The sequence below is a fragment of the Pezoporus flaviventris genome, unplaced genomic scaffold (genome assembly GCF_033815535.1).
Source record: "Pezoporus flaviventris isolate CSIRO_AGI_PZ_B2104156 unplaced genomic scaffold, CSIRO_AGI_Pfla_v1 ptg000037l, whole genome shotgun sequence".
In the NCBI taxonomy this organism is placed as follows: Eukaryota; Metazoa; Chordata; class Aves; order Psittaciformes; family Psittacidae; genus Pezoporus; species Pezoporus flaviventris.
The window spans coordinates 2,242,247-2,529,827 of NW_026892585.1; the positions used below are offsets into that span (position 1 = coordinate 2,242,247).

Below are 287,581 nucleotides of genomic sequence, written 5' to 3' on the forward strand. Positions count from 1 at the left end.
TTCATGCTTGACGCAAGTTGTTAGAGGATCAGGTTGTCTTTATCCCTAATTAATTGCAGACGTTTTACGTTGGATGAGCAGAAATAGTTGAAGTTTTGCAAGTGAGTTTCCCATTTGAAACAGAAATTGGTGAATCAGAAGTACTTTCTTTTGTATCAGTCGTAGTCTGTTGCTTCTTTCGTGAGCAAGGGTCTTAATTCTTTTGCATCACTCCTGGGGAAGGTGTTGGTCTTTGCTATTCCTATTGCAAAAAGCCACTGTATTGACACTATAGCTCATAGCCTGCCATAGATTTAACTGCCTTTCCCTTCAACAGCCCTCATGCTTTACACTGCAGAACCTCTTTGTTCTTGGGAGATGCAATCATAAAGCCATGTCTGGATTTTTAACCTGCATTTTGAACGGCTGCTCTTCAGCAGAGGAAGCTCAGAAGCATCCAGTCACTTGTGCAAGAGGCTGCGCTGATCTTGTGTAGTGTACACAAGTTGCAACAAGGGAAATTCCAATGAAATACTAAGGGGTTTGTTGGGGTCTTTTAATAATTTTTCCGTGTGTAACGGGAGGTCAGACACTGCGACAGGGCCCAGAGAGATCATGGAACCTTTGTCTTTGGAAATACTTGGATATAAACTGGGCACAGCCTTGAGCAACCTGTGGCTTTATTTCAGGGCGGCCCTATTCTGAGTAGGGATTTCATCGCTTGCAGTACACATTAGTATATGATTGATTGACTCAGGCTGTCATTGCACTGGACCTGTGTGTTGTTGGACGACCCAGTCATACACATCTGACGTGAACCAGAGATGAGTATTTGCCTCTGTTTATGACAAACTAGCCGTAGGATGCGATGTTTTTTTTCATCACTCCTAACGCTGGCACTGTATGCATGGAGGGAAAGAAGAACTTTTCCAGCATACAGCCTAATGTTACAAAGTCAACCAGGGTTGGGGGAGGGTTTATTTAATTTTTATTTTATTTTTTATTTCTTTTCCACAAATTTGAGCTGCCTGAGGTCTTACTCAGTTGCTATGTTTATAAATAAATCTGCAGCAGATCATTGCTTTGCTTCAGGGCACCACAGTTGGGTTTTTTGGTCTGATACCGTGAGCCCCAAAGCTGGATTTATTGCGTCATCAAACTTTGGCCTCAGAGGAAAAAGCAATTAAACCAAACAATTCTCTTAATGACTCTTTGAGAAGGGTTATTACGCCTCTTTTTATGGAGAGTATTATCCTGGGTGTTTATGCATTGCTGACCCCTGCCGCGCAACCCATTAGCACTTTCTGCCATGCGAGTGATAAATACCCAGTAACATTTATAGTAAATTTAGCAATATGTTAAAAAGGGCTATAACGTAATGATAGCATTATTCTAATCATTTTGTGGCTTCCCTCAGCAAATGTTCGTTTTCCATACAGCAGTTCTGCAGTAACTGCTTGTAGTCTGAGCTCGATTTTTAGTGGGGTTGAACCCTGAAACACCCAGCGCATAAATGAGACTGCAGAATTGCTTTGCGTGGCACCTTGTCACTTTCTCATGTGATTGTCGGCCTGTGCAAAGGCAAGTGCGCTGAACTGAACATCCCCAAATGGAAATGAAAACATAGGCAAGGATTAAAAATACTAATTAGGACACTGAATCAACCCGATAGATGTTGCAGACAGGGATTGACTTCATCTTTACGCTGAGCTATTGCCTGAACAATAATACATCTTTTTGTGGCTGGCTGTAACTTCAGTGTTTCTGTGTCTTTCTGCTTGAGGAACTACTGTCACTTCTTGTTTTGCAGCACAGTAAATGGAGAGCAGTATTACTAATTATTTCTCATACAGTCTCATTTCCAGTCAGACCTGGAAAATAAAGTAGCATGCATTAGTGCCCCTGCCAGAAAGGCCTTCAGCTATAACTGTCATAAAGGAGATGTTACGTTGAGATGAATTATCAGAAAGCTTTATTAGGTCTCTGTGCCTCTTGCTTCTGTGAACTCCAAATCATTGCAAGGTTTTGTAACTGTGGTAAAGCTCGAGGAAGTTGAGTCAGCTTTAACAAATCCTTGCCTCATCGTGTGAGACACAATAACTGATGGGGTACGTGTGGCTGTCGTAGTGCTGAGTAAAGCGGACATATCCCCCCCTAACCCTTCAGCTTTACCAAGCTCATATAAGCTTAGCAGAGATAGCCCATGCTATACCTGTACCTAGTTCACTTACTTGAAGAACTGTCTGTATGGAGAAGTGGTGATCAGGGTAAATAAGGACTTGAAAAAAAATACACATGCACTGAATCATGCTCACCTTGCACAAAGGAGCTACTATGTGTGCTGTGACTACATTGGCTGATGTTTCATAAAATACGAGCTCTGGTTAAAGCTCTTCCTGCAGTAAGGGAATCCTAAATGTCATTTTCCAGTGTGGGATTCTCTGATGTCTCCTCTGGAATTAGGCAGCTTATATTAAGGGATCATCTTAATGGGGCAGTGCCTCAGTGAGCACATGAGTGAGATTTGTTGGCTATTTTCATTAAATTTACAGGAATATGGGTTTGACTCTTCTGACATTTCATGTCCTGTGCCGTTCTGTCAGATTTGTTTGATGGTGTCCAGTGTGTTTGACAGCAAGCTAAGACCAGACAGAAATCCACACACGTATTGTGTGTATACTGTGTGCATGGGTTTCTTTCATTAGAAATAGGGGCTACTGAGAAAAATCTGAACTTTAAAATAGTGGGATCACAATAAAATAGCTGAAAAGCTGTTTCCATGGATCTTCCAGGTACCTGAAGATTTCTTGGGTTCCAAAGGCAGAATATTTAAGCATTTAATACAACACTATCCTCATGGTTGATTGTACATCATTCCTGTAAGACAAAGCCCTATAAAAATGAGACCTGAAACTCTAGTATCTGTAAGTATCAGCAGCCAACTCTAAAACACACAGCTGTGGTCTCATAGGAGAAAACTGGTACATGACATCTGAAAGGTCATTTATAGGCCTAACTGATGTTCTTTTCTTTCTTGATCTGCTGTACAGTTTATACATCTGCATATATTGAGAGCTAAAAATTACCAATTAGGAATTGTTTTACTGACAGAGTTATTTTAATATATATATATGTATATTTAGAGTGGATATCAGTGTAAGCATCAGTATGTGAAGAAAAAGGGTAAGATTATGTTTAAGCTTTCTGAGTTTCACAGGCCATGGATGACACGTGATTTAGTAAGTTGTTCATCTAAAAGGTGACATTATAGGAATGAAAGCCTGCAGCTTCTGAAACTAGACTATTGTTACAGACAGGCAGAAGGGTGGCATCTGTATGTGTGTGAAATTAGTAATTCATGCAAGGCTATCTGGGAGGCAGAATTTAATACTGCAGAGGTAGTGTTAAGCTACAGTTAGTGAAAATAGGTCTTTGTGTATGGATTTTTACCTCCAATAAAGTTCTTGCCCAATGGGCATCCCCATGGGGGAGAGGACAGGTTCAGCCCGTCAGCTGATCCCAGGAGTTATGATGGAGCCTTCCCTGCTTTCCCTTTCCTAATTTCACATAGTCATACAATTTGATTCAGGTCGGGAACTCCCCGTTACCCTCCCACCATGTACAGAGTGAATTTGCATGAGGTTGCATAATTTCCATTGAAAGGACCCCCTAGTCATGTTTTGCTGACGAAGGAAGCTGTATGATAACCGTGTCCATGTGTTTCCAGGATGTACCAGTCTTTCATTAGAGATTCATTAGCTCTGTTTCTTAACCAGCTCTCAGTTCTGTGTTCGGCAGTGTTGTTCATCCCGACCTTCTAGGAAGCCCTTGGCTCTGTCCAGCCTTTTCCATGGTTTCACACAGGTTTCCCTTTTTGCCTCCATGCCTATGGAGCTGGAGTCGCTCCAGTCACACACTCTGTTATGGATGGGTGGAAGATCCTCTTGCTTTGCTATTGCACATACAAACCTAATTTCCTTGTTGGGCAGCCGCTGTGCAGTTCATCAGGACACGGTGCCTTCACGTTCCCACTCCTGCAGGGACTGTAACAGAGCCTGGATGCCAGGCTTTTGCTCCACTCCACCCTCTAGTCAGTGTCTCTCAGCACATGCCAAGGTTGCAGGGTTGCCTGGGGAACTCTCATCAGGTACATTCTGTGCATCCAACTGCATTGGCCCTCAGAATAGCAGCTGCGTTTTACCCCAAGGTTTCCTTAGTGTTACAGTAAGGGGGGCTGTGAACTTTGGGCAGCTGGCTCTCTAATATCCCCCCTTTTCCTACTGGGCACAAATACAATAAATGTTCTGCTTGTTTTATTAGCAAAGTAAATTTCACAGGAACATAAAAATACTTTGAAGCTGCAATGGTGGCGTTATTCATATTTAAATACCAAACAAAACTGAAGATGTGCGATGCCAGACTTTGCTCCAGGGACATTCAAATGGGTTTGTAGCACAGGTAGCAGTAGTGTAAATGCCTGTTACTGTGATGATACAGTTTTTCTTTCATGTAGCCTTTTAGAGAGTTGAGAATATGTGACTGTTGACTATGTTCACAAATGAGTCAAGTATGAGTCATAAATATGAGTAAAGTATGAGAAAATTCACCTTTGTGTCTTGATTTGACATTTCTTGAAGCTTGCTAAGCCTCTCTCCATTTATCAGCAGTCTTGGTCTAGTGAGCAGGCTCCAGAGGACTGGAAGTCCTAGTCCTAGGGTAATGGTTCAACTTGATAATCTTAAAGCTCTTTTCCAACCTAACTGATTCTATGATTTTAGGATGAGAGATTTAATGCATCCCTCCCCTTGCTGACCCTAGATGTTGGAGAATGAGGATCCACTGATGCAGTCAAACCTGGTAATAAAACCCAGTGAAGTGGGTACTCAAAATCCATGAGATACGAAATCAGTGCTTTTGTTTGAAGCAGAAGTGTTTCAGTTACAATTGCATGGCGCCAGGAGCAGACATGGTGATAAAAATGATCGTATATTACAAGAAGTTGCAGTGCTGCTCTTCACCTGAACTCTTATGTCTTTCCAGTCTGTTCCTGATCAGAACACCGCAGATCCAAGCCTTGTGGAGTACGCAGGGAGGTCGGAGAGTTTGTGATCCCTGTGTGTGGCAGGTGCTGCATTTATAGTATAAACCCCCCATGTTCAATAACTTGAATGCAACCTTGTCCTCCACTGCTGCTTGAAGCCCAGGAGAAGAAGAAATACAGGTCTTGAAAAAGAAACTGAGCTGAACAAGGAAGGAGTTTGTCTGTCAGACTTTGTTGGTTAGCCAAGTCTGTGGCTGACACGGTGGGTGTTTCTTGAGTAAGGCTAACATTAGGTACTGTTTGCAATGCAGTGAAAAAGGAGAAGCTTCTCCTACCATCAGCTGCACTGGGAAATAACTTTCTTCTCTATAGAGAGTCCCTATTTTAGCAAGCTCTTATCTGGCCTGGAGGCTTATTTTATGCCTAAATACAGAGCTCTTATAATGAAGTTACTTATTTGTGCAAAAGCTGGATTTTTTTTCCCCTCTGCCCTGCTGCATAGGTGCAGTTTGACTAAAAAGGGTGGGGTTTAGACTAAAAAGGAAGGGTGTTTAGGATTTTGTTCACAAGATGGCACTAGCCACTAACCAGTGCTATCTTCCTTTTAACCCTAGCACTAAATTGTCTGCGTCTTGAACACAGCAGTAGGAAAAGCTGCTAATGATTAAACACAGACAAGCCAGCTAGAATCTTATATCATTAAATCATCTTTTTTGTATCGTTATATAGCTCTTGGATCTTGAGGAAAGAAAACAAAAGGTTTTGGACATTTTTAATGAAATACAGTTCATCGCAATCTCAGAGATACTCGTTATTTAAAGGGAATGCTCTTGGCCCAGTGGGAGGGAAATGAAATACTATCACTGTTAATGGCAGCTGGGATCCTGATTGCCCCTATCCACGAGGCAATAATGTGTTGCATTGACAATTTGCAGTTTCTGTTTAATTGGAGTCCCACTAAACCGTTACCGTAGAAACCGCGGTGGTTTAAGATGCAGACTGAAAAACGCACGGCCTTAATACTGTATTCTGTTAACGCCTCACAAACATTAAATTTCTGTTTATATCAACTGCTCCCATTTTCTCCCATTTCTTTTGTTTTGTAGGTAAGCCGCTCTCCCGTTGAGCAGCCGTTCAAGCAGAGCTGCCTAAGATGCAGATGACCAGAAGGCCGTATCTCTCGCGTTGATCATTGTCTAAAGTTAGCTGTAGTTTAGTTTGCCATTTTACAGTTTCTCCTACTTTAGTAATCCCCATTTTGTTTCCAGCAAGCCCTTTTCATTTCAAGGGAAAGAGGAAGCATGGAATAAAATCACATTTACACTGTGCTGGCTTTGTATCTTGCTTTAAACACTCTGTGTTCCATATAATCCATTACCACTAATAAGCTACATGTAAAATTGCCTCAACCACATTTTATGCAGCAGTAATTCTTTTGGATATTAAATATTTGAGTTAGTGCAAATGATAATTGTCTGCCAGTCCAGAAACCCCTTTGTAAAGCACACGGCTCCTTTCCTTGCCTTTCTTACACTTCCCCTTTATTTAGGACTGGCTTATCCTTGCTTTTTGCACAAGTGAAGGGGATCTGTGAGTCCCAAACGTAGGAGGTCCATGGAAAGGCTTCTCTGTAGTGAAGTCTGTCACCAAACAAAGCACAGAGGCTGTATTCTCAGTGGTTCCTTCCCAGCAACTCGACGATAGGCAGAAATGGAGCAGCCTGAGAGCTGCCTTTTCCTGCTTCCCAGGACAGTGGTGGCTGGGACTAAAGAAGTGTGTTCAGCCCAGAAGTGTTGCAAAGGGCTCTCCTCCCACAGGCAACGTCCTCTTTCCCAGCCTCTCTCCAAGCAGTCTTGTCTGTCTGCTAAGTCATCTTGTGGGCTTTCTTGCTCAGAGCCTTCTTGTTTATTGCCAAGGGGCTGATCCTGCAAAATGCTGAGTTCTGCCATCAATTTCCACTGACTTCCTCAACGGGGTCACAGCATCCCTCGTGTTCGGGCCTTGAGATGCTTCAAGAAAAGGCTTCTTTGATGGGGAACTGTGATAGGGGTTTACAAGTGACTATTAATAGTGTGGTACTGCAGTCCTAGCACCTTGTATTATTCTTCCTTCCCAGTACACCAAACTTATCCCGATTTCCACTGGGTAGAAGCTGTATCTGGCTTACCACTTCCTCTCTAAATAGCCAGTGATCAGAAAGAAAAGTGTCATTGTTGTATAGCATTCATGTGTGTGTACAGGCTGAGAGAGCAGCAGACGCAGAGGCAGTGCCAGCTGAGAGCATACTGGTGTAGTTGGGCAGGACAAGAAGTCTTCCCTTTCTGGTTAACACAGGCTGCTGGGGTGTCACAGAGCTCTGGGACTGGGAGGTTTCGGTTAGGATTGTGTTCAGCCTTGGCATCTCTTTTCGGTAGGCACTGAAACAGCAGTGGAGCAGGGGTGTTGAGCCATGCCCTGGCCTGTGGTGTTGCTGTTGGCAGGTTGGTCTGTGTCACTGCCTGTGACCAATTCACAACAGAAAAGGATGAGACTGAGTCCTTGCCTTCTACAGTGCTTGCACTGAGGCAGGTGCTCAGAGCCAACAGCCATACAGGCTGCAAGAGGGGTACTAAAACTGGCATCTGTCCTTTGTTGGCTGATCCTGACATGCACGTACCATTGGATGAAGCTGATCCAATACACAGCTAGGTACAGCACCATACACCCAGCCTTCCTCCTCCCCATCCCTCCGGCATTCTCTAGCACCAGGCAAGACAGCAGGATCACTCAGACAATTCGTATCCAGGATGTGCAGTGCTTTGCTCAAGTCCCAGCCTCATGGTCTCTTCCTTTCTGCCACATTCCCAGCATGAAACTGGGAACAAAAGGCATCCAGAGGCGTACAGAGTGGTCGCTCCCTCCTCTCTTCACAGAAGTTGAATGGAAGCACGTCTGTTCTATGTTGGAACTAATCGGTGGTCACAGCTGCCCCTGGGACCGTGCTGGAGCATTGTACCCCTGAGAAACCGTGCCACAAGCCATTGGAATTGGATGCGGTGCCTGTGCGGTGGCTTGTGTTGTGCCAGGCTAAGCAATTAGGGCTTGTCCACTAAATAAAGCAGACTGGCCGGGCTTCTTGGCAGTGTGTGACTGTCGTATGCAGGTGGTACATGGAGTATAATGGCTAAGAAAGTATTCCAAGTGGGGAAAATGCCACAGCTAAAAATGCCACCACAGCTGACGTTCTCTGGAAAAGCAGATGGCAGCTACGAAAGCCTTTTCTGTAGACAGTGGGGTCTGAAAGAGAAAACAGGTTATGAAATGTCCAGTGTGATAGACTACAAGGGGCTTTGCTGTGCGGGCAGAGAGACAGAAGCGTCTCTGTGGGTACTCTCATGTGCCTCTGTTACGGAGTATACTCATCCTGATAGCCTCAAAGCTGCCATTTGTGATTTCTTGGCACTTGAGGAGTTTCATTGGAAAATGCAAAGGGCAGTAAATGGTTAAGAGGAGCAAAGGCTTATGCAGAGAGCTGCTTTGGCATCCTGGGTCACTGCGTGGGGCTCCTCTCAGCAGGCAACTGTGAGCTGTTTTATTGACTGGTAGCAGCTCTGAGGGACCAGGTGCGTGCAGCATATGGGTGCTGATGAGCATCAGTTGTGCACGGGTGGGAAGGGAAGCAGTGCTGCACCTTTTGGGAGGGTCCTCTGCAGAGTCCCATTGTTACACAGGGGTGTGTGGTTGCTGCCTGCAGACTGCACAAGGCACATCTCTGCCTGCTTGGCTCACAGTGATTTCTGAACCAGGAAACGGAGCCTATAAGCAAGTCACGTCTTGTCCAACCCTTTTCCATAACTTTCTTCTTTCAAATTCTCCTTCCCTTCAGTAACTTGACTTGCCTTCGGTGATACAAGCTACCATATAACTAGCATTTGCCATTTGTATGTGATAAACATTTCCTTCCCTCTCTAGTTTTGTTGCCTATAGATGTGCAGATGGCTGGGGGCATGTTTGACTTCCTGTTTGCTTATGTGGTACTTAGAACAGTGGAACCCAAATTTGGGCTGCAATTGCCAGTATTTAGTCACCCCTATTCTTATTTATCGTTTATAGATGAGAAGCTCTACTTGTAAATGCTCTAGCAAAAGCACTGCTGCCTCCATTGGTCCCAGTTCCTGCTGTGCCTCATTTGCAAAGAGGATGTGTTGGAGGAAATTGCTTTATACCCAACATGGGCTTCATTGCTCCTTATTATTCCCTTATTCAACATCTCCTCGTTTTTTCTTTTAATTTCTCCTTTTTCTATTAAGCACGAACAAAAATGTTGACAATTCAGATTATTTTGCTTTTACAAGCAGTAACAGCTTTCTCTGACTCCTGAGTTCAGTTCCACGTCACTCTTCACATACAGTTAAGCAGAGTATGTCCCCAGACGTCTTCCCTTCAGCTATCTGTTCCCATCTCAGCAAGCTCTTAGGCTACTGAAGATCCTAAATTACTTTAATTGGTCTGTGAGCCTATAGGTAATGCAGCCTGGTTTGTGAGGCTGCACGGAAAGAGAGGAAACCTCTTTCATTGTAAGCTTATGCTCTAACTTCTTTCAGCCAAGAGCTTTTTGCAGGTATTTGTGAAACGAAAGGATCAGTTCTCTGCAGTGCCAGGACCGGTGCCTAGTCCCCAGTTCGGGTGATGTTCCCTTGAGAAAGTAGGGGTGAGAGGAGGAGCAGCCCAGCTGAAGAGAAGTGAGAGATTTGGGGATGAGCAAAACAGAGGAGAAGCCTGTTTGAGTGATGGGCTCGGGGATGTAGGAGGAAAAGCACACAAACTGCTGGGCTTCTGCTTCACTTCCAAAACACAGAAGCTGTGGGGCTTTGTAACCACCAGAGGAGCATGGGCAGAGCTACTTATTACCTAGAGAGTTGCTTCAGGGGAGAATCCTTATTAGAGGCAAAAGCCAACAGGGGTGCAAGATAATCCAAGTGCTATTGCTAACTGTCCTCTAAGCAGTTCGCTTTGCTCCTAAGAGTTACGTGGCCAGTGTCAATCCCACTGGCCTAACTTAAAGCTAGCTAGCAAATGGATGGTAGTGCCTTACACACACAAAGTTTGTCTGGAGAAACTTAAACAGCAGCTCCTGTTTCCTGAGGCCAAGGACTCAAGCAGCAGAGAGCGATGGGCTAGGCTCACTAATGGGTGAGTATCACTGAGGTTGTATAGCGAGACTACCTATAACCAAATGGCTGCCATGCAAGGATATGGACAAGGGGGAAAATGCTGGGTTAAGCAGCCCTGAAGGAATTTTGGCCACTCTCACAGTCTGTTAAGGACATGGAAAAGGGACCAGAGAGAATCTGGCTCTGGTTTTCCTTGAGGCTGGAATTTCTTGGCTGTGTTTGCTTGCTTTCAGCTCTATGGCTCTCTGTGCTGCAGGCAATCCGAGGTGCCTCCCTCCCTTCTTGTTTTCCCAAGCATTTCTAGCTGGCTCAAGGCTACCATATAGCAGCATGAGGCTGAAATTCTTGGTCAATATAAATAGTGAAGATTGCTCACTCAGCAAGACTTGGCTTTAGCTCTCAAGAAAGCTTTCATTGTCTTGCCCTGGGCTCCTCAGGTCCCTAACAAACAAAAGTTGTTCATCTGGCCTTAAAGCAGGGAACAAGCGCAGTACATGAAAGACAAAACCACGCTTTGAACACCATTAGAAGAGAAAATAAGCCAGGAGTATGGAAGTAAGGTTCTGTGTGCAACCTCAGCTCTCTGCTCTCTTCTCAATGTGCAACCCACTTTCATTGCTTTCCCTTGTCTTGGAGTCCTGGTTCAGGCTGTTGTATTGCAAACGCAGTTCTTGTTCCTAGAAGTGCAATCTCGCTTCCCAATCCTTTGAGTTACGGAGCTCGGAACAATGGCATAAATAAGATAGTAAAACCCCCAAAATTAGGCTTTTCTGCAAGTCTTTTTTAAGCCGTTTTGTGGGCAGGAGGATGATTTGACAGGAGGAGATTTGGGTGCACTATGCAGAAGCTGCAGTATTCTCTTCCCCTCTCCCCCCCACCAACCCCAGTTCTTGTAGAGGTGGGAAATGTCCCATGTCACCTGGAGCCGATGGAGGGGAAACTATTTAGGATCTCTTGATTTTAAAACTGGAGGACTTTCTGTATTTTAACTATTTCATGCAACTGTGCTGCGTTTCATGTGTGTCCCTCTTTGGTACTTGCAGCTTTTGAAGGTGTCCTAGATATAATGTACATAAAGTATATTCTGGATGTGGCAGACAAAAATGAGTGCATGTAATGACTGTTATTATTTGCAGGATAGGAATCTAAGTCAGTAGGCATGTTAGAAATGCCTAGAAGAGCAACCTGCTCGTCTGAAAAGCTACACAGAACTGCAGACTTGAAAGCAAACTGTCCGGCAGATAAAAGCAATCAGTGTCTTTGAACTTCTTGCTGACTTCTTATTGCTTGTCAGCCTGCGCATGAAACAGCTATGAGACTCTTTCAATACATCTTTTGGACTGAAGAGCAATTTCAAACCTCAAATTTTGTTTAGTTCTCTGCATTTATTTTTCCCCTTCAGGGCACACAGGTGTTTCTGGGCTGTCTCTGTGCACGCTCATATTGCAATCTTCTATTGCAATGCTCGAGGCAGGGGTAGCAGCAGCAGCCTGGCTCTTGGTCAGGCTGTGGCAAGCACAGGAGGAGGTATCAGGCAGATCATACACTTGTTCTCCACCTGTGTTTTGAAAAGGGCATTGGGATGGCTCTGGCCAACAGCCCTGCAGTTAGACCACATGGGTTTGGGACAATATCAATTTAAAGTGCTTGTCTTAAACCCATGATTTAGTAAAAAGTATTTCCGTCTGCTTACTAAATCATCCCAGTGTAAAGGATTCTTTCCCTTCTAAGAGTGACTTTACATAGCTCAAAAAACCCAACAAACCCTACTGCTTCTTTTCTACTTTTCTCAAGCAGTTTCTCATTGTAAACTATAGACCACAGCTGTCTTGAAGGAAGTGTTTCTATTTTTCTACTGAATAGAATCAAGGGTCTTTGTTGTGAAATCAGACTGTAAATGTGTAACCCCTGAAAGCTTGAAGTTTATCCCTTGCATGAGAAAGCAAATTCAGGCCAGGAGTCCAAATGTCAACGTTTTCTTTATATACATTTACCTGAAGTTCTAAAGATTGGGATTGTGGAGAAGTAGGAGGATATGGACTAACAGCACTTCAAGGAGAGCACTTCTGAGCTCTCGATTTGGGGTCCATCACCTCTGTCCACGTTCCTGAAGCTTTGCTTATTTTTAAGCCTTTTCTTGACTTGGGCTGTAGTCGAATTACTATGAAATTAGGAAACTCGTTAGCCACACGTCTGTTATCAGAGTGGCTTCATCAAAGCCTGATTACAGTAATCTGAAACATCAGATCCTGTAAGTATCTGTGAAGTCTGTAGTATCTGCCTTCATCAGGATAAAAAGCAGCACTCCTCTTTTGAAGAGAAATCGATCTGACTCCGCACGCTTGGATACCAACTGGGAACAAATTCTCACTGTAAAAGCACAAGGAAGGGTGGGTGGAGGGTTGGACATCTCTTTAAAAGAATACCCTTTTTACAGTCCTGTTAATCTTACCGCCTGAATCACGGAATGTACAAGACCTTGAGCACAGGCTTTTGGGTGTGGGGAAAGTGCTCCTGAAAGCAAGCCATCATGGGTAGAATGGTGCTGTGCTGCTCCGCTCCAGCAATGAGACACTGTTATGTATTAATGCAATGCATTTCTTATGGGTGAAGGTCAGTAGGCATGCGATATGCAGGATTTGTGGACCCATTTATGTATAGTTGGTAGAGAGCCTGTTTCCTCCCAAAACAGCTGCAGTTACTGTAATCCTGTGTAGATGGTATCATTAGCTTAAAAGGAGTTTGGAATGATGTTGCTGTTTCCCATGTGGCTGTAAGGTCAGATCCATCTTTTGGATGCTGTATGAGGCTCAGATACATGCGTCTCAGGCATGCTCTGCTGTGTTGCCTTCATCTCCAGCATTGTGTGTGACTGGGACGGAGGAGAGGCCACAGTGTATGGTGCAGATGGGGTAGGTTTTGGAGCCAAGGGACCTCTTGCTAGAAGGTGATTTTCTATCAGTAGCTTCATACCATGACCCTTCCTGCATCCTGGAGTTGGGAGCTGACCCTGTGCCCTGCCATGTGATGCAACTGGTGAAGCCTTGCTTGTTAGACTGAAAGAAGATGGGAAAGGTCTTCACCTTTGTGCCTATGGGCTCAGACAGGCAAGCAAGCTATTGCATGTGGGTGGCTCTGCAGCTATTGTCTAATAGCATATACGTGCTCAAGTCCCTGGAGAAACACGGGGGACTTTGAGTTAACTTTGTCCTTTTTCTGGGTGTCTTTGCCTGTACAAAGAGGGTTGCACCACATTGTGTCATGAGTTTTGCATGTAGACAAGTCATGACTAAACCTCTTGCTTCTTGTCTCTGCTGCCAACAAGGCTATGGGCAATCCTTCTCTGTGACCCAAAGGAGGTTACTCTGCACCTTCACCCTTTGGGGCTCTTCTGGCCTCTGTTCTGGAATGTTGGACTGGCTTTTCAGCTCAGGAAGGGGCAGAGCTCCCTTGAACTCAGTGGAGCTTTGTTAGTGTATGTGAGTGGTAGGTACGCTGCATTATTGTCAGCATTCCCAGGGGATGAGACGTGTCTAGATGCTGTTACAGTCAGCAGCAGAGAAGAAGCCACAGTTTTGTACTTAATTTATATCTTTGTAATGCTGTGGTGGGGGGAAAAGACGAAGAAGCCTCGTCTCCTCTCACTTCTGCTAGTATTTACTTGTGGATGTGACAAGCTGTCATTTTCTAGTTTGTCTGAAAAGTGGCAGTTTCCCCTCCTCCCACTGCAACCTTGCTAGTGTATTTGCTGCATGCACACAGAGATTTGTGTTCATTTCCCTAGCAGATGTCACAGTGATTCAGTGCAAAATCTGCTTTGGGATTGTCCTCCGGGAAGGGATGATGAATGTATTGGTATTTTCTATGAGTAGAAGGTGAAAGCGTCTGTTTCATTGAATGCAGGCTCCTATTACTCAGACCTCCTTTCTTTCACTTTTGCATCAAATTTACATGGTAAAAATCATTCTCTGCTGAGGAAGTGGCTCAAGAAGGTTTGGCCTTCTTGCAGCAACAACCCAGGGCACCACTTCTCCCTTCAGAACGCAAGCGAACTATATAGCTGCAGCAAAATAATACAGGAGCCCAATTTAAAAAGAACAGAAGGTGGTGATTAGCTGCTCACATTGCTGCTGCTGTGCTATTATTTGATAGCTGTAAAATTGATGTGTGTGGCTGTGATATGAAGTCTCTGCTTTGTGCGTACGCTTGATGCCTATATATTCTTCCAGGAGTCCCCAGCTGCCTGCTGTCATCATCACTGTGAGTAGATGCTTATACAGTAATGTGTCTCCAGCTGGCTCTTGACCAAGCTTTCCCAGGACTTGGGGAAATACCCCTTCTTTAATAAAGCTAATGCAGGTGCAGATTGCTACCTTCAACCATTCTGATCTGCTTGGCAAAAGGAAGGGCTGTTTCCTCCCTCCGGAGGATTAGACAGAATTAAAGCTGCTCTGTCTGTGAAGATTAGCACACTGCTGGGTGGTTGGTTTCCCTCCCCTTCCTCTCGTTGAAGGAATGATAGCTCCAAAGGGTTGCCCGCAAGGGGAGAGCTGTACTGCAACCGCCTGACATCCGCTTTGTTCCTTTCGCTCTCTCTGCATCTGAAAATCGATTTCATCTTCTGCTGTTTGGAGAGGGTGTTCCTGTGCATGCATCCCGCCGCGCATCCCCGGCACCGTGCAGCAGCAGTTGGAGGACTGATTGTGCCACTGCAGCTATTGTTTGACTGGGGCTCCCTCCCAGTCCTGCTCGCTGGATGCCAGATTTAGGGTAACTTCTGTCCCTGTGGGTAAGGACTGCATATGCACTGCTGAGTTTTGGAAAGCTCAGACACAAGCCTTCGGGGTCCCCTTTCTTGTGATGGCGACCAAGGAGGCAGATCCATCTCCTTCCTGATAGGCTTGCTCTGTGTGTCAAACCTGTTCCCAGAATACATGGATCCTTCCCCAAACAAGCGCTGGATGATCCTCAGAACCTGCCAAACACAAATCCCTTCGGTACCTTCCTCCTTATCTGCATCTTTGCTGGTGACCATACTGAGCTCCTGAGCCATTCAGTCCGCCTGCTGGCAACAAACCACCTAGGAATCTTTTCCTTTCCTAGACACAGGGCCTGAACACCTCTTTTTAACACAAAGCAATGTGAAAGGTTTAGAGGAATGAAGGCACCCTTTCAGATCAAATTCTGGACCCAGAACCTGCCCCAGGTATTCATCATGCCTACCTTTTCCAGGGAATTCAGCCACTTTGCATTGCGAGAGTGGCTTGTGCCTTGGCAGCTCATCAGAAGTGTGGCTGCAGGGGTGTATGTGCGGCTGCTGGTGCTAACAGCTCACTTGCAAGGAGTTATCCTGTGGGAAGGCAGGAAATGGAAAGATGGGAGAAAACTGAAGGAAAGGCCAAAGGAGCTAAAAGGGAGCCTCAGGGGTCACATTTAAATCAGAGGAACAGTGGAGTGATTTGTGTTCATGTTAATGAAGGACAATCTGCCCGGCTCCCTGTGGTCCTCTTGGGCAGTGTCCTGAAGTGTCCTCCCTTCTCTCTTCCTGCTGTTGTGGAGGCACTGCCTGTTGTTGCTGGGAAATGGCCTGCACATCTGAGCTGGAAAAGTGCTGCTCTGATATAGTCACTGGCTGAGAATAAAGGAATTGTCACCTTACCTCCTTGTGCCAACAGAACAAGGAAAGCAACGCTATCAATGGCCTTTTGGGATGAAAGGGATGCCAGGGAAATCCAATCCCCTGGCACATAGCAACCCTATGTACACCCCATGCCGTGTCTAGAGGGCATAATGAGTTTTCTGACCGTTAGGAGATTCCCAAGGCGAAACAATTCACTTCTACCCCTATGAGCTCTTATTCAGTGGGATGGTAAAACTGTCCTCACATTGGAGAGATCTCAGTGAAGCAGAATTTGCAGCACCCTATGTCAGTCTTTCCTAGGACTACAACATGTTTTCTGTGGGGTAAGAGACTCGTCTGGTCTGGGGAGGATAAACACAGTGCTGGCAGTACTGCTAAAATTCTCCAGTCTCTGCAAAAGGCAAGCAAACACGACTCCAAAATGGGGCTGAATTAGTGTAGCTGCATCATTTGGACAAACACTGGTGTGGAACCATGGTTAATGGCAAGTGCTATGGAACAGTTTATACATGAACAAAAGAAACCTGGTTTTGAAGGAATTTATTACCATGCTAAGAATGGGGTTTAGTTATGTAACTTGTGAAGAATTACGGGGTTTAGTTGGGTAACTTGTGCTATGGAAATCTTAGAGGGGTTTCTTTAAGGGCTATGCAGTAAGGCCTGGGTCCTGAGTACGTGATTGAGTTCAAAATGAGAACTAGAGGAACAGAGCAAGGATGAAGCGTGCTAAAAAGGGGAGTCCAGAAGGAAAACTAAAACTAAGATACTGGAAGCTAAACTGAAAAAGCTGTTCCTGGGGTCTTGAATTTTGCCATAAGATTTTTGCACGCTGCTTTGCAGTCATTTGGCCTCTTTATCTTCCTGGCTTTGCCTGAAAATGGGTATAACAATAGTACAGGTACAGGTCTTCTCTCAGTCTCTTGCCTGAAGCTGCTTCTGTTGGCATTCTCTGGTATAACACTTGCTTTTACCACCCAGGAGACACCATAGCTGGCCTTGCTTTGGGAACGGATTTTTGCTGGTATATTGAATTAATATTTTTAAGCCTAGGTCTGAAACTTGCTTGCATCTGCTGGCATAAAAGTCTGAAGCAGTTCAGCTGTTAGTGAGACCAGAAGCAGGTAGTGCAGGTATCTGTAACCTGGTAGCTTCAGAGGCTTGTCCTCGTGCCTTCAAAGCTTCTCAGCTGATGGAGATCTGAACCACTCAGTGTCATAAAACTCAAACAACCCTCCCCACCTCCCGCTCCTGAGTATCTGTGCTGTATTTTCCAGACATAATGTCAACCTGTAGAGGCTGTAAGGATATTCCCTAATCCTCACGAGCACCCCAAGCAGCGGGCAGCTTTGCTATGCTGCGTCTTCTTGCTGCCAAGGAAGACAGAAGCAATGGGTTCAGTGATGCTTGAGATGGTAGAAAGAAGGGGAAGGCATTAAGACTGTGGGACAAAAAGAGGCTCAGCTCGGATGGTAAGGGAGAAGTGGCCAAGACGTAGCTGAGGAGTGGGCAGCAGAGGTGAGCCTGCAATCTGCATTGCAATCCAAAAGCTCTTGGAGACGTGAGGCACTTGGTCTGCTGCTGCTGGCAGCAGGGCCGTGGCAGCAAGGCTTTGAAATGTGCCCTGTGTGACTGATTTTGGACTGGGGCAAGTTTCAGAGCCTTGTTGATGCTCTGGGCTGCCGTTGGGCACCACGGTGGAGATGCAGGGCTGTGGCTCCAGCAGCATGCCCCTGCGGGCTGTGGCATGGAGGAAGGCAGGAGGGGGAACGCAGATAATCACTACTTCTTATCCTGATATATCAAGTTGGGTGCTAAAGCAGACTCTACGTCCCTCCTCCACACAATGTGCTCAATCACTTGACTTCTATGTAATGGGAAGCACTGAATTGTATGATTCTGCCAGGCATTGAGTAGAGGGCAGAAAATCTTTGCTGTTAACGGCAGGAGATGGTGGAAAGGGGCTGTGCACACAGGAAGCATTTCACTTTCACAAAGCTGAGACAGACTCTTTCTTTTAAAGGCTTGTAGATTTTCATACATCCCCAGAAGGAGACACGTGAACTGTGGACACTGATGGTTTCCAGGGGGAAATTCCACCCACCACTCCCCTTACCAAAAGACAGTTTGGAGGAGGAAAAAAGAAGTCCTGTGATGGGGATGGTTCTTTCCCAATAAGCAACAGCAAGCAGGGGAATCCATCAGGTTGCTAGCTGTGCATTTTATTTATAGCACAGTATATGTGTGTGTGTATATATATAAACTATCTGTATAATGCATCATCAATATCAGGGTTCACAATAATAAGAAAAGTAGCTCATGGGACATAAACATATAGCCCATGAGCTAAATATTTGTAGTTAGGTTTTATGAAAGATTATGATCGTACCTCCTTAAATGAGCCTCCTTTCTTTGTAGCCCTGGGAAGCCTAAAGGGTATTTTTAATCATCCTTAAATGGTGCTTGTTAAAAAGAAGTGAAATTCAAGGGTATTTTGGGATGTAGCCTTTGCTTTAAACACATTCCTTGTAGGTGGGGAAATCTACAGTTGTTTGTACCATAGATGCTCAAGCTCCATTGATGTGTCTCTGTATGCATCGTTTGCATGCAAGTTCATAAGGCAATAGCATCTTACAAAACCGTGTAAGAAAGAGAATCGATTTCTAGCACTTCCCCAAATGCAGAGCACAAACACGCCACAACCATTACGGCAGTGTGGAAATCTGCTTGAGAAGTAAGCCAGAGGAAGTCTGGATTCTGACCACTTCTTAAGTGTTCAATACCCTGGGGGTGCATCCAGGGAATTCAAAATCTGCCATAAAGCCAGTGTGTACCTTCAAAACACATAGGTGCTTAGCCTCTTACCAACGACTCGGATACGGAGGAGATCTGCAGAGGTCCTGTGACTGCGGGCATGATCCTCCTTAATGCTTTAATGCTTCAAACACGTGTCATGTACTTCTGAAACCCAGGAAAGCATATGGGGTTTGCATGTTGACAGAGCGATGTCTTTGCTGCACTTTGGAAGAAGGAGATGGTGGGTTTGTCTCTATAGACTATGAGCTACATTGATTTCTGGTGTAACATTGCAAAAGTCGGTGGGGTAAACTGGTCTGCAGGATTAATTGAGTTTAAAAATTAGATGGAGGATTTTAGGCCCGTAAATGTGGTTTTGGGGCCATGTTTGAGATGCTTCTTTTTTTTTCTCCTTAGAATTGGGCTCTCTGTACTTCTGTGTTTGTTAGATGGTAAATTATTGAAAACCAAATTGCTGCAGTGCTTCAATATTTGAAGCCAATTGGAAGTTTGCCTCCAGCATCCTCATTAACAAAAGCAGAAGAATTTTGCAGAGCAGAACTATTCCTCCAGTCATCTTGAGGACAGAGGCAGTATTCTACGGGCAAGGCTCTCGGGTTTTCTCCACAAAGGTTTCCATGAGCTGCAAGTGTGTCTTCAAGAATCAAATGTGCAATAATTAATCCCGAACTCCACTCAATATGTTATCAGGGTTCAAAAAGAGGAGATACCTGTTCCTGGGGGAGGAAATGCAACTTTGATTTCTATTTCAGGCCCTCTAGGATTTGGGCAGAAGCAAGCTTTGAGGGCAAGTATGAGCAGAAGTTTGAATGGAAGATGAGACTTGGAAGAAAACCCAACCTTCCCTTCAAATCCATTCGGAACCTACTGTTAGCAATTATATGTAACATTACACTATCCATTCCCTTTGAGTCTCATTAGTATGTTTCCCCAAGCAGTTCTTCACTGATGCATAGTTCTTCCCAGCTGATATCATTTAAAATACAACTTCTGGTCCCCCAGATGTAATACTTCATCTCCAAACCATCTTCCAGAATGAGGGAGAGAATTCCTCTCTGTGCTCCTCCCTCGAAGTACCAATGTTTCCCTCTTGTCCCTGCCAAATGCTGCTTGTACACTGAGGATTCCCATGGGACCAAGAGATGATGTTATCTAGCAGCTTTCCTGAAAAGTAAAACTGCAGCAGTGCGTTTGGCCAGAGCATCCCCCTTGCTCAGGAGTTTCCATGCTTTGGGGTCTGGTGTTAATGATAAAGCTTGTACACCGAATGCCTGCTGTCGTGTCACAACACACAGGTGTTGCCTGGTGCAATTAAACTGGTTGCTGAAGTAACCTGAATCACGGCTTTTCCTACACCGGTACTCCGTGGCTTTCAGGTGAGCTGTACCATTTCCAGCACAGCTCGTCTCAAGCTGCAGTCCAGCCTGGTGCCCACTCTGCAGTTCCATTAGTGAAAGAACAAGCTGTTTTTTCCTGCCTTAATGTCTCAGATTGTTTAAACATTGAAGACTTGGGACCAGGCTTTGGAAACCTTCAGACAAGAGAAAGCACAGACTGCCTTGGTCAAACCTCGTGCAGAATTTACTCAGCTGCCTTGGTGCATGTGGGACCTGTGGGGGACATGACATGGCCGGTATGGCTGGCTTTGTGCAAGTGGGGTTGGGTTGGGAACGTGTCTGGCTTTTAACATCATGTAGGAGAGAGATCACTCATAGCTTGGCTAAAGGAATAACGAAATGTCATCATCCACAGCTGACGTCTTGCATTGTATTGACCAAAGCAGAGCACAGAATCCCAGACCGGTTTGTGTTGGAAATGACCTTAAAGTTCATCCACTTCCAACCCCTGCCACGGGCAGGGACACCTCACACCAGAGCAGCTTGCTCCAAGCCCCTGTGTCCAACCTGCCCTTGAACACTGCCAGGGATGGGGCAGCCACAGCTTCTCTGGGCACCCTGCGCCAGTGCCTCAGCACCCTCACAGGGAAGAGCTTCTGCCTAAGAGCTCATCTCAGTCTCCCCTCTGGCAGGTTAAAGCCATTCCCCTTGGCCTGTCCCTACATCCCTTGTCCCAAGCCCCTCTCCAGGTTTCCTGCAGCCCCTTCAGGCACTGGAGCTGCTCTCAGGTCTCCCCTTCAGGAGCCTTCTCTTCTCCAGGCTGCCCCAGCCCAGCTCTCTCAGCCTGGCTCCAGAGCAGAGCTGCTCCAGCCCTCGCAGCATCTCCATGGCCTCCTCTGGACTCCCTCCAACAGCTCCAAGTCCCTCCTGTGCTGCTGCCCCAGAGCTGGATCAGGACTGCAGGGGGGTTCTCAGGAGAGCAGAGCAGAGGGGCAGGATCCCCTCCTTTGACGTGCTGGTCACCTCCTTTTGATGCAGCTCAGCACACAGGGGCTTTCTGTGCTGCAAATGCACACTGCTGGCTCATGTTGAACTTCTTATCAATCAACACTCCCTTCTCCTCCCAGCTGTTCTCAATCCAGTTTATAACCAGCCTATATTTGTGCTTGAGATCACCCTCGCCCAGGTGCACCACCTCACACTCGGCCTGATTGAACTGCATGAGGTTGGCATTGGCCACCCCACAAGTGTGTTAAGGTCCCTCTGGGTCCCATCCCTTCCCTGCAATGTGGGAACCGCACCACACAGCTTGGTGTCATGGGCAAACTTGCTGGGATGCACTCAAGCACGATGCTGATGTATGTGCTGTGCGGGGTCGTTCCTTGGACACTCCCGGGGCTCTGACTCCTTTGTGTGTGACAATGATTTCAGTTAAAACTGATTCGTGGGGAAGAGAAGAAACTGGGCATGCAAATAATATTCTCTTTGATCGATCTTAATGTGTACAGAATAGTCTCCCTCTCCCTTTTCAGTCAAATCTTTCCCTTAAGGCCGTGTTTCTGTTTATGCCTTACTGATGTCTGCGGTGATGACGGGTGTATAACCTGTGCATTCCTCAGCGAGTTCTTTATATATAAATCTTTCCGATATATTGGTTTGATAGAAAATGATCTTGGTGGCCTTGGGGCTCAGTGTGAAGTTTCAGAGTCATGGGGAAAGGGGCCCATGTGTTCGTACCGTCTCTTGCACAGCACTGAGCTCTGCAGGCAGCTCTCCTAACACGCAAATCCCACTGTTTGACTGAGGGAAGAAACAGCTTGCTCTGCACTGATGGTAGCAGATTGATGAATTTGGCTGGAGGTTTATTGAGCTGTGACAATCACGGGGACCCTCGTGGTGATAATGGGAGAACAGGGCCCTCATGCGAACATTACAAATCCCCTGGGGAGAGCGTGTCTGTGGGGCAGCATTTCATGCTTCACATGATACTGCTGTGGGTCAGACCACATAGGCTTTGGAGGGCCATGGCATAGCTGCAGTAGCTGTGTTACATAGCCTTGTTTTCTAGAAACCTTAAGCATCAACAGTGGTTTCGCCAGCATTAACCCCTTCAGGCGCTTCCAGGATGATGATAACCACATTTGACCACCACAGCACACCAGGGATGAGGGATGCTGGGGCCCTGGAGACCTCATGCTGTGTGTATGCATCGAGTTCCCTATATGAACAGCAGGGAGAGCAAACCCTTGGCTATGGCTGATTGGGTTTTCCCCCCTTTACATGGTTTATTTTGCTGTGAGAAATGAAGATGTTGCAAACAACCCATCTGCGTTTTGGCAACACCTCCTCTGCTCCTTGATTATTTTAGTTTGTTGGTGTCACTTTGCATGTTTACACTATTCCAACTATTTGTGCCACTCTTCTTCCTCCCATCTTTTCCTTTTCCCCCTTTTCCTTTTTTTTTCACTGGCAGCTTTACAGTGTTTGGAAGAGCTTGACTCTTCTTTTTCCTCCTTTTTTACCTTAGAAACATGGAGTTTTATATTCGTGTGTGTTGCTGAGATTTTTTTTCATCTCCAGTCTCACAAAGGAAGCTTCCTTACCACATCTAAGCTTTTACTTTGATTTCTTGGTAATCTTTTGAGGGGTTTTCTAACAAAAATGGTGTTAAATCAAAAGTGAGACTTTTAAGGTGGAGATATAATCCTCATCCATACGAAATGAGTAGTTGCCCACCCAGGGGGAGCGAGGAAGCGGTTCAGTGTGGTTAGCGTGATTTAAGGAAGGGCCTTGCCTGAGCCAGTTGCCACTTGTTGCCTTGTTTTTCCTCCATGGGTAGCCCGGCCCATGTACAATGTTGAGACTGCCATCTCTGTGTCTTGAGGAGGGAAAAGACAAAGAATCATGTTTTTCCTTCTCAGGAATGAGGGGATGAGCTGTTGGTTTCTCTCCGGGGTTACTGTGAAAAGGGAAGAGAAAGCAATTGTTCTCAATTCTATTTATTCACTGTAGCCCACAGAGGGGCTTTTAGCTGTGGCTGAGGCCAGTGGACAAAGCAGCATTGGAGCTTGTTCCTGCTGCGCACAGCTAGTCAGAAGGGTTGCCCACTCTTTCCCTATTAGTGTCTGCGTCCTGATTTGGGCACTGTCCCCATGATGAAGAAGACCCTAATCTGAAGTACCCTGCTAGCCAGGCATAGCATCAGTGCTTCTTGCCAGAAGTCCCTTTTCACTGACAAGGAAAGGGCACATCTTTAGCGTGTCTCCTGCTGCCGCATCCAGTAGGTCCAAGAGTTGCTTGCCACAATGGGTTTCACTTCGATTTTCACGGTTGTTGAAAGCGCCTTTATTATTCTTACCTCCTCCCTGTTTCTTCTCCATAGCATGCCAGCCCCCAGCGCAACCTGCGACAGATGAAAGGAGGAGGGAAGATGATTATTATTAGTTAATTAATCAACAAAAAGCCACCCAAGGTATCGCAGGCATTTCCCCACACCTGAGCCTGCTCGTTCCCGTTTGCGTGCGCACACTTGGAGCCGGTACCGAGCGGAGGGAAGCGCAAGCATGGAACACACAAAACCCGGGGCGCTGGAGAGGGGACGGGAAGGACGGTTAAAACCGGAGGAAACCCCGCAATCCTGCGCTCATTTCCTCCTTGCGGTGCGAATGCAGAAAGGGGCGGGGGATGCTGCGGGGAAGGAGGGAGGGGAAGAAGGACGGGGTCCGTCCCCCCCACCCCATTGGAGGCGGGGCTGGGCCGGAGCGGCCGCGGAGCCGGAGCCGGCAGCGGCGGATCGGGACGTACCGGTAGCAGCAGCCATGGAGCCGGGGGGCAGGCGCGGGCGAGCCGCCGAGGAAGGCCCGCGGCCCGAGGAGGAGGAGGTGGACCCCCGCATCCAGGTGAGGGCTCAAGCTGCTGTTGTAATACGTGGGGAATGGCGATAATAACTGTCATAATGGTGACCTTTTGTTATAGCGATGTATAGACGCGCGTATGCATGTCCGTGCCAGAGCAGAGTGTCTGGATACCCGCCGGGTGCGGGGGGAAGCGGCCCCGGGGCTCCCCAGTCCTTTGTTACCCCGCGGCCCTTCGCCGGGCTCCGCGGTTGAGCGTCCTTCCTTCTTCCCCTGCTGAAATCCCCCTCCTCTTTTATCATCTCCGGTCGTGACAGCATGACCTTGCTCGTGAAACAGGGCCGGTGCCCGGAGGTTTGTGAACGGGGGCACCCAAAGGTTTTGGTGGCGTTTTATGTTTAATTTTTGGTTTAAAAAGGATCCGTTGGAAGATGGCTTTTTCCTCTCTGAATGCCTTCTGAAACGCTTTTTATTCTGGCATGGTTCCTAAACAAAGCTTTTCTTCCCCAAATCATGTCTTGCCCAATTGCCTGGTGCAAACTTCAGCCCACTGTGGTCCCTGAAATGAAAAGTATTTTTAGGTCTCTGCAGATTTATGGCTTTTCCCTCCAGGATTGCTGGGACCATTTGTCACGAGAGGGAATATAAACCCGTGTGTGCATTGCTGAGAGGATGGATTCTTGGCACAGGGCCCTCCTTGCTGTAATTGTCGTTCTTTTCTCCATCGTGAGCATTTCTTCTCCAGGGCCAAGCAGAGCAATTGCAAAATTAACAGGGCATGGTTACACAGAGCAAGGCCCTCAGCCAAAAGCCAGCCTGTTACTGCTCTGGTTTTGAGAAGCTGAGCTCCATTAGTGCCTATTGATCTGTTGTTGGCCTTAGGTTCTTCAGCTTGCAACATGTTTCCAGGTACCTGATTCGCACATGGGTGGTGAAACAGTGTTTTTGTGTTTTCTGTTTGGTTGGGAAAGCAGGTTGCTGCGTGTGCCTCCATGAGAGCTGTAGCGTTCTTAGCCTTACAGTAAGGGAATTGGGTAACTTCTGTACGAGCGTCTGTTTTGGAGGACAAACACAAAGATGTATCCTCCACATCCTAGGAGCTGGAAGCGAAATCCGTCCTGTGAGGCTAAGAGTTAATTCCTTAGTGTGAGCAGCCAGTCTTGTCCTCTGTGGGAAACTGCTGGGGTGACAATCTGTGTGCAGTGTTCGGGTTATATGGCTGAGTGATTCGGGGTGGATTCTGTTGCGCCGGTTGACAACAAAACACCATTTCAGTTAGGGAAGGCTCCTATTGAAACTGGGGGATCTGCCATGGAGCAACGTTGCTCAAATAAAGAAGCCCATTGGAGCTTGCTCCTTAGGGTTGCTTTTTTGTGGTAAGAAAGCCATTAAGAATGAGCTTTGTTTTTACAGTAACTCCATTCATGCCAACGCCACCTCTAGTAAATATTTATTCAAGGGATTTAACAACTTTGGGTTTGCTGTTAAGAGATCAAAACCTCGGCGTGGAGGCAGACTAAGTAAACGCAATCATATGTCCCATTGACTGGTTGTGTTATGAAATGGTTTGCCAAAATCCAGAGTAAAATGCCTCTTGTGCTGCAAGACAGGTTTCTTATCAGCCCTGTGATTTCACTGTACATCTTCTGTGATAGCAGTAACTTTATGCCCATCCTTTTGGGGGGGTGTGGGGTGTGTGTATCTCACTGGAAACTAACAGATACTGACCATATTGATTACCAAGACAGAGCTTAGGATACCCTGTGTTTGTTTTAAATAGCAACACATAAGCCAGAACAGGAAATGTACTGCCTTAAAAATGTGGAGCTTCTCTCATTATTTAGCTTGTAAGTAGCAAACCAGTGGTAAGCAGAAGAGCAGTGGCAAAGTCATGGTAAATGTTGCAAGGTTTCCTCTTTTCACTGACTCTGTAAGCCACAGCCCTTGTGAGTATTCAGTGGGGATGCTGAGTGAGCCTCCTCAGCCACTTCCCCCCCACATTTCTTCCTACGTGTTTGACTTTTCATCCTTTCGTTCTAGGGAGAGCTGGAGAAGCTGAATCAATCTACAGATGACATCAATCGCAGAGAGACAGAGCTGGAGGTACGGAATTCATCCTCGCGTTTTCCTGCGTGCGTGTTGGGTTTTGTGAGCGCTTTTGAGTAGCTTCCTTCCTGAATTGTGCCGTCCTGGACGGTAGTTTGGCAGCCAGAGCCTAGTGATGATTTTTCTAAAGGTGTGACTTGTGCTAACAGCTGGAGCAGAAAGGGAAGAAGTCAATGTGGGGAACACCCCCCACCCACTGCCAAACCCTATTTTTAGGTTTTGAAACTAAACTCGGACAAGTTCTGTTTATGCAAGTCTCTGGTTTGAGTTTGTGTTCTTGTGATTACAGACAGTGAGAGTCTATTTGGTGAAGAGGTCTCTGCCGTGCAATCACCTGCCAGGATCTCCTCCTTGGCAGCTATAGTTTTGCCTTTGTTGTCCGTCCTTTCCGAGTAAGGAAAGTTGAAGGAAAATACTTTGTAGTTGGAAAAAGAGGTTTTCTTGGACACTTAAACATCCAATAGAAAGTTCTGAAGGAATTGTTTCTAAAGCCCCACATCTGAGCTCCAGGTACTTGGTAGTTATTCCGGAAGGCTCGGTGTTACTGATCTAATAACAAATCAAAACAGGCTGGCCTACTTGTATGTCTAGATTTTCTTTCCTTAACTACAAAAAAAATAGAGAAAACCAGTAGGAGTGTAACATGAATATGCTGCTAAAGGAAAACCGGCATAAAATGTTACTTTGCATCCTAAATAATTTTGATAACGTTACACTGTTTTGGAACACTGCATCGAAACATGCTGAAATTGCAGTGATGAACATACTCTAAAAGTTCATCTCTAGATTTCTGTCTGCATCTTCAAAATGGCAACGTTCCTGTTGATTTTTCTTGTACCTCCTTGTATGTGTGTTTTCATGAGATGGGAGCTTGGGATGGTTCCTGGTGGTGTCATAAAATACTGGAGTATCCCTTGTGTGCATCAAACAGAATGTAGGGTTATGAACTCTTTTGGAAACAAAGCAGCCTTGTCATGTGGCTGTTTTCTTCTCCCTACTTGTTTGCATGTTCTGTGCTTTGTGGCATGTAGATCACAAATTGATTTGTGGAAATGATCCTGAAACTTTGCGGAATGCAGGGCCATTTGTTATGCAAAATTAAACTATATTTCAGCTGTGAGAACCGTTCAGTGTCACCAGCTTGATCTAAATGTTATGAGTGAGCTTTAGGAATCAGTGTGCTAGTCTGCAGCAGTACCAGTTAAATGGGCTTCAGGGCTCTTTATATACATCTATTGAAAAAAATGATGTATATCTTTTCAGCCTCCTTATTTCATGCTGAGGTACTGAAATTGAAAGGTGGTGCTATGGATAATTGCCTGGATTTCATTAATCTTGTCATAACCTTGCACTGAGGACAGACATATTGTGAAGCAGATAGAATAGTAGTAACAATAATGCAAATGCGTACTCATAAGTCCCATCATGGGGACTTCAGATGGGATTTTACTGCTTGATTAAAATTATTCATGTGTCCAAGTGTTTGTAGAACCTGGAGATCTGCAGCTACTGCGTGTGTACACATGCAGAGCTCTAAAGGCCAAAAGGGCCCTGGGTATACCCCTGTAAATGAAAGAGCACTGTTTCCACATTAGCTTGATCTTATATTATTGCTTACTTTACTTAGTCTAAGAAATAGTAGGTGTCTGATAGCGCAGATAATGATTACGTGATGCTTTCTACCTCTATGTCATTAAATGTTTACAGCAGATCTGTCTGCAGTACTTACTGTAAAGAGTCTTTGGTGGAACCAAGTTGAAGTGCCATTGGCAGTGTGCTTTCATGAAAGTTTCCTCTTTGCTTTTCATCTGAAAACCTGACTGGGTTGAAGCCAGTTTGTGGTATCATGCAACTGCATAATTTTAAATCCAGAAAGATTTTCATTACTTTTGCTCTGCTTAAATTTGAAGGACAAATGCAGTTGGATGATGTGAGCAAAGCATAATTTATGCACCTGCTGATAAATGCATTTTAAATGGACTTAAGACCTTCATAGAGGAAAGATATGTAAAAAGCCCAAAGCAACACAACACCTGTGGTTAGAAGATGCTCCCTGCATCCTTGCTCCGGACAAGGAAAGAAATCTTTGCCAAGCAGCCTTTTAAGGTAAATCCAGAGTTTGCAAGGGGGATTTTAGAAGTGGGATCATTCTGCTTCAAAGCCTTCCAAAATCCTTGAATGCTGTTGAAAATGTGGGCTTCTGGGAGAGTCATGCTGAGTTTGCCTTTGAAGGTTTGCTCTTTTGGCTGTTATTAGCTGCTTTAGGTCCCTCTTGCTACCCCTTCCCGGTTTATGGTGGTGCTGCTATTGCAAGATATTTCATTAGAAGAAAGATGCATTGCTTTGGTTTGGGGTTGGTGGGGGTTTTTAAGTCAGACAATGGAGTTCTATTTATCCTGTTCTATTATTATTTTCTTCATCTTTTCAATATCTGATCGTGGTTGTCTTTAATGGGAACATAGACAGCATCATTAGACGATTTACAGCACAAGATGCTGGTTGACAGCTTCCTGTAGCATTACTGTGTGGTCCATACATTCCCACTGTTGGTATTTTCCCCAGAATAATCTGGAAAAGCAATGGGAGCATTTGAGTAGAAGGAATATTTCTCTGAAGGAAGTTCAGAAGGTGACACCCATGTTGCTCTGACTTGCTGTGCTCTCTGGTAAGCAGGAAGAGTAACCTTGTGGCATCTAAGTACAGCGAGTCTGTTCTGGACTTCATGTACCTTTGCAGGGGTCACTCTAACTGGGGCTGCTGCTGACTGTCTCCAGTTCCATTAACTGGGGAAAAAAAGGCTGTAAGTGTGAAATGCTTTTAGCCTCAGGTCTACATCTGCAAAAGGGGAGTGAAAAGTCTGCTTTCCCCAATGGAAATGTTAAGGGGCTGGTATCACAAAAGGCTTCTAGGATTTTGAGACCACCCTCTCTTGGTGTAGCCACAGGCATGTCTGTGTTTGATCAGTGGAGAATGTATGGGTATTTGCTGCTCACAGAGGTGGTAAAATGGGGAGTTCAGTTTTAAACCGATCAGCCTGCCAATCTTTATCTTTTAATACAAGTTCTGCACCCAAACCGCATGTGAGAGGGGTGGATTTACATGCATGGCATGACTTGAACATGTATGTTGAAGTTGGCTACATCTATTCTTGACATAATTACTCATTTTCTGTTCTTTTGACCTATGCTATTAAACCCTGGAGAAATACCCTGACCTTGTGATGCTCCCAGCCTGTTCAGGAGTTGTGGGGCTGCTAAAGGGCACTGAGTGACTGGTAGTTGTATGTTGCGTTAATGTATTGCCTGTTAATGAATCTTTGATTAGACTTGATTTAAAATCCATAATGCTGCTGTACTGATTGCAACACTGAGCATTACTGACACAGCCAAAGGATGATAAGGGTCCTCTGAGGGATTTAACACTTGGCTTTGCTAACGTCCCTGTTTATGTTGGAAGTGGCTGTGAGAGGGTGGGGGAAGCATCTTGCAGGGGAGATACAAGGCCAAATGCAAGTTAGAGTGGTGCTTTGCTGTTTGAGCTTTTTTCCTGTTCATTGGAAATGCATCTCCATCTGAACTCCCATCAGGAGCTGCAAATGTGTTTAACAAACACGCATGACTCGCCTGCCCAGCTAACTCCTGCGTGTCTTTGGCTCCTGAACGTACAATTCAGACGGAACAGATTCACTCGGGGACTCTCTGGCAGCATTTCAGGGAGGGGAAATGCAGCACATACCATTAAAATTACTGCTGGAATCCCAGCTATCCAAATGTGGTTTTTGTTAGAGAGTTGTGTTGCTGAAGCTGCGAGCCTGCCGATATTAAGGGGAGAGGGCTGCACATGAAAACCAGAGCTGAGCAGTGCTGCTCTCAGCCATCCTTTTGTAAGCAGGGCCTGGTTAGGATCCTTCTGGTATGCTTGTCTAGATCCTCTAGTCCTGATCGGCAGGACCTTGTGTTACTTGTACTCCTGGATTTATCGTAAAGGTCACCCTGGGTTGGTGTTGGGTAGAGTCAAAGGAAAGGGGTCTGTCAACTGTGGTGCTTTTCCACTTGTGAGCCTTGCTCCTCGGAAGGCAAGGTGTGTTTTGTTTAGAGGTGCTCTTCTCTTGGTTTTGGGATAGAGATCAAGCTTTTGGGATGAAGATGGAGCTTTTGACCCCGTCACACACAAGAATTTGAAGGAAACCCTTTTTTACACAATCCTGACTGTTTCAAGATTGAGAAAAGTGACCTTTCTGTGGCAGGAATCTCATTCTGATCACGCCTGCTTGGCCTGCAGAAACATCTTTCTGTAGAAACCTCTGCCTCATTATCAGTATCCCAGTGCAGCATATTCCAGTGTTGGTAAAAGAGTACACAGATAAGGGAGAAACAGCTCGCTGGCTGGTATTTCTGCTGGGTTTGGAGTGCACTATACACGCATGATGGATTTGTCCAGCACTGGCAGGACAATTCTTTCCGTGTCTTTTTATAATCTACTTGTTTCCATAGGAAATGCTTCCTGCGTGGGGTTTGCCTCTTGTTTTGCCTTCTGCCTCGTGCATGGGTGAGTGAGGCAAGGCTGCTTCCTCTGCTGTGGTGCTGGAAGTGAGTCAAAGGGCTTCACTTGATTCATATTCCTGAACTAGAAATGTGTTTCCAGCCTAAGAGAGGGAGGAAGGGTTAGGCAGAGAAATCCTGTTTTGGAAGGGGCACCCAGTGCCTTTCTCTGCCTGCTTTTCCCCTCTTTTCTTCTAAAAGGACTAGAAGTAACAGTGTGTTGGTAGTCTGAGTCTGTAACTGTCTGCATTAGAGCAGCTTCTAAATACCAGTTTTTGTTGTTCTTACGTGACAAATTAGTAGCTGTGTGGAAAGAAAAGACTTCTGCATGCACAAAACTTGAGATATTACTTAACCCATTCCTTGCACTTTGTTTTTGAGCTTGGTAGTCAGTCTGGTTTACTTGAACTGCCCAGGCACCAAATTAGATGCTAAAGATGTCATTAACCTGTTTGATGCTCTGCGGTAGATCTCCATGTGTGTCTGGTGTGGATGTAGCTGGGAAGCCTACCTGCTTTTGCACTTGGATGTTGTTGATACAGGTGCTGTTAAAGCTTGGAAAGTGAGCTTTGGCAGCTGGTAGGTCTCTGTAGCAGAGGAAGGCAGGTATGGATGCAGGAAACAGATGAAGCCCATCACTCGTCAGCAGTGTCATTCCCCATATACCTTCCAGGCTTGTTTAATGGGTTGTTGGAGGTTCTGCACACCGAGCCGTCACAAAGAGCATAGGACAGCCTTTGTGAATGAAATTTAGATGCGCTTGGCACCAGGATGCTTCATGCCCAGTTGATGTGTGAAGTTCACTTTAAAAAGAAAACTGTTTGAAAATACAAGCTGCATTTGATGGGCAGAAATAGTTACTTGCCTGGCATCTGGCACCACCTCATCCCCATCACTCATGAGGAAGGAAAACAAACGTGCTTTATTCTCCAGTACAGTGTAAGTGTGAAGTTGTGGTTTAGTTTCTGCTCACATTGGAGGGTGGATCTCCAACATCCTGTAGTCTGGATGGCCTGTTGTTAAGTGTTGACCCTCTTCTGGTGCAGTGGCAGGTTACTGCCTGATAGCAAGTTACTGGAAGCAAAGTCTGTTTTTAATGATGAACTATTGCAGCAAAAGCATATATGGGATAGGAGCCTGGCATGCTCCCTAAGATTCTGCTCGTGAAATCTATCATTTGGGAGGAAGGTGCTATGGATTTCCAGGAAGAAAGCTGATGAGAGCAGAGCTCTTGCTTGGTGGGGTTGTCTCCCGAACACAGATGTTAAGGCTTCCCCCCTGATGGGGATTGTGGATGAGCTGCACTGCTGTGCTCTTCCTGAGCCTCTAAGTTTTTGATGTGAGTGTGGTTACAGAAAACACCATTAAGAGGATTTATAGTTTTGAACCGCTTCACACGTGGGTCGAAGCGTCTCGCTGACAATAATACAGGAAGGTAGACATAGAGCAAGGAATTAAATCGATTCCCAAGTTATTGCTTTGACCACAGGCCCATCCTTCCCATGAAACACAGATGAGCATTTCATGTCGTGTAAGCAGCAAGTGCACCAAGCTCAGTGCTCCTAAGCTTGCCTTGCTTGTAAAGCAACCTAATCCCCTTGGTGCTTCTGACCACCCCATTTTCACATGAAGAGTAAAAATAGCTGCTGCATCAGTATTTCTTGTTTAAACTTCTCTGGGGGCACCTGCCAGGGGAAGTTTGCACTGTCCCAGGGGTGATGACTTTTATAGATGCTTTGCCAGCACGTGGCAGGGCTGACACTGAGCCAGCACACTGAGTGTGGCCATGTGTTTGCAGCTTGGAGCTGTGTCAGGGACCATGAGGGCTGAATCAGTTTGTATTGAAGAGGCTGAGTAGTGTTTTGCCTCCCAGATGAAGACAGGCTGAGAAAGTTGGAGCTGTTCAGCCTGGAGAAGCTGTGTGGAGACCTCACAGCAGCCTTCCAGTATCTGAAGGGGGCCTATAGGGATGTTGGGGAGGGACCCTTCATTAGGGACTGTAGTGACAGGACAAGGGCTAATGGGTTAAAACTTAAACAGGGGAAGTTTAAATTGGATATAAGGAGGAAATTCTTTCCTGTGAGGGTGGTGAGGCACTGGAATGGGTTGCCCAGGGGAGGTTGTGAATGCTCTATCCCTGGTGGTGTTCAAGGCCAGGTCAGACAGAGCCTTGGGTGTCATGATTTAGTGTGAGGTGTCCCTGCCCATGGCAGGATGGTTGGAACTGCATGATCTTAGGGTCCTTTCCAACCCTAACTGTTCCATGAATGCACTGGGTTGTTGCAGGATGTGCACAGTGTAGATACACAACATGGGATTGTTTGCTTTTGTAGTGTAGTTGGGGCTAGTGGAGAGTAAAATTGATGCGTGTAGTGCAGGAGAGGGGATGGGTTTGGCATTTTGCCTTCTCAAGAGACCCCAGCATCTTCTTGCTGTGTCCAAAGGGGATGGCTGGAAACGTTTGGTAGAGACATTGATCACAACGGAGCATGAACATATGCTTGTTCTCTCATGCGGAGGGTGGCAGAGCCTGCAGGCTCGTGTTCCTGACAGTCAGGAACCTGAGGATAAATGCCATTTGAAATAAGTCATGTGATGGATGACACAGGTGTAACGTTCTGGGGCTTTCAGTTTTCATTATTGTTCTTCACCAGAAAAAGTGAAGATGATCAGACCCAAAGAAAGCCTCAAAATAGGAAGTGGGCCTCTTGTGGGATAAATGATAAACTGGAAGTTGACACCAGCATATTCTTCAGCTGAAGCTCCCCGTTCTGTTTAACTACCTACTGAAGTGTGGCTGTACTCATGGACAAATGTCTGCTCAACCCTTTGAAAGACCTGTGCCTTAGGTGCGGGGTACAGGTTTAGTTACGCTTTAGCAATCTGTATGTGCTTCATCTGATTTTGTGGGGGATTAGTAAGTACAGAACTTGCTGTTGCCTTCACAGCTCTGTCCTTGGCTTTTGGTTTGGTTTTTTTCTATTTTTAGCTTTTTAAATCCAGGTGGAGACCAGGCCCTCTTTATCTTAATAGATAAGAGTGCATGTAATTGTTAAATGAATAAATATGGGGTAGGTCTCTATGCAGGGATTTGGTAGTGATGGTGTCTTTGTTCCAAGTGCTTATCTAGACGTGTGAACGGATTTGTTTGATGAATCACTGCATAGGGCTTTTTTTGCTTACCGTGTATACATATCTAGTTTTCTTGAGCTGTTTGCTATCCACAGTTAGTATCCTAATACGCACCTTTCACAGAGAAGGTGAAAACCAAACCTTCAGGCTCACTCATTTAGGAATAAGCTTTTCATTTTGTTCCTGTGCTTGTAAGGAGGATGGTTTTGTTGAATATGCGTCAATATTTAACGTTTTTCGTGCAGTGCAGTCATCGTGTTTGCAGTCTGATTTCAGTTGCTTGTGAAACTCGCGTTGAACGGTGAACCATGCGTCACCCAGTGTTTGAATTTGAAAGTATTCAAATTCTTCTCGCTGAGGAAATCATGGACTCAATACCCATTGTTTTAATGATACGTTTCGGGCTTTCACGAAGAAATGAGATTATTGCCTGGGTGGGAGTCAATTAAATAATAAATTAATGTGCATTTAATTCTCCATTTTTTGACCTTCTTATCCGTTTGAATACTCCCTTGGAACAAAGTGGGGTGCCTGAAGAATCTAAACTGTTCGCATTGGATTAAAATGTTACCAACGCTGGCTAAGGTTTTAGATAACACCAAGCTGTGTGGTTCGGTTGATACTGGAGGGAAGGGATAGGGTCCAGGGGGACCTTGACGCGCTTGAGAGGTGGCCAAGTGCCAGCCTCATGGGGTTCAGCCAAGCCAAGTGCAAGGTCCTACACCTGGGTCGGGGCAATCCCAGGCACAGCTACAGGTTGGGCAGAGAAGAGATTCAGAGCAGCCCAAGGAGAAGGACTTGGGGGTGTTGGTTGATGAGAAAATGAACATGAGCCGGCTTCAGTGTGCGCTCGCAGCCCAGAAAGCAACCGTATCCTGGGCTGCATCAAAAGGAGCGTGACCAGCAGGTCGAAGGAGGTGATCCTGCCCCTCTGCTCTGCCCTTGTGAGACCTCACCTGGAGCATTGTGTGCAGTTCTGGTGTCCTCAACATAAAAAGGACATGGAACTGTTGGAACAAGTCCAGAGGAGGCCATGAGGATGATCAGGGGCTGGAGCATCTCCTGTATGAAGATAGGCTGAGAACATTGGGGCTGTTCAGCCTGGAGAAGAGAAGCTGCGTGGAGACCTCAGAGCAGCTACCATTCTATGATAAAGGAAGCAGAGAAGCTGTTACTGAAGTATGTTGCTTTTTCTATAAAAACTACTGTATTATTGCAGGTTTTTCCACTTGTGAATGCATAGTGGTAGGTTCCTGTGTGTTTGAATTCTTCCAGGGAATACAGGGTTGTGCATTCTAGAAATCCTCAACAGTAATGTCAAAGCCCTCCTGAATTAAAGCACTTCTTCAAGCCAGCTGCTTCCTGATCATCACCATGTCACTCCGGCAGTCTGCATGAACGCTGCTCTCTAATTAGAATTACAAGGTTTGTCAAGAGCTCACATGGCCCTTCCTCTTCATCGCCTGAAATCCCGGGCCAGCTCCCAGCCTGAATTTGCATCTCTCTGCAGTAATTCCATTGATTTAGAGCCTGTGTTGGATGCCGAGATCGAAATCAGAATCACTCTGCTTAAAAGTGTGGAAATTTCAGTGAAGCAGACAAAATACTTTCATTGCTTTGGCTAATCATGTGAAGAGGGCAATTTGTCCGGTTTGGAAGTAGCTGGAATTTACTTTTTATGAATGCAGTAAATAATAAATGGGATGTAGGTGTCCTTACCCATTCGTACAAGCCGCAGCTGAAAAGATGGGCTTTTCTAGCAAGAAGTCGTGCCACAAGGACCTGGAAGCTTTTTGCTGCTATCAAAGTAAGTAGGGTGTGTTTATAAAAGGAAAAGAGGAGCTGATTTGAAAATACACCATGTGGGAAGCCTCCATTTCTTCCTGCAGGAAGCAGATCCTGTCCATCTTTGTTCACTTTGTGAAGTGGTGTCTCTGGGGGGGGAACAATATTAGGGATGTTGCATGCTAAGGTTTAGGAGATGCTAATTCCAGCTGTTGTGGGTATTTGGCCTGTCTGCTGGCCTCATTCTAGTGTTGTCTAGGTGTCTTTGTCACTGAACTCCCTACTGGACCTTGTTGCGCTGCTGTTTGCTTCCTCACTGAGTAATCTACATCTATTCCTCTCTGTAAAACCCTGCCAGAGGGGCCACCTAGCACAGGGGATTGCAGGCTTTAGATGGAAGCTGTCTCTGAAGGACAAAGATTTGGTGTCCAGGATGCCAGCTTTCTGATATGGCTCTGGGTTCTTCTTACTACTGAAGAACTCTGGCTTAGTCCAAATGCCAGTAACCACTTTGGATGCGTCGCCTTGTGTGGGGGCCTAACCCGAGGGTGGGAGCAAACAGGTAGAAAGAGTATTTAAAGCTCTAATCGGTCTTTGTTGTGTCTTTCCCTTCTGCACCGTTTCGAAGGACGCACGCCAGAAGTTCCGCTCCGTGCTGGTCGAAGCAACAGTGAAACTGGATGAACTGGTGAAGAAGATTGGGAAAGCCGTAGAAGACTCTAAACCTTACTGGGAAGCTCGGAGGGTGGCCAGGCAGGTGAGAACTCTCTGTTACAAGCTTGTGCTGGTAGTTGGAGAGCACGTGCTGATTGCGTTGCTTTCCTGCTATTAATAACACCTTAAGGGTATGCACTTGGCTGATGCTGGTCTGTGTCTTGAGTTGCATGTCAGTGGTGAGAACTGATGGGAGAAATGTTTCTTCCCTGCACACGTTCTTCAGGCCAGGAACAGCTATAGGAGACATAACCAATCAATAGCAAAAGGCTGGTTCTGTCCTCATTATCAATGGCCTTTCCGAGCCCTGCTCTTTCCTATCGGTACTTGTAAGTATTTGAAACGCAGTGTAGATTTCATGTAGCTGCTTTTTATTCTTAAAGCAAAATGTGCCACAGCTAAATGGCTGCAACGGGAAGCTGCTGGGAAAGAGGCAGGAGTCAGGAGACCTGGGGAAGCCTGCAGGGCTTTGTGCTGATTAGGTTGTGCTGAAGCAAGAGTGTGCTCACTGGGGCTCTAGAGGGTGTTGGTTTGGGCAGAAACTGAGCTTTGCTTTCTGTACTGCCATCAGAGCCTTATCTCCTTTCTCTGAAGTACTTGGTTATTGATAGGCCTGTATGGCTGAGGCAGGGAAGGATGAGGTGTGGAAATAAGGGTCTGATCTACTGCAGGGAAACAAAGAGAGCTTGTGAGATGTGGGGCAACTGCTTACTTTAAGGAAAAAGTAGCTGAGAGGTGAGTGTGTGGTGGTTAAGGTATTGCTTCTATTAGGTGTCTGTAATGGGGTTTGCTGGTGTCTGAGGCTTTTTGGCAAGGGGGAGGCTGTTCCTGGGTACTGTTTTCTCTCAAGGCAGGGAGAGGCAGAAGCAGTGGAAGAGATGCCCTAGAGCTGCTGCTCTGGATGTGGAGGGGCAGCATCTGTGTCTGGGTAGCCGGAACACGATTGTGTTCAAGGGGAGAGTGAGAGATGGGGGAGCACGTGTGAAACACGTGTGAAGTGCAGAAGGATTTTGTTTGGAAGAGTAGGTAGGGATGGGGTTGAGGGATGAGAAAAGTAGTGTAGGTGTGTGCCAGGAGGCAGAAGGAAACTTGCAGCATGAGAGAAGAGAATGCATCCTCAGAACAAGGCACGGGAAAGGGAGGCATGAACGCAAGCTTCATCACTTTGAAAGCCGATGAAGCAGGAATTGGGTTGGTGGGATGTGGTGTGCAAGGTAATATGTGACCGTGTCAATCCTTTAAATTGCGTGACATTGTTTTGGAGCCATTGTCTCAGGCACTGGGGATGACGTGTAGGGGTTATTTAGGCTTAATCCTTCAGACTAAAAGCAGTGTGGCAAAAGGGTAAACTCTGCTTCAAAGCCCAGAAAGCACAGTATCTGCTACTCATCTGTAGCTGTTCTGAAGGCAGTCCTTGCTCTTGGGGCCTATGGTATGTGCTAGAGATAAACCAGTAGTGAGCTAGAGAAAAAGAGGAAGTTAGTAATAAAGATCAAGGAATTGTTTCTATTGTGTTAGTTAGTAAGTGCAATTAAAAGTATCCCCAAAACTCTGCCTTAAGGATGATCTTAGACTTATTTTACTGTAAATACCTCTGTCATGCACAGTGTGCATAGGACTTCTGCCGTTGACTTTTCCAGGTATAACTTTTGAAATGCATACTCAGAATGCAAATCAGATGACTTTGTAACAGCAAGCACCAAGAGCAGTGAGCTGTGCCCTCTGTCCTGAAGCTGGCAGCAGATTATGCCCTGAAAGTGGATTTTTTTACTGCTATATCTTTGCTATCTCTGAAATCCATGCAGTCATGCTGGTTCAAACGTGCCAATACACTGAGAAACCCAAACCTCTGAAGACTCGTGGATTAGAGCTGTAGGATCGCTACTCCGCTGTTGAGCTTGTTGGAGGGTACTGTATTTTTCTTGCAGTCTGTTCTGTCATTAGCTAGGCTTAAATGCTTTTATACCAGATCTGCTGATTTGCTGCATATTCAATTTGCTTGTAATTCCTTGATAACGTTTTCTGTTTTCCAAAGCCAGGATTCCCCTTCTACCTGTTTGTTTCACTTCTTTCCATTTTGTGTTACGGAGCTGGTCACAGATCCGAGCTTCCTCTTTGTATCTGCTCAGCAGACAGAGCTGGACGATTGCCTCTGCTTTCCCTTTGGCTCTTTTTCCATTTCATGATTTTATTAGACAATAGGAGGGCCAAGAGGAATATTACCATTGAAGGACAGTGCATCTATCTGGAAAGCAGGAGATTGGGAAGATTGGTACCAATCATCAGTAAAGCATCAACCTAAAGAGTGTTTCTGGTCTTAATTCAGTCTTCCAGAAAAATTGTGTTTAACTGGGAGCAAGTGTGCTGTGTTACAGTGGGGAGAAGGTGTGAGTGGGTAGGGAATCATGAAACTGGAGGAATGGACCAGAATATTTAGGTGTCAGTCCACATCTTTCGTTTTACTTTGATTTGTAAAATTGTAGGGAAATATGGGAACAGCTTGATACTTTTTCATTCAAGTTTATAATAACATCTAGCTCTATGAAGCCTGACTTCCTCCTCCTGTCTTTATGCTTATTTTAGAGCTATTAGGCTGCCCCTGAGAACACAGGCACAAGGTTCTTATGTACTTGTAAGAGAAAGGGAAGTGCAAACTTCAGTTTTGTTCTCGGTAAAGGGAAGTAAAATCATGACCTATAAATTAAGTCTTCTGGGAATAAAGAACTGTGTAATTAATGACCTTTAGTTTGGCAGAAATGCAGGAGTTTTCCAGAGTTCCTTGTGTTTAAGATGTCAGTTGCAGGGTTAGTTGCCTGCTGCAAGCTGTGTTTAGTCATATCGCAGAGCTTGCTTTCACCTGGCACCAGCATCATTCTCTTCTGGAAATTCTTGTTTCATCTACTGAGATAAAACCCATTAAAAAGGCACGAGGGCACCGATGTGGGCTCAGCAAAAACCAGGCTCCCAACTCAAGTAGCTCCCTGGAGAAGCTTTAGGACCTTGAGCCCTTTTGTCTGCCCACCCATAGCTGCATCCTGTGCAATCCTGTGTTGGCAGAAGATGGTGAATTCAAAACAAATTAATTCTCCCATGTATAAGCCCTGTAGCATCTTGTTAGTTTAACATATGCTAAGAGAGCTTCCACTTGGCCTTCCTCAAGGTGAAACTTTGCTTTAACAGAACAATGGACCCTTAGGGTCAGGATTTGAGTGCTTTGCCCTGTAAAGTGGTGGCAAGGGGAAGGAGGATGCTGTCTCTTGGTACCAAAGCAGGAGCATTTGGCTTCTGCTGAGACTGAAGTGGCTAATATTCTTGCCCCTGTAGATTTCATGCAAATTCTGCCAAGACAGCTCGGTTGTGATTCTTCATATGGCGTAGCAGTGGGCTTTGTGGTGCACACCTTACTGTTTTGGAGCTTTTTCATCCAGATTTGTTACTTAATCAAACTTGAATGTATTTCTGCCGCAAGAACCTTTTTGCATTTGGCAGACTGTCTTTTCGTGTTGCTCTTTAACTTACACCATGATGTGTGTGGTCAGTGGAAGAGCCTTGGCACATAGCGGAGTATCGTGTACGTACACAAGCAATGACTACGTTGCAACGATATGGAAGTCCTTTAATCCAGGAGGTGGTCCAGGTGCTTACAGGTGTTAGGAAGATCAATTGTCTAAACCATCTATTTGTTAGGTTGGGTTTTTTTAATCATTATTTAGTTATTGTAGTGGGGTTTTCCTATGGGAGGGGGTGTTGGAGGGGTGGTGTTGGGGGATTATTTGCTAGTAATCTGCTTCCCTGGATGGCTAGGTGAAGAATGAGACTTTTCTCACCCTAAGGTAGTAGAGGAGAAGGGTGATGTTACCAGGAAACATTAATAATGTAAACAGCAGCATAGGTCTTGAGCCTCTGACTTAAGGAGTGTCTTAAAGCCACTGTTGACTTCTGCAGGGCTGGGGCGGAAAGTGCCCATGTAATAGCGTCTGAGCAGGTCATAGTTTGTAGGAGCTGATTTTGTGCTGATAAATTGCATCATCTCTCCGTTCCCATGTAAAATGGGGCTGTCAGGCTGCTGCGAAGCCAAGTTCATTGAGGGAAATAAAAGCACTTTGGGGTCATTGGGTGAGGGGTGCCATTAAAACACTGTTGTGTGGACGTCATTGCTTGTGAACCCAGGGACAAAGTGAGCAGGAGGATTTGTCTTTCTGCTTTGTTTCTGTTGGAAATACTTAGTTTGGTAAACATGTGTTCCCACTCACCCCCACAAGTAAAACAATCCATGTGTAAGTAGTGACCCTCACCCGTGTTGGGAGTGTTGGTTTTAATTAAGCTTTAGCTTCTTTTAGTGAGCAGGGGTCTTTAGAGGGTGAGGAGTTATGCTTTAGTCCCCAGTAGTGGCTCAGGCTGGTAGTAGGTGCAGGTGTTTTACTCAGCTTTAGTACTGAGCTTATTTGGAAGGGGCGTGGGTTTGCTGTGTGATGTTCTCCTCACCTCATTTAGCTTTTAAGAAAGAGTGTCAAAAAACTTGCTTCAGGCAAAAATAGATGAAAGATCTATGCTAGGTCACATCTATATGCATCTCTCACTGAGGGACCCGTCTGTAGCAAGTGTTCAGACAGGAGTATATTGAAGGGTATGCATGGAATCATAGAATGGTTTAGGTTAGAAAGGACCTTAAGATCATCCTGTTCCAAACCCCTGCCATGGGCAGGAGCATCTTGCACTAGATGATGTTGCCCAAGGCTCTGTCCAACCTGGCCTTGAACACTGCCAGAGATGGGGCAGCCACAGCTTCTCTGGGCACCCTGTGCCAGCGCCTCAGCACCCTCACAGGGAAGAGCTTCTGCCTTAGATCTAACCTGAACTTCCCCTGTTTCAGTCTGAACCCATCACCCCTTGTCCTGTCACTCCAGTCCCTGATGAAGAGTCCCTCTCCAGCATCCTTGTAGCCCCCTTCAGACACTGGAAGCTGCTCTGAGGTCTCCACGCAGCTTCTCTTCTCCTGACTGTAGTCAGTGGTGAGAGGTAGGTGTGTGTGAAAAGCCTTCTGACACACATCCCTCCTTCTTAAACGCAGAGGAAGTTTAGACAATGGATCTTGGGTTGTTTAGCCATTTGAAGGTTGTTGGGTGAACCCTGCACCAAGTGGTTCAATGAATCTTGTATCTGAGTGAACCAGGAAGAAAAGGAGCTGCTGTAATCTGGCAGAACAGGAAATGAGGTGAAACTGAGGCACTTGATGGTGAAGGTGGGAGGGGTATAAGCAGATAAGAGCACACTTACCTAGTTGGAAAAGTCTTCCTCAGCAGATGAGACAGATACTATTCTTTGCAGTATTCAGGACTGCCCTGCCTATAAATGAATGAAGCTTTCCAAAGTGGCCATTGCATCTCTGTTTCTAAGTGTCCAGCTTGAGGTGTGTGAAAGTAGCGTGGCAAGCCTAGAAAGTTACAGATGATGACTTTCTTGGACAAAATTCATAGAACTTGGAGCTTCAAAACTGCCAATCACCCTTAAAAATGAATTAGGAATTGGAAACCGGTCTTGCCGGCGTCACTTCTGCAGCACCCAGCTTTCCCATCCAAATGTGGTCAGCGAGTGAGAGCTAACGGGATTGCCGCACCAGCTGGCTCTGCTGTGGGCAGGAGGACAGCATGGAGTGTGAGTGACAGCTCCTGGGTCCAGATCCAGCATTTTGGATACCCAGGTCTTCCCCTCTGGTTCCTAGGCATTAGATGTGTTATCCATCAGTATACTGGAGGTAGCCATGTCCTGAGGCCATCTTCCTTTTGATCCTACTTTTGTGAGCTCAAGTCCTGATGCTCATGTTAACAAGGAGTTAAGACCGATTTGTGTTATTTGGAGAGGTTATCTTGGCTTTTTGGTGGAGGGAGAGGAAACTTGAGAAGCAAAAACTACGTGTCAGCAGAACTGTGACAGACCTGCATTCCCGTTTGGCAGCTTGCTATGGAGCTAGTGAAAAGGCAAATTATTATCACAGTTGCGGTGGAACAACAGCTGACCTTTCCTGAAGGAGCGTTTCTGGTTAACTGTTTAGGAACCAAAACATTATCTGGTGGATTCAGGTTTTGGAAGCAAGAAACAGGAGCTTGAAAATTGACTTTGACAAACTCCTTCCAACCACTTCAGGAGGAGAAAGAAAGTGAGCACCCAGAGCACTCGACTGCTCTCTGTGGCTACGCTTTGGTGCTGCACTATCAGTGCCATTAATGGGCTGTTAATTCCACTTTCTCTTACAGTTTGTTCCTCTTGCCTATGGAGAAAGCCTGAGACACTGATGTGTGCAAAAGTGCCCCTTTTATCAAATGAGAACAACTTCTGTCAATGTGGGACCAGTAACTGTCATAGGCTCCTAAGAGTATTCCCACCCATGTTTCTGGTGGGGGAGCCAGCAGAAACGATTTTATATGGGTGTTGTTCCTCCAGCCGTTTGCAGTAACCAGCCTAGGCTGGCCATTTAGGTTATTTGTGGTCTACCTGTGCTGATGGTTTGCCCTTTTAGTTGAAGATGCTGTGTTGTGCTGCCCTGGTGGCTCTCGGGGAGCCTCGCAGTAGTGTGAGGATAGAGAAGGTAATGACTGCTGGTTTAGGAAGGTGGGGTGAACGGTGTGAGAAGTGACTTGCTCCTCAGGTGTGTAAATCAACCATGCAGAAATGGCTGTGGTTTGGTTTTGGATTTCTAAGGCTGGTGGGGTTGAGAGGCCACTCGGAGTTAGGGAAGCAGCTCCTTCCTGAGCTGGAATTCACCTGTTAGTGGATGACAGACTTGTCTGTGGGATGGAGGCTGACATGATGGCCTCAGTGCCGGGCACTGAGGGAGGGAGGCAGGCAGCACAAGCTTTACCTGGGAAGAGGTGGCTGGGGTGCTCCAAAGGGAAAGGATATACGGAATTTGCCGTGTGAGTGATCAGGAATCCCAGTGCTGTAGAGAAATGGTAGAGATTAAATGTCTGAGCTGTGCAAAAGAGTGGTACCTGAAATGATGAAGCGTGAGGTCTGCGGGTTGTACCTGATGGCCTCATCTGTGTATGCCTTTCTTCCCTTTCTGTTCTCTGTGGACCCGCTCTAGACCTGAACCCCTTCTTCCCTCCAACTCTTTCTTCCTTTTTTTATTGTCGTTACGAAACACATCACTAAATCAGGGAAACCACGTTGATGTGACATCAGTCCTCTTGTGAAATGTGGAGTTCCCATTGCTGTGTTCCCAAGGGGCGTCCTCAGTATATTAATCTCCCTTTCTACATGGTACATGGCTGGCTGTGGGGTCAGGCACCCAGCTAAAGAGGAAATAAGCCAAGCAAAGGAATCTGACATCAGTGATTTTATTGAGGGTGAGGGGTCACTTCCTGGACTTCCACCAGGGAATCCATTGGGCTCTGTAAACTTTTATTTCTAAAGTAGGATGCACTTTGGGTTAAGTAAAGAAAATGTTGTGCCACGCTCAAAATCTGATGGAGTGCCCCTTGTACTCTTACCATGTTTGCACAGTTGTGATTGAAGCCCTGGGAGCAGCACGTATGAGTTGCTACCCTGTGTTCAGGGATGTAATGCTCAGTGTTCCACTGCTGGCAGACAGAGCTTGTGCTTGGTGTGTTCTGTTTCCTCCACCAGAATACTCGAAACCTGAAAGCTGTATTTGAAGTCTTATATTATGGTTCTGTTGCGTTTTCCTTCAGACCAAGGTTGTGATGAAGCCCAAGAAGCAGGGAGCTCAGTGAGACTTACATGGGTCAATCAGCTGGGGTTTGCCTGGAAGATTTCTTAGTGGTGTCATTGATTTGCTTGAAGTTTAAGACCTCAGTTTGACATTTGTTTTCTGGCTCTGTCATCTGGTTTGAGCAGTGTGATATTGGAGTGTCTCAGAGTAGCTGTCCTTAAACTGCTGAGGAGATAACAGATGTTGCCTGGTCGAATTTGGAAAGCTAAGCCAAGGAGGAAAGCTCCTCAGTGCGTTTCTCTTCCCATCAACCCTGCTAATGCAAGCTAGTAGGTCAGTGTGACTGGCAGGTTTCTACCCTCTTAATCCTGAGCAGCTGGAAATCTGTCCCTTGTTTGCAAAACCCAACAGCTGCTACTTCACAGATGACCTGAAAAAAGCCCTTTACCTGGTTCATATTTAGGGCTCTGTTACTTGTATGTCCTGCAAACTAGGCAGCATCAGTAGCAAAACCATCTGCAAATACCCAGTACTTGGCACCTTTGGACAGTAGGAACTAATTTTCATCCACTTGGTCATTGAAATATGTGTGTCAGTAAATTCTGTGCATATACATCCCCCTCTAAAAGTTAGACTGCCTGTGTCTGTGCCTTCCGTGCCTCAGGTCTACTTATTTTGGGTTGGTATTTGTACATTCTACGTTTTCTTTTTATGTGAGCTCTGTTCCGTTGATGGATGATGAGTTTGTATGAGCTAGTGATGCAAAAACTCTAATTGGTCTTCTCATCGTTAGCAGCAGATGTGCCTTGGAGGGCTCTGTGATGTAAATTTGTTAGCTGTGCACTGTAAATTAGAGGTTCTCCCCTCTTCTGTCCAGAAGCAGAAGAAAATACAGTTTTTGTCTGAGTTTTGAAGAATTTATCTAAAAGAGAGGAGGAAAAAAAAAGAATCACTCTTTTTTTGGTGTCTCTTTCTCCCATCTTCTCCAACCCCACAGAGCATCCGTCGGTTCTTAGCTATTCTGGCTGGCATCAGTAGGAGGCCAGCTAACTGTCCAACCTCCTCTCCATTAGTTGTCAAGAATGCAATGACCTAATTATTTTGCCTACCTGTCAAGAATGCTTTTCCTTGTTCTTCTTCTGTTGTGAAACAGAAGTAGGTCTGGGATATTGGAATACTGGAGTAAATTGGTGTAGAAATGCCCTCCGTCCTTTGGAGTAACAAGGAGGGAAAGGAAAGTTTGGGGTTTTTCTGATAGATGTCAGGTGATTTAGGCAGGAAGAACAGATACAGGTGATCTGGCTGCTATGCTTAGTCACAGATGCAATGGCAGATGCTGGAACTGGTGAGAAGGTGTAAGCAGTTCTCAAAGGGTGCCGAGATGTGAAAACAGAGATTCCTTTTCCCACTGTTGTCGTCTGTTTGGTTAACATCAACTTGTATCCTCTTCAGTTTGGAAAAACCCAAGAGGTTTAGATTGTGTGTTCCTTTGCACAGCTGTTTCCAAAAGGTGAATCTACAGCCTTTAAAACCCCAGTCATCTAAAGGAAGGATTACTTTGCTTTGTTCTCTCTTGTTTCCCCTCCCAGTCTTTGCTGGCCACTAGTGAAGACTATTTAAAGAGACTTTAAGCCACAGAGAGGATCATCTGTTAAAAACAGTAGCTGGCATTTGAGCCCAGGTGACTTGAGGTCAGGGCAGTATCCCATATACCTGTTTTGTGTGGCAATTGCTCAGGGATGCCTGCTTGAAGGCTTGTAACTTTGGGGAAGCTGTTAGGCCACCCCAGTCTTTATGTTGTACAGTGGTCTAAATAGGTGGGAGTTTGTTATGAAGTGATAAATGCTTAAGGTGGAGGCTGCCACCAAAAGAAATCTGATATGAATGGTGGTTACTGCCTTCTGGGTGTGTTTCATTGTGACTTCTAGTAAAACGGCATGATTTTATGTCTGTCCTTGCTGGAAAAGGTTATCTGAAGAGTCCAATTCCTCTATAGCATGTATGGGAATGGCTCTGCATCGACTCGGTTTCTGTTAGAAACATCTCTCTTAACTGCAGCAAACTTGTCGTTCTACTGTTAGAAACTACATGGAACTGCCAGGATGTGGAAGCAATGCCTGGCATTTTAGCTGTGTCTGATCCTGATGCTTGGTGGCTTGTGTTTTGTTTCACTTGGTAAAGGGTGCTAATGGCTTCTTAAGGGAGGATTTTATTGCTGTGAAGTGGAATTGAAGTTTTGCCCCTGCTGCTACCTAGACTCTTTCCTTCAAGGAATGGACCTAGCCCTTCATTTGTCCAGGACACCACCCACAGCTCTTTCCCTTAAGTGAATCAAGCCTGTTATTCACATGTGCTGTGGAGTCATGTAATTCCATTAGGGAAAAACATGCAGGGTTAAGAGATGAATTAGGTTCAACAGGTCCCTTGGGAAAAGGACTGTCTCGGAAGCGGCTGTGAGCATGCAGTCAGGTAGCCTGGGCCCTTTCTCCAGAGCACATCCCTGCTCCCGAGCACAGGATGGGTGTGAGGCTTTCTGGGAACTGGGAGAACACGTCCAGAGCAGCCCATCGCCCAGATGAAACTCCTACCCACACACACCTTGTCTTAGCTTATGGCAGCATGCACGCTCGCACAAGACGTGCGTTCAAAACCAGGCTGCCAGTTCCCTTGCCAAGATCCCTCTGGCATCTTCTACTTCCAAGCATTCACTGCTTTGGCGGCAGTAAGGTGAGACAACAATCTGGTGTTTCTCCTGAACGTATCTGTTGCATCCGTACGTGCCAAACATTCATTATCTTGGGTAAATAGCGAAATCCACTTGGGCAGGCAGTGTACATCTTGCAGGGTGTATTTGTGGGAGCTTGTTCCTTCCTTCTGTACTTGATTTCAGCAAAGGAGGCTGCTGCCAGGTGCAGATGAGCATGTAGAGCCTCTGCAAACCTAGAAACCGGCTGTAAACCCTGGACTGGGTCCCTGCCTAAGCTCTCAGAATGCAGGTGCATGTTTGGGGGAGGATTGGTTTGATGGTTTTCTCTCTTAGATTTTACATTGGAGAGAAAAACCTGGACTGCGTGGAGACCTCAGAGTGTTTGAAGGGGGCTACAAGCATGCTGGAGAGGGACCCTTCATCAGGGACTGTAGTGATAGGACAAGGGGTGATGGGTTCAGACTGAAACAGGGCAAGTTCAGGTTAGATCTAAGGCAGAAGCTCTTCCCTGTGAGGGTGCTGAGGCGCTGGCACAGGGTGCCCAGAGAAGCTGTGGCTGCCCCATCCCTGGCAGTGTTAAGGCCAGGTTGGACACAGGGGCTTGGAGCAAGCTGCTCTAGTGGAAGGTGTCCCTGCCCATGGCAGGGGGTTGGAACTGGATGAGCTTTAAGGTCCCTTCAACCAAACCAGTCTGGGATTCTGTGATCTCTTCTTCTAGAAGGCATCAGCTTTATAATTGTGGCCACAGACAAATGCACAGCTAACAAGCCGGTGGCAGTGATCACCTAAGAAGGCTGTGTCTGCGTGGTGTTAGGATGTACAGTTTGTCATATTCTGATGCCATAGACTTGTTAATTAGTATGAGTAACTCCAAGTAGACCAGCATCTTACAACAACCTCATGAAAAGTGAGGGAGGACCTAAAGGCTTGGCGTAGTATCTCCCATACAATCTCTTTGCCCAAATGAGCATCATCTCCCTACTCCTCTGATGCAAGGAGCTTGATCAGTTAAAACCAGTAAGGAGTCCAGTAGGTTTGAAATGCCTGGAGGCCACGATTGGCCCAGAGATCATATTCTTGCCCTTGTTTCACAAGATCCTAATGTAAAGCCTAGATGGGAGCCAACAGAGAAGGGATGGCAGCTGGTGGTTTGGTCCAGTCCAGGATTCATCCGAACAGCATGTAAGGCAATTGTATGTTTAGGTATTTTCTCCCTCATTTCCTTAGGTAGCCCCTAAAGAAGGGAGGTGGCATTATCTTTGAGGAGACAGGCTGTCTGTATGCTGGTAACAGAAGCAGCTAAGGAAGTGAGCTGCTGGTTGTGCCCTGAACATGGCTTGTGATCCTCTCTCAAGGGAGTTCCATGTATCACCTAACTTTAGCGCAGAGCTCGATGTCTCTCAACATGCTTTGTAGGTCTGCTCTTATTTCTTAGGCCTTTTTATAGACTATAGGTTTAGCAGGAAAATGAAGCAGAGCCAGGAGTGAGGTCAGTTCTGTGACACTGAAGCTGTTAGGAGAGATGGGGTGGATGCATGGATGGGCCCAAAACCACCCAGCATGAGAACAAGACACTTAATCAAGTGACATCAGAGACCAAGTGACATCTGGCTGTTGTATTAGCAAAATTTAACCCATGTGCCTTTTTACAGCTTCTCAATGAACTGCTTGAAGAAGGAAACACAAGGGTGTTTCAGGCTTGAGAGCTGTATTTTCCTGCCAATAACGCAAACAGTCATCACAGATTAATATATAGCTCACAAAGCTTCATAGAGCTGCCAAAATGAGGCTTTGGATTTTATACTTGTTTATGAAAGCCTGTACGTGGCCTAGAGCAAGGAGGGGTTTCAGGTTGGGTTTTATTTGCTGCCTCTCGGTTCTAGTTTGGCTTGGAGATTTTAGTCTGCAGAGAGAAGGGAAAGGGAGGTCATGGGACTTCAACAGCAAACAAAACTGCTACCTCCACAGCTGCACCACTTGTCTGATCATTGCAGAAAGGAAGTGCATGGAATCCAGCAGAGCATTCAGCATCACAGCTAAGTTTTTGCAGCTGCGTTCTTTGGGTTTTGAGGAACGGCAAGACAAGATGTTGGTGTTTGATGGAAATGCTGCTTGGGCAGCACCTCTGTACCCAGCCACCTGGTTGAAGTGGAGCTGTCACCATTGCTGGGTTGCATCACCTATGGCTTTGCTGAGTCTTGAAAACCTCCAGGGATGGGGATTTGTAATGCGGGTCACACTGCTGTCCTGGTAAGAAAGACTTTTAATGGGCAATCTGAACATCCAAGCTGCTGCCTGTGGCTGTTGCTTCACGTTACACCATCCAATAGTTATTTGACTTCTTTGCAGTTCCCCTTCAATTTTTAGCTGGCAGTTAATTAGCTTTGAGTACTCCTCAGTCTCTTCCTTGGTAGAGTAAAAGGGTCCACATCCCTGGCACTCTTTGTAGGCCACTGGACCCTGCCTTGACATCCCTTTTGCATCGGAGGGCTGGGACGTGCAGTATTCACTGTGCAGCCTCACCAGCACCGAGATGGAAGGAATGATTCCTTCCCATGACTGGCCAGCCGTGGCCCTCGTAATGTAGCCTAGGACATGGTTTGTCTTACTCACAGGAGTTCGCTTTTCAGCTTTCTCAGCCTGAGATGTAACATGCAGGGCTGATCGTCCCATCTGTGCTGACCATGGGTTTATTCCACCCCAGGTACAAGACTCTACGCTATTCCCTGTTGAGCCCTGTGGGGTTTCTCTTGGCGCAGTCGAGCTTCACAGAGTCCATCTGGGTTGAGGTTCTACGTTTTCCTTTTCAGTCATCTCCTCTAACTTAGCATCATCCCCAGATTTGCTGGGGGTGTAGCTGTGCTGGTATCAAGATTGTTGTTCGGATGCTGAGCACCACGAGCTCTTGTGTTGATGTCCAGGCTGCTGCTCTTGTTACTGGCTACCAGCTGCATTGGTAATGAAGAAAACTGGAGCCAAACCAGCAGCCTTCAGCAGCTAGTTACTGTCAGTGCTGCAGCGAGCACTTAACTGCCTTCACCTTGTAGTCTTCTGACTTACTGACTCCACTGCAGTGGTGGGCAAGAGAAGTCTGCCTTGGTCAATGAGTTGTGATCCTGCTGTCCTCATCCCTGCCATAAGCTAGTTCAGGATGCTGCAGTGCAGTCACTGTGATCAGGGTAATCCCCGCAGACAGGCAGTGCTACAGCAGCTCTGGTGGGTGACTGATGGAGGAAAGCTCCTGTTTTGAAACAGGCTTCATGTTGTACTTTGCACAGCAAATTAACCGTGGGATGTTGTTGAAAGAATGAGAGGGGGCCAGAATGGAAACATCTGAAACTTGCTTCCTTCTGAAGAGTGGGACTGGGAGCACAGTTAATCATTGCGTGTATGGTAGTGCGCAAGTATGTGTTTGCTGCTAGCAATTAAACTATTGTTTTAAAGGCTACCGAGTGGGAGAGACATTGGTTTCACAGTGACAAAACAAGTGCCTTTTAGAGCAAAAGCCTTGGGTCAGCACGTGGGGTGCCAGTGCCTTGTTCTGAGCAGCAGCTGTGTGTTTCCATCATGCTTCAGCTTACAGTGAGTTTAGAAACGGAGATTATTCATGCCTTCTCTTGGCAGTAATGCAGAGGTGCATGCACAGGATGAGGTAGGCTCACCTGGGTAGATGAGAAGCCAGTTGTATTAATACTTGAAAATAGTTGTTCTTTGCTTGTTGTGTTAATAATGCCCTTCTCATGAATTCATCAACAGGCCCTGGTCCCCTGGTGAGGGAGGCTGCCTGAGGGGTGAAATTCAGTAGCAGGCTTGGCCCCACAACACGTACCCTCTGCTTCTATTTCTGGCAGCCTGGCTTGGCTCTTAGGTGTGTGCATGTGCTCACAGGTCAGAGCCCGTATCGGAGGCTGAGCAGTGCCCACCAGGGTATATTAGGTGTCAGCTAACCTGCTCTAGCTGTGTTGCACTGTGGTTTCTTGTGTCAGTGACATTGTGCAGCCCCATATAACCGGGTAGGCAAACACAAAAATCAGAGGTAAATGAAATGAAGAAGAGAAGTCTTGGTTGATGTTAATAGAGAAGGTTCAAGCTCTGTACGGTAGGGTGAGAAAAATCCTCTATTATGTCAGCTGGGCAAGGGCTCTGACCACAAAGGGGGATTGGGGCAATAAAAGCTACGTGGACTAAACAGAAAGTTGTATTCTGCAATTGGAGAGTACAGGGTTTTGTGCTTCGGAAGTCGACAAGCAGATGTGGCTGTGCAGGCCTGAAAACCTCTGTATGCTGCTGCCAGCTGCAGAAGGATGACCATGCTTTTTAAAGCACCTGGTTTGTTCTCATCACTATCTTTAGTTAATAACACAGCCAGCTGCTGTGCCCTGCTCCCTTCTGTGCAAAGCCCTGGGTAGCCAAAGCAGAGGATTGCCCATGAGGGCGCAGCTTTTATCTCCCCAAAAGGTATTTGTCGGGGCTGAGCTCCTTGCAGTAATACATTGATAGCCTGCCAGTACCCCTTTAATTTGACTTCATTGTTCAAAGTTGACCTGTTTTATACTGCAGTGCCCCCTCTGCTGCTTTGGGAGCTGGCTGGGAAGTCTGGGGCCGTGAGTATCGGAGCCAGATGAGCTGGTGAGAGCACAGGGTGGATAGTGGCAAAGAGACAGCTCTTGGCCATGAGGAGAGGTGGAGAGGAGGGGACTGAGTGGGCAGAGCAGGACTTGGGCATGCTGTGTGTGGTAGGGAAGTGATTTACTGGTGTGGGAGACTTGGAGCAGGTTGGTAGAGTGCTGGGCTGTGGAGGACGGATGAGCGCAGTGGCAAAGGGAGTTGGTGCGCTGTGTAGATGGCATGCGTTAGAGGCTGCTGTCACGGTGGGATTCTCCTCAGCTGAGATCTCTGTGGCTGCTTAATTGCATTTCTCAAGGCATCCCATTGGATGTTTTACAGTAGTCGGGGGTCTGCAGTCATGAAGACGTTCAGTTGAGCTCCCTGGCAAAAAGCACTGGTGATGAGGCACAGTTGGCTCCTGGTCACCGTGGCACTGGGAGCAGGAGCACAGGTTCCCTGGTTCTCAAGGTGTCAAGGCTTCATCATTTGCAATAAGGGGCTTCAGTGCCCTGGCTCCTTCTGATGTTTTTGAAAGAGATGCTCACTTCTCTATCAGGTGGACTCCATCAAGCACCTGTGAATGATACGGCTGGCAGGCAGAAAGCCAGCATCCCACTTGCCTCCAGCCTCCATCGGGGACTTTTATCATCATCATCATCTAGTACATTTTCCTTTGTGCTACTGCAGGCTCAAACCTCTCTCAACTCCAACACCAGTTTGTGCTTGAAAGCAACATAACCTAGTTTTCAGCTCGTTTGAGTTTCGAATTCTGCTCTTTTGAGAGAAACAGCCACTGTCTAAAGTGATGAAGTTCATATACAGTGTCAGGAGGTTGGATGGAGATGTGGGCTCCTGCTGCTCGTTATGGTTTTAAAAGCACCTGAAGAACACCGCTACTCCCTCTTCCATCAAACTGAGTGATCTGCAGGCTTGAGAAGGAGAGTGAGAGAGCAGCCTGTCCGTGATGGTGCAGAACAACTTGTACATGCTGGAGGAGGTTTTAAATGAAGGCTAATTACTGAGTAACTGTACCAGCTAAAAAGTGTTTGTGTATCCCTTTCCACATTGGCAAAGCCACAAACCCGTTGATGATTCTCTAATGACTGATGTGTCATTCTTTACCTTGGCATTTGGCTTTTTTCTTTCCCAGGCTTTCAGTAAGTTGCTTAAAAGACTGTAGACTGACCCCAGCTAACTGTTGAAGCTAAATTGCTATTTGGACTAACTCCCTTAAACTGAAAAGCACTTTGTGTTCCAAAAGAGTGCTTCCAAGCTGCCATTGCAGAGTAGCATTCAACAAATAGAGCTGGGAGAGAATATTTAACTGTGGTTTTGGTTTAGTTTTCCATTTGCTCCCGCAGCTACGAGGCGTGAAGCTGAATGTGACCAGTTATGGCCCCTACCTGTTAACAGCTTCATCTCTCAATGTCCTACAGGTGCAAGTAGAAATCGAGCACAGCTGTCAATTTAGCTTCTGGTTTTCTTACCATGAGGAGCATTTTCCTCCTGTGCAGACAGTTGTGCTTTAGAGGCTCCATCAGATGAGCTACCAGTACTGCAAGCTACCCCTAAACGTTGTTTTCCATGAGGATTTAGTAACACTGTTCCTAATGCTCTGAAGGCTTTTTGCTGGCTTAGGTGTTGATCCCTGACCCAGTATCTGTGCCAACAGAAACTTGCAAGTACTGATGCAGTTACGGTGAGAAAACTGTGCTTCTGCTGTGCTCACATTGCCCCTGGGACCTGGTTTTACTGGAGTTTCAAAAGCTCTTTACTTGCTGGTGCGGTTCTGCCTTGGCTGAGAATGGTTTTGCCGGGCTGTTTCCGTGTGTCCCTGAGTTGGTTCTTGCATGGGCAGGGCTCATCCTGCAGCGGAGCAGCCATGGAGCTGAAGCCTTCACTGGGGCAAGGCATCATTGCCTGGAAGTCATTGGGACTTGGCTGCACATCATAGGGCCTTTCTTGAGTAGTGGCCCTGCTCTTCCAGCATCCCCAGCACTGTTCTGCAGTACTTGGTGCTGGCTCTTACTGGAGCCTTGGGTTTTACTTCTGAGAATCCCATCTCAAACTATTTTGATGGAAAACTTTGTGTGTGTACTTGCATTGGATCCCTTTACTAGCATAGGTCAGAGTTACTGGGAGGTAAAAAAGAAGCTGTGAATTTTCAGAGGATTCAGCAGAGGTGGTTTTGGTGACTAAGATTTAGGCTTCTTGCTGTGTCCAGTGTCGGAAGCTTAGGTTGAGCCTTGTTTCAGGGCCCTCAGATGGGTTTCCTGGGCTTGGTGGGTTCCGTGGTTTAATTAGTGTTAAATTAAAGTATTCTTTAGCCAGGCTTATTCTGTACTTATAAAATGTGTTAATACATTTGGAACAGGGGGTTTTCCCTTAGACTTTCTAAGGGACCATGTTAATGATGAATTAACATCATTGATCATTGTGAATGATGCAGGATGCTGTTCACCCACTCATACTGGCCCAAAGCTCAGTGCTGCTTTGGGATGTGCAAAATCCACGCTTCAATGCCCTGGCTCTTCATGAAGGCTTTCAGCAGGGTAGCATGGTGGGAGCTGCCTGAAAGCAGCAAAGGGCATGGTTAGGAAGTGCATCAAGGAACTTGGCTGGGAGGAAGTTGCTGCACTGATTGCGATGGCTTTGATTTCCCTCCCTAGCTAGTAGCTGAAGGACCCCTGACACTTAACTTCTATTTTTGACACGGTCACTCTGGGGTGAAGTACCTCTGTGTGATAGGAGGAAGGAAGTAAGAAGAGCCTCCTGCTACTTCAGGAGCCAGTGAGGGAACCTTAGTGTGCTTTATTTCCTTTTGAGACTTGTGTTTAACTTAGGAGCCTATCTCCCTTTCACACAGCAGGGATTTTTAGCCACTTCTGAAATAGCCACCATTTGTTCACACTAAAACCTCTTCCTTTATTCATAAGACTTGATCTTGCTCAGTTTAGTATTCTGTATGGCAGAGTCCTTTACCCTGTTTCAGCCTAAGATGACTCCTCTGTATATCATGACCTGAAAGTTTTATTCATTATCCTGTTCTGCCAGCCAAAGGCATTTCCCATAGGTATAAACTGGGTAATTCCAGTTTATTTAAAAAGAAAAAAAATCACTGAAACTGTCTTCACAGTGCTGGATGTTCCGTTAAGTGAAGCTCACACTTGAAGGGTGCTGTTTCACTGCAAAATAGCTCCAAAATCCTCCTTTGAATAGGCATTTCTGAGATATATAATGTAGGAAAGTTTGGGTGAAGACTTTACTTTTGAGTTAAACAAGGTATTTGTGCATCAGCCTCAACAGGGCAGTAAAGTGCTGGTAGTGTTGAGAGAAGCAAAATGAATACAGATGTGAAACCTGCATGTTTGAAAGCCTGAATGTTCAAATTGCTACTCATTCAGTGAGAGCTATAAAAAGAGAAGGCCTTTTTGTCTGATCCACCGACCAACCAAAGCCCAGCCAACACCAGTGATTTGTTTATGGATATTCTTTGTCTCTTTCTTGTAGAGTCACCTATTTTGAGCACTTCAGACTTGTCACTGGTACTGCGGTGCAGCACTGCTGAACTCAGTGATGCCTCTTGTCACCGTGGTACTACTGAAGCCTGCAGTATGACTGGCTTTAGTTCTGCTTTATGGGCTACTCTCCCTTTTGGTGCTGCTGCTGCCTTAAGGGACCCTGGAGGTGCTCTCAGCTGTGAAAAATGGATGTGGCTTCAGCCTCCAAAATGGGATGTGGGCATTTTAGGGTTGTGAGAGCTGTGTTAAAACCTTCAGGAGAGGTAAATGCAGTGTCTTGGAGACTTTTGGTTTGGCCTGGAATAAAAGGGATCACAGTTCATTGAGTCTAAACTGTGCTTGCTTTGCTGGGAAGGTCAGGTGTTGTTTTGGACAAGTCTGATCTCGCAGCAGGAACCACCAAAAGCCTCCTTTCACCCCTGCTTCCATGCAGACACTTGAAACTCAAGCTTTGTGTTATATTGCTGAAAAGAAGCAGCAGGTTCCAAGGGCTTAGCAGAGCCTTTATCAGTGCAGATTCCCTTGGTTACCTTCCTGCCTGTGTACTGTGGACTTGCAGCACCGGTTGGAACCGGTGAGAGCAAAGTCCTCACAGTTAGCAGGCACCTCAGAAAAACCTTGTTTGAGATTTACAGCCAGGTACCACTGCCAAAATACCTCCTCAGCTAAAAACCCACCCCGACTGCCTTCAGGGAGTGCCATTCTCAAGGCGTTCTTGACATGCCACAAGCTTGCTGTTGCGTTTTGGCTTGTTTCTCGGGGGTTAAACCTACCCCATAAGGTATTTATCTGTCACGTAGGTGCTTCTTGGTAGGGGACCAGCTCTGTGGGTTTTGATTATGGGCAGCTCTTTGCAAATTACCCGTTTGGGTGGGTAATAAGCAGTGCTTACTCCAATGAGGGGAATACGTGGTCACTTCCAAGTAAAAGTTTGGGTGGTTTTAAAGTCCTTGGGTGAGCGCGGTGCATCTTCTAAACAGGCCTGAGCGCGTTCCTTTATCTCTCATCCCAACTTCTGTGTGTTTTTCAGGCACAGCTGGAAGCTCAGAGGGCAACTCAGGATTTTCAGAGGGCCACTGAAGTGCTGCGTGCTGCTAAAGAGACCATCTCGCTCGCTGAGCAGCGGCTGCTGGAAGATGACAAGCGCCAGTTTGACTCTGCCTGGCAAGAGATGCTCAACCACGCGACTCAGAGGGTAAGACAGACTTGCCCCAGCATCTGCCTTTTTCGTGTGGTTTGTGTTCTTCTGTGGTGCATGAGGCCGAGTTTCGGAAAGGCCACTGTTTCCTATGGGTCCAGATACATGGTTTTGTAGGGAATTAAGCTACAGAAGATTGTGAAGCCTAAGGTTAAGTGATTTGTGCTTTGGGCTGCTACTGAGACAACTGGTTCCCTGTCTGCCTGTGCTAATAGCTAGTGAAGTAGCTCTCTAAAGAAAAAATTACCATCTATATAATAGGGGTAAACAGTGTCTTAAGGCATACCTGCATTTGGAGTTATGCCAGGCTAATTGCACAGGGATGCCTATTCCTGAATGCACGTGTTATGGAAACTTTTACTCTGGAAAAACAGGGACATGCTCCAATTTCAGTGTAACGTGTTCTTATTCTGGTGTCAGTTGAGCAAGGCACTTTGCTTCAGAAACGTGTTTGGATGTAGAATTGCTCAAGATGTGTGCTGCGTTTTAAGCTTGCACACTGCTCTATCCTGAAGTACCTTCCAGATTTAGACAAGGTCTTACCTCCTTTGTAAAGTCTTTCTAAATCTACAGAAAAGATGCGCCATCAAACAATGAAAGGCGGTATTCGTTAAAGGCAGAAATACTCTTTTTAACATGAAAGAATCAAAAATTGAAGTTAAAAGCCTTTGTTCTGTCAGAGGTTTCCCTTAACATGGCAGCGAAGTTGAGCTTGCTATTCCAAATACGCTAGTGTGCCATACAACGTTTGTATTGTCTCAATTCTCAATGCAGTAGCTCTGTTCTGTTGCAGAAGCTTCTCAGTTATAAGAAAGCTTCTGTTTCAGAGTGAATTCTAACAACCAGCTGCCTGCTGAAGAAACGGGGAACAAAAAGGATGCTGGCTGTGTGTGTGGGAGAGATGGAAAACCTGGAATATCTTACAAAGAGAAAGCAAACTCCAGGGTATCGTTTGTGTTACTGACCCTGTTAGCATTAGGTGTTTGTGAAGGGAGCCCCACCTTAGCAGCGAGTGCATGCCAGGTCACCAGCAGCTGCTGTTTTCCCTTGTTGGGATCCCTGTTTGTCACCGTTTAAACCCAGCTGGTAACTCAGCACCACGCAGCCACTTGCTCACATTCCCCCCTGCCTCCTCCCTCCTGAGGAGGGATGGGGAGGAGAATTGAAGGAATTGTATGAGATAAGAACAGTCCAATAACTAAAGAACAACATAGTACTGCTAATAATAAGGGGAATAACAAGGGGAGAGAATATAGAACTAAAAGGGGAAAAGGAAGATAAAACAATAAACACAAGTGATGCACAATACAACCGCTCACCACCCACCGACTGATACCCAGCCTGACCCGAGCAGCGATTTGGGCCTCTCGGGTGACTCCCTCCACTTTCTATACTGGGCATGACGTGCTGTGGCATGGAATACCCCTTTGGCTAGTTTGGGTCATGGGTCCTGTCTCTGTGTCCTCCCAGTTTCTTGTGCTCACTGGCAGAGCATGAGACTTGAAAAGTCCTTGAACAGGGTAAGTGCTACTGAGCAACAACTAAAACCTTGGTGTGTTACCAGCACTGTTGTCAGACTCAAGTTGAAAACACAGCACAGCACCAGATACTAGGGAATTAAAATGTTATTACAGCTGAACCCATCTTCTCTGCTGTAGAAGGCCCAGAGAATAATCTTGCACTGGGCCTTCTACAGCAATGCATCAAGAGCAGAGAAGCACTTCTGTGCCAAATGTTAGAAGTGGGCTACTGATCAATTTGTTTGTCTATTGATAGGATTGTGGGGCAAGAGGAAAGTGGTTTTATTTGCTATTCTTAGGCAGAGGTTGCAGACTCTTGAATTAATCTGGAATTTGGAACAAAACCCAAGCCTTGTAGCAGCTTGGGTTTATGCTTTATGCAAGCAGAGTGCATAAAGGAAAAAGGTAGGCAAGAGAACAAATCAGACACTGAATTCATATATATATATATATATAGGCATGTATGGAAATACTGCCGGGTTACTTTTGCACTGGATCCAAAGGATGTGGACAAAGACTGGGGTTCCAGAGTATCAAATGGGAAATGCTGTTTGCAGACCCTCGCTGGGAGGAAATGGAGATGAGGGTTGTATGTTGTAATTGCTTTTGGATTCCTTCATAGACTGAAAGGCTATTAAGACTATTTTGAACACAACAGCCTAATGGGTTACTGCAAACAAGGCTTTTGTAGCCACTGATACAGAAAATCATATACTTAAACTGATGAGAAATGGGAGTTAAAGATGCAGCTAAGCCCTGTGAATGTCTGCGCCTGAGATACGTGTTGACATAGGGAAGCACAGGACTGTGATGTGATCCTGCAAGTCAGGCAGCTGTTTTACCTGCTTCTACTCTTAACTTGGTGTGTATTTTTGGGTATATTCCTGTGCCTTTTTCCCTAGGTGTCCATTTCTCTCCAGATCTCAGGTAAGTGTAATGACAGATAAGCTGGCATTTAGCGCGTCAGCTTCAGGTGTCTAGGACATGATTTTGTATGTCCCAGTTACTTGCCTAAACTTCCATTATAATCAAAGGAGGGCTGTTCAGTAAGTTGATGGTGTCTGGAGAACAATTCACGTGACCAGAGGGGCAAATTCATTGTCAGATGAATTCTCTGTTGATTATAATGGGGATGTCGTCATGTAGGCAGGTTTGATGAGCTCTTAAGGTGCCTGGAGAAGAAAAGTACTGCTTACTGTTAGCTGCTGCCTTACCAGATTCTTGGTATCTGTAGTTTGCCTTTAAAATGTGGAGAAAATGGTTTTGGGAAGCGCGTTCCTACCTGCGAGTACCTTGAGTTATACTGCTGCAGGTTGGGATGCAGGGAGCAGGCCTACAGAAAGGCCAAAGGATGGAGAATTTGGGGGGGATGAAGGCGAGAGGTCTTCACGTTTGTATTCATGTTGAGAATCACTCGTACTTGTGTACAAAAGGAAAGCGCTCACAGATGTGTTACCTCAAGTTTCAGACACGCTGGAGCAGAAAGGAAGCTCCTCTGTGGATTTCAAGAGGAATGGCTAATTTCTAATTGGGGCTGCAATCTGCTTTTACAGTGTTTCCTGGTTCATGAGTTCTGGCAGGGAGAGAAGAAATGTTTTGGCTCTTGATCATGGGCAATGTTAAAAAGGAACGGGTGAGGGGAGGGCGAAGAGGGAGGAGGCACGCTCCCTCTTGGTTCAGTTTGGCTTGTGAAGCTCCCTTTGATATTACACCATCTGTCACTGTATAATGCGTGGGTGCTTTCGTGGTGTAGGGAGAAGAGGTACTTCCTGCAGAGAGCAGTACTTGGAGAAGAAGAGGGGGAAGAGAAGTCTGTGAAAGAAACAACAAAAATATCTGCATCCTTCCCTATCCTGAGCTCTCTGTCCCTTTACCCTGGAAATGCAGGGGTTAAATGCAGTCTCCTGTTTTGTCGATTCCGTCCTCCTGCTTTACTAATCTTGCAATGCTTCTTACATCCTTTATTTATCATTCTTCCCCTAGAAAAGCCATCAATTTCTATTTTTCAGGGGGAAAAAAAAAACCAGTGGTTCTCAAGAGTCATTCTCAGGCTTAGATGGTCAGCTTTGCTTCATTTCACTGGTACATGTTCCTTTTGCATCCATGATTACTGAAACATTGCCTGGAGGCCATCTCTGAGTTCAGATCATGCAAATCTCTTTTGGGGAACAAAGACTAGTTTACTTATTCACTAAAAATACCTACTCTCCACTAGCCTTCCTTTCCCAGACACACCTGGGTTGGAGACAGAGGGGAGGGAGGAGAGAAGAGGAGTCGATTGATACCTGTGTTGGGTTGTTTGTAGCCTGTGCTACCCTGGGAGAGCACCTCTTCCAGGCAGAACTCGATGTAGTTATTAAGGACAGAGCTACAGGAATGTCTGGTGGAAGTGTGGGCATCCTGGAAGTTCACCTGCTCGGGGTGGTTTTGTGTCAGTGTGGTCCCCTGCTCGCCCCAAGGGTATGAATGGCAGGGACTACGTAAGGAGGAGAGGTGTGTCTTGAGCCGCCTTAATTTGAGTAGGTGTCATCCTCACTTACATCTCTGCCTCTTTCAAAGCGATGCTGGTGCATCTGTGATGTCTTAGGAGCATCAGCAAGGCAAAGTCGGTGGTAGAAGCACATGGACTTTCATTTGACAAAAGAGCTTGCTTGGTGACTGTGACCATAAGCAGTCCCCAACTGAATTATGAGGTCTGATTAAAAGTACTTCTCTCTCACGCAAGCCATGTGGATCATCTTTTAAGTAAGACCTTTTCAATAGGCCAGGCGTTTTCCCCAGTGAACCTCCCAGGTGCAGAAGCAGAGGTGGCAGCATGGTTTGCTCTCTGGTTCTGTCCACCCGCCCTGATGGATGGCTTCTCTGTTTGGCTCTTGTGAGGGGTGGGTTGTCCTTTTATTGTTTGTTGTCTGGAAGAACCGCATCTTGGCAGGTGATGGATCTCCACAGATAACTCATGATTGTCCAGGTGTTGTCCTCAGCCTTAGGCATGCGCCCTGAGCTCCTGTCCTGGGGGAAAGGGGACGGGTTGTCTCTGGCCTCTGCACACACTTGTGTGGGTAATGTGAGTGTGATGACAGAATGTCCATAGGAAAACAAGGGAGTGGGAGAAGATGTTTTTCCTTGCATCACTGATTTCTCAGAAGGATGAAGTGTGCAGTCTTTTCTGTTTTGTTTTGTCTTGGAAAGGGTGCTGAACATGCGGCTGGCAGCAGATGACTTATTTTGTCAGGTACTTCGAGCTGTTTGCAGTCTGTCACCCTCTGATCCCAGTTCTGCAGGGTTCAGCATTTCTGCCATGTTTGAGATGAAAGATGTGCTAAATCAAGACGATACTGGATGCCTGACCTGGCTTTGTGCCCCTGATGCTGGCAGTACTGATGGGGTTCATCCCACACATCACCGTTGATGTTAGTTTTGCCCCAGGAATGTATGTGAGGGATTGGCATTTAACTGAGCACTGGCAAATTCCAGCTGCTCCATTATTTTGTGGCTTCCAGCACTTTAAGATTGCAGTTTCCTCGCCACACCACAAAGGAAGGTGCTTTTGTGCGGTCTTTGGAGACGGCGTTTCGATTTCAGACGCTTCCGTGCTAAAACCAGCCTTGTCTGGCATATTTCGCTAAGGAAAGTCACTGCATCAAGCTAGGTTTCAAACAGCTGCTCAAGATAAGAAGCTGCAGTGTGTTTTCAGGATGCAGGAGAGAGCCTGTTATCAGTCTGACAGATTCCTTTCTGTCTTCCTTCCTCCCCTCCCTTCCCTTCCTCTCCCCTCCCGGGTGCCTTGTTTATGAAATAGTTGTTGAAGGGTGTTGGAGATGAGGATGTTGTTTTATATCTGATCAAAAGAGCCTTTTGGAAGCCTTTCTTCCTCATAGTCCTGTAGCAGCTTCTTTGTTTAATAAGTGGTGTGTGCAGATCCTCGGGTTGTGGCAGCAGGAGCTTCTGGTTGATGCCGATGCACTTCGGGATGCAGGAGAGAGCGTGTTATCAGTCTGATAACGTGTAGTGGTTTGATGCTTTCAGTTAGGAAGGACAACATGGCAGGTTCCCTGAGAGGAGCAGCACTCCAAGCAAGTCAAGGCTGACTGTGCTCTTTTCCCTGTGCACTTCAGCCTGAGGTCTGGAAAGCTTTCAAGAGATCGGAGCTCTGTGGGTGAGGGTGTCTAAAATGAGGAAATCTCGACTGCTCTCTCTGGATCTGAGAGCTCAGATGCGTGTTCTCATGCTGGGAGGCAGTTGGGGCAAGCTGTGCTTGAAGTTGTGGTCAAAGCTGAGGCATTTTGAGACCCAGGGCTGGTGAAAACTGAGCCCTGCCATTTTTTGTATGGATGCCTTCATAGCTACAAGAGATGCAGCCTGAAAACCGCCTGCTTTCTCCTCGTTGCCAGACCAATGGAGATGTACATTCCACTCCACAGCAAATCATTAAGTCACCTTATGTTCAAGACTGTCTGATTTATGTCCTTTTCTCTGTTATTTTGGAGATTTTTTGTATCTTTTTTTGTTATTTTAATACTGATTACTTTGCATCCTATTTTTGTGTAAACGCTTTGTATGCTGGTGAAGGCTCCTGTGGGTCCTACTTTCATCATGCTTTTATCAATTGTATCTGTATGATACTAAGTTCTAATCAATTCTCCAGCAAAATCTACAACCCCTGAACCATCACTCAGGAATGAAATAGAAGTGTTCATAGTACCCTGGCCGAATGTGTTGCTCCCTGGGGATTCTAGGAAGATCATCAAAATGTCAAGAAGAATAGCATCATGTTTTGAGATTGAGGTGCCTCTGGTTGGGTTTTCTCATCCAAAATAATCAAGGCAATATTCTTGATTTTCATCATGAAAGAAACTATACAGCTTGCACTCACAGCTTGAACCTGCCCGAGGGGAGACTGAGATGAGCTCTAAGGCAGAAGCTCTTCCCTGTGAGGGTGCTGAGGCGCTGGCACAGGGTGCCCAGAGAAGCTGTGGCTGCCCCATCCCTGGCAGTATTCAAGGCCAGGTTGGACACAGGGGCTTGGAGCAACCTGGTCTGGTGTGAGGTGTCCCTGCCTGTGGCAGGGGGTTGGAACTGGATGAGCCTTAAGTCTCTTCCAACCCAAACCTGGAGTCTGGGATCCTGTGGTTGCATCACCACTTCTCTTACTTTAACCAAACCTGTTACCTCCCTGTCCAACACTTGATGGCTCCTGCATCAAAGACGAATCCTCCTTATGGAGAGTGGCTGATGTGCTGTGCCTGGGACAGCGATGCATTAAGCATCTGCCTGCCTGACAGTGGGCGGTTTGCATTATGGGGGTGTCAGCTGAGGGCTTGAACCTCTGCATTCTCAGTGTAGAAACCATGATTGGAGGCTGGTCAGATGCTTTGAGAGAAAACCTTCCTGGCCTTCTGCAAACAGGCAGTCATCAGACATGCTTTTCCCCGGTGATTCAGCCCTCCCACTGCTGTGCTCGGTTTTCAGCCCTTCCCCGAGTGGTGGGACTGTGTCTGGGGGCTGAGCATCCTGCTGGGAAAGGCAGGCTCCCGGGAGAGAAGCAGGATGCTGTTCAATGGGTGACTTCTGCTAGCGCTACTCTGCTCCCCTGACTGGGTTAAGAAATGGATGATCCCGGGATCTCAGTCTCATCTGAACTTCCTGTAAGAGATGTTATGCAAGAAGCTGCACCTCCTTTGTCATAATTAATGCAGTGTTTGCAAATCTGGGATGTTGCTGCTCCTTTCAGGAAAGACTTAAGTAGGTTCATTGAAAGTATGTGTTTTCTACACCCTCACTGGCTGGAGAAGTTATGAAGATGCTGTTTATTGAAATGATAAGAAATGGATCGTTGTGTCTTGCCCCTCAATCTAGCTTTTATCCTGTTGAAGGTCATGGAGGCAGAACAGACCAAAACGAGAAGTGAGCTGGTTCACAAGGAGACTGCAGCCAAATACAATGCCGCCATGGGAAGGATGAAACAACTGGAGAAGAAGCTGAAAAGAGCCATCAATAAATCAAAGTAAGTTTTACATTTGGAGATGAGTTTAAGGAGGAAACCTGTTCGGGGAAACATCATTTCCGTAGGGGGTTTTCTACCACATGAAAGTGTGTTGCCCTTTGTACCTCTTCTTTGGGCTCCTATCTGCATGCAACAGCCTCACAGCACAGTTGGTATCTCCTTGCGTTTGTCATCCTTCTAAGTGTCCTGTGAAACGCCTGATGTGGCAGACTGGTGAACTAAGTGCAATAGGAAACCTTTTCTGGGCACATCCTTGGTCTTGCTCTGGTGCATTGAAGCCTTTGGTGGACTGTGACTCGAGAAGCAGGCTCGTGGGATTTACACAGATGCTGCTACAGAGCTGCAGAGCTCTGTGTGTAGATGATTTGCAGCTTAGGACCGTTTGCAGTTTAGTTCTGTTTAGTTAGCAGGGCGACAAAGCAAGTGACAGAGCCCTGAAAGGTGCGAGACTGCATCAGTGCTGTACATCAGGCTTGTTCACTTCCTAATGCTGCCATGGCAGAGCCGTGCGAGAGCTGTTCTTGGGGAAGGAAATGCATTTCAGAGAGCATAGCTAAGCAGTGTCATTAATAAACGTGTCTGCATTTGATGGAACAGCTTCTTGCTCAGAACCTGCTTACAATTTTGGCCCTGATTTACAACCAATTCTTAATTCTCTTTATATTTCACAGTCATTTCCTTTGTATCTCCAGACTGTAGCTTGTCTAAACAATCTGCTTGCTGTATTCGGCTTCTAATCCCTCCATCTAGAAATGACTTTTGGGGGAAATCGGTCAACTAAAAGCCTATTTGGATTGGTGCTTGCTCAATTCAAGAAAGGATTAGCACTTCCTAAGGCAGATTCAAGCACGTTTGTTGGAACAGTGCGGCAGCATGGCCTCTGAGAATGAGCTGCGTGCTGTTTGTCTAGCACTGCTCAGGGGCTGGGAAGAACATCACCAGATCACTGAATGACAGGTTCCTCTCAGAGCAATACCTGACAAGTATTTTGGCTGCTAAGAGTCCTTTCCTTGCAATAAGATTTGAAATGAAGACCTGTGGGGCCGTGCATACTTTCTTATCACAGTGATGGTGCTGAGCCTGATGCCCCAGCTGCCTCTCTTACGATTTGCTTTCTGAATCTTTGTTTCCTTGCTGGAACTACCGTCATGGGGGTTTTGTCTTGTGTCATCCTCCTCAGGATGAGCTGGAAGGATCCCAGTGTACTCCTGTGCCTCACAGCAGGGCTGACTGCAGCAAAAAACACCTGCATAGAGTATTCTGGAGATCCTTTAATAAGGGCTGTACAGAAATGCCAGTTCTAACCTAGTTTTAAAGTGGAAGATGCCTGATGGGGCAAACAGGCTTTTGTGGGTGTATTTGAAGTCCTGCTACACAGGGATGTAGGAAGGGTCAGTCGTGGGTGCCCTCGTGGGTGATGTGCTGACCTCCCTTCATCCCTGCTCCTTCACTGAAGAGCCCAAGAACCTACCCTCCGCCCCCAGATCTGATCACAGGGAAGCTTAAGGCTCACCCTTTGTGGAGTGATGTGCTGCCATGGATACAGAGAGGATGCCGCACCTGGAGCGGGATGTTGCCTTTAGGTACCTGGCAGAATCTAGGCCTCAACTCAAAACTGGGACTTTGCAATTTGCATTTAGGTCAAAAGGCTCTCGAGGAATAGATATGTTAGAGGGGAAAAGCGAGACCTTGAGAGCACATGTCTGTGTTCTGTCACCCTAGATAGTAGTCTTGGAATTGCAATGAAACACTAAATAGCTATCTTAATGCTACAGAGAGAGCAGCTCCCACTCCAGTACTCTCCATTCAGTCCCTGTGATTGTAAACAACTGTTCTTTGTTCTCCCACAGACCTTACTTTGAACTCAAGGCGAAGTACTATGTCCAGCTAGAGGTAAGTGTGTAAATCTGATCCACCTGAAGCTTTACTGCTTACGGTAAATACTGAAGTTACATCCAAAGTGCTCTGACACTAAACCAGTTCAGTTCAGAATGTCTTGAGCAATTTGCTAAGCACGTTTTAAAGATGAAAGACTGAGAGGCTTTGTTTCCTTGTGTGAAATAAGTGTGTGAGCCCTGCTGGGGATTGTCCTGGGACCAAGTCCTGGGATTGGTTTGGTCTTTGGTGTTTCCTCCGCGGTGTTTTATGCATCTGGCTGTTTAACTGTGCTTGGGGTGCTTTTTTCTGTCACTGCTTGGGTCAGTTCATGAGAATCGCTCTCTATTTGAGTGACTTGCACTGCATGTGGCCCCCCAAAACGGGGAGCCTGGCTCCTCTGAGTTACAGTGTCATGGCTGGTGCTGTAGGTGTGTGGGACGTGCACAGGGTCTGAGAGGAACACGATGCCTTGCACTGTTGGCCATGGGTGCAAGAAGGCTCAGTTGGAGCCTAGCTAAAGATTCCCATTCCTTGCCTGGGATGCAAGGTACGTCCCACACATGTCTTGTGAGCCCTTCCCTAGTCTGAGGTGCAGCAGCTCTCTCCATAAGCCTCAGAGACTCTGGTGCGCACCTCTTCCCTGCCAGGATTTAGCCTTGGGCTGCCCCCTGCTCCTCCGTCTTGCTTGCCTGCATAGCTGTGGTCAGAGCTGAATCTTGCCCATCCTGGGCTGGGTGCCAGCCAGATAATCCCTTCTGGCAAGAGGCATCTTCTAAGAAGTGCCCTTTTCCCCACGGGCAAAGGCCTGCTGCTGTTTGGGGGCCTCCTGCTTTTCTGTGACAGCTGCTCCGTGCCCCCCTGAAGAGGGATGGTTGCGTAAAATACAATACAAAAGACGGCACAAACTGCTTTTAATGTACGGTATAAAACAGAGTTAAGACCACTGCAGATACATAAGCAGTGTTTCACCTTTGGGAGACAGGGTGTACAACACTTTCACCCTTACTGTAGAATGGATTGTGCCTGAAGATGTGGAAACTGCTGTATTCCAGCTGTCAGGGTCTGAGGCTTGCTGCTTTCTAGTCTTCAGTAACCAAGAAGGGGTGGGTTTGGTGCTCAGAGGAGAGTGAACCCGAGCCCCTTCAGGGATGACCCACAGCCATGTTGTGCCCTGAGGGTTGTGAGATAAGCAGCGGCATACTGTTGTGAGCCGCATGTTAGCGGGGGGACCCTGCTCTGTGCTCAGCCAGGGGCTGTCACCACGCACCAGAGACAGTCGCAGCCCCTGCATCCCATGGTGTGCCTTGCTGCTGTCTCCTTCACAAGTACCACTACTTGAGCTGGGGTGCTTGTGAGTTATGAACCCTCCATCACATAGATACCAACCCTGGTTTATGCTAGCTTGCCAAGTTCCACGGACACGTAACTGAGAACTGCATGTGTGTCATTTGTAATGAAAGCACCTCTAATACCTGTCCTCCTTGTTAGCAACTGAAGAAAACGGTGGATGATCTGCAGGCAAAACTGGCCCTGGCAAAGGGAGAGTATAAAACTGCCTTGAAAAACCTGGAGATGATCTCGGATGAGATTCACGAGAGGAGACGTTCCACTGCCATGGGGCCCCGAGGATGTGGCGTGGGTGCTGAAGGGAGCAATACCTCTGTGGAAGACCTGTCGGCAAGTAAACCGGAGTCAGACACCATCTCCGGTGAGTACAGAGCACTCTTGTGCCTGGAAATATCCCGTCAGCATCATAAAATAAAACACTGAGGATATGAGCAAGTGATTGCTCTGTGTATTCTGCAGTTTGACATTTGCTGGCTGTTGTGACTGTTGCAGTTGGTTGTGTTCCTTAATAGCCAGTTTTCAAAGGGAAATGATAGGAGTTGAAGTGCATCAGCTGCTCCCTTAGCATCACTGCTGGGTTTTGTACAGTGCTGTTGTGAAAGGACGAAATTGATGTGCTTCAAAGCATCCTTTGAACCTTTAAGCCTGTGCTGCTGCTGTTGGTGACTTGCCCAGAGCAGTCACAGGAGGTGGCAGATCATTCAGCCAGGCTGTCGAGGCAGCAGACTGGTTGGAAACAGACCTCTTGGATCAAGCACTTGTCTTGCTTGCAGCGTTGGACCTGTGGCGGGGGACTGAAGTTGCACTGCAGTAGTGCAGAGAGGCATGATGCTCACCCAGGAGGGGTGTAAGGATAAGCTCCTTCGCAACTGCAGGATCTTTAGCCAATATGTGATTTCGGCAGAACACGTGTGCTGCGAACGGGGGAAGTGAAGAAGCAGCAGTATGCTAATGCAGTGTACTGAGAGGCTCTGTAGGAGAGGCTTTTCTCTTGGGTAACAACAGCAATCACTGAATGAGCTCCAGTCCTAGGTAACTGTCACGGTTTAAACCCAGCTGGTAGCTCGGTACCACGCAGCCACTCGCTCTGCAGGGAAAAGGAGGTCAGGACTGCAGGCTGAATGTGCAGTTCCCTCATAGACACTGGTGCATTCAGTGCTGAGGCCCTGTAGGTCCATGGTACAGCCCATCTGTGCCATGGGAGCTGGGAGGCAGCCCTGGGCTGGCCTCCTTCCTTTGCAGTGGCAGGAGCTTTCATATGGTGTACAATGGAGCTCACTCAGTGCTGCACAGCTGGGACCAGGGTTGCCACAGCAAGGATTGCAGTGTCTGGGCCAGCTGATGCAGTGAGGCTTTGGTATGGCTGCATGATCTTCTGCCACCCTGAAGTCCCACAGCAAGGAGTGCAGTGTCTGGGCCAGCTGATGCAGTGAGGCTTTGGTGTGGCTGCATGATCTTCTGCCACCCTGAAGTCCCACAGCTGAGGCTTTCCGAGTCACACAGGGGTTGCCTCATTGGATACCCACAAGCCCCCCCAGCTTGCACCAAAGGCCTCCCAGGAGCCTTAGGTATAACTGAATTGAGGGTTTTCTTGTGCTGAAAGGTGTTCAGGGGTGTGGGCTCATCCCTGTCTTTGAATTGCACAGCTTGACAGAGGTGGAAGGACTCCAGGTTGTGTCGAGCACAGTTATGATGGGGCAAGGCTAGCAGCCTGCCATGGTACCCAAAATAGCCTAAACAGGTTAAGCTCTCATGCATTGTAATGTGGTGCTGGGGGTCCACCAAGGCCCTTTCATGTCTTGATTTCTGTCTGCTGGAGTTGAATAAATAAACCACCTTATCAGCAGCAAGAAGGTCTTGGCCCTAGCAGGTGCTCCTGAGCGTAGATGGTGACAAGTAAGATACAGTTCAAGTTGTGCTGCTTGTAGACCGGCTGATGTCAGTGCTGCTTGCCAAGTAGAGGACTCCTGTAACCTGTTGGCACCCTCCGTGTCCGAGGTGCCTGTGAGCCCCTGCATGAGAGAAGAACGACTCTGGAACTTCTCCTTTGAGCCATTTCGTGAACGCTGCTGTTTTGCTCCTGCTGCTCTTTGTAGGTGGCTCTGAGCCTAGCAATGGCAGGGCTCATAGGGAGGCACAGCTGCAGATAACCTCAGGTCACCGTAAACATCTTGCTGTTCATGGGACTTCTTCAGAGCAGTGTGATTCCAGCACGTGCGTTTGTTGTGGAGGGGCTGATGCATGCAAAACCCCCTTTGGATCTCAGTGGGAATACTGTGTGCAGTCTCTGGTTCATAGGTGCCCATCCCACAGCGAGCCAAGTTTGAAAATGTCCAATTTTAGCAAAATCAACACCGTTACGTTGCACAAAATAGAACCTCCCTCGATGGATTCCTCCTCCTGTTTCTAACAAAGACCCTGCAGCTTACTTTAGCCAGACAGTTTGGGGTTGGTTTGCTTTAATTAGAATTCAGATCTGAGCAAACAGGAGCAGGGAAAATGGTATCTGTGGGTGGGGCTGTTTTTAATGCAGTGTTGCTTGGTGATTCTCATCCAAAAAGAGATCTTGGGAGCTCATGCTGCATTTTAACTGCAGAAGTGGGAAGGTAAAATGGAAGCAATCTGCGCCTGGAGCTACGTCTTCTGAATCTGAGACTTAAAGAAACGGGAGTCTGTGCTGGGATCAAGGTGGTCCTGGGTGAGGTGGGCACAGGGGACCTGGCCCTGGCTTAAGTTGCATACTGAAGACCAGAAGTGAAGAAGGGCAGCAACAGTCCAGGAGCATCTTGGCATGAGGAGCAGTGGGTACCGTAGAGCTGGTTTGGCATGGCAAACAGTGTGCAAGAAGAGGCAGCCAGTGGGCTGGCAGTGCACAAGGATGCAAACCTGGGAAGGTGCAGGAGGGAGGTAGGTTTGCTCACTGGAATATTCTTTGAACATTGCAGTGGCTTCAGAAGTGTTTGAGGATGACAATGGCAGCAGCTTCGTATCAGAAGAAGATTCAGAAACTCAGTCCGTGTCCAGCTTCAGCTCTGGTCCTACGAGTCCCTGTGAGGTGCCCACTCAGTTTCCTCCTGCAATGCGACCTGGAAGCCTGGATCTGCCCAGCCCTGTATCCCTTTCTGAATTCGGGATGATCTTTCCTGTCCTCGGCCCCCGAAGTGAATGCAGTGGAGCATCTTCCCCTGAGTGTGAAGCTGACAGAGGTATGCACCACTGGATACACTCTAGGCCAATGCTTTTCAGCTTTATGAGGGGAGCAGGAGCTGAGCTCTGCCCAGCTGGCTGCTTCCTTGGGGAAGGCAGGTCCTGAAAGCCCTGCATCCCACAGTTAACAGTGGCATCTAAAGTGGTGTACTGATGCTTCTCTTGGCTGGGAAGTCAGTTCTGTCTTGGTGGAGGGGTTTGAGGTATCTCACAAAATAAGTCATCAATGAGATTCTGATGGGACCTTTATTTTAAGGAAAATCTGAGTTTTGGGTTTTTTTTTTTTCTCTCCTTTCTTTACAGGGGATAGGGCAGAAGGGGCTGAGAACAAGACAAGCGACAGAGTGAACAAGAATAGGAGCAGCAACAGGAGCAGCTCCACTGAAGGGCTGGCTCTGGATAACCGAATGAAGCAGCTCTCTCTTCAGTGCATGAAAATCAAAGAGGGAATATGCTCAGGCAGAAAAGCTGCCCAGATTGGCTGAGTCCTCTTTGTGCCCCGTCCTCATTAATGGGAGTATAGATATTTATATATGAACTTCTAAGTGTTTGAAGAACATTGTGCCAATAATATATGCCAAATCTGAAGCGTTTACTCTGAGAATTTAAAACTGCACTAAGTCTAATTGATGTGGAGGGCTGAAGTTTTTTATTCAGTACATCCTTTGTAGGCCGGATGCGTTACCAACTGTTTAAGCTGTACTCTGGTTTCACAGACTTTGTAACTTGTTTTGTAGCAGCCGGCTGAAGCAATAACTAGTAATGTTCCCGTGGAAACCCATGCCAGGAGCGGGTCTGAAATTCAAGCCAGACTTTTGCAGAGAGCAGTTTGGCTTCAGTTTTGTAGAACGAAATGCTCTTTAGATATGGTGGATCTTTTAAGTGGTATATTCTTTAAATATCTGTATTTGTCTGTATTATGCTGAAACTGTAGAAATATTTTGTATACAGGAGAGCTGTTGCATGTGCAGGGTCTAAAAGCCTTCACTTTTCCCTTGGTGCTCACAGAAGGGATGAAGACGAGTCACGCCGATAAAAACCGGTGCTGAGAGACAGGCAGATGATGGTAACACTCAGCGGTGGTAGGCCTTTTCAGACCTTCTTCCCAAGTCTGGCTTGGACTCCAAGGGTGATTCCAGTGACCAAAAAGAGTTGGTTGGCTCCTTGCCCTTTCCCTCCCCTGAGAAGTGAAGTATTATTTTTCAGCACTTTAAGTGTTTTGGGGTTCTTCTTCCCCCAAAATGGGAGTTGTAGATGTTTTCAGGACAGTTTTGGTAAGGGATTCACCCTTGGAATATGCATGAAGACAAGGAATTGCCAGTGTGGATTGACAATGTGTTCTTAAGCTTCTCCGTAGGTTGTACCGTGTGGGGTTTTTTAACTGTTAAGGGACTTGGGATTTTAGTATGCCCTAGAGAAACTGTTCAATGAAACTAAAAAGGGCAAGGGTGTGTTTTGCCAGCAGCTGTTAGGCAGTAGTAGTGTCTGGTAATTATGCTAATAAGTGGTAGTAAAAAATCCTAGGACTCTTCAGTTTTGGTAGCTATGCATTTCTGAAAGCACCATTTTATCTAAACCATCTGTTTCTATCATTAATTTGATGGGAATTTTAGTCTTGCCCAAAGTATTTTCTATTCTATGTTTTTGCAGTCCTGCTGTATTTCGTCCCTGCCACAGCTTGTGTATCTCAAAGTTAATGTAAGACTCTTCACACTACAGTAAACATTTTTGTTTTCCACATCCCGACTCCGTGCAAGCCAAATCTATCTCATCTCAAGCGCCAAGAACAGAATTTTCTCCTGCAGCATGTTACTCTTTGAATATCCACTCCTGCTGCAGCCTGGTGTCACTCTGGTATTAGAATCCTTTGCAGTACATAGACAACACCTACCTCCTTGCAGCTTCCTGAATCCCTGCAACCCTGATGTGCTTCTTATTCTAAGCTGCACGAGACCAGAGCTTTAGTCAGGCTTTCCAAAATCCCATAGTGTGCAGGAGAGAGGGAGACATTCCAGTGTGTAGCAAACACCTCTGTGCTTAGCACTGCTGACCTTCCCTGTAAGGCCATGCTGAGCTGGAGGTACAGAAACCCTTTTCATAAAAATGAGATTCAACACATTACAGCTGTTAAGCTTTAATAGCTTTAATTACTTATACATTTACATCTTCCGAAGCCCCTTGCTAGCATTTCCCTCCCCAGCCACTGCTTAGGAAAGAAGTCCATGGTTCCAGTTCTGATATGACCATTACCTGGGGAAAAGCTGGGACTGACAGTACCAAATACAAAATGCAAAGCCATACAGAAGTGGCATGTTGTATTGCATACTTCTACTTAAACTTTTGTAGTTACGCTGTTGTCTGCTGGAGCAATGTGTGTGTTCTGAAGTGTGATACGATGGTAGCTGCCTTCAAGGGTATAAAAATAAGCCTTTGGTGTATCAAAGTACATGTGATCGCTTCAGCTGAAGTGAGAATGTATAGAGCAAAAGTTAACTTAGGAATTTAACTTCTTTGGTATTAATCAAACAATGTAAATGTCCTTTTTGACTAAGTCATGAAGATTGCTACTGTAAGTACACAGACTTACTTCTAATTAGCCGTTGGTCAGACTTGGCATAGATTGTATGATCAAGTGCTTTATCATTGTACAAAGTAGTTACATGAAACCTTCCTGAGGAAAGCAGGGCTGAATCTCAGACTCATGAGGCAGATGGGGTAGAAGCTGTTGATACCATTCATCCACGGTACTTCCTTGAGAACTGATAGATTGGAGTAACCAAGTACTAACCTGTGTCTTCCTAACAAAACTAAAACTGGGGAGGTGTGTCTGTGAAGCTGGCTCATCCTGAGCTATCAGAGCAGCATTTAATCCAAAACTCTACAACCAAGGCTTTACAGAATCTGAGGAGAATGTTGGAGTTCATGCAGAGGCTATCTATCTCCAGCTACCCCTCTGCACTGCTGACAGAGAACTGAAAGTCATTCCTTTGAATGACTGAAAGTCTTCCCTCGGTACTTTAGTAAATCAAAATCTAAATCCTCTTGAAGCCCCTTAGAGTAACTGGCTTTCATTTTGTCCATCATATCCCTCATTGTGTTGCTCAGGCAGTAATCACAACTGCCTAGCATGTGATAAACAACCTGGGAGAGCAGGATGCTTTTTGGTGTGTTTTATGAGGCTTTGTATTTGAATGTTTAAAGGCCTGAACTGCAGGTTTACAGGCAGAAAAGACTTAAGGGGCAAGAGGTGCCTGGCTGTGAAGCTGGAAGTAACATGACCAGTGTACTTTTGATACAGGCTGAGCTCTTGGGCAGTTATGTAAATGCCTTGCTGCATAACACTTCCATGCTTGCATCAGCATCTTATAGTCTCTGTCACATGGATCAAAAATGGTAAGGGGGTATCAAGAAAAGCTTAACCTAGATGCTGTGTTAAAAATCTAAGGTTCAGTTCACTTTCCCATAATTTTTCCTCCTTTGTTTGTGGAAATAATACAGAATTATATATTTGACAAAAAATATCAAAGCAAATCGTAACTGCTGACATGAACTTATTTTTCTCTAAGAAAAAAGGGTAAGAAAATTTTATAAAAGTAATTTGCCACAAGCAGAATCTGTATACTAGAATTTATAAGAATATGTTGTATTTACCTTTCAATATTCCACCTGAGTATTCTTTCCTCTGTCTGAAGGGGAGAAACTTACACTGTTCATGTAGGTGCAATATCTGAATAAGTCTTGCACTGTAATGGACACCAATACTAACCTTAAACCCTGTGTGCTTAAGGGGATATGCACAATCCAGTGCCTGTCCTGCATATGCAAGAAATGTCAGCGGATCCTGGTGGGGACAGGAGCCTTTGTCCTTAAGAAAGTGAGTACATTCCTTGCTTTTACTTTAGCACATCATGAAAACTGAGCCTTACACTCGTCTGATCCAGCATAAGGTTTGGCACTAGCTTGTGCTCAAGAAAGGAAAGAAAAACCCCTTCCTGCAGAGCAGACAGAAGAATGACAACAGATTTTACTGTAGACGAGTCTACCAGCCTGATCTCAAACAGCAAAGGATGTGCAAGAACACAGTGGTGAAAGCAAGCAGTTCTGGCAAAACCTTTTGTCTTGTCAAACACATTCTCAGTTGAGACTTCCTAACTACCCTCACAGGTGAGAAATATATGCAGGACTCCGTTGCCACTCCAGTTTAACCTCAGCTAAAAACAGCACAAAGTTGTAGGGAAAATGAGATCGGAATTAATCTTGTCAGGATGAAGCCATCCTTGGTGTGTACTCCACAAGCCGAGGATAACCACAAAGAACCTAATGTGGTTTATGCTCAGCTTGTGCCTCTGCTGTGCCCTCTGTTAATTTGCTCAATCATCAGAAACTTCCCCGCAAAAGAAGGTAAGTCAAGTCACACTGTGACAAACCTGTCACAAGTTCCCTAGCCCAGATGGTCTCTGCAAGAACTGCAGTCAGAAGGGCAGTGTGTTTTCAAAGGCTTGTGTTTTCAGTGCCCTTGTCAAGACAGACACTTGTTAAACAGCTACCTTATGAAGGAAATGAAACAAAAGGATCTTGTACGTGCTGGAGAAGGCTAATAGCAGACTTCCAGGGGAATGATTTTAGCACACATCTTTCTGGTGCTCCTGTAGCGTGTGTGCTCAGTTTCCCAATGACCAAGTGCCATCTGTGCTCTAAGATAAGATTTAAATGCTGCCTTTTTGCTTAGAAAACCACCAAACCAACCTGAATGGCAAAGAACATTCTTTTTCTTACATGTTTACTTTTAAGAATAAAATCTTAAACCCATATACCTTGTAATTTGGGAGAAGAGAATATCACTGTGAGGTTTTTTTTCCCTTAGCTCACTGGACTCTGAAGTGTGAAAAAATTGCAATAAATGGAGTCTGCCATTTGACTATAATCACTTAGCCTGGTGAGCAGTGCTTGCTCCAATACTAGAGCAGCAAGTCCCCCAGTTGTCTGCAACAGCTGAACTGGCAAACCAGCAATTCCATGCTTTTGGCTAGAACTTAGAATGAGTTTATTTTCTGTGTATGTGTAGTAAGAGTTATTCACCTGTTCTCAGACCGTGGGACAGATCAAAACCACATCCTGAAACAGTAATGTATAGATCTGTCTCCTCACTGCAGCTGCGATACCTTAAGAGGAGTAGTACTGTTAAAGTCTAAGAAAAAAGGACCCTCTTGTTGAGGCAGGAATGTGGTAGGGATAATGTTGTAAACTCCAGCAACTATGTTCTCCAATTCCAAGTAGCAAAATCCACACCTATGATAAAAGAAACTACCTGTTAGAACTAAAATCTGAAGTATGTTTCAAACCTCTTAAGACCTCATTAAGTGAGCATTACCTGTAGTCACCACTGCTCTTTTTCTGAAAGCCATAGGAACCAGGTTCTCCTACTGTCGAGACTGTGATGAGTTCAAAACCAACGCTGTATTGCCTGCAAGCAACACGACAGACTGTTACTATAGTTATTTGGGTCATCAGGATCACCAGGAAGAGGGCTGTTTATTAAAAACTAGACAACATGACTGGAAGACATCAAAAAGTATTGTCACATTTGTGACAGCAATGTTAAGTCAAACTTGCCATGACATGAATGTAGAATTTGGAGGAAAACAGGACACATTTCAGGTTCAGAAGTACAGTACAGGGAAAATGCCTGCTAGAAGTCTGCCTCCACATTTAAGCAGACTTGGACTAGTTAAACTTCTAGTCACTCAATCCCTTGCCACATGGTGCAGATCCTGGGATGTGATCTGATTGCTGTCAGGGGAATGAATGTCAGTGACCTCAGCAGGATTCTCCATGTTGTACTCTAACTTGGGACAGTTTGTCTACTACCTGTTAACAAATGTGACAGGTGCCACTGCCTCATCATTCAGACTACCCACATATGACCTACAAATGCAGGACAAAATACATACAGAACCTGCTTAATTAGCCACACACCTTGTCACTCCATTTCATGACAAAAGCTTCCTCAAAGAGGGGAGGATGGACAGAAAAGCACTGCCATTTGGTGGAGGCACTGCACAGCTTTGCAAAAGATAAAACAGTTGACTGCCTGTCAGGAGATGATACTATTTGGAAGCACTGTATACCGATGGTTTGAAGTAGATCATTAATTTTGCCAAAGGAATTTGACCTGCCTAGGTCTACACTATAGGGCACCGACATCCAATACTTCTGGCTTGCTAGTGGCAGAGTAAATGCACTTTCAGAGTGCATTACTTTCAGAGTAAATTACACAATCAGTAAATGCAACTGATTGAGAGCCTGTAAGGGTTTAGTATCTCGCTTATTAGCTCTACTGTTAAAGGAATTATGATCATAATTAAAGAGGAAGAAAAAATCCTTTGTACCTTCTGTGCAAGGCCTAGCTCTGCTCAGACCCCAAAACTGAGGAGAAAGAAGGCTCCTGCTTTCCTTGTAGGTCAAGGACTTCCTCAGTAGCAAACGTGCAGGTTTAAAATACATTTAAAAGTACTGATGGTGAAGTTAGAAACATAAGCATACAAAAGCTAAGCTATATCCTATACCTTGTTTCAGGATTTTCAGGGAGCTTCCTACCCTCCCCACAGACAATCCTGATAAAGCTTGTGATGCTGTAGCATGTGTTACTCTCACTGTGTTGATGCACACTTATTGTCTACTAACCTTGGTCCCCGTAGCTCAATTAGTAATGGTCCATTCTTGTCCAGCTGGAATTGATAAATGGGGTTGTTTTTGTAGGTGTCTCTGAAATTTCCACATCCTCCAGCACTGTGAGTTTTCCACTGTCCATTAACCTGAAAGAAGTCAAAAGTACAAAGAATACTTTGTATGCTGAGGATTTGTATTGCTTATTTACACACACAAACAAGACTAGAGGCTCCTCTCGCTTTAGAGGTCACTCACTTTAGTAATTTCTGCTAATTTTTAAAGTGTAAGTGAAAGCCTATGTTAAGAATTCAGAAACTTTCACTGCAGCAGTCCACCCACCTTGGTCAAAGCCTTAGATCATAGAATCCCAGACTGGGATTTCCTTGGGTTGGAAAGGACCTTAAGATCATCCAGTTCCAACCCCTGCCATGGACAGGGACACCTCACATTAGACCACATCACCCAAGGCTCTGTCCAACCTGGCCTTGAACACTGCCAGGGATGGAGCATTTACCACTTCTCTGGGCACCCTGTGCCAGTGCCTTACCACCCTCACAGGGAAGAACTTCTTCCTTATATCCAACCTGAACTTCCCCTGTTGCAGTTTAAATCCATCACCCCTTGTGCTGTTGTTACAGTCCCTGATGAAGAGTCCCTCTCCAGATCCCTTGGAAATGTACTGTATTTTTCTCAATCTGTATTAAATAAGTAATGAGTGACTGTTTCTGACTATGACAAACTGTATTGAACAAAAGATTGATATTCCCATCTATCCTGTGACAACTGGACTCTGCAGGCTATTTTGTTTGCTCACACACTCCTCTTGCACCAAACAGGAAACAACAGCACTATAGGAAGTCCAACGCTACTTGTGTTGCAACCTTTGCTCTTGAAACCATTGCCTTCAGCCCTGTCCATTCACCTCCATGCACTCTGATAACGCGTTACAGGGGCAAGATAAACAATAAGGACAGATTTCACGAGGACAAAAATACAAAAGGAAAAATGCTGCTCTGACTTTAAGAAAATGGGCCATCTGTTCGCAAGTTCCTCCTGCTAGTCATTAAACTGAAAGGTTAGACTTGCAGGACATGCCAGGCATTCACACAAATTTATAGCCAAGATCTGTTTCTCCTGTTACCTCCCTCTCCTTTCAGTCAAACAAGGAGCAACGTTTCTTTTTAACTCTTGTGATTTAAGTCCTTTGCTCTGTGTCCAAAAGCCTCAAACATGGCAAGTTTGGAAGCAAGGGGAATTTCTTCCCTCACCAGGCTACTACCCAGGAACCTAAACCTGCTGCCTGCTGTAGCTTTCCAGGCCTTTTCCACCTCTGCTGCACTCGGGTCTAAGAATCCCCTTGGTGAGCTCCAGAGCCAACCACTCAACTTTAGTATAAGACATCTAACACAACTTGCTGTTACCGGTAAACTGCAGGTTAGTTATCTGCAAGGTAAGTGTGATGACTGCTAAGAAAAGACCACATAAACATTAAGCACAGCTGATTAACTTTTGTATTTAGTCATAAAGGCAGAGCTGGCCCTGGATAAGTTGAACATGCCTTTTATGTGAATACTAGACACACATCTTCAAATAATTAACAGGAGGTTTGCACATACTTTATGCTCTTTTGAAACACACTACAGCATAAAACAGATATCCTGCCTCAAACAGGCTGGTCACCTTCAATGAGGCTTTGACTTCCTAGAGTATTCCACCAAACTAGGCCCAGTTCTTAAGAGCTAAAAAAGACAATGGTTTCGGGACAAACTAAGCAAATCATCTTGTCTTCTTCCCAGGAATTCCTCTAGCCACTGAGTGTTCTCCAGAACAGGCTCACTTCAAGGGGTTGTTCCAGAAATAACAACTGGTATGAAACACTGAACTCAAGAGCCTAGCTGCAAGCTGACATGTCCCTTCTGACCACACAAAGTGATGTGATCATCTCCTTCAGGCATGAGTCTCCTAGAAAATGGACTGTTCCACCATGGCTCAAACTAGCCTTGTTTCCCTCTTCCCACAGAAATCACTGCTTGGACAGAAAACTTCTGCCTCTAGTAGGATTCCCCAGGGTAGGCACAGAGCTTACAGTTAAGAGTTGCTGCCTTATTCTTTCTTGAGGATAAAATTGCTAATACATGAAAATACATGCAAGTTACTTTATCCTGTGAGCCCTTGGCTATATTTATACTTCAGCTGAAGGTATAACTACAGCACATGATGACAGCTGAAATACAAACAGCAGCTGCCCCCAAAACTGCCTGGGCTTCTGACTGTTTTTTCTCTTGCTCTGCCTCTGTACTCTCAGGGGGCATTTCTACATGAAACTTGCCACCAGTATATTGCCTTGATCCCATGTGGCACCATGAATGCTTAGCCCAGTGGTTACAGACCTTTGAGACATTTTTGCAAAACTGGGGAACAGTAATACACTGTGATATTACCATCCTAAGTCCATTTGTCATGGGCTTGCTACTGGTGCCTTTGGTTTGTCAGTGCTGGTTTTGTCCCACCATGCCAAGAGTTTTTCCAAGAAAATCATGCAATTCTTTCAAGGGAGGATGAGCAACACTTCTGCAGTGGTTTTACTCTGCAGTAGTACTAGCACAATCAACCTGATCTCTGCAGAGTAACTGTGTATTAGGGTACGGATTGTTATTCTAAAGGTCATTCTATCCTAAAGGCTTTACAGTGCTTCTGCAATGGTGCAGCTGCAACAACACACTCTGCACTGAAGGTAGAATTTATGCACTAAATGCCAGTGGAAGTTAAGCCTCCATCCATCCGAGTGGTGTGAAAGTGAGCCAGCCCAAGGACTTTTATGTTGGTATGAATTATGCCAACAGAACAGCTAACTGGCAAATTGTATGTAACTTAAATAGAGGGTTGGCCTTGTGCTAATGATGCTTAGATTAAGTTCTCGTTAAGAAGTGTCATTTGTCAGGACATGGCCTAAGCTGGCATTTTTGGGCAGTAGTACAAAAATATATTTAAGCACCTTGTACATTTCAAATATGGAAAAGCCAAACCAGAATTATTATCCAGTGCCCCATAGAAGAAAATATTTCCTTACCCGTTTGGAAATGGTGTAAGGCGTAGGAATCTTGGAAAAGGTGAACTTGCACATGGAATACACCTGTGTTGTAAAAGAAGCAGCTGGTTACATATTCATACAAAATCTTGCACTTCTCATACAAAATCATGACAGGTTAAAATAAAAGAGCAGAATTACCTACTCATCATTTTTAGGTACTTGTTCACTACATGCCTATATTACTCATCAGACAAGTCTGTCTGAAATTCAAAATCCAGAGTAGTCTGGGACTAACAAGACTTAGGTCTACTTAAAGATCTGCATTTTACTTTTTTCAGTGACAAAAACAGACATCAAGCATTGAACATCACATGACTTGGGAGATACAGAAAAACCCAAATACTGAGTCCAAGAATTCAGGAGAAGCTAAAAAACTTTAAATGTTAATTGGAATATAAAATAGCCTCATTTTGGATATATAGAGAGCCAATGCTTTGCCTGTATAGATGTACATCTTTTATTCTAGGAAATAGAAGTATTTTCCAGCTTGTTTAGTTACTGAAGTTTCATTACTCAAAACATACACACTATGTTATTTTAAATATAAACAAAGAACATTATCAAACACTTCATCCAACGGTTCTGCTCCATCACTCATAGCCTTCCTCCCCAAAATAACACTATCAATCCAGAAGTACATTTTTTTAATCAAACTTACAAATAAAAGCTATTTTACAGTTTAGTTGTTTCTATTCATTATGAAACTGACAGTACATACCCTGATGGTGTAATGTATAGTGTTTTGTTTCTCATACTGGGACACCACCAAGGTAAACGTATGGGGCCCCGGGGTGGTCAGCTTTATCTTGGTTAGATAATGAGGACTGTTGATCCGAATACCATCAATATATGGAGGAGGAGAAGCTGGAAAAGAGAAGGATGAACACTTTTCTCCAATCAAAAAAATCCCCTAGCTTGGTAAACTTCTCAGCCATTTTGTATCAATGAATTTTGCCAGGAAAAAGTCAGGTTGTTGGTATTAAGGTTAGACTGTAAGCAGACCTGAGTGCTCTCTAAAGAGCACAGCCTCAAGATTTGCTCATAAAAAGGACAGGCAAGAGCAACTATCACTGGGTACCTTCAACCTTATCAAGAGGTGCATAACACATGACGGGACACAAATTCTACACTTGAAAATACAGCTTAAATCCCACGACCTTCAAGAACTGCTTATCCATCTCCCACCACTGTCACTGCTCGAAGAAGACCTACTGCAGTGATGCTGATATTTCAGGAGAAAGATAAGGCATCTTTGATCACTCTTCAAAACTCTCTCTGAGGAGTTTGCTCTTTCTCCATTGGTTGGAGAGTTCAGAACGCAAGCTGCCAAATCTCTGGCCACTAGGAAAACAAGACTTTCAAACATGTTAATCGCTTTAACTAAGTCACACACACTTTCTCTCTTTCTCTCTCCAAATCCTTGTGATCATTATACAGATGTAGTTGATTCGCAGTACCAATGCACATGCACTACTTATGATAAACATCCTAAATATCTGCTTTTACAGTTAGACAATGTAATTTGTTATTTAGCCTCTAGCTGGTTCTTTCCAGGCTACTTTTCATTTCAGGGAAGCAGGAACACGTCTAGCAACTACTTCAATAGGCCCAGGATCACATCCTTTTATTTTTTCCACTAAGCAAGATGGGAGAGGGGAAAGGATTACTATAAAACAATAAGCAGCTTAGGAAAGGGAAATCTTCACCTCACTGCTAAGGGATCAACCTGCTTTGTTCCAGTCTCATTTTAACAGATGGTAAAAATAATACTGCAGCTTGACCAATTGATTTCCATGGAAAAAAAATTTAAACAAGTTTGTGCTTGTGAGATTAGAAGTTTATAAAAGAGTTTGGGTAGCGAGACAAAACATATGCATCATCCAGTTCTTGCTAGTGATCTTGGTGGAAGACTGTCTCTTTCAAACACTACTGAACAATTTCTTCCACTATGCAAGCGTGTTTGGTTGCCCACTTAATGTTTTCAGTAAGACACACTGTAAAATAAGCAATGCCACAAGTACTAGTAATACCAGAAGCAAGTCTTGGGCTATATGGAGAAGCAGATGCTTTAACAAGATCAGCTCTTGCAAAAATAGATGATGATTTGCTCAGGTCTCAAAGGATGCTTTCTGCAGACAGTTCAGATTCTAGTGGAACTGGTCAGCAGAATACACTGAATAAGATCAGATGAATAATGCAACCCTTACCAACCATTCCAATAGGAATCCCCCCCACAAATACCACTCTTTGATGAAAAAAGCTTTAAAAGCTACTCTCACATTACCTGTTGCTATTACCTGCTGCATATGAGCAGCTACCTGAATGCAACTCTGGTTCTAAAGCAGATCCCTATATGTAAAAGCAACAGGCCAAATCCTACCTGTCTTTGGAAGCACCTTCACTGAAGAAATCCAAGGAATATCTTTTACAGAGATCTCTAACTTGATGTAAATAATAAATAAAACCCCCCAACATTATTAGCTCTACCTTAAAGTTGCAATCTATCCATTCAACTGGGAATTACTTTTACTTCCTATGTTTCACATCTCCTATCTCTCTTGAAATAAAACACAAACAGCTTTTTTGCAGCTACAAAGCTCCAAAAGCCAAGACCCTTTTTCTCAAGGTGAGTAGAATCTGATGTAGAAGGACCAAGCGTAATACTCATAAAATCTGGACATCTGAATACTTTCCTCAAGCATTCCAGATCCGATAGTCTGACATATGTTGAAGTGTCCAGCTTTACCTCATGAGTCTGCTTAGAAACTTTACTAAGCCAAGTTCACAGAACAATTAACCTTGATTATTTACATTTAATGGAAGCCATAATCCTTTAAATAATGTCAGAAATGGGGGGAATAATTATGCTATCAGATAAACAGAAGCACATCATCTGTTCCCTCTAAATATTAACTACTGCCACTTCCAACATGTACAGCTTGGTTTATTCCTGCAGTGTAGACTGTTGAAGGTGGTCACATATTGACCTAAACAACTGTGTCAGAAGACTGACCTCCTGGGGTAAGGCTTCTAGTTTTAAAGCAAAAAGTGCCTTTTCTCTCCACAAAATCCTTTGCAATTCTTCATTTCCTTCTAACAATCTTCTTGGCAATTAAGGTACACTAACCTGGATAGTAAACTTTTTTGCCATCAGTCTTGTATACAACCATTGTAATGAATTCCCGATTGTGTGCAAAGTCATCCTGTAAAAAAAACACAAATCAAGTAGATTTGTACACTTCTGTGGAACATAAGTAATGCTTCATCAGAATCAATTCTATCATCCCCATTGATCACCAGATGGCATGATCCGATATTAGTATTTATTTAGATACCCAATCCAATCTTATTTTAAAACACCTGAAGTAAATAAACCACCACTGATTTCATTTATAACAGTTCAGGCCCCAGGATTCAAAGTTACTTCAGAACCTTTAGAGTGGAATATAATCACTTAGCTCTATTTTTAATCTGGGTCTATTTCAACGGTCTTGATTGTAGGTGGATGTAGCTGCTAGATTTAAACTGTAGACATATAGATAGACATAAATACCTGAACCAGAAACATAAGCAGTGATATACTAATAACAGAAAGCTATACAGAAAGGCTTACAGAAGATGCTGCAGAACTCACAACACAGGAAAAGAACCCAGCACCTTATCCGTGATGTGCCTGCTGAGCAGGACCCAGACGGCAGCTCCACCTTGTGGACACTGGACCTCTAGCTTGTACTGAGGGTTATTAGCCAGACTGTAAGCATCCTTCACGGGACCTTGCTTGGCATCCCAAGTACTACAAGTAATGCAGACACATGATTAGTTGAGTAAGACATTATCTGGTGCTTTAAAAATCAAATCATAGAATGGTTTAGGTCGAGGGGACCTTAAATATCATCTAGTTCCAACCCCTGCAGGGACACCTTCCACTAGACCAGGTTGCTCCAAGCTCCAGCCAACCTGGCCTTCAACACTGCCAGGGATCCTACATCTATTCAGAGCTATCTATTATCAGTAACACGGTTACTGAAGGCCAATATTCTACTGGACTCTATTGCAGTGGCTGGACAACACAATCACATCAGAAGCATTACCTTACAACTTTGTTTTATAAATTATTTAGCAATACAAACAGCTTGGCTGCTCAGTATGGTGACTGCAACCACACAAAGCACAGAAAAAGCCAAACCATTCAGAAGCCTGAGCTACCTGACTATAGTCATGATTGCATACACTGATATTAAATGAAAGACACCTGTGCTTTTGTAACTACAGAAATCCATATATAAGCTATGGTTACTTTCAAAACCTTGCCAAATTTTATTCCTCCAGTTTTTTATTGAGGTAATTTTTAGTGTAAAATTCCACCTGTTTCCTCTTTGGAAGCGTACCTGCATGAGATGATGTTACAGATCTTTGAGGTACCCTACTGCAAAATCTGCCTGCTGCCTCATGAACCGTCCGGACAAGGAAAATACAGTGTAGTGTGGCATGCTGGGATCAGAAGTGGATAAAGCCACTTAAGTCAAACTGCCCCCCCCCCTTTTTAAAACTGAACAGCAGGCATAGAAGTCTGCATTAGAAACTAAGAACTAAGCTTCAAATTAGCACCATCATTACTCTGCTTTTTATGGCACCTGCCACTGTGCTAGGCATTTCCCTATACAGAGGTATGACAATCACAATATAAGGAAAGACTAGTAGATGAGCTCTGAGATTAGCAAACATGTTATCTAACTTGCTACATCACCACAGTGTATTTTAGAATTAATTTGAACACAAAGATGGAAGGAGCCTTTGCAGATAAGCTCAGTAGTTATACTATGGATGAAGGAGCCTGTGTAGAGCTAACATATGCAGAAACAGTGTGAAAGCAGTGGCAAAGTGCAGTATGAGTAGAAAAATAGAGAAACCTTTGCTTTCTGAAACTGAGGCACACTCATCTTCAAACTGGGGGACAAAAAGACCGAGTATGATGGATACTAGGTAGGAGACAAGTATCGTGTTCAGGAAAAAACAAACTCGGCAAGGAAGATTACTTATGATAACTGCAACTGGGGAAAAACAGAAACTCCTGACATCAGTGAGCACACCCTGTAAAGACAACAAGCACTGCACAACCAATTTACAACTGGCCAAGAAAATGAATTCCAGATAAAAAATAGGTCACTCAAGCACTGTCTGGCCACTTGCTTAAAGAGAGACTGCACAAAAATCTGATTTCTATTCTCTTAGAGAGAGGTGGGACTGAGGTCAGAATCTGGTTATACAGCCTTAGGTCCACAGCAACAACACAAAGGTCACTGGAGTTTCAATGATGTTACAGAAGTAGTCAAAAACAAAGCCTGGGCTCACAGTTTAAAGGCATAAAAAGTCAGGCTCAAGAGAGCATGGTTGAAGTTCACCTCTCCAGCTGTAACTAGGAAGAATGGCAGGAAGGAAACACCACATCAGAATATTCAGTGCAATACCGACACAAAAGTTTTCTCTATTTGACCAACCTGTGAATACACGTAGATTCTTTAAAAAGACTTGGGTTCCAACTCAAATAAATAACATCATAGTGCTGGCACAGGTCCTCCCAGGCAATCCAGAAAATGCCTACAAACGACATGCTGTTATTGTTTCCTTACTAGACACCTTGATTTTACTTGCCTCTTTGTAGGCAAATAAATACAGTTTATATAAGCCAACATTTCTGTAAAACCTTGTATGTTTCTAAACTTTAACTTACCCCCAAAACAAACATGTTAAACCAAGTTAGTTTCAAAAAGGCAGTCTCCTGACTTTTTGAAGCTGTCAGGACACTTTTCATTCTCAAGCACTAAGCATAGTAAGAGGATCTGTTGTATTGAAAGAGACATCACTAGATGATTCCAGCCTTGCCTCCTCCTTTTCTAGGTTTCTCATAGAATTTTAAAAACCTAACAAGATTTTAAAAATTATTACATAGCCTAAAAGGTTCCCCCAATTCAACAATTTACTTCAATACTCATCCAACACAATCAAGTATTCAATCAACATGTGGGTATGTTTGAATGTACTTCTATGATACTTCATCCACCACCTACATGACTTGCTTTGGCAGCCCAAATCTGCTTTATCTTTACAACATTCTCATGTGTTTAATCTAATTATCCATAGCACCTCTAATTGCAACTCCAACCAAGACCACCACCTGCAAGCTGACAGATTCCTGATGAAATGAGCTCTCAAAAAGGTAACAGCCTTGTAATTCAAGTCTCTGACAGAGGCAGCTGCAGATCTTGCACCAATTAAGAAACCCAACCCAAAATAATGAGCTAATCTCCCGTAACTGTCACAAAGCCAGGGCTGCTATTCTTACAATTAAATCAAAAAGTTTTCCTTATACATTTGTATGAATTTTAACAATAAATGTTATAACTTAATACATTTGGATGCACACTGCTGTCAAAAAATAGAGTGGCGCTTAACAAAAGAGCTCCCTTACAGAGCTACGCAGGCAGCACCTAGGATGCTACAAAAAGAGCTGGTATCTCTTTCTGAATGTACAAAAAGAGCTTCTGCAGAATTTCTGAAGGCCCACCCACCAACAAACCCACACTGACTTTCCAGATGCTACACTGTTGCTCCCCAAGGAAGATGGGACAAGACAATGCTAGGCATCATTCCAATTGTTTTTTCTGGACAGTAACATAGCAGTACCACTGTCTGAAAGACAGGTCTTGATCTACTCTTAAAGCCAGAAATAGAGTGTACATAAAGATTTGGTGTGGATATATTAATGTAATGCAAGGAAAAAAAAAAACCACCACTTACCTCCACTTCATAAACTCAAATACAGGCAAGACTGTATTTAAATACTGATTATAAAAAGCATTTTGACACATATTCACAAATTTTGGAGGCAAAAACCCCAAACCACAAAAGGTCTATTCATGTATTAAAGAGCTGCATTATGCAGCTTATTATCAGAATGTTATCTTTGCCCTGACCTTCCCATGCCCAGATACTGATAGCAGCATTTAAGCAAGGAGACAATTTCTTGTCAGTTAATTTGATCTATTTTAAACAGTCCAGATTAAACTTAAACCACAGACAAACCTGAAATTATAGATTTAAATACACAAAGACTTCCTAAACTTTTAAGCTATTTAGTTTTACTCTCCCCCTCCTTGTACTTAAGCATTTCTTTCCACAAAGAACTATATTATCTGAAAAGATAGGGACTTTTTAAGCCTTATTACCGTTGTCGATTTTCTGAGCTGTTCTTGGATCAAAGTTCAAGTATTTTTGTAAATCTGGGGTCCAATTTCTTGTGTCATTTTCACTGTATCGTCCTTTCCAACGTAAGTGACTCCAGGGATTTTTCAGCTGAAGAAACCGAAGTCCCTAAAGAAATAAAACTGCTGGATTTATCTTCTCAAGGTAATTTTTATATTTATATTAACATAGAATATGGACTAACCACTCAATAAAATAGAGCATCATTAAGCTTTCTGGAACTTCCCAATGGAGCTCAAGACAATAAACTATAGCAGCCATCAGAGAAAAAAAATCCACAGCTATCCACTGCAGGCAGTTTTCAAACAGGCATCTTTTCAGATGTTTTCACATTGATACCTTATATTCCCTTATATCCAAGACTGCATATGCATGGGTTGGAACTAAACCCCATTTTTCTCCTTCCTCTTCAGACATCACCCCTGTTGCTGTTGTGATAAGGACATCTCCCTTGTGAAATCTGTTCAAAGAGAGGTGAAAAATAGCTTTTAATTTAAAATTAGCTTTTAAAAAAGCTAAAATAAATTAAAATAGCTTTTAATTTAAAATAGTGCAAGTTTCAAACTAACATTTGCCAGATATTGCAATAATACGTTTTTACATTATCAGTTTTATAAAAACTGGAATAACATTTTCATCAGCAGAAACCACTACTGAAAAAGCTTGAGAAAGTGAAACTATTTTCTTTCAGTATTTAAGTATAGGCTTCAAATGAAAAATATATTTTCATACAATTTCATCATTTCATATTTTTATAAATAAAAATCATCATTTATCAACCTGAAGTTCAATCTCTGTCACCTTTTTAAAGACACTCTTCACACATCTGAAGATCACTATTGCAGTTTTGAAAGACTTCTGCTGCTCCTCCAGGAGATTACTGGGGTATAATAACCAAGGTCTTGTGATATGATTAGAAATACTATACTATATCCGCTTGCTAAGGACAGCAGATCAATGCCAAAGATCTGAAGAACTCTGTGGGAACACAGAACACATGTCCTTCTACTTTTTGAACACTTCTAGCTTGTATATTGGTTCCAAGCTGCTCTTCTCTGACTCTATATCCTATTTTCTTCATCAAGAAATGGCTACTACTCTTTTTCTTCATATGGAAAGAAGAAAAATCACCTCAAAGAAAATTCCACAATATTTCACTCTTCTGTTCTATCAATCAAAACCACCAGTACCTCAAATCTTCTTCCAGAAAGCAATGTGGAGGCCTTATAAAGCACAATTTGCAGCAGTACCAAAACGCTATTAAGGATCTGTGGTGACTGTACTGCTTTCAGAGTGGTAACACAGCTACTAAACAGCAAGCATTTTAAGTACTTAGGAAATGAAAAACTTCTACCTCTGATGAAGTATTCTGAAAGTACTATCTTGATTGAAAGCTTGATTGTCAGAGTGCATAGCAATTCTTTCAGGTATCCAACCAGTCAGTGCATGGAGATCAATATTCTGAAACGCAAACATTCAAAAGAAATCAGAGCAGATGATCCACCTATAAGCATATGATGTCTGTACACAGGTTATAAAAACATCTTGAAAGAAATCAAGTATACACAAGTTACAGTATAGCTCTACACATTAAAGGCTCAAGATTAAGACTATATAAAACAAAGAAAACCTTATCTGACGAGGTTAGGACAAAAGCTGGAAAGTGACCTAAGTGAACTAATGAAAAACTAATTTCAGAGCAATGGAAGAAGCATAAGAGAATGATCTATTGTGCTCAATTCTATGATGTGTTTTATTGAATTGATTCGGAGACTTTTTAAAGCACAGTCTCAGAAACCATCTGCAACTTTGCTATTATACCTGCATTTGAAATTATTTAAGTTTCACTTCTAAGGCTCAGGGTTGGGTTTTTATCCTTTTTGGTAAAGCTGACACTGACATGTATTTCCATAAAAGGCCACTTTAATCTCCCCATTTTATCTCCCTGAAATATTGATTATTCCCTTTTCTTTTGCTTTGTACTCCTCAAAGCAAAAGGAGAAACTATAAATGCTTAAAGTGTTAATAACCAGCACTGGTGAGTAGGAACCCGAGGAATTACAAGTACACCACAGCCTGATTATACAAGGAAGCTATAATACAGTCGAAAAAGGGCAGGAAGGGTGGAGATTAAATGTCAGAAGTCAAGCTGTTCTTCCAGATAGCAAGTTATAGAACAATAATGAGAATAATAAGATTATTAACAATAAGACTCTGTCCTCCAAAATAAAGCAGCCTAACACTGACATAAAACATAAAAATGTATGACAAGTTTACCCCTTATACAAAGCCACATTTGCCTCCACTATCATTTTTCAAAAGACAATGATAACCTAGTATATCCCCCAAGAATGTAATTATTAAGACATCAACTAGAATGTGGACAGCACCATGAAATAAAAATATAGTGTTAAAATTTTAAGCAATTTTAAATTAAAATCAGAAATTCTTCCTAAGTGACAGATGAATATTATGTGGGCTGCCCATTTCAATAACCTGTCCTTTGGAAGAATAGTTTGCATGTCATTTTAGCTGCAGTACAATGACTGTTTCTTTAGGAACCACATTATAGGAACCCAACACATATTTCTGTAAAGGAGTGTAAATCTGATAAACAAACTTGCACAGATCAAAGTACTTGCTCCCTCTATATATATGTACTAAATGACTAGCCTCTTCCTTTCCTAACCAACTGCCCTATCTACTGAATGACAGTTAGAAACCAAAATCAGCAATATCGAAATAGGCAAAAAATAATTACTTCACCCAACACAGTCATCTAGATTATACAAATACATGTCCTTCCCAACCAAAACCATGAAACAGTAGAGCTAGGCATACTTGTGAAAGAAAGAAAAAGAAAAAAAAAAAAAAAACAACAAGAAAATGTGAAACCAAATACTTGCCTCCCCAAGCAATTTACTTTGAATTCACTAGAAAGAAAATTATTTGACCCAAGATTATCCAAGAGGAATTTTTTGCCTTTTAGAAATAATCACAAACTTACAGAATTTGATCCAGGAAAATCATATCCTCCCATGACCTTCATGTAAGCCTTTTCTATTAATGATACCCATAATTCATTCTTATTGTTAGAATAAGAGCAGAGAAGTTCTCCACTATGATCAACAGGTAACTGGTCATCTATGATTACCTGTGGGAAATAAAGGAAAAATCATCATAATGCCAATAAAGTATTTTGGAAGTATTTTAAGAAATAAGCCCAAACTTACATAAATATACAGCTTTTCAGACACAACCAGCCCCGACCATCATTCTCGCATATGGAAACTTCTAACAATCCTGCAATGGTTTGCCCAAGTGAACAAGAAATTCTATTCCAGGTCTATAGGTGACCTGTGATAACATGCCTTGCTTTCTCCTATGTAAAATGGGGATGAAGACAGTACTCTCTTGTAAAATATTGAATACCTATTGTATTCAGTGAAAGGTAGCCACAGAAATATTCAGTGTAATTATCAGAATAAAAGTCTCCCCAAACCATTTACCTTTCTAGGTACACCATTGATATGAAGCTTTACCATGTATTTGCCACATGGATTATATTCTGGTTCTCCTTTCTTATTCTGAGGGTAAATGATACTGTTAAAGAGAAAAAAAAAAAGAAATTATGACATAAATATCTTGGCGGCACACACACTGATAACAGAAATGGGATTAACACAGTCTATTTCTAGAATTTACACTCAACATACATATGGTAGAGCAACTTTAATTCAGTAAATACAAAGATGTTTAAACAGGTCTTACTTTTCAGGCCTTGCTCTTGCTGCAGTTCTCTGCTTAATATAGCAATAAAGAGAATATAAGTAACCTAATTGTTTCTCCACCAGAAGCAAGGCAAACAAATTTACCTTACTATTAAACAAATGCTATTTACTCATCTGTAGTATAAATACGGTATTTGCCTGAATGACAAGTCAAACGTCTGAAGAAGGAGAATTCAGCACAGAACTCATTGCTCTCAAAAAAGAACAAGTTCAGTTCTGATGAGTATAGGTTAAACCAAAAAATACCACGAACAGCGTTTACACACTGGTCTGGCAACAGGCTCTTGGCAGTGGCAAAAGCCATGCCAAATTTATCACAGGATGCCAGTCAAGTGGAACTGAGACAGGGCTGTTAACATTAATTCTACAGTGAGATGCTATGCCTGTTGCACAGCAGCTGGCACAGCAAAGTAGGAAAATTTGCATTATATAAAGCATTAGAAAGTAAAATTTCTATTAAAACCCCAACAAAACCTTCCAAACTATTTAAAACTCCTCCAAGCACATCCAAAGTTAAACTCCAGTGTCTGCATACGTATCTCTATAAAGCTGGCCTCCCTCTCTGAAGTGCTGAAGCCACAAGTCCCAAGGAGATGAAAGTGAAAAAAGTGCTGGTTTTTACTGTGTCCAGCTGCAACTGTCATACATACTGCAGAAGCTTGGCAGTTATTAAGTCTGAAAAGATCTTAGAAGGCAACAGCTACTTACCTTGTGATCAATTTTTTGTTGTATCTTCTTTCATATGCTGCACTGATAGCTAGTGATGCCACAAAAGAGCAATCTGACACGATTGTCTATAAAGAAAAGAAAGCCAGTGAGGACATTTACTAATAACTTAGATACTGAAAAACAAATGGGATGTGTGGAGGGAAGGAAAATCATCAGTTAGTTTTTTCCTTCAAATGGGAAAGATTTCAACCAAGAGAAGCAAAGTTACTCCTAAAAAGACAGGAAATGTATGCTTGCTCAACACAAGGTCCCTACAGAGCAAACCAGTTAGAATTACTAGTGAGAATCGGAGACAAGCGCAGATACTTCAGCATTCACTCACACTTCCTCCCCCCTACCCAAAACGAACTGCATAATATAAACCATATCCAATGGCATATTCTACTGTTGATTCCAGTGTAGCTTGGGCCATCTGCAACTCCCCACTCAGCAAGATGCTACCATGATTCTCAATAGGTCACCCTGTTTCCTGTCTAATAAAAACTTAATAATTGCGCTCATTATTTTTTTCCATGCAGTAAATTAAATGAACAATTTGTTGCAGAGTAACCTTACCTTTCTTCCTAACCACTATTTCTGGAAAATAGGATTTTCTGCTGGAATTAAGATTTTGATTTTCACTGTGTGCTAACACAGCTGTTTATTCTCATGGCTAGAAAATGCATGGAATCTTAAGCGATACTAGTTATTTAATCTCATGAGAACCATGGAAAGCACTCCCACATTTGGGGACACTTTTTTGAACAAGAAGGTCCCCTGCAATACACTGCTAGCAGCACACTTTTCTCTTTAGGAACAACTTACCTGCTTTATGCTGAAACTTGATACAGTATAAATCATCGTGGGGTTATTTGTTATATCATCTGGTCGCACCCACTTAGCAAACATTGCTTTCTGTTTGGGGGATAATGGTAGCTTCCCACATTTATCACTAGATTTAAGAGAGAAAAAGAGTAGAAATAAGTCAGTAGTGGAAATAAATCAGCAGTTTAGAAAAGCTTTTCATGTTATGCCTAGTCTTGTATATGTCTGATAGATGGTGCAAAATATGTGCAGAACAATTACACAGTTTTATATACAGAGCTGTAAAACAAATTCAAAGAACACTACTTCAAAGTTTGTGATTTTTAGAGAGAAAAAAACAAAAATATTAAAACCATGAAATGCAACCCAAGAACTTCCTTCATACAGGAGAACTGGATTCCAAAAAGCTATCTACAATAGCAGAAACTCAAATTCTTCACTTTATTTCAGTATGATAAACTAATAATAAAAAGTTTCTTTAGTTCTAAATACCAAGGCTTATCTGTTTGACAAGCCATTAGTGGAAAAAAAAAAGCCACAAACTGAACTAACTCAAACCCAAAAACCAACTCCAGTGTTTTTGTATATTATAGCTATGTAATCTTAACATATTATTATTGCTCATGAATGAAGGTCTAACAGTTACATAGCACTCTTCCTCAGAAGAGTCCTTTTATAGAGGAATTTTCAATCACTTTCATTTTACAGGTAACTGAGAGGGAGGGAGCTAAACTCATTAGGAAGCAGCAGAATCAGGAAACTGACCCAAACTGGTGGTCCAGCCTAATATTCTAAAAAGCCAAACAAAATATTGTCCTTCTGGGCTTGGAGATACAACTGCAAAAAACAGTGCACAACTGGATCAGCTTACGTTGAAATTTTACAATCAGACTAGAAGAAGGAAGTGGTAGTATTTAAATCTCTCTCCCTGAATTATGCTTAAAAGCCTATTCAAACAATTTTAAACTCTGGAAAACAAAACATAGTAACACCAAATATGGGAAAGCTTTGGAAATAAAAACAAAAGTAAAGTTCAGTAATTGAATCACACTTACGAAAATGGCATAGGGAAGGCAAAACGTTCCCTCAGATCAACGCTCATGAAAGGTACATATTCAATGCCATTAATTTTTGAAGTCTTCCTGTAATTCAAAAGAAAAAAGAAGTTACAAACATGTCTATGTTCTTTCAAACACTGAGTTCCAGAATGTAACAACAAACTTAGGTTTTTAAAAACAAACAAGACACAGTGCCTGTGAAAATACCTGCTGAAATGAAACCACCACTATATTTGGGTTTGAAACATGCAGTACTTGACGACTCAGCACTAATCCTGTACATATCTGCAGACAAGTCTCCATGCCAGGATAAAAATGATTATGAGCCACAAACCTCTTGCTACTTTTAGAAGTCACATTTAAAACTACATTTGCCTAAATGGAATTTCTCAAGTCATTTAGGCCTCTCATTAAAGAGAGTTTTAGAGTAAGTTGACAGCAATTAATAATTAGCAACACCAGATTTGGGGCAGTTATTCTGGAATACTTTGTCAAACAACAACAAAAATACTGCACACGTTTATCAATGCATTTTTTTACTAAAATGCACAGAACACCTTCTAAAAAATGAGGATCGTATTTAAACATGAATGTAATTTCAGTTTCAAACAAAGAATTAACTGAAAAGAGCTATGCAAAATATTTTCAAATCAAATCATAGAATCACAGAATGGTTTGGGCCAGAAAGGACCTTAAGATCATCCAGTTCCAACCCCCTCCCACAAAAACCACTAATTACATCACCATAAATAATAAATCAATTTATTAATGTGCAGATAATACCAAAAATGAGGCAAGAACTGGGTTTCCAACCTTCTGCTTATAACCTCGTGCTACAGGGTAAGATGCACAAAGGATGCGAGCACAAATGATGAAATTTGGAAAAACTTGTCTCCAACTTACCTCAGCACTTCAATCTCCTCGGCAGTGTATCTCTGACCTTGAGGTTCACTAGCCTGCACTGCTCTGATTGTCTGTGGTTTATCATTTAAAGAAAAATCAGGTCCCAGTGGAAAGAATGTTCTGACTGGATGATTTGGTTTAGCTGCAGTTGACTTCTTCTGAGATGACTTTGACGTAGATTCCTTCAGTGCCTCTGCTCTAAAGCAAATAAAAATTGTTTACAATGACAGAAAAGCAGTTATGGTTCAATAATTGATTTGCTTGGTTCATGTTCCCACATATGTTAAATGGAATGAACAAATGCCAAGTTGGCCTCCACCACTTTTCTAAGAAAAGAAATCAATTTCTGATGCCAGTATTACTGCATGTTCCAGAGTAAATTAAAATATAGCCTTTCCAACTCATATATAAACTACTTGTGGCAGAACTCACTAGATTTTTATTGCTGTCATGGTTACCTCAGCACCACACAGACACTCGCTCCCCCACCCACTTTTCCCCTTGCCACAGGTGGGATGGGGAAGAGAATCAAAAGAATGAAAAACCCACAGGTTGAGATAAGAACTGTTTAATAACTGAACTATGGTATAACACTACTAATAGTGGTAATAAGGGAAATAACAAGGGGTAAGAATATAAAACCAAAAGGGAAAAGGCAAAAAGAACAATAAATCCAAGTGATGCACAATTGCTCACCACCCGCTGACTGATACCCAGCCCAACATGAGCAGCGATTCATCCGTTCTGGGTAACTGCCCCCAGTTTCTATAGTGGGCACGACATGCTGTGGCACAGAATACCCCTTTGGCTAGTTTGGGTCTGATGTCCTGTCTCTGCTTCCTCCTGGCTTCCCGTGCCCCTCCTCATTGGCTGAGCATGAGAGACTGAAAATTCCTTGATCGCGGTAATTGCTACTGAGCAACAACTAAAACCTTGGTGTGTTACCAGCGTTATTCTCAGACTAGTGCCAAAACACAGCACTGTACCAGCTACCAGGGAAGAAAATTAACTCCATCACAGCCAAAACCAGAACAGTTGCCTTTAAATTACGTTAATAGGAGAATTGGTGTAGGTGTTCTGAACTTCCAGGTAATGAACGGGGCCACTGAAACACAGGCAGAGAAAACTGATATGCGTCCCCTCATACCTTCAGGATTTGATTTGTCTAACAGCTACAAAAGCAGAAAAAAACCCACTAGCATTCTCACAACCCAGCATTTCAATGGCTGGAAGGCTGTGTATTCAGAAGCTATGTTTGCTGCTGTTGCATTAAGCTGATAGATAGTCACATACATGCAAAAAGTTTTGTTTGTTTCTTAACACAGACTGAGAATGCTAAAAATCAGCTTACGCTGAAATGTAGCCCAACACAGTCCATTATTCAGCACCAAACAGCTGATTTGAAAAGAATTAAGAGTGAACTTATGCTCGTGTAATTTGTTTCAGATATAGACTCCACTATACCTACCCTACAATTAGATTGCTACCATCAAGATAAGCATGTCCGGGTTTCCAAACTGTCTTCCTGATGAAGGGACATTGACACCCTATCCGTTTCTCTGTGTTTCACACAGAATGTGAAACATCTCTGTGTTTCAGCATTTTCATAAAAGCCAATAATTGTAGTAGAGTACTCCAATTTATATCTCTGAATACTGAAGTAGTGGGTTGGTACCAACAAATACACAGTCCTTTCCTAATTCTGAATGCTCCAATATTCCCACAGGGCTGGCACAAGAGCTGCTGTAGTCAGTGGCATAGCAGCTGGCAGCTATCTGCAAGGAGATCTCTACAGGAGCAAACTTTACTCAAAATCCATAGTTTGCAGTATGGAATAGACATGCTAGATTGAGAATCCAACTCATAGAGCACATTTAGACCTGACAGCAAGTATCTTCACTAACATTAGCAGTACTCACCTATCCAGTGCTTGTCGAGCCAGCTGTTTCAGTTTGGACTGGAGGCCTGCTTCTGAAGTTTCAGTAGCCTTAAATACAAAATAAAAGGAAAAACCTACATATCCAAAAAACCCAGCAGTTTTATAAGCTCAGTTTGTAAAATTCCACACTTACAGGTTGCAGCAAAGAGCAACTAGTTAGATTTTTAACCTGCAAGCAAAGGCATAAAATAATCTATGAGAGGGCACTAAAATAGGTATCAAGAGTCCTAACTTCTCAGTTAGGAGGTCAGCTATGACAGTTTATGCTTTTGTTTTCCTTACAGATGAAGCATGGCTACTGCAGCTAAAGAATCTGCAAGAGGCACAGCACGAGGTGTGCCTTCTCCTCTAACACCCACAAGCAGGTTTCAAGTTCTAGACTTGTACCTTTACAGATTCTACTGAGTCAGCTAGGTCAACTGAGGAAACGGAAGGCAAGCTAGTTTCACATCAAGAAACAAAACTAGAAACACCCTTTATAAGCAAATATTTTCATTTGCAATTAAATTACACTCCAGAGTTCCTGGTTAGAAAGGACTCTGAAAGATGTATGAAGATAAGCAGGAACACCAGCACACTTATCTAGGAGTCAGCCATAGAAGAGGAGGAATGGCTGCTCTCCAAGTACTTCAAGAGTAAGGAAGAACTAAATCTCTCCACTTGAAATACTGAGGAGAAAGAAGTAAAGCTTCAAGATAGCAGAGTTCCTTCAGTCTTCTTTCATCCTGGGAAGAAGAAGGTGGTACTTTCTGACCACCCTGAGGGACAAAGCCTACAGTCATTTCAGCCAATTCATATGCTAGTCAAGATTAAAAGAAACTTCACCAGTATCTCTACTTAATGAAATACGTGATAAAGGCAGTTGTTAACATGAGATAATTTCAGACTAACTTCAGTATATGTAAGTAATATTTGCACTCACTGACACAAGAGAAGGAGGAACACAGCAGAGGAAAAACAGTATGCTGCTGCAGTAAATGTTATCTAATAGACTGAAAATGCTCTGCTCCAGCAGCTCAAGCAGAAAAAACTAGAGCAATTCTAGTCCTCATCCGGTTACACTGTATCACCAGGGTATTTTAGTCTACATAATAACAGTTTACAGAATTCAGAAAGAAGATTTTACTCTAGCATTTAACAAACGTAACACTCCCCTCCCAACAACCCACATATATTTACATTATAAAAAGGAAAAAAAAAAAGAGAAAAACAGACTTGGTGGAGTTACATTATGATGGTGAGCCTCTTCCTGTAATGAGTGATTTAAGGCAACTGGACTTAAGGGAAAAAAGCAGTACCTGTAATTACATTCTTCATCATTTACATAATAGCCAATTGATCCTTACCATTAATTTCAGTGTGAATTAAATTCACATGTAACAGTTTTAATGTCAAGCACTGAGTAATCAAGTAGTATTTTTACCAGTTTTGGCATCAGGAGTCTGTTATTTTCTCAGAAACTGTTACACACAAAAATTCCCCTTAAATTGCTTCCTTTAATGTAGTCAGAAAGCAATACAGCTGACACATCAGCCAGACAGCTTCCGTTTTAACTGGTTTAATCTCTGTTTTAGTGTTGCATCTGCTCCAGAGCAAAAATTAACATGCAAACAGTTACAGAATACTTCTAGGTTTTAGTATAATCCATTTCAGGAAAAACACATAAATCTCAAGTTTTTTACACTGTTAAATGGCAACATAGTACAAATCCTAGAAGAAACAAACAAACAAAAAAAACCAACAAAAAACAACAACAAAAAATAACCCCAAAACAAAACAAAAAAAAACCCCAAACAGTGGAAGAAGTAAAAAAAAAAAAACAAAAAAAAAAACAACTAAAAACCCAAAAACATAAAACCAACAAACCAATTAAAAATCAGGTTTTAGAAATACAGGTACTCCATTTTTAAGCCAGCCTTTAAGGGCCAGTCACTTGCATAAGTGGAAGAATTTCTTACCATCACATAATTCCACCAAGTTAATCTGTAGCTTAACATACTGTTTTCAAACAGAGTTCCACTGCTTCTGTGTACAACTCTATAGCTTCTTCTGCATTGTCTTTGTCATCTTCATCAAAAGCCTGTGTAACTAGGAAGTGAGCACGCTCCAAGTCCAACTGTTGTTTTGACTTCAGAGGGTCTGTGTTCTGTGACTGAACTAAATGAAAAAGAAAGTATTTAGCTTTCTACAGCAGCAGATATGTAAAAACACCTATGGGTACTGAAACACTGGCAGTTCTAATCAGACAGGCAGTATCTATTTCTTGGCTGGAGAGCAAATCTTTCTTAACTTTGCTAAAAACATCTTTGCAAGGACAAGAAACCAATACCACTACCACCCCCTGAAGAAGAGATACACTCTCAGGGTATTTCACAAGTCAATGTAAATAAAACCTCTTTCATACTATATTAAGGACAAGGATGTTTAATTATGCAAAATAGAATCATAGAATGGTTTGGGTTGGAAAGGACCTTAAGATCATCTAGTTTCAACCCAAAAAATATTGCACCATTTGTGAAAATATGTCACCTATGGTAACACAGAAGTTCCTCAGGTGTCTACCTTTAATATAATTTAATATAATGACCTGAAGGAGATTTCTGTTTTCAGCCATTTTGAAGACCTGACCGGACCTGACCAACCTGGTCCGAAAATCAAAGTCTACAGTGATTTGAGTAGGAGATTGGTCTATAGACTTCCCAAGGCCCCTTTCTGGCCAAGTGATTCTATGCTTCTAACTGAGAATTGCAGATGTACAAAAATTTGAGATTTTGGTGTAAGCATAAACACCAAAACTAGATCAAACAAGGAAACCTTTATGAGAGCAAAGGGCTCTTTGCCCTCTCAAAGTTAGTAATTCTACATGAATACCAGAACCCACTTGCTTCACATCCATCATGCAGCTGAGGCTTAGATGTGAGTTTTGGTTTGTTCCTGAACATTTTTTGTTGCTATATTGAATTACTTTTTCAGGTTTGCTCTGCAGCTGTGGTTCCTAAGAATATTTAAAAGGAAAAGATACCCGCACCCACATCCTTAGGAAGTAAATCTCCATTTCTGACATATAACTGATATGCTTGCTTTATTTGTCGTCCTTCACAAAAGACAAGGAAATCAGAATAATGAAAACCAGTACACATCATTGATACATATTTCACAGCACTGAAAGGCTTTCTACTCAATAAATTTACGCATAGGTTTAGTTAGAATGGTCCTTACCCACCTGCTGAATGAAGAGCTTGAACTCTTTCCAAGTACTCATTTATTTTTTCTTGAATATTTTCCAAGTTGGACCCTGCCATCCCGGCATAAATCAAGGCTTGTGCAGCTTCCTGCAAGGAAATAATTTGAGACAAAGTTAATGTTTGCTGCCTAGAAAATTACTTCCCATAAAGAGAGGGCCTACAGGAGCCATAAACTGGGTGAAAGCAAGCTCCTGCATCTGCAACAGATTAAATGGATGCAGGGAAGTTGTGCTGGAAATAACAAATTTCAAGTTACAAATTAGATTATGTTCAAGATCTCACACATGGGACAAGCTGCAATATCAAAAAAAAAAACAAACCCAGAAACCAAACTTTGGAGGTTCTGTAAGGCCAGATCTTACATCTGCCTATACAGGAATGCATGGAATTAAGAGATTTTAAGTAAAACCAGCACGTTCCAAACATGCACTGAAATCAGTTCAGTAAAGCTCACAAGCCACAAACTGCCCTTTAATTTTAAAGCTACAGACTTGAGGTTATGGGCAAAAAAAAACATATACCAAACACTGGATGAAAGCCTGCTTTCAGGACATTGCATAGGCCTCCAGCTCAGAAGCACAGTATATTACCTGCATGAAGGCTTTTTCAGACTGTATAAATCTATTAAGAAAAAAGACCTTCAGTTGCATAAGCTGTCTATCCTTTCACTAAACTCATAAAAAACCTATACGGCTTGTCGGGGTTCCAATAAACAGAACTGGCACAGCATCAGATGCATAAGGAGAACTGAAATTTGCCACTCGTAAAGATGAGGATAAAAACTCTATTCTGTCCTCATTACTCGCATGGAAAAATCCGCTTCTGTGGCAGCGCTCATCTTCCCAGCAGCAGTAGAGGAGGTACTCGCGTAGCAGGCTGAGTATGCAGGAAGGAGATCAGTAACTAGAGAGCTGTTCCACAAAGATGGGGCTTGGAAAGGCTGCAGAGGTCAAGCACACAGCCATGGCCAGAGGATTTCTCTTGTGTGCCTTATGGCCATGATTTCTGTCAAGCTTAGCAGTTTGCCCCATCTGCCCAGCTTAGGCAAGCTTAAAACTGATCCCGATACAACCTGTGCTTGTTATCAGGACAATTTCTCATTGACAAGCATCACAGAACCAAGTACTTCACACTCTTTGTCAACATCCATCACCAAATCACATCATATAAAATGTTCACAGCAACAGAACGGTAAATATAAGTACTGTTCCATTCATATGCAGCAATTAACTACCATCAAGGTCTAGCATACAACTATATTTCGTGGGGATAAAAAGTGCACTGTAGAGATCTGCTCAAAGGATATACATGTATTTGTGACACACCACAACTACAGATTGACAAAACAGGCGCAGTATTGTAGACAACATATTGTAGACAAGTTGTCTACATACAACACAAAGATTGACTGTTGGATTTTCAAACCAGTGCTGCAAATTCAGTGCACAATTGATGTTGCTACTGTGATTTTAAGCACAACTGTTTTGCCAGTTTTTAAGATGTAAACATAATGAAAACAGTCTTTTATAATTTATGCCTCTGAAGGACTGAAGCAGTTGACAAACTGCCTGAAGAACCAGCATGCCAACTGTTTCCAGTGATAAAATGGACATGCAATTCAGTTAGTGTAGCTGTGGCACACCACTCATGTCAAAAGACAGTTAGTGGCATTGAAGGGATAATAAATACTAACTCTGAACTATGCTAACTATTGGCCATCAGTCTGTAATTAGCTAAATGCTGGTCAACAATCAAACTTAGCAACAGCCTCCACCAGTTTTGCTGCAGTCATCAGCTGCCCAAATAAGTCTGACGCTTCCATAAAGCACCCTTAGCAAGTTACCCCAAGCTGGTTCACATGCAGCTTTCCTCTAGGATCTATCAGTTACACGGTAGCAGGAAGCAAACAGCATTTTCTATCCATAGGAACTCCATTTCGACAGGCCATTTGCTGTCTATCAGCAACAAACTGTATCATTTCCTGTGCTTCATCCTTAAAGTCAGGTTCTTGCAGAATCCTGTTCAGCACCCAAGCTTTCCCATGTGCTTAGTAATTGCACCAGGGGGGCTCTGAAATGCTTAGAGCAGTTGATAAGAAAATTGATGACAGGCCAGATGCTTATTCGCACTGTTCACTAAAAAAGTAACTCCAAAATACTAGGTGATATTTTCTTACTATTCTTGTTTAATCTAAAATTGACTGTGATTCTTCAGGAACAGCCGGCTAAATCATCATGAAGAATTCTGCAAATGCAAGAGATTTTCCAAATGCTGTAGAGAAGCACACAAGAGTGATTATCTGCACAAAAATATGGTTTTCTTCTGAAGAGCACTTGAAAATTTCTTCCAGATATACTAAGAAATGTACTAAATAAGGTAATAAAGTAATAAAGAAGTACTGTGCACAGCTATTAGACCATGCACGTACACTGTTGTATTATTATGGGTAACTATACTTGGTTTAGAAGCATATATATGCTTTACATATATAAACTTAGCTCACTCTACATTAACAACCAGGTTAAAAAAAAAGAGTACCTATCCTTTCACACATGCTTAGGTCACCATGATAACAGCACTATACTTTTTATATTGTTTCAAAGACACGTACTATTCATGAAGTAAAAGGTCAGCTACAGAGTTCTTAGCAAGTTAACAGAGAAGTTATTTTGGCAGGATAATGGAATTTGTGGAACTATTACTGTAACAATGATTAAACATAGGCTTCCAAGAAATCCCTTCTCACAGGTGAGATGGGTTCCAGGATACAGAACTTTAGTGTAACTTTGCAAAACATAAATCCAACAAAATGAGACCACTTGCACAGGTAAAGAAGGCATAATGGTTGCAGAGAAGCTACTAAATACCAGGAGTAAGCACATAGATACCGAGCAAGACACTGAATCAATATCAACACACCCTGGATTCTACAGGAATCAGATGAAGAGGAAGCTGCATTAAAATAATAAAGTGGGATCTCTAACATAAAGGGTATTCATATGTGGTTTAAAACACACCACGGGTAGCTTGCGACCTGAAGCTACCTTACTACTGAGCATCTTGTATTTCACCATGTACGTCTCTACTTGATGATACGCCAGTTGTTCCCAGCTGCGTGCTCAAGAGCTGCAGTATACCCACTTCTCCTATGCCTCCCTTACGTAGATCTCCAGAATGCTCAGCACTTACACCTCCAACACAAAACTGAACAGCCTGGGAGAGGCAGGGGGGAGGCCAGGAATGAAGGTGGGGCACCAGCAGGAGAGAAGCGTTTTTAGCTGGCTTAAGCAGCAGCGTCCCAAAGAGGATCCGTGTCTCCAGCAGCTGCACAAGTGCCCCTACCCGCTTCTCAAGTACCCCTACCCGCTTCTCAAGTACCCCTACCCGCTTCTCAAGTACCGCCGCTGCAGCGCTTCCCCGCAGCCCCCGAGCAGGCAGCAGCGCACGGGCAGTCCGTGCTCCCACCCGGTAACACAAGGCAGGGAAAACGCGTTTCGCAACCCGCCCTAAAGGACGCCGCTCCTCCGGAGATAAACTTCCGACGCGGAAGCCCGGCCTTCCGGTCTCTTCTCGGCTGAAACCGTCACGCCTTGCCCCAGGCCGAGCAGCGCTCCCGTCCCCGGGACGCACCGGCCAAAGGGGCTGGGAAACGGTCGGGGCAGCGCTAACCCAGCGCACCGCTCCCCACCGGCAGGACACGGCTAGGCCACCCCTACCTCCCTCAGCCCTCTGGTGGCTCAAGGGGCAGGGGGAGTGCAAACCTACCGGTAGGCCTAAAACCTCAGCACAGCGAAGAGAAACGGACACCGGCGCCCTGAGGGAACCGGCTGCCGCCGACGCGCCCTCCGTTCCCCTCGTACCTTATAGTAGAAGACTGCTTCCTGGTAGCGGCCGCTGTGGTCCCGCTGCACCGCCAGCTGCGCGAACCTCACCGCGTCCAGCTCGTGCGCAGTAGCATCCATGGCCGGCTCCCTCCCGGTACCGCCGCCAACGGCAGCGAGCCCCACACCAAGCCCTCCGCCTCCCTGACCCCGCCACAGCCGGCGGCTCCGCCCCCATTCCGCCCGCCTGCTCCCCTGGGCACGCCCGCCTGCCCTCACTGAGGCTGCCCCGGGGAAGCGCCCAGAGCGGTGCCCCGTGCTGCGGGGTTTTGGGGTGTAGGAGCGGGCGGGAGTGAGGGTCGGGGCGGTGGGAGCAAGGGGAGGGCAGGGTGTGGGAGTGAGCTCAGGGCACAGGGCGGCAAGAGCATGGAGAGGGTAAGGAGCAGTGGGAGAGGGGCAAGGGCATGGGGTGGTGGGAGAGAGGAGAGGGGGCACAGGGCAGCAGGAGTGAGGTGAGGGCACGGGGTGGTAGGAGCGAGACGAGGGCAAAGGGTGGGAGTGAGGAGAGTGCAAAGAGCAGTGGGAGCCGGAAGAGGGCACGGGGCAGCAGGAGCGAGGCAAGAGCGCAGGGCAGTGGGAGCGAGGTGAGGGTACGGGGTGGCTGGAGGGAGGAGAGGGCAAAGAGTGGTGGGAGGGAGACGGCACGGGTGGTGGGATCAGGTGGGGGCACAGGGCAGTGAGAGTGAGGGGAGGGCATGGGGCAGTGGGAGCGAGGCAAGAGCACACGGCAGTGGAAGCGACGCAAAGGCAAAGGGCGGGAGTGAGGTGAGGGCATGGAGTGGTAGGAGCGAGATGAGGGCACAGGGTGGTGGGATCAGGTGAGGGAACGGGGCAGCGGGAGGGAGGGGAGGGCACAGCGTTGTGGGAGCAAGGCAAGGGCAAAGGGCGGGAGTGAGGTGAGGGCACGGGATGGTAGGAGCGAGGAGAGGGCAAAGAGCGGTGGGAGCGAGACGAGGGCATGGAGTGGGGGGATCAGGTGAGGGCACAGGGCTGTGGGAGCGAGGCAAAGGGCGGGAGTGAGGTGAGGGCAAGGGGCAGTGGGAGTGAGGTGAGGGTACAGGGTGGCCGGAGTGAGAACAGGACAAAAAGCAGTGGGAACAAGACAAGGTCACGGGACAGCGGGAGCAGGTGAGGGCACAGTAGCGGGGAGAGCGAAGTGAGGGCACAGGACAACAGGAGTGAGGCATGGGCACGGGGTGGTGGGAGCGAGACGAGGGCATGGAGTGGTGGGATCAGGTGAGGGCACAGGGCTGTGGGAGTGAGGTCGGCACAGGGTGGCGGGAGCAAGGAGATGACAGCAGTGGAAGCGACTCAAGGGCAAAGGGCGGGAGTGAGGTGAGGGCAAAGAGCAGTGGGAGCGAGACGAGGGCATGGAGTGGGGGGATCAGGTGAGGGCACAGGGCTGTGGGAGCGAGGCAAAGGGCGGGAGTGAGGTGAGGGCACGAGATGGTAGGAGCGAGGAGAGGGCAAAGAGCAGTGGGAGCGAGACGAGGGCATGGAGTGGGGGGATCAGGTGAGGGCACAGGGCTGTGGGAGCGAGGCAAAGGGCGGGAGTGAGGTGAGGGTACAGGGTGGCCGGAGTGAGGACAGGACAAAAAGCAGTGGGAACAAGACAAGGTCACGAGGCAGCGGGAGCGATGTGAGGGCATGGGGCAGTGGGAGCAGGTGAGGGCACAGTAGTGGGGAGAGCGAAGTGAGGGCACAGGACAACGGGAGTGAGGCGAGGGCACGGGGTGGTGGGAGCGAGACGAGGGCATGGAGTGGTGGGATCAGGTGAGGGCACAGGGCAGTGGGAGTGAGGGAGGGCACAGTAGCGGTAAGAGCAAGGGGAAGGCACAGGGCTGTGGGAGCAAGGCAGGGCAAGTGGCAGGAGTGAGGTGACAGCGGGGGGCAAGGATCGGACACAAGGTTAAGCTGATCTCAAACTACAGTTAGCAGCCCAATGGCACTGGCAGCTGAGACCAAAGACACTGCTTTTATAAGTGTCTTATAAAAAACCCAAGTACCAAAGAGGGAAGCTCAAGTGGATTTTATTATAGTTATTAGAATGTACAGGTACATTAGTGCACTGGTTCTCGTTTCATTTCTCAGACTGAACACAGCAGTCAGACACTGAAGTACTTCTATCAGCTCTTTGCTTTTAGAACCTTTAAGAATGTATAATGTGGGACATCTTTAAATCGTCTTCTGAAAAGATTCTTAAAGAACAATGTAGTCAAACCCAGGCTAAACGATTTCTTCACAGACTGGCATTTTGTGGAAATGGTATAGATACAAAACATCTTTATTAAAAGAAGTGATTAAGAAGTGCTAACAGAGTGGTAAGATACAGATAACCAGTTTTATCATCACCTTTGCAGTCTTTAAAGACCATTCTATTCCATGATCTGGAAACAGTCCTTGAAAACTTCATTATAACACAATTTCTTTATTACAAATATTTACATACTATATATTAGTGCAGCCTCTATTTCCACACTTTAACGATTCCATCCCTTGATGCAGTTACTATAAACCCTTGCGTAGTCTGGAAAGTTGCGATATCTGTGATAATATCATGATGTCCAACTGGGAGAGACTCTGGACCTTTCCGAGGGGTCTCATCAGTGGGCCCCAGTTTTTGTTTGTTTTGAATTTCCTGTACAAAAAACAAAGTGAGAAATATTATTTACAGAAGGGTGAGCTGTTGCAAGGGGGAACTGTCACACATACTAGCTTCTCAGTGTAAAAAGACCAAAAAACTCTTAAACCAAACCAAATACTCGAACACAAAAACTCCCACCCTTGGAGAGTTTTCTTATTATTACTCCTTGATTCACTTCTTTTCATCACACACAACCTAATTCTTAATCTGGACTGACATTACAGCTGTAACTAGGGATAATTTTTTTTCCTCATATTTATTTCAATTACACTTACTTCTAAGATTTGATATTCCTATAGGGGAAAAAGAAGCTACAGAGACACATACATCTCCTCAGAGGCTTTATAAAACTGGTTCAATAGAATGAATGTAATTATTCAAGAACTTCAGATGAAGCAGCACTAAAATATCATAGTGCACAGGCAGACCCTCACTGACTTTTCTTCCAGTCACCTTTGAAGTAGCATTAATTCAACTGAACTGGAACAAAACACAGTGCTTATTCAATAACTAGCAACACTGTCAGTTCCAAAAGTCACTCTCAGGTGTGTAATAAAACCCACAAAGTTCTGCTACCATATCATTTTGGGGCCAGTACATCTCACACTTGCTGAATCCTACACAAGAGACATCCCAAAGACTGATCAAAGTCAAAAGTGTTAAAACACTAGATTTCAATAGCCAAAAGAAACATGTAACTCTGGCCTGAAAACGCAAGGCCAACACCATCCGTAAAAGATAAAAGTAAGATAATTATAATTAAAGCTACCATGTAATTAACATGACCCACTGGGCCATCCAAAAGGCAAGGAGAATAGATGTCTGTCAAACAAAGCAAAATACCTGAACCACCTCTGTGCCCTCAATTATCTTCCTGTAGTAGGAAACAGATGGGCAATTAGAACTTCCAGCAACAACATATGATCTCTCCGGGTAGGCAAGATCCCAAAACCTAAATACAAAGAAACAAAAATTAAGATGAGATGTTCAATTTTATCATATTAATATAGCTGTTTAAAAGCTGGTACAAACGTTATTTCCCTTCTACACAGTAGAGTGTGCATAGATACCAACATTCATATCAAGCTTACACATGATTTATATTGCCAATGCAGTCTATCAAGAACTTTACAGAAGGGTACATGTGTTTCAGAGAAGCACCAAGTTTTGCACTACTTTTGCTGAGAACAATTCTCTCTGTTTACTGATGCTTACTAAATGAACACATCTTCAGCAATATTGTTTTGACTTAGGCAATACTTGGCAAAATTTAGCACATCAGCAGGGGTGTAGGGAAGAGTGTCAAACAAAATAGTTGCTAGTTTTATTACCTTATTTTCATGTCTGAGCCTGCTGTCAGTAATATGGGATTACCAGATGCTGGGCTACAGTATATTCCATGGATGCTGTGAGGAGAAGGCTAGTAGGGAAAAGGGATATATAAAAATAATATATTACCAATAGCTGTTGCCATGCTTCAGAAAGGGAATTCATTCTTTACCACATTCATCCACTCAATTCCCAAATCTTTCTGACAAATGCCAAGTTACTTCAATGGGCCACATCTTAATATATTAAGGTAAATTGCTTCTCTACATTTTAGAGAGCAATGCAGCAGATTTAATGCTTGTCTGGAATCTTGGAAATTACATTCTTAATGACAAATGGAAGAGATTATTTCTAAAAGAATGGGAAGGCAAATGATACTGAAAAGCACATGGACGTTCAATTTTTATGGTATGATGGCATTAAGGGATGGATATACAATGGAAAATTAGCTTCAATCATAGAGCTTCCTGTGCAAAGGGCATGATCAAAATAAACTCAACTTTCAATCTTTATAGCCTGTACAAATTCAAGTTTAGGTAGATTCCAGATCTACCTAACCAACATAGATTCCAGATCTATAAACCAACTTAGAAGCAGCTGTAATTATTTTGTGTATGTATTTGTGTTTTAAGAACAATAAATATCCCAGATTGCTCCTTCCCCAGTTAAGTCCCTGAAGAAGAGCAAATTCATGCTTTAAATTAGCAGCTCAGTATAGTAGTGACATTGTATTACAGAAGGAATGTGCAAAGAGCAGATGCTAACAGAAGCATTCACAATCCCAGAAATAGCATGTAAAAGTAAGTACAATGCCACACCATGAGTTTTGGCTTTGCCCTGATCTTCACAGGTTTGACAGGCTTCCTGGTTTTCTAAGGACATGACTGGATATAGCAAGTGAGTGTTACAAGTACGCTCCACACACAGCAGAAGATACCAGTGAAGGTTCAGGTTACACTGCTGTTTTACAAAGGGAATTTGATTTTGACACAAAACAATTACGATGCCAAAATAAATCCCAGGGCAAGTTCAGGTGCCAAACTGCCTCAGCCATGGAAACACATAACTGTGCTGATGCACAGCACGGAGTCTGAGATTGTTCTAGCCCTGGCTACACAACTGAAACTGGAAAAGAAGGAAACCAGACCTGCAGTTCTGAAAGAGGAGGTGCACTGCTGGCCCACAAAGTGAAACGTCGATCACCAGTTTCCATATCCCACATGGAGACTTCATTATTGCCTTGAACAGCTACAGGAAAGATATTGCCAATGCAAAAATATAAACCAGGTTGGCTGGCTCTCACTACCCATTCTACTGACATGACATAGAGGATAAAACATAGAAGCACTCTCACCTTAGTCTCAGCAGCATTTGTGTTACTGTTATTCTAGCACTAAAGCCATGCACATGTTTTTTTTCCATTTACCACTTGGAAGCAGCTTCACTACAGCCAAAAGGGTCTAATTTCAGGAGTTTAAATGAAATCTGCTTTAATCTCCAGCCCTTTAAAAAGGTATTGAAACCTCCCTTTCCCCCCCCCAAGATAACTTCTCATCCTTCTTTGACAAGGAAAAACATGAAACTCAAGTTACTCTCATCTTACAGCAACTTCATAAATTTTGTTATTGCAGGATTAGTTTAAGCTACTTGTCCACTTCAGAATGTATTCCCGACACAAACACTTAAAAGTATATAACAGTGCTACATGCAGTGAGAATAACGCAGTTGTGAGCACACCAAATGAGGAATGTTGGGAGATTTTCAAAAGCTCTAACCCAAGACACAGCTGCGTTAGATTCATGTGGGAATTGGAATGACACAGCCTTTCATTCTCTGCTCTACAGAGGCACTGAAGGCAGTGGCAGAATTCCCATCAACTTCAATGTATGCCATAGGTTTGGGTTCTATCTTTTATATGGTTTTGTCCTTGAAAAGCGATGTGGCAGACAGCACACATGAAGTGACCCTCTAGTGCTCAGAAGATGAGAATTGCAAAGGCTGTTAGTAATTTTCATAATGGCTTAACACTACTTTTTTTTTTCCTTCCTCTCTTTTTCAATTTCAAAAAGCCAGGAAGAGCAGTGGCAGAATACAAGTATGAACACAAGTATACTCTCCTGAGAAACCACAAGGGAATAAAATCACTCCACCTAGAGCTTGAAGAAGAAACTAAACAGAAGCAACCTCTGGCAACGGTGAGACAAGTTTAAGACATCCTTTACCTGCAATTACCCAGGACTGATAGACAGGATGCATGAGCAGACGTCTGATGCGGGCCTTAGAGGGATGAGAATGGCTGGAGATAGGCAACTGAAACCTCATGTCCCAACATGCCATAGTACCATTGCTTGTTCCTGGTGAGAGAAAGCTCGCCATAATCAGAAGCATAAATATACAGGGTTTGCCCATCTCCTTGTGCTCTATTCCTATGGAGATAGACTTCAGCATTAAAGGTCAGAACAATTTCCACAAATAGATCAGGGAGGTTTTCTCTCCTCTTGTTTCTTAAAAGCATATACTAGGCAAATGAGATCAAGCAAAATTTGAGCTATAGGAGCTATAGTTACTGTAAAAGAAAACCAGAAGGGGAGGGAAAGGCTAACAAGAAATACAGGCTTACCAATACACAGCCAGCATTGGTGTATGTCGACAGCAAATGAAGTTATAAGGCCTAACTTCAAATCATGTTTTAGTGTCCAAGCATTGCTGCTAGATCGCAAATCCCATCCAACCAGAGATCCATTAACTGTACCATAAGCCAGTACTGACTGGGCTCCTGAATTAAAGTGATGCATATCTACCACACAGCCATCATCCTTCAGATCTAAGGACCTGGATTAAAAGAATAAATGAATTTAGAAATAGGTATGACTCCCTCTAAGTTCAAGACTCCTTCCAATGGCTAATGCTGAACATTTTCCTTTTCATGCCACTTCTCAAAGCATCTGCCAGAAACAAATTTGTGATTTTAGTACAACAGATGCTTATGCTCTTTTAAGTCTCTCTGCCAATAGGACCTGTGAGCCTTTTACAAACTAGTAAAAGGCTGTCAGCGGCTCTTTGCAAGCATAAACACAGCTCCGTGCTCTGGGTCTCTCAGTCCTGCCCCTGGGTCAGGGCAATCACAAGCACAACTACAGAATGGGCAGAGAATGCATTGAAAGCAGCCCTAAGGAGAAGGACTGGGGTTCTGGACTAGGAGAAGCTCAACATGACCTGACAATGTGCACTTGCAACCCAGAAAGCCAACTGTGTACTGGGCTTCATCAAAAGAAGTGCGACCAGCAGGTTGAGAGTGGTTATCCTGCCCCTCTACTCTGCTCTTGTGAGACCCCATTTGGAGTACTGCATTCAGCTCTCAGGCTCCCAACACAGGAAGAATGTGGGACCTGTTGGAGCGAGTCAGGAGGAGTACCATGAAGATGATCAGTGGGCTGGCACTGATCTCCTCTCCTATGAAGACAGGCTGAGAGAGTTTGGGTTGTTTAGCCTACAGAAGAAAAGGCTCTGGTGAGATCTTATAGCAGCCTTCCAGTGCCTAAAGAAAGCCTACAAGAAATTTGGAAAAGGACTTTTTACAAAGGCATGTAATGATAAGACAAGGGGGAATGGTTTTAAACTGAAAGAGGGTAGATACAGATTAGACATTAAGAAGAAATTCTTTACTAAGAGGGTGGTGAGACACTTGAACAGGGTGCCCAGAGAAGCTGTGGCTGACCCATCCCTGGCAATGTTCAAGGCCAGGTTGGATGGGGCTTGGAGCAACCTGCTCTAGTGGAAGGTGTCCCGCTTTAAGGTCCCTTCTAACCCAAACCAGCCTGTGATTCTGTAAAATTCATGCTCCGTGTTTATCAGATATTCATCTACCCAGAGTTTACAGGCAGGAACACCCCTGTTCACGTTATACTGCCATCAATCACTTACTGACTGTGCAAATGGACACTTTCCTCAGGCAGAAATACAGTGTATACCAAAAGGGAAAATATGGTTTGTAGTTTCCACCTCCATTGTATTTGGCTTATTTAATTTCTGTACTTAATCCCAAATAGGAGAGGATATTTAAGACACCTTTTACTTTGGACAAAAGAAGTCTTTGAGATGACTGCTAGATTTGCTGGGGCCTGGACATGTCCCTCATCAATACGGAAGACTAAGCTGTTGAATCACTGCCAAATACTCAAAAACTGCTCAAATGCAGAGAGGTAAGAAAGAACTAAACCATCCCCAAAGACTCCTCCCCCTATTTGGTATCCCATCCCCCATATCTTTGCCACCATACTCACATTAAAAGCCTGGGAGAAAAAAATCTGAGGCCAAACCACATGTTGTACATTTGTAAACATTTATCTAATGACCTGTAAAAGAACCTCCAAAATCACTATATAAGTATTAATATAGCAACAGAGGAGGCAAGAAACTACCAATCCCAGTGCATAAATAAAAGAACTTGAGGACTGATTGTTTTAGGCTCATAGTAAGTCCAGTGACACAGGAGGCACCAATAACCTACAGCTACGAATTCTCAGCCCTGCACGATTTCCTATCAACACTTCTGTATGGAGCACTATGAATCCATGATCATGGATTACAGCCTTCCAGTACAGCCTGGGCCTCAGTCAGCAGGAAGCCTCGAGCAAATCAAGGGATCTAATTGAGGAATATAGTAACAGCTTGAGCTCTGCAGTGAGATTTAACTTCTCAGGTACATACCTGCTTTGTATTGGATGAATTTTCGGAGATTTAGGGAGCTTTGAAGATTCAATACCAAGAAGCTGGATGGCACCATTATCTGAAGCTATAGCCAGGTAATGGGATCCTTGGCAGAATGTAAGTGTTTTTACGTGTCCTCCAATCCTAGAGTACGTCAAAATTGATCTAAACAGTACAGAAAGAGAGAAGGGGGGGGGGGAGAAGGATAAAAAAAGGCATTTTTTGGTGGCACTTAAAAAAAATATTTCTCTCAAACACCTACTTAAACCCAATGGTTCATTATTTTCAGTGAACCATTACATTCTGGTAATGTAGTAACACTTTCCATGTGAAAATAACACTTTTTTATATAACATTTTCCAAGTGTTCCAAAATAAGAAAGCAACATAGCCTGTGCTGCCTCTGCAAGCTTAACTCTCCATCTTTAAGCCTCTAGGTTAGGAGTCTCCAGGTGCAGAAGCACACATCTGCCTACCAGTAAAAGTCTATCCTAGGGCTGTATCAAAGCAGCACACCATACCACCTGTGCTTCAACCAGCAATACAGCTTTCCTGCATCAAGTATCAGTGGATGAGACAGTTAAGCATAAAGCTAATTTGTTCAAAAAAAGCTCAGATGGCTTTAAATGGCAGCACCAGAATATATTTATGTATGTACAGAAATGAGGTAAGAAAGCCCATAATTACCACAGCTACGACTGCATTTGCTAGTGATTTTTTTTTCATTAACTAATTGAAACCTAGTATTTTATAGCTGCATGTCAAAAAGAACATCAGTATATTTCATTATCAGTATCTCCAGCACACTCACAAGTGATTCATATTGCTTCCAGCTCTGCTTTATTTTGCACTCCTAAAACAGCAGTCCCCAAACCCCACGAGTGTTAAAGCTACCTGGTTGTAGTGGTTTTTCCTTCCATTTTTTGGCTGTTCCAGACTTTCACTGTGCCATCATTTGAGCAAGTGGCAAAAATGGAGTGTTCATCAGAGACTCGAATACGGTTCACTGCAGATTTGTGCTCATGAAGATGAGCTACCAACAATCCTTTGGGACGCCATCCTACAGGGAGAAACAAACCCATGGAATTTGGTGTCTAATTAGGAACACGAAGATCTCCCTGATCCCATCTACCAATAGCTGTATCAGGATATATGAAGCCAGGCTGAGAAAGTTGGGGCTGTTCAGCCTGGAGAAGAGAAGCTGCATGGAGACCCCAGAGCAGCTTCCAGTGTCTGAAGGGACCTACAAGGATGCTGGAGAGGGATTTGGAGCTTTGGAATTTAAGTTGTGGACATAGGAAGATGGCTGTGATTTAAAACTGTAATTTTTCTCCCACAGTGGCTGATAGAGCCCTAATCAGCAAAACCTGGATGTTTCTTCAGGGGAGGAACAAGAAGAAACAATAATGCAACAACGTAGTATGAGAACACACATTTGTGTGAGAGAACATACTCTTTGGTGGCTGGGCACTGTGTCACTGTCACACTGCTAGTGGGGACAGGCTTCTTTGTAAAGAAGGGCAGCTCTAACAGCCCACCCCAGTACATGTGCCACTTGGTAAGAAAACCTGGCCAAGAGGTTACAATATTCACAGGATGGCCAAAAATCTTCAGCTACCCCAGGCAAAATACACTTCTCACCTCCCAACACAGTGCTTCTCCCCTTGTCCAAACAAAGAGGAGGCTGCTGCAGGATGGCAAGTTTTATGCCAGATCTGCCATATACCTTGGCTGCAAACAGAAAACTCACTTGAACAGAGCATGCAACCTGGGCTTCAGACCAGTGGCTTGGGTCTGCTTCTGCAAGGTAAAGCTCTACATTCCATGATCTCTTTCATCCAAATGGGTGTTTTGCACAGTAGACAAATTCCCTAACCTAATAATTTCCCCTTTTCCTCATTTTACACATTTTTTCCTCACGATGATGATGTTATATATATACTATACATAATATATATATAAAAACATGTATATTATATATACATATTCTTTTGTATAGCCACCTTGGTGGCCTGTGATTTACCTGGAGGTGGGGGCTTGCTCTCCCACTCAGCATTCTCCATCATCTGTTTGGCAAGCCTCTCTGCATTACACTGCTCTCGCTTCTGCTGGATTAGCTGCTGAAGTTCTGTTTTGCAAGTGGTGATGCGTAACTGGTGTGCAGACGGGGATGCTGTACTGCTCAGAGCCTGCATAGTCGGTTTCCTGGGCTGAACAACCACCCCATCAGATGCCTGTAAGAGGTAAGTACTTCAAAATATAACCCTTATATTCTACACACAGATAGATCTTGCTCTTAAGATTACTGGGTCACATTGAAATGGAAAAAGCTTTTTCTTTTAAATTGAACCAACTAGCAATAAACTAGCATTAAAGAATTCATGTTCCATAAAAACAATTTAAAATAGTGAGAATTATTATTTATAGAAAAGCTTAACCATTCACTTACTCTACCTTGTTTGCCTAGTCTGTTCTGTATTCTATTTGCAGAAGCTGTGCCATGCACACCTCTTATGTGATTACAGAAGCAGTTATAGCTCTCAAGACAGACAGAATTACAGGTTAGCTCTCAAACAATTATTTCTTTATATTGGGCTCTAAAAAGAAAAGTGTGAAGTGTGAAGTGTTTCCCCCTTAGTTTGGAGTGGACACTCTTTTAAAGCTAGAAATTAATCTCCAACTAGAAACCAAACAGGAAACAGCATTCAGATGCCTCCACAGCTTGCAGGACTTTCAGCTCATCTTTCTGTAGTCAGTACCAAGTATTACAGGTATGGGATGCCTAAATGCAGCTGTGATGTGATACACCAGTTCCAAGTTAAAATCATGACATCTCCTCCTCACAACACGTATCAGGACATACAATTTGAGGGAAAGTTTTACCTGCTAGAACAGCTTACCTAATGACTGACTAATTCACAAAGCCCCATCCCTTCTTGCAAAGCATCTACTTGTCAGTGAAGCTCTTCTATTCAAGTGACTAAACTTACTTCTGTCCTACTCTCAATTCCTACTTGCACAACTTGAAAGTCAGCTACTGCACTAGAGAAGACACCACAGAATACCATGACCAGTGTCTAATAACCTCCAAACAAACAAAAATGCCACATCCCACTTGGTTTTAAAACAGTTGAATCACTTTAAGACGTGAAGACTGTTTTTCAGTAATACCTGTGGAGAGGATGATAAAGTGGTACAAATGCCAGCTGAGGACTCTGAACGAAGTGGCTTCCCAGCCTGGATGGCTTCAGGATCAGTTGTTTGCCCATGTCCTTTGGATATGGGCTGGGAGATGTTTGGTGGTTCCAGGGACCCAAACATGCTTTTCCATTCTTCATTTACATTTGAGTCTTGCTTTACATGTTTTCTAGCTATAAACAGTTAGGAGAGAGGGAGGAGGTGGAAGAAGAGAATAAAACCCCAAAATCCAAACATTATCATGACAACATTCACTCAGGCTGGTCAATACTTTCAGACTACATGCAAGTCCAATGTTTATAGGCCTGTTTATCACTTTTTATATAGGGAAGCCCCTACTGCTAGGTTAAATCAGCTGACACAGATATATGTTAGAGCTCAATGCTTCCTGAGAGAAAACAGAGAGCACAGAAATGTAACCTTTATAATTTACACTGTTAGCATGGGCCACTAGAGCCCTGGTTGTCACAACCTGATAAACAAATGGTGCATACTACTACTGCAAATGCAAAGTAATTTAAATCTCAGGTGCAAAACATGCCAGTCTTTCACCACCTCACATTTCAAATAGCAGCAGTAATTTTCTTATTGCAAACCCAGTAAGGATGGTGATAATTATGTAGGCTGAATTACTGAGAACACTTGCTGAGTAAATTAAAGACTTAATTTCTCTGACCCTGAAAGAAAGGCTGTACGTTATACAGACCACAAAATATACCAACCACGCTTGTCATCAGGCTCCTGCTTTGTTTTAACAAGATCCACTTGTCTCCCAGTTATTCCCAGAGCTGACAAGTCAATCACCCCTTTCTGACTGCTGTCATGCAGATAGCTCTGATCCACTATATTTGCTTTAGCTTTATTAGACTTGAACATAAAGTCTTTCAGTGCTAACAGTTTGTCTTCTTCCTCCTCAGTCATCCCCTGCAAAATAAGAGAAAATATTATTTAAAATAAGGATGTAAGAAGCAGTAGCATTAATTTCTGGCTCAGAAATGGAAGGAGAGAGCACACTGCAGGATCAGAACCTCAGCCTGAAAGTCCCTCACAGCTGCAATGGCAAGGTTTGGGTCTGTGGGGACATCCAGAGCCCAAGTGTCTCAAGCCTGACTTTTGAAGTATGCAATGAAAAAACATTACTTGTGAAAGAAGCTTCTTCAAAAGCTGTGCAATGGCAGGGTCCTCTGGGGGTGGGCAGTCAGGGAGAACACCATTCCTCTTCTTCTGACGCATATGAAGGTGTCGGAAGAGGCTTGTGATATCCTTTGATCTTAAGACATAATCAAATATGGAACGGCTGACAGGCTCTTTAAGTACACTTAGCAGGACTATTTCTTTATCTATCTGCAATTCACAAAGAGAGATCAGTCAGCGTGGAGGAGGATGATATCCACATAAACATGAGGAAATCTAGCAGTAAACACCATCACCTCATGTCTATAGTGTTTGCATTTTTTTCTCCTACCGTGAAAGTCAGTAACTAGACAGTTGCAAGTATGATACAAAAATTAATCTCTTCCTCTGAATGCATGTTCTAAAAATCATGCTTCCAGCTCAGTCCTGGAAAGATGGTTTCAAACTTACAGTAAGAAAAAATCATGCAAGACATCAAAATCATTGCACATCGTTGTGTAAATAATCTAGACTCAACTTCTTTCCTGAAAGTAAGATCCATGTTGGTCACATCCAGTTTTCTCCATTCTCTTTCCCTCTTCTCCCAGCAGTCTCAGAATGGTAACTTGGTATTGCTAGATGGCACTAAAAATTCTGCCACAAGTACATCTTTCAAACTGTCTTTCTTTGGCCTGTTTACGCTGTAAAAATGCCAACTAGAAAAGCTCCTCCCCTGCGTCAGTCAGATTACCAGGTTTCCTTCTATGTATACAAAGGAATAAGGATGCACAAGATGTAATTAAGTAATATTCAAAAGCTTACTGGGACATTAATAAACAATCATAAGAAACTGATGAGTTAGGGCATAATTTAGAATCATTAACTAGGGCAGTTCCCTACTACTAAAGATTGTTCATTACTGTTGAAACAGAAAAAAACACAAACAAGTTTCTATCCTCCCAGGTGGCAAATCAGTGTCTGTTTGTGTCCATAGAATGTGTCTGAACAAACAAAATCTTGCACACAATCCATATTACTTTCAGCCCCAACATTCCTTTGAGTTTATACTTTTTAGTACCCCATCTTTGCCGTTTCAAGAATAGGTCTTAAGATGGCAGGGGGAATGCAAGCCATATCCATGAAATAGTTCCCCAGTTACAGTCCCACATTTAAACGGCTAAAGCTAATTAGGCCCAAAATGATGACATAAATGCTTGTACAAAGGTTGGAATACTCAAAATAATTAATGGGAGATGATGGGGTTGGGATTGCAATTGTTTCTTCGCATCAGTGTCAGAAGACTGCATTCCTATAACACACATCTCATAGCTGACCATCTACATGAAAAACAACTTCAAAATGAGTCCAAAGGGAGGACTTCATTATGATTCAACTCAATACTACCCCCTACTTGCTTACTATGTTTAGTGTGGCATAGTAAAGACTTACATACTAAAACAAAGCAGGAAGTGAACAAGACAGAATTTTATCAATCAATGCCCAAAACACTGCACAAGGTGTGTAGGGAGATGTAAACGAGGAAAAAGAATTCTTTTAGTGAAGTTACCACCTGCCTGGCTTACGAGAAAATGTTATGCTGAAAAGTGCATCATGTGTTTAAGTACTGCATCTGTTTCTTATTTAAACACCTGAGAAATGCATTCTAGAGATCCTAAAGTTATATGCAATAGGATACAAATATGAATATGTTACCAGCATCATGCAGGTCATTCCTAAACATGTGCTCTTATGAAATTACTTAACTCATTTACGCTGAACATTCTGTCCTTGCCCTTTGCAGTAGCACTGAAGTCACAAGCTTGGTAATCGCTGCCTAACAGGCTGCCCATGTTTTCAGAGGGTCAGGCCCACAGTCAAATGAGCTAGTGGGGCAGGGCTGGAATACTTGGTCTTGAAGATGAAAGCAGAAAACACAGAAACATTTGTTTCGCAGCCATCTTTTCATGACTTTTAGCCTCCTATAAACTAGCACAATATTGCAAGAGTTTGATTGTAAACAAGGCAGAGAAGGGCTCGAACCAAAGATGTATCTGTTGACTTCAGGCTTTGTAAAATGTTCTGCAGCTTGCAACAAATTTGAGACAATGGCCTTTCAAATGTGAAAGGCAATGGCCATTCTGGCAACATCTGCCAGCTGAGCTCCAAAAATACTGCCTCTAACCTTGCTTGAAAGAAACCCTAACTAACCTTGGCCAGGACTATGCCCAAGTCAGACTTAAGAGTTATGACTAGCCAAGATATATTCACTTTAATAGCATTTGAATTATTACCTGTATTATCGGTTGTGTGATAAAGGGATGGAGGTATGGCATTAGCTTGCAGTAGACATCAGCAATATTCAAATACTGTGCTACCACAGTGATAAATCCAACTGCACCATAACATATCCAAAGATTAGGATGACACAGGAAAGGTGCTAAAAAAGAAAAGGTAATAGGCTGTTAAAATATATCATTCATATTAAAAAGAGGGAATCACCTTGTATATGACAGCCTGCAATGTCATTTCCTTCCCCTAGGATTATCCCGAAACTGAACCTTCCTTCAGAGCACCAAGATTAAAACACTCATACTGAGAAAACTATTTCATGGACTTCACTGTGTCCATGCTGCTCAGCTTCCTTGCTGTTGCCCAAAAGCATATTTTTCCTATTTATTCATTTCAATCCCTTGTTGTCAACTCCAGATTTTCAAAGGAGACTAATCCAAAAATAGGTCTCGACCTTATTCTGGGCTACTATGGATAAGTAAATCTTTATTCTTTCCTTCTCCCCCTCTCTGCCTTGAATAGTCACGACTTATACTGTAACATTATCAGACTCAGAAATCTATCTCATGTATCTCTATGTAGGTTCTAAGAAGTTGTAATCAAAGGACTGTATCTAGCCACGAGATACAGTCACAGATCATCTGCCCCATAATGTTATGGCATTTGAAAAGCCATAACATTAGGAAGAAGCAGACAACATCTCAAAAGATCAGTTGGTATTTTCTTTTCCACAAATATCTGGTAAATCTTGGGCACATCTAAATTAAACTTGTAAGTCTGATAAGGAAGGAGACCAACTCTATTCAAGGTTCTATTGAGCTAAATGAGTTTTTATGGTGCTAGAAATAGGATGAGAAAGGATCATTTACTGTCTGAAGGACTGGATTTCCCCCTTCCCCAAAGGCTGATGGCTAAGAGTTTGCAAGTTATGTGCCTGATCAACTTCCAGAAGTAACCAGGAGTTTTTCTTTATAGGAGGTTGTAACGAAAAACAGGAAAGATCTTAAAGCAGAAAGCTTTTGGACTAAATATTGTTTAGGCTGTCCTATATAAAAATCAGAGAAGCTGCTTCTAATTTCTTCACCAAAATTAATATTTTAAGAGTTCTGAGCACTCACATGCCCTGACTAGCAATAGCTCATTCACACAGTTTTGCGTAGATTCTAAACCAGTACTATAGGTATGTATATTGGACAGCTAAGCTGACAGTGAAGCTTCATGTAATACTAAGATTTCTACTAATCTTGTAACACTAAGATTTCTTTTCCTAACATATTTCCTCATGTATTCTCCAGTGCTCCAACTCACCGATATCACAAGCAAACTCATAAATATGGGGCTTTTGCAAGAGCCCCAGCTGGCACATGCAAGTGAGAGCATTGAGGGCTTTATAAATGACAAATTCTTCAGCATCACTGAGACCTTGTTGAAGCAGAGGTTTCAGTATTGATGAGCTTTGCCAGCCAACATAAGCAGCAACACCTGAAACATAAAACGAAAACATAAATATCCAAAGTAGCACTTCCTTGCCACTTCTCCCTCACCAGAGATTAAAATAGCTGTCCCATAGAGACGTCTCAAAATAGATTATTAGTCATTAGGGAAAAAAAAAGAAGCTTCTTTCCATTCAAAGTTAGACCAACATTCTGAAAACTGCTTGATAAAAGCAGATCCCTGTGCCTGCAGAGGTCCATCCAGACGCCAGGCATAGCTGTCAGCACACAGCTGGCCAGCAGAAGAAGTCTGCAACAGCAAGGCAAAACCAGCAGGGCTCCTAAGGGGTGCTGCACCTGCATTTGTACATGGAAGTGACAAGTAAGCAACAATGAATGGTTCTGTTAGCAGGATTTTGCCTTTTTAACTTAGCAGTGGTTGTATCATTCAGATTCTTGAAAAGTCTGAACTGGATACTGGACTGATTATCAGTAAGGGAAGCCTACAAGCACAGACATGCATTTAGCCACAAAAGAAAGAATCACTAATAGTCAAAAAGGAAATTTTAGAACAATCTTCTCAAAATCTTCCAGCCTGAACTGGCTCTGAGATTTGCCACTTAGTTAAATACTCTCAAATTATTTGCCAACAGGAAGCCACCTTGGCCCTAGTTTCAAAAATAAATCTGATTCTAAAATATAATTCAAAATCTTAGAAAGAAGCCAAGATCAAAAGCAAAATGAAAGTAATTCCTTTGAAGCTGCTGGACAAAAATGTATCAACTGCATCCCAGTAAAATAAACTGCCTTCCTATTCTTCCTTTCCCATGTGAAAACCAGGCACTGGCCACAGGAAACTGCCATCTGGAACTGCTTGTTTGGATTAGATAATCCATCTGTAATAATTGATCTCTGGCAACAGTCAGGAAGATGGACCTTATTGGATTTCTCCTCTTTCCTCTAGCTTTATATCCATCAAGCTAACGTCCCTTACCACAAACAACTGGGCAAGTCCTCTGATTGTTCTCAAGAATAAAGATTTTCATGGATAGCTCAAGCTTATTGATGCTATTGTTATATGTGGTACTCAGCACAGACCATAACTGCCTCTGCCTCTGCTTCAAGTCCAGTTACTTGGGATTGATAACTACCAGAAAACTCTAAATCTTCCCATCAGAATCAAGATTAAACATAAAATAACTTTATCACTTTTACTCTAAAAAGGTAATAATCCATATACTTGCTCATGTCTTAATTCTGAGCTTTGCAACCCGTTGCTACAAGGAAGAGAGGAAGAAGGGAGAAATAGCACAAGTAAGAAATCCCCTTGGTGGCACTTGCTAGAGAAGGGCATCTGCCCACAGGCACAGGCAGCAGTGCCTGCACATACTTAAAACACATTAGAGCTCAGTTTTAAAGATGTGCAAAAGCTTTAAGTAAAGCAGTGTAAAACAAAAATGTAACTTTTGAACTTTACCTGAATTCTTTTGTGGAGGTTTTGAACAGATACTGAGAGAGGAGGAGTTAAAACTACAGGTTACATGTCTTGACATTTATACTTAATTGTCTCACATCTCCCTACACGTGTTTTGCAAGCCAGGACACTGACCTGTGCTTTGGCAACCCCACTGCTCCTTCTAAACAAATTCCGACAAGTTACTAGCATCACATCTTGGCAGGTTTTGCCAGCACAGCATTTTGTGGCTTCCAGTCATCATGGAATGTATGCCTACCACAGTGGCCCTTCCTGAAGTCTGAACATGCTCATTTTTCTTGCCATGCACCTGACATACCATTTTTCCTCCCAGGTACTGCAATGGGAAAGTTTTCTTGACCCACAAATCCTGAGGAGTGACTCTCAGCAACAGTAAGATGGAACAGTTTCCAACATGCACAGAATATTACAGATACTTAACACCTGATGTCATCACTGGTAAGACTTTAGAATTGTTAAGTTCTCTGAGCTCACAGGACTCTTTAAGTGAGGTTTTAAGGCACTGAAAAAAAATTCAATTATAGTTTAAGCCTGCAACAACGCATAGTTTTCATCATATGAACAGGTCAACTGAAGTTACTGGGACCATGCACACATGTGAAGTGATGCATCTACAAGACGGCTTGCAGAAGTCTTTGTATTTACTTGTCATAATTCAGTTTTTGCTTTAGTGGCTTTAATAAAGACTCAGGAAAAAAAACAGCGAAGTCAAAAAAAGAAACCCAAACCCAAAACACCCCTCAGCATTTAAAGTTTATTTTATGTTAATCTCACCCAGACTTAAATGCCTCAGTCTCACTTGTATTAAAATAAATACATTTTTCTTTTAGTTCAGATATTTATCTTTGCTCCCTGAAGAAACATTTACACCCAACAATTCAGCATTTTCCTATAAACTGTAGTAATCTTCAAAAGAGAGGACTTCTGTGTGACTATTGTTTTCAGTATGCAAAAATTAATTGACATTATTATCTCCCCGTTTGGTTTGGCTGAAACCAAACACTTACCAACAATACTGTCAAAGAAAGCCCCTCGAAGATGCCAGTCATTCTTATCGTTTAAGAAAGTGATCATATGAGACAGAAGAACATCATTGGCTTTCTGACGCCCAAAAAAGACACAGAGACGTGTTATTCCATTTTCCATCAGTGTTTGTTTCACAATATTCTCCGGGTCACTTAGCAATGTCACAACTTTCTGCTGGACCATTTCATGCAAGGCTTGCAACTCTGCATGAGACAACAGGGTGAGCATTTGGGTTGGAGAGAAACAATACGTGCATGTGCACTACCTGCTGCTAAAGGAATTACACTGAAAAACACCCGACTCAGCAAGATGGGACAACACCAGAGAACCTCAACAATTTCAACAAGCGGCTCCCCAAAGACCTCAGACTAAGCATGAGGTGGTGGCAAAGCAAGAAAGGATAGAAATGTAAGACATTCTTCCCAGATCAGTATATTCTAAAATCATTGTAACTTCAACTAAGATGATCCAGCTCGGTGTAGATATATATAGGTGAAATGCAGACGTGAAGAAGCATCAGAATGAGTCAGTGATAATGTTACAACAGTCAACAAAAAGCTTCAAGGCAATTCTGGTGTGATATGCTTATCTATCAGCTTTGAAATTCGTGAACTGATAACAGATCAAGAGTATATCTTGAGTTAGGTAAATACACTGGCTTCATTAAGGATACAGAGAGGAAGAAACAACACTTGAAAAAGCGAGAACTTCCAATTACATTAAATTATCAGCAGTGACCCTACCAATAGCAATGAAAAATGTGAAGATGACCTTGCCCATCGCTTCTACTCCATGATGCGACTAAGGAAACATTTCTATTACATGGAAAACCCATAATTGTTAATGCACTGGCTATTACTGGCAGCTGCACAAGGAGGTTCTCAAACACACGGTTGTCCCAGCTTTGCAGGGGTGATTACCATTTGCCTGCAGTCAGATGATCAGCTGATTTGCTTTTTATCAGGACTCTCTCTCTGTTCTGCTGTAAGAGTTGCCTTCTGGGTTTAAATTTCTCATGCTTGGTTTCTAAAAGGGTAAAGCGAATAGAAGCATCCAAACTTCTTTCTTCCTTGGGTTACTTCTTTCATGTCCGGCATGTTTTGAGGGACAGGGGACAATATTTCTTAAAAACACAGCCTGCATGATGGGTCTTCCTCTCTAACTCCTCAGCAATTCTGAGCATCCTGTGCCTTATGTGAAGAACTTGAAGGGGATTCTTTTACATTTGGTTTTGGTAGGATTTGTGTGTTTTGGGGTTTCTTTTATAAATTATCATCCTGCAACTAGTTAAGAAACAATTGAAACATGCCTTTTGCTCTACCAGGTGGAATATGTGTGGCATGTTTACCAATTACAAATAGTCACAGATTGATCTACTTAACCCAAAAGACAAATGACAACTTTTAAACCACCAATTCTTCCCAGAAGACTGACCCAGCATTGTTCTGGAAAACCATGCACCACTAAATTGCACTGCAGCTGACACCCAGGTCACTTACTAACATCTCTCCTTTCCAAGGGAAAGAAAAAGAAAAGCCATCCTTAGGATTTTAACTCATTCTCTGTGACACAGAGTAGCACAGATAGCAGTGATACCGCCCAATGGCATCCATACATTCAGCACCTTCACACAAAAAGAGAGACAGGAATTGCCAGGCATAAGAACAGAAAGGGAAGAATGACTGCAAAATACAGTACTATGACTGTGCCAGAATTTGACAGGTTTTTGAAAGCTAACACTGCTTGCCATTTCAAGGGAAGCAGTATTTGGAATACAGCCATGTTTTTGCAGCTGACTTGTTTACGGGAGTAAATGAGTAAAGCTGGATAGGCAACCAGGCAGCCAGCATCACAAATACCTTGAGAACTTCTGGAGAAGAAAAATGTGCTCAGTTATATAGGTTTTTGTCTGGCACAATGTTCAGAACAGAGGTGTCTTTTTCTGCATGAAACTGTATCACACGTGCTTTGACACTGGTCAAGACAGAGCATTCTCCCCGTTTAATAGGAAGGCTAAACTTTTAAGATGTGAGGAAGATCAGTGCTAACTAGGAACTTTAGCCCATTATTTGCTATTATGAGCAGGTAAGGTAAGTAGAAGTGACATTACCTGTGTCATAGTTATCATTAGGGTGAGATGTTTCATCCATCTCTTCACCACTTGGTTCATTTTCCATATTTAGATTTTTCAGCTGTACTAACTCCAGAAATCTCAGAGCCGTTTCTGCCAACAATGCTATGTTTTCTGCAAAGCAAAACAGTTTGGTTAAGAATTGTCCTCCTTTGCCACTTTACACCAGTCTGACGATCCTCCTGACGTGAGATCATAACCACTGACAGTACTGGTCATGATGGGTAAATGGGATTGGAATTACACAACAGGCTTTGGTCAACCCTGACTCCAGCAAAACTGCCAAGTACTTCAAATTACACAGTACTTTTGTCATGTAAACAAGTGGAAAGGATAACAAGTGTAACAAGGATTAACTTCAGTCTTCCAGAACTAGCCCTAAATGCCACCTAATCTCAGGCTCACGACTAAACAACTTGATAGAATTTAAAGGCCAATTAACTTAATTAAAATGCCCATGTGGTAGACTGCAACAAAAGAGCAACAACAAAACACCATGCCAGGATACACATCCTAAGGGTTACCCTTGAGGGCTGGATTCTGGTTTTAAAACATTTGTCCCCATACCTCTATATGATTTGGCACTGTTCTGCACTGTTGGGAATCTGCTGAAGCAACTTAGGTTATATTATATGGGTCAGGCCAGTGCTGGCACAGGAATAATCTCATTGAGATAGAAGTCCTACTTAAGCAGCCGTTCTGAGTGCTGGTCAAGACAACAGCAGCACGCCAATGGAGCCTGACCACAGCCCAGATCAAGTCACCAGCCTGAGCACTTCCAAGAAGTGTCCTACAGGAATACAAGTTAACTCAAGTATTAGGCTACCTTTAAACATATATATATATATATTTGAAATTTAAACTGCTTTCTTAAAAGCTATTTAAAATTAAGGCAACTTAATCAGCCCTGACCATCTACAGTTCAAACAGCCTTTTCAAAGTTCAGATAATACTGTAGCTGCTCTTGGTTTGAAAATTAAGTCAATCCACTGAACACAGAGAGAATTCTCTGTGTAAACAGATGCAACTGGAGTCTATGGGTACTGAGACCTGTACCCTTCTTGCACTTGCATAAAGGAGACTGCATTTTGTTTCCTCCATTTCAGTTTATTCAACAACTTCAGCTTGATCTTACTTAATTTAAAAATTCATTATGAATATACTATAATTTTAGAAGATTTTTTTTTTAAATCTACAAATAAAAGTGAGACATGAAAACATGGTTCTTTCATAAAGACCTAAATGTGGAAGATCAAGGTGATCAGAAGCAAGCAGTTTTATTCATTAACCATACACTGTCTGTAATAATTAGTTTTATCAGCAGTTTTATCAGCTTAGTAAACAGAAGAAAAACATCACCTGAGACTTTTTCAACTGGATTCTGCATTTATGTTTTTTGGGGGGGAAAAAACCCCAAACCAAAGCAAAACGAAAAAACTCAACCAAACAACAAAGCAACACACTTAAAAATACGCTAGTCATAGCAGATAGAGGTACATGATAAATAATAAATACGGGCATAACTGTAGGGCTTCTTTCTAAACCAGGCAGAACTCATATCCGAGTAATGTACGAAGAAAGCATCTGCTACAGTATAAGCCAGTCTATTACATAGCAGATACTGTAATTTCAGCCCCTGAATATCAAATTTCTTTTTGTGGGAAAATAACTCTGAAGCATAGTAACACACAGATGATCTAAGTTAATTTCATATTTATTCAGTTCAATCAGGCCACTCTAAGCAAACAATGTGAGCTAATGAAATGTCAACTGAGATTAACTAATAAAGGCAGCAAAGGCTGGGCAAGCTCAGAAAGCCCTGTTCACATAATTAGCCCCATAAAGACTTCTTCATTATGCTCTTGCTAATCGAGGGAATAAAGCCAGGGCTGCTTCCCTAAATTCTCACCCTTTCCTTATCTGTAGGCACACCTACTGCGTGCTCTACCCAGGCCCTAGCCCAAAGCACATGTACACACTCTGCAAGTTGCTTTTATGTGCAAAACTACAGTGAAGACTAAATGTTAATTAAAAAAAACAACCCACAACAAAAACTTTTACTCATCTATCAGAGAGCAAACACATTCTGTCAACTATTTAAAATGCAATTACTTAGTTTGGGTGCACTTCTACACTGGAAACTCACCTGCTAAGTGTTCAACTCATTAATCATTTAGCTGCTGCCACCAACCTTAAGTGAGTACAGCTGTCTTTACCTGCAGTCATTTCTGAGACTTCCGGGGAGATTTACTGAACCAAAACCAGCAAGCTATGTGATGATTTTGAGCAGAGGAGAAAACAGTTAAGGACAGACAGAAAAGCTGAAGATTAGGAGTTTTGACTGGATTTCCTCTTACCAGCATATGCAAGTCTGACGATGGTGGCTTCATCCTGGGCCAAGTGTGCAATACCCGGCAGAATGTATTCTGGGTAGATGTTAATGTCATTGCGTGGCACCTCTTTGACAAGAGCAAGAACTTTAGTTAGTGTCCTCACGGATTCTGCCCTCACCCTGGGCACAGAGTCGTTGCTGAAATGTAACAGATAAGGAGTAATACGATCCAGAAGAATCTCTACGCTTAATCTTGGTGCTAAATGAAGAATCAGCTCCAAAGCAGCCAGTTTGGAGTCGCAGTATTTGAGAGTCTGTAAACAGGAGGTTATCACAGACACCAGAATAACCAGCCCATTCTCTTTTGTCTCTCCCTCGGCTTTCTCTGTGCGATCATGCCCACAGAGATTGTGAACGATGCTGTCCAGATCTTTACGTATGACCAATATGCGCTCATCTGCTGACACAAACGTTTCCTTGGCAAACTGGGCCATGTAAGGCTGAAGGAAAGTGTAAAATATTTCAGGAAATGCATTGTTACGTTGCTGTTTCAAATAATCTTCAGCTGCTAAACGTTTATCTGGCTCACGATGGACCATCTGAGTGACCTTGAGAAAGGCAGGAGTAGGAGAGAATGGGAGAGAAAGATTAAAGGTTTAAACATTTGTAATACAAAATGAACCAAAACCCAAACCCAAGCAGTAAGTGGTTTGTCTCCAGAGTAGGTGGAAAAGCTACAAAGAGACCACAGAAATAAATCTAAAGCTGTAGTCCAAACTTACCAGTTCTTTGATACTGCGGTCTTCAATCTTGTTTAGGACTTGATCAGGGGAAAAGAGACCATTTCTGTAAGCCAAAAGCTGAGATAAATCAAACAAGGGTACACCTTCTGTGAAGAGTTCAGCTATCACGCAGCCTGAGGAACAAAACAAAACCCCAAAAAGTCAAAGATGCCAGAGGATTATAAACACTTTAGTTTTGCTTTCTATGTGCAGATAAGAATAAACGCTACGTGACTCTTAGCTCGATTAAAAATAAGGCAAATGAGTTGCTAGATTGTGGAAAGGAGGTAACATCTCAAGCTCTAAAAACTGTTTATTACGCTTGGTCCCTGAAATATCTCCAAAGTATTTTACTTCAAACATGACAACAGCAGAGCAGTTTGCAATCAGGAAACATGGGGCAGTGCCTTCAGCCACCTGCCAGCTGGAAAACACCCCACCAGAAAAGGAACCTACATCACTGTCACGTGGCAGAAGAGCACCAGTAATTCAGCACAGATCGGGCAGTAGGTCAAAACTACACCGTCCTTTAACAGAAGGTAAAGAAACAACCCCTGCTTCCACAGTGATGCTGAGACACAGCATATATTCACTCACACAAGCTTATACGCCCAGTGAGAAACAACATGACTTCCAAACACAGCTCCCCCCATCATGTACATTAACCATGTTCTATTCAGGTCCCATGCCTGCAGTTTGCTCCCAAAAGTCAGCATCTTGCTTTATCAGTGGAGTGCCCTGTAAGTTCAGCCATAAGAGCAGCTTGCAAAATGAAGACACCATTACCTTTAAATTCAGATTTTCAAACACTTCAAGAAAAACAAAACAAAACACAAACAGAAAACCCAACCAAACGTATGGCTAACTGCTCAAGACAAGCCCAAGACTCAAAGCAGACCCCCGCAGTCTGACTGTAGCAAGTATTTGTGAGCAAGAGTATTGCAGGAGCTTATGGAGTTATCCAACTTCCTGCCTGGGGGGGGACAATGAAATGAGAAGGGACTTCTAAAGCCAGCATTGCCAAACTGAAAGCTGGCTCAATCCCCAGGCAGCTAGACCTTAGGTGAACCACTGACTAACCTCCTCCTGGGTCCCATGAGGCATACACTATGCATCCCTGTAACCTCAGCCACAGGGTGGTGATGGTCTGTGCCTTGCAGAACCATCTCTTTCCCAGGGCAGAGCTGAACCATAACAGGACAGTTTGCGATTTCCCTTCTTAGATACCGTGGCGATGCACTGAAGTTATGTAGCTTACTGTATTGCGTACTTTGTGAATGAAAGGTTTGGGGTTGGGTCTGCACCCTGACACACTCACAAACACCAGGCTGGTCCCTCCTGATGGCTCCAAGTACCTGCAGAAAAGATATCCATTGCACGTTTTAACTCCCCTCTCGTTCGCTGATTGCTATTTGCCAAGTCCACCAAAGGAGTTGAAGGGTCCCGCATGTTTTCCAGCTCCGTGGCAAACATACTGCCATCGACGAAGCGCTCGGGAGCGATGTAACACGTCCTCCTCCGTGACGTGTCAAAGAAGTAATTGAAGTCGGCAGGATTGTCCTCAGGGAGATAAGTTGGTTTAAAACTGGCAAAATCAGTTAGAAGAACCCAGTTCCAGCTGGTTACCATTATGTTCTCTGTTTTAATGTCCCCGTGGCGGACTCCGGATCTGTGCGCTTGGTCCACAGCGGTGAGGATCTGGAAAGCGATCCACCTCTTCTCAATGTTGTTCAGGAACGGACGAGTACTGATGCGATCGTAAAGGTCGTCCCGCACGTACTGCCTAAAGAGCATTGCAGCCTTCTCGGACAGGGTGGCCTTCTGGAAGGGAAGGCAGTTCTGTGCCGAGTGTAGCCTTATCTTCAGCTCCTCCAGCTCCTGCTTGTAGCTCGTCAGGGGTAAGGTCGGGTCCTGGATGGCAAACACCTTCACGACCACCAGCCCCTCCCGGTGCTTGGCTCGGGCGACCTTGAAGAAGCGGGTGCTCCCTAGGCTCTTGTCGTACTCGAAGTCGTGGATGTCCGAGAAGTAGCTGTCCACCGACAGGATCTGCGAGGGGGCGATGCCAGCCAGCTGGTTCCCCATGGCGGCACCGCACCGCACCGCGGCTCTCCCGCCGCTGCCTGCGCAACAACACGGCGCGGGTTCCGCACGGACCTCCCTCCGCTGCCCCACAGCCCCGCACAGCGCAGCCCCCGCTCCCCCGGCCACAAGTGGGCCCCGCCGGGGCTCCCCCCCCCCCCCCGGCCCAGCTCCGGCGCCGGGATGGAGCGAGGCGGGACTGCGGGCGGCGGAACCGGCACCGAGAGGCGGACGGGGAAGAGGCGGCGCCGTGAGCTCACATCCTGCGGGACCTGCTGCTGCTGCCGAGCCCGCCTCCCCGCTCGGAAAGCGGAGGGGTTTGCGTTGATGCCTGCTCGTGTGAGCCTGCTGCGGCTCCCGCTGATGGCCCGGGCTGGGTACCTTGTGCGGGAACCATCCTTCTTGTGTGCTTTGTAACCGAGAGGGCGGTGCGGCGGCAGGAGGAACAGCGATGCGCTTGGGCAGCTTATAAGTTGTTTTTGCCTGTTCGGCATTGGCGGGGAAGAGCTATGGTGGGTACGGAGTGTCTGCTTCCGTGAGCTTGGTACGGATGCAGTGCAAGGAAGTGATGGGAGGAGGTTAGTACGTTGGTAAAACAGGCATTAGATGCATCAGTCAGGACCTTCTCTTGGCCAGGCAAACAGGAGAATAGGTGCTGTGCTTCCTTGTTCTGATGCTTAGCATCAGATGCCCGTTGGGAGGTTTTTTTTAGGTTACTTCACTACTAGGTCTAAATCCTGACAGGTTTTCATATATCTGAAATAGGAAAAAAAGGCTTTTTATAGCAAGCTTAGAATGAAACAAAAAGGGGGGCTTTCTTATCATCTCTAAGAGCAAGGCGAAGCCCAGGGTTGTTTGTGCATCCTTCCCTTTGGTTTTTACCTTTGCAATGTTGTTTTTTTTGCTAACTAGTAGAAGTACCACATTATTAACAAAGTGATGCTCGGGTCCCCCACTCCAGTGCCTGTACGATCGAAACTTACCCAAGTGTGTATTTCCACCAAGCTGTGCATGAGGTCACTTAAACACATCGTCTCCAAAGTGGATCGGGTTGTGCGAGCAAAAGCTTCCTGCCTGCAAGACCCTCCCACCAGCAATTGGCACCCAGGGGCTCAGCACATCGCAGGGCAGAAATGTTGGTCCAGGCTTAGGGTTACAGTTAGGGCTGGGAGTAGGGTAAGGAGAGTGAAAAGTAGGAAACCTGTAGGCATTTAGATTGGAGCTTAGGCATGGCTCCCCCTAGAATCCTAGTTGTGCCCTTGGGATGCCATGATGTGGACATAACTGTTCCGCTCACAGGACCTTTACCTGGGTGGCAGGCAGGGTATGCATCAGTACTGCCAAGGGAGATCTGAAAGAGAAGCAAAATAGAGTGAATTTCCTGCTCTGCTTGAGGCTTGGCAGGCTGGCTTCATGCTGTAACACTGATGTTGTTGACCCCAGTGTTTAGCTGCTGTCACAGTGGGTAGAGAGGGTAATGTGGAGTTGTGACTCCTGTGCTCCCTTTTTGACTTGAAACACAGTAAGCTGTTCTGATTACTCCTAATAACCTAAAACTTCATCCCCTTCTTTTAGGGCATAACATGGGTGGAGAGAGCTGTGTGGGAAGAAAATTGAGTGACTGCTGAACGTCTATGGCCAAGTTGGACATAGATTGTCTCATAAGTCAGTAAGTGGGTAATCAGAAAATCTCCATTAGCTTGTCTGCAAAACAGTTACATAGAGGTTGCTCTCTCTAATGGAAAAAGCTAATGGATTTAAAGCAGAAAGATTTTCTCAGCTGAATCAGCTGCATGGAAATACAAGTTCAGAAGACAGTATCTGGGGTTGTTCAGTAAGCATAAATCCCACAAAAGCTACTTAAATTATGCTCTGGCTGTGTGTTCAGTGAAGACCAGAACCTGTGTTCATGCTGTGACTTACTTCTTGCTCAAATCATTAAGCTGTGACTGTAGCTACAGCAGTCCTTAGTTAAGGTTTGACCCTCTCAGTGTTTGCTCAGAAGGCCAGCCCACCCTGGCAATGTGCCTCTCATTCTCTTTGAACAGAAATCTCTAACAACATAAGAGCCTACACCTCCCAAAACAGAGTTCACAGGTGTTTATGCTTCCCCCACGACTGAGCTTCCATCTCAGCTGTGAAGGGATGCCAGGCCCCATGCACTCAAGCTCCAGATGTGGCTGGAGAGGAGCATCGCTCAGTCCCTGCAGCTTGGGATTGCTCTCCTCCCTTTGTTCATAGGAGGTAAATTCAGTTTGCAAAAGAGAGTGGGGCTTCTTAATACTAAGAGCTTTCTAACACTAGGGGCTTTTTGTAACTCTCATAAGCAGATCGTGCTCCCAGCTAAGCCATTAGTTACTGTCTCCTGGCTTAGACGTATTAAGCTGTTAGTTATTGTCTCCTAGCTAAGACATATTGTTTCATCTGTGCATGTGGTTGCTCTGGGCTAGCATCACCACAGTTCAAGCCAGTTTTTCAGCCTCCTGGCTTCAGGTGAAATCCCCTGCAGTACTGCCAGGTGTATAGCGGGCAGAGACGCTGGGGCAAAAATAGTGGCAGGTTTTCATGCACTGAAATTGGAGTTAGTTCTAGTTAAGCTAAAGTGGCCACAGCAAATGGAGAGGGGCAGTTGTGGCTTCAGAGCAATAAAACAGCAAAAAGAGCGAGTTGTGTATATGCTCTCCTCCTGCCATTCCTCCCCTTCCTCAGTTATATGCTTTTTAGGTGCTCCTCCAAATTGAAAACTAATAGAAAGGAAAACCTAGCATTTCACTGTGACATCTTTAGCCAGCATTTATTCAGATGTATACAGGGGGGCTGGAAATGGATGAGCTTCAAGGTCCCTTCCAACCCAAACCAGTCTGGGATTCTGTGATGATTCTGTGATCATGATGAGGATTGGAAATAGCCTGGAAACTCATTGTGCTCAATATTGTGTCTTACAGACCTCTAATGCTCCTGCCCCAGTACCAAGAACTTATCCCATATGGAGAAGTGAGTGGGAAGGGGTCAACATGCAAGTTGCTTAAAAATAGCAGGTTGTCTGTAGCAGTGGGAAGAACTGTGTCTGTGAAACACAAAAAGTGCTAAGGTAAGGTTAGGCAATGAAGGAAAGGAGACAGGAGGCACAGCTTTGTAGGAAATCCCATTTCACTAATTCCAGGGGTTCTGGAGGTGTTTGTGTTGTATGAAACCGGAACTGCTGTGGAAGGAAAAAATGGATTTAATCAATCTCCACTCATAAGCATCTTGGAGTAAGAACAAAGCTTCTGAAACTCTCAAATTCATGTGTTTTACTGAAAGGGGCTTGGGAGGTTTTCATTTAAGTGATTGTGTCAATGTTTGGGCTAATATTTTGGTTTTGAAAAGATTTATTCCTGTGTCATCTGACTTCATCTGAATGGCACTTTTTCCATTACTAATCTGCAAAGGGATGCAAGATTTTCCCATCTTACCTCTGGTTAGTATGTGTCAACACTTTAAAACCTTCTGCAGCACCGTTCTGCTCTATCAAATCTGGCAGCCTGTCCTGCTGGTTTAGCACCATGATACGGCAGTGATCCCGGGGACTTAAATGGGTGAGAGAAATACCTTCTTTAAAAGCACCTGAAGCAGGAGAATTGCCTGAAGCGTGGTCTCCAGAGCGAAGGTACTGACAGATTTGTTCCCTGGTCATGTGCTACACGTTTTGAAATGCGAATCACTTGCTCCTTGATGCTTCTCCCAAAGCAGCATGCACAAAATCAATTTCACAGAACTCAGCAGGAGACCATATGGAAGGGGAGAGCGGTGTTTGTTTTAAACAAGGCTCATTTCGGTCACTAACAAGTTGTGTTACAGTTGTCACTCCCTTGCACTCCCACACCGCGTGCTCAGAAGCATCAAGACCTGTGTGGTGCTTTCATAGGCACGGTCCTGTTGGTGTTTCATTCAGACCAAGTTTAGTGTTTCTGCCACCCAGTAGGTTAAATTGTGCTAGCATGCGTTCCCACCATTGGGTCATCCTACTGTAGTTTTCTTTCCTGCCTGTGGCTACTTTGGGAGTTAAAAAAAGAAAGGGGGAAATTATAAAGCCAGGCTCTATTATAGCCTAAGCATACCTGTAAGTTGTTGATAGTGCTCGCTGGCCATACCCTTGCAGTGAGAGCAAAGCAAGAAGAATGGTTTGGGGTTTGTTTTACCACACTATGGAAATTCATGGGGAGAAATGTCAGCCTTCTTGAGCTTCCCATGAAAGTCTGGTAACTCTTTAACATCAAGGAGTAACCTGTCTAATTTTCCCCCTTTTTGTGTTTGATTCCTCTGCCTGAGACTCAAATGGCTCTTCTGTACAAGCCAAAGTCAGCTAATGGCCACCTTTGCTGGGCCTAATTCAGTTCTGATGCCAGCCAAACACCTTATGTATTTCATTTTTCTCCCTCCATTTCCCCTTCCCTAGAGTCCTCTGCCTTGATGGCATCGGTGATTATGTTTAGCCCTAAATCCCAGTCTGAATACAGCATCTAATGTTACCAAAGGTTTTGGCTATTCAAATTTGAGAGGAGAATGGTTGTTTCGGTCCCATCTTTAGTGAATGATCTACTATCAGATGCCTGGCGTAGTTAGACATATCAGAGCACAGTTACATACTTCAGTGCAATTAAGTCATTAGTCATTCTTGCTTTATGGTTAAAAACATGGCAGTTTCTGTTTTGGCTTGGCATCTCCATTACCTGCTCTCAGGAAAGAGATTGTTGACTCTTCTTTACAAACAGAAATGTGCATGCATCTTCACCTTCCACACAATCTAGTTACATAGCCTGCTTTAATGTGTGCTGCAGCTAATAAATGAGCAGCTGCCATGGCAACATAGCCACACAAACACAAAGAAAAGCTCTTCAGCTTTTAAGGAGTGGCTGGAGACAGGTAATGAACCACGGTTTCACTCCTTGCACATAAAGTGCATGTTAAAAACCATGCTGGGCTTCCCTGTGGGCTTTGCTTTTATGCACAGGTACTTCAAGGATTGCAGCATCGCTGCTGTTTCTTGGTACAGCAAGAGAGTAAGAAAAAAAGCAAGACCCAATGGTCAGCAGAATGGTCTCTAGCAAATCCAGTTATAAGTAGCTGGTGATAACACAGGGGTCTTACAAGTAATAGCAGATTCATCTTTGGATAACTTCTTTCTCCTGCCTCCTTTCCCCCATTTCCAGGCTTTTCTCCTTTCCTCTGCTCTCTCCACTGCTTCAAGAAAAGCAGCTTTAATGCATCCAGGAGTGGGAGGGTGTTCACCAAAATATCTTGGCTTTTTTCATATCAAGGCATTGTCATTTATGCATCTTAATCTGCCGGTGCTGTATTTTTAAAGAATCCCTGATGTTATAGAGCTGTTAAAAGATAATCTTTATTAACATACAGGGTAAATCACTTTCTCCTATGTAGCAGCTTATTATTCATCTGTCAGCTCACAGTAAGAGGTCTGATATCTGCCCACCAACTTCACTGGGAAGTTGTCAGTTGCCTATAATGAGGGTAAAAATGACTGTGAAATTATGTCTTCTCCAGCACAGAAATGCAAACCCAGGCTTTCAGCTGTATCACTCTATTTGCTAACACTATTAAAGTTTATGCCTCGTCTCACTCAGCCATGACAACACGATAGTCTCTTAGAACTATGGATTGGATTTCAGGACAGAAATTGCTGCTACCAGCTAGTCTGAATTCTTGCAGAGAGAAGCAAATACTCAGCCAGAAGCTTGCTGCAGACCTGTACATCCTGGTTGAGTGGTAGGCCAAGAATTGCAGCCTCTTTGTCTCATAAATACCCATATTTACTAGGAAAGTTTATTGGGAGATATTTTCTTTCTGTCTGTCTCTCATGTCCCATTCAGAGCTTACTGTTCCTCCCTTCCCTTGTCTCTGAAATTCAGACCATTAGTGGTTGCTCTTTAAAGGACAACCATAATTTTAGGTTGCTATAAAATTAATCTAAATCTGAACTCGCAATTTTCATGCATATTTTTACTAGTATAGGATATTTTAAATATAAAATGCACTGTGGGTTACAGTTCATCTCTGTTCTTTCCCCACACCCTTCCTGATTCCCCAACTGTATTTTCTGTGGCCTCACTCCTAAAGCATATTGGAGCCTTGCATAATGCCTAACTGGAGAAGAGGGGAATAGTGATGACAGCCAGCTCTCTTAGCCAGATGGGGAACTGAGTACTCAAGAGAGGGGAATAAGCTTTTCTCCTTGGTCTCCACCATCTCCTACACCAGCAGTGACTGTGGGAGCCAGCTCAGTAACTGGTGAGGAACTGCAGCTGACTTGGAGTGACTGAATGCCTCTGGAATGGTTCTATGCATGCTCTGGGTTCTGCAGTCTTTAAAAAGGCTGAGTGGGAAGGTTTGTTTTCCAGCTGTTTTCAACTTATTTATTTCTCTTTTAAAGCTGGGGGGACCGTTCAGGTAGCAAGTGAAGTGAAACAGTCCTCAGCATCTTTAGAAAGAAATTTGAGGAGCAGCAGAGAGCAACCTGGACACGAAATACTCCCTGTGGGACTTGCATTTTGGGGTGAGAGTGTTTGCAGCCCTGGATGATTTAGAGAAGCTCTCAGGATGCATGCTGCAGGCAAGCTGAAAGAAAAATGCAAAGCGAGATGCTAAACAGCTGCATTTTCAACTGTAGTAGCATCCACTGGCTGACCAACACAGTCACTTTGAGAAACAGCATATCACAACTCAGCATGGTCAGAATCTGAGTCGTGACACAACAGTGAGACCGATCTGTGGTACAGGCATCACACCTGCATCGCTCAGTGCTGGCAAGCTCACTCCAGCTATTAGGCTGCAAAGAGATTTCCAGCTCCTTGGGCCACGCTTTTGCTGATGGAAAACAGTAGGAAGGATGGCTTGGGGAGTTATGACAGACTGAAGAAACATGCATTTGTAAGGCAATGCGTCTTCTTTGCAAGATGGAGCCAGGCACAATCCTTGTCCTAGTGCTCTTTATAGATAAGAACAGCGTCTGTCTTGTACGAGAGCAGTGTTGACCACCTGAAAACACTTGCAGAGGAACAAAGCACAGGCAAGACCCACTCTCCACCGTATGCTGCAGCTCAGACAGCACTAATGCATAGCACGAGGAAAACACATTTTCTTCCTTCAGTAAAAAGCCTTTGCATTAAAAGCAGCAGGATGAATTCTGCTATGCTTCCATTTTAAACCAATTGTGTATTGGCGTATCCACAAGATAATTTTAAAGCAAGATTTTTCATTCCCAGCCTGCAAAAGATTCCATTTTCCAGCTGCTAGAAAACATCATGAAACGATCCTGTAATGAACTTTCTGATGTAAGAATTGCTTTATTACTGTTAAATGTTGCCAGCTCTCAGATCTGTGTTCCGCTTCATAAATTCCAGAAAGCAGCTCCATGTATTTAGGAGCTATTTCCCTCTTTTAAAATGAACCAGAGTCTATTCCACCACCCGCCCCAGATCCCTTGCAGTTTAATGAAGACAGATTGCTATGAGCTTATTGCAAAAGATGAAGAAAAAGGTTTTGCAGAGCAATTTCTCATTCTTCTTATTTTTCTTTTCTAACCAGAACTTGTGCTTTTTGTGTTTTGAAGAACAGTGAATAAGCCCTGCAAAATGACACTATTGTATGTGCCTGCTACTCAAGTATTAACATTATAATCAATATACTAATTTTTTCCCTTGGCAGAAGGCAGTAAAAGGTCAGAATTCATTCTCTCTGATTCTACATACAAACTCCATAGGGTTCAATTCACTACAAACCACAGCGCAGCTACTTTGGAGGGATTAGTGATGAGGTCTGGAGAATGTCTCCCTTCAGTTGTTAATTTGAATATAATCCAGGTCAATACAGCCTGCTTTAGGTCAGCTCTGAGTTGCCAAACTTCTGTAGAACAATGAAAATCTCTTCTAAGTCATGATGGGTGGTTACTGCAATGTTTGACTTTTATTGACAGCCTAAAGTAATAGAAGAAAGAGGCAATTTTCGTTTCTTACCTAGAAAGGTATAGGCAGAGCAGGGAAAAAAATACCATTATTCATGTTGCATATGACCGTAAGAGCTAGAATGGAATTTGCTATGGGCTGCAAAACACTCCACAAAAATACACGTGCTAGGTACAGCATCAGTTCTGAAGTCTGTACCTTCCGAATATCTGGGAAATCTGCCTGGGCAGAAGAATATGTTGGATCTCAGATGTCACTGTTGCACGTTGGATTTGATTCTATGATTTTAATTTATAAATCTTTCCCAAAGGAGCTGGGGAATGGAAAAACGCCTATAAGGCAGTTGAGCATTTGTCATTTTCCATTAAATACTGACTGCTTCCAGCATGTCCAGGCAGATTTAAACAGGTGAAAGGGTCAACTAAATGAGGATTGTGTATGTACATACATTAAGACATGAGAGCTTCCAGTAATTTATTTTATCTATAAAAAGCTGCTGTGATTTTGACTTTGAGAAAGGAAGTGACTTAGAAGGACCAGTAGACAGTATCCCATGGCAAACAGCCAAAATCAGATGAGTTCAAGGAGGCAAGAGGATGTGTATTCAGTCTGTTCAAGGGAAAGCATGCAGCTGTGCCCTAATAAAAAGGATTGTTGCCTTCATAATCTATGCAAGAGAGCATTTTTCAATGCTGTGACTCCTGTTTTTCATAATGTCTTTCAAAACAGGGCCTAATGTCAAGAGCCCCTTCTTCCCCAGTGTTAGCTTTGAGATACTTCTGTTAGTGTGTTCATTACATAGGATCCCTCCTGCACTGCTCCTGGAGAACTGCAAAGCAGTCATGGACTGCAGGTTTTCCATGAGTACTGGACAGAGTTGTGCAGAAAAGGAAGGCACCAGGTTTGGTACGACAGTGAGAAGCTTCTAGTCTAGTTAACGCCTGCACCAGCAAACCATTGGACCCTCTACAGGGATTTGTTTTATTATCTGAGCCGAAAATGCAATTTTACTTGCCATGTCCTGGCTAGAAGTAGTATCCATAAGCACACTGAAATTACAAGTGTGGGTGTATAAAAAATGTATCCTATGTGCCCTATCCAGCCATCTATTGGGCTTCCTTTTGGTTGAAAAAAGTGGGGTTTCTTCCACTTTCTCCTGATAAGCTGTTAACAATTAACATTTCTTATTGTAAGAAGGTCTTAAATATTTGGCATCTGAACTGCATCACCTTATGGCATGTTGTACCCGAGCAAAAACTTACCCACACGTTTCACAGAAGCAGAGTCCAGGGAAGAAACAGTTGTAGCACTTTGAAGTGCTAGTTATGCTCTCAGTTCTCTTTCCATAATGTTTTTAAATTGGGGATTTAAATCAAACACACATATTGATCACCCTCAAACTAATCAGTGAACTGATTCCAGTCTGGCATCCAGTCAGTGTTGCTTACAAGAGTTGCTGTCTGTATTCTCCCAGATTTTGTTTGTACAGTTATTTTATTGCAAATATAAAAAGGGAAAGAAAATGCAGTTGTCAGCTGTGAATGAAATCAAAGCAGGATAAATTGAAGAACAATACTGGTGTATATACCCTCAGCAATCTGGCAGGAAGGACAAAACTACATGTGAGTTGATAGCTGGTACATATTTGCTATATCTTCCTGTAAATAGTCACCTTCTCTTTCTGCAAAAAACATGAATCATGTTCATCATTTGACATTCTGTACATTATAAACAGCTTGCCAGGGAGTTTAGAAACACAGGTGAAGAAAATATTCAGGAGATCCTATGTAGTTTATATCAAGATTCCATGCTGATCTTTTGTACATATGTCTTCCTATTTTACTAGAAAGTTTCCATAATTTTATATTAGACAGGAAAGTCATGTTTTTCTACTTTTTTGGGACATTTCCATACGCTAAGTATTCCGAAATACAATTTGAGTAACAAGAATGACAGAATCCCAGATTGGTTTGGTTTGGAAGGGACCTTAAAGCTCATCCAGTTCCAACCCCTGCCATGGGCAGGGACACCTTCCACTAGAGCAGCTTGCTCCAAGCCCCTGTGTCCAACCTGGCCTTGAGCACTGCCAGGGATGGGGCAGCCACAGCTTCTCTGGGCACCCTGTGCCAGCGCCTCAGCACCCTCATTGTGAAAAATGTCTTCCTTATGTCCAGTCTAAATCTTCCCTCTTTCAGTTTAAAACCATTGCCCCTTGTCCTGTTGCTACAGCAAGGCTGGAATTGTTTTTACTCAAGTGGAAAAAGTACAGTTTGCTGTGTACTTTAGAAAGTAAGAAATGTCTATCAGTGCTGTTACACTCACAGCTTCTGGAGCTGCTGTGCCAAGGTGTGCATTTCTTCTCAGGACATGGTCCTAAAAGTAGCCATTGCAAAACAAGGGAAGACGAAAAGCTCAGGTGTGAAGAGCACAGAGCTGACTCCGAAGTGGCTGGAGAGCTTGACTACAAAATAATCCTGTTCCTCCTCTGAAGACACTAGCATGCAGAAATCTCTTTGTAGCTAAAGCTGGTTGCTTTCTGGCCTCAATAGGCTTCAAAAATTATTTCTATGATGTAACCAACAGTAAGAGGCCATTATCTGATGAAGACAGCGGTAACCTAAGTGCCTTACTGAGTGATGCAGAGCTGAGCCTGCATGTTTACTTGAAAAAATGCCAAAACGCAGGATGTGCCTGAGTAGGAAGGGAATTCCATATCCTCACTGGAGGAGCTTAATGGCCAAAAAGAGGAAAACAGAAGATGTGCCATGAAAGAGGAAAAGAACTCTGAGATTTAAAGCGCAAAGTAAAGTCTTGATGATGTACCCCTTTCTCCCAGCCCTCTTTGTTATCTGAAATACACCTTCACAAATTAGAAACTTTGCTAGCAATGATTTATTTCTTTTTTTCTGCATAAAACCCCTACTAACCTTTCTATTGTGTTATTTGTTGTCCTGGGCTGGCTGTAAGAGTATGCAGGGCAGAGTGCGCTATGTCCACTTCATCTTTGGCCATAGCAGTAGAAACCCTCTAGCCTCATGCTTTCAGTACAAGAGACAGGGTCCTGAGCGCCTTGGGGAGGTAATAGGTGTTTCAAGAAAGATGAGGACCATCCTGGTTTTGAACACCCTAAAAACCTCCACAGGGACAGCCAGGTTTGGTTTTAGGTCTTGAAATTACATGTGGGCTGCTGAAAGTAAAGCTGCTTATTGATTGTTCATTAATTCCTTTCACAGGGTAATTTATTCTTCTTCCTTTCCCCCCCTCCCCTCCAGTAGACATCTCTTCCTCTGCTTTTTGTGGCAGGAAGAGAACTTGCAGGGATAAATGGAAATTGTGTTTGTGACCTTATTTCTAGAGTGCTTTTGACTGCTGGTGCATCACTGGAAAACACCAGCCATCCTAGCTGCTAGGCAAATGTAATGATTTAGGCACTTTCCCCATATATTCTGTAGACTGCTTTTCTTAGTTGCTTTTTCTTAACCTAACCATTCAGATTATACCTATATAATCATTTAATGTGAACAAAACAGGGTGTTTTTTTCCAATAGTGATTTGTAACAGTAATATAAAATTTAGAAGGAAGAAAAGCAGCCTGGTACACTCAATGCGTAATACCTGCGGCATATCTTCTCATTGCTCTAACCTATGCTCTTCGACATCTACGCTTGTTTTTCTAACTGAAAGACCTGCAGGAACACTACACCTTCACATCTGATTAGCTAAAGCTAAGCAAATCAACGTTCAATCAGTAGAATCCTCTGACCTGGTAGACAGCCAACTCAATTAAACAGCTGTCCTGATTAAGAGAGACAAAAATGCTTCTGAAAAGACTTGCTGTGGCATAAAGTACCCACCAAAGTAAAGCTACAGCAATAAGGAGATTGAAGTTTGGCGTTTCACACTAATTTAAGAGCTTGTTAGTACCTAACTGCCTGTGTCACCGAGCGAATATGTGCCTGTTATGCAGTTTCACTGTCATTAAGTATAATTGTGCTAAATTAGCATCCATGAAGATGTCCTAGTTAAAAGGTTTTTACTACACCAGCGATTGTATGCAAATAACATAATCCTGACAGAAAAACCCCAACAAGCCCTAAGCAATGGATAAGAGAGGAATTTGCAGTTGTTCTTTAGAAGAGCGGGCAGGGAAGTGTCCACACCAGCACCTCCTGGGGCACTGAAGATTGATTTTCTCCTCGAAGTCAGAAAACTGGTCATGACCCCTGGACACTGCTGAGTGATACAGGTGTTTCTCTAAAAGAGATGCATGACCGTTGCAAATGTAGGTTGGGCACAATCCTGATACTCAGAGTGTTTGCATCTCTTGCTGAGTGGAAGTATCTGCAATGCTGATGTTCCTCCGCGTTCCTCTGAGCACTGTGCCCAAGAACAGTTTGCCACACACATTCTTCAAATGATCCCCTTAAGAATTAATGTTTGAAGAAGGCTCTTTTCTTTTTGACCTTTGTTATGCTTCACATCTAACTAATCCATGGTCTCAAAGCTAACGTGGTAACTCTGTAGGCCACACGTTTCTTATGAAAACAGCCATTAGGAGCTGCATGGTCTTGAAAACAGAAGTTGTTTTCACTTCAGATAACTGTGCTACAGTATTTCATCCAATTTAGTGCTCTTTTCTGGAGTTACCAGGTAAAATAACAAGCTGACATCTGTACTGTGTCATATGCTTGACTACCTGCATGCAGAAAGGGGCCAAAGCACAATTTCAGACAACCAAGTGATTTGCTGCTTGAGGGATTTTGCAGTATAATTAATCACTATCTGGGGACGTTAACCTGTTTACTTAAAAGGAAATTGGGTTGATCAAGGTTCACAAACTAAGGTTGCATAGAATGCAGACCAAGCTTTAGTTCAGCCTTGAAGCCTTGCACTGAAGGGTGTTTCAGAGGATTATCTGAATAAATGTTTTCCATAGCTAATAATTTGCCTCTTAACCATCCTTACTTACGAGCCATTTGGTTAACTTTCATCTCATGTCCAGTAAGCTAAACTTACAGAAAATGATCTTCCTTTTATATATAAGAATAAGAGCTGGTTCTTGCCTACCTAAATACAGAGAACCTTTGAGTAATTAATCTTTGCTTCCAGTGGTGCTGAAGCATGTTAAAGAATTATTAGTTCATGTACACACAACAAATAATGTATTTTGAAACTGTATTGATAGACTCTGTCTTTCATAGCCTGCTTCAGACAAAGCACCTGGACTGTGTTAGATGGGAGGGAAGAATCGGTTCCAGAAGGAAGAATCTCCCCTGATCATGCCTCTTCCCAGCATCTAGACATTTAAACTCAGATACCCGCAACCAAGAACTTGATTTTGACAGTGAAGCAGAAAGAGTGTTGGACTGTCTCAGGTACGCAGGCAAGATGAGCTCTGTTCTCTGGAGAATGAACTATTTGGTTTTATAGCACAATGTTACCTCCAGAGATGACCATTTATGTACTTCTGTTGGCCTGTTACAGGAATAATATTACCATATAACCAATTGCTTTTTCACCTGCAGCACCTACCTCCTACGTACCGCACCTTCATTTGCACTCCTTGGCAGCTCCTGTGCAGCAGCATGCAGATCCCTGTTGGCCTGGCACAGCAGATGGGATGCCTTGGATTATGCTTGAAACTAAAAGGCAAGTTTGGTGACATTTTGCTGCGTATTTTCATGTGCTAGTAGCAGGAACATGTGAGACTGAGGTACAGCATCACTCCTACTCCCATCACTCCTACTCCCATGACAAGCCTTTTCTGAACAGTTCAGCCAGTTTTGCAACTGCAGCAGTCATTTTTCCCTGATGCCTACAGACAGGGTCTGGAATAATACTGTCAACCCCCCCTTTCAGGTCTTATGGGTAAAGGAGGATCTGCAACTGTGAAAGGCTAGTACCATAATACCTTCTAATGCCATAGTATCATATAATGCTAGTTCCTCGGTATTTGATTTAATGTGCTAGTACTGCAAAGTTTCTATGGACTTTCAGGGCAGTTTTGAGTAATGTCATTAAAATTGTCACAGGAGGTAGTGTCTTTCAATATTTCATTCTTTTATGCTTAGTTTTTAATTATTCCTTGTTTAATTAGCTCTGAAAACGAGTGCTCTTTCCCAGCAAAGAAGAACGTGACTTATACACGGGTTTGTCTTTGTATTTTCCTTTTCTTCAGAAATTGCTGTATGAACAAATCACAGGGGCCACATTTTGACCAACGGGTTACTCAGCTCAGCCCCCCACAGGCTGGTCCATGTGTCACTCATGGAACTTGTGTAATTTCCATCTCTGAGGATCTTTGGTTACAGAGCAAACACTGTGAGGAATAACATATGCAAAAAATTAGGACAGAGCAATAGTGTATGTCAATGTTTCTCAGCCTTCTTTTAGGTGAAGAACAAGCCAGACTTTAAGCAAAGAAAGATGTACCCTGTTTGGTTTTGTTGTATTTTTCTCTTGTATAGCTGAATAACACATGGGCTAAAATGGGCTCATTCATGCTCTAGGTTTTTGACTATCACTTTTATTCATTTGCTTATACTTGGCTGTATATTTCATTAACATTATGGGGTTTAAAATCATCTGGTAAATGTACCCTCTAAGATCTGATGAGCCAGTGGTGAAAAGCGTTTGAGAAGCATTCAGCTAAGGACTTCTACAGGTCCTTTTAATCCATTTACTTTACAACTCTTTGGTACATAGGTGTCCCCTGGCACACAACTTGGCACCATTCACTCCAGAGTAATAAGAGTGATCAAGGGAATGAAATAACCCAGTAGTGTTGAATCCAATTTTGATATAGCAAAAAGAAATGAAGACGCTTCCTGCATGCAGGCTTTCCAGGTGGTTAGTTTACAGTTTAGGCAAATGTTATTTTCTTGCACTGTTAATCATTTCTTGTTAAGTGTGTCATAATACATTGATTTACAGCAGCTAACGTTGCATTGACAGCAGGGAGTACGGTACGCTCTTTGTAAAGTCAGTCTGAAGATAGATATTTAAAGCAGAATCAAAGAAGATGATAAGGACTTAGCCCACATGAGGTGATGAGGGAAATTGCATTGAGGTTAGCTTCCTGCGCTCTGGCATGGAGAGATATAAGAAACAAAAGGGTACAGGGGTAAATCATGGGATGATGGCATCATAGTGTCATAGAATAGTTTGGGTTGGAAGGGACCTTCAAAGGTCACCATGTTATTTCATGGGATGTCCTGGAAAAAACAAATGGAAGTAGAACAGTATTATGTCTTTCACATGCATGCTAAGCATCTACAGAGTGATTGAGAGAACTGTGTGCTGAAGATGGGCTTTAAATAGAAAACGGGAGAAAAAGGGGATGAGATGCCCTGTTAACTCCAGCAGTGACACCACTAACTCCATTAGAAACCCTGTTTTGAAATGATCTCCTGAGAGTATGAAACATAACTGGTTATTCTTCCACCCAAAAGTCATAGCAGCTCAAGAGCATTCAAAAAGTTTATTGTTCTGTGTACAGGAAGCCCTTGAGGCAACTCCTGCAAGGAAAACCCTGAAATGGAGGCTTGAGACAAATAGAGGCTTTGTTTTCATCACTGTTCTAAAGCCAGCAGAGCACCAGGGAGAGAAGCAACAGCCTGAAGTTGCTTGGAGCAGCTGGAGATAGGCTGTAAATGTGCGGTATGAGATGCCTTTAGCTGGGCCCTATGGTGTATGCACCCAACAAGCTCTCAAGAGCACTGTGTGAAAGCCACTCATTCAATTGAATGTGTGTAATGCCAAGAAAAAATACTCGGTGATGGAGCAAGTTTTCCTACACCCCAAAAGGCAATGCAACAAAGGCCTAACAGTGCAGGATCCTAATTCCCAGTGTGCATGTTCCCATTGCAGAGACAGGGGGAAAAGTCCCTGTGTTTGATACCAGCAGTGGGTGATACCATTCTGGTGATGTCCCCATCTGCCCGAGTTCTGCAGTGTTACTTCTCAAATTTCCTCCATAATCCATAGAGTTAGGAAGCATTTCCCAGCTGTCTGCTGCACTGAATAATACAGTATTTGTATTGTAATTTTCTTTTCTGAATGACAAATTATGCTGTTTCTCTATCACAAAAAGTTGATTGGGTCTGGAAACAGCATTTGTGCATATTCAGTGTCTCATATTGATCATAACAGGGAGAAAGCCGAGAGGAGCCTTCTCCATAGAAACACAAGGTTACAGTGGGAACGCCAAGTCTTCTCTCAGTGATAAATGGCACTGACACTGATTTCTCTGCTCTTGTAATCTCTGGAGGTATCTTTATGCAATAAAATTTTTATTAACATGCCCTCAACCTTCCTTTTTAATCTGCTCCACATTTTGGCTCTCAGATTCTGCAGAAAAGAAGCACATTATATTGTTTCTTCCCAAGAGGGCTCTTACTTGTATCTGTAAGCCTGAAATCCTATATTTGAATGTGAACAGTGGTATTAAATCATTCAAACCACCTGATACTTCTATAGCTATACCAGATCAAAGTCTGTTCTCAGATACCCATAAGAATTCAGCAGTAATTTAGCTACACACATATATATAGTATATATATATATATATATATATAGTATTTTGCTTTTTAGAGGGATTCATTAACGAATTCAACAGACAGAAAAGCTAAGAAGGGGGGTCTCATTGCTACAGGATGCTGTTAGCACCAGCAGTTCATGCAAGTTCTTATTGGAATTAGACAAATTCATGCACAAAAAAATCAATCTGGGCTGTTACACCCAAAGGGACCACTTCTGGTGCAGGAAACCGTTGACCCCACCTCCCATTCACCTAGGATCTGGTTTTAAGCTGGGCTCAGACTCCTTGGGTCCCAAACAGTCTGCACTGCAGCCACATCACAGCCATACCCATGCTTGGCTGTGCACCCTGACTCATGAACTAGCTTCCTGACCCTAGACCTGCCTCATCACCCATGGACTTGCCTTATGACCTGGGCTCCAGGCTATGCCTGCCTGTCCCCTTCCAGCCTGCCCTGCTCATCCCATGAGGACAGTGGGATGGGCCCTGGCTGGTGAAGCCATGCCCTCCTGGCCCACCACCTCCCCATGGCTCACAGGTTCTCTTAGCTTCTTATCTCGCTCCTTTGCTGTGCCACAGCAATGTCTGTGGATCACACTGAGGTCTGATATGCCATGACCAGGGTGCCCATCGAACCTGTGATCCACTGACCATTGAACACGGAGTAGGTGATGAAAGGTTGGTGTTTTGCACACCTATGTATTTTGGGCACCTTTAGCTGTGGGGCACAGGCACACACCCTATCACATTGCCTGCTTGCCTTTGCCATGTGCACCTTGCACATGTGGTCCCACACACTGGGATTAAAAATGACAGATCTGACACTAATATTATGCTTGATCATGCAGCACCATGAATCTTGCAATTACATCTTCACAGAGATTCTTCCTTATAAGAATAAGAGATTCTTCTTACAAGAATTTGGAAGTCTGAAGGTTACCGTGTCAAACACAAATGTTAGGGGTATGTCTGGATATGGCTGCTCACTGAGCTCCAGCAACGATGTTAAAGTGACTGAGACATGTCTTGCCCAGGGTCTTTAGAAGTTTGCCAGTGGGTTCTTTTGACTTGGAACAGGAGAAGGCAATAAAATGGCCTGGGCTGAAACGTGGCTTACGGCTCACTTGCAGGCATGAGCTAGGATAATGCCCTCTAGCTATGAAGCAGGTTGTCTATCAGCATATGCACTGCCCAGAGTTGAGGGAAGTTAATAACACAGCACAGTCTGCAGTTGGAATCAGTTAATCTAATTTGCCCCATGAGACAGAAAATCGGTGGCAGGTTTTCTTTTCCTGCTTTCCTTCCTTGAGGATTCAGTGTCAAAGAAGCCGGTGTCAAACGCCCCTGACAAATGATCATTTATCAAATAATTCAAGTTTCAGCACCTTTCCTGTCAGCAACATTCAGCGCTGTTGGGGAAGGTTTATTTCTTCGTTACCTTCTGCTCTGCTAGAATTGAACCATGTCCAGGCTCAGGATGAGAAAGGACATAGAGCAAATCATTTAGTCAATTTACATCCCTCAGTAAAGCATCAATTTATGTTAACAAAACCTTCAGAATTTAATATTGCACCTGCTCTGTAATTCGGTTCACTCTAATTTTTGTTGCAATAGAAAACCCTTTTATTCATCTCTTCCATATGTTGCAGTTCTGCTTGAGCCTCTGGATAACTGCGGTGCATTGTTCTTTTCCACTCAGCAATTTAGAGCACTTTTTCTGTCTGCCTATATTTCCACCTTACTAGGCCTAACCTCAGAACCCCACTCTGTTTCTCTCTGGCTAATCAACTGATGTTTCATCTCTTCCCTTTTTATAACGAGTGACTTGGTTTCTTTCCTCATAGGTCACAACATGTTGATTCATTTGTATTTTTGCAAATCTACTCATACTTCCTTTTGTGTCTCTATCCTTCCCTTGTGTTTTGGGTCAAAAGCATTCTAAATAGAATCATAGAATAGTTTGGGTTGGAAAGGACCTGAAGATCATCCAGTTCCAACCCCCCTGCTGTGGGCAGGGACACCTCACATTCAACCATACCACCCAAGGCTCTCTCCAACTTGGCCTTGAACACCTCCAGGGATGGAGCATTCACAGCTTCCCTGGGCAACCCATTCCAGTGCCCCACTGGAATGATAAGTTAACAACTTTCTCCCTGTCTGCCAAATAACTGCTTATGGAAGTTTGGTTTCTAATTCCTTAGATCTTATGAGGGACTTATGTCCTGAAGCATACAGTTTGATATCGCAGCCTGTACCCTTTCTAATGAATGTTCCCATTATATGCTTATTTGTCCAATCTTCCTTTGAATCCAAGTAACATTTGACCTCTGAGATGACCTGCAGAAAAAAAATAAATGAAAAAATCTACACTTTAATCATTTCCTATTTTATTCAGAAGAAAATCTATTAAAAGAAAAAGACCTCTTTCCTGCCTTTCAGATGTGCTGGGCCTTGGTTCTTCCCCTGTGTAGGGTGAAAGCAGGTAAGAGCTCAGCTCTTCTTTCCTGTACTTTGTTCTTCTGTATTGTCTTTTATTTCTCTCTGTGTCTGTCTCCTGCCTGCACCAAACAGCTTGCATCTTTTCAGTCCTTCTTCATATAAAAGCTCTTGTACAGCTATTCATGACCATCGTCTGTCTTTGCGTTTCTGCAGCTTTTTGTGTGAGATGATGATACATCTGGCTATGGGTGCTGCCAGTTAGACACATCCTTAGTTTCTAAAATAGAATCTAACACAGCCTCATCTCATTCTCTAGGCCTGCTTTTTTGATCATTCATGCATAATGTGAGCAGTACCTTCTACCTGATGTCTTTAAAGTGGCTTCTCTGCACTAGAGATCCAAGCTATACAAAACTGACAGCTAATTCAATCCTCAGATGGTTTTTGGAGTGAATGCAAAGCAGGAAGAACAGATTGACATGCAGCTCCTCGGAAGGCTGTTCTTTGATATATAAACAAGATAAACTCTAAACCAGACACAGTTTTCCAGAATCCCTGTGTCGTTTTCCTTTCAAATACCGTTCTTCAGGTCAGGCATTTGCTAATTTACTACATGAAATTCAGAGCCTTTTGGCTGAGCTTCTATGCTAAACTGTCATGCTGATTCTTCCTTTTAGCTGCATGTAGGTTTCCAACACATTCTTCTTTTTATCTGATCAATAGAGAAATGAACTGGCCTGAGAGACAGACCTTTTAAAAATGGAGTCCCATATGAAATAGGGTATGGTTTTTTCAGCAGGTGCTAAGCAGCTTTAAGTATTAACTGCACTTGCAGTTTCACATGCTCATCACTTGGTCATTACTCCCCACCACTTTCAAATTACAGATGCTTTCAATCAGATCCTTTGTACTGTCTCATTGGCAGGATTCACAAGCCACATGTCATGCACTCAGAACATCTCCTCTCCTTGCTTGCTTGCTTACTTCACCAGCTTCAAATCTGAGATTGGATATAAGGAAGAAGTTCTTTACTGTGAGGGTTGTGAGGCACTGGAATGGGTTGCCCAGGGAAGTTGTGAATGCTCCATCCCTGGCAGTGTCCAAGGCCAGGTTGGAGAGAGCCTTGGGTGAGATGGTTTAGTGTGAGGTGTCCCTGCCCATGGCAGGGGGGTTGGAACTGGATGATCTTGAGGTCCTTTCCAGCCCTAACTACGATTCTATGATCTTCATAAAGACAAGAAGAAAAACTCTAGAATTACCTAGCAGTACTCTCCTGCCACCATAGGCAAGGCTAGGACTCTTTAAGTGAGAGGGAAGGACTGCAAGGGGAGCCTTTATAATGCCAGTATTGCACCCTTTTTCTGCATGTGTAGCAGCGTTATTGAGGGGTATGTTCCCAGGAGAACATTTGGAAAGGCTTCGGGAAAAGAAAGGAAGAATTACAGACCATGAGAACATGGGGAAAAAAAGGTTATTTTTCCTTCTCAGCTGTTAAATTGTTAAATTTAGAAAGGAAAAAGTTTTACATACATATAAAGCCATAAGGATATATAGCAGAGTATATTGTGCAGCTAGTGTGAGGAACAAAGGTGAGTTGCTAGGAGGTGCTGCTTCCACTTCAGTGACGTGTCTCCTTAATTCCAAGGGGAAAGTTGTACGTCCCATGGGGCAGAATGCGTGTTGAACTTCCCTGCTGTCTTCCCTAGTCTAATGTGAGAAGTGAGTAACAAGTGTTTAAGGTTGAACTGCTGGAATCAGACTCGGTTTGAGAGAGACCTTCCTTTGGTTCAGGTGTGAAGAAGAGGAAGGCCTCCCAACAGCAGGCAGCACTTCTGGCTCTTAGTGTAAGTCTTCTGATGAGATTTAAGAAGTCAGATTAGATTTCTAAAGTCTCTTGTGGGACTCCTAGCAAGAATGAGTCTCTTATCCCTAAGGACATCTGCAGATCTAGTGCTTGACGTCCAGTATGCAATTACGGTAAAGCTTGTACTGAAGTAAGAGAGAGTTTTCTCAATAATCTGACCCTGTGTGTCTCTGTGTCTTAAATGTGGGCTTATTAAAACCCAGGACTGTACTGTAAGTGTTCTCAACCTGAGGCACACCTGCTGTGACAGTTTCTTTGCATAAGACTCTTCTGAGTGAGAGACGGAAAGCATTCAGATGAGTCCTCTTCAGAGCCAGAAGCTTTGTGTGTCTGAGGAAAGGAAGACTAATGAGAAATGGCCCCTTCACTGCAGTACTTTTTCCCCTCCCTCGAGCATTTTCCCTGGCTAGGAGCTTTGTGAGGTTTTGGATAGGCTACCTAATTTCCTGTGTTTGAGGGCAAATCTGAGAACAGTTACTGCACATCTCTGTAGGATGATTGTGTTAGTCAGAACACTGCGGGGATCTAATGTGTTGGACTGTGGATAAGGGAGAGCTCAAGATGAGAAGCTCAGCTGGCTACTAGGTTCACAAGGAGAGGACTTCAGCCTGGCCTTTCCAGCCTTACTGCACCCTAAAACTAACCCAGAGTCCATCAGCACAGTGAGGAAGGTGTTTTCATGATTCTTTGAGACAGACGTGAATAATCAGCTTTCCTTTCAGACAAAGCTAATTGTCCGCAGTATATCATGTGTTTAGGAAACAAATAAAACTCATGTCTACCACGGCTTCTTGTTGCTATGTGCAGGAAGCTCCTTCAAGAAGAATTCAGTAGGAAAAAAGCCTTTTTCTACTTCATAATCCTGTAAGATGAATACAGAATTGCCTGGGCTACAATGTCAGAATAGCTAACAATGAACCACCAGTGGCGTGGAAGCTATCAAACAGAACATCTCTGGATCAGCACTGGGTCTGGTATTAATTAATGAAAACACTAATTAAGGTTTCTCCTAAACAATGTGGAAGATAAAACGAAGCATGCTTTGATAGAATTTGTCGTGGCCAAGCTGCAGCTATAGAAAGAGTGATCAAGGGATTTTAGAGTAAAAGGCAAATTTTAAATAGAGTGAGATTTTAATTTAGATAAATGCTAAACAACGCAGTAAAGGGTGAATTAAATGGAATCCTGCTGATTGGAGCTCAGTAATGGAGGGAAGAACTTAGGAGAGTGGGTAACAAATGGGGCACAAATCCCAGTACCATAGAGCTTTAAAATGACAAACAGATTTCCTGGCTCTACAGAGAGCGAAAGGGAGGTCATTTGTAGGACAGTGGCCATAAGGATGTCAACTCTGTTTCTAGTGCAGCAATGCAAATGTAGAGCTTCAACCTGTTACCCAGCTCCTTGATTGTGACCTCAAGGTTGGATGATAAAGGAATAAAGCTTCTCAAAGCGATGCAGAGCTGACAGATGCATGAACAGAGCCTTTGAGAAGCACACGAGCACACTGTGTGCCACTGGCAGTCCACCTCTCAGCCATGTGGCACCTAATCAGGCACCCTGCATATGACCCAGTGATGCTGACTTCTGATGCAGTCCCATACTAGGCAAAAATGCAATGGGAGATAGCTGCTTTGATCACAGAAAATGTGGCAGGATGTAAGTGTAGAAGTCTCAGCCACCATCTACCATCTTAACCTGTTCCTGGGAGCTACAGAACTGAATTACCACTATCTTCTGACTGGTGGGGAAGGCTGGTCAAAATGAATAATGCAACCAGGGGAAGAGCTTTTGAGCAATGGGTGCTCCTATTGAGCCTTTTATTTAGAGCTGTGGTCTTTCTTTCTAAGAGTGACTTCCATCTAGACTGGGGCCCTGGCAAAGCAGAGGTACCATTGCAGGCAGTTGCTTCTCATCGCTTCATACTCTTGGGAAATTGGGTGTCTCCAGGAAGAAAAGGGGGAAGCAAATTGCTTCGTGGATACGTGGGAGAGGTAAGAAAGAAAACTTCTAAATAAGCTATTTGCACAAAACTTGCAGTAGATACAGTTATTTTCGTGTCTGTGTGAATGCCTCTACACAAGACTACTGTATTATCTTGGAGAAGCATTATGAAAACTCAGGTAATTCATATTTTGGCACTGCACAAACAATTAATTTATACATTTGGGAATTGGTTTACTGGTGACATTTTCTAAGTATTCTTTCCTTTAATAGCATCTGTTTTTACACAGAATCAATGATACAAGCATTTGCATGTGCTCAGGGCTTTCCTACAGTAATAGCTTGTAATTTCACAGTATATTAGAACAGCTGAGGTTGGAAGGGACTCCTGGGAATCAACTAGTACAATGTACTTGCTCACAGCAGAGTCAGAAAGAGCAGGCTGCTCAGGACCGATGATGAGGTTTTGAATGCCTCCAAGGTTGAAGACTCCACAATCCTTTGAGTAGCAGGTTCCAGTGTTTCATCGCTATCACAGCGGTTTAATAAATAATAAATAATTTAGAGGGAGCTTCCTGTATTTCAGTCTGTGCCCATTGCCTCCTGCCCTTTTACAAAGCACTCCTGAGAAATCTGGGTCCTTCATTTCAGTCCCTCAGGGAGTTGTGCACACTAAGATCCTTGAGTTTTCTCTTCTCCAGGCTGAACAATCCCAGCTGTCTCTCCTCCCATGATAGATACTCCATTCCCTTAATCATCTTTGCAGCTCTTTGGAGGACCTGCTCCAGTGTAACCATGTCTGTCTTGTACTGGGGAGCTTGTAACTGAACAAGGAACTAAAACCATACTGTTTCATTGTAATCTCAGAAAATCTAAATCAGTGATGCATATTGAAGATGGTTTACATGATTCAAGGTAAAATAGGAACCCATTCATGTTTTAACTGGAATTGGATTAATATATCCTGCTCGCAGGACAGGAAATGAAACTAGTTTAAAATCCTACGCTAACAGCTATGCTGGAATTATTGTTATTTATCAAAGTAATAAGGTGGGGGGGATGGCAAAGAAGCAAATTCTTACTGTGACAGTACACAAACCCAAAACACAACACTTACTTAGATTATACATAAGATATGGCTAAAGGATCCAAGGGCCATGGCTTCATCTTGGCCCAGTGAACTTTGAAATGAAAGGTTTTGGAAGATGAACCTTTGAGACGCCAAAATGACAGGAGAAGATGACAAAGCAGCTCACAATGAGCAAGAGTTAAATCTTTCCAACTGCCAAGTTACTAGCAGCTTGCAGTGAGCTGCAGGACAAAGTCTGTATTTGTTGATCAGCACCTGCTTGTATGTGTTTTCTGGGTGGGGTTGCTGTGTGTATGAATCTGTATAGCTCTACATATATACCTATATGGATGCATATATATATATATTATCTTTTCACTCAGTGCAAAGAATTATTTAGTACAACAGGATCTGGATGCTGTTTGTGGATTTCGGCTGGTAGTGGAACATTTCCTTACTATCAATAAAGGTTTTCATGATACGAGGCAGGGGTTGTCTAATTGCTGCATGGGAGGTGCTAAATTCACCTTGACTAATACCACATGCATTAGCTGAACAAATAGGTTAATGCTATTCTTGTTGATACTGGACAGTTGCTATGCCAGAACTGAGCAGTTTATTCTCTATTGCTTGCTGTTTTCTGAGCACGGAATGGATTGTTGTTTTAGTATAAATTGGGTTCATTCCTAGGAAAAGCTAGTGTTTAAATTTCTTTTCCTTTTAGGTCTATTACGGCTCGAGAAGCCAGGGGAGTTCTTCAATAATACCAGAGGGCACAAGAAGAAACTCTTCTTTCGGGTGTCAGAATGCCTGGTTGGAAATGTTTGTCACATTGTTTGAAACCATAGAAAAGAGAATTTTTCGCTAAAACTCTTCAGCTAAACCATTCTGACAGCTGATATGGTAGGTTGAAAGCTTGCCTTTGCTTTCCTTGGCTTGTTACTGCCTTTCTCAAAGGGGGACAGAGGCAGGGGAGAACATTAGTGACATGTACCACTCACATACTCTTGTTAGTGCCAGTTCTTCTAGTTAAGAGAGCCAGATTATACTTGACTGTTTCATCTCTGTTTCAATGAGGAATTTAAGGGGCTAGTAAAGAAAATGTAGAATTCTGATACTGGCCAAGACCAAGTCATGTAGATGATGCCCTCCCACGCTTTTGAGGCTCCAGCTGTCTGGATTACTGGAGATGTCTCCCTTTGTGATATGCATACGAGTTGGGTGTACACAGGGATGCTGAAACATTGATATCAGGCCAGCCTGAAGCAAGCCTACTGATAAGAGGTGGTCTGTTCCTCTGGAAGAGCTTGGTCATGCACTTCAGAACTTTGCAAAGAAGCATCTTCACTGTGGTATGATTTTTCAACAAATGCCATAAACCGCTAACACTCTGTGTCCTGGTATTTGTTCACTTTAAAGGGACCATTATAGCAAAGTGGAGCTCAATGCTTTCACCTACTTGAATCTTCTGGGCTTGTATCTTCATTTTTGCCATCCTTGTCCTTCTGCTTATAGCAATCCTAGCTTTGTAGAGCGTTTGCAGTTAGAACTCTCGTGCCATGATGTGTCACTGATCTTTATAACACTCCTCTGGCTTCACAGCAACAAGTGTACGTGGCAGTTTCCAGCACTGACAACTACAGTTTTCTTCCTCTGCTGTTCAGGTGGCCAGAGCCATGCAAGTCCTGACAAATGTGATAAAGCACAGAAGCAGTGTTTCCAACTTAGCAGGGCAGGAGAGGTATTGTGCCGAGTGCCCCAGATTGGCTGGCATCTCTGGATGGGAAGTGAAATGAAACCTGGAAGATGACCTTGTAAGCAGGCCTGGTGCCATCCAAACAGATGGGCTAAAGCATAAGCAGCCAAACAGTCATTTAAGAACACAAAATGAATTTGTTGATGGTTTCCAAGCATGAAATCTCAGAATGGTTGCCTGTGTCAAGCCTTGAAAGGGAGGATACGTGTGAGGAGTGTGGGATGAGCTAACGCTGAAAACAAACATGAAGATCTGCCCTGGAACCTTTCCTGGGTCCATTGAAAGCCGTGAGACCTAGAAGGGATGAGTGGGAGAAGAGTCCCTGCCACAGAGATCACTTTCCACAACCTGTGCTGACAAGGTAAAGAAATGATCTCCTTTTCCTTTCACAGATGTTGGTGTGCAGGAGACCTGCAGCATTGCTCTGCCTGGTTACTCTTTGGCAGCTGTATAAGAGCTTCAGGAGAAATTCTGTAGTATTAGCCAACCTCTAAATAAGCCATTATAGACAAAACTGTACCTTAGTAAAGATTTAAGAGGCTTGGAGTTACTCTCCAATGGCTGCAGAGTTGGAGCCTCACTGTAATAAGGACCCAGCTCCTCTCTGTGACTTTTCTGTGTGGACAACACCAACATAAGCTTCTGTAACTCTAAACCTGAAGAATTTAGGATGATAATTGGTGGAAATATGTTTTGCAGCTTATAGAAAAGCCAGGCAGACACTTACTATTTGTCTGCTTATGAAAGGTGCAAGGTAGAGAAAGGCTCACTGAAAGAGAAATACGATGACTTGAAAGGAAATGAGTTTGCAGGTAAGATTCAAGGCAAAGCCTCCAGTTGCAAGCTAAGCTTTATGTGAGCTTACATTGTTATGCCCTGTAACTGGTGCCTTGCAGTTCCAGTTGAAAGTGGAGTATGAAAGAAAGCATTAATCTGGCTGAAACCCACGGAACAGGATTGTGTGCGAAACAAAAGTGAAATCAGTGCAGTCAGTGAACTACAGCTTGAGGAAGAGGGGGGAATATGCTATAAACAGCAGATTTCAAACCGCTTTACTGCAGCTGAACAAGCTTTAAGAGGCATTAGGATTTGTTCTTTGCAGCTGGAGGGGTGGGAGAAATCAGGACCTAGTCACTGTTACCTGATATTTGCAACAGAATATGCCTAACAGAAGTAGAGCTGATAAATCATGCTGTCAGGGAAATGATTTGCATTCGGTAGAACTGCCCCTCAGTTCTTCCAGCTTGCACTGCCCTTGTGGCACTTGAACACTGGTCATTTGTTGTAGGCTCTGCATTTGATGTTTTGATTTTCACCAGTTGCTCTGCAGAAAAGGATTGTGCAACAGCTGAGGACTGGCAGTCCTTGGGAAGAGGCAGGGAGCATGCATCCAGATCTCGGGCTCCCCACGGGGAAACCTCTTTAACTGTGCAGAAACTGCTTACATTATGGATAACCTGCTTCCCAAGTCCGTCTTCTCCTTCTTCATAAAGCTGCCTACCCATGCTGTGTGGAAACTGGTGTCGACAGTGAAAGACAAGAGGATTCAAGCGAAGGTAAAGGAAATGAAAAACTAACAACCAAAGCCCTTCAGCTGTAACCCTGTGGGTGACCTGGCTCTGCCTTAAAGGGAGAGGATTAAGGTTTAGCTGCGCTGTTTTCTGAATGTCAGTGCCTGGGTGCAATGGCTACGTTTGAGCTTGTGAGAGCTCTGTGACTGGGAACATTTGCCCTGAGAACAGGTGATTTTTGATCCTAAGGAAATTACCGGGCACTTAAAGCAATTGGCATCTGAGACAATAAAGCTTTAAGTAGCCATTACCTGTCTGTTGAGGATCACAAAAATCCATATTTTACTGCTGTCATGAGCTGATTTCAGGGTGATTCCAGTTCACCTCCATCCTAGCTGGCTGAAGAAACTGTTAAACTTCCTTTTACTTTGGATAGTCTTGAATCTGCTTGTTACATTACGGGAGGTATAGCTGAGGAAATGAATTCCTAACCATGTTTATAAAATAAACCGTATTTCTTTTCTCAACTCTGCTGCCCTGTTCTTGTCTAAGAGACGTTATTTAGTCTGAGATCAGGTATAGGGACTGGTCAGTGTTTGGGCCCTTTGCCATGCAAATCTGTGTTAAACAGAAAGTTGAACTCTTGGCAGTAGGGCTTGTAACTTAGCTTCTTAAATGTTTTGGTAGGTTATGATTCCTTGACTTAAATACAACATGAATATCCTTAGGAAAAACGAATTGTTACCTGAAGCTGTTGCTGTTTCACAAGGAAATGAAAGCTATAAATGGAGGGGGAAAGGTGGGGGGGAGAGAGGAGAGGTGAGTCTGATCGGGAATGGGACATCTCTGAGTTACTGTGCTTTTTCCCTCAATATGTGCTCAATATTAAGCTATATGATGAGAATTCAGAAGAAGCCTAGAACGAGCTGAAATTCTGCCTGCTTTTGCAACAGTTGAATTTCTTTGTTCTTTGAGCCCTAAATGCTGTTGAAAAGCTCCTGGAAATGAGAGCTCAGCCGGCAGAGAGGCACATTCCTTTGACATGATATATTTTGGAGGAAAAAAAATATACCAGGGGGTGGGGGAAATCTGCTTTTCCTGTTTTGGTGCAGTCATGTTCACTATTTTCTTTCTTACTCCTGATGTTTTCACAATGGCCAGCAGCTCAAGTGCTCCATGCTTAAAGAAACATCGTATTCGTTCTCCTTGGGTTTGTTCCTTGTTGGCAGGGCTGATAGACACCAAACACTAACATCTGCTTCTTTACTCTACAAACACTTACAGGGTGGGAAGTGCAGTTGAGCTCAGCAGGTTACCCTGAGAATAAGCTTTTTATTTCTGAGGATCACATTCTTTTGCCTAGCAGGGTAAACGTTGGGGATTGTTTGCCTAGTACTGGCTCGCAATGCCTTTTAATAAGCATCATCAGAGGATGCATGCTTTTTCTTTGAGGGTTTCTTGTTGTTTTCTCAATAGTCAGCATTTAATGATCTCAACAGATATTAAAGCTCAGGAGAAGTGAGGGATTCATGCTGGATGTGCTGTTGTCATGCTCTGTTCTCATAGTTTTCCCTCTGATGTGAGTAGTGCTGCTTCTCCAGTCACAGAGGCAAAAATCACAAGGATGCATGCAGGCCGAGTTGGCTAATACCTTATGAGTTGTTCAAGGCCAGGTGAACGTCAGAGGATGCATAGACCAGTTATAACTTGAACATTCATTGATGGAATTGAATGGTTCAAGGAGCAAACTATAAGTTGATGCTAAATTTAATCGTTCTGTTTGTGTGAGGATGTGAGTATCTTCAGTGCAATGCACTCCTGGCACTGCTGCTCCAAACTGCTGGAAGAAATCCATTTAAACAAAACAAGCATTTATGTGGTTATTAGCATGTTAGTCCCAAGACACAAAGCTTTATCAATACAAAATGAACCGAATGTGATGCTACTATTCAATCCCTATTACGTTGCCTGATATTACGCCCTGAATGTAATCAGGCTTGCTGAAGACCTGCTGTTCACTGTGGCGTTCCAGAAAAGATAAACATCCCAGGAGACTTGTTCACTGCTCAAACATGAAATACAACGTTAAAATAAGTGTAATGGTTTCAATCTGAGGTTAGCTTTGCATCCTTGTTTCATTCAATGAGTTGTATTTTACTCTGGGAAGCAGACATCTAAAGATTTTGTTTACCTACTTGCTTAGAAACTGAAGAGCGTTAGACATCAAATATTCCAGTAAAACCTAAAGCTGTGCTATAAATGTGTGTTGCTCAGAAACAATAGCTTCTGAAAATTAGCATGGAATATTATGAAACCCAAGAGATAAGCAGATAAGAAGGACGGGTATAGAGAAGAACATCCAGACTTACACTAAGAAGGATAAACTTGCTTGCTTCAGGTACACAGTATGGTTTAGGAAGACGATTTCTATCCTAGCAGTGTATGAAATGTTTCCTTTCTTGAAAACATTTCTTACCTTCTGGAATAATTTCTTACTGAACACACCAGGCCCGGAAGCATGGACTTTGTGGAGTATCGGTATGATCCAATAATGGAATTATTTATGATTTTTGAGATTTCCTCTCCTATTTTAAACTCATATTGAATGTTATAAGGCACAAAAATCTGCAAGTTTAGCAAGCCTTATAAAAAAGTCATTTATGGCTACGTGTTAAGAGTTTCTTTGAGAAAGAAGTGACGTTTTACCAGTCTAGTTGAGTTTAGGAGGTAATTCTGGTTAAATAAGGCTTTTATCTAGACTTGTATAGCTATTTCTTATGGGAATATGTATTTTTAAGAGTAATTCTTGTTGAATTCTGTACATTGAATTTTTCCATATTATTAAGGTCTTAAAAGGTATGAGGTGTTTAACATTCATTCAGCCTGAGTAAGGAAATGAATGACACGATGTCCTAGGATGTGGAGCTGCCATTGACAGGGGAAGTAACCTTTTTTTTCTTGTAACTTAAAAAGAAAAGCTCCAAATAAAAATGGTAATGAATGAACTTAGAAAATATAGACAGGAATATACCAGAGAAAAGGTGAAAATACGGTCTATGTGTTGATATGGTCACTGCTTCTTTTGGGGGCTGGCAGATCTAAAGCCCTGTGAATTGTAGCCTTGGAAGTGACTGCAAGCAATCCTGGAACAGCTCTGAGTAGCCCTCAAAATAAGTTTTCCTTGGTGACTATGCAATGGCTTTGTGGTTTTAATGGCATAAACAAGCCAACTTATCCCAGTCAGCCCCACTTCTGAGTATATAAATCAGAAAGCTTTGTTTGCTCCTATGGATAAAGCCATGGTATAGCTATAAACACGCCAGCTATTGTCAGACATAAAAGGCGTGTTATTTCAAGGTGTTTAAGAGGCCTCTCTGGTTAGATAAAATGCAATAGAAAGCATTTATGTGGCTTGTTTAATGGTGTCTGTGCTGGGAGGGTTATGTCCTTTCCTTGAAGTCATTTTTCAGTTCATTTGGGAAAGTGAAAACCCACCAAAATTCTACCTTAGTTGAGCGTCCCTGAATTAGCACTTGAGGAAATGACTTTTCAAGAGTACTGTAATGCTGCCTCTTTCCAAAACATGGCCATAAAACTTAGACATCCTGTTGAAAATTCCAGTGTGACCCGGATAAAACCACAGGATGCTTTTTTTCCTTTACGATTGCCTTCCAAAAGGCATGTGATTAATGAGAAAGAAAATGGAGGAGCCATTGTACTGTGCTGAGAAACCAGCAGCTTTCCTGCTGAATCCTAGCAGTAAATAGGCATTTCTTGCAGCCTCTCCAGCCCAACTTCTCCAGAGTTATTTCTGAGCTACACACCAGCCACAAGATGAATGCTAAAGTAATTTCTCCAGCTAAGAGTTCTATTGCCTAAGAGTGATACCATCAATGAGCTTCTCTACATGAGTATTAACAGGTGGGGTTTGAGCCATTACAGAAACCACCAAATGAATTCTGGGAGTCCAGAACCGAGGCATCACTGAATCTGTACATCATGCTTGTATTTTGTATGCATGTACATCAGCAATTAACACAACTGCTTGGGCAGAACCCTTTTTAGCCTCTTTGCTGAAGGAAATGAGCTGCAGTAACTGTAGACCTTGTGGATAAAAATCTCAGAGATGCAAAACACCCACACATTTAATGAAAATAATGAAGGCAACCCATTAAAACTGCCTTTAAGAGCAGCATTTCATCAAGCAGATCATGCACGGAGATCAATCTTGATTACTTCATACACTGGAAAAGCTCCAATCAGTGTTGGCACCTCTCAGCTATTACAGCCCCCTCACCACACCTCCCCCAAACCCCCCAAAACAAAACACATGTATCTGATGTAGCTGCCTCAAGTTTCCAGTATATGCAGGCATTTCCACAGAACAGTAGAATGGTTTGAGTTGGAAGGGAGCTTCCAACCCCCTGCCATGGGCAGGGACACCTTCCACTAGAGCAGGTTGCTCCAAGCCCCTGTGTCCAACCTGGCCTTGAACACTGCCAGGGATGGGGCAGCCACAGCTTCTCTGGGCACCCTGTTCTAGTGCCTACGAATGACACAGTACTTCTCTACTACAACAACAAGGAAATCTATATAGCTATTAATGAAGACTTCATTATAATGGCTTTAGACATGTTATGTTGGTTTAATAACAGTGGTATACTTTTCGGTATGTAAAAATTATGCATATGTTATATCTGAGATGACATGTTAAAAGTCCTGCTTGCTTTGAATGACTTGAGGTGCTGTGTAAGGTGCTGTGATTTTGGTGGTTAAACAGAAGCTGGGCTCATTTCTCTAACGAAACGTTTCCCCTAATTTCTGTTCTTCGTTGTTCTGAAGCACTGACTGTTTGCTCTGTATCCCAGGGGTTGTACGTCCAGAATCGGAAATACTTTGTGATTCTTTATGTTTGATGAGTATTATGTTGTTTAATATCTTCTACTTAACACCATCGTGTCAAAATGATTCCTGTGTCCTGACAGTTCACCAATCCATTTGGAAAACTCCCTATCTTCTAATAGGGATGAGTAGCTCAAGTGTTCTCTTTGTCACATTTGCTTCTTCTAAGCTCATTTGGATCAATATTTGAGAGACTGCAACAGAAGAAATCTATATTTGCTCTGCTTTGGCTTTATGCTAGACTTCCTCCTGTAGTCACACAGAAATTGCTGTCAGGATTCTATGAAGTTTTCCAGGAACATGCAGGTCCTTCTTCCCTCCCCTTCTTTTTCCCATTCTTCCTCCTTCCCCCTCCCCTCCCCAAGTAGATTTTCTTCTTAAATTATGATCATTGGTATTGAAGCTTGGATGTCTTTCCTCTTCAGATAAACATCTCTGAATTACCATCTTCTGGTTAAAATGTAAGCTGGGTCTCCGCTGCTTTGTGTCAGACAGGACTAGTCACTTTTTCGAGTATATGCTGTGTCTATCTATAGACAGACATACAGATATGTCTGTCACACACACAGGTATTAAAATATACACACATTTTAAGATGAGCAGGTTTTGGTACTGTCATAAGAAAACAGCAATTAATACAAGCCACTTGAAGGAAGCACTATGCTACATAAAGATCTTAAGTGTTGAACTTCTGCCTTTTTGACAAAAGCAAAGAGGAGCTGGGGTCCCTTAGGATCTTGAGGAACTTAATCTAGCTGCTTATGGCCTGTGGCAGCTCTTAACTATTCAAATCCTTGTTTTAAAGAGTTGAAAACTTCTTAAACTAAATGGTCAATGCTTATTTATGTTTTGGAGTTGGAGTTTGAGATGGGCTGCTGAAGAATCCTTACATCATTGACGTTAAATAGGATTGTATTACATTCCCTGAAATACTATTTTTCATTTAGGCACGCTTAGCAACACTGCTGTCACCTCGATCAGGTATGGCCAGGTTCTTCGCTTAGGCCAGGATCGTGACTGGATGGCTGCTGATGACAACTGTGGCTGGGACAGGCTGTGGAATGGAGTGGGCTGGCTGCCGCCTCTGAGATGCAGTAGGATGAAAAACCCTAACAGAATAGGCTGTGCAGTAGAAAGCTTAAAGAAAGACTAAGTTCAACTTTGAAAGCATTATTTGAGTACGTAGTAGAGCAGTGTAAATAACCACAAGTATGTCAAGGGTTGAAGGCCAAGAGAGAGGATCTCAAAACAAAGAGATATTCCTTTACTGTAGCTTTACTTGTGTACAAATAAAGTGAATAACTTTTGATTTAAATAATTCTCTGCCCCATCCCACTGTTTTTCCCCCTTTTAAGTTGAATAAGTCTGCCAGATACAGATGGATTAGATTTAATTTACAGGACCTTCGTGTTAGCATTTCTAGTACCACGGAAAGACAAGAAACTCACCGAAATTTAGGCAGCATTTTAAGTTCTGAGACAGTCAAACAAACCAGATGTTTGTGATTCCTGTTTTCTTAACGGAATTTCTTCAGCTATGCCCTGTCAAACTGATTTATCACACCATGTACCGAACACGTGCTACAATTAAGAGGTACTAGGCTCATGTGCATTCAGTAGCATATGTACATATTCACAATTCTCCCCAGGAAATTAGACAGAAATATAGCAGCCCTAATATTTAATCATTTTATAAAATTAATTGGAGCAGAAAATGCCTAAGAGGCATTCTAAAAAGCCAGCTGAAAATACTTGTGAATGCTAGAAATCCTAGGGCTGTCAATCCTAACAATTACAAAAATTATATAGCCTCTCAAATTCTTATTTCCTTTCAGAGAAATTCCCCTTGGCCTTTCTAGTCAAGTTCTGAGGGTCATGCTTTCAAGATTTCCTATGCAACTAAAAGGATTAGAAACTTTTTCTTTGGCATATGCAAGCATCTTTGATAGAGCTGAGCAGCTCCATGAACCAGTGTTGTAGTATCAAAGAATACGATATGAAACCCCAGGAACTGCAAATAATGCTAACACAGCAATAGTCTAGGAATGGGGCTTTTGGTTGTAGCCTTTCTCTGGTGTTCATGCTGTGCCTCTTCCTGTGGATGCAAAACAAATGCCATACAGTTTCTAATAGGCTACTATAGCCTGAACTCAGTCCTTAAGACAAAGGGAGGAACCTGAATTAGCAATAGGAATCTTGATAATAGTGGGGGCCTTTCCTAGTAATGTGTGGTATTTTCAGTGAGGACTAACATAAAAAACCCCGCATGTATTTGCAACCATCCTACGTATCGGACTTGGAAGTGCTGGCATTGCTGTTAGAAGCTTTCAAAAGACCTGAACAAATTCCATGTAGTTGCTTTTTGAGTTAAAGTGCTTCAAGGGGCACCGTGTTTGAGCAGGGCTAATTCTACTGGAAGGATAGGATATCATGCCACAGCTGTTTAAAAAGGGTGAATGGAATTTCTGTCACAAATGACTACATGTAAATGTAACAAAAAGAGCTCTGCTTTAAAGAGAAATGACTGGGAAGCTTCTGTACCTGCAGTAAACCTGAAATTCCTTAGAAAATACTTACTAAAAAGTTCCTGTTGGGATCAGAAGCTATTATATGCAGGCCTAGGACTTGGTGGGAACATGGTGGGTTTCATTTTGACACAAACTGCACAAGAAAAGGTTATTTTAAAGGTTTTGGCAAATCTAAAAAGGGACCTTATTTTTCCAATGTCAGAGGCTTCCAGTGATAGCTTTATTTTTACCCCTGGATGGATGATTTTCCACATGTCAATGAGTGGTGCATCAAGCTTTTACAGCTTGATATCCTTTTAGTTCAGCGTATTAAGTAAGCCATAGAGATATGGCTGGATAGATAGATGATTAGATATAAACTAATGATAGGTAAACCAATGATGGATTTAAACATATAAATTTATGATTAAGTAAATCATAGATATGATAGGAATAATAGAAATATAAAGTGTAAGACATATCTGATGCAATATAAACTCATGACAATTATATATTAATACATCTTATCACAAGATATTAGAAACTTCTGACCTTAAATTTATTATATGACATATGTAAGATACCTGATAGAAATCATGCCTCTAACTAGATATAAACAGATTGAGGGCAGTTTTAAAATACTATGTGGACTCTTCAGGGTTATATTTTATTTTAAACTGAACTTCAAACAGTCTATCACTACCAGTAGTCTATAAATAGGGCTGTAGCCTCAGATCTCCTCAACAGAGCTGGATTACATTGGAGGCCCTTAAAGATGGAATGGGAACTGCCTAATATTTTTACTGAATTAGAAACTTCTTTTCTCCTTTGGAACAGGCAGTGGGCATGCTCAGTGTGCACAGAATGTCCCCACCAGCCAGATGGTGGGGAGGAGGGCATACAGCACAAGTTTCAACTCTTCTTAAATTAAACCCCCCTCTGGTGCTTCTTGGCTTGTTGGAGACGCACAGAATGCAGCTGACATTAGTCACTGATTTACTGAAAGGGATAAAGAAGGGCCCTTTTAACCCTTCACATTGTGACAGGCTGGTGGAATATACCCTCCCAATTCACCTGGGGTTGTCCTTCCCATACCCACTCTTGCCAATTGCAGTTGGGGCTGCATCCAACCCTTGGTGATGCACAGACTGAGTATGTGATCTATTATTTAATCTAAGAGTTAAACTAAAGATGGTGATGTTGGTGGAAAAATATTCTAGCACCTGTTTCCAAGACAGACAGGAACCTTTCTGTGCTGCCATGGATGCTTGGTTTTTAATTCCCTTCTGCTAAAGTTTGATACTCATCAGCAATGGTACTGAAACACTTCTGAGCACTTGCTGTCCTAGCCCAGGCTGGTGTAGCCGGGTAAGGAAACAGGTCAAAATGCCCTTGTTAAATCTGGCTATTTTTACTAAGTGTACTCACTGTGTTTCTAAGTGTTTCGTAAGCTGTTTGTACAGTTCGGATTCCTCTCCTTGCAACCTTATCGTTGAGGTCAGTTAAGAATGCTCCTTAATACAGATTTAGCCTTTCAATATACCGCTTGGGGTTACCTTAAGGTTAGGGGTCTTTTATGCTATAGCACATAGTTGCAATAGAAGCATGCTACAGTAATTGCTTTTATCAGTAACCTCTACCAGCTTTAAAAATGTGACCTCAGACCACTTTTTAAGACATAAGGGAGGAACAAAACCCTCAAAATACTTTCCTTCCATTTACATACACGCAGCAGTAACTCTGAAAAGAAAAAGGCAAGTGGAATGTGAACAAAAGTTTGGAATGGCTTTCTCCCAACCTGAAAAGCTGCTGCATGCTTTCACTTGATAATTTCTTTGGCTTTGAGCCTGAATCAAATTACACTTCAGTGTTGTATCAACCAAGTTATCTTAGTCTTGCCAGGAGCTAACATCTTGTAGCTATGTAAACATCTGTTTACTAACTGCCAGGTAAAACTGAGTTTTACCTTCACCCTGTTTTACCCCCACCAATAGTCTCAAAAAAGGATTTCCAAGTGCCAAGAGACTTGGCAGTATCACTTGTCTCTAATATATGCAGCATTCCTGAAATTCTTGGGACATTAGCCTTGAATAAATTCAAAGTACTTCACTACCGCTGCTTTTTTAACTGCTGATAGTTTCATTGCTGAAACGTGTTTATTGTCCATCACAGTAAAGCTGTTTCAGCACTTACATCTTGCGATAACTTAACTGAAATACTTTAAAAGGAAACGGGGTATTCTTCTTTCCCATTTAATGAATTACAGTAATCCTTCCAAGAGACATAAACTTTTACTAGGGAACAGTTTTCCACCTATACTTGGGCCATAGCATGACTGTAGCTGCAGCTGACAGCGCAGAGGAGTGGTGCCTTTGTCCTGTAGCAGACATGTGACAAGGCATGTTGCCTGCCTCAGCTAAGACTTCCTATAGTAACCTGTTTCACAGCACATTCCAGTTATAGAGCACAGTCTCTTTGGATGTGTCTCTTGGCTGGCTTTTACAGGCAACAGGAAACCAGCTCTTTTGCTGCACAAAAGGAGTAGGATTGTCTCTGGAAATGTGAAACCTCAGTAGACAGGATAGAGGCACTTCTGAGAGCTTCCCCATTAGTAATAGTCAGCTTTACTGCAGTAGTCAGCTTTGAAAACAATCACTGAGGGTAAAACAGAAACAGCAGAAGAGCTCCGTGTGCCCCGAATGAAGGGAGGTGAAAGCTCTATGGAAAATATGCCAGTAATGTTTTTAACCGTTTCAAAGTGGTGCTGCCGAAGGAAGAGAGTGGGGGGTGAGTGTGGAACATACGGGACAAATGGAAGGTATCAAAAATTATCCAAGGTGAAATACAGGTTTGACACAACACTTGAGTGCTGTGGTCAGAAAATGAACTCCTTAAGTCTTTCCCTGAAGGATAGGTTAAACCAGATACTCTGGAATGCTCTGAGCGTGTACGTTCACAACAGCTCAAACTCATCTGAGGTTGGAACTCCCATAGCCCCACCACTGCCCCACACTGCCTCCCTGCACCACCTCTGTGAGTTCAGCTTTCTTCGTAGCTGGGTCAACCCCGCTGAGCTGGGTTACCAAGAGATGACGGTGGCAGGGCCAGCACGTGGGAAGCACGAAACAGCGCGTCGGTGAAGGGAGAATCACGAAAGCTTGGGTCCGTATCAATTTAAACTGCTGTGGTGCTGCACCACGCTCCCTGAATGTCAGTAAGGATGCTGTTTAGGGATGGGATGAGAGGGTGAAATTTAACGGTGTGCTAAAAACTGGTGAAATGTAATTTAAGGCTGCCATAAACCTTAATTAGCATAATTGCACAGTGTCAAGACAGGGCTGAACTGAAGTAATTTGAAAAGGTAGCGGTGTTTCTTACATCTTAACATGCTCAGAGCTCTAAAATTAAACGAGCACTTGGGAAAATGTATCATTTTTCTTCTTTTAAATTTAGTGAATGGCTTTTGTGTGTGTGTGTACGTATGCATATACACACACATATAAAAACATTCACACTTTAGGTGGTATTACCACGGATTTTCCTCTGGAAAATTCTATCTGGAGATGAGATGATTGCTTCTATCAGCTATCGGTCGAACAGCACGGATGGAAAGGATGTGGGGAGGAAACACGCAATGCAGGCTTTACCAATGACACGTGCCTTTTAAACTGTGTAAGTGAGGAGCTCAGTATCATCCTTCCCCTGTCCTGACTCCAGTCATACAAGTACTCCGGAGAGGACTGTGAAAGCACTGGTGAGTTTCTGACAACAAGATGAAAGACAACAAATAATGAGATGAAATCAAATGAAAATCCATCTTACCAGAAAGTCTTCTTCTCTTCCAGAAAAGCTAATTTGTTCTCAGTGTATTGAGGACAGCTTGAATTATACCTAAAGTAAGCAAATAGTTGAGAAGCCTGTTTTGACAGAAGGATCGCGTATTAACCTTTTCTGCCCCAAAGAAAGTTTTGTCCATGCTAAACCACTACTGATGGTTACTATAATGTACAAATAAACTTTTCACGAGGTTAACAAAAGCTGTAGAAGATTTCATTAGCATTGCTCAACACCGATAGAATTTAAACAAATGCATCTTTAAAAGGATCTGGAAGCTCACTTCAGAGCAACAAGTATTTCAAGTGCTGTTACAGTCTGAAAAGTGACTTGATCAGACTTCCAGATCTCCCATCTGCGAGCCATGCAGTTATAGGTATCTTTGTTATGTTTAAAATACATTTTACTACTTCTGGTAGCGCTGTAGCACATGGGAGTAGTTGAGATGAAGTTGAATTTATTGTGATCATGAAGACTAAATGAAACTGCCCATGGCAGGGTTGGAACTAGATATCTTAAGGTCCTTTCCAACCCTAACTATTCTATGATTCTAAGATTCTAAACTTGAAGTTAAGCTTGCATATAACCATGCTGCAGGTTAGGGGCTATCTGTTCAATGCCATCAGACCAAATTCTCCGTTCTTCTCTTCCAATTGATCAATGGTACTACCTGCAATGTCACGTATTTATTATCTTCTAATTTTTCCAAGCCTTCCAGAGGCCCTTAAGTCTTCTGAAGTAGAAGGGCAACTGAAAGCAACTTTTGGGTTGCCTTTAGATTCACACAGGAGCTAACTATGCTTTTTGTACAGCTGACTGTTAAAACCAACCAACCAACCAAACCCTTTGATCAGATCACTGGTTTCCAGCCCTCAATGCCTAGAGGAGCACAGAAAGTACTGAGAGCTGCAGTACCTTTCTGTGCTCCTCACACCCCTTCCACCATGTTGGCTGTGGCAGAATAACCACTCCTGGTTCAGAGCAGTCTCTATTTACTGATTTGCTGGGTTATTCAAGATGTCTATCAGTTCCACATCGATTTCAGTGCTTTGTCAGTCTGAAGCAGTGATTCTGAGATAACCTGGTGCCTCCCTGCTGCTGACAGCCACTCGTAGAAGGCAAGGTCTGACTTGGGCATCAACAGGAGGCAAAGAGGAGAAGTCTGTGGGGTAAAGGATGGGGGTGCTGGGGTTGACAGGATGACAGGAACTCTTCTTGATGCAGAAGATTAGGATCGTGTTATGTGGCATTTAAACCTGACAACACACCAAGAGAAGGAGAACACCTGGGGCTGGGGGCTGCTTAAGCTGACATTGAGCACTCATGAAACTTTGTCCTCCTAAATACAAACCTAGTATCAGCAGGTTGACTTGCTTTTTTAGGTTTTTTTTTTCCAGGTCTCTGAACTAGAAAAGAGAAAACTGGTGATCTAACAACATCCAGTCTTTTTTCCCCAAATACCCATCACTATTGCATATCCTTTCAACTACTGTTTATGTGAAGTCCAGAGATGGTTTCCCCTTGCACATTTGAATTTGTGTATGTTCTTCTAATTCACGTATGTATTTTTACTGCAGTTATTCTCTTGTGGCTAGACAGGTTTGCTCATTGGCTATTTATTCAGAGGAGCATTTAACTGCAAGGTTTTTTTACAAGATTAAAAAAGGTAAACCAAATCCTGTTCTAACAGGACTATTCCCCACAACCAGGGAAGCTGTGAATGCTCCATCCCTGGCGGTGTTCAAGGCCAGGCTGGACAGAGCCTTGGGTGGCATGGTTTAGTGTGAGGTGTCCCTGCCCATGGCAGGGGGTTGGAACTGGATGATCTTCAGGTGCTTTCCAACCCAAACTGTTCTATGATTCTAATTTGTGAGTACAGCTGGCTACAACTGGTTCCTGTAAGCAAAGCCCTTTTCTTTAATTTCAGACTTCATCTCCACAGTCATATTCTAATAATGTTCCTTTGGTTTGCCAAATAATGCCTTTGCCACACTCTTTAACGAGGCTTCCTGAAGATACTAATGCTGTCCTCATACACTCTTGTGTATCAAGCTCACATTAAGGTCGGGATTTTTTAAGCAGCAATATTTAACAGCAGATGGAGATAAAATACTTTGAGCATTGTTTATTAAACAGCTACTGTTTGTAGGTGTAGAGTATGGCAGAAGCAGCAATATGATCTTCAGGGATGGATACAGTCCTGGTATAATGCAGAAGAGGCACTTCCCAGCTGCCTGGCAGCATTCCAGCTGTGTATGATTGGTGTAAAGAGATCAAGCTCCAGAGATGAAGATTTTTCAGCTGTCACTATACAGTAGGGCTTGCTTTTGACTTTTTTCTCCTCTTTTAAGACACATGAACACAGGATGTCTCTTAGCAGGCAGACTTCATCACAGATATTGAGACCTTAATGGGTCTAGTTGCGAATAAGTTAACAGTGTTCAAGAACACCCAATTTTCTCCCCAAAACTCTTCACAAGTAAAGTAGTTCAGATATTCTATGGATGTAAACAGTGTTAGGGCCTACAGCCTTTGTGGTTTTGTCTTCATGAAAATATTGACGTAACTTTTTCATCTTTAATAGTAACATCTGATATTGAAAGCAAGAGCTACCTGTTTTTAACAGAATAACTGTTTTCTGCATCAGTTTTGTGTTGAAGTTGAGGCATCATAACTAGCCTCACAATAGCTCAACACGGTTCTTGGCTTCCCTTACAAACAAGTTAACGTAAGCAGTGTCTTGGGGAAAAGTCATTGCTCCAGTGACAGTGCTACCTGCTTGGAGTGGGGTATTTCAAAGAGTAACCATGGAGATATTCAAGTAACAAGGCAACTATATAGGACAGGTCAGAAACCGTGCATAAAGCATCCTCAAAACAATTAACCTGCTTGTTGTCATCTTATTTTCCTGAATGCAAATATCTGCTTTAAAGCAGCACTTGGAACTCTGCTTTATGTCTCAAAACATACTGACAAATCTATATTATTCTAGCACTCAAGCAGATTTATCTTCAAGAGCTTCAAAAGAAGCAAGTATGCTCTTTAACTTTACCTTGTTTAGCAGAGGGATTCAAGAGCCATGCTATTATGGGTTGGGAGATTCCATTAAAATGCTTCAAATTTAGTTCCGTCAAATGCTTCTTATGAACTGGTTTCTGCTGCTGCTTAAGGAAAGCAAAGCCAAGGCAATGTCAGTGTAATTGTACTTCTCGGACCATGTTGTCATGCTTCTTTAGACATAGGGTGTAAAGCCTACAATTAGCATGTCACCATTACATTTTGACCTTGGAAGTCAAAAGGCATTTTATCCTTGCTCCTGTATCATACCTTAAATGTAACATTTATTATCTCAGTGGAAACCACTTTTATTTAAAGACTTCCCCAGCATCAGAGCTCAGCACTGCACCTGTAGTTTCAAATAACATTCCTTTGGTGGCTAGCTAAACACAATGGAATTGGTAAAGCATTTTTTTCCACCCCAATACCTAACTAGTGAGATGAGCGGTTGGATTGGTAGCTAAAAAGGGGTTTCAAAAGTAGCCACTTTCGGTGTTTAAGAGTTTGTATTGAGTCGGGGTTCTGTTTTTGGCTGACATTTGAAAGAATATAACTTGATGGTGAAACGAGTGTGGCTGTATTGTAAACCCAGCAACTACTCTGCACGTTCCACGCTCGTTCCATTCCATCCATGCACAGCTCCGCAGACAGGCAGCACGGCGGCCCTGCAGCAGCAGGTCTTAGGGCACTGCTCCCCCACGGCCGGCGCCATGGGCCCACTCTTGCCTCCAGTCCCAGCGCAGAGGCCGGCAGGGCCGAGGGCACGGCCCGGGCGGGTCCGCTTGGGGTGAGCGGACGTAAAGCCCGCCAAGGTAACTGCTCACACCGCTTAACGGCCGGGGTAACCGGGAGGGAGGGGAGGAGACCTCCGCGGTGCCTGGGGCGTTTAAACGCTGGGGTCCCGAGCTGGGGATAAAGGACAGGGCACAGGGAGCTGCCTCCCGCCCTCCGCTGTGGGGAGAAGGGAGCATTGGGGCGCAGGTGATGGTGGCGGTGGAGGGCTGACGGTGGCGGCGCCGTCTGCCCGCCCGCCCGCCCTTCCTTCCGCTGCCGTGCCCCGCCCCGTCCGCTGCCTCTCCCGCCGCCCGCGGAAGTGAGCGGAGCGGGATGCGGCCGTGCCGCCGGCTCTGTCGCCGCCGTCGTCGTGGTCCCGAGCCACGGAGGTGAGCGGCGAGGCGGCAGGGCCGAGGCAGCGGCTACAGAGCTGCTGCTTGCGCCTCTCCCCCCCCCTTCACACCTCCGCCAGCGCCCTGCTTCCCGCGGCGGCCTGCGCCATAGGGTGAGCGGGCGGGGCCGGGGCGGCTGCTGAGGGAGCCGCGGGGCGGGGGTCGCCGAGCCGCCGCTTTCCTCGCTGCTCCGCTTCGGCCGGGCGCTGAGGGGAGGCGGCGCGGGCAGGGCGCGGGGGGCAGCGGTGTTACTTGGGGTGAGCGTTTATTTTTAGGTGCGGGGCGTTCGTTCCGTGCGGAGCCCCTCCCCGGGCGGGACGAGGCTGTTGGGGGGAGGCGGCGGCAGTGCTCTGTGTTGCTGTAGATGCCGGGCAACTAATCCTAATCCTTGGTGGCTGCTGACAGCTCTGCGGGCTCCATGGATGCGTGCGGCTGCTCCGCGCTGGCGTGTGTGGAAAGGCGGTGCAGACTCACGGGGTTCGGCTGCTGCGGGGCTGTTATTTTTAGTTTCTGGTCTTTTTGTTTTTCCTCTCCTAGCGCAGATGTTTCCCTTGCAGATGTTGCTGCAGGTGGGGGCGAAGGGAGCAGTGTGATTGCCTGGGATCTTGGGGCATCTCTGTCTTCACCTTTCAGCTCCCGCTCCAGTGCTGCTGTTGCTAAAGACTTTTGTAACTATCGACTCAAGTCGGCTTTCGATGGAAAATGAAGGTAAAGGTCTCATCAGAGTCACTGAGGATTTGTGCATGCAATTTGGTGACAGTTCCTACTGGTGCGTGTGTATGTTTTACTGTTCCAGGGGGCTGCAGGGTTGCTGTCCTGTGTTAATCTCGTGGTAGGAGTTTTGCTCTGCGCTTTGTGGTTTAAGACTTGTAGGACCATTGCTTTTCTTCATTTGTGCTGCTGCTTGTCGAGATAATAGTCAGTTTTGCTCTGTCCTGGCAGATACGCAGCATATCCTTGTGTGTTCTAGCGCTCTGTGGGTTTGGAATAGACATACTCTATTTAGACGGGCTTCTGAGCTTGGTATTTGCTTAGATTGTATGGTTTTACTGAGTTTTATCTTTCAGGGTGAAATTGGGAAGTGTTGTGTTTTGTACTGAAATATTTTTGTGCTTATTTTGTGTTCTTAAAAATTACTTTACTTCGCTCTCTTGGGCACTATTTAATTAACAAGGGGCGCTGAAATTTTGAGTTCTACTGCGTGTAAGATCTGGTATGAAGTTGTAAGCTCTCCTATGCTTTCATCTTCCTGTCTAGTTTGGAAATTACTTAATCCTGGGAATTGTTTCACTTTTTCCATGTTGGTCTTCAGTTTATACTCTGGAAACCTTGAAAGCCCCTTTGCATTGGTGATAGTGACTGTGAGCTTAATTCCTCCTCCCCCCATTCTGTTTTCACTCTTGGTGTCAAAAATCGGTGAAATGTATTATTCGTTAATACACATAATGCATATAAGAAGAAAACCTGTTGATTCTCCCCACTCCCTTTGTGTCATCAGTATTCTTTGAAGATATTGGATGGATTTTTCTAGGTGGCAGCTGGATTTCCTCTTCTGTAGGTTGTTATGTGAAACCTAAAAGCTCCTTTTCCTCTTACCCCATTCTGGAGAGAGTTGCTTTTCTAATAGTTTGACTTGAATGAAGAACTGGATTGAGTGTGCCTGGTAGACTAACTAAAGTATTTTCTATGGGTGGATATTGTTCCATTCTGAAATATGGCTGTCTTCCATGACTAGAAGTGATGGTGAAGTCCGGCCTATGTTGAAAACTGGTTGGGTTATCATAATCTGGCATATCAAAACTCTTTTTCTTAATGTTAAAATAACATTAGAACTTTCTTAATTCTGTTGATCGTGTCTTTCAACTGAATATTTGTGATCAAGAACATGAAACTCTTAGATAGAGGGAAGTTTGGAGTGTGGGGGAGCCTCTCTAGAAGATTGATCTTTGTTTTGAGAGGTTAGATAGCTGATAGAAGTAGTTTTAGTGCCTTTGCATTTCAGTCACTGTATTGCAAGTAAAAGGTTTTTGAATGGGCAGCACTGGGGGTGAGGGAAGGAAAGTGGATAGAGCACCATTGAATAGAATCATAGAATGGTTTGGGTTGGAAAGGACCTCAAGATCACCCAGTTCCAACCCCCTTCCATGGGCAGGGACACCTCACACTAGAGCATGTTGCCCAAGGCTCTGTCCAACCTGGCCTTGAACACTGAATAAAAATACAGTGGAGGGGAAGTAGCTGTCTGACACTCGTGTGCTAAAGCCAAAATGGCAAGAAGGCTTTTAATGCCTTTTAGTTCTATTACCAAATAAATAGTGTATCAGAGATGTAGTTTATAATTAACTGCATGCATGATGGTATAGCCCCTTCTGATTTTTCTGAATGCTGGCAGCACAAAGATGTCATTTCTTCAGTTTCTTACAGGATAAATAAATTATGTTTAAAAATTAGTAATATTTGTATGATGAAAGTAACCAAAAATACTTCTTAAAAGATGGTCAGACACATATTTCAAAGGTAGAATTAAATGCTGTGGTTTATTGGGGCTTTCAAAACAGAGGAGGCTCCTGGGGGTAGGAGAAAAGTTAAACTTCAGTATCATTAAAAAGACTTAATTCTCTTACCATTTGTATTACTTCTCCACTCTTTCCACTCCCCCACCCCCCTATCTCATAATTCAGTCTCCAGACAGGCACATATATTTACAACAGTCTGTCTGTTTTGGTGTTCTTGGTATTTCTGAGCAATTTGGGGTTTTCTTTTAGCCTTTTGACATTCGGAGACAGCCAGACACTACCAGCTTTCATATTAGAACTTTCCATCACTCTTGAGAGGATGAATGTATCTTCGTCAAGAGACGGGTGAAGAATCTGTGTCATCTTGTAGAGTACAGATTGCAGTTAGAATATCTTTAAACTTTTTTGCTTTGTTTTGCAAGTTTGTGTTTGAAAAAGCTCTTTGGTTTGGGTGTTGAGCAAGAGGTGGCAGTTGTTTTCTCCTCCCCCAACCCCTTATTTAGATGAATATTCAAGATTGGGAAGTGATGTTTGGAAAACTGATGTTTCCCTGTGTTGATTCAGTATTCGTAAGGAATATTGTATGTTTACTCTAAGCTAATGAATCGTTTGTCCCAAGACTTTGTGGTTCCTGTCTCTTGTGTTGAGATGTTTAAACTTCCGCAAAAAAATCATGTATCTTATGGTAATGGGGAAGAGAAAATTTCTCATCATAGGAAGACTTCTGCTGACCTCAGTAAAGCTATGACTTAGAGGAACAATGTTTGTGTTTCTGTTTGGAAAGGTAGAAATTTAGAATCATAGAATAGAATCATAGAATCATAGAATAGTTAGGGTTGGAAAGGACCTTAAGATCATCTAGTTTCAACCCCCTGCTGTGGGCAGGGACACCTTACGGTAAATCATATCACCCAAGGCCTCATCCAGCCTCGTCTTGAACACCGCCAGGGATGGAGCATTCACACCTCCCTGGGCAACCCATTCCAGTGCCTCAGCACCCTAACAGGAAAGAATTTCCTTCTTATATCCAATTTGTGACTTCTTTCCACAAGCAGAGCTTTCTCTTGATCTGTAGGAAGTTAAGAGGACTTGTATAGACAAACCATAACTGTGAGTGCAAACTGGGCTCTGTAGTTTTTGGATCTCTCCACTAATGCCCTTGGGCCATTTTAACAAATCTTCAGTAATTGTAGTCTGAGGTTGTTTTCTTCCTTTTTTCAGGTGATCTTTTGGGTCATGACAGGCTCTTTGTTCTAACGAGGATTGTCTTGTAGAAGGCTGCCTTTTTGTAGAAAAATAAAGAATACGGTCTAGGTTACATCAACTTTGAGCTTCTCTGCTCTGAGGGCAGACTATGGTTACAAATACAACTTGTTAAATAGGAGTACTATTTGTTACCAAGGCCTTCTATAGCATTTGTTTTCAGATCATTAAGTGTTTAATAGAAGAGGTCAGAGTAACATTTTCCCACCCATAAACCAAAAGAGATCTTCCAAATATCATGTAGCAGGTTGGTACAGAAACTCAGCCCAGACTTACTTTAAGTAATAAAAACATGACATGATGATTCTGAAACCATCCTTAACCTTCATTGTTTTGAGTCCTAGTTCATTTCAGCTAATCTTCAAAGACAACTTCAGCCTCTAGTCTGTCAGTAGTAATTTCAAGATAATTTTGACAACTGGGTACGTAGTGATTTATAAGTCAAGATTTCCTTTTTCTATGAAAAAGAGGCTTTAATACTTCACATAATCCTGAGGTGACAAATGAGTAGTTTTTGTTTGTCATGTGCTTGAAGAGCAATTGAGTTTTCCTAATGAATTTCATGGGTGTTTTTCTTAAATGGTGAAAATGGGCTTAGTTCCTAAATTTAACAGATTGAAGATCAGTGAATAGATTTTCTTGTCTGGGAACAGTGAGTTTAGCACCCTGGGCTGGCTCATCATGGATTAGCCAGCTGTAAATACTGACAAAGGGGTGAGTGTGGGTACATGCAGGAGACAACAGAGGGGGAAGGGATGCCTGCGGCAGCAGTGACTTGAAAGCAATTTAAAGTGTTCCAGAATGGCATCATCAGTTGTTCATGAAAGTAATATCCAAAGCAATCAGAATGAAATGTGTGATGGAAAAAAGTTAGGAAATCCAAAGTGGACTGACTTGGTGTTATCACAGCAGTTTATGTACCTTTTACAGGTAGAGGATTTCTTAATAAACTAATAGGTGAAACAAGAATTTTGATACTCCTTGAGTACTGTTTCTTACCTATCTGTGGCTTGCAGAAAATTAATTAGAACCCAATACCTTTCACTTATGCAAAAAGGTCGCATCTGCATCTCTTCTGTTTAACTTGGAGGATAAGGTGAGAAACTTTAAGTGGAGGGTCTTCAGTAAAGACCAGCTCTAGTAGATACCTTCCTGTCTTTTAGCAGTGCTTTGATAACTTAAATAACCACTAAGTTAACATAGCACTTCTCTTGCATTAGAAGCATAGATTTATTTTCTAATTGGCCAGTGTCATCTTTTAGTCTGTTTGCCTGGTTGATGGACCATTAGATGGTTCAAGACTTCGCTTTCCCCTTTTCTTCCCCAGAAAATATTTTTGCTTGCTTTTTTTTGGTGGACAGTGGCAAGTATGTGGTGATCTTGGGATGCTCTTCTATAGGACTGAATGAAATGGTCTCATTACTGCTGCAAGAAGTTCCAGCTCTTAGCTGTGTTCCTGCTGTAGGTGTTGGCTGCCAGGCAAGTTAGCCCAGCCCTTCTTTCCCCTTGCCCCCTGTTGGACGGCTTTCTGTTGAATTAGGTAGTTGAATGGGCTCGTGAAGCATCCAGTTGATGTTGAAAGCAGTGAAGGACAAAGGAGCAAGATCTCCTTTTAGCATAAGCAGGCCATTAACTTGACTCAGTTCTTTATGTAATCATAGTTTCAGTTCAATGTAAATTCACCCATGTACTGCCACAGTGGAATTTTGCAAGAGTAAAATTAATAAGTAGATTTTGATTGAGACCTGCTTTTGAGTTGGTGAAGGAGATCAGGTGATATTTAATTGACAACAGGTGATAAAGCTGGCAATTGCAGTGTGGTTTATAGAAGCTAGAAGTAATAGATAGTGCAGAGCAGAGAAGGAAAATGAAATACAGTGCGGTATGAATTTGGGACAGGCATCTGTTTCTAGCTGTTTGTTTTGTAACCATTTTACTCTCAACAACTGGAAGGGATAAAACGGGTAGTGGGTTAGCAGATGCAGTCTAGAGAATTCGCTTACAAATACTTTAAGTGCAAAATTTTTGCAGTGCTTCTTTCTGCATACATAATTCACCAAAAAGAACCCCTTGGTGAATACAGTCTTGCTGCTTTCTTGGTACTAATGATAAGAAAGCTTACTACCAGAAGTAGAGTAATTATGCGGTGTGTTATGTTTGCATTTAAATTGGCACTGACACTAGCTTGGTCCCGAGAACTGTTGTAAACTGTAAGTTTGAGCTGTTTTTATTTTAATTGGAAATTTATTTTGTCACATTATGAAATAACTGCTTTGCTACGAGGATATCATCAATTATTGGGTCTTGGAGTTTCATTCGTTATTTTAAACAAATACATATTGATATGTTTTCTTAATACAATTATACGTCAACTAAGTCTGCGCATGTTACAGCTTCATAAGTAGTGCAGCAGAAGGTGCTAAAATTCTTTATTAGTGATTGCTGTTCAAGTGCCATCCTTAATTTTGAGAAGCTCAGCACTTCAGAATGTTACGGGACAGAAGCAGACTATTGGAGAGGAGCCAAAAGCTTAAATGTTCTCTTCTAGCGACTCTCCAGCAAGATAAATGACTGATACATAGAAGCAAAGTTCTTTTGGCCTTCAACTTCTTAAAGGCTTCATGTGAATTGGGATTTAAGCAGAGCTGTGTGCTATTTGGAGTCAAGTGAGAGGTGGCCATCAGTGCTCTCTTTCATGGATGAGGAGTTTCTCAACTGACCCAGTGCTATTATACATACACTGTGCTTTCATCAGGGCACTAGCATTGATTGGATCATTTTAGTCTGTGCTTAGGATTCTGCTCATTTTGTTTTCCTGATGAATAGGTAATGACAAATGTGAGAAATGTTCAAGCAGACATTTCCACTGTTCCAGGAGATTTTTTGAACAGGAAGAATCAAAGCTGAATGTTCTGGCCAAGCAAATACGGATTGGTTTGATGTGTTTGCAGTGCATTCTTGGTAACCCTGATGCTCACCTTTTGGCAACCAGGCTTTAGGCTGATCGTAGTACATCCTCCAAAGTATACAGAAATGCTCTAAATGGTAAATCTTTTGTAGTGATTGAATACAAAGTTTGAATGTTTGGCATTCTTGTTTCAACTGTATACTATATAAATGGGCTAAAGGAAAATGAAGTGGTGTTGGGTGGTTCTTATGATCTACAGTACTGCAGTCACACTAAAGTATCATTGTTTGTGTATATATTTTCTAGCTAGAGAGCAGGCAGTTGTCATTCACATGGCTTGCAAGATAACCATATGGTATATGCAGTGATTGCAGAAAATTGCCCAGCTTTACTGTTGTGCTGGTACCCTCAATTGAACTGTATGTTCTATTTTCCCTTCTAGTTCTTTTTAAAGATGACATAGTGGAACATCCTAAAAGTTTGTGGAGGTTGTGGAGGTATTTGGGGCTGTGGAATGTGTTTCTCAGAGAATTGTTTTCTTAGAAGCATTTAAAATAGTTCTCAAGTTTTATAGACTACTGTGGAGTTAATAAGATGGATGTTAAAGGGAGCATCTTAGTCTTTATTATGCTGCGTGAACTAGATAGAGTTGGGGATAGTTGATATTTTACAACTTTTAAGTTTGGGCAAACCTTGGAATTTAAGATGGTTGTTGCCACTGTTCAGATTTCAGCTTCTTAGTTGGTCAGAAACACAGAGGTGTTGTATACCAAGGAGTACACCTCTACCCAGTGGCTGGTTGTTGGTCATAGTGGAAGTCCTAAGCACTGGTGAAATTGCACTGGAATACAAGGCAGGTTTTTTTCAGGCTTTTGGGGCAGCTTAGCAGGTTGTTCTCATAAAGTGGGTATTTCTGTTTCTTTGGTTAATGGGTTGTGTCTGTGCCAGATTGAATCTCACCCTTTTTCTGTAAAGTCTGACAAGATAACGCACAATAGCAAGGTGCTGAAATTATGTGACCTTCCAGGATAGAAATTACTCTGCAAGTAGAACTCATTAATGCAAATTGGTATTTCTATTTCCTTCTGGCTTTTTTTAGAGACAGAACTTTTCTGTGTGCACTTCCTTTGATGTGGGGACTTCTGGTAAAACTTGAAAAATACCATTGAATAGGAACAAATCTCTTTGAATAGTAAAATACAGGGGCTGCTGCAACCATTCCCCCAGACGTGAAAAATCATCACGCTTTACCAAAGGAGTCCATTCAAATGAAGGTAGTAGACAGTGAGCTCAAAGCCTTCAGAAAATATCTCTTACCCTGAGCAAATAGTGCCTGGTAGAAAACAAGTGCCTCATTAGTCTGCAGACTTCAACCTTCTGGGGGTGGAAAGGGGCAGCTCTGTGCAGCTGCAGGGAAAATATTCTTGCTGCAAATTGCTCATGGGTGTGTTGAGTGAGTGTTTGGCACTTGTTGCTCTAAGAAAGCAGCATTATTTTCCATAAGGTTGTTTTTCAGAGTACAATGCTCTCTGACCAGGTTCTTTTAGATAATCCACGTATGGAGGGTGTAATGGTTTAATATCAAATGTGTGTATCTGAAGGACACCCTCCAGTCCTCCTTGGGCTGAGGTGAAGTTAGCCTCTTTGCAATAGCTGTAGTTAGTCACACCGTACATTATGCTCTGAGCTTCATGGGAGCATCACCCTTGCCCATCTCTTCTGGGCCTTCTGGTATAGGGGCTTATTGGTCAGTCACAGTATGAGTATTTTCCATGTCTAAATTTACAGGGGTTTGAGGCTCATTAGAGAATTTGCTAGTTGAGAATACAGGAAGTAATTGGTCTTTGTGATACAATCATGTGAGGTACGCACAACTCTGTCAGTGTGGTCTGTATAGATGAAGACTTCCTGTATGTAACTTCCAATTTTATGCACATCTTTGAAGTATAGCTAAATTTGGTCGTAAACCAAGCATAAGATGTTAAAAAATAGAATTTACTTAATGAAAGTAACTTTCTAGCTTGACTCCATTTATAGTTTGTAAACTCATTGCATTGATTTTTATTTGTTTTATTAAATCTCTATCTACCACGTTCACCTACTCTCACCTGCTTCTTCAGTTAACGTAACTGATGAATTTCTCTGGGGATTTAATTCCTGTTAAAACCTGGAGAAATTCCATGAGGAAGTTGCGTGATGGTCACAACCACATTGGGCATTGCTGGGTCTAGAATGGTCTGAGGGCTCATTGTATGCTCTTCTCTGTCTCTGCTTCTGGAATCCTTACGTGCATCTAGGGTTTGCTCCTGAATGTGAAGTTAGTCTAGGACGTACTCTAACTGTTGAGCATGCTCAGTACTTTTTTCTTTGGCTTGGCTTTTTGCTGGGTCTTGTGATCCCTTGGTCGTTGTTCTGTGGCTGGGACAAGGGAACATGCTGACTTCTAGACAAATGGGGGAGACAAAGATGGCAGAAAGAGCTAGTGAAATAGATGTTTTTGAGGACGTTGTTAGAAAGTGACTCTGGAATCACAGGCATGGTGCTGAGCAATGACCGATTTCATGGAGAGTCTGAAGATAGTAGGATGGTTGAAGATCTGCATCTCCAAAACCTCTAGCCACAATGTCATAATGAGTAGGGGAAGGCTTCGCACTGATGCTTCATACTGAAAAAGAGGGTTACTTTAATTCTGGGTGGAGTCTTTTACTTAAATATACCTTTCACAGCCAAGTCTTTGCCTGTCAGGAGCTGTTTCCAAAGTCCATGTGCATACACGCAGAGGCTCAGACCTCTGTCCACTGACATCTAGTTGGTCTCTAGCCCTGTGTGTTTTCAGGATGCCAGACAGTGCAGAAAAGGTAAACACTTGGTATTTTGTGTTACTGTGGGCACAAATGTCTACAGTAGTTATCTGTCTGCTGTTACCCCCTCCACACGTGCCATCCTGGCTCTGAACTGTACAGAGCTAGAGCAGAACATGTTTAGTAAGATCTGAGCTTTCTAAACCTTTCTGTATGTATTACATATGATTTGATCATGCAGAGCATCTCGGGAAATGAGAAGCTTGTAAGTTTCAGTCTGTTTTGTATTCAGTGAAACACCTTTTTGTTCTGTTGCTTTTTAAAGTGTGGGGATGGTAGACAGAAAACGTAATCTAATTCTTATGGTGGGTGAGGAGGTGCTGATTCTTTTGGGATCCCAATGAGAAAGGCACAAACACTTGCCAGGCCAATCAGTATTCATAACTCAGAAGAGGTGATGGCAAGGTATAAAATCGTATGTCCTTTCTGATGCTGGGAACCCACAGATGATACAGCTTTAGATGGATCTCTGGTCAGGGCACGGCTTACTGTAGATCTTGTCTGCTCTGAGTTCACTAGTACTCTTATGGGGTTTGCTCACAGTACATTTTCATCAGTCACTGATAGCAGCTGGGTCTGGAATGTTGTCCAAGGGACAGCAAGTTTTAATATCCTATCTCATTAATAAAGCTGCAGTTCCTGAGCAGGTGCATGTAATATTTCCAAGGGGAAAAGACAATGTACTATACATACACTTAAGATTAAAAATGCACATTTATTGATTATGCATTAATTATGTGTGCATTCATTAATTTTAGTATTGATTACACACAGCATGATTCAGTAGTGATCACATGGTATCCATGCTATAGAGGCATATACCTGGATATGGGTCATTAATTGCTCATACAGTAGTGTTCTTACAGGTAGATCACTACAAACAAGTTGAAAGGTATTTGGTAGTACTGGAGTTGGCTGGAAAGGGGTTCAGTATAAGGGGAGTAATGCGTAGGTTCAGGCTGACTTGATCAGTTCAGATGGATGGGAAGGTTCAGACGACAGTGATAGGTATGGCTAAAAGGCAAATACTGGAAAGCAGGCTGAGTCAGTGCTTCCAGTCATCTATTTACGGATCAGTTGTGCCACAGTGTTTCCTGAGAACTAGCTGTACTAACTCTGTAGTTAGCCAGGGAGACTTCTTGTATGGTGGGGTAAGCAATTCTTTCTGAGAGCAGAGTCCTTAAATCCAGATGTGTTCCTGTCTCAGGTTTCTGAAGGAACTTCTCGAAGAAAGAATCAGCATTTCTTAGTTCCTCAACTGCAATTTCATTGGGATTTTTTTACTGTTCTTTGTAGTTTTGCTTCTACATCATCTTTGTATTTTGCACTTGTAGATCAGTTGAGTAAACTGCATATAATGTCTACAGGACTTGATAGTAGCTAATCAGCTAACGTGGTTTTGGTCACAGGCTTTGTCTGAAAACAGGTTTTACTACGAGGGTGGTCAAAACTTTTAGACTGCTCTCAGTGAATGTAGTTCCTGCCATTTGCATTCTCTGAGCAAGCAGAGCTAAAATTTCCCCTTAAGAATAATTGTGAAAGTACTGCAATGTTCATGAGCCCTGCTGATGGATAATGGACTCTACTGGTAAGCTGAGAAACCAGATGGTAGAGGTAAGTTGCTGACACTTGGTATTGATAATGATAAAAAGAGGATAAGCAAACTCTGGTAGTGTAGGAGGAAGTAGAAGCAGTACACATTACTGGGAAGTAGTTAACTGCATTCTTCTTCAGAGAGAACAGAAGGGAACTCTGAAATTCTGGTCGTGTAAGCCTTCCAGGCAAATTTGTATTAACTTTGATAAACACACTTTGGTCACAGTTCCATAGTCGTGTGATTGATGCATATTTCTTGGCCTAGAAATGGTGGTGTGTACATTGGAAGTGGACCGAGAAAAGGCCTTCCTGATGCAGCTATTTTTGTTGCTTAACATCCTGCTTCTTTGTTCCTTGGTAGGATTAGCTCCAAGTGAGGAATGGGAAGCTGTAGTCACAGCTTCAGAAGCTTCTGTGGTGATGCTTCTCTGCCCGTCCGTTATAGCTGCATAGACCAGTATCATTTCTTACCCCAATTATCTGTATAAAAACTTGGCCTGCAACAAAGTACTGAAGTGTTTTAAGGTATCAGCTGGTAGATGCTTGAAAATTAATTGCACCATAGGGTGGGAAGGCATCCAAGACAGCTTACTATTGGGTTGACTCATTTAATACAGAACACTGTGGTTTTGGGGATAGCTTTGTTGGGTACACTAAAAGATGCTGTAGAAGCCCACATCTCCAGTATGCAGTCTAAAGGACTGTAGAGCACTTGCTGGCGATATCAGAGAAGTAATCTTCCTCTTGATTTGTGGAAATAATGCACAAAGAAAAGGCAGAATTATCTGCTTGAATATAGTTATTGTGTTCCAGCATGTAGCAAGCGTTTCTTTTTTTCCTCCTAAATTGCTTGGCACAGCCCACTTAATATTTTGGAAGGTAGTGATGAAAAGTGATCTGGATCTCATTGGCTAAGCAATTAAATGTAACTGTGGCAAAGTGATAGGTGTTTGAAACTGTTATTCGCTAACTACAAGAATAGTGTAAGCTACAGAGATTCTAGAGGCTTTTGAGAAGTTAGATTAGGATCCATCCAGAATTGTCTCAGTATATAATTCCACTCTAGAGAAGGGAGCTGCCTATGAAAAGATCTTTGAGTTTTTACCTATTCTAATCCTGTAACCAGATTTTCTCTGCAGATTATTTTTCTTTTCATTGCATACAGTACACAGTGTTCTTCATAAAAGTGGGAGGTAACGTGAAGGAAGCATACTAAAAATCAATGGATTTTTGAGTCCTGTCACAAAAAAGATTGGCAAAATCAGCTTTGTAGCACAATTCTGTGCTAATGGAGATTTATTTGGAAAAGGCTGATGATCTCTGAGAGTACTTTTAACATTTCTGCTTGAGGATATTTACCTTATGAAAATGCCCTTAAAAAGCTTATTAGACTTTCTGAAGCCCCAATTGATAATATTAGAGAAACGATCAGTTAGATACCTTTCTTGAATTGTTATTTGTGTTTAGCAGCCGTGTCAGTTGGTGTAGGAAAAAAAGGGTTTTCTCAGCACTAAAATTTAATGGCTGTCAGTTCAGCTCTGCGTGCCCTTACTGGGATGACTGGGTTGCTCAAGCATGTTTGTTGAGAATGTGGAGTCATCTTGGTCAAAGGCATATGTTTCTGGGTTTGTTTTGAAATAGCACTTAGGCTTAATGGTTTTCAGCCCTAAACTGGTGTTTGGTGGCTAATAGCAAGAATGTGGTATCTATTTGCAATAAAAATCAAAAGCTAGTACTTGGAATGGGAAACATTAAAGGAAAGAATAGAAGCTAGTCATTGTGTAGGGCGTTTCAGCAAAGCGGGGAGATCGTGGCAAAATCCTGGGTGAATGTTTGGCTTAGAAAAATGTGGTCTGAGAAAACTGAAACAGAAGGTTAATATATATATATATCCACATAAAAGTATAATCATTTAAAGTGTGAAAAGTCGTAATTTCTAATGGCAGTTTCCTGAGAATTGATTTGGTTTAGTATAGATTTGTATGCGTAGGCTTACCAGCAGCTGTCACTAGATGTGTTAATTGCAGAGTAGGTGAATTTGAATGAAACTGTTTCTTGCTAGGGATTCAGTCTTGTGAGCATCACGTGCTTCATGGGTGCTGGTAAAAGTGGTGGTACGCTTAATCAAGGGCTAGCTGTCTGCATGACAGGATTTGGTTTTTCTTCTGATGTTGAAACTGATGGTTCTTTTAAACACACATGCACATATATACATAAATAGATATGTGAAAATATCAATATACATAAAATGGTGAGAAGGAATCTGTTATTTGTAGAGCCATGTCTGAAATATTTTTTGCCTCAGTTTCTTGTATAATTTGAAACATGGGAAAGCATTTGGAAGAAACTTGTTTTGTAAATGTACATATTGTACAATAATGCATATTCACCATCCTTTATAAAGAAGACTTACTGCAGTGTATATGCTTATGATTTCAATAAATACCTAACCAGCGATGGAGTGTAGTTAAGTCACGTATTTTGTAGTACTTTAAAAATTTGATCACAGACTATCCAATTCTTTTAATTGCATAAATGCATCGTGGAAAGGATGGTAAAGAACAAAACAAATCTTTTTTGCATAACAGAATACGGGAACTGGAGTGAAAGTGTGGCAGAGCGTATCTGAGCTCCCGTGCTTGGCCCCTGATGAGCTGCGCTCCAGCAGCCCAGCTGCTCAGTCCCACTGGCTTCAGGCCACAGAAAGCTGAGTGGGGCAGCTAAGGTGCAGTTCTTTTGTCTGGCATAATACCCTGGTTCAAGAGCTCAAACACACTACCCCATATTGCCCTGCCTCTCATCTTGGTCTCTAGACTTGATTTCTTAGAGCTACAGTGAAGGAGCAAGTCTTGATGGTTTACTGTTTCACTAGGAGCTACATGGCAAGTGTAGAGTTCCCAAGGCTTTCTCTTGAAAGCAAAAGCATGGGAGTTCCAACCATAGCACGTTCACCTTTGTTCATTGTTTCCTTGGGCCCCTGGAAGAAGCCTTTGTGGAGTCTATTTAGGTAAGCAGATAGAAAAACAAATACTGAGCTGAATTAATATCAGCTATTCTGTTTGAGTACATGGCAAGCAGCGTGTGGTATGGAAAATGAAGGTTGTCCTACCCTTTTTAGGGTGTAAAAATGCTGGAATTTTTTTAATGTATTGTCATCTTGAAGTACTTTATGTTTTAAGTCTCGGCATTCAAAGAGGAGTTTTATACAGGGCAATCATTATTTTTTAAAGCATAAAACTAAAATTGTGTGCAAGTGTAATGGGAAAACCATTTCTGTGGAGTGTGTGTTTGCATGTCAGGTGTCTTCCAGTTAATGAAGAAGGTGTATGTGTGCATGGTATTGGGGGAAGAAAGTATCAGTTCAGCTTATTAAATAAGCAGGAATGTGGAAACTCTTGACACTACATTAAATATCAGAGCAGTGCTGAGCTGTGTGCTCAGTGTTGCTGTTGTGCTGTTCTGCAGTTCACGAAACTTTAGCTTCCTACATTGATAGGAAACCATTACTTTTCATAGCATTGACTTGAAGCTTTTTTACTGTAGTCAAGTTTTATGACTTCACTTGCATCTCTGCTCTTGTTTGAGGTCTTCTTAATGTTGTTTCTCCTTTCTTCGTATACTAGAAAATGTAAATAGGCCTATTTAGGCTGCCCTCGTTAATGAGTAGAAAAGTAGGGGCAGGGAATGGAATTTACCTGAAGTGATTGCTTTCTGACCAGGTATTGATGATAATGAGCTAAAGGATTATGAATATATGTAACTGTTAGGATTTTGCCATCATGGCACACATCATTACAGAAATCAGTGTTCTCAGTTGCACATCCAGTGTTTTCTTTTATTATTCCAGGTGGTACTGTGTGAAAATAAGCTGAATTGTGGATACTTTTTAAAGTGCAATGCTTACAAAAAACCCCAAACATTTTAATGACCTTAATACTGCATTACTCGAGTGTTTTGAAATGAAATGCTAGTGCTCTCCTTCCCTTCAGACTTTGGTTTTGTTTCTTAGGTTGCACATCTTCAAAAAATCCCTGATGGTGACAATGAGACAATGATTCCTGTACTGTCTTCAAAAAAAGCAAGTGAATTGCCAGTTGATGAAGTAGCAAGCATTCTGCAAGTAAGTGGTTTTTGTATCTCTTAAGAGTGTGCTGATGTTACCAAACGATGTATTTGGTATTTCTTAAGGACAGATCTTGTCATTGAAAGTGTAGGCATTGTCATGCAGTTTGATGCTGGCTGTTTTCTACTTCTAAAAGAAGGTTGGTTTTCAGATTGTTACTCAAAATGCTCTAGCCTCTGACATTTTCCAAAGAATCACGTATCTGGAGGGGGATGGGATTCAACTTGAAAGCGTTTGGGTTTCTGTATGCTTTGAAGATTGCTTTTTGGTAATAAAAACCCTAGAGTAAATCTTCCTATAGAATTCTGGCCTCTTTTTCATTGCTGTTGCTTCCGTTTCTCTAAGGAATCCTTAATGTCCTTAATTTATTTTGGTAGCCTCCGTTTTAAGTGGAGAAACAGGATTGAGAAAGCTACCCATTGATAGATTTATGAAGCATTGAGTCTGGGTTAATTTTCATGATAAATGGTCTTTTTTCATTTTCTGTATGCTTGACTGCTTGAGGAGTGCACCACGATAAATACTGGTCACTGACAACTCAAGACTTTGGAACTGTTTCTGTCATTTGGCTGAGTAACTTAACTCCTGCCATAATCCTCAAGACTCTGAATTATGGCTGCAGCTTGGCTAGTTGTAGAGTTGTCTGCAGGGAAGACCAGTAATCATTTAGAAATGTGAAGCAGCATCTGCTTCTGTAGTTCTTCTTTGAATGTCTACTGGAATCGCTGAAGTACTGCCAAATTGAGTTTTAGAATAGCAGCTGGTTAGCTTTATTGTCATACTAACATTAGTACCAGGCTTGTATTTCTAATATTGCTAAATTTGTATAGTCTCAGGCTGTATAGTTTGGGGTTGGAATTTATTTTGAAGTGCAGTTTATAACTGTTCATAAGTGTAATTGCTGACTGTTATTCTTTGCATGCTTTAATAGGCTAATCTTCAGAATGGCCTAAAAAACTGTGAAGTTTGTCATAGACGGGCCTTCCATGGGTGGAATGAATTCGATATTAGTGAAGATGAACCACTGTGGAAAAAATACATTTCCCAGGTTAAGATTTTTTTGTCCTTTCTGCTTTTTTTGGCTTTAATATGTGTCAGTAGTTTTGCTTTTCATTTTGATTTACTTAGGTTTCACGTGCATGAGCATATTCTGATAAAAGTAGGGAAACTAGCATAATAGGAGCTTGTAGACTAATTTACCAATTTAAAAAGCTTTTTATTTAGGTGTATGCCAGTGCTTTAATCATATGATCTGTTCTATAATGTATGTTCATAACTAGCCAAAGGGTAACATTCAGAACTAGCCTGTGGCTTGTATAAGCAGAATAAAGTTCCCTGTAGGCAAAGACTTGAGCATGAATCGCACTAAGGTCAGACGCAAATGCCTATGACTGTTGGTAAATAGTTAAAAGGAATATGAAGTATGAGTAACTTGCTAGACAGAGGAAATCTTGGAACCCAAACCTGCTGCCTTTGAACTGAGGTGGGGCCAGACTTGATTCTTGTGTTAAGCAGAACTGGCAAAAGGCAAGTGTGAATTGTCTTTTTATCAATGTGATTTATCACTCACACATGTGTACACACACGTACGCATGCACTCGTGTGGGCACACAAAGCTTTTCAGAATTGTGTGGAAGCGTTACTCCTTCCTCCCAGCCTACACAAGGTAATTACAATGCTACACGAAGTATTTACAGCAAATTTCCACGCAGAAGGTTCTTCTAATGAATCTTTAATGTCAAACAGTTCAGACAATGTTTCCTGCATCTAGATCTGAGCAGCAGTGCAGTTAAGTTCTAGAGGAGACCCTGAACTAATAGATGGTTAATTGTAGAGAATAGATGGTTAATTGTAGAGAAACTGTTTTACTTGGCAGAGACTAAAAGGATATTCAGCTCCCTGCTGATGACAACAGTGGGAACATCATCGCATACTAGCTGTCCTTCGGCATTAATGCTGTATTTTCCTATGTGCAGTCGCAAATCAGTCAGATGCATCAGAACACTTCTAAAGCATGTATCGAAGTCTGTTGTAGGTAGGATTTAAGCACATATTTGCTTTGAATGTGCTTATCCTGTGCTTTTAGAGTGTTCTGTAATTATAGAAATGTTTTGTAACTTTTTTTTTTGGTTTTTAGACCATGTTAGCAAACAGCTGCCATGTAGAAGCAAGATCCTTCAGTATTAGTCTGAAGAAAGCATAGGATCTAAAAGGAAAACTTGCGTCTTCTAAAACAAGAAATCATGTACTGAAAGTTATGAAGTATATTGCTGCCTTGATAGTGATCGGTTGCTGGGAAACAGGATCAGCTTGTTACATCAGACATTTATAATGTATTTCAGGCTTTTTGTATTTTAAAATGCAGTATAAACAAATATGGGAGACAATTTTCTTTGTCTTAAAAATGTGAATCAAGAAATGTAAGAAACCTTTTTTCCTGTTATAGATCACATACTGACTATTCAAAGTCTTTATTTAAAACAGGCCTCTCAAACATCTGAACTGTACAGAATCAGATTTTCTTTGCACTGTTAGGTTAGAAATAATTCTAGAATAGGATGCTTTAGAGATCGATCAGATCTGCTTTGAGAAGTAGATAAAATGGCATTTCTGTCAGTAGTCTTGCTGAATCGTTGTTCTGTTTCATTGCAGTTTAAAAATCCCCTTATTATGCTTCTCCTGGCATCTGCAGTCATCAGTGTTGTAATGCATCAGTTTGATGATGCTGTCAGTATCACTGTGGTAAGGAACTAAAATTTCATCTTCTCTGGGAGCACTTCAGAATGCATGACCACACTTCGAACATCCCATGAATGCCAGTGTGGGATGGGATCGCCTGATTATAATTAATGGATTTGATTTGTATACTGTCATTAAATCTGTTTGCGACTAGATTATTTTTTTTTTCTTGACTGGTAGCAGTAGTGTGTATTAAAATACATCAGTAATTGTCTGGCTGCATTTTGCATATTTAGTCTCTCATTGGTTGAAATGCCTATCTTTAGTCATTTGTTCAGAGGAACAGGTTTTTGGTGTCATCTGTGTGTCTTCAAATCGTGCTTTAATTTCAAACTGAAACCAGCATAATCCTTCTGTGAACTTACTTTAAAGATGGAATCTTTTGAAACTTGAAGAAGTAACCTGAAGATAGAAGGTAGAATGATTTCTACTTTTTGGTAGAAGTTTGCAGTTAAACAGGGCGCTAAACCAACACACCAAATACAGTACTGCAAAACATTTGTCATTGCAGATGTCACAGAGAAGAAAGTTACAATTCCTTTGACCATTTTGGGGTGATAGGTGATAACTGAAAGCTGGGATTTCTCTATGGCCAGAGGCAGGTTCTAGCTATTTTTTGTCTTGGCTGACCTCCACACTCTCTATGTTGAATTCTTATCTAACTAACTATAGATAACTGGAGGTTGGCCCCTAACCCCTCTCATCTTTTAGAATAATTTTCTTTGGAAGATAAACTATGTGGCTTCTTTATTCAAATTCACAATTGCATGTGTTCACTTACAGTGTTAGCTTGGAATGGTTTGTGTTCCTAAGTTGCGCTAAGGTCCAATTACAGTATTATGAAAGGTGTTTAATTGTTGTGACTGAAAGCTGAATTATTTCATGTTTTTTCCTTGTTTAGTGCCCTTAAGTCTATTTTCCTAACCCTCTTGAGCATGGCAATGAAAAAAGAACAGGGCAGTTAGAGTAAGAGAACAATAATTCCTTCATTCTGTGCCACAACCTGAGAAGGAATCTTTAACAGCCTCATGAACATTGGTAGAGGTGTCTTAAAACATGAAGGAAAAGTGGGGTTGAGTTTGTCAGTTGTGCTTTTTGTTTAACTTCTTACTGACCTACTATTTAGTCTTATTCTTAGTAATGCCCACTACATCACCTAGGGAACGTTTATTTCCACTTCATTTTCAGATGATAGTGCAGTTTTTCTATGCTATATGTTGTGCTCAAGAGTTGTAGGAAAACGTTTTGATCCGGACTGGGAACTGATGAAGATTAAGGGGAAAAACCCCAAACCATACCTTTTTCCATTTGGAGGATATTGGCTTCTTGAGGCAAGCCGTTGCGCATAGATGCAAGCCGAGAGACTGATGTGAGGCTGGGAGTGCAAAGCTGTGTCAGATAGCATGCATTGCCTCCAAAAGAAACATGTAGCCGTGATGGAAATGCTCCATGGAAAGATGGAATACATATACTGATTTTTCTACTCTTCAGTTAGTGAGGCTAACATTAGCATCACAAGACAGATTTACTGGATTTGTCCTCAATTTGGTGAAGAGTTCTTCAAGCTTTTTTTCTTGCAAAATGGTAATATCTGATGTTTTAGCAGCTGCTGTGTGCATTTTGAAGGCTTAATTAATGGAAGTTATGTTATGGTTTTGTAAGTTTTGTTTGAGATCTCTGGTATCTTGGCTGTTTGGAGGGTACTTGGTGTCCTGTCTCCCTTGGGAATCTTGGGCAGAGTTTGAGTCTCGTTCCTCGCTTGGTCTCCTTGCTGGGATATTTTATGACTCCTAATCTTCAGTTCATTCTTAGTCTTTCTGTCATCTGCTTATTTGAATGGAACCACATCTGGAATTTTCTGTAGCGCTTAACATGTTATTCCTAGCTTTGTTTTGTTCACAGAAAACACCCGTCACTCTTCTTTCAGACCAGTTTCTCTGTTCGTGTCATGGTTCTCTCTCCACTGCTGTATGTTGCTCACTGTTTAGAAACATGAAGCAGAGGAAGTCTTTCTTCAAAATTGCTATCTAGTTACTATTTCTAGTAAAATCAGGTTGTTGAGTCTTGAACATCACCAGAGCAGATGTAAATAGAAAACGGGTTTGCTTTTGTAACAAGGATATGGAGTGATTTTGATAATCAGAAGGTCTGTTTCCAAATGAGATTCTTAATGTAGTATGTAGTTATTATATTACATGGTTATTATTATTACTATTCTGTAGTTATACATATTTGTTAACATATGTAGTAACAACTAAGGCTGAGCAAAAGCAAATGGGGTCATTTACTTTCATGGCCATTTGGGATTGTTTTATCTCACCTGCTTTTGTTTTCTTGCAGGCAATACTCATTGTTGTTACAGTTGCCTTTGTTCAGGTAAGACATCTGTTGACCAAATAAGATTATTGCTTTTATGTAAACTCTTCTATTTATCAGACTGAAGTAGCTGCCTTGATGCATTGTACTATGGATGGTTGAGTAAAATGCTCTGTGCTTTCATCTAGGTCTTGTGCCTTTTTTTAAAGTGCCTTATTTGTCCTGTTTTAACTGCATTGACATTTATGCATCTATATTGATATTATATTCAGCCATAAAAAAGTACTTGTAAAGAAACACTCGGAATAAGCAGTGCAGAAGTGCTTAAGTATTTAACTTCATGTAACGTAGGTTTTGAAAATGTAGCTGTGGCTTCAGTTTTGTATAGAAATTTAAGAAAAAAATAGTCTTTAATTTTCTAAGCCATAAAAAGTTGATTTCATTCTGTAAATAGTTTTACTCAGTGTGTGCCTAAACCAGAATTGCTTTGTTTCATATCTTTGTTACCTTAATCCTGTAATCTGTTTATTGATTTAGAGATGAGTTGTGTTACCTTAGCTCTCTTATAAAACAGCACGAACACAGTATTTTTGGCATTGACTCGTTAAACTGTAGAATTTAATCATGAGTTCAGAACCATTACTACAAGTGTTACAAAGACCTGAATATATTGATGGAGAATGCAAAGGACCTCTGCTATTCTGTCAGAAGAAATGCCTCTAGGTAAATCTGTAATATTTTTCACTGTTTGGACTGTACTTGCTGTAAGTACCTAATACAGGACTGTTGAGGAGCATCTCTTATGCTTTAGGTTGGAATATTACTTTAACACAACTCTACTAGTAAGGTAAATTTCAGTGGATGTGGATGTATTTCATTGTGGCTTAACTTTTGCCTGTTTTAAAAATACCATCTGATTTTTTTCAATGTCTCTGCAGGAGTACAGATCAGAAAAATCTCTTGAAGAGCTTAGTAAACTTGTGCCTCCAGAATGCCACTGGTATGTAATCGCACATCTTTTCTCCTAAATTAAGTCATATAAAGTTTAATGTGAAATGAGTGCATGAAAAAGACTTTACTGAACTTACTGCCTTTATATCAGGTTTTTATGCTGACAGAAAACATGCTTGCTTTTGCTCATTTTAAAGATTGTTTTGTGAGTGTAAAAAAATTACTCCACATCGTTTCTTCTCCGAACCTTTCAAATGATGTCAGTAATGTGCAACGTCTAAGAAACAAGCAGCAAATTAGAAACAATACTTCATTAAACTAGTAACACTGCAGTGTGTAGTCAACAGTGTGAATGCTTTTCTCAGGCAAAATGGGGGGGGAAACATTCTTATTGCTCTTTGTGTTTTTACCTCCAGTGTACGAGAAGGTCGGGTAGAACACACGCTTGCAAGAGATTTAGTCCCAGGTGACACAGTCTGCCTGTCAGTTGGAGACAGAGTCCCGGCTGATCTGCGATTATTTGAGGTATATGCCTACTATTGTTTTAATATTTAATAACTTTTCTTTTTGTGGGACAAGGAGGAAGAGAAGACAGCCCCTGAATACTGAAGTGCAGTAAGTGTTATTGGTTGGAATTCATAACTGTTTTGATAGAAATTTTGGAAGGATTACTTCCCAAGTGTAACTGTGCATTCCTTACAATAGATGTGGAGTTTCTTGTTGTAAAACATGAGAGGGAAAGAATGTTCCAATTTGATGTAGTGATGAGTCTTAGAACTGTTGGTTGAGTCCTTTTTACAACATGCTAAACCTGTAAAATGGTTGGTTTCAGTCTGAATGATAAGATATTTTGGCAGCTGGTTGCAGGTGTGTTTAGGTCTTTATTTATATCAATGTTTAGGGTATTGTTTGGGTGTTCTCTGATAATAATAGTAACAATATCTCTGGAATAATAAGAAAAAAAAGAAAATTGAAATAGTGCCAGCGTAATCTTTTCTCTCTGATACTACTTCGTAAGTGTGTGTTGTTCCAACTTCTAGTTTACTGTTTGATTCCTAACATTAGCACTGGTGGAAGTGCTTGAGTTGAAGCAATAGCAATGTAGTAGTACTTGTAGGTTCTCTAAAAATGAAGTGTGTATATATATATTCATCTTGCTTATTTTGGTTGGATAATGTCATGTTACTTTTATGTTAGATTGGGCATTCTCGAGTTACCCAGTATCTGGGCTATCATGTTAAAGTAATTTCTGGATATGATGAGCCATATATCTACAGTTGATACTGGGTTAATCAGTGTTCATTTTTATAGGTAGAGCCTGAATGAGCTAGTTTCTGAGACAAATTTGAGGCACACCTCAGAAACTTGTCTGGATCATCAGTTATCAGCCCCTGTAGTGTAGTTACTGCTTGAGAGAGTTGATTTTCTGTGACTGCAAAGACTTTCTTCTTCCCTCAGCAGTTGTATTGTTTCTGAACTGATATGGAACTGCTATTGCAGCAGCATCTACTTTCTTGCTCAAAAGCTTATTTCATGCTATGATAGCATGCTTGGACCTCTTACAAATGAAAGTAGAAACGGTAGATTTCTCAGATGTCTGTAGCCCTACACAAGATGCAAATTTGTGCCATTTTATTCTCAACTATTCTTGCAGATCATTTGAAAATAAAAGCATGTGTTCTTATTTTCATCTTGTCTCTACTGGGCATTGCTGGGGGGTGGTGGGCTTAAAAAGAAATTACATGAAGATGTTCTTTTTGAAGAAAGAACTAGATCTCCTCCACATAGGCTGATTGACACCGTCCCAGGAAACTTCAGAAATGTTAACTGGGTACCATTTAGCTCCTGCAGTCTTTCACATATGTGAAAAGAAGATTCTTCACTGGTGTAATCTTGAGGGGGCAATCTTGTTCCAAAAACCCGTTTGGTGACCTTTCCTGGACTAAGTTGTCTGTATGTTAATAAGTGGTCCATGAGGTTTTATAGTAATCTTCTCTAAAGCCAGAATACTACATCAAGAGCTACCATACTTGAAACAGTGTAGATTTTAAACACAGTTCCTTTTGATAGTGTTGATACGTGTTTTGGAGCTCCTGGCTAAATTGGAAGAGTTGCAAAGTGGCATCTTCAGCCTGGTTCAGCTTGGAGTCTGAGAGATACATCATGAATAAAAGTTGCTATTAAACTTTATAGAGATAATAATTCCTTATGGCTTTGCTGGAAAGGCTCATTGCAATTTTTGACAATTGTCCCTTTTGCTTTATTGATACAGCACCCATATTTTAAAAGGGGGTACTGCACTGGTGGCTGTTTGGGAGACTAGCCAGAATTAGAGGGATTTGGCTGTTCAGAAAACAGCTTAGTAATGGTACTGTCCTCTTTTAACGTTGACTAAGTTGGTTTTGCTGTAGCAGCCTGTGTTCATTTCGATGTCCAGCTAGAATGAGTGCATCAGGGTTGTCATGCCGCTTAAAATACAAAACACTAAAACCCCTCAGCGCGAACCTAGGAGTGATCTGCAATAGTGTGGTGGTACAGAACATAATGTAGCTGATTCTTGCTTACTCTTGTGAGATCCTCTCAAAGAGTTTTGGCATTTGAGTTTTACTGTGCATCCTTAACGCTGTTTTTCTTGAGAAGGCTATCTTGAAAGTTAATGATATGGTTAACACCAGTGGCTTTACATTTTTAATAATGCAAAATCATTTTACTACTTGTGAGCAGAGTTGTATGATTCAGGCTTTGGCTTTTTTCAAGACCCATTAAAGGCAATATATTACAATGTATGAATTGATGTCAGCTGGAGAAAGACATTTCATTTTATATTTGGAGGCGTTATTTTTTGGTTTGAATTGTATTTATAGAACACACATTTTATTTTCTTCATCTGCCAGTTGATTAATACAAAATAATTAATTTTTAGCTTTTGCTTCTTGTAACCACCCACATGCTACCAAAAGGCTACAGAAATAAGACCAAAAAAAGACAGTTTCTTGTCCTCCAGTCTGTGTAACTGTTGCCTGAATAGGATTTTTTCCTTTAGAGAATTTGTGACCAAAAACCACTGTTCATGAACTCCCACAAGGCCAAGTGCAGGGCCCTGTACCTGGCTCAGGGCAATCCCAAGCACAACTACAGGATGGGTAAAGAATGCATTCAGAGCAGCCCTGAGGAGAAGGACTTGGGGATATTAATTGATGAGCAGCTCAACATGAGCCAGCAGTGTGTTCTTGTGGCCCAGAAACCAACCGTGTACTGGGCTGCATCAAAAGGAGTGTGATCAGCAGGTCAAAGGAGGTGATCCTGCCCCACTGCTCTCGTGAGACCCCACCTGGAGTACTTTGTTCAGCTCGGGGGCTCCTAGCACAGGAGGGATGTGGACCTGTTGGGGTGAGTCTAGAGGAGGTGATGGAGATGCTCCAAGGGCTGGAGCAGCTCTTCTATGAAGAGGAGCTGAAAGAGTTGGGCTTCTTCAGCCTGGAGAAGAGAAGGCTCCAAGGAGACCTTAGAGCAGCTCCAGTGCCTGACTGGGGGCCTACAAGAAACCTAGAGAGGGGTTTTTCGTAAGACCAGGTAGCGACAGGACATGGGTTCATGGCTTTGAACCGCCAGAGGGTAAATTTGGATGCGATACAGGGAAGAAACCCTCTGCTGTGAGGGTGGTTTCCCAGAGAAGCTGCGGCTGCCCCATCCCTGGCAGTGTTCAAGGGCAGGTTGGACACAGGGGCTTGGAGCAACCTGGTTTAGTGGCAGGTGTCCCACTAGATGGGGTTGGAGCTAGATGAGCTTTAAGGCCCCTTCCAACCCAAAATATCCTGTGATTCTATGAAATATGGTTCTTAATGGACCATGGTAGGAGGAGGAAGAGTTGAGAGGATAATATATGTGTGTGCACTTGCATTCCCAGTTAATTATTTTGTTTGACAGAATGCATCACAGTTGAAACCTTTGGAGTATTTCACAGAAAAACAGTTGTGAACATAAAATCATGACTAAACTTTGACTCATGAAAGTGAGAGCTTGTTGCATTGCTGCAAGATTCTGTAGGAGTGCTTGTTGCTTTTGTTGATCCTTAAAATATGGTTGCCATTGATGTGGCTTCTTACCATACGAATAAACTGGATATATTTTTCATGTTAAAAAATGGGAAACTTTTGTTAACTTTTCCAATTAATTTAAAGGTTGTCATGCTTTTTAACTCTCTTGTTTTCAAAGGCTGTGGACCTTTCTATTGATGAATCCAGTCTCACAGGTGAGACGGCTCCTTGCTCCAAATCTACAGCTCCTCAGCCAGCAGCAACCAATGGAGACCTTACTTCTAGGAGCAATATTGCTTTCATGGGAACATTGGTCAGATGTGGAAAAGCAAAGGTAAAATCATTATTGATAGTTGAAACACAGAAAATATTCTTCCCTATTTGAAGGCTGTTCTTAGGACTCCATGTATTTTGAGTTTCCTGAAACAATGGAAATGGTATAGAAGGAGAATTTTTTATTGGAAATATGGAACACTGCTGTGATACACTGCAGAGCTTTTCTCCTTGGTGCTTTTTCAGACACTGGTTTAAGAAGAGAAGTGATGTAGTAAGGTAGGATAGCTCGGATTTGTAGGGAGCAGCTGAAACTCTTCTGTCCAGGATTTTGCTGTGGTATTTTGCTTTCAGAACTACATTCACATGTCTGAAAATCTGTAACTGAAAATACAGTTGTAGCTAGGTTATTAGGTAAGTGTTACCCTATTTGAGTTTTGTTACTGGCAGTTACCAAATACTTCAGCAGTTCAGAACATAGCAATTAGTTTCAGAGAGGCAAGATGTTCCTCTTGCCTCTTTAGGCAAGGAACAATATTTTAGGAAAAATATTCCCTACTTGTGCCAAGAATTTTATGAACAAAGCTAACAGAGTCATACTGGGCTAAATGGCATTTGCCTACTATTCAAGTCAAAACTATGAAGAGCAGCCACTAATGCTAAGCTTCAGATTTGAATTTGCTTTAATTCTGTGTTTATTTTAGGGGATAGTTATTGGAACAGGAGAAAACTCTGAATTTGGGGAGGTTTTCAAAATGATGCAAGCAGAAGAGGTAAGAGTGAATATTTAGAAGCAAAGATGTCTATTTTGTAACTGTATATTAAATTCATTAGGACTTTGGATTTATTCCATAGGAACTCAGTTAGACTCAATTACATTGCTTTTAATATTTTTCTTTCCTCTAGTGAAACAAATCTTAGCTCTTGAACATGAAAGCAGTAATTGAATTGTGTGCAACAGAGTATCTGAAGCTGACCTGAAGAATATTAACTGTGTAAATAACATGCTGAACCTGTTTAATGAAACAAATTTCATTGCAATTTATGGAAGTGGTTTTGGGGTTGTTTTTTCTTGGAGTATTTTTTGTTTGCCCTTAAAGTGGAACTGCATTTGTGCAAAAGAGATCCGTATGAGGGATCTGTAGGACCGCGTTTTCTTTTGCTAAGCAGTGTGCTTTGGGGTTATGCGTGTATCTGCTGCTACTTCATGATCTCCACCTTACCCTTTAATCAGCTCCCTCTGACTCTTGTCTGTCAAACTCCCACAGTGATTTTTCTCTATTGCAGTATACTGATTTACATGGGAATTCAGTCTTGAGTGCGTTGGGTATCTTGGGCCTTCTGACTGCTTCTCTGGCTGCCTGACCCAATGTAGGGTTAAGGGGACAATGTGTTTCTAGGTGTCAGTATGTGATCAGGCATAGTATAGGCAGTCCTTTCTCCCTGGATGTATTTCTGAAATCCGACCAAAACAGCAAGTAAGGGAGCCAGGAGCGCATCACTGACCCCATGTTAGCTGCAGTGCCTTACTACACCTTTCAAGGGGAATACTGCTGCCCAGCCACCAAAGTGGAATCTGCTTTTATACACATCTGAGGAAAATATGATCATCTGTTCAATGGTTTTAGCTCGCATTGTAACAAATGTAATTCTAAATGGGAAAAAAACCCAATAAAATCTTTGATAAGACCTCTTGTATTAGACTTGCCATAGACATCACAAAGCTCCCAAAGAATATTGCTAATAAATATCTCATTTCATTGAAGTGTTCTTGAATCTTCTTGAATTCTGCACGAAATGGAAGAGAGAAGTCTGTTTTCATAAAGTAAATGTATGGCAACAATAGGTGTAACTGCATTTTATTCACTGTCAGCCTCTTGAAATTTGGATATCTAAAGTAATATGTAATACAGTTCATGTTTTTTAACCCACGCTTGTGAATTCTTACATGTTTACTGTTCATCAAGGCTCCAAAGACACCTCTGCAGAAGAGCATGGATCTCTTGGGCAAGCAGCTTTCCTTGTATTCCTTTGGTATAATAGGTAAGAGGATTTATGTGAAAGAATTACAAATTATTATGTAACAAACTACCATGTAGGCTTGGGAAAAAGGAAGGCTTGAACTCTTTCTTTAAATATTTTGGTTCATTTTATTGGTCACTGAGTTCGAGCCACTATTACCTGAAGATGACTGATGTGACAGCTTTCATCATAAGGATGTTATTTGTATTTGCTTGCAAACATACTGACTGACTTATTGTCCTCTAAATGTTCCCTTTTAAATTCCCATGTGCCTTGTATTATGGTTCAAGGTGTGTGAAAGTGAGTACCTCACTGCTGGTGTGATTGGGCAACTTCACTAGCAGAAGCTTTCTTCACCTTTGCCACTCTAATGGAATCATGCTTTGACAGAGAAAGAAATAATACATTCTTTTTTTTTTAATGGGTAGCACAATGATAAGCTTGGTTTTGGCTATTTGAGTTCTTGTCCCCATGGGGCTACAGTAGGTGTTTGATTTATATTCATTCTGACAATTATTTTCTTTATAGGAGTTATTATGCTGGTTGGCTGGTTGCAAGGAAAACATATCCTTGATATGTTCACAATTGGTGTGAGGTGAGATTTTTGTTTTTAGTGCCTGAAAGCTAATGATATTAGTGTGCTTGCACACAGACTCTGCTTTTCAGTTCACATTAGTAATTAAAAATGAAGATGTGTTGTAAAAAGGCAAATTCATACTTGTTTTTAGTGATACACTATGTTCTTGATAGTCTCTTAAACTGTGCATTTGTATGGTGATGAGTGTTGTACAGTTTGAATTCTCATCACCGAGTAAATAAACTGTCATTTTGTAAGTGGCATCAAACAGAACTAAGTAACCACAAGCCTTGTGTCATGTGGTTCATCAGCTCATTTTCTAGCACGTTATGGAAACTTAATCCCAGGGTGTTGTCCGCTGGGAATAACACTGAATTTAGATGATCTGCCTCTGTACTCTTAGGCGCTGAGTTGCTAATTACATGCACAGTGCATAAGGTAGAGTGTTTCTTTAAATGACAGGATCAGACTCCAGTGGTTTACCCTTTTGCAGGTGGGGGGGGCACCAGCAATTGCTTCTTTGAGCATTGTGTAATGAGTTACTGTGATCTTGTTTCATCTGGTTTTTACAGGGGTTATTTGTTTGGGTTTTGAATGACTTTCCGTGTCATTCCCATACTTAGCTTGCAGCCAGGTCATGATCTGGAAGCATCGGCTGTGGATCAGTGGCCGCTTGAACTGGCGGCACTTCCTGATTCATTTTAGTCCCGACTGCACTTACTCTGCACAATCTGAGCTGCTTTGCATAGTCCTAATTAGTGTTTTGTGTAGCCAAAACAGGAGTACCATTGCTTTCTGCCTACTCCAATTCTTCTTCATACTTTTGCAGAAATAATGCATAGAAACATCCAAGTTAACTGCATTTTGTTGCTGTCTTCGGAGCGTATCTTAGCACATGCTATTACAACTAGAACCGCATGGCAACTGCTTCCTTTCGCTTTTAACCTCAGTGGAAAGACTGCTACAGAAGCAATGTTCTGAAGTGTAAATGCATCATTACTATGTATTCACTAATGACATTCTAAGAGGAGATTTATGTATTTACTTTCATTACAGTTTGGCTGTAGCTGCAATCCCGGAAGGACTCCCAATTGTAGTAACAGTGACATTGGCCCTTGGTGTGATGCGAATGGTGAAGAAACGGGCTATTGTAAAAAAACTGCCTATTGTGGAAACTTTAGGTATGACTAGACTAACAGAGATTAACACAAATATTGGTGACACCTGGTTAAAATACAGCACGTGTTCTTATTTTGCTAGCAGTGTGGTGGTATTTCTAACATTTCTAAATCAGATGCATTTTAGACAGTTAGAATTCAGGTATGTATTTTTGTGGGCCCTCTAACTACTTGTTTTGCATTAATATTTAACTGAGAGAAATAGTCTGTTCAATAATACAGTAGTGGAAACTGTGTGAGTGTTTGGCTGTATGGAGTACACTTTACACTCGTTTGCTGCAAGATGTTCTTCTTAAACAGGACTTGTAAAATGTTCTTTTTAAACTGAATTTAAGGATGATATTGAAAATGGGAAGCAAATCCAAATTTGAACATTAGAAAAAGCTTTTTTAAATATTAATTCACCTTTGAGATGTTACGAAACTCATTGAAACTTAAAAACTTTAAAACATCTTGTAGGGTTTCAGTCATGAAGCATGTAAAACACAGGACGTGGAAAATAGACAAGTTAAATAAACCTGCTGCGTTTGAATTTCTTTTTGCCTTTAAAGATTGGAAGTGCTACTTTTTCCAGTGCCTCTAGCAGAATTTAATTACTGTTGCAAGGCTTTTTGTTTCTTTTGTAGTTCCTGTTATCATATCCAGAAACACTGAGATGCTGCAACACTTTCAGAATGCTCTTTGCCTGAGTTAAAAAAGCATCTAACAGATTTCACGTATTTGTAATCTTCTCAATCTTACTATACGTTGCAGGCCTAGTAGTCACACTTCTGTGGCAGAAGCACTGGGGCCAGTGTTAGATACTTCTTGATAAAGAATTACTGCTCTAAAGCAAGCTCTTAGCTTTATTCCTCACTAGGAATTCCAATTGAGATTCCGCTAATGTAGTTTGAGATACAGTGGAATAACTTGAAGGAGGTGGTGAATGGACGATTTGTGATGTGAATTTGAGATTTTAATTAGTTGTATTTATTGGACAAACTTGCAAAGAACCGTATTCATTAGTAGTTGAAAGCTGGCTGTCTTTGGTAAATCTCTTTATGTTTTCTCACAAAGGCAGCTGCAGTGTTTCTAGAAGTCTGCTTGCCTTGAATACGCTTGTCCTTGTCAGTTACTTTGTTCTAAACAAGCACTCTTATAAATGGTAATTGGTTCTTTCAGGTTGTTGCAACGTAATTTGTTCGGATAAAACTGGAACTCTGACAAAAAATGAAATGACTGTTACTCATATTTTTACTTCAGATGGGCAGCATGCTGAGGTATGTAGTGATGAGAGTCTGTTAGGCTTTAATCTTCCTTCTTACTGTTGTATCTGTCAGCTGAAACCTGCTCGAGTATACTGCAGGTAAAGCATCAGTTAAGAAAGCGTAAATTTGTTGCACCAAAATCCTGTTCCTCAACTTCCTGCTAATTCTGTTCTTCATTTAATAGTGCAGCCTTTGTTCTGTGTTACCTAAGCTTTCTTTGGGTACAGAATTTTTTGTATAATACATCTTAGATCTCTTAATGGCTATAGGTCACAATAAAGATACAGCACAAAGACAAGTTGAGAGATTGTTGCTCTTCAGTACAGAAAGTTGAGGTTATTTTGCTGTTGCAGGTGCATAAAAAATAAAACTTGTATTTTACAAACTCTTAAAATGGGGATATCCAGCTTTTGGCTAAAAACCAACTTATCATGTGAACCCTTCGTACTAAGTATGTGTTACCGTTCTTGCTTTCTCGTAATGGATGGGGTTGGAAGTAGGAGCAGGACACGAAACAGTGGTTGTTGAGGTTGGGGAGTTGTAGCAAAGACTGAAATAAATGTATGAATGAGAAGGCTAAGCAGTAAGGTGTGGATTTGGATGTGGTTTCATGGGAGTGTTCAACAAGTTCCAAAATTCCCAAACTTTTCTTGCTTGGGGGAGAGGGGATCCCGCATCACGGTTTACAGAGGGTCTTGTCACTCCTGCAAGCATAAATACTGGCATTTTTTCTTACTCTTTCATGTTATTTACATACCTTTGGTTATATATCCTGTTATTTATTTTTCTGTTCTTGGAATTACTGTAATTTTTTGTTACTACTAGCATGATGTTTTTTTTTTATATCTGGGTTAGATCAGCTCCATTTCCTCACTGAAAGAACTTGAAATGGCTGTAAAATATATTAGCTGCTAATGCCATAGATATGAAGACTTTTTAGGATTCTAGTGGGATGCCTGGGTTTTATGCACTAAAACCAGTTTTTAACACCTCTGAGGTCTCAACAGAGAGGCTGTTCAACCAGGAGTTTCTTTTTCTCCTTACTGGATGAAAGTAGGACTCTGCTCTGTACTTCCATCCCTTGCAGAGGGAATGCATTATTAACCTGGGTAGATAGGAGGAAACAGAAAGCAAAAGGAAGAAGAAAAAACGAAAGCATGCCCATTACTGTAAGGAAACAACACACACTGTGTCTATGTATGCTAAGGAATAAATTGCTACTTAAATTAATCTTCTATAACATACATGAAGCTCACCTGCCCTCAGAGTTCATTCCTTAAGCTAGTAAGCTAGCTGCGTTAGAAGCCGAGTAGGAGAATCCATTCACACTGACTAAAATCAGTCATGATGAGTGGCCTTTTGAGCATTTTCTGTATAGTAAAAACTGAGTTTAAAACAGTTTATGAACCTGATGAACATTACATTGCATACTGCCTTTGGCTGTTTGCCTTGCAGGTTACTGGAGTAGGTTATAACAGGTTTGGAGAGGTGATGCTTGATGGTGAAGTTATTCATGGTTATAACAACCCATCCGTTAGCAAAATTGTTGAGGTAAGATCTTGCACAGAGAGATGAGTTTTAATTGATGACATAGCTTTGTATGGCATTTACTTTGTGTTCTGTTTTCTCCTCTTCCCTTTCTCATCTAGGCTGGCTGTGTGTGCAATGATGCTTTGATCAGAAACAACACGTTAATGGGGAAACCAACAGAAGGGGCTTTAATCGCGCTTGCTATGAAGGTATGTACTTGAAGGTGCCTTTTGAATTCATATCAGGTGGGAAGTGTGTACACATAAATTGTGGGGTTTATGTTTTCTTTGGTTTTACTTTTTTCTTTTTGGTGGTCTTCTGGATCTGTCTTGCAGCTGCTCATCTCTCCTGTTCCTCATCTGTTGGAAATCTTTGGGCACTCTGAAAGATCACAGCATGGCTTGGGTTGGAAAGGACCTTAAGATCATCCAGTTCCAACCCCACCTTCCACTAGACCAGGTTGCTCCAAGCCCCATCCAGCGTGGTGTTGTACAGTGTCAGGGATGAAGCACTGACAGCTTTTTTGGGCAACCTGTGTCGGTGTCTCACCACCCTTATAGTAAAGAAGTTCTCCCTTACATTTAAGCTGAACTTCCCCTGTTTAAACCCATTCCCCCTTGTCCTATTGCTAGAGTCCCTGATGAAGATGAGAGAAAATAATTTAGCACTAAAGTAAAATCTTTCTTTTCATCCTTTTGCACTTGGCATTGTCTTTTTACCTGTCACGAGCTTATTTAATTTACCCATTGAATATTGATTGTGCTGCCTTTTTCCCAGTTCTCATCAGAGGCAGTAAGAAGTTGGTAATTGATGTATTGGTGACTGCAGCATTTATATTGCCCTTTAAGTGGGGGGCACAGGTAGCTTGAATTGTAGACCCTGTAATTAAATGTTCTGGGGCTTTTTTACAATGCTGTGGCACACTCATTACAGCTGTTGAGAAATGTGGTGAGGCATCTTAGCCCTTCATTCACCATCGCAGGAAAAAAATCAACTCAGACATTGAAAGATGAATACATTACAGTCTTTCTCTCCCTGTGTAACTGAGCCCTGGTATGTATCCATCTCACTGGTGAGACTCATTCCAAGTCCCCAGTCGTTGACTGGAAAGGGCCGGAGTGGTGTTATTTTGGCAAGAGCCCATAGAAACTGAGAACAGGAGTCTTTCACATCTGCTGCTGAAAAGGGAGGTGGTGAAGGAGCTGTGAAGCTCTGTAAGCACTAACAATGGCTTACAGCAGACTGCTGCTTCTGCATCTTTAATAGGCTTTTTCTCTCAGACTTGTTTAGAGGTAGAGCATGGAATGCTGCGAGCTGCATCAGGGATGGGGAGAGAACAGCCTTTGAAATGAAATGCATCTTGTCTGCAGTCTTCATGGACAGTTGCAGATTAAATGTTCGGGTGATTCCAATTGCTACAAAGAAAGAGTCAGGTTGGATCATTCAAACCTGAAATCAGTGACTTTCCTTATGCAGGCTTTGTCACAGTCTTGGGTTACAATTCTGTAGGCCCTCCTAGCAGAGAAATTACACAGATTTAAAAGCATTGGGGTGATAGATGTATTTTGTCAAACTAGGAGCTGCATTGCTAGCCACTGCAAGGCTCATGCATGTGGGTGATCAGAATCTACAAAGTATTTAAGGATGCTTGGATTGCAGATAGTATATAGTGTTAAATGCTCTGACTTAATGCTGAAGCCTGAAAGAAGATTCTAGGTTCTTTCTGTTCTAGTTTATCAGAAGCTTCTCTAAACTGGAACAGCATGCTCAAAAGCAACTTTAGAGATGAAATGGTTTTAAACTAAGTAATGATTGTTAATATGTCTCAACAAGTTGACAAATGGTACTGCTGTTTGAAAAGAAACCGTCCTGACACTGCGGTGGTACTTCTGTTCTGTACAGATGGGTTTAGATGGGCTGCAGGAAGACTACATAAGGAAGGCTGAATATCCCTTCAGCTCAGAACAAAAGTGGATGGCTGTTAAATGTATTCACAGAACACAGCAGGTAAACTTCAATCACTATGTCCTTATGCCCTGGCTCTGTAGAACGGCTATCTGTTTTGTTTCATATCCTCATTTCTGATGTCAGTACTTACAGCAGGCTGGTAGTAGTGCACAGTCTTGGGAATATGGTTTGATAATGGATCAGGTTTAGTTCCAAGCTCTGAAGAGAAGATGAAAAATCACAAGAAATTCTTTCCATAAGAGGCATACTGGGAAATTATTTGCAGTGTTTGGTTATCTGAAACTCTGAATGGAGACCTGGCTGGGTTTAATTCCTTCTCCCTCCTCAAACATCTAAAGCAATTCTGCCAGTCTTTCTGCTGTTTCAGCACTGCAGTTACGTAATGAATTCAGAGCAAGATGCATTGATGTTCAATAGTAAAATTGCTTTTGTTTGAAAACACAGGCTCTCTGGGTTTGAAATGGACAGCGTGTTTCCCAGCGTTGCCAGTGCCCTGGATTATCAACACAAACCATTCTTTTTCTGTCTTCTGGTGCTTTCATAAACATACTTAAGTTCATATTCCAGTTAGACCAATCTGAATGCTTTTGTTACAAATATTAACAATCACTGCCAGTCTGATACCTGGAGCCTTCTAGGTATGTGTAACAACAGACCTTACCTTGGTTTTATGGAAAAGTCCCTAGTACTTCTGACCAAAGAAAAGGCTGCTGACAGTGTTCAAGTGTCACAATAAATTCTTTGCTTTGGAAACAGAGCATTTGACTCCTTATATCTATCTGAATAGTATGGTTGAATTATCCTTGCCTGTGTAGAGTTGTGAGCAGGAATTGCTGTATGATTTTCATCTATGTAAGGATTTACTGTGTCTGTGTTTCAGTATCAGCATTTTTGAAAGATTGTTGAAAAATTGGATTTAAAGTGAGTATAAATATTTGAAGGCTAAGAAAATGCAGTGGGTTTAGAAACTTAGAGCTTTTTCAGTTAAACCTATCAGAAAGACTAAAATAACTTGACTACTGTGTGTAAATACCTTCACAGGCAGAAAATAGATATATTAAAAAGGAGCCTTTTAGTTATATGGGAAAGAAGATGAGAACCAGTGACTGGAAATTGAGCTGAGGCAGCAATTCTTAACGGAAAAGGGGGAAAGGGATTATTTAGCACTGGAGTTAAGTGTTTGAGGTAGCTGGAGGAATCTCAGTCCCTTGATACCGTCAAGGCTAGATGGCTCTCTGTTGTCAGGCATGGTACAAGGGTGTGCAGGTGATGTTTAATGAGCTATGCAGCTGGCAAGATGATGAGCTCAAGGTCTTTCAGGTCTGATGTTCTGTGTACATTTAATTTTTTGTCCTTTGCATGGCCTCTGTAGTCTATAAACTGTAACCCACGGTGTCTAATATGTGTAACATCTACTGAAATGAGATATTGATTATTAACTTGGCTCTTCTGACATTACCCTCTTGAACATACACTGTGTAGAGGTACTCGAACAAAGTTTTAGGTTAAGAAGTGTAACTTTGATTTGCACTGTTCTGAATACTCTTAAGAGAAGTATAGATATGCCATCCTTAATGCTTGCATGTATATGTACTTGTATGTGTGTATCCTTAAACACATGTCCACACAGCAATTCTTTTTCATTTTAGGACAAGCCTGAAGTCTGCTTTATGAAAGGTGCTTATGAACAAGTCATTAGGTACTGTACATCATATAACTGTAAGGGGCAGACCCTACCTCTTGTTCAGCAACAGAGGGAGAAATACCAGCAAGAGAAGACATCTATGGGCTCTGCAGGACTTAGGGGTGAGGCTGTTTCAGTGTCACAAAATAACCTTTTTTATTTTAATGGCACTGCTTATTGTTTAAAACTAAAGAAGAACAACCAAAACTGCTAGGATTAATTTATGTTGTTATTCAGTAAGTGCCACCGGGTTGTTCAGTTTTATTTTAAAGTGAGGGAGTGGAAAAACAGGTGCTGTTGCCTAAGGCGTGTGTAATAACATGATTAAATTGCAGAGGGTGAGAAAAAGCACAGCTGGTTCCTGTCATCTCTTGCGTGTGACCATAACTGAACAATAAGTTGCTCCCTAGTAGCTTCCATATCTCATTACAGAGAATTAGGCTAGCACAACTGATTGCAGGTTTGAAGATGCCATTCAAGTTACCTTTCCTGTTAACAAGCTGTGTAGACTTCTAATACAAGTGAAAGCATGGCTATGCTGGCAATGCTATCTCTTTGTGCTGTTTTATTCTGACAGTCATTCTTTATGTCTGCTTCAGAGCACCCTCAAATCTAGGGTAATGTTTTTAAGCAAGTGCTTTCCTCTTGCAACCCTAATGTCATTTAAATGTGTTTGAATTTGGAATAGTACTGTAAAAGACATTCCAGAAAATATTCATCATGTACTTAATGAAATCTGCCTCTCTAAAAGGAAGAAAAAACCCAAAGGAGAAAGTTAACCGATCCTCTCTTTCATCCTCTTGCATAAAAGACCGTACATGTACAGAGAAACCACAAAGCTAGATGCCGTTCTCTTTCCACACAGTGGAAGTATAAACACTTTAATCTGAGAACAGATAGGAAAGTTATCTTTAAAACCTGGAAGACACATGTTTGGTAAAAAGACTGCTCCTCAGAAGAAAGGGATATACATAAGTAGGCTGTTCAGAATATTCGACAAGCATTGCCACTGAGGTTTAGAAAAAGAAGAGCACAGTTCCCTTCCCTCCCTTTGCTTTATGCTGGCCTACTTGTTTAAAGCAGTTGTTTTAAATGTTGATGTAAATGATAATTTCAGATCTTAACTTTTGTGTGTGTGTTTTTTCTTCCTCTCCTTTGTCTCCTAAAAGTTCTTGCCTTAGCTTCTGGTCCTGAGTTAGGACAACTGACTTTTCTGGGACTCGTGGGAATAATTGACCCTCCGCGAACTGGTGTAAAAGAAGCTGTTACAACACTCATCACATCAGGAGTTGCAATAAAAATGATTACTGGAGATTCACAAGAGACTGCAGTTGCCATTGGTATGAACAGTCCTCTTCCTCTCATTTGTCACTTGCGTTCTGTTTTGGCAGTGACTAGCTAACTGGCATGAAGCGTGGCTGTTAAGTTCTCAACATTTGTGAGTTCTGTATATCGGGTTAACATATAGCACAGTGGAATTAGGGGAAAGAAAACCTAACCAACCAAAAACCACTAACCAACCAACCAACCTCCCCTGAAGTAATACTTTGGTTTCAGCTTAAATTTGTTTATTTGTATTTTTCTTTTTGCCTTTTTTTTTTTCCTCTCTAACTGGGTTAATGTATGACTTTTGCTGTTGGAGACTATGTATTTTCTTACTGTATTTTGTTATAACACCCCCCTCTCTACTCTCAGCTTTGGATGCCTGTTTTAGGGCAAAAGGGAGAAACTAAAATAGCTGGTGACAATGAGTATTTAGAATGCACTTCAGTGCTATCCAATACAGTTTTGCCTTTGTAACCAAGTTTGAAGTTTAAGTACTATAAATAAATCTTTAAACAAACTAGTTATCTTCATTTTACAGTATAATACATTAAATTACAAGGACTTTTGCCAGAATATGGGTTCTTTACATACAGGACGGTGAACAAGAACTCGAATGTGTACATAGCAAATGCACCCCTAGACTAGCAGTACCTTCTCAGAAGGTTTTTCTTCCTTGTCTTCCCTATGACATTTTCATTTTCTGCCATGTTGTTTCTGAACTGTGAATTCTTTGGAGAGAACGGAGCTCCTGTGTTTATATGGTGCCTGACACAATGAAATACCAACATTTAGACCTAATAAAAGTCTAGGGAAATAAGTATCTGATTTATAATAGACTTTGTAGTGTGTGCTTGTTACTAAAGAGTTCCAACACTTTATACTGAATCAGTAAGGTGTTAAGATGTTCTGCTCTAGGCATTTCAAATCTGAAATATTGCAGAAACAATAGGCTTAAAAAAAATAAAATTGTGTAGTAAATGTTTTAATAGGGTAAATTAATGTAATACCTCTTTTATTGTTTCTTTCCAGCTAGTCGACTAGGACTGTACTCCAAAAATTCACAGGCAATCTCTGGAGAAGAAATAGATGATCTGGATATTCAGCAGCTTTCTCAAATAACACCAAAGGTTTGTTTTGATATCCTGCTTACTGAAATGCAGTAAAGGATAGATCTTTATATTGAGAAATGCTCTTTTTTCTGTGGAATGCTAATATGTAACTTCTAAGACACAAATAACATGGTTCTAATCAAAGTGATCCAGTAAATTTAGCAAGAGTTTAAGTACAGAAACATGGAAGCTGTCCCAGATCAAACAAGTATCTCTGGTTTAACGTATGACCATACAAAGATTCATTTCTTTCTGCTCCCATGGTTAGCCTTTTAGTGAGTTTATTGCTTTCTTCTCTTTTAACAATTCACTTTTTTTTACCTTTCAATACCTGTATTGGAACTTTCATTTTGCTACATCTCTCTTTCAGTGAGCATCATCACCTTTTTATATTGTTAGACCCTTTTATTTCTTTGAGTAGCTCAGCATATATATACATATATATATATATAAAACCTTACAGTTTGCATGTTCATACAGTCATCCTTTTGTAACTTGCAAGAAGAGCTGTCTCCATTTTTAGTGATTTTTAATAGATCTGAGGTCACTGGTTGAGAAGTTTGAAAGGGTCTGTTAAGTTACTGCTTAATACTTTTTAGTTATTATATGTATTGGCCAATGTCAAAATTGTAAATGCAAAGCCATAATCAAAAGCAATTGAGGTTCAGGCTGGCTGTGTTGCAAAATTTATGCATCAGGAGACTGCAAAATGAGACTGCAGAGTACTTGTGTCTCATGTAAGCAAGCCAAAAGCCAATACCGGCAGTCAGGAAACGTGCATGTCAGCTTTGTGTCTTTCCTTGGACACTCACAAAAACAAACTTGGCAAAAAATGAGTTGTGTGGCAAATAGTAATTTCTGGATTGATGATGCTTGTTCTTAAGGACTCTTCACCTTCTTCATCTGGATTGATGATACTTGTTCTTAAGGACTCTTCACCTTCAACTGAAATAGCTACATGTTTGACCTGAGACCCAATTTGTTTCCTAGGTGTTGGTTTAAAATCTCATTAGAAATCAGCTAAACCAGTAAGGTTGATATCTGTGTAGTCTGAAGTGGCTGTTGAGAAGCCTAACTTCTTACCCAGCTTCTTAAAAAGGAAATATAGATGTCAACGCAGTATGGAGTTGATGGAAAACTAAACTCCATGTGCTCAAATTCCAATGTACAGAGAAGACCACAGACAAAAACACTTCTGAAAACTCATCATTCCTTCTAAGCTGTTCCAAGAGTCTTCTAAGAATTTGTATTATTTTTTAATTAATTAATTTTTATTGATTAGCTTCAAAACATCACCCTGTTAATAATACACTACATAAACAAGTAAAACTGAAATGTCCTAAGTAGCTTGTCAGAAGTGCTGTCGAGGGAAAAGGCACTGATTGTACAGTCAGCGTGGCAGTTGCCTGCACAGATTTAGTCAGGAAGGTCAGCAGCAAGCCATTGTAACTCATGTAGCTTCCTAATTTCAGAAGGCTTTTGAATTGCACATTCTGTCTTGTAATAAGTAGCAGCACCTTTGTTTAACAGAACATGCTTTGAATCTTCTTTGGAACGCTATTTCACCCTTATTAAAAGGACAGCTTCAACTTTAGAGCTAACGGGAGTACAGTTAGCCTTTGGTGGGACATTTTACCCTCTAGCTTTATCGAATCCAGTGCAATTCTTTAAATTTCTCCAATTTTCACTACTTCTTTATTGTGCTTTTAACAGGTTGCAGTATTTTACAGAGCCAGTCCCCGACACAAACTGAAAATTATAAAGGTATGTCATGCTAAAGGCTCAAATGCTGGACCGCAGTGAGTACTGATTGTGGTGCCTTCACTTAAATTGTAACATGCTCCAGTCTGTCAAGATAAAATCAGAAATTCATTTGGTTTGAAAGTGAAGTGTATTTCAAACTACTACCGAGAAAATGCCTAGTGCTCACAGGGGATAGGCAGCTGCTGAGGGGTAGGAGCTGATAGGCAGTATCACGCTTTTGGGAGTTGATTGGAATTTTGTGTCAGGTTGCAGTTACATTGACTAGAAACTTGGAAGAACCATATTTCTGTACTCAGAACAAGAGAAAAGGGCACAGATTTCAAGCCATGTCTGAGGTAATGCTTCCATTCAGAAGATAAGGTGTCAAGGAGGGACATACTCAGTATAACAATTGGAGCAATCAGAAAAGCAACAGTGAGGAGAAGGCAGTCAGACACAAAGACAGTTGGAATATATTGAGAATTATAAGAGGGTGATAACGTAAAATGTAAATGTATCTTCCTTCTCTCGAGAGTCTGGGGCCTTTTATTTAAAGGCAGATTTTATATATCCAGCTTTAAAATTTAGGCTGTCTGAATACGGGAAAATATATGATAAATCTTTGTATAAAAAAATCATTAGAATACAAACTGCTGGGGTTTGGGGGGAGGGGGGGAAATGTGTTTTTGGTTTTATAGGACTTTACAGTGGAATTGTAAGAAATGGGGGAGTGGGGCATGATGGCACCAACCTTGTATGTAGAAAACTTGTCACAGGATAGCTTATTTCCATCCCTGATTTAAGCTCTTCTTGCTTTCTTTAGTCCCTGCAAAATAATGGTGCAGTAGTAGCCATGACAGGAGATGGAGTGAATGATGCTGTTGCTCTGAAGGCTGCAGATATTGGTGTAGCAATGGGACAGACCGGAACAGATGTTTGTAAAGAGGCAGCAGATATGATCCTCGTGGATGATGATTTTCAGACAATAATGTAGGTGGCATCTATGTACATACCTTGTGCTATATAGTTTTAATGAAATGTTGCTTGGGTTAAAACCAACAGAAATTCCTTGGATTTGTAAGTGAGCAGCTGTTAAGGAGTTCTGCACTAAGTCAGAAAGAGTATCTTTATGGTGATTACTTGTATTATTGTCTTGAAAAAAGAGCTTGGAATATAATGTTACAAAGGGCAGCTAAGCATTCCTGTCTTTCTGTGTATGTCAATAATAATAATATAAGAATGTATTTACATATTTAGACCTTTTGCTACTTTGGTCTTGTACATAGACCCGATGTAAGTAACAAAAGATGTTAAGCATGTACATGCTATAAAAATGAACCTGCATTTCTGCTTCTCCAGGTAGAACTGTGATCACAGCATATTTGTAAACTGAAGTGAAATTTTGAGTCTGTTAGCTGTCAACAGGATTCATCTTCATTTAATTTCTTACTTCAGAGACATCAATCTTGAGTAAAAATGGGAGCATTCCTGTATTTATTTCCAACTCCTTATATAAGGTGGTCTTTCAGAAAAGGAAAGGAATATATGGAATCTATTTAAATATCACGGGTGAAAATAAGTTACTAGCTTCTGCTGACTAGCTATTTGGGTTTGGTTTTTTTTTGCTTTGTATACTTCAAAGAAAATATGGCTAAATTTAACTTGCTTTGCATTTAATCCATCTGACTTTTGAAGGTAGTGATTGTTGGCAGAGCTGGTCTGCTGTCTAGTGAGACAGCCTTCATTTCAGAATTAAGCATTGCTCTCAGGACACTTGAGTTTGTCTGAAAGTATGATGCTTAACCCTTGGGAAGAAGTGACATGTAGAACTACAGTAGAAGAAAATTACCTAGGTAGCAGTATGGCATAGGAGGATCTGAGAGTTAAAAGGTTTCCATACTAATTTAGCCAACCGCAGTGTGGTGGTGTGCAAAAAGGAGAGAAAAGGGAATAATTTTAAGATCTGAACAAGAGTGCATAGGAAAGACATCTGTGGTAAATACGTTACTTTGGCTTTGTGAGGCTTTTGCTGGAATGCTTTCTCCAGTTGTGGTCACTTCATCAGGAAATCTCTCAATAGGAGAGTGAAGAGAGTGGTGAAAACTAAGGGGGGGAAAGTATGAGCTTTGATAGTTTTACATCGCCAACCTCTGGGCTTTTTGTTTTAAAATTACTAAAGAAATGCTGAGTGTTGTTCTTACATATTGGGGCAATGGAAGGAAAAAAATCCACTTTTATTTGCAGCAGAGCAGACTTGACTTAGGTATTAGAAAACACTTTCTCACTGCTAGAGTTGTGATGATGTGATAGGCAAGTTGTGACACATGCTGGAGGTCAAGAAGATGGTCTATACATATTTAATTCTGATGCAGTAAGAATACCTGGTCTTCTAAAGTCATGCTGTATTTCTGTGGGTTTTTAAAGTGTGTGTGTTTGGTTGTGTTCAGGTTGTTGTTTGTTTGCTTGTTTTTTAAGTTATCTAACCAGAATCAGAAGGTCTCATCAAGGATGCTGGTGAGTCTTGGACAAGGAGGAGATTTTATTATTAACATTCCATCTCGTAAGTTAAGTTAAGCAGCTAGAAAATAACTGTTGTGATTAATCCAGTCAAGTTGAAAGACAATGACTGCCAAAGTGATAAGAACCTCAGCTCCATTTGGTTTCTGACATTTTGTATTGCTGCTTAAAGTATTAGCTTTTTTGGTTTGTTTTAAGCTTTTTTTTTGACAGTAGTCTTATTTGTGAAGTGATGAAATCTTTGTTTTTATTACAGGTCTGCAATTGAGGAGGGCAAAGGAATTTATAACAACATAAAAAATTTTGTTAGATTTCAGCTGAGCACGTAAGTTTGAAAACTTGCCAGTATTGCAAGGTTCTAACTACACTGTGAATGAATGAAAGCATCATGAAGCAGATGCTGCGTAAATTCATGTGAACGCTGTAAATTTCACACAGGGTGATGATGATAACGCTTTGCTTCAAAGCATTTGTATTTGGTGGCTTGTTTCCTCTTTAAAGAACCACAGAAAACAGTGCAACAGAACAGACATCTAACTTTGTCACATTATTCCTGTTAAGATGTGTAAAGTCAGTATCTGAGAGGATGGTGAGAAACAGCATAGCTACGTTTGGGTCTTTGTCTAAAGGAGAAGTTAGTCATACCCTCCTTAACCAGAACATGTAAATGAAATGAGGGAAACCAGGAAATGGGAGGTTAGTTTCTCTGTAATCCATATAGTGGTTTAGGGAATGAGTTAGCTCTGTGAAGCTGACTTCCTTTTCTTGCATTAAGCCTTAGTTTCAAAACTCTTGTTGAGTTAATCTTACTGCATCTGGATTCAGGAGGATGGTTTTCCTCTTCGCCACATTCACGTACTTATTTGAAGCCTTCATCGCATTTCAGAGTGGTTGAATCAAGTTGCAGAAACTAAAACCAACCAAATAAAACCCCACGACACACACACACACAAAAAACCCACCCAAACACCAAAGACCCCCCCCAAAACCAACAAAAGCCAAAAAGAAATCCCCAAAAGAACAAAACCCTAACCACTTAAAACTTGCCTAAGAATGTAAGGAGTGTCATATACTTTGAATCCTGAGTAGTGTCCTGTGTCGGTAGAATACCAGAAGTCTGCCTCTGAAAAATAACTAAGCATAAGTATTCTAGGACAGTGTGCTTGCCTGTTAGCATGGTAGCCTCAGGTTTCTGATGAATGAGTTGCCTGGTTTTTTTCTCCCCTGTCCCTCTTTGCAGGGAGAGCATAAATAGGGTTCATAGAGTGCTAAATTTGGAATCATTATAAGCCTTGCTCTCTTCTTGTTGGTTATGAAACCGCTTAATCTTGCTCTGAAAGCAATCAGTGCATACTTGTTTAGAGAGGTTTCTAATACTAGGCTTGCAACTAGCTAACCTGTTTTCAGTCTTCTGCCTAGCCTTCTCACCGTGCTACTAATGAGGGGTGGTGTAGGTATTTTCAGGGAGCTTGGGGTGTAGTGCCTTGCCTTGACTGATTGGTTAGACTGCTGGTACATGCATAGAGTAGTTGTGTTTACATCAAACACATAAAAGCAGATTGGTTTTCTAAACCATGTTTAAAGACCTGCTTCTGGCACAACAAAAACATAGAACCCAGTTCCACAGTTTTAGAGTATGCTGTTTAAAATATGCTCTCTATCAAGATGAGTATTCTAAATGAATTTATATTTGCCTTTAAAATTAGGCTGTCAAAATCTCTCTCCACTCTTAAGCACTTGAAGTGTTGATTAAAAAGCAGATACCAGTGGATCTTCTGAAATGTTCCATGCTGACAGTTATAAAAATGGCTTCTTTCAACAGGAGTATAGCAGCACTGACTTTAATCTCACTGGCTACATTAATGAACTTTCCTAATCCTCTCAATGCCATGCAGATCTTATGGATCAATATTATTATGGATGGACCTCCAGCTCAAAGGTAAGTAATGACTTGAAATTCCATTAGAGAGCTGTAGTCCTTTTTATTTCAAGGAAATTGAATAAGGAAATTCTGCTTATTCAGGAAACTTTCTGAAATGCTTCCAAAACAGCAAACCTTAAGTTATTATGTTTGCAGTATAGTTGTATGCTCATTCCTTTTGATTTGCTTTAGTATCTAACGATAAGTATGGGGGCAGCACGGATACCTGAAGTTCCACAGATATGCCCATGAAACTTGCATGCAGGATTCTGGCTTCCCTTTGGGTTCTTTCTCTGACCACCCTCTTCACTGCAGACAGATGGTGGAGGGAGTGGTGGAAAGGAATTAATGATAAATTCCTTAGCTGGGTTGATCACAGTAATAGAAATGGGGAACATAACTAATATTGCAAATTCCTGTATAATTAACATACACAACTTTGAATACTGTCTGAGATCATGTATTTATGGACTCTAAAACTACAGTGTTAGGATATTGCTAAGACTTATTTACTAATACATACAGCTCAGTTTTCTGAAAGGAAAAATATTACGTGCTTATTTGAGTGAGATAATTCTTAAGCTGTAGGGAGCAGATTAAATCTTTCGACTCAGAAAATCTAATTCTTAAGTTGGAAGCAGTGAATTATTTTTATGATGATAAAACTCTTAAGACATTCATTTAATTTCAAGTCTTGGGGTGGAGCCTGTGGATAAAGATGTAATTCGGAAGCCTCCAAGAAATCTGAAGGACAGCATTCTGACCAAAAGTCTGATTGTGAAAATACTGGTTTCATCAATAATTATTGTGTGTGGAACACTGTTCGTCTTCTGGAGAGAGGTATGATAAGTTTAAAGCAGTAACAAACTGATTTGAAAGAAGTCCTTTTCATGCCACCAGCTGGAATTCCTTGGTTTTATGAACTTCATTGCAAGTTTCGTCTGTGCTTATTTAATGATCTATTCAGCAAGGAGATTACAGAGGAAGATATTTCAAAGTAGTTGCTGAAATGGGGAGTACAGTTTTATTCCCCATTCTTTATTTTAACACTCTTTTCCAAGTCCCAAATCTACTTGGGAAACCTTAGCCCATGGAAAGTAATTGTACAAATTTTCTACCCAGGCTATTGCAAAACAGCCATTTGGTTTTATTTTCCCAATAGAGAAAACCACTGCTCGAACTTTTGGTAGTACATCATAGAATTCTTGGTATTCCATGTGCTTGCATAAATGTTTGTCAGGAGGCTTCATTTAATCACAGCTTGTAATTACAAGTAGTTGTTAGGTCACAGGTGTGTAATTTTTGCTGCATGATTTATTAAATCAGGTTGGAGCAATCAAGTTGCTTTCATTTTCTGTCTCGTAGAACTTGAATTATTGTAATAACTTTGCTCAGTTGCAGAGGGTTTAAAGCATGCTAAAGCCATTTCATTTTCTTTTGTTGGCAGTTAAGAGACAATGTAATAACACCTCGAGATACAACCATGACTTTCACCTGTTTTGTATTTTTTGATATGTTCAATGCTTTGAGTTCTAGATCTCAGGTAGGTGATTCCTGTTGTCCATTTACACAGTATTTACACAATAAGCAGAATTTTCTTTGAGGGGAGGATCTTATGTTTGTTTCAGATGTTTGCCTGCACATCTGCTATTGAGTTTCACATATTTACTAGGTTAGGATTTCTTACATTACATCATAAGTATTACTGTCCTTAATCTGTGTACGTGATGCAGAGCTGGTAGTAATGGTTCTGTCCTGACAGAAGCAAGGAGGTTTTTATTGAAAGCTGAAGTGTGATCATCCTTTGTATTGCTAACTTCTGTCAGCTCAGCATCCTTGGCAGAAAGGCCTTAACATTTGTATTTTGTAACCCTACACCCACAGTCCAAGGGAAAAGGTTTGAACTGTTCATTCTGTCTGTATTTTGGGTCTAAGAAAGCAAGTCTGAATTTCTGTGCTAGTTGGAGAAAGGGACATCGCTGGTATACATTACTACCTGTAATTTGCAGTCTGTTTTCTGATGTGAACTGTCAGGGGCAACAGAAGCACTTCCAGTGTAGAGAGTACTGTCTAATGCACTGTACTTGCAGAAAAGTGAGCTCAAAATACAGGTCAGTGACTATGAAGACAAGATTTGTACTCTGTTTACCAGAGAGAAAATGTAATTAGCCTGTTCAGGAACTTTGTTCTGGATTATCTAAAAGGTCAACAGTAACTTCTTATATTTTTCTAAAAGTCTGCATGAAAAGCAGTTGTAGTTATGAATTACTTTCTTATCTAGAGAATTAAGACTCCATGTCCAGTGTAATGTGTTGTTTTACAGGCAAAATCTGTGTTTGAGATTGGACTTTGCAGTAACAAAATGTTCTGCTATGCCGTTCTTGGATCTATAATGGGGCAGTTATTGGTCATTTACTTTCCTCCACTTCAGAAGGTTTTCCAAACGGAGAGCCTGAGTGTCTTGGGTAAGAACAGTTCCCTTTTCAGAACTGTGCATTAAGGATTAATTTGTGAATACACCAGCTGATGGCTCTAGAAGAGCCCTTTCTGGCTCTTTGCATACAAAAGGAATACAAAGCCTTTGGGAACCATGATTTAAATGCATATGGTACACAGCTGATCGGTGTGTTCTTAAATTCTTATGTGCTTAGGTATATTGGGGTTTTTTCATACAAATTTTGATGCAGGCAAAAATGAAGTAGAGACTTTATTGAAGTTTTTTAAGCAGTATTAATGTTGCTGTTTAGCAAGTTTTTTTTTTTTTCCCTCTAAATGTGAATACCTTATTTAGACACGTTGATCCTTTATTTAATAATCAGCTGCACTGTCTTAGGATAAATAGACATGAGGATTTTAAGAGGCTATAGATACATAATGCTGCTGGCCTTATTAAGACGTTTATTACTTCTGCAGTTTTCTAGAGTTAAATGATTGTTGTGAAATACATGCTTTAACATAATTTTTATTGTAGTGTCATTTCTGACGATAGTGATTTTTCCCCATATATGAAGTTAACTGTGTTGCTTAGTGTTCTTTGTTTTCATAGGTGTTAACAAAAGCAAGGTTATGAAATACTTTAAAAGTTTGAAATATCGCGCCTGTACTTACGATTTGTGCATAAAGTATGCATGTTAATCTCCTGGTCCTGCAAAAATTGATTCTTTCATTACTCCTGAGCTTACCTAGTGACTGGGAGACAATTTGAAAGTCTTGTGAGTCTTGTTCATTTGCAAGTCTGCCCTAAGCCTTAAATAGCAAATTCTAAAAAGGCTGATTATGTCTCTTTTTGACAGATTTACTGTTTCTTGTGGGACTCACTTCCTCTGTGTGCATAGTGACTGAGATCATAAAGAAGTTTGAAAGAAGCAAGGAAAAGATTCAGAAACGTGGAAGTTCTTCTTCGTCAACTTCGTCTTTTCTTGATGTATGATGCATATTGCATTCTTTTGTTTGCAAACTTGGCGATTGCTGTCTAAAGATGTAGGAGAAAGCAAATGAATATTGGGAGGATAAAGAAATCCTGAGGGCTTTTGACAAGTCCTTTGTTTCACTGGCTAATGCTGAACGTTCGTGTTTCAAGACTGTTTAGAATTTAACTTCCAGCTGTGGGAGTAACAAATGAAATTATGCAACTTTGGTAACATTTTTCCTCAAACATAAACTTCCTTTTGAGATCAAACGGGATTATATGTGTGGGGGGTTAATTTAAAGAAAGATCTAAGCCCAAGTCCCATTTTCTGCACTTAAAAGTTAATAACTGTGTAAATCCTTCTCTTAGATATAAATATTTTAGTTTGGTTTATTTAAAACATTGTCCTATTTTACGGTGGTGGGACTTTGCTACTAATACAAGGATAAAAAAATATTTCAGAGGCATTCCACGGGGTTTAGAGTCTGTCACAAGAGTGCCATATTCTAGCTACTGTATTTATTTACTTTATCCTGCAATGTGTAAGCGGCTCCAAGTACCTTGTGCTACAGGTTTTTTTTTTGCACAGGATGTGAGCGCTGTCAGATCACTGTTTTTCTTTTCTTTTTCTGTGATTGAAAAGCCTATACTGCAATTTGAAGTAAATGTTTGCTTTTCTTAAAAGTGTGACGTCTCTCTTTTTGAAAGCAGCTGGCATTTACACCAGATGAGCATGCTGGTTTGATACACTTTAGATACAAGCTTCGTTTCATGTCTTGTTCTATATTTACTTCAGGTTATGACTGTTCACTTGAGTGATTGTAAGACACTACTGTTACTGAAATGATTTGTAATGTATTGAATTAGAAAATTAATGCACTAATTCTCACTCTAATGGCAAACCCCCTATCCATATTTAAAAGAAGCTTGGTTTTCCTTTCTCTTCCTTCACTCTGATCATAAAAGTAATTTTTACTGTTAGCGTAACTACAAATTTTAACCTACAGAATGACTTTTTGTGGCTAGAAAACCATTATAATACATTTGTGTCTCGATATGGTATAAAGTATTTTTAATATATGATGTCTGAATACTCTTAATATTCACTAATTGGAAATTGTGTTCTTCATCAAAATAGACTTGCAGCTGTTGTCAGGAATGTCTCATCAGACACATTGCATCCCTTGAGGAAATGCAAGGAACAATCACCTAGAGAATCTTGAAAAGAGGATGTCCAAGATCTCTAGGGGGAGTTATGAGCCTGAATGTTCTCTCTTCTGCTTTCCATCTTGTGGATACACATCTTTACATGCTGTAGTCCAAAAGTGTAGCATTGGTATTGACTCTGGGCCATGCTGTCACAAGGGGGTGTCCTGTTGGTTAATGAGTTGTCATCATAAATAAGCACTGGGGTATTTTGGTACTTAGCTTTTGTGGCTTGCCCTACAAGCCATGCTCAAAATCCGGGGAGTTCATGGAAGACAAGGCATATTGGAAAGTGCTGTATGAATCTCTCTGCTGTGAGGTTATTGTTCTTTTTTCCTCTGGAGATTCCCAGACTTAGCTGGGAAGTGGGGCTGCAGAGAGGACATGAATGCACCACTGAGTCTGCTTTACACATACAATTCACCCATTGCTCTGGCTCACCCTGGGCCTGTTCCATATGCAAATACTACCTAATTGTGTAGAGGCAAAGACTGCAGCATATGGCCCTTGTCTCTTCCTGCAGGGATGTTATGTGGGGCTTGAACAAGATGACCTGTTACAGAAATGCTCTCTTGTCTTCAAGCAAAAGTTTATTTCCAGCAGTTCTGCCTTTCAGAAGTGGAACAGATTTGTTAGTGCTCCTGTTGAACTATTGCCATCTTTGGTAAGTGGGGCTGTAGTGGTTCAGTATTGTAGGCTGTTTGGTATTTCAGTACTAAAATCAAGGACTTCAAATTGAACCCCTTGCAACCTCAAATAACTCATCTGATAGAAATGAGACTTTGGAGACTGCTGCAGATACAAACCCATTTAGAAAGGGGATACAAAGTTCCTGTAACTTCCTGTAATGTTGAGCGTAGCTGCCATCTGCTGGTGGTCTGAAAGTCCCCTGGTGCAGCTTGAGGCCGTTTCCTCTTGTCCTGCCCCTTGTTCCTTGGGAGCAGAGACCGACCCCACCTCACTACAACCTCCTCTCAGGCAGTTGTAGGCAGCGATCAGGTCCCCCCTGAGCCTTCTCTTCTCCACACTGAACCCCCCAGGTCCCTCAGCCGTTCCCCATCACACTTGTGCTCCAGGCCCTGCACCAGCTCCGTTGCCCTTCTCTGGCCCTGCTCCATCACCTCAATGTCTCTGTTGTAGTGAGGGGCCCAGAGCTGAACACAGGATTTGAGGTGTGGCCTCAGAAGGGCCGAGCTCAGGGGGACAGTCACTCTCCAGCCACTCTTCCCAAGTGCAGTTGACCTGTTTCCCTGATGCAAGACAGGGCATTCCCAGCCCATACTTCCATACAGCAGTTCTCTGGAATAACAGTGTCTCCCGCTAGGCTGGGTTACTCCTTGCTCCTAAAGGGCAGCCAAGGTACTTCAGAAAGTACCCAGTGAAGGTGCCGTTCTGCACCAGGGTGACAGTTTTTGGCTTCAGTATGTCATAGTTTTCATCTGCATGCCCGTGAGTTCCTGGTTTTAATCCCTGCATTTTAACCAGTCATAAATAACCTCTAATGAGTCACGTGCAGCCTGACAGATGAACTGAATGCAGTAAAAGGCAAGCGAAGGGATCTTTAATTGCAATTCATAACCAGGTTGTGCAAGTGTTACACTTAAATAGCTTGAAGCCATGCTCAAGATAGAGATGATATTTTGCTTTTCCAGCACAATAGTTGCTAGCTTATACATTAGTCATGGAAAGGCAAGAGTCTCATTCCTAATCCATTGCTTAAACCCTGATGTCTAATAGCTATTAGCAAATGAGATTAACTCCAGCCTCAGCTCTAGGGTGATTAGCCATAAACTGAAATGTAACAGCCTAAGGAACAACCCCACTTAGGTTTTAGCCCTATTTTAATTGCTGCTACCTTTTCTGTTTACTGTTGTGCTTGGCCTGCCTTTGCACTCTGGTGCGGCTGGAAGCTCTCACAACAGGGCTTTCATGGGTCTGTCGCCATGAGTGGCTGCTCAGCAGCAATGGGAAGGACTCAGGACAAAGGCCCTCAGGACAGCTGCCAGGGGACAAAAGCAGAAGCACATCTCCTATGATACCCATAGGGGCCAAAGTTTGGTGCAAAGCTCCCCCTGAGGAGGGCAGCAGATGATGCTGCATTGATGCAGCCTCACAGCGATCCCATATGGCCATTGTGGCCCACTGCCAAGGGAATGATAAGCTTGTTGGCCACCACCTTTGTTTTAATTGCTGCCCAGTGCATGCCAAGCTGTGCAATTAGGGTTTGTTTCCATTCCCTCTGCAGTTATTAAGGTTTGCACTTAAGAATTGTTCATCACGGTTTCATTTTAAGGACAACAGTCACATCTTCTTGGTTTATAAAGGAGCTTTGCTGTTTCCCAGAAACCAAATCTCTTTTGCTGTAAACTGCAGGATGAATTCCACAAATCGCCCATAGGCCCAGGTAAACCCTGTAGTGAGAAGTAAATACTATTTTAAATACATGAAGATCCAAATTAAGCACAAGAACTGCCACAGTCAGCAAAAAATGCACCCAGACCTGTGGCTTCGGGCTTGGGGTTTGTGTCTCAACACCCACTGTCCTCTCATCCATGGCTAGGCCTGGCCCCAGCCTTTGTCCTGTTGGATTGCCCCAGCACAACCGTTGCAGGAGTATGTAAGTGGAGTGGATGTGAGGTTTTAACCTTTGAGTTTATTTTTTAACTCAAACATTGACCTGGTTCATCAGTGTCCCATAGACAGAGGAACTGGCCCAGCCAAGGTAACAAAAACCAGTGGCTGGGGCAAAAAAGGGAAAAGTTTCATGGGAGAGCAAAACAGACAACAGAATTTTGCACAAATATATAGGATTTGCAAAAATGCATCAGAGGCAAAATTCCCCCCCCCCCATTAGTTGTAATGTAATGTGTCTGAGAGAGGTGCTGGAGACACCCTGGGACATGTCCCTGAGGCTGGGTGTTCTGAGCTTGCTCACCCTGCCCAGAAGGTTTCGCAGTGTCCAGGTCTGCATCCTGGATCCACAAATATTGTCCAAACCATGCCATGCCCTCTGTGACTGAAGCAGGCACCTCAAGCTCTCTAATCAGCGTCTCCCCATCCTCCCATTACTGTCCCATTGGTGCCTTTGCTTGGGAAGGGGTCAGACAACCCTTCTCTACAGCCCGTACTGCAGAGAAAGCCTTCATCAGCGATGGCAGCAAAGGGTGAGCAGAGGTTTTGTGTGATGGCAAATGGCCTTGCTTTCCCTGAAAATTAAAGCTTCTTTTCAAAGTGCCAGGACCAGAAACTTTCTTAGACCAATGCACAGTGACATGCATTAAGGTACTGCAGCGCTGATCCAGGCCTTGGAGCATTGAAGAGAAATAGCACTTTGGTTTAAGAGGACTGAAGCTTGATATAAAAGCCAAAAAAACAAGGAAAAAAAAAGAAGGAGAAATAGAGCTTCTGGCAATTGTGCCGGTGCAAGTAAGTTACTGAGCCTCTACAAAGTCATTGTAGCATGGTGGCACCCAGGCTGTGCCCAGCACAGGGGCACAATCCCTGCCCTGGCCCTGCTGCTACATTGGTGCTGATCCAGGCCAGGATGCTGGTGGCTTCTTAGGTTCCTGGGCACAAGCTGCTCATGTTCGGCTCCATCATTCGGCACCCGCAGGTCCTTCCCCATGAGCAGTTTCCAGCCCAAGCCTGCAGCACTGCATGGGGTGGTTGTGGCCCAACTGCAGGACCCAGCACTTTGCCTTCTTGAACCTCACCCCTTTGGCCCCAGCCCATGGATCCAGCCTGTCCAGATCCCCCTGCAGAGCCTCCAGATCAACCGGCCCTAATAATAATCACTGAAGGTATTAAACAAGACTGGCCCTAACACTGAGCCCTGAGGGACGCCGCTAGTGACTGGTCACCAACTGGATGTGATACCATTTGGGCTCTGCCCCAAAGACAAGAGAATCCACCCATGCAGGCCATAAGCAGCCAGTTTCTTGAGGAGAATGCTACGTTTGACTGAGGAAGGGGGAAGCACCATTTCAGATCGGCTTGACGCCACACGAAGGGAGGCCAGCAAACAGCAGCACCCAAGCATGAAGGGAGCCAACACTGTGCCCTTGTGGCCAAGAAGGCCAATGGCATCCTGGCGTGTATTAGAAGGGGGGTGGTTAGTAGGTCGAGAGAGGTCCTCCTTCCCCTCTACTCTGCCCTGGTGAGACCCCATCTGGAATATTGTGTCCAGTTCTGGGCCCCTCAGTTCAAGAAGGACAGGGAGCTGCTGGAGAGAGTCCAGCACAGGGCAACGAAGATGATGAAGGGAGTGGAGCATCTCCCTTATGAGGACAGACTGAGGGAGCTGGGTCTCTATAGTTTGGAGGAGACTGAGGGGTGACCTTATAAGTGTCTATAAATATATAAAGGGGGAGTGTCACGAGGATGGAGCCAGGCTCTACTCAGTGGCAAACAATGATAGGACAAGGGGTAATGGGTACAAACTGGAACACAAGAGGTTCCACTTAAACTTGAGAAGAAACTTCTTCTCAGTGAGGGTGACAGAGCACTGGAACAGGCTGCCCAGGGAGGTTGTGGAGTCTCCTTCCCTGGAGACATTCAAAACCCGCCTGGACGCATTCCTGTGTAACATTATCTAGGTGTTCCTGCTCCGGCAGGGGGATTGGACTAGATGATCTTTCCAGTCTCTAGCATGCGGTGATACTGTGATACTGTGGTGAAGAGAAGCCCCCATCGGGGTCTCTCCCGGAGGCCTGCCACGTCCTGCGGGCGCGCAGCACGGCGAGGGAACGATGGGCTCCTGTGGGGATCCGTTCCCCGCCTGGGGAAGGCAGGGACGTGCGGGCACACAACCCTACCGTGACCGCTACCCCCCGCCACCGCCAGCCTCCTCAGGCGGCGGCCATTGGGCACGGTGTGCACTGGGTACCGCGACCCCTCACCGGGGCGGGGTCAGCCGCCATTTTGTGAGGGGGACCGGCGGCCGCTGCCCGTTAACGGCGCTGCGGGGCGGGTGCCGGGCCGTGGGCTCCGGCCGCTCTTCCTTCCTCTTTGCGCTTGCTTCTCCTTTCTCGCCCTTCTCCGCCTTTCCCTCCCCTTTCCTTCCCTCTCAGACTCGCCGCCCTCCCTCCGCTTTTGTTATCCCTCCTCCGATCCCCGCCCCGCCGGCACTGCGGAGCCGTGACCCGTGAGCGCCCAGCCGCGGCCTTTTCCCCGCTGCTCCAGCCTCTCGCCGCAGAGTCGCATGTCATCTATCCAGAACCTCCAGTCCTTCGGTAAGAGCCGCCGGCACCCCCGTGTGCCGCACAGAGACCCACAGTCGTCCCCCTCGGCTGGCCCCGGTCACCCCGTCCTCGGCCCCCGGCCCTGTTCCCTAGGGCCCCGGTGCTGTTCGAGCGTCGGTGCCCCGGCCTCCGAGGTGATGCTGAAGCGGGTGCAGCCCTGGAGTTGTGGCCTTTGTGGACAGGGAGCCTGAGGTTCATGTGCTCTACTGAGAAGGGAATAATTTCCTCAGTTCCAGTTGCTTGTTGATTTGCTGCCTCATCCATAACAGTGCCCCCAAACCTGGCCCATGCCTTGCCGAGGCTATAGGTTCTGTAGTTTGAGCTGTACAGAAGGTAGGTAATTTCTGCTGTATTAACAGGGAAGTTTACCACGCTGCGCCGTGGTTCTTCTTATCTATGGGTGACAGAAACGAGCAGGTTAACACTTCATACGATAATGTTGTCAGGGTTTTGGCTGCAAGTTTTGATTCTCATCTTCTGCACTTGTAACCTGTACGAGAAAGTTCTGTTAGTCACGATTTAGGAGCTGACCCTGCCCTTAGGAAGGTGCTGCCCATAGGATCTGTTTGAAGTGATCCACTGTTAACACCTACCGTGCTGGCTCATCACCAGCCTAGAATCCTAAACTCTGGCAAGTGAAATTCATGCCTGAATCCCCTCCTTTTTTCCTACTGGAATTTTATGTTAGTGTTTACCCCACAAACCATGGTTCACAGTGTGTTTTGTCCGTAATAGGAATTAAGCCAGTCAAGCTTCCCAGTGCTGTACTTGTTCCTTGTGGTGCTTGCATCCTCATCCTGCTTGCAGTGCCTTTAATGCTCTTGTCCTTCTTGTTTCTACATAGGTCAGTGTGTCTGCAGCTGAAGTACTGTTGCTGTTTCTGCTGAAGTCTTACCCTTTTGGGGCGCTTGCTTTGAGTGTGTGGCAAAACTGTATTGGTGTGTTTAGGTTTGAGCTTTGGATGGAAGTTTGGGATGTTGTAGCATAGGTGGCTGTTGAACCTACACTTCTTGAAGATCAGACTTTGCAATATTCTGATTAGTATCAAAAAATTACTCGTGATTTATCTTAAAAAATAATACTTAAAGCACTTCATGCTTCAAGGTTTATTTGAAGCTGCTGATTAGGAAAGTTGTTGGGCCATAAAATTTCTTTGTAGTGTGTTAAATACGTTTTCATGGAGAATAAGAAGTATAACCCAGAAAGTCTTCTTAAATGCTTCCTGTTTCACCTGTGCTAGATCAATGTAAGCTTGGAAGAATCTGACAACTGTCTCAGTCACTCTGAATTAATTTTGCTACAATTCTTGCCTAAAATTACTGACTGGCAGAGGGGTGCTGGGTTACAGCCAGCCTCTGACACTTCTGAGTGTCTGTGGCTGTGTTTTGTTTATATTAGTAGGCAAGAATTACAGCCATGCCTTAAAATGCTGGTAGTGTGGTCACAGTGTAAGACTTCTGCTCTGTAAAGGAGACTGTGTACAGGAGCTTCTTTATTGTCTACTTATCAGCTGATCTGATGAAAGACAGGATTGCCCTTAAAATGCATGTGGCCATCTAAAACTTAAGGTGCATATGATGTTCTCTCGAAACCATGTTTTCAGTTTTAGAAGCTTCAGGTTTTGCAGTTTGCAAGGAATAGTGAAGTAAATTGAAACTGTTGCTGAAAACGGTTTGTATCCAGGAGGGCATTGAAGACACCAGATGCATGACAGTTGAGAGCGCTGTGTTGAGACGGTAGCCTAGTGAGACTTAATACAGCTGGAGAAAGCAATGCTCTGATTTTTAAGGATATATTTAAACATTATGTGTTTTTAACTCCCACAGACCCCTTTGCTGATGCAACAAAGGGTGACGACTTACTCCCGGCGGGGACTGAGGATTACATTCATATAAGGATCCAGCAACGGAACGGAAGAAAGACACTGACAACTGTTCAGGGGATTGCAGATGATTATGACAAGAAGAAACTTGTGAAAGCTTTCAAAAAGGTAAAGTTACTGATTTGATTTGGTAATAAATATATTATGTAAAGGAGTATGATAGATTTGAATAAGAGATAACAATATTTGTTTTATTTCACTCTTGCCAGTGCACATCACTTTCATATTCAGATTGATCCCTTTCCCTGTCTTTCTCGTAACTCCTGTCAGGGTCTAGTGACACTGATTTTTTTGCTAAAAAGTTTAGTGTATTTTCCGATAAAGAAGTAAATAAAATGCATTCTGAATGTTTCATTAAATTCACAGATACCTGTCTGCTTTGATGTAAAGAATAAAATCAGGTTAGAATAGAACTGTTTTTGCATTCCTGCTTCTGTCATAAGCTGTGTTGCTTCTCCAGGATAAAAAATACTTATTTAAAACGGTGTGGAGCTGAAAGGCTGTATCTTACAACTTTATTTTCTTTTCTTGTGATGAGCATTGGCCAGTTCCTTCTGCACAGTCGCCAATGCTGTCTTTGCCTGAATTTACCATCAGCAGTTTAGTTCGTGTCTGTATGTATCAGCAGATATACCAACCCCAGCGTAAAACAGATCTAGCCTTTGCCTTGCTTGGCATCAGAATTTAGTATGCATCATCTGTGACAAAATCCTGCTGAAAAGACTTGCTAAGCAAAATCGTAATGTACAGCAGATGTCTGACAATGTGAATGTTTCTCTCTAGAAATTTGCTTGTAATGGTACTGTGATTGAACATCCCGAATACGGTGAAGTTATCCAGCTTCAAGGTGACCAGAGGAAGAACATTTGCCAATTTCTCTTGGAGGTGAGGGACTGCAGATAAATACCTAAACTTCTCTGGAAGAACTACGATGACAGGTGGCACTGATGTTAGTTAACCAGCTAAAGATGTACTATAGTTCCTTTGTGTTTTCAGCCAAAAAGTAAAATGATGCTTGCAGAACGAGAGTAAACCTGTGGTAAGAATCAGTGCACTGTAGAATGTGTTTACCTTGCTACAGGATTGCACTTGTTCTTTGGCAGCGCAACGCGAGGTCTCCATTTGTAAAATCAAGTGTTTGATGCAAACCACAATTTTGAGACTGCAAACCCTGTAGAGGAAAGATGCTTACTAATGGCAGTCATGATGCAGAGGTGTTAACACTGTCAAAGACGAAGTGCTAGGACTACAGAACAAGTCAGATATCTGATAAGATTTTCTTCTTTATGTAGTCAGTTCTTCTGCTTGGCCCAGAAGCATTCCAGAAACTAGGAAACTGCTTTATTGACTATATACTGTGTTGCAGTATTTTTAATGAAAGTATAAGATTATGGTAACTTGATATCACTGTAATATCCCACGCATATCAGCTTTACTGAAATGTGTTGCTTTTCTCCTTTAGATTGGCATTGTCAAGGAAGAACAACTGAAAGTTCATGGTTTCTAAAATACCTGTACTCTCATGAAGAACCCTGCTTATTTGGCTTTTCTCTGAAAATGAATCTTTGCAGTGAATGGACTTCCCTGTTACCTGGACGTTTAAAACTTGATTCAGATTTGCATGACTGTGTGAAACATGTGGTGTGTAGACCAGAAACGCATAAGAAAACTTCAGTAAGGTGGTTATGAAGACACATGAGAACTTTAACACATTTCCAATGGAAATGTTTTAGTGATGATTGTTCAGTTTAGTACTCTCCACCTGACTTAAAATGTGTGGGTTGTATTAAAATAGTGCGTCTTGATGCATAAAAATAAAAGTTTATTCATATATTTTCTGGGATATCTGAAATGCTTTAGCTTAAGTTTTAAGCTAGCACAGCAGCCTTACTAAAGAATGGCTGAACTGTTTTGCAGCAAGCATAGCTCAGGGCTGGTTGAATAAATGGGAAAATCTACCTGATGAAGTATTAGCTAATTAATCAGTAGATTAGCTTGATGTGATCTTACCCTGTAGCTGTAAGACTAGAGCTTTAAAGTCTTTAGTGTAGGCGTATCTTAGTAGCAGCATGATATGACATAAATTGTTTGCTGAGTAAGTAACCGGATCTTCTGTAAATTTTACTGCAGTGACTATGATGTATTAGTGTTAGGCATAGTAAGATTAAAATAAGCTGAACTCCTTAAGGCTATTACTGGGAACATGCTAAAGGTTTAGGTCTTACGTAGCACTCCCAGAAAATCCCATGTACTTCTTTCAAATGTTTTATTTCCTGTGTCACTGAGTGAAGGAAAAGCATTGAGCTGGCTTCTACCATGACTGTGCATTTAATATTGGCAAGCAGAGTGCTTTAATTAGCTCAGAAGGAAGGAAGGTAACAGGCTCCACAATAACCTTTGTTATTCCTGGTATCAAGTTTGCTGTGATTAATGGTTAATATGGAGGGGTTTGTTACGGGGTTTGGGTATTACTATAGAAGGCTGGGTTAGTTTACTTTTCTCACAGGCAATGCATTCAGTGTTACCTGAAGTTATAACAGGTTTGCTCCACCACAATTTTCATGTAGTTCCAGTTAGCTGCCAGCATTTGGTATTCTGCTTTTAAGACATGCCTCTTTACAGAACAAAATGCCTTCATTTGGTGAAACATGCAGATCTTACCTTACTTGTCAGATAGACTTGGAAATTCTCTCTGAAACAATTCAAAACATGCTGAACTAGGAAACCGTAACTATAGTGGGAAACGTTAAAAAAACTTCTTGTTTCGATTCTCTGGAAAGGAAGAAAGAGACATTGCTAAGACCAATTAATAACTTAGAAAAAAGAATTGATGACTACCTAAGTAAACCTCAAGACTAGGCTAAACTACATTACTGAGTATCACCTGTGCATATACTTAGTTTCCTGTTCATGATTGCCTTTTTAAATAGAAATGCTTAATTTTAACTCATACGGACCTTTTGCTTCTGTTATTACATTTCTGAATTCAGAAATGAACCTTTATGGCACTAGAAACAATTTGGGGAGCATTTTAGAGCATTCACATGACAATTTCTTTCTCTGTCTGGTCTAGACAATTCCACCTGTAAGAATCCAGTGTCTCAATCTCCACAAAATTCTGCCTGGTGTTACAGATCTTAACTCTTCCAGAGAAAGGATGTTTCAGAAGATGGTACACTGTTAAGGTATAATGTGTTCAAGAGGAGGAGGGAATGCCTACAGGAAAATGTGGAATACACAAAGAACAAATATCCCAGGCATAAGTGTTACCCAAGTCTTGCACATTAGCAGAATAAAGTCATTGCAAGTTTACCTAGTCCTGATTCATAAATGTTAAAGGAATTAAGTATTTGGGGGTACATAGCACTTGGTGATTTTCATTTTATCAAATGCCAGAAAAACTGATATTCTCATTTAAGCCCAAGAAGAAAACCAAGCAGTATCTTCTCCTAGTTTCACTGGTATTACATTAGTACTTCTAAGTGGGTTTTGAATTGGAAATTAACGAATGATTAGCAAGAGTCATGTGTTACTGAATCACTCTTCATTTCAGATGGCATTCCACTAACTTTTGCTACCTAAGCTTGAGTCATTTCTTCATAGTCATTCTGCTTGGAGTAAGTTAGAAAAACCTTTTTCTTCCTCCTTATTTAAGTCCTATCTGACAGGAGGAGCCTTGCAGTTGAAAGCTGGCTCGAGTTTTATGTTCTAGTGTTTTGACCTATAAGAGACAAAATTAAAAGGAGAGGGAATAAGTAATATGTTAGAAGTTTAAATAGACGGGATTTGTAACAAACAAGCTTTTAGAGGGAAAGCAGAATTTTTTGTCATTGTATTTTAAACTAGAACAGTGTCTATAAGATTGTAACTAGCCTTGTGTCGTGGTTTAAGCCCAGCTGGCAACCCAGAACCACGCAGCCACTCGCTCACTCCCTCCCCTTCCTCCCCCTGTTCCCAGAGGGATGGGTAGGAGAATTGAAAGAATGTAACTCCCTTGGGTTGAGAAAAGAACAGCCCAGTAACTAAGGTGTAACACAAACCACTGCTGCTGCCACCAATAATAATAATGATAAGGGAAATAACAAGGGAAGAGAATACAACTGCTCCTCACCTGCTGGACGATACCCAGCCTGACCCGAGCAGTGATCTAGCCCTTCCGGGTAACTGCTCCCAGTTTATATACTGGGCATGATATGCTCTGGTATGGGATACCTCTTTGGTTAGTTTGGGTCAGGTGTCTCGTCTCTGCTTCCTCCCAGCTTCCCCTCCTCCCTGGCAGAGCATGAGACTCAGAAAGTCCTTGATCAGACTAAACATTACTGAGCAACAACTAAAACATCGGTGTTATCAGCGCTGTTCCCGGGCCGAAAGTCAAAACCACAGCACTGCACCAGCTACGAAGGAGGAGAAAAATGACTGCTACTGCTGAACCCAGGACACCTTGTTATAAGCCCAAGCCTCTCTGCATGTTCTAGAGGAAAGGCTTCAATAATTTCATGTTTTATCTTATGCTGAAACTTCTTTGTCAAAGCTCAGCCTATTTGGAATATATATCCCTTTTTCAAGACAGCTGAAAAACATGGGAGACATTGGGAAATAAATGCTTCTGTTACTTCCACGAAAACCTGTTTTCACAGTGATGGCAGGTTTCAATCTTTCCATCTATTCAAAAAGAGATTAAAAAATGGTAAAGGATGTGGCCCGTAATTGTGGAGGCAGTAAAAGGGAGCTAACAATGGAAAACATTTTTAATGTTTTTAAACCCACTAGAAGGACTCAAGACTGGGGAAGCTGAGACTGCAAAGAATGGTGGCTTCTTTTTGTGGGAATATTGTGAAGTCTGTGTTGTACAGATCTCCAAATCAAGGTTGCCTTCTCTAGGCTTAACCACAAGCTGCAGCGAGCTGTAGAACTGCTGTTATAAATTCACAGCCTTGCTGTGCCTAGCTGTATTAGGCTGTTGTAGCTGCCTTTTCTAGAGTAAGGGATTGCATAAATTCATGGAATTGTCTGTTCAGAGCCTACATCTACTAAATGCAGCTATGAACAGTGAAACTGTTGCTTCTCAAATGGTGGTAACAGTCCTTATTTGTAGAAGATTGAGTAATTTGGATCTGTGAGCTGCCTATTTCCTCTTGTGTGAATTGTCAGGCCCTTGATCTCTACCTGTGGTCTGCTAAATGTGGCCATGTGTTTGAGATGAGCATGAAGAGCGCAACTGGGGGCAGATGAGCAGTAATTTTCTCAAGTGAAAGAATCTCTGAAAAGAGTAGTGCCTGGATTGTGTGTGTGTACTACTCATTGGTTCGGTGGCTTTGCTAAACCTACTTCCTGCAAGACAGTCTCGCAGAGCCTAAATGAAAAGTGTTTTATTCTGGAGAACTTTGGGGAGGGAGGAGGGAACCTCATAAACAAAACAGCTTAGGAAATGAGTTTGTATCTTAATTCTGTTTTCATTAACTTAGATTCTGAGCTGCAAGACCTCCATAACATTGTTATTTCTGTGTCTTTAAAAATCCTAATTAAATTTCCTTGAGAGTTTGGCATTTATGGTTCTAAATATATCTAAAGCCATTATAAAAATTGTGAAGCATTGCTGAAGCTTAAATATTTGAACAAAGCAATAATTAAAGCAGAGCTCTGCGTTTTGCCCTGTACTTCTTATGATGGGGATGTGGTTGCCCTGAAGATGTACCCATATTTACAGACCTGTCAGTAAGTGGATATCCTTGCTGTAGTGTGATACCCTGTTTGTAGTTTTTGTGAGATCTTATCTAATGTGCTGCACTGTTACAGGATGTACTACTCTAATTTTACAGTATAGGACAGAGGTACTTTGAGTTCAGTCAGCAATTGTATTTTTTTCTTAGCCTTCCTGGAAGGCTCTGGTGTACAGGATCCATGTGTTACACCCTCGTTTAAAGAGGTTCAGTAGTTCCTCTTACTGTGTGAAAGTATGTATGAGTATTTAGCTAGTTAGAGAATGGGGCCTTTTTATCGCTTATTTTGGGACACAGTAGGGGTTACTGTCACTTTTGGTGTGTGCAGTGTTTATTGTCACGGGGTGTTCTGTAAATTCGTGTGCCACTGCCAATAAGGAAGTGGTATTGGTCTTAGAGGTTCAGATGTATTAAGTACTAAGAGTCTGCCTTCCTCCTAAGACTCTCCATATGTCCATACTCAGTTTAGTTAGGAACATGTCCATGCACAGCAACATGAAGGTTAATTCTCCAGTTGTCAGATGGAAGTTTTTGAGGTGAATAAGGCAGAAATTACATAGTTGTTTGATATTTGCTGTACAGATGCTTCATGCCTGTTCTTTCCAGTTTACATTGAAAAGAAGAAAACCTGAGAAGAGGATTCATACTTGGCATGCCTTTTTAATGTTTGGTACATGTCCGTGATTGAACTGTTGATGAACAAGTCTTAACCTGTATTGGAGTATTGTTAGAGAGCTGAGACAACAAAGTCTTTGGAAATAAAATGTACCAGTGTTATTTTATGTATGGTTTTCTAAAATTTAATGTTATGTTATTACTGAGGAGGGTTATTTTTTTTGGTGGAAGATAGAAGTAGTGTGATTTAATAGTGATGTATGTCATCCTCTAGTAACTGGCTTTGATGTTATATTTTCTCTTTTAAATTTCTACCACAGTGTGTACTAACCAACTTAAAGAAGGATTGTGACTTGTACTGGGATGTCATAGCTCTGAACCAGAATGATTTACGTCTAAAATTTTGCATAGAAGAGGATCATCCAGTTTCTTGAATAAGCAAAATGCAGTGGTTTAGGATGAAGCTAATAACATGCTCAAGTTTGGTCTCAGCTATTTTAGAACATTTTGCATCTGTGAAATGTGACAGCACATTTCTGAAATTAATTTGGGGTCTGATTAAAAGTCCTTGTGTGGATAATAAATGCTATTTTCCTTTTTAAGCCATCTTTGCTGTGATTATGCAGCAAAAAACCCCATGATCCAGGCTCACGTTATGAGTAGCTGAATTCTGCAGACATTGCAAGTAGAACAGCAGTGCTTCTTAGGGACAGGATGTAACTGTCAGCTGTGTTTGTGGCCCCTCGCACAGATGACAGGCAAACAGCACTGTCCCCATGGTACAGAGAGGCAAGCCTCGGGTATCACAGTGGGACAGCACCATGGAGAATGTGGTGCTACACCCATTGCAGTAGCTGTCCCACAGATGAACCAGAAGGATTCTCTCTTGGGTAGACCCAGCAAATGCCATTGGAAGTGTTACAAACAGTTACTGGGAGAGGGCAACGAAAGGTTGTTAAAAATACAAATTCTGATGTAAGAGTTTTATTTTACGTTTCGGGGGGGGGGGGGTAGGGGGCACCTGCACTTTTCTTCCCCAAATCAATCAAATAATTGGTCTCCTCAAGCAAACCAGTTTTACCAATTTTAAATACGTTTTAAACTGCTCATATGAACAGCCAGCTTGCGATTTCCAGCCTCTGTCCCTAGATGTCAGTAGAAGACAGCACATGCTGGCGACAGTGACACTGAAGCCCGGAAAGGACTGTAAAGGTTTGGTAGGGGAATGCAGAGAGGAGCATTCGGTGAAATTCCCGTGTAATTGCAGGCATCACCCGTGTAAAACTGTCCCTCCCCCCCAAGTTTCCTCTGCCTAAAAGGGAGTGGACCTGATATCTGTCCCTGGATGTACCCCTTCCCTACTGCGGCTGCACATCATCAAGGGCTTGTACCTCAGTGCATGCCTACTGCAGAGCCTGGTGCAAGAGGTGAGAGGCAGAGTCCTGGAGCACCACTTCAGAGAGAAGAAAGAAATCTACTGAGAGAGGCAAGAGAGGACAGCTAGGACTTCATAACGGGTGGAAGTCAGCTCATGGCAAGGTGTCACAGAAGGAGGCAGACCTGCCTTTGTGCCTCTCCACAGTTCCCACCAGCTCATGCTGCCCCTCCTCTGAGAGCAAGCCAGTTCTCAAGGGGAATCGGCAGGAAATGGATTGCTTTTGGGGTTAAGGAATCACTTTCTGTCCACTTAGTTCTCTGCAGGCTCAGAGAAAGGATGGTGTTGGGTCTGCTGGAGCAAGGTGGAGGAGAGGAGCTCAGCGCACTTTGCATGGAGGCAATGGGATCGCTGCACACCCCATGCAGCTGCCTACAGAGAAGAGGTAGGGTTAAAAAGCCATCCAATAACATCCAAAACCACTGCATAAAGTCAGAGGAGGCGCCTTTAGGGATCAGCAGTTTGGACAAATAATGGTCCTCTCCTTGGGCTGGGCTCATAAGGGGATCTGAGTGGATCTGAGTATAGACGATGCCCAGGGAACCTGTTCCTCTCCCAGAGCTGTAAGAGCTGGAAGCAGCCAAGATGAATTAGAGATGTGTTCCTCAAACAGGCACAACACTTTGGATTTCAGTGGGTATTTTGTTTATGAAAGGAGGCTGAAACCAGTTTTTAACATCTGTGGGACCAAAACTATAACTGGCTTTTATTACAACTGTTACAGAAGAGGAAAATTCTGATTCGGTGCATCAGTGTTGGAAGGTACTGCTAGGACTTTGGCTAAGAAAGGATAAAAGGTGTCACCACATGATCTTTTAGGAAGTAGTTCTTCCCTGAGCTGAAACTGTACAAAGTGTAATTTCTAATTCAGCCCTTGATTCAAATGCTGTTGTGAGTCAGCAGCAGTTTTTCTCTTGACTTAGTGGGATTCAGGTGAATAAAGGGAGCTTTGTAAAACCTTCCTTTTTCTTGTTTTTCTTTCTCCCCAAAAGTGAAGCGTCAGCTACAGTAAAATGATTTGTGAGATTTCCCAATTAAAAAGTACATGTTATCCAGGAGATCAACGTTCATGTAGCTCTGGGGCTGGTTATATCCAGTGGGTAGATGACTTGCATCAAGTGAGACCCTAGTTCGTGGGCATGTAGTTGCAGTCAATGCCATGTTGTGCCAAGATACAGCTCCAGAGAAATGTGTTGGTAATTTAAAACCTGTTTTCCTAAAATGATGTACGTCTGTCTTTTGGGTCCGAACAGGGATGCTGGCCCCTCCACAATTTCGGGTACTTCCAGTGTCTGAAGGGGGCTACAAGGATGCAGGAGAGGGACTCTTCATCAGGGACTGTAGCGATAGCACAAGGGGTGATGGGTTCGAACTGAAACAGGGGAAGTTCAGGTTAGATCTAAGGCAGAAGCTCTTCCCTGTGAGGGTGCTGAGGCGCTGGCACAGGGTGCCCAAAGAAGCTGTGGCTGCCCCATCCCTGGCAGTGTTCAAGGCCAGGTTGGACACAGGGGCTTGGAGCAACCTGGTCTGTTGTGAGGTGTCCCTGCCCATGGCAGGGGGTTGGAACTGGATGAGCTTTAAGGTCCTTTCCAACCCAAACCATTCTGAAGTCTATGATTTTATGCTTGTGGACTCTCTCAGCAGGCATCGATGGTGTCAGTGTTTGATGCTCTTAGGGCTGCTGATGTGATGCACTGTGATTTGTAGCGCATTTCAATCAGCCTCACTGTTTAACCAAACCAGGTACAGCTACAGTGAGAGCAGTGGGGAGAGGTTAGCCTCTCTGGCTGATACAGAGACCCTGCCTGTGTTTTGGGATCCATGACATGCAGGAAGACACTGGGCTGTTCACTGCTTGCTCCTCACAGCTTTTGCTGATCACCATCAGACCAGCTCCATGTGAAGTTCATTGCAGCTCTCTCTCTGGCTCACCTTTTCTGACCTGGTGCCTGCTTTGGCTTGAGGAACTTCAAGTGAGACCCCAAAGAGGCACGGTCATGTTTCCTCTCTTTGCTGAGGCTGGTATACAGGAGTATAAACCAGGCTCAGTGATGGGAGAAAACAAACTGGCCCTTCTCCACCGTCTGCCAGAAACGTGGCTGGTTCAGCCCCCATAAACCCATGAGAATAATTTCCTACCCTACAGCTGCAAAGGTTCTTTCCTGCTGAAGGCCCTGATCTCACCATTGGTAAGATCTCATCCCATAGCCAGCAGGCATAAATAGCTTAGGTCTGGCAGCCTCCCTGCTGCCATCCCTGCAGCTCTATTGCAGAACAAGCTCTAATCCAAACTGCAGCCTCACTACTCCAGCTCACATGTGGAGGGGCTTCCTGATACCCCACGGGGAATCTTTCACATAAATCAACAGCATTTCCTGCACCATAAGAAGGTACTGAATGATTTCATGATTTGTTTTCCTGCTGTATGTGACTATATTCCATTTGGGTTAACTATGTGGGAGGTTTCACTGCGGATGGAAATGTTAGCCCTGAGGAAAGGGGACTTACTCTTCTGGTTGAGATGTCTCATAGGCTCTTCCTTTAGGGGCTGATGAGCTCGTACAGTGGTCCAGGTCATTCTGAGTAATGTCACTCTCAGATGTGGCAGTCCTGGCCTGATGCATGCTGCAGTGCCATGGACCCTTGGTTCTGGGAAGCAACCAACAGCAGAAAACTGGCACTGGGCTCACATCAGGAGCTCAGACACTGATGCTGGCTGCATTCAGGGTGGTCTTCAGAGTAATTTCAGGTGAGTGGCTTTCTTGGTTTAACCTTCCCATACATATGTCACGTTTAATAGGGATTTAAGAGTCAGATGGTCGTACAAGATCCTGGGCAGTCCAGTCCACGTACCTCCTTGTGTAGGCATGGCAGGCTGGCTCAGGCAGGGAAATGTACCCAAGTGCTCCACAGTGACCCACTGCTGAGGCTCAGGTGAAGCCTAAAGGGGTTTCCTGATTTCACATAAGAAAACACATGAACCAAAAGCTTTAGCTGTAGCTGTTCCCTGTGTAGGTGTGAGGAAGAGTCTGGCTGTGTGCTACCTCAGAAGGAAAAAAGGTGCTTTATGGAAAATGCCAGGAAACTGAGGCTGTGATTTTGTGACAGAGGAAAATCTGCTAATGGGCTGGTGCCACTGAGATGAAACTGAGAGGTGTTTTAAGTGAGGATAAACACACTAGTTACAATAGGAAAAGTCACTCCACAGACCAGAACCATTCAACATCATGAAATAGTGCCTGAAGAGCCTGAAAGTAGGCATTAGGTGTGGGTTTAGGAACAGAATCTCAGAACCACTGGGCTGGGTTCGATGGCATTGGCCTTAAGTGGTCGCTGCCTGCCTCTGACTGTGAATTATGAGGTGGGAAAGTGAGCACAGGCAAAACCCTGCATGAGGAGTCAGCCCCATGCCACTGACCTCACTGGAGGCTGGATGCAGCCCATCTGGCACCAGCTGCTGTTAGGACACCGCTTGGAAACTGCCAATATTACTTAAGGACAGGCTCCAGCGAGTCTCTGAGTGCCTATTGATTGCTGTGGGACTGAGGGCACCTCAATATATTTTCCTATGTAACCCAAAGCTCTCCTAATCCTCTCCTTGCCTTCCCTTTCAGGAAATAAGGTGAGTGGAACTGGTTTGTTTGTGTGGGAAGTGTAAATGTTCCCTAGCGAGCAAGGATGTGCAAGCATATCACTTAATTCTGGGATTTATTGATTACAAGATACAGAATGCCAAGCAAAATGGTTTGTAGGTCAGACAGATTAGAGTTTAATCCCTATCAATTTCATTTCTGGTCTAAATTAAAGCTGTAAATGTAACTTGAGCATTGCAAGCAAAGAGTTCTCGTAAGTCTTAAGGACCAAGCCTATCAGTAAGGAAAACGTGTTGAATCAGGTTTATATAGGTTAGCTTGGGTCAGTTACCCATCCCTAGAGGTATTCAAGGCCAGGCTGGATGTGGCTCCGGGCAACCTGATCTGGTTCAAGATGTCCCTGTTCATTGCAGAGGGTTGGACTGGATGAGCTTTGAAGGTCCCTTCCAACCCAAACCGTTCTGTGATTGTAGGTGCCTTGTCACCACTACTGTGCCACAAGGAGAATTATATCAAGTATTGGTCTGTGTAAAAGTTTACATCCCCGCTTAGGTTTGGATTTACAGGCCAAGGGGGAGACGGCAGAAAGGATGGACACAGAGGGAGTGTTCCCTGATGTTAACACTGCTGGTGCAGTCTGTGGTCCCTGGTACAGATGGAAAGAGGTTGATGTCATTTTCAGCACCCCCAACAAAACCTGCCTTTGGAAATGCGTGTGTACAATTGCTTTAGTAAAGCGTACACTCTACAGAGAGCATGGCATGAACAATGGGACCTCCAGGTATTTGCTCTGCAGCATTTAATAGCTTTCCCTCATGCTTCTGCATGGGCTGAGTGCTGGCAGTTTTCATTTCAATGCCCAATGGGATATAAAAAGCCACCTCCGCTGTAGGTTCATTAATACGAAAGAGAGAGTTCCAATCTGATAGGGGCACTGAATGACCCAGTTCTAGGGCTTACACAACAAACACCTTTGATCTTTTATCTGCACGATGAGCAGACATTCCTACAAGACACAAAATGGTTTGGCAAAAGGCAAGAGGTATGACAGTAGCAAAGTGGGCATTAAAAACGTGGGTTTCAGCCCCACCAGTAAACCCAACAGTAAGTATCTATTGAACACGTCTGAAGAAGCTGAGCCTGCAATGACTGACATCCAGCAATCTCAGCTTTTGTCCATTCCACTGAAATCCAAATTCTATTTTAGTGATGGATGTAGGGAAAAAAAGACATTAAACAAACTGTTCTAGATTCCCTTTGTCCTTAAGTGCTCACTTCTATAAAGAGTGGTGGTGATGGTGGTGATGTGTTGCTACACTTCTGCAGCCTAATTCTGGCCTAACACTCGTGCCAGTGTTTAGTGCAGTTTCCTTTCAACATGGTTTCATTCCTGCAGCTTTCTGTACTACCAGTTCTAGCTAAGTAAAATCAGACTGCAATTTAGTTATAACGCAATCAGCAGTTCTGGGCAATTAGAATGAGATTAAGTGCTATGCAGATCTGTTATTGTAGGAAGCAGTGCTGAAATAAGCACTTGAGTCTCTAGTTAAGGACACTGCTGTGCCTGTGCAGTCCCATCCAGGCAGCTTTAATTCAGTGTATGTGAGATACAGGCACGTGCCTTCCCTGCCGTTTGCCAGGATGCGGGGTACCTGAGCCCATTCCTCCTTTTGCCCAAAGCTGAGGGCTCTGTGCCCACAGTCCCTGGGGGCTGCACCAGATGAAACTTTATTCTGCCCTTCCAAATCTGGCTGCTGAGAGCAGGCCAGGGTTGCCCCATGGGTTGCGTAGCCACTGGACAGCCCAGGCCATCAAGGGTTGGGTACCGCAAGGCCATGGCGATACCCCTCAACCTTCTCCCATGGGATCTGCAGGTATGAGGCTGGGGCAGGGCAGCAGGTTAGTGATGTGTGCTACTACCAGAGGGACTCCCCAGGACAGGCACCAGCCTAGAGCTGAGCCCCTTTGCCAGCCCCTCTCCTGGATGCTCCTTAGTGCCACAACAGCATCAGGTGCTGAATCCAGAAAATTCTAAATAGTGACCCTGATAGTGACTGTGGTGTCTGAGCAAACATGGTGCATTTGCCCCAGCTGCCCCAGGGAGCACTGGTGCCTGTAGGACCCACAGTTACATGGTGATGCTGCAGGGCCAAGTGGGATTTAGCTGGGAAGTTCCCGCAATGGGGCAGGTAACCTGGGATAAATCAGGTGTCCTGCTGCGGAGAAGCAGGGCTAGCAGAATCAATGATCTAAAGGCATTAGTCTGTTATACTGTACCAGCAGGAGGTTGTGCAGCCTGGGTAGACATTAGATGGCAGCAAAACCTACCCTTTTCAGGGGCTTCTTTAGATAGAAATGGGATTAAGCCAGGTCACAGAGAGGGGGACCTGTTTAGGGAGGAGGGGTTATCTCATAGTCCTGCCACTGTGAAGCATCCTGTGCAACTGGAAATTGTAAGCACACCCAAGCAATTACCTAGGAGACCTTCACTAATTGCTCAATCAGGTTCATTTTCATTAGGCCTCATAGAATCATAGAATAGTTAGGGTTGGAAAGGACCTTAAGACCATCCAGTTCCAACCCCCCTGCCATAGGCAGGGACACCTCACACTAAACCATGGCACCCAAGGCCTCGTCCAACCTGGTCTTGAACATTGCCAGGGATGGAGCATTCACAACCTCCCCTGGGCAACCCATTCCAGTGCCTCACCACCCTCACAGGAAAGAATTTCCTCCTTATATCCAAGCTAAACTTCCCCTGTTTAAGTTTTAACCCGTTACCCCTTGTCCTATCACTACAGTCCCTAATGAAGAGTCCCTCCCCAGCATCCCTATAGGCCCCCTTCAGATACTGGAAGGCTGCTATAACTTTCCAGTTTTTCCAGTAGTTCATGCTTCCCAACACCAGGTCTGCAGCAGTCTCTTAACACATTCCTGTTTCAGTGCTTATGAGTCAAGGAGCATTATCTTGATTTTCTTGCATTTATCATATGTAGAAGGGAGTGCATAGCACTACTTTTGTCTGAATAATACAATGAACCTAGCTTTAATCAAATATTTGGTCAAAGCTTTCTATGAATGATCAAGTCTTGTGTGTCAGTTTATTTATAAAACCTCTCATAAAACTAGCTGGAAGAGCTGTGAGGATGTTTTAAAGTGGTCACTGACTACTGGTGGTAGCGTGCTGCAGCTACAAGGTGTAGCAGGGGTCCTGGTGCAGGCGCCTTCGGAGCTATAGGGGCTTTGAAGTTTCCCTGTTGCACTGTAGAGAAGAGATGCTGATTGAATTGCTCTCCTAGCTGTGAAGATAGCTGGTCTAGAGACGTTACTCAGGGCCGAGGTTGAAGCTTTACAGAGACTCTGAAGAACAGAAACACTTTACAAACGTGTTACGTATTACATTGCTTCCCCTTGTAAATGGGGAAGGGCTTTGGAGCAGATAAAAATAAATCTTTTAATATCATAGAAGCCATTTGTTCACTTAGCCACAGCAGAGCTAACAAACCTAAATGTCAACTCCCAGCGTAATTGCAATGCTGGTAAGCCTCATGGTGCCTCTTGGGGGCTTGTTTTGGTTTGATTGGTTTGGCTTTAAATTCCAAACAGCTTGTAAAGGCGAATGAGCATAGGAGCTTTTGATTCTTCACCTGCTTTTGCTTTGAAATAAGTGTTTTAGTCCTTCTGCTCGCATGAATGGGTTCTGCAATGAATTTGAATTCCCTGCCGAAGAGCCTGGCAGAGCCCATTTGGGAGGTCCAGCTGGACGAGGGCTTCCAGGCAGTTGTTACAGTGGGGAGGCTTTGCTCAGCCCAGACAATGTGATCTAGTGTCCCAGGTGCCTGATGGGGATCTCAGGGCAGGCTAACTTCATGTTTGTTGTCGGAGCTGAGAAGTTTAAAGGCGCCTCATACAACTGAACCCTTTTCACTGCCGAAACCATCCCTTGTCATAAGGGTTACACTGTTCTTTATTTCCAAAGGTTCCATGTGTTCACTCGGCTCCAGCAGTTCACTTTCTGTGTGCCTCAGCGCTGATTTGAAGCTGTCCATCCATGCATAGGACGGTGTTTGCTGATAAATACAAATTTGCTCCCACATGAAGACAGGCTGAGAACATTGGGGCTGTTCAGCCTGGAGAAGAGAAGCTGCGTGGAGACCTCAGAGCAGCTTCCAGTGTCTGAACGGGGCTACAGGGATGCAGGAGAGGGACTCTTCATCAGGGACTGTAGTGACAGGACAAGGGGTGATGGGTTCAAACTGAAACAGGGGAAGTTCAGGTTAGATCTAAGGCAGAAGCTCTTCCCTGTGAGGGTGCTGAGGCACTGGCACAGGGTGCCCAGAGAAGCTGTGGCTGCCCCATCCCTCTCAGTGTTCAAGGCCAGGTTGGACACGGGGGCTTGGAGCAACCTGGTCTGGTGTGAGGTGTCCCTGCCCATGGCAGGGGTTGGAACTGGATGAGCTTTAAGGTCCTTTCCAACCCAAACCATTCTATGGTTCTGTGGTTCTGTGATTAAGAGAACAAGCAGAAAGAGGTGGTGGAACACTAAGATGCTGCTATTTTCTAGCAAAGCAAACCCTGCAGACTTGTTCTCAATGCATTCATGACTAATTCAGGTTTGAAAAACACCTTTAGCTGTCTGGCCCTTAGTGAATCAGATGGGAATGAGGGAGCTCTCAACCTCTGCAAGTCAAGCTTTGAAGTATTTTCCAAATACTCTGAGCGTGGCTTCTGACAGGAGGCTGCTCAGGCAATGCAGTCAGGGAAGCACACTTTTAATGTCACCAAGAAGTCCTGTAGCAGCCTTGTCACAGACCTCTGTGACAAGTCTCTGCTTGAACTTCATTCCAGTGTGGGACAGGATGAGGTCTGTGTGAGCCTACACATCATAGAATCATAGACTGGTTTGGTTTGGAAAGGACCTTAAGACCATCCAGTTCCAACCCCCTGCCATGGGCAGGGACACCTCACACTAAACCATCTCACCCAAGGCCTCGTCCAAACTGGCCTTGAACACTGCCAGGGATGGAGCATTCACAACCTCCCTGGGCAACCCATTCCAGTGCCTCACCACCCTTACAGGGGAGAACTTCCTCCTTATATCCAATCTAAACTTCCCCTGTTTCAGTTTGAACCCATCGCCCCTTGTCCTATCACTACAGTCCCTAATATAAATAAGGCACACCAGTATTGTCAGTAATCCATCTACATTACCTGTTTGGAAGTTAATAATGCAGTGTTGGCTCTCACGTTGGAGAGCTCCAAAATGAGCAGAAGCATCTTCTACTTTTGTTCAGATTTCCAACTTATGTGAACTCCCCTAGGAGAAATCCCTGAATTTAATCTACTCTTTTCTATCACTGAGGAGCTTGTTGATTTAGGGGGGTTGTGACGTTATTAAGTATCCCATTTTAAAGCATCTTCAAGTGGAAATCAGTTTCCTGTGTTATTACTCTGGTTTCACACAGCAGTTTCAGGTACGAGTTTTCCTCTCTCAGCTAGACTCATCTCTGTAGAGCAGAAAGCTGTATCAATACCCTCATGTCCTGCAGCAGGCCACTAGGACAAATAAGAGTGCATCCATGGGACTGAACTGATCATTCAGTTGGAATGTTACCTACAGATGTAACATCAGGAAGCAAAAGTAATGACAATTTGTCATCATAGCTGTCCTGGCATTGGTTTGCATAATGAGCATTGCTGTTATCCATACTTCAGGTGTCCTTTTTGTGCTAATGGGACACTTTCTAATAACCACTGCACATTGTGGGTAGTGTAAGAAGAGAATAAGGGCTTATCCCTACCCTGAAGGCCTTCCAGTATTATTTGATACAGGAAAAGAAGGGGTGGAAAGGAAGGCATGTAACTTGCAGGCAGAAGGGTGTGAAATGAACCACTAAAAATGGAACTGCTTAAGGTGAAAGACTCACACTGAGGTCTCTTTAGCTTGCTCCAGTGTTTTCCTTTTAAGTTCATATTTTCACTGTGTTTAAAAATTCATGCACTCAATAGAAAGACAGTACAGGCCTTCCATCCCTGACTCAGGTTGAGCCAAATACATCTTCTCTTGGTTAGAATGTGTACAACAGCTACTCAGTGCATTTTGATATAGACAGCCGTGAGTTGCTCTTTCCAAAGGGTTATAACAGAACATATATGTAGGAGGCCACATTGATCCATCATCAGCTTCCGGTGAGATAACATATGAAGTGAACATGAAAATCAATAAGACAAGCAAATTGAAAGAGCTTGAGATAAGCAGGGGGAGACAGAAGAAATCAATGCCATCCAGCATCTGTGATGGTGAAACAGAGTCCATAAGAGATCATATTAAAGTCATAAGTGACACATTTCCAATACTGGTCCATAACATCACCTGTGACAATAAGCGTAACAGGGATTGGCATCAGTATAGTCACATAATTGCAGTGAAATTCTTAGGATCTCTGGTGAACTTTCCCTTCTACAAACTGCCACAGTAAGTTCATGGCTGTGCCAGGATTTGTTTTCTGGAAATAACCTTTTTTATGTTTAATATAGGGATACAAGATCAAATATTAACCTGCCTGTCATAATGCGGAAAAAATAAGCCTCATTCGGAATAAAGACATTGACTATCACCCTGTTGCTGGCTGGGGATGTGCACGGATACACAAAGAAAGAGATAATGCAGCAAGGTCCTCCGATCAAAACTGGTTATTAATATCATTCAGGCTGCTTGCTCAGACTTCTAGGAAAGAGCTAACCTTTTTCACGTTGACAGGAAAGCTGCCTGAATGCTTTTTCCTCTGCCTTTGCAGCTATTTCTTACTTTCATGCTGCTGTGGCAATAGACAGCTTGGCACTATGAGAGAGTGAAGGCTCATTTCTTTTCCCACTCAGAGTGTCTCATGCAGTACATTATCAACATCTGGTGTTAAATGCATACCATGGATTGTATTTTTTCCCCCTATTTCCTCGCTGACACGTGTTCTCCCTCTTGTTCAACCTCTTTTTGGGCCACACCAACCTTCCTCTTCTGTGGTGTTACAGCTTCTTAAGTTCTGTTGGCATTTTGAAACCTCTCTTTAAATACTCTTTGGACAAAGGAGACATGGTCATGGTTGAGCTGAGCTCAAGAACGTAGGATGTGAAGGCAGAAGTGTTGTATTACCATTAAAACAAAGGTCTGTTCCACAAACCAGAGGAGCCCTGGCACCAGCTGCCCAGGATGCTGGCAGCAGTAGGGCTGAGATAATTTACCAGCACTGTAAAGAAGTTGGAGATCTTTGCCTACTTGGAGGTATTTGTTGGTGAAGGGGAAATTATTATGAGGATATCATTGTTTTCTGCACAGGTCTGCCACAGAGTTTATTGTTGTTGTTTGGGGGTGTTGTTAGCTTTCTACAGTTTCTCAAAGAAGAGTTCAGCCCTCATGTTTTCTCACTTCTCCTTACTCATCACCATCATCATCACCATCATCATCAGTCCTTTGTAATCTCTGTCAGCTATTCCAAGCTAGGGTTTAGCAGCTGAAACTAGTGAAATGTCCTAAAAAGCTGGGGTTGTCTTCCTAGAGCCCTGCAGCAGCAGAAGAACTGAGTTCTGGTGAGGCGCTGGCACAGGCTGCCCAAGGAAGTGGTAAATGCTCCATCCCTGGCAGTGTTCAAGGCCAGGTTGGATAGGGCTTAGAGTAACCTGCTCTAGTGGAAGGTGGCAGGGGGTTGGAACTGGAATCCAGTTCTATGAAGCGCTGAAAAGTACAGCCACTTTGTGTATCATCTTTTGCTCATTCACTCACTGCTTACGTACCTAGGACTCGTTTAATTTCTAATGACAGGACCTTGTCCTGGGGCAGGTTTATTGAACTTCCCTGCATTCCCAGCTTAGCTCTTTGGGTTGTCTATAGATGTGTGATTTAGCCTGGTGATGTGACCCAACTCAGAACACAGAAATGGAATCTGTGGCCTTAAAGGAGATCACATTTCCAAAGGCAACATCTTAGTTTTCAGCAAAATACACAAGCGTATATTCCAGCTGCATTTTGGTTTTCAATGAGGGCTCCTAAATTCTGGCAGAATGATATTCTATGAAACCTTTGCACTACATAAAATACCTAATAAATGATACTTTGTGAGTAATTAGATTGTACTTTCAGCCGAACTTTTGCCATTCAGGATTTTCAGAGACCCAGTTTTCCTTTGCAAAGCATCAGGGAGGGTATTTCTGAGGGATTAATTACCATTGCAGGTTTGACACCTTTTCCATTTGTGATAGAATGCTCTTTCTCTGTGGTCAATATTATCCGAAGTATTTCCACATTATCACCAGCAAATTGTCTTCCTGTAGTCACAGACAGATTAAAACTGCTTTTTTTTGGGTATGTGGATGTAAAAATAATAATCTACCTAAGAAAAAAAAAGCATCAGCTATTCCATATAGCTCTTTTAAATCACTCTTCCTTCCTCCATTGCCTAAATAACTCAGTTCCTCAACTTGCCATTGCTGTAAACACAGCTGCATCCCAATGTAACTGCATTCATTTCCACCATGTTACTTTGACGCGATGCAGGCCAGCGATGGGACAGCATTTGCACTAAGACATGAGGAAAAAACTGGGAGCATTTTCAGCAATTAATGCACTCATGTGGCAGCAGAGCTGGGAGCTGGCACTTACAGGGAAGTTAAAGAAAGGAAAAGAGCTCTTTGGAGGTGTATCTTTGTAGAAGTGCCTTGACTAAACACATCTCATGGTGATGTTTGTAACTACCTATGCTACATTCGGTGTGAAAAGACCACATGAAAACCAGTGAATCTTGTCTGTCTTCCTTTTCCTTGGGGATTGGATGGTCTCAATGTACTTTAGGCAATTGTCAGCAGGTAAGAGGGATGAAAACCGCCTAGCTATCAGAAGCCAGCTCTCTGTCATTTGGTATTTGCAGTCTCCCACCTCATCCAAGACTTCACTGGCTTCTTTCTCCTACCTCACCTCTGCATCATGCCCTGGAGACTGAGAGGATGGCAGGAGTGAGTCGGTGTTCACAGCTCTGCAACAACCACCCTGTCAAGAATAACTTCCCAGTTACTGTCAGAAAATAATGCGTTGGCCTTAAAAGATGGCATCTCTCAATGTCTCCCCATGCACACATATGGTCTATGGTCTCCCACCTCTTGCTGGGGTTTACTATACTGCAAGGAGAGCTGTGACACAGCAGACCCAAGACCCTTGGGGGCTTTAGGCCAACCAGCAGGACGAAATAGAAACAGAAATGGAAGCAACAGCATCCAAAGCCTAACATGTCCTAAAGTCAGAAAAGCCTTTGTTAGTGGCTTTGTTGCTTGCCAGAAAGGCCCTTGTTGTGAGTCTCTGACTCTGGAGGGAGTTGCTGTAGCATTTAGACAAAGTCAGGAGTAGCTTTAATCCAGAATCACCCAGAGACATTTTACAGGGTAGAACAGGAGCTCCTCTAAGTCTCACAGAGGCCAAATGGCTGAAGGGTCATTTGCTTTCAGTCTCTTTCCAGAGATGTTGTGTTTTCACTTACGATTTCTGTTTGGAAAATATAGTTCTGTGTATACATCCTATATACAATATATTAAGACATCTCTGATCAGATTATATATTTTACTACACTAGAGCTCTGTGGAGCCTATCCTGCTCCTTCTATGAAACATCAGCCAGTGAGGAGGTGGAGCAGGGTAAAGCTCCCTTTACCCAACCTCATGGCAGCAGTACCCCTTGCCATCAGGGCCCACTTGGGCAAGTTAGCCCAGTGCTGTGCTCCCTCCTCCGACCTCTGTGCCTGATGAGAGCTGAAAACTGTGTTCAGGCTACTCTCCTGTAAGGACAGCACTCCCTCCTAAGGAGCCCTAGAAAAGAAATGCTGTTCTGAAAAGAAATAGTGTGTGTTATTTCAAAGGTGCCATTGTTCTTGAGTTTTTTCTTCTCTTTGTGAAATAGTCTCTTCCTTTCCAAAGAGGAAATATAGTCCTGAAATTAGATCTCACAGAGACGTGGGCTCCAGAATTGTCAAAATTAATACACAAGCAATTAAATTTGAAAACAAAAAAAAAAACCCTCAACCCACAACAATGGAGCAGGAAAGAAGCCACTGACATTAGAACCAGAGTGACGAAAATTAGGTCATAAACTCTCAGCCAAATTTAGGAATGCTTCTGATCTTTAATTCACTTCATTCTGCCATCAGAATATTTCTTGCCCATTTTCCCCCAGGATAAAAATCCATCATTAAATAATGCATGCATAAAATCCTCTTTCTATTCCTTCCTCGAAATAGAACCCTTTAACAGATAATGGAAGGGGTGTAAAAATTGAAGATGAAAAGAAACTACAGTGATGGGAAGTGACAAACCAAGCCAGGTCTTGGCAGATTAATTTAATTCTCTGAATTACATTGATCTTATTTGCAGGGTCATTCTATGCAGCTTTGGTTTAGACTGAAGAGCCCTACACATCATAGAGTTTGATTTACTTGCTTTTATAAACAGCTGGACTCTTGCAGCACTAGCCTGCAGAATCAGTAAAGCTATTGCTGTGCTACAAACAGACGAGCCCTCTGAAGATACCCCATCCATAGGATAATAGGGGAGCAGCAAGACACAGTGGCCTTCAGGGAACACAGCAAAATCTGGTGTATGAAATCAAGGGAGAACTGCAGCTTCTTGGGGTGGCTGGCGGGATATGAAATTTTTACTTTGGGGGCTGTCCTGGGTTCAGCAGTAGCAGTCATTTTTCTCCTTCTTAGTAGCTGGTGCAGTGCTGTGGTTTTGACTTTCAGCCTGGGAACAGCGCTGATAACACCGATGGTTTTGTTGTTGCTCAGTAATGCTTACCCTGTTCTCAGTCTCATGCTCTGCCAGTGAGGAGGGGCACGAGAAGCCGGGAGGGAGCAGAGACAGGACCCCAGACCCAAACTAACCAAATGGGTATTCCATACCACAGCACGTCATGCCCAGTATAGAAACTGGGGGCAGTTACCCAGATTGTTGCTCAGGTCAGGCTGGGTATCGGTCGGCGGGTGGTGAGCGATTTCATTGTGCATCACTTGTGTTTATTGTTTTCTTTTCTTTCTCCCCTTTTAGTTTTATATTCTCTCCCCTTGTTATTTCCCTTACCATTATTATTACTGGTGGTAGCAGCAGTGGTTTGTGTTATACCTTAGTTACTGGACTGCTCTTATCTCAGCCTGTGGGAGTTACATTCTCTCCATTCTCCTCCCCATCCCTCTGGGAGCAGGGTGGGGAAAAGGGGGGCAGTGAGCGAGCGTGGTTCTGGGTTAGTGGCTGGGCTTAAACCACACCAGGGTGTTATCACTGAAGTGCTGGAGCACCCGGAGAAGGGCAGCGGAGCTGGTGCAGGGCCTGGAGCACAAGTGTGATGGGGAACGGCTGAGGGACCTGGGGGGGTTCAGTGTGGAGAAGAGAAGGCTCAGGGGGACCTGATCGCTGCCTACAACTGCCTGCGAGGAGGTTGTAGTGAGGTGGGGTCGGTCTCTGCTCCCAAGGAACAAGGGACAGGACAAGAGGAAATGGCCTCAAGCTGCACCAGGGCAGGTTTAGATGGAGCTGAGGAACAATTCCTTCCCCAGAGGGTGCTCAGGCATTGGAACAGGCTGCCCAGGGCAGATTAATATGCATGTGACAACCTGCACCGTGCTGCTGAGACAGGTAATAGCACAGGGACTGCCCTGCCCTGAGCACACCTTTGTGGCTCCAAGGCAAGGTGCTCCCTTCTCCCAGGGGCAGAGTCTCAAAGAGTGTCAGAGTAATTGATATTTAAATAAGTCGGGGCCCATGTGGATGTTCACAATTATCTACAAAGTTTATCTACAGCTGTTAGTGTAGCAATAGAACCAAGGAATGGTTTGGGTTGGAAGGGACCTTCAAAGCTCATCCAGTCCAACCCCCTGCAATGAGCAGGCACATCTTCAACTAGATCAGATTGTCCAGAACCACATCCAGCCTGGCCTTGAGTGTCTCCATGTTGTCTTTTAAACGTTGAAGGGCAAAGCCGAGTAGCTGTAAATGACAAAAAGCCACAAAACCTTCTGTTGTAATCTTCATTCAATTTGCCATGGGTATGTGTTATGACATAACCAGATCTTGGGCATTTTTGTATAATGGGCTTAGCACCTTTTCTCTTTACCGGCAGTTCATTCATTGGAAGGTGGTGGTGGAGAAAGGGAATTGCTGTCTCTTTGGCAATAGTGCCCTATTCAGAGCAGAGCTATAGCTCCTCATTTTCTCCATACATCTCAGCAGCTCAGCTGTAATTAGAAGTAGTAATTGATAGATGATTAAAGACTGTATTACTTGACCCTACTACTATAGGTTATTACATTACTGAAGGTAAGTAGGCGCTTTCCAATAAGCCTCTTCTCTTCCAGATTACTCCTGACAGCTCCCATAATGAAAATGTCAAGATATCTCCGTCAAACGCCTTGGAATTAAGGAGGCACATTATCGTGGTTGCAAATTGTTACCAAATTACGCTCATCAAAGGGGTATTTTACTCCACGGATTGTTTCCCTCGCAGTAATAGGTAACAAAAAGCCTAGAGATGGATGTCCCTGTGCAGTGGCATTTCTGTCATGTTGTCAAATTCCATTAACCTGCCTTTGGCTCACCTGTGCTTCTATAACACCTGCAGTATTACGTGCAGATCTGTACTGTTATATATTATACACGTCTAACACACGTTAACTTTGCAAGCTGCAAACCTTGAAAGTGGCGTAAGAATTCCAGGCCCTTCACAGGGGGGCTGAAGGCTCTACTGCCATTCATTATACAAAGGGATTAATTAAACAACTGCAGAAAGAAATGCTTTACAGGCCTGGTCAAAGTGATTGACTGTAGGGAGCCCTGCACTCAGAACACACCGGTTGTGGGGCACCAGAACAATGCCTGTTGGGAGGGGGGGGGTTCCCATTTCTCAGCACAGCATAAAGGCCGAGCATTGCCAATTCATAACATTCTCACAGCCTGGCTTATGATATGCATATCATAAGACAGTTGCATAACAATATATATATATGTATAGCATATGGGATAGCTATATAGATTATATAATGATTTCACAAAAATATGTGTAGATACAGATGACAATGAGAGCCCAACTTTGATGTTTTCTTATTTGAAATATTCCTGGCCCCTGAGGTCAGGGAAAGAACACAAACACTGAAAAAGGGGAAAAAGAATACAAATAAAAGAGAGCATTTTCCTTCTTTTCCTTTTCACATCTCGGGATCTGTCGCTCCATCTCATCTTTTTCTAAACCTCTGCACATTAAAATCTCGGTGTGCCAAACTGGCTCTCCGCAGCAGAGACTTTGTTGTTTAGTGTGTCACTTCTTCAGCTTGTAGTAAAGAACCCAGGAAAAATGAGCCCAAAGTAAGCATTAGGATGCTGAGTAAGGAAAAGCACAACATGGGGGTTTTTATCTATAGCAAAGTGGCAGGAGGAGCTGGGGCCCAGAGACACAGACTAGAACAAACCTACTGTTCGAAACGCCCTGCTAAGACACTGTAAGAAACTAAAGCTTCACTTTTCCACGTTAATGTGCCCTCCAAAGGAAGGTAAAGCTTTCTTCAGAGATTAATTTGACATCAATGGGGGATAGGAAGGTTGAGCTCTCTTCCATCACCCTTCTTTCCTGTGTGCAAGGTAGCTTTAAAGGCTTCTCTTAAGAAACTCAAGTTCTACATTACCTTCCTGTGCCAAATTTTGAACACAAGAAAGCAGAGGCATCATTCCCAAGTATCACTTTTTTATTATGGCTTCTCAGATCAGCAAGCAAGGGTATGACTGGAGTCAAACTGGGCGCTGGTTTACAGAGCAGGATGGAAGCAGGGTCCTAGAGGAGCCTGACTGCTCCTACTAAAGAGTTATCCAGGTGCATAGCGGTGAGGCTCTGTACGTGAGGCCCTAACAATACAGCAAATGTGTGGGTACCATTGCCTGGACCTGAAAAAAAGTGCAGAGATAAGTTCCTAAAGGCAGTTTCTTCATGCATTGATTCCAGCTTACCTTATTCCAGTAGTGCTAGGCCTGGAGAAGTGATACAGGTGCTGCAGTACTCCAGGATGTGCCTATCTGCGCATTGAAATATAGGTTCCAGGCAGCGGGCCTGGATTTGCCATACAATACCTAATTAAAAAATGAAATGGATATTAGCAGAGCCAGCACTTTAATCAGGGAGCAATTTTTAGAGGCAAAAAGCAAGGACAGGGATTGCACTGTCCATCTTTTCCCATCTGGTGTACATGTGCATGTATCTGCAAGGAGACACCTGACTTCCCTGGCTTTCACAGCTCTTAACACCTCCACGGTGGCAGGAACCTAAAATCAGTTCTCATTGACAGAACACAACCAGCACCATACAGAGGAGCTGCAGTGACCATCTTTTGTTTAGGAGTGATGAGTTTCAAGTGAGACAGTTCATCTTGGTTAGGGGGGAACCTGGGATCCATTCCCCCCTAGTGCACATTGTGTCCTGGTATATTCAGATAGCTACAGGTGCCTTCTCCTGCCCTGGCTTAAAGATCTGCAGAGGTTTGGTATTGGCTCAAATGAAAAATTCCAGTGCCACTCCTCAGGAATGCTGTTTTTTTTAGGGCTATTGTATCCACTCTAATGACTGCCAAATGTGAAAGGAATACAAAAATCACCATTCCTATTCGATGTGTGGGGTCTCAGGTAAGTAATCTGTTGTGAAACCCTGCTATTCACTGCCAGACTTAATGCTATTTTACAGCACTTTCAGCAGCCAGGTTTTATAAATGATTTCTTATAGTTATCTTATCGTTTCCCTGTACTTTAAAGTATCAGAGAAGCCACTTGTTCCGCAGTACCTGCATCCATCCTGCCAGCACCCCAGCAGCACATGCGTATGGATAACTGAGTGGAAAATTCCACTGCATGGGAGCTCTCACAGTACTCTCCAGGCTTACATCAGCTGGTACAAGACAGGGGAATGAAGATACTCACTTCTAATACAGCAGGTCCGTAGCTCGTTCACTGATTCCTGCCCTCCTTCCATACTCTGTGGGACAGCTGGATGTGAAGGCAGGCAGGACTCCTATTTCATATATGTACATGTTTATGATTTATGAGCCCTGGTTTATTCCTTGACACCTACTGTCCAAGGTCTGATTTACCTTCCTCTCTCAGTTACAGCTGCACCCAGTAAGAGATCCCCCCCCACCCTCTCAGCCTGCTTATCCCATCCTGCCAGCAACAATTCATATGAAGATACTGACGGGGTTCACTGCAAGCCACCCAACACTGACACGTAAAGATGAGCTGTTTGGTTGGAGAGGGAGCAGCTCAGACTCAGCAAACGCCTGAGGAAGGGATGCACTGTGGCAGTGATGGTGATACGGAGCAGCTAGCGACCAGGATGGATAGCCCAGCCCAACCACAGGGAGGTCGAGTGCTCTTGAGCACTCAAGGGGTGTGCTTGCTGTCCTCACAGCTGACATGGCTTTTTCTTTCGAAGACTTGAGGAACTTGTGTCACTCAAGGTGATGCTGCCCCTCTGCTCTGCTCTCGTGAGACCCCACTTGCAGCACTGTGTGCAGCTCTGGTGTCCTCAGCATAAGAAGGACATGGAGCTGTTGGAGCAAGTCCAGAAGAAGGCCATGAGGATGCTCAGGGGCTGGAGCACCTCCTGTATGGAGACAGGCTGAGAACATTGGGGCTGTTCAGCCTGGAGAAGAGAAGCTGCGTGGAGACCTCAGAGCAGCTTCCAGTGTCTGAAGGGGGCTACAAGGATGCTGGAGAGGAACTCTTCATCAGGGACTGTAGCGATAGGACAAGGGGTGATGGGTTCAGACTGAAACAGGGGAAGTTCAGGTTAGATCTAATGCAAAGCTCTGCCCTGTGAGGGTGCTGAGGTGCTGGCACAGGGTGCCCAGAGAAGCTGTGGCTGCCCCATCCCTGTCAGTGTTCAAGGCCAGGTTGGACAGAGGGGCTTGGAGCAAGCTGCTCTAGTGGAAGGTGTCCCTGCCTGTGGCAGGGGGCTGGAACTGGATGATCTTATGGCCCTTTCCAATCCAAATCATTCTAGAATACTGTGATTCTAAATTCCACAGCTTAGATACACGTGCAAACTGCTAGAAATAGTGACATTCTAATAGGCTGCAGAAGGGTGACATGATCTTTCTGGGCACATGCACAGCAACATGACTTTCTGATTGCTGGTGATCACTCTGCACAATTCCTGCCCTACTTAAGCCTCTGCTTTAACACCAAATCCAGGCTGAAGAATAGAGGAAGGGGTTGCGGGTCCATAAAATACACTAGACAGGAAGCATAGCAGCACCTATTAAAAGCTTCTTCATTCTCCTTCTTTCAGTGTAGATCCAAGCAAAGTACATGCTTGTAAATCCAACTAATGGTAAAAGATGGTACCAGCAACATGAAAATGGGCTGCTTAAAAACCATCCTGCGAAAGAGACCCAATCTGCCTGCTGCTCTGTGCTGTCATTACACACAAGTACACAAGTTGGTGCCTGACTTAGTTGATTGGCAGCTGCAACTGAACATAAACCCTAAAGAAGATAACTGTATTCAACCAGTGCCTGTCTGCGCTCCAGTCAGTGCAGATGGTAGCACAGTGATGCATGGGCATGAGGGGAATCTGTTATTGGAAGCTGGACAGCTTAGAGAAGAGGAGCCAATTAGTAGTGTATGGTGCCTTTGCCAAGCATACCGCCAGGAAACACAAGGAGACCCAGGCCAACCCTGGAAAACATCCCTGAAAACCAGCCTCTTCCAACCTCTCCACTGCTGTGAGGATTCCTGAAGTTGCCCAGCATTCCCAAGCCTCTTTGCATTTACTTGCACAATTTACTTGTTTAATCTACTTCATGGCAGGAAAAATGACACAGGAAGAATCACAGCGCTGACCATGAGGGTAGGAGCACTAACTGAGTCTCATCTAGCGTGCAAAAGACGAACTGGCTTGTTCCCTGGTCCTGAGACACAGCAGGGCTCACGTCCATGGCACCAGCCCCATCCACACCCCAAAAGAGGGCATCCTGCTCCAAGCAGATCTCTGGGAATAGCCACTCAAACACGTTGTGCCCTCACACTCCCATTTCCTATGAGATCCTGCTTGGTACAGGTCAAAACTCGCATCCAGGGCACACAGCAACTGAGGTGATGCTAACCTGGCTTGTGCTTGACTTCAGCAGTGCTTTTAAGCACTCTATCAAATGGCAGTCTCCTCAAAGAGCTGCTCTGCCACTGTAGGGTGTTTTGGAAACTTTTGGTTGCTAGCATTGGTACAAGTTTGCAAGAAGAATCACATCTTGGTCAAAGATGCGCTTGGTCTTGCTGTGGTGGGCTTATCCATGGCCACACGCTTTGAGGTGCTCCAGCATGACCTCGTGCACAGCCATCGATGCTTCAAAGTGGGCCTGCTGCAGATGGACTTATCCACAGCCAAAGATGCTTCAAGGTGCACCTTCACCAGTGTGGATTTGTCCTTGAGCAATAGTCCCTTCAGATGCGTAAGTACTGCAGCTCAGACATAACCATGGCCACGGATGCTTTGGGATGTACCTGCTTTGATATGGACTGGTCACGGCCACAGATGCTTAGTGACATGGTTTAGTGGTGGCCTTGGCAGTGCTGGGCAACAGTGGGACTTGGTGATCTTAAAGGTCTTTTCCAACCTGGTTGATTCTATGGTTCTGTGATTTGGGATGTTTGCTCCCATGTGGACTCATCCATAGGTCACAGTCCCTTTGACTCTAGTTCACACAGGCGTTCCAGCTTGGCCAGTACAGCAGCAGAGACACAGCAGTGGTGCCCTGGCCATCTCCAAGCCCAGGCACATGGCCACTGCTGTTATCAGGATGTTCCCAAGCACAGCAGAGTCAGATGATGAGCAGAACAGCAAGGCAGCAAGCAGTGAAAGCAAAAAGCAGCCACTAACAAGCACTAGGCTCTAATACACACTAAGGCAAGCAAGAACAACATGGCAGGGGCCTGCCAATTAATAGCCAAACAGCAACAACAGCGATAAATCTGATCTAGCACATTCCAATCAAATCTGCAATTATTTCAAACCCTTTGAGCCTCTCACAGGGTGCCAAAAAAAGGGTGGCTGTGGTTTAACCCCAGCTGGCAGCTCAGCACCACACAGCCGTTTGCTCACTGCCCTCCCGCTGGGATGGGGGAGAGAATCAGAAGGATAAAAGTGAGAACACTCGTGGGTTGAGATAAAGGCAGTTTACTAGGTAAAGCAAAAGCCATGTGCGCAAGCAAAGCAAAGCAAGGAATTCATTCACCACTTCCAATGGGCAGGCAGGGGTTCAGCCATCCCCAAGGAATCAGGGCTCCATCTCACCTAATGGTTACTTGGGAAGACAAACGCCATCATTCCACATGTCTTCCCTTTATTCTTCTTTCCCAAGCGTTATATGTTGAGCGTGACACCGTACGATGTGGAATATCCCTTGGGTCAATTAGGATCAAATGTCCCCACCATGTCTCCTCCCAACTCCTTGTGCATCCCCAGCCTGCTCACTGGTGGGGTGAGGAGCAGAAAAGGCCTTGACTGTGGAAGTGCTGCTCAGCAATAACTAAACCATCCCTTTGGTATCAACACTTCTTCCAGCACAAGTCAAAAACATCACCCCATTCTAGCCGCTCTGAAGAAAATTGACTCTGTTCCAGACAAACCAGCACAGCTGTGGGTGGTAAATGGGAAAAGGTTTTATGAAAGAGCACATTTAAAAACAATTTTGAGGTTCCAATAGTTAGGCAAAGTTCTGGGCCAATGCAACAGGTCCCAGTTACACAAGTTTTTTCTCAGCAAATATGATGTGAAGCGTTTTGGTAACAGGATTTCAGTCTCATCAATTTCTGCACAGAGCAGTGCAGAAATGAACATTGCCATTTGGAATTTATTTCTACCATTCTCTTCCTACCCGTGGAAATGAGGAAATTCATGGAATTTGTACATCAGAGAAATAAAATCTCATTCTCTGTTTCCCGTAAGCATTGAATGCCTTGCTCCCTCTTGAAATAGCAGCACACCCTCCTCGAGACGGCACTAAACAAACCTCCTTGCTTCTCCTGAGCACAGCAAAGAAGCAGGGTGCTGTCAACAGAGAAGGATCTAGAAGAACATGAAATCCAGGGCTGCAGCAGAGAAACGCAAACCAAAACCCCAAATATCAGTGAATCTGTAGTGAAGGGAATAAGGGATTAAACAGCCGATGGCTGTTTCTGAATGTCATCATTGTTTCTGGGTATTACTCTTGTTTTCACTCCAAGGCTGTACCTCACGGACAGCAGTTGAGTGTCTTTGGGTTTGCAGGAAGACTGTGGGATCTGTTACAGGGCTGCGCACTGAATTCACGTCAGTCCTATGGCTTGTGTTACCAGCCTGCAGCTCTGCATAGCTTTGATGAACATCACATTTTCCATGTAACAATGGACCCAAAGCCACTTGTTTTGCAATCTGGCCTCCTCTGGGCTCTTATATAACCACGAGTCGAAGCGATGCTCTCTGACAATATCTGATGCGGTCTCACTCTATATTCCTGGCTCAAAGTAATTACTGCATGACCCACGTTGCCACCCCCAGAGCTGCAATATTTCCGGCTATGTTTGACACTCAGCTGCAGCGCATTCCTTCTGCCCCATCATTTCAATAACGTGAAAATGGAATTTGGATTAATCAAACCCTGCTGCTCACCACCTGCAGCTCTTGCGGGTTCCAGCTTTCAAGGCTACAGTGGCTGCAGGAAAGGCTCATCAGGGCACGGTAACAAGGCGATTGCTTCAAACCAGGAGTACGAACGCTGGCCACATAAATATGGAAACATCACCACAGGAACAGGGAGGCTGCTCCTTCTAAAATGAACTCAGGGATAAATACCATCCCCTTGCAATTACTCATGAAATTGTATTACTGGGAATCGATGTGGGGCAGGTCAAGGCTAAATACTGAGAAATGTAGCTATTACCCTGCTGGGTCCAGTTTACAGGAAAACATGTGGAGAGCACATTTTACCAGTGCCACCTGCTACTCAGAGGACCTGCCAATAGGCAAGAGCTGAGGGATAAGCGAGGAGTGAAACCAGCCCAGCACCTCTGAATTGTGCTGCTCTTTTGTGTTCAGAGACATGCTGGTTGTATTTATAATGGAGCCTTCTCCCTTTTGTCTAATGCACTGGAAGGGAAGATAAATGCATAAGAAGTATTACGAGGGCTTTGTCAAGTCATAAATTTCCAGCTGATGAGGCAAGCCATGAGTTTCACTTCAGCAGTGCTAAGCATTACAGCAACAGAGGAAGAAGTGAGCCTGCCTTGTACATGCTTCTAGGAAGACACAAAGAAGGTGGAACTTAAACTCTTAAAAGGTTTTAACGTACGTAAAAGCCAAATAAAATGACAATACAGGGCAATTGAAAAAATACCAATTTTGAGAGTTTCAAGTTCTAGGCACTTTTTGAAGTGCTCTACATTTCAAGAGGAAAAGGTTTTGATTTGGGAAACCAGCAATTTTCACATTGTAGCAATGATGCAACGAATCATTCAAGGGTGTTGAATCTCATTCGGTGCTGAAATCTTAATGGAAGATCTATTGCAGCTTAATGGAAGATCTATTGCAGCTGATGCATCCTTATAATAGGTTTCGGTTACTACAGATCAGCTCTTCCAAATAAGGGATCATAAAACCTCTCTTGGCTCTACTTACAATCTCAAAGCATTCATCACAAGTGCTTTGTTTCAAGAGGAAGCAAATTAAACTCTGGAACTCTTCTAAAACATCTCCATTTGTTCAGATTCACCTGAATATGGATCTCAGGTAAGTGAGGGGAGCACTCAACTCCAGTGAAGCAGACCCGTGGTGCCTACCTCTGCCCCCTGTAATAAAACCTGACTTTCTCTAGTCCCTGAGTGAATAACAGGTTTTTCTGTCTGAGATGGATCCTAACAAGCTTCTCTGCTGATGGTGTGGCTGGAGACTGAGCTGTGTTTCCACTCTGGCTAATCTGAAGGGAAGCTTCCCAGAACAGCCCTTTCAGTTATGAGTTCCAGACACTGCCTCTGCTCTTCTCAGCCAGTTACTGGATGAGGATGGGCTCCCTCAACTATTCTGTTTTTTGATTAATCAGATAGCCAGAATTATGTATTTCCTTTTTGCCCCAAATCCTGAACACTGCACAAATTAGCTTTTGCCTTTTAAGAAGAAACCTCCTCTCACTCTTCTCTATCCCCCCTCTTTCTCTTTCTCTTTTTACACCACATAATGTCAGTTTTCCATCACTGCATCCACACACAAAAGAGCTGAGGATTTGTTGCACTGCATCTGCACAGACCTCAGAAGCTCTAAGCTAACTTATACTAGCATATAGTAGTAATATGTACTAATGTATTCTAGCTCTGGTGTATGCTAAAGCTCCTCCTTAAATTTAACAATACATCCTTAAGACATGAAAGTGAAATTATATTTGGCATTGAATAAATATCTTTTTCTCTAGCAGGAAAGAGCAGGAGGTCATGAGGGTTTATTTCAGTCATACAAAAACTAGAAGCCTGAACTGATGTTTCAGTTGCACACACTCGCACACTTGTGCTTATGCACCGACGCTGCTACCTTCCTTTCCTAACAGGAGGATTTCACATGAGATGTGTGTACAGATGTGTAGTTTCAGGGCAAACAGATTTCCACATGGATATGCCCTGCAGCATTGTCAAAGATGTCATTCCTTTCAGCCATGTACAAAGCGAACATCGCACATTTGATACTTGTGATAGATGGTTGTTACGGTAAATGCGTTTCAAACCTCAATTACAAACACAACAGTGTCCTCCAGGGTTTCATCTGCGTGTCTATGTGGCATCAAAGGATTTATCAATGTGTGTAATCTTTAATAAATGATGCTAGACCTGCCAGTTATTTAACTCGGAACAGCCCTCTGCAATCAAAGAAGACAAAGTAGGAAGTGATCTATTTAAGAGAGCAGCGCTTGAAGTACAGATACCCTCCTGAGTAATTGATTCCTTTAATCCTTTTGATTCAGTATCAATTCTATTATTTGTAAACCAGGCAGACCGACCAAAGAGAGCCTCTGATACATCCCCAGGCACATCTGACCATGAAGTGGCACACGGATAGTGGTATCCTCTACGCGTACGTACACATGTATAGTCACTGTTGTTCCACGCCAGCCACCTGAACTAAAGCAATTTAAAGCAAGTGGAGTTTTGTTAAATATTGGCAGGGTTATGGTAACAGTAATGCTAAGGCCATATTTTAAACCTTAACAAGCAAACAATTCTCAGAGCAACTGCATGACTTTCACATGCAGCTATTGCTGTTGTGGGCTTCAGCACATAATTGCCATTCCCTCCACGGTGTGCTCTGACTCTGCAGGAAACATTTCATTTGGATATAATGAACAGTTCCTTCCTGGGTGCCAGGATATGAGCAAGGCATCAGCGACTAAGATTCAGAAGTGTTCCTTTTTAACAGTCTGTGAAGGCTCCAAGAGAAGAGTTTTACCTGGTATTTGTGGATGTCATGCATCCTCTGATTTCACATGTGCTCATTTTTATTTGTTTTTAATCATCCTAGCTATTTCAGAGACTTCTTTTTTTTTCCCCAGGGATTATTTAAAGTGTATTTCCAAGCAAGGCCTGATAGGGTTTGGACAATTTTGTTTGACAAGTTCAATTAGCTGAAGCTATCCATACGAAGTGATCCATATGTCCTTTAAATTAGCCATTGAAAAGGCCTTGACGGGTGGTTTAGGGTCTGCCTAGTTAGAGGAAACCATTGGCAACATACTCCAAGTGCTGTAGGTCTCGATCCATACTGGGACCAGGAAGAAGGAAATCTCCCAAATCATGCAACAAGGAATCTGTGCAGTCACGAGCCATTTCAGCTACACTGGGGTGAAATGACAATAACAGAAGATGAAAAAGTCAGGCTACACAGCCAGAATTCCCCAGTAATTCTGTATAATTACAAGCCGCCATGAAGGGAGAATTTATATGTGGCACAGGGGGACTTCAGCAACCTTTTGGGGCAGGACCAAACAGCCCCACAAGGAAGAAGGCAACGGCTGCACCTACTTTGACTGACCTGAGCAGTTGTCCACTGCTATAACCCCATTTCTAATACATCTTCAGGCAACAATTATGGGTCCCACAGGCCACGTGCTCTTAAGGAGACCTTTCAGAACGTCCTGCTGGACTCAGAGCAATCACAGGGGCTCTTCAAAGCATATCTCCAGCAGGTGAAGGTAGGTGAGAGCAGGGAAGCCGGCTCAAGTAGGTTTGGCTCACATCTGAGCACAACTGCTGTCACATCTGTGTCAGAAACCAGCCAGAGACAGTGGGCTCCAGCACACACAGCACCGTGAGTGCTGCCAGCACAAACACAGATGGGGTCATGCCGCCAGCAGCCTCTGCTCCCTGGGCCCCCTCCAGCTGCCATCAGCTGCCATCTGCCTCCGAGCAGGACCCAGATGTTGCCACCTACTTTGCTATGGTTGGAAGGAAGGAGGCTCTCCAGCAAGTGTGCTCCACTAAAGCAGGGATAGGAGTTCAGAAAGGTAGCGAGGCGAAGGAAGGTGAATTTGTTCACAGGCAGCACTGCCTCTGCTTGTCAGAGCTGAGAAAATAAGCCCACCGTTCTCACATAATATCGTGCCTGCATAAACCCATCCCTTGGCAGCTCAGCGGCGCTGGAGCGGTCTGTCCCTGAAGGATGTACCCCATGGGAGGATCGGGGCTGGAGCAGAAGCATGCGAGGAGTCCTCCCTGAGGAGGAAGGAGCAGCAGAGACAACGTGTGATGAGCTGACCACCCTACCCCAGCAGCAGCAACAGCAATGCTGGTTAAGCCTCATGCTACGCTACCTGCCGCAGAACTGAAGCGTGATGGGAAAAACTCTGAATTTTCCAGCTTTCCGGTGGTGATGTTTTACATCAGGTGTACGTGGTCAGTGCTGTACCCCATAAATGGAATCAGAGAATGGTTTGGCCTGGAAGGGACCTTAAAGCTCATCCAGTTCCAACCCCCTGCCATGGGCAGGGACACCTCACACCAGACCAGGTTGCTCCAAGCCCCTGTGTCCAACCTGCCCTTAACACTGACAGGGATGAGGCAGCCACAGCTTCTTTGGGCACCCTGTGCCAGCGCCTCAGCACCCTCACAGGGAAGAACTTCTGCCTTAGATCTAACCTGAACTTCCCCTGTTCCAGTTTGAGCCCATCACCCCTTGTCCTATCACTACAGGCACATAACTCACTGGACAGAAAAGTCAGGAGTCCAGGTGCTAAACCAGTGTAGAATAATAATGAACTGCTTCGTGATGAGTGAAGTTTCTCTGCAGCCACAGAATGTTCAGGCCTGTCTAGGTGAATGGGGAAGAATCATGAGAAATATTCAGATGTCAAAGTAAAATGCAGTAGCAGTGGTGTCAGAAGCAGCACCATGAAGCTGGCTTTGGGATAAAGAAGTCTCTGGAAGAACAAGTGAGCAAACCTGAAGCAATCTGGCTCGAAAACCTTCCACTCCTGAGAACGCTGCTTCTATTCAGACCTACAGATAGTTCTAAAAGATAACAAGTAAAATCACCAACTATTGAGGGAAACAATACATCCATCAAGCAATGAGTCAATAAAATATCACTAGGTAGATGTTCAATAAACTGTTGTACAGGCAGGCAATTACCCTACTAGCATTACAAAGCAGGGACAGTTACTCAATACATTCAAAGGGCAAAGGATTGCTCAATGCTGTGTAGCAAGATACTGCACAGGGCACACAATAACTCTATAAATGGGCAAAGGGTGCAGCTGTATAACAGCTTGATTCGTTTTCCACCCTTCATTCTGTCTTACACTATTCTTACCAGCTGTGTGGGTATGCTGCTTTCACCCAGTGCCTTGAGGCTTTGAAGTGCTATGACTGACAGCAATCAGGGATGGCAAGTGTGTTACCCTGGTTTCTCTTTTGGCCATGTAGGCACAATGTCTGCTGCAAGTGGCAAGTTGTGTGAGCATCCTACAGAAGCTTATGAGTTGAATTCAGGAGCTGATGCACCACAGACACAATAAAAGGAATAGACCCTGCCTTAGCAAACAGTAACATTTAAACCCAAGGGTGACCATGTTCCCAGGACTGACCCAGAACCATTTGAAGGATGGCAGCATAAGCTGTATAGCAAAAACGGATGGACCATTCACAAGATCTGTTTCTAGCTGGAATTGCTGATCTTCTAATTGAACACGGTCCCTTGCTACTATTCCGAAAGAGAACTGAGTAGATTTCACTCTACTTCAGAGCTATTTGGCTTTATTGCCTAGCAAAAGACCTTGAGGTAGATATGTAAAATGTAGGTAGCAGATTTTACTTGTAGAAGCTGGGTTGTTCAGAGATATCAAGGATTAAAGATTGCACTAAGGTCTTATGTGTACACTCTGAACAGGCATGTGCAGTCTTCTGCTAAGCAATGTGCATCAGTACTGCGTGAGACTTTAAGAAAGGCATTCTTAAGACTGCTTCAAGAAAACCTTAGGAAAGAAGAGCTCTGCCTTTGCTGCCTTGCAGCAAGGACAGGACAACGGGGGAATGCTGTCTGCCTTCTCTGCAAGGAGACCAGAAGCAGCCCAGCTGCTCCTGCTTCCATGGGACAATGCAACTAACACCAACATTTTTCATGGCAAGGCCAATTCTAAACTCTGAACTGTAAGAACCAGAAAAATACTTGGAGTAAATTAATGTGCACCCTGAACTGCTCAGCGAGAGGAAATGAAACTGAGACAGAAATATCCTTCTTCCTTCAAGGATGTGTCTACTGATACAAACTGTGGTATGCCTGCACTCAGTTCCCACTGATAGCAGCTAGGGGGGAGCTATTACATGGCCCAGACCTTTTTCCCTGCCTACCTCCTTCCTGGATTTCGAAGGAAAGGGTTTGAGTCAATGCCCACCGAGGCCTACAGGAAGTCTAAAAGGGGAACAGGATGCAAACCCAAAGGTGGAATCCTCTGGTATGGAAAAAATGCTAGAAACATTGCACAGTGACAACACTAAAGTAAATGTGTATCAGGCCTGAGTCAAAATAACGATAGGACTGAAACCCAGAGCAGCACACAGTCATTTATGCCTTTGTGAAGTTTATTTGCATCATGCTCCACAGCTCTCAGGATGCCCACGTTTCTTTAGTCCTTCACCATCCCAGAGCTCAGAGACCTTTAAAGCATTTTAAATGACTGTTGAATTAATTCTCAGTTAAGACAAAAGATGAACTCTTGTGAGGTTTGCGGTAAGGTGTCAAGAACTGCCGGCACTGGAACTTGGTCCCTAGCCACATCTCAGGTCCACTTCTAAGACTACAGGAAATTTGGGCAAGATATATATATATATATATATATATATATATATCAACTTCTATGCTCTGGAGATTCCTAGATTCATCAGTCCATGGAAAGCCACACATGCTGTTTTCCCTGATAGAAACTGTGACATTTTCCACCTGAGAAGAGAAAGAAGCTGCTCAGATCCAGTTAATTCTGCCTTAATGGTTTAAGGAACATACTTGAAGAGCTGGGACATGTTAGGGTAGTGTTTAGTAGTATATTGCACATTTTTTTTCTGTCTAAGCTGAAAAGAGGTAAGATCAGAAAACATCAAAATATTGCAATTGCATTACCTCAGCTCCAGACCACAGAAAACACACAACTGTAGTTCAAGAAATTAGACTGAAGAAGGCAGAGAAGCAAATGGGAAAAAAAACCCCAAACCCAAATCATAAGCAATAAAGCTGGAAGCTCAGAAGAAAAACGATGAATAAGGGGGAAAAAAATGGTTACTAAGGGTATTTTAAATCTATCCTTACATCTGCTACCAGAAATGACAGCTAGGCTTTCATCTCCTCCTGTGTAAGACGGTACTCCTTAGGAAGATGCCAAGTCAAACAGATCACTGAGACATCAAATGTTGATCTATTTGTAGTAAGGATGATAAAATTAATTCACAAAGACAGCATCTATAGGCTCAGAGAACTGCCTTAATCCTGAGTTATTTCCAAGACCCTGAAAATTCACCTGACTGTAAGTTTCCCAGCTCACACGCCATCTGGAGACCCATGTCCACCTTAGAGCAGAGCACAGTGACTAATTTGCTTTGCTTGCACCATGGTTTCAACAACAGCAGAGTGAAATTAGATCTTCCGTGAGGTGAAAATCATTAAATACTGGGTGAAAATGATTAAATTCACATAGCATTCCGTTGAATGGGCATGGACAGCTCATTTATTACACAATATTTCTATTTGTCAAGCCTGTCATGCGAGTGTGAACCCTTGAGGAGCAGCAGCTTTTCCCTTTGCTACATCATCTCAGACAGAATTTGTCACTTGATAGGCAGGTATTATTACCTTGGCCTTTTACACCGGCTAGGGACCTGTAGAGTGACACGTCAGCCCGCTGAGGCTCCCAGCTCATTGAAATGGACAGGGATTTCAACTCACAAAGGAAACTTTTCTAACTGTGACAGTCATCAAACCCCACCACAGGCTGCCCGTGGAAGTCGTGGAGTCTCCATCATCTGAGACACTCAAAACCTGACTGGCTGTGGCTCTGAGTGACCTGCTCTGGTTGATTCTGGTTCAAGCCAGGGTCTTGGATTAGATGATTTCCAGAGGTCTGTGCCACCCTCAGCCATCCTGTGAGTCTATGACCAGTTTTGCAGCTGGTATGATGTGGAGAAGGCCCTCTTCTCCCTGCCCCACACAAGCACTCAACACAGTGCACAAGAGACCCTAATAAGAACATTCAGCAGTACACAATGCCTGTGGTGCCTCCATAGACAGACAGCAGCAGCCCATCTACCAGCTGTGGTTATTCAGAGAAGGAAACTTCCCCCTCCAGGATGCACCTCAGAATCTACAGGCTGAGCCTTAGTAGGGCCTTCTTTAATCTAAAACTCACAAGATTTTAACCCTTTTTCCTACAGGGCAACAAACCCAAACCCCAGAACAACCAAAACCAAAACCAAACTACGCACCAAAACCCAACCCAAACCCTCAAAACACAGGGGAATCCAGGGAGGCTTCTGCCTTGGCTTCCAGCTTTGGGACCTCATATTAACCAGCTATGCCTTCCTGCCTTTGCACTTTGCTGAGATGTTTTCTACCACATCTTTTGCTTTCTCCATGTTTCTCTTCCTGTAGCTTTTCTCATCCTACATCTCTGTTGCCTTTTTCCATGTGAGGACACAGTCCCATTCCTCCATAGGTCTACTGCTTGGACTGCACTGTCTCAGTGGAGCCATTTCTGGTTTGCAGGCAACTGCAGCTTGGGAACGCAGACCATGCACATGAGTATCTGCATGTGAACATATGTCCTGTCCTAATGGAGCTCTCTTCTGGAGCACTAGTTTGATCTTATTTAAATTAGCTTTTTAGAAATTAGCATCAAATTGCTAATTTGACCATTTTTAATCTCTTGGGTTACATTCAAGCTTTTCAAGGTCCCAACCTCTGCTCTTAGAATCAGAACTGTAGAATCAAACCAGGTTGGAAAGGACCTTTAAGCTCATCCATTCCAACCATTCCCATCACTGCCAAGGCCACCACTAACCCATGGCACTGAGGCCTCGTCTCCACGCTGTGTGAACACTTGCAGGGACGGTGACTGCAGCCCTGCCCTGGGCAGCCTGTTCCACACTGAACCCCCCAGGTCCCTCAGCCGTTCCCCATCACACTTGTGCTCCAGGCCCTGCACCAGCTCCGTTGCCCTTCTCAGGCCCCACTCCATCACCTCAATGTCTCTCCTTTCTTTATCATTTATACCCATTTCTTTGGAATCCAGACTGTTTAAATGTAACACACACCCCCACCAGGCATTTGGCAGATGTATCACTCTGCCTAGCTGCTGCTAAACCACTGTTGAACAGATTGCTTTGGCTTTAGGGAAAGCTGCAAACATGATTCTTATTTGGCTTACCCAGCAGAAATACCTACGGTGTTCCTGCCCTTATCTCTTCCTGCACCGTTTTGATTTTCTTTTATTTTAAGATGAAAAACCAAGCAGTTAGGAACATTCAGTAAGAATGAATGGCTTGGGAATATGATTTCAACAGAAGCAATTTCCGAACAAACCGCAATGCGATTTCTGCAAGGCCTTTGTATTTTTACTAAAACCCATTTATTTTGCTACTGATTTTGATGGTTCGTTCTGATCTGTAAGCACCCTGAAAGCCCGGCTGTGTACAGCTAGATTCATCTACAGAGAGCAACAGATGAGTAACTCAATAGGCACTCCATAGTCGGTGGTAAGATAGTCACCTCAGGAAGTGATCAAGCCCAGCAGAAACCTGAAGGACCATGTGTAGGTGTTCATCTCCTGTGTTCTTCTAGGCAGGAACTCATGTTCTTGACAAACACCCCACAGCACGGCAGGTAAAAGTGAGGGATGAAATGATGCCATTCTGCTTGCAGATTCCCTGCTGGCACCGTCTCCTCGTTCCCTGCTCCAGGCTGCAGGGAGGTTTGGTCAGCTGGAGGAAGACTATGTGTTCTCCTTAGCACCTTAACAAAAGTCAATCTCCAGTGCACGTTTAGTGGCTTACGGCTCAGTCCAGCTCTCATTGACTCTGCTGAGAACTACATAAGGGCTCTTGTAGAAGAAAACACAACTTCCTTATGGATGTAAGTTCTAGTTCACACATTCCATGGAAAATAAGCCTCCAGACTGCAGCAAGTCTTGGCCTCGAGAAGGATCTCCTTGTAAGTTATGCAGACTTCAAAAGTAAGGAGCTGCATAATGGCTGTGGAGTTGTTGTATGGACTTTGTTTATTGTATGGTCTGCCTCCGTATGTCACCTCTTTCTCCACTATCTACACTACATGCCCATGACAAACTGGATTACAGCACAGACTGGCAGGGTTTGCTGGCAACATCCCCTGGTGCTTCCTTCAGAAATCTCTTGCTATTTTGACTTGACCTCTAGATTTCACACGTGGGTTTCGACTGAAAGGGAATGAAATGGAAAATGCATTTCGGCATTCGCGCTTTGCTCTTCTACATCACCTCCACTAACACCCCCTGCTGACACAAAGACAACCCTTAATTCCAGGAAATCGGGATGGCAGAAATAGAAGAGATCTTACTCAGGAGAGCATAAGAAGTCAAAGGTGTTGTGTGTCTTTGGGGGAATTTCCCTTTGGGGTGGAAATTCGTTCTAACATTTAACAGCAACCCAATCAAAGAGGTAAAAATCACCCTGGTTTAAACGTTGAAGAAAGAAGTTCTTTGTCCTAGTCTGAGCTCTTCGCTCCTTCAGGCTATTTTATGCCACAATTGCTGTGCTTCCATTTGGATTCCCACCAAAGACAACTGCTGGAATTTACAGGTAAAGTAAGGCCACAGGTGGCAGGGCCTGCTGAAAGTAACTGATGCATTGACTGTGTCCTCAGTTACCTTAGGCACATTGTGGACAACACCATCAATAATTGAGTGCGTCCCTCCCTCATGAATTGAAGAAAAGGACATGGTGCCAACTCTTTCTCCTTTGGGAGCCTCCTGCAGCCTTCTACCTGTAAGCAAATACAGGTTCAATTCTTCAGCTATAAACTCTATCCAAACCAATGGATCAGAAGTTTAGGTCTTGACTTTCAATTACCTGTGTACATTTTGATATGCTGCTATGGTATTTATTTAAATTGCTTAACACGTCCCTAGAGGTTTATACTATGCTGCGTGGGTAAGCACATTGTCTCCCCGTTTCCATTGCCTTGAGCTGTTTGTTTTAATTCTCTCAAGTTCCCAGCCACAGAAAAACCCACAAGACAACCAACAGCAACACATTTGAACCCTTGGAAACTGCCTAATGTGCTGTCTGTAGGAATAGGTACACTAGATTGAGGCACACACCTGGTGAGTTCTGTATTCTTTCTCTGCTCACAGCTGGTAGCAGCTGCTTAAGAATAAGTACAAGCCCTTCACCTGAAATACTCTCCCAGATTCCAGCAATCAGAAGTTCAGGAACTTTCTGATATAAATCTGCACTCTATTTTCTTCAATAATCACCACGGTTTTGTGCTCTGTGAGAAATCTGTTTGCATTTACAGCTTGGAACGCCCAGTTGGACAGTGTTACTACTTGCTATATTAGAAACTTCTTCCTCTGAGTTGTTTTAAATTTGCTGCTTTTATAATTCCACTGGATGAGCTCTAGCTCTTCCGAAGGAATGGTGGAAAGCACTAATCTTCCTAAAAACTCCCTTGGCTGTTCAAAAAGCAAGTAGAATATGAGGAGTCATTAGAAAGGACACAAGAAGAAAACAGAAAACAGCATTACATATCTTAGTGTAAAACTGTGTTGTCCCCATATTTTAATGCAATATTTCATTTGATTACCCCCAAAAATACTCAGCAGAAAAATAGAGAATTACCGATATGCAGACGAAGATGACCAAAGGTAAGTCATGAAGAGAAAAGAACAACAAACTTCTGGGTTTCTGAAGTCACACAGGAAATGTCAAGAAACCAAAGCACTTCTACAAGGTGTTTAGAGGACCATGAGTTACAAAGATTAAAAAGAACTACAGAATTTGTTAAGAAAATAGATTGCTACTGTGTATGCTTTAGATTGCTCCAGTGCTTTACTGAAAGAACTACCTTTAGTACTTTTAGTAACTAACCTCATTTAACGTTTTCCATTTGAAATATGCTACTACTAACTCGTAGTAAGTACAAGTAAGGACTTCTATCCTTACTCGTGCCTACACATGCTCATTCATTGAGTACAAATGTATGACGTATGAGACAGGAGACCTTGGACCTTAGGCTTCAATTTTACATTAAGCTCTGTATAACAATGCCATCTGTGCACACTTGCACACACACAGACACACTCTAGCAAGGTCAGTGCCTCAATTTCTAGTAAGCCCCTGTCATTATGGCAATACACGTAAAGAGCTGTGCTGCAGCCAAGTCTTTCGCTTTATTTCTGGCTTATCTCTAAACAGCTTCATCTGAGATAGACAGGACCAAACAGAAGAGTAGAAAATCCATAGGAAATCATTTTACAAAGGTGGATTTGAAGGTATGAAAGCTAATGCCAAAATGAAATTGTTTAGTATGTAGAACTTAGCATCTGAAAAGAAAAATACAGGCCAGCGTTTACTGCTTAATGGCTTGGATCAGTCTGGCTCAATACTCTTCAACTCCCCTGAAGGACCCTTTTTAAGGAGGTGTTTTAAGCTAAGTTTTCAGGTTGTGAAGGGCTCACTGACATCAAGAGCCGTGATGCTGTGTGCTTCCGTATCACGGTGTTCTTTGGGAACATGGGGCTTGGCTTGGTTTTTAAAGGTGCCTTGCTGGGATGTTTGTAAACACTAAAGCATGTCCTCGCCCTAATCTTCATTGCTATTTGACCATTTGCCTTGTGGTCTTGCACAAGATGCATGTTGACATTAGGCTGCCATAAACAGTTGATGATAGTTCGTGGAATTAATGGGGCAGGAGGAGAAGGGCATGTAGGAAACTCCTTCCTTATTCTGGATGACGGGTTGATCAATGGTACTGCATTGTAGCTGTCCTATTGATACGGGAAGTTGAGGATTAAATACTCTTTCCAATATTGTCACTGGTGCATTTTCTACAAATAGGCTGGCACAGCTTTGTTTTCTCTATACTTTCTGATCCATTATATCCACTGCAGGATTACTTGCTTAGTGATTGAATTGAAATGTTTCTATAGAGAAGCATCTCTTTTTCAAAAGGGAAATAAAGAGATAATGCATCTTACAACAAACTGTGCTGCATGGAGTAATGCCTTATAATCTTCTCACTGCTCTTTATAACATTAGAGAGAACTAAGGACCCTTTATAGATTCCATTTAGTTTGCCACTGGTAACAGAGCTCAGGGTATTAAAGTGACTCTGGCATCTGTTCCCTGAATCTAGAGGAGGGTCTCTCTTAGCTGCTGCAGAATAAAGCCTCATTGTCCTTGAGGCAGAAGGAACAGAACGCAATGTGAGTGCCCACATGAAGCAGGTTTCAGTCTCTCAAACAAGGGGCAATGATATCTGTACTAAACTGATTATGAGCTATACTACATACTTCCATTTTCTTTGATGATATAAGAAGAGACGAGACTAAAAACCAGTGCTCCTAAGGCCTCTGCTCTGTGGTGCACCTCCAGCTGTTTCCCAAGATATACATATCAGGAAAGAGCTTTTAATTGTGTCCAATTCTCTGTCCATGGATGCACTTGCAGGGGTGTAGGAGAGACTTGAGGGGAAGCACACTGGAGCACAGCAGGCAGAATCATCATTTCTAAGAGGTCTAGAAGCTTTTAGGCGCTTCTGCCAAAAGCCTGTCCAGTGACTCATGATGTCCTGTGTGCATTTGAGCAATCTTGATGGGAAAGAACCCTGCAGATCTCTCTGTTGTTCTGAAGGGTAAAAACAAGCCCATACGTTTTCAGAAGCGATACATGGTTTTCAAAGTGCTGGTCTGTTTTAAACAGTGTACTGCGTCCTGCCGTCTGGAAGCAGGATGTTACTTGACATGCATCAATTCTTCAGGAATGGAGGCTCTACAGTGGCCCAACCTGCAGCCTATTTTCACCTCAAGATCATCTTTCCCTACAGAGAAGAAGAAAACATTCTGCTTTTCACATTTATTCTCTCTCAAAGAAAGATCCTCTGGGGTGTTTTATGATCTGCTTCCCCATTAGCATTTGTGGGAGGAATGATCTAGCAGTACTGACTTGTAAATATTGATTGTATCCCATGGAAAAGTAATTAGTTCTGATTGTATCACCTTAGGAGGAGTTTATTGCATGGAATAGGCTGTCATGAAAGCTGTATTGCTACATACGTAAAATAGCTCTAATACATAGGGGGAAATTGAGGTTTTACACCTCTGCATGCTGTCTTTAAAGCAACATAAAAACTTCAGGCTTTACAATGGCATTTGATTTCATTGTTAATATCCTACGCAGGTATTTGCTGCTTACTACTTTTGCTGTTGTTGGCCTGAAACAGGCTGGGGAGGACTTGCTCTCCTTGACAGCTATCTGCTGTGTACAGCACATGCTTTGTCAGGGCCTGGCTTTGAAATGGCTGCCCCGGTTTAGCACTGGTTTTAGTGAAAGCTCTACCAGTTCACACTGATGCAAGCAAGAGCAGAGAGTATCTATATTGAGGATAGAGCTGGACAAGCCCTTGATGAAGGTGATGCCATCAGGGCCTTTAGCAGGTGCTCAGCCTCACTGAGCATTCCCAGCTGAGTGTTTTTGCTCCCATGGCTCAGCTGGTGGGATGGGACATGCAAAGCTTCCTTCCTCAGGTAGAAGGGAACCTGGGAGGAAAGCAATGACAGATGCTAGCTACCTGGAAGGGCACAGAAACACACTGCACCTTGCTTTGAACCTGCAGGTATAAACCCTAAACATGAACATCTTACCTTAACTTCCTCATAGCTGTATGAGATTTAGACTGCAGCTGTATTTTGGCCCAGTGACAAATCAGCTTTGAAGTTCTAGCCTGAATTTGGGCTTTGGGTCCATTTTTGTAGTCAGGTGCGTGTCTCAGACTGGTGGTAACTCTCAAATGTATTCATTTTCAAGCTGTTCCTTGGCCTAAACAAACAAGAGCAGATAAGACAGGAAAGAGGATACTTAAGTTCTCAGGTATCACCTACAGTTTTCCATCACTGGGAATAAAGACATAGAAACACATGATCCGTCTAAACAGTGGAGGAGCTGAGGGATCAATAAGGAGGAGGAGGGAAAGAACAGATACTTGTTAGAGTTTGCATAAAAGATTCCTAAACAGGCAGCTGAGAATAGGATGTTCTCTCTGCCAAAATAATGCAAAACAGATTGCAAAGCAAATTAATGGCAAAGGGCAGCGTCTGGGCAAAAGAGGCTGCATACACTTCTGATGTATTCCAAGGGGAAATATGACAAGACCATAGAACAGAACCAGAATATATTACCATTTTGAGTTCCTCTAATGCTAATCAGCCTGCTGAGCTTTAGTTTCCTTGGACATTGCTCAACAATGGGCGAGATAAACTGACGCGTGGAGAAGATCAACCACACTTTGTTAACCCTGAACCAGTTTAATTAACTGAAAGGGAAGGAGCCATCCGCAGGGAATTAACTGAAAGGGAAGGAGCCATCTATACCTATGTAGAAAAGAGCTTGGTGTGTGATCTGGGAAATCAGTCCATCCAGGGGTCTTACTTCCACAGTAGGCAAGTTGATGGGAATGACAATAATGAATCAGTTCAGTGCACATAAGGGTGATACAGGGGGAAGTTCAGGTTAGATCTAAGGCAGAAGCTCTTCCCTGTGAGGGTGCTGAGGCGCTGGCACAGGGTGCCCAGAGAAGCTGTGGCTGCCCCATCCCTGGCAGTTCTCAAGGCCAGGTTGGACACAGCGGCTTGGAGCAACCTGGTCTGGTGTGAGGTGTCCCTGTCCATGGCAGGGGTTGGAATTGAATGAGCTTTAAGGTCCTTTCCAACCCAAACCAGTCTGGTGTTCCATGATTCTATACAATGGGAAAAAGCAAAATCCTTCATGGAGTGTCGCTTTATATCAGCAGTAACTGGAGTTCTATGAAGGAGTCAGCATGCATCTAAATAAAGATGGTTCGGTTAGCATGCTTTATAAGCACTTCTATAATGCCTTGAGAAGGTCCCTCTCTGAGTGCTCTTAAAGACGCTATATTCTCATGGGATAAGCAAGATTAAGAGTTTATTAAATGAAAATCATAATCTTTGAGAAAGGATAGAAATACATGGTATTTTAAAGATGGAAGTGACTGTCAATGGCACCCATGCCTGATCTGTGATATTTAACATAGTATTAAGCAGTCCTGGAGTAAATAGTGAGATAGGATCATTTAAAGCTGAGACAGAATTCTCCAGGATAGCGAAACTGGCTGCAGAAGAGTAGAGCAGGGTACTGAGTGACTCATGACCCCTCCACAAATGAAAACAATTGGAAATGAAAGCTCAGTGGTACGTATACAATGATGGACTCCAAATTGGCTATATGGTGTCAGCAAATGGTCTTGAAGTCAGTGCGGATTAGCCCACAATATAAAGGAATAACAGTCACAATTCAGAAGCTGTCCAGAAGCCTCCAGAGGCCACAGATCCCAAATAGCAGCCATTCCTCTAGCAGCATATATTGAAAAATGGCATTAGCAGACTTCATGACTATACATAAGCTCTGCAATTTTACAGAAGAAAATAAATACAATCAGAAGAATTCAGAGTGGATTCAGACTCTCCAAAGTATGCCCCAGACTTACAGCTGATGGAAACCACCTTATACTGGTCAATAACATCCCTCACCTGCAGATAACAGCAAATTCCCCACCACAGATAATGTACTGATTTAGAAATCAGCCACTGCCAGTATAGAAGCCATTACACAACTCACAAAGCTAGCAATGCCAGATCTGTAAGCAAATATTAGATATCAGCTGAATATAGTAGAGAACATAACACTGATTTGGAGCAGATGGACATTACGTGGAATGTTTGATACTCTGTATGTCATCCTCACAAATAAGAGCTTTGGTTTGGAAGGGATATTTATTGGAGAAAGATGGTTAACACACTCTCAACTCGACAGAATCCTTCCATTTACTTTTAAAGTAAAAGAATCGAAGATCTCAGGTGGAAAAAATACCAACCCAAAACCTGCTTCTGCCCAACTTCCTTCTTTTTTCCTCCTTTCCCTGCAGAGCACTGAGCTTTTCCATTTCGTTCTCAGGGAAGTTCCACAGAAAGCTTGCTGTACAAATAGCCCAGCAAGACCATGCTTTGACAGGACAGCTTGGGTTTAGAGTTCTAATAGGGATCTGGATTAGCTGAGCTTGCACGGCTTGACATGGAGAGAGCAGGACTAAAATTCAGCAAGAATAAAGTGGCACTGAACTCTGGGAGGCAGTGCTCATTTAAAGTGATTCAATCCATTCCCTATCATCAGAACAAGTGGATGCTAACTCGTAACTAACAGAACTAAATACAAATGCATATGTAAAAACTGGAAGTGAAATAAATAACCTCCCATATGTTACGCAGTGCTCACGCCCAAGAAGTTTTGCCAAAGATTAATAACACAAAGAATAAACAGAACATTAGGTAGGCAGAGATTTAGAAACCTCCTGGTAAGTAACTGTCAGCAGTGCTTCTAAAGAGGTTTCTCCCTTCCTTGTAATTTGAAAAGCAGTTTTAAGGCAGTTAGGCAGTTGTGGAAAACACCAGGCTTGATGGTTCTACTCAAAATACAACTTCAGTTCACAGCCATACAGGCTGGCTAGTTGCAGCATGAGCACTATTCACATGTTATATGGCTCTGAAGGTGGAATGAGCCTCTATGGAGCTCTCTGCAGATGCAGAGACTGTTATGTCTAGGTCTGCTTTAGTGGCAAGGTCTGTGGTTTCCTTCAGCTGATATGATGGCAATCCTCATGTTTTCCAGGCTATTCTACAGAACAGCCTTCCACTAATACATTTAACTCAATAGCTTAACCTACCTTTGAACTCAAAGGAATGCCGTAACACACCTTATATTCATAACTGTTTCCAGCTGGAACACTAATTCATTATGAATACAGAGCTATGGCATACTCCACAATGCCCCAGGGTCATAAGAAGCTACCTTGACTCAAGTGCTGAGCAAAAATGTCTCTTAATCCTGCTGTCCTCATATAAAAGTCAATCCTGAGTGCCAAACTTCTAAAGAACTCTTCCACTCAATTCCTCATGCACACAGAGACATACACCTGCCTTGACAGCCTTATAAATGATCCAGACTTCCCACTGGGCTCCTAGAGGCTCTTTTTGACCTGCCAATCTCTAGTTTCACATCTGTTCATAACTAGTTTCTCCTTACTTACCTGTTCAAACTGGAACAAGAGATGAAAAGGTTGTGTGCTTTCAGAACTGTTCCTCCATGGAAGATGCAAAATAACTCTGTCAATGAGCAATAGAGTGCTGTTCCTCCTCGTTACACTGGCAGGTAAACCCCCTGAGGATGACTCAAGAAACGAGAGCTGCTCCCCTCATAAGTGTTCCAGTGTTCCAATCCTCTGTAAAGAACGCACTGGAAAAATAACGGTGTGTGTAACTAGCAAATAGGAAGAGAGGGTGTATTATATGGTAAATTAATCAAAAGGAAAATACTGGAAGTGGTTTAGGAATGTTGATGAAATCACATAGCTGGTTTTTGCTTCTTCTTTGAAGAAACATGGTAGCTTTTAGGGCTTAACCTGACACTGAGCTCCTCAGTTTCCTATTAAGTTTCTAATGGCACTGGAAAACCACTTACCCTTTGGCAGATAAGGTGTGAAATAGAGGCAGTGTGCTTTAACATCAAAACCTCTGCAGTGTCTGGTTCTTGATTGCTTTCTCCTGCCTAGTCTGGAAACACAAGTTTGCCATAGCAGTTAGATTTGGACCAAAATAATTGCCTTCTCAACCTTCCTCTCAACGTCTGCTTTCCAACCTGCCCCTCTTGGATGTAATAAGAAAGACTTTTTAGGTATTTGAAAAGGCCTTTCAAAAACCAACCTCCTGCCTCAGTAAGTTCTAGAGATCAATGAGTGCACAGACGATCTCATTCATGAGGCTTGGTGACACTGTTATGCTTCTCTTTGCCCCAGCATCGATCTACAGAAAACCTAATGAAGTCAGTGCCATGCAAATGTAGAATCAAGTCTTCATGTTTTCATGCCATAAGCTAGTAAAATCAGTTCAGAAAAGCAGCCCACTGGAACGTATGGAGTCTGCAGGCTTAAAAGTGGATAAATCTGTTGTAGAGCTGATTTACCCCTCCAAGCATTACAGTGCCAAGGTCTAAAATGCATGAGGCTGGCTCTGAAAACAAGGAAGACGACAGGGGACAGCTTCCCTGACAAGGCTCTTGAGCAGAGTGCTTGTCCACAGCGCAGATTTGGAAGCATTAGGAACAGAGCATGCACGCTTTCTCCAAAAGCTCTTCAACTTGCTCAGTCTTGCCTTTGTTCTCAGCTGCTCATCTAAAGTAACTTGCAATAATCCACGTAGTAAAGAGATTATTAACTACCACAGTCACAAGTCATTTCACAAACGCCAGGGTATATGCAATCCTCTTGTGCCTCTTCAGCTGTGAGGCTCATCTCTCTCTGGATAATGATACACACACACAGGTATTATCTTTGTGGGGAAATTAGAGAATGCATTCTTACCTGTGAGTGGAACAGGTACAGGGATGTGGCCCTTAAGGTAGCAGACCAAATCCAAAATACTAGCAGCACACACATGATAACAGAGAGTGTTGGTCACGTTTTGATGTCCCTCTAGCCTGGGTAGAAAGAGCGAACTGACAGGTACAGATCTCATCTCACTGATGTCTTCTGCAGGTATTGGAAGAAGAAAAGATTTTTGTCGTGGGCTAGAGGGATAAATACTTCTGTTGTAACCCAAGGCTGAACCTGACAGATGTTAAGACTTGGGTATGTCTTCTGGCAAGTACAAAAATGGGACTTTCATCTCGTCAGTGTTAATGTTGCAGCCTGTAAACTGACTACTTGGCAAACAGGTTAGTCCTGAGAGAAAGCAAGTACGACAGTAACCTGGTCTACTACTTCCCCTGTCTCTGTAGAGCTGAAGACATCTTATTAAGAGGTCTTGATGTAAGGGGAGCTCTATGGTAAACTAAAATATGCCATCACTGCACAGAAAAGGTGCCCTGGAATACAGGATGTCCTTGGACCTGTGGGAACTGAGTCCTACCATGTGTCTGGAAAGAGAAGGAGAATACTAGTTACACAGCTATTGCCTCTTTTAAACTAAAACAGTGGTTTGCATGATGGAGGAAAAGGAAAATGGCTTCTCACTGCATAGGGAATGCTGTCCAAATAAAAGGCTACTCTTTCAATGCAGTGATTGAAGTCACAAAGTTTATTTATACTGTTAAAGATGAAGATACTCAAGTGAGTTCTACAGGAGACCTGGTGATAAATGCTTTCTGACTTTATGGCCTTGTTGAGAAACTCCGTGCTGCCTTTTGTATTTCTAACAAACCCCACACGAATGTGGATTTCTGTACTGGGTCACCCCTTGCAGGAAGCTGAATTAAACCATAGAATCATAGACTCGTAAAATGGTTCGGGTTGGAAGGGACCTTAAAGCTCATCCAGTTCCAACCCCTGCCATGGACAGGGACACCTTCCACTAGAGCAGCTTGCTCCAAGCCCCTGTGTCCAACCTGGCCTTGAACACTGCCAGGGATGGGGCAGCCACAGCTTCCAATCATGCATTCCTTTTCCTCATGTGGCCTGGCAAACATTTTCTCTCTGCTCCATTTTCCCATATTTAGTTCAGAAATACCAATACTAAGCCAGCTTACAGAGGAGGGAAAACTGTGTCCATGACTGTGAGGGGTCAGATGCCATATTAAAGAGGTAAATGTATTTTAGATGATTAAAGAGTACACTTCATCTTAGAAGCAATAGTGATGCTGAAATTTGCAAGGGAGCCTCTGCAGTGAAGTCACCGTTCCTCCTTTCTCTGCCTTGCCCTAGCTGATGTCAGCAGGGACTTGTCATTGCTGTGATTTCAATTCACTTTTTGCTTAACTATCATTAATAGTGCAAGAGCAGCAGCACAGAGCTCACAGACTCTGAAGTCACCAGAGGAGATGAGTAAGTACTCATGTGGTTAAGGCTGTGCAGAAGCTCAAGCTGTCCCAACTCCACAGCTGCTTTTAAGCCATGCTGGGTGTATGCACACTAGCTATGGCCCGTGACAGAAAACATTGGTAAAAGCCAAATTCCATACTGATTTACATCCTATGCAGTGCCACCAAGAAGAAATTGCCTTGTATAGTTTCATGTAAGTCTCTGAACATAAGTAGAATGGACACACCTGGGAATGTGTTTTGTTCCCCTACAACTCCTTTAACTGGCAACTTGTGATATAAGCCACAAGAATAACGATGGATGTGATTCCTTCCCCACACTCAATTTTCTGAGCCGATAACTAGGGAAATAATAAACCAAGTTCTGCTTCAAGGTACACTTGGTGCAATCTCATTATATTAAAGAATGAGTTCCTGTAAAGCAGCCACTCTGCAAAATGAGAGTTAAGACCCAAGATTCTAAAGGCTCTACAGTGTTCATTTCACACACACACACACAACACCTGAGTGTGGTATGTTGGAAGTAATCACTGCAGCTCCAAGGTTTCAACAACAAAATAACTATTCAATTCTGGTGTTAGTTTTAGCTTTTTTCCCTATTTTCCTACATACAGCACAAAATCACCTTCTTTCTCCATTTGTTTTCTTTCTCCTCATGCTCGCATTACGGCTTTTCATTTCTTTCCCCCAGTCTGCCTCTTCCTCATCATTCCTGCCTTCACTTTCTTTCTTCACATTCTGTTCCCCAACCTGCTGTGCAATTGTAGCTTATGCACTTTAGGATTCAGCTCCTCAAAGGTGAGAAGAGAGAAATTCCCAAGTGTGGGGTTCAGTTCACCCAGCTTCAGGTTTTTAAGGGCTGAGCTTGTAGAGGATGATATTTTTAGAAATCCATAGAAGAGAATTGAGCACCTCTAATGAATGATTTCTCCCACCATTAAAAAGACAGCTAATGAATTGCCTTCTGCACAATGCTACTACTGCTTCCCAATCTGTGAGTAAATATAGCTGAGATGAATTCTCAAGCTGGCCAAGTTTGACATGGAGAAGCTCTTGTTGCTTTACAGAGCTCTAAGGATGAAGAAAGACTGAATCAGCTCTCCTGCTGACAGCTGACTGATTGCTGAGCACACGCAGTAATAGCAGTGAAATGGAAGATGATGGATGGGTCAGTTTAAAATTCCCCAAGTTAAATACAAAGTGTAAACTGCATTTCATTCCTATCTGCAGTCAAGGAGAAAACACCTAAAAGGAAGAACATTGGAATTCAGCCACATTTCTACCAACAGCTACATCTGGGAAATCCGGTTAACTCACCAGAGAGCAATAACTAGGCAAGATATTAAAAAGGTTCTGAGTTTTAACCCTTCATACAGGGCTGAAACAGGAGAAAAATTTGGAAGAAGAAGAGTCAAAACTCAGAGACTTCCTTAAAAGAGCCTGGACTGTTCATTACTGCAACAGAGTGTTTTCTTGTTGACAACTGGGACCCTAAAAGAAGACCATGTGGCAAACCAGTTCAAACTGGTGAAACAAAGGCATCAACCCCATCACAGAATGACACTTGAGAAAGGTATATGTGTATTAAAAGCATAATAGAACATCCAAACTGCTAAAAGAGCTGAGAGGACTCAAAGTGCTTCCCTCTGTCCCTGATACTGTTGGGTAGCTGGTATCAGCTAGACAGTGTCTGGTTGGGTGAAGACTTCCTGAAGGGCATTTTAAAGTATTAACAAGGGCAAAACCTTCAGGAGGTTCTTTTTCTCCACCTTCCTTCTAAAGCTGAACAGATGGTGAATGTTTCTTTGCTAAATATTCTGCCAAACACTCTGGCAAAGTAGCCTGATCCATTACAACTGATCTTTCCCTTCTCCCCATGAACTCTTCCACCAGATCCTGAAGAATGAAATGCCAAAAGCAGCCTCTCTAGCTAACAGCCAGCTTGAGGATAGAGCTGCCTGCACTACCCGAAGTTGGATGTATGTTTTTTCTATCACAAATGAACTCTGCCTTGGGACAATGGAACAGATGCACATTAGAAGTTTATACTGCAAAAAGAGAACATAAACCAAGGATTATCAGTATGCTCTACATGTAAGATTTTTTTGGTTTCAGAACTCTGTTGTCCTGGCTAAGATGGTGCACAAATTAGAATAAGCCAGGGCCCAAAGCTATATGCAGAACTTCATGTTGTTTACTACTGTGGGAAGCCCAAGTGATGTTAAAGTGACTTTTGCATCATGAACCTGCTCTCACAGTGAAGCCTGACAAGTATCTCTGCAGGCACTGGATTTTGAGGCCCCTTTGATTTGTTTGGTTTTGCCTGTGTATTAGGTGTAGGTGGCCAAGTGCTGGGGGAACGGGGAGTTATAGGGTTAGCTTGTTTGAGAAAAGACGTGGGGCTTACCTATGCCAGACACAGCCATTTCCAGCCAGCTCCAACAGACCCATCCCAGGACACAGCTGAGCCCACCAGGGAAGCTGGTAGCACCTCTGTGAAAACATATTCAAGGACAAGAAGAGGAGGAGGGGGAAAAGAGTGAGAAAGAGCAGAGGGAACGGCAAGGTCGGAGGAGGAGAAGGTGCTCTGCGAAGGAGCCATGAAACCCATGGGGGACTGAGCATTGGAATAGGCTGTCCAAGGAAGTTGTGGAGTCTCCTTCCCTGAAGATACTCAAAAGCCATCTGGACACAATCCTAAGTAACATGCTCTAGGTGCCCTTGCTTGAGCAGGGAGGTTGGACTACATGATGTCTGGTGGTCCCCTCCAACCTCAACCACTCTATGGCTCCGTGACCTGTACCCAGAGCAAGTGGATATTCCTGAAGGAACTGAAGAGGCCATGCTGGAGTAGAAGAAAAGTCTGAGAGGACAGAAACAGCAGAGAGAAACTGCTATGTACTGACTGTAACCAACACCCCAATTTTCATGGCCCATGGCCTGGCTGAAGGAACTGAGCATAATCTGCAGCAGTAACAAGAAGGGAAGAGAGGAGCCTGAGAAAGGGCAGAGGAAAAGTGCTTTCCCAGTGTCTTTTATGCTTGTCTTTTTGTTTCCTGCTGCCTAAATCAGTAATTAAATATTTCTTTTAATCATCAGTAAATTAAGCCCCAAGTTGAGTCTGTTTTGCCTGCAACAGTAATGGGTAAGTGATCTCCCTGTCTTCGCCTTCAGTGCATCTTGATAATGCTAGAAGGCATCTCCTATGATGAGCGTCTGTCAGAAGACTCTGGGTTTGTCTGGTTTGGAATAAAGGAGGGTGAGGTGACCACGTTGCTCTCTAAAGCTTCCTGAGGAGGGGAAGTGGAGAGGGAGGCACTGAGCTCTTCTTCCTTGGTATCCAGTGACAGGACATGTGGAAGTGGGTCAAAGCTGCATCAGGGAAGGTTTCGACTGGACATCAGGAAGCATTCCTTTACAGAGGATGGTCAAACACTGGAACAGGCTTCCTAGAGGGCTGGTCATTGCCCCAATCCCATCAGTATTTAAGAGGTATTTGGACAATACCCTTCTAATACGCTTTAACCTTTGGTCAGCCCTGAAATGGTCAAACAGTGGGACTAGATGATCGCTGTGAGTCCCATCCAGCTGAACTCCTACTCTATTGTACGCTCCACTGCACTCTGCTCCATCCTAATTTTCTCCCCCTTGTCCTGCAGGCTGCTGGCCAGGACCAACCTACCATAGCCTTCAAGCCTCTGAGATTACAAGAGCTTTGCTGGTTTGGGGAGGGTGAGTTGGTTTGTTTTTTCTCACAGCTGCTTATTCAGAGCTTTTCTGGAGCTGTTCTTTGTTCTCTCATCTTTATTATCTTGGAATCATCCAATTCAGGTGTGCCAATGGATGGTCCCCTCAGAGCAAAGCAATGCAGCTAGGAAGTATGTTAAGGGCTGTCAGATGGCCCTTTTCTGTTGGCAATGTCATAGGAAGGAACTGCCACCAGGAGAAGATTGTCCTGTGATAACCCATCACTCCTCAGATCTGCATTCATGTCTGGTAACACATGCTGTCCCTCACCTCCACATAGGTAGCATAACCCATCACTCCTCAGATCTGCATTCATGGCTGGTAACACATGTTGTCCCTCACCTCCCCATAGGTAGCAACAGCAGGGATGTAAGAGGACTCTCAGTAACTTCCCCCAGTAACTGGGGCTGAGATCTCCAGGCAGTTGAACAGTGCATTTACCAACCCTGAGCCTGCGTACTGTGTGTGGTGCCCACCCCTACACTGAGAATCACCCTGTAAGATCACACAAAAAAACACCATCTACCAGCAAAAATGTCACCTGAACAGTAAATAATGTGGGTCTGGGACACTATGCATTAAATGTGGCACTCAGTTTCGCCCTTCCTTTAACATGCATCATTGAAAAGAATATGTATTCGATGAACAGGAATACAGTATTGCCTTTTCCAGAAAGTCATATCTGACACACTGTTATAGCCAGAGGACTTCTGATAAGCTGTAATAAAAGAGCACCCTTTAGACAGGTTGTCTGAAGCTTGCTGTAAAAGAGCCGCATCCAGCAGGACATCATTGCCTGTATGTCCCTCTGGATGTTAGGCTGTTGGCGAGATTCAGTCTCAGGTGGGTTCTACCTCTCTCCCTCCTACAAATCAGTATATGCTTTTACTGTTTTCCTCTTGGTCACTGCCTCTTGATTTCTAAGACCAGACGATGGGTATTTCTGTGAAGTTCTTGCCAAGAGAAGGAGCCTTCTCATTTCGCTATGAGCAGATAGCCCCAAAAGCATTTCTTTTCAAACTAATTTTTTGCAGATCTTACCCAGTGATAAATCAGACATGTTACCTGGGTGCTTCTACTGATAACTAAAGCCTCTTGAGCCAGGTCTTCATCTTCTGATCAGCCAACCCCCTCTCTGTCCGAGTGTAACACAGTTCTACATGGCTTACGTCTATTAGCAGCTAATGCTCATCTTTGAAATGGTATTTTCTTGTTGTGATCAATTCCCTATGAATATGACACATTTTAGCCCTGACTTCATGGAAAAATCAATCCTCTTGAATTGTTAAGCTGAGATGTATCTGACTCAAAGAGAGAAATTACATCCTTCAACTCAACTAGAGCTAAGATAAAACAGTCATGTGAATCACAGCCATGCAGCTTATCTTCATCCAACCAATATCTTCTGTCATGTCAGAGCACCACCTTTGCTTAGTTCATGCTGTTGGGGTTTTTAGTGCATCCTGCACAACCTATCTGGGACCAGACTGGTGTTGAATGAGAGTGGTAAAACCCTGGCACAGGTTGCCCAGAGAGGCGGTGGATGAACCATCCCTGGAGACATCCCAGGCCAGGCTGGATGTGGTTCTGGGCAACCTGATCTGGTTGAAGATGTCCCTGCTCATTGCAGGGGTTGGACTGGATGAGCTTTGAAGGTCCTTTCCAACCCAAACTGTTCTATGACTCTATGAATATAGCTTTGCAGAGGGCTGAGGTTTCACTAAATGAACAGGCCAAAATGGCAAACACCTAGGAGAAACTGACTGGGTGGGTACATCAACACTACCAGTAGAATAAAACCTTAGGTCAGATAGTTTGGATTACAGAAATACTATTTTCATGCACCTCTTCAACACATTCGACACATCTATATAGGATGTGTTTAAGTGCTTCAATGATGCAGAATTTAATGGTAAATCAATAAAGGCTGCTTATAGGGGGTTTTGTCTGGTTTTTAAATTGTATGTGGCTTTAAAATTATGTGACAGAACTGACTACAAAAGGCTGTGGTCATAAGGGCTACATTTTGTCTGTTGTGGAGGGACAATTTCCTTCCCCTTAAAGAACACATAGAGAGCCTTGAGAACCGTTGCTCTGTGGAGGGTTTTCAAAACAAAGTAAATGAAGGTGAAATCCCAATCCCATTTGATAACAAACAGTCAAAGGTTCCCTTTCAAAGAGATTTAAGCACAGGAAGGTGGCCAAGTTCACAACACAGGCACCACTGACATCCCAAGTCTAAGAAATGTTGTCATTCTATAGCCAAAGAATGACTCCAAATCCTCTGGCTGAAGTCCCCCAGACCCTAAGGCAAAGTGGACCTTCAGAGCCCTCAGATTAAGGCTCTGAACTAGTTGAAGGTGGCAGGGAGCAATGGCCAACTTGCCAAGGGGTCCCAATCCCACCAGCCAAAAACCAACTGCACCAAAAGGGGGGAAGAGAGAGGTCTGACTGCTGGAAAATGGGGTTTTCGCACAGCTCACCAGTAAAAGCCTGATCATTGCACGAGCTAAGGGAGAAGCATCATCGCTGAGCACACAAAACACATTTAGAATGTCTGCACCTCACCTTGCATCGTCAGCTCTAACCATGTCTTGACTCCAAGTTGCCCTTTGGCCACAGGTTACTTCCTAAGGGCACTGGGAAGAAAAGACCTGCCAGTTCCAGGTCTGAAAACCCCAGGAGCTAGCCGGCTGCTTTCCAAAGCCTACGCCTGAGTTTCCAAAGCCCACGTCAGAGCATCTGTAAAACCATCTACTGCTTCCTACCACTGCCAGGAAAGGTGAATTCCCCAGGCAGCATCACAACTGAGGCAGGGTTCAGAGGCAGGAGGAGGAGCAGTGCTCACTGAGGTGCTAAGAGGCTGTCCTCTCACATCACCACTCAACCGGAGCCAGCAAGTAGTGGAGCCATGGAGCAGCCAGCTAGATGAAAACGTTGTTAAAGGGTGACTCCAACTTAAGGAAAGAACCTTTGTGCCTTGGGGTGAGAGAAGTCAGGCAAGCCTCAGCTCTGCAATGCCTGTAGTCACACATTTCAGTGCACTTTCCTAAGAGGCAGTCTTAATTCAGTTCTGGTGAGCAGAGGGGTAGACAAACCCCTGTGGTCACCCATCTGAGTAACAGTAACCCCTGGGTTATTGTGCTGCAATTGAGCACTGCAGGAAGAGTTAGCAAAGCGATCCCGCACCTCTCGTTTGCTTGTATGGAACACAAACAGAACCTGGAATGTGAGGTGGCAAAGAGAATTGGGTACAAGAAGCAATGTGTTCTGTAGTGCAGGCAACTGAGCCGTCCATCTCTTCTTCATCATGAAAAATAGAGGAGTAGTCTCCTCTTCGGTCATTAATTCATAGGTAAAGTCTGAGAATCATCACACATCTGGTTTTATTACT

General features: G+C 43.1%; 5 protein-coding genes and 1 long non-coding RNA gene across 17 annotated transcripts; 4 read left to right on the forward strand and 2 right to left on the reverse strand.

Moving 5' to 3' along the window:
- The first annotated feature begins 23,745 nt into the window (after positions 1–23,745).
- SH3BP5 (SH3 domain binding protein 5) lies at positions 23,746–71,499 on the forward strand. 2 transcript variants are annotated; one of them, XM_061464455.1, is made up of 9 exons: positions 23,746–23,864; positions 25,860–25,922; positions 36,012–36,140; positions 55,636–55,800; positions 63,197–63,327; positions 65,178–65,220; positions 66,694–66,913; positions 69,498–69,758; positions 70,063–71,499. In XM_061464455.1, exons 1-9 carry the CDS (start codon positions 23,784–23,786, stop codon positions 70,242–70,244), a joined length of 1,275 nt encoding a protein of 424 aa, XP_061320439.1. In that variant the 5' UTR covers positions 23,746–23,783; the 3' UTR covers positions 70,245–71,499. The 2 variants fall into 2 exon arrangements, with proteins under 2 accessions (XP_061320439.1, XP_061320440.1); XM_061464456.1 differs by lacking the exon at positions 36,012–36,140.
- A 1,873-nt stretch (positions 71,500–73,372) lies between these two features.
- On the reverse strand, positions 73,373–103,260 carry CAPN7 (calpain 7). 4 transcript variants are annotated; one of them, XM_061464457.1, is made up of 21 exons: positions 103,112–103,260; positions 99,230–99,338; positions 98,006–98,163; positions 95,987–96,054; positions 94,068–94,265; positions 93,162–93,248; positions 92,107–92,233; positions 91,282–91,367; positions 90,292–90,385; positions 89,790–89,936; positions 88,137–88,243; positions 87,122–87,242; positions 86,746–86,890; positions 85,018–85,117; positions 83,177–83,312; positions 82,647–82,722; positions 80,238–80,383; positions 79,499–79,561; positions 76,444–76,574; positions 75,131–75,223; positions 73,373–75,048 (listed from the first exon to the last, which is right to left on the reverse strand). In XM_061464457.1, the coding sequence occupies exons 1-21, from the start codon at positions 103,211–103,213 to the stop codon at positions 74,904–74,906; spliced, it is 2,439 nt and encodes an 812-aa protein (XP_061320441.1). In that variant the 5' UTR covers positions 103,214–103,260; the 3' UTR covers positions 73,373–74,903. The 4 variants fall into 4 exon arrangements, with proteins under 4 accessions (XP_061320441.1, XP_061320442.1, XP_061320444.1 ...); XM_061464458.1 differs by lacking the exon at positions 103,112–103,260 and adding an exon at positions 102,753–102,860; XM_061464460.1 differs by lacking the exons at positions 80,238–80,383; positions 83,177–83,312.
- Positions 103,261–105,146: 1,886 nt separating this feature from the next.
- Positions 105,147–129,790, reverse strand: PIK3R4 (phosphoinositide-3-kinase regulatory subunit 4). Its single transcript, XM_061464462.1, has 19 exons — positions 128,969–129,790; positions 127,614–127,747; positions 126,857–127,439; positions 124,479–124,613; positions 122,350–122,571; positions 119,723–119,896; positions 118,417–118,562; positions 116,153–116,356; positions 115,735–115,936; positions 114,986–115,185; positions 113,838–114,048; positions 112,709–112,874; positions 111,816–111,980; positions 109,726–109,937; positions 109,328–109,459; positions 108,253–108,353; positions 107,108–107,196; positions 106,620–106,728; positions 105,147–105,770 (listed from the first exon to the last, which is right to left on the reverse strand). The coding sequence occupies exons 1-19, from the start codon at positions 129,696–129,698 to the stop codon at positions 105,600–105,602; spliced, it is 4,086 nt and encodes a 1,361-aa protein (XP_061320446.1). The 5' UTR covers positions 129,699–129,790; the 3' UTR covers positions 105,147–105,599.
- Positions 129,791–130,985: 1,195 nt separating this feature from the next.
- LOC133274885 (uncharacterized) lies at positions 130,986–145,249 on the forward strand. Of its 2 annotated transcripts, XR_009745313.1 has the most exons (4): positions 130,986–131,364; positions 131,744–131,939; positions 142,858–143,031; positions 143,182–145,249. It is a non-coding gene; the product is annotated as an uncharacterized LOC133274885 (long non-coding RNA). The 2 variants fall into 2 exon arrangements; XR_009745314.1 differs by lacking the exon at positions 142,858–143,031 and having other exon boundaries at positions 131,001–131,364.
- An 11,349-nt stretch (positions 145,250–156,598) lies between these two features.
- ATP2C1 (ATPase secretory pathway Ca2+ transporting 1) lies at positions 156,599–220,741 on the forward strand. 6 transcript variants are annotated; one of them, XM_061464480.1, is made up of 29 exons: positions 172,131–172,356; positions 172,801–172,951; positions 186,260–186,394; positions 187,397–187,507; positions 188,442–188,558; positions 190,163–190,252; positions 192,590–192,625; positions 193,504–193,565; positions 193,933–194,041; positions 197,732–197,887; positions 198,531–198,599; positions 199,794–199,869; positions 200,377–200,443; positions 201,482–201,606; positions 202,765–202,862; positions 204,306–204,401; positions 204,500–204,589; positions 206,283–206,387; positions 207,998–208,154; positions 209,202–209,372; positions 210,388–210,485; positions 212,181–212,231; positions 213,034–213,200; positions 214,984–215,052; positions 216,550–216,666; positions 217,341–217,488; positions 218,096–218,191; positions 218,972–219,113; positions 219,942–220,741. In XM_061464480.1, exons 4-29 carry the CDS (start codon positions 187,439–187,441, stop codon positions 220,076–220,078), a joined length of 2,718 nt encoding a protein of 905 aa, XP_061320464.1. In that variant the 5' UTR covers positions 172,131–172,356; positions 172,801–172,951; positions 186,260–186,394; positions 187,397–187,438; the 3' UTR covers positions 220,079–220,741. The 6 variants fall into 6 exon arrangements, with proteins under 6 accessions (XP_061320462.1, XP_061320466.1, XP_061320464.1 ...); XM_061464479.1 differs by lacking the exon at positions 186,260–186,394; XM_061464478.1 differs by lacking the exons at positions 172,131–172,356; positions 172,801–172,951; positions 186,260–186,394 and adding an exon at positions 156,599–156,823.
- Positions 220,742–226,170: 5,429 nt separating this feature from the next.
- EIF1B (eukaryotic translation initiation factor 1B) lies at positions 226,171–231,697 on the forward strand. Of its 2 annotated transcripts, XR_009745320.1 has the most exons (5): positions 226,171–226,494; positions 228,330–228,493; positions 229,169–229,270; positions 229,848–230,026; positions 231,459–231,697. XR_009745320.1 is itself a non-coding variant. In XM_061464488.1 (4 exons), the coding sequence occupies exons 1-4, from the start codon at positions 226,464–226,466 to the stop codon at positions 229,890–229,892; spliced, it is 342 nt and encodes a 113-aa protein (XP_061320472.1). In that variant the 5' UTR covers positions 226,171–226,463; the 3' UTR covers positions 229,893–231,697. The 2 variants fall into 2 exon arrangements, 1 of the variants encoding a protein (XP_061320472.1); XM_061464488.1 differs by having other exon boundaries at positions 229,848–231,697.
- Positions 231,698–287,581: the final 55,884 nt, after the last annotated feature.

Bases quoted from the DNA above. Each gene is read 5' to 3' on its own strand.
- SH3BP5 (XM_061464455.1), top strand. From the start codon at position 23,784: ATGGAGCCGGGGGGCAGGCGCGGGCGAGCCGCCGAGGAAGGCCCGCGG. The intron at 63,328-65,177 runs GTAAGTTTTACA...GTTCTCCCACAG, and splicing joins AGAGCCATCAATAAATCAAA to ACCTTACTTTGAACTCAAGG. The intron at 66,914-69,497 runs GTGAGTACAGAG...TGAACATTGCAG, and splicing joins GGAGTCAGACACCATCTCCG to TGGCTTCAGAAGTGTTTGAG.
- CAPN7 (XM_061464457.1), bottom strand. From the start codon at position 103,213: ATGGATGCTACTGCGCACGAGCTGGACGCGGTGAGGTTCGCGCAGCTG. The intron at 99,339-103,111 runs GTACGAGGGGAA...ATTTCCTTGCAG, and splicing joins AAGCAGTCTTCTACTATAAG to GAAGCTGCACAAGCCTTGAT. The intron at 90,386-91,281 runs GTAAGTAGCTGT...TCTCTTTAACAG, and splicing joins AACAAAAAATTGATCACAAG to TATCATTTACCCTCAGAATA.
- PIK3R4 (XM_061464462.1), bottom strand. From the start codon at position 129,698: ATGGGGAACCAGCTGGCTGGCATCGCCCCCTCGCAGATCCTGTCGGTG. The intron at 115,186-115,734 runs GTTGGTATATTT...AACTGTTTATAG, and splicing joins GGAGCCTGATGACAAGCGTG to CTAGAAAACATGTAAAGCAA. The intron at 111,981-112,708 runs GTAGCTTTAACA...TGTACTGTTTAG, and splicing joins GGAAAAACCACTACAACCAG to ATCAATTTTGACGTACTCTA.
- ATP2C1 (XM_061464478.1), top strand. From the start codon at position 156,716: ATGGATAACCTGCTTCCCAAGTCCGTCTTCTCCTTCTTCATAAAGCTG. The intron at 190,253-192,589 runs GTAAGGAACTAA...GTTTTCTTGCAG, and splicing joins ATGCTGTCAGTATCACTGTG to GCAATACTCATTGTTGTTAC. The intron at 208,155-209,201 runs GTGAGGCTGTTT...GTCTCCTAAAAG, and splicing joins GGGCTCTGCAGGACTTAGGG to TTCTTGCCTTAGCTTCTGGT.
- EIF1B (XM_061464488.1), top strand. From the start codon at position 226,464: ATGTCATCTATCCAGAACCTCCAGTCCTTCG. The intron at 226,495-228,329 runs GTAAGAGCCGCC...TAACTCCCACAG, and splicing joins CCAGAACCTCCAGTCCTTCG to ACCCCTTTGCTGATGCAACA. The intron at 229,271-229,847 runs GTGAGGGACTGC...TTTCTCCTTTAG, and splicing joins TTTGCCAATTTCTCTTGGAG to ATTGGCATTGTCAAGGAAGA.